Raw genomic sequence first — 288,358 nt, 5'->3', positions numbered from 1 at the left:
CATGAAATGAAGACTAATCAACTCATATCTAATAAAGTAATTCTTTCAATAAGCGTAAACATTTTTCTTTGTTTTTTATATTGATTACATGATTTGGGGAGTCATGGGCAATTAAGAGGCACGATGGAGAGAGGCACAAGCATGTTGCACTTTTAGACTTCAGAAAATATAACTGGGAGAATAGCAAACCATGATGACATGCGAACACACAGATATGTTTCCGCACCAAAATTGGCTTACAGACTTTTTAACAGACTTTTATATGATCTCTATTTATATTAGTATATTTTGCTATTTTTAAATATTTAATGGTTAAATAAGTCAATTGCGAATAGCTGAGATAGGTATTTATTGCAAAATAACGAAGTTTGCTTTTCGTGAATGCTATTCGATTGGCTTAGCTCAAATGCGAAACTGCGCATCTCATTCAGAGATCATATAGCATTCACGAAAAGGATTTCCCAGGGTTTTCCATGGCGCTACGGTGGTTTTTACTGAGTGAGATAGTGATCAGAAAACAACCAAAAACGTCATTATTTTAAATAAATACCTATCTCAGCTATTCACAATTGACTTATCTAATCATTAAATATTTAAAAAGAGCAAAATATACTAATATAAATAGAGATCATACAAAAGTCTGTTAAAAAGTCTGTTAGCCATATTTGGTGCAAAAAAACACCTCAAACACAGGGATGCTCATGGAGAGATGTTATTGGACCAGAGTACGAAAGAGATTTACGTATTTTATTTTATATTTTATTCGTTTTTTAATTTTTTAATGATTATTTTTCACTCTATAAAGTAAACATGCTCTGAAAGATGAACTGTACCGCAGAGGGATTACTATACAATTATTTGGGAGTTATTCAGAACAGACACTTGTACCTGTTATTGAATAACCATAAAGACCGACACCACCTGCATCATGGGTTAACCCTATGCGTACCAAGACCGACCTTTGTCGGTTTACGAGCAATGTCTCAGCGTACCAAAACCGACAAACCCGACATTTTTGCCGTTTTCGATAGACCTTTTTTAAAACGTTGTATTTATTTTAAAAACAACGCTAAAAATTAAAACTAAAAATTTGAGCAATTTCAGTAAGTTTTTTACTACTGTTTTGAGGTTATAAATAATAAATTTTATGCGCATGTGCAAAAAGAACACGTTGTAAAGATTTGATCTTTCTTTATGGAAAGCAGATCAACATGGACGTTCGTAATTATTTGAGCTCGGCTAAAAAATTTGTTTAGAGGATGATATCGACTGGTTCGAAAGTGAAGAAGAGGATTTCAGGTCAGAAGAATGTGGGGAAGACGATGAAAGTGAAAAAGAAGATCGTCAGAGTGAATTGGATTGCGAAAGTGGGATTGAAACGGCCGGCGTTGAAACAGTGAATAATGACGGATATCAAAGAGGAGCTGATTTAAAACCAAAATAATTACATTTTGATGACAGCATGGCAGGAGATAAGTTCGAATACTTAAACAGGTAAGTATTTTTTATTATTTGAAGCTTTTTATAACATTGGCCATGATAAATGTAATATTTAACGAAACGAATAAATATGGCTTTCAAAACCATCGCGATGCTTCGGAGCCTGTTGATGATAAATATATGTGACGAGTTGTTGGTTTAGTTTTGCATATAGGTATTCTCAAAAAGCATACTCTGTTGTCTTACTGGTCCACAATCCTTCATCATCTACGCGGATTTTTAATAAAATTGAAAGTAGAAAGAAAAATAGAAGCAAGTTTACCTTTTACAGACAATTTTGAAGACCCTGCTGGCAATAAATTGTTCAAGTTGAAAAATGTTTTTGCCATGATATGTGACTGGTTATATTCTGTTTTGCTGCCTGATAAATTTCTATCTATAGATGAAAGCTTGCTGGCATGGAAAGGACGGCTCAACTTCAGACAGTGTATTCCATCTAACAGATATGGATCAAAGTTATTTGCTCTCCGATGCTGTCTCTGGCTATGTGCACAAGTTGTCTGTATACATGGGTGATGAGCAAGTAAAGCTGAAGGTACCGGCAGCAGATTCTCTTGTGGAATATCTCTATGCGAGTCATATTTTGATCCCGACCATGCAAAATAAATTTATTTACAAATTGTATTTTATTTAGTTTCTGCAAATGCTTCCTCGCTTTGTATTGCTAGCTTTTGTACATACGTTCGCTGAAATGTCATTATCTATTGTATTTGTTGTGTATTGATATGTTGTATTTGATGCCCATTGCCCTTATCACCCACCTTATCAAAAGAGTTCAGTTCTCATATTGCTTTGCCATCTAGCAGAATGATTTCTCCATCATTTGCTGTAACTGCTCATAATAAATGTTGCTTCCTGTCTTTTGCTGTTTCACAAAGTGTGTGAATACAGGCTCACCACTCAATTCTTGTGCACAACCAGTTAATCCTTGCTGCAGCACACATTGATCTTAGCTGCATCACACCTGAATCCGTGCAATGAGTTTATATGCAAAATTGTTACTTGAATCTATAATTTCAAGAAATGCACATAAATCTGCCAGTAAAAAATCATATCTGTGAATATATTCATCTCAAGTTGCAGTCTCGACAAGCTGCTAGAAGGAAAATGTCTCAGCTTTCAGATGCATATTCATTTGCAGTCTTATGCCAATTTGCACGAGAGTTATAGCAGAGTTTGAGAAGCCATGTCGGGTAACAGTTGCACTGCTTATCGCCATTGCGATATGAGCATTTCGAAGGTCTGCTCCCGCAATGCACAGAAGCACCTAACTCAACTTTTGATGTGCTTGAATAACCCAATTTTTTTGCAAACTCTTGTAAACATATGACACCGTGCATATGTTTATCATAAACCAGTTTTGGCAGAGATATTGCTTTTAAAAATATATTTGTAATCGATATTTCATGATAGAGAGGTGACAACTTTGTTAAATCAGATTTTTGACTAAAGTGTGCACAGCTGATTTGCAGGGAATAAATGGCTGTCCGTTGAGAAATTTCTAAGCTTTCAAATGCATATTCATTTATAGCTCCATGCTAATTTGCATGCGAGTTATTGCCAATTTTAGTCGGCCATGTCAAGCCTCGATTTTCGCAGGTCGTTAGGGTCACGCGGTGAAAATCTGGAAAGGCGCTCCTGCATTGTAACGGAGCTCATATCTACACTATCAATGCTCTTTGACGTCCAGTTTTTTTGCAAACTGTTGTGAAGATATGAATCTATGCAAGAATTATTTAGACAACACTGTCAATTGCCTTTATCAAATAGAAAAATACAATTAGAAATGACGTACAAAAATAAAAAAATCATTGCTTCAGCAAATTGAGACTTCTTTTGGTAAATATTTGCAAGCTATCTACATAGAAGAAGCATCAGCTTGTAGATAAATTTCTCAGCTTTCCTATGCATGTCAATTTATGTAACTGCCACAATTTTGATGTAAGTTACTGCAGTTTCTATGCGGTCATGTCGAAAGCTCAAATCGCGCCAGTTATTGGCTGGTACGCTAGTGGTTTTTCCATCGTAACCTCGCGGTCGCTAAAGGGTTAAATTACTTGTGACTAAACTGGCACCACTAGCTGGCTCTAAGTTGGGGATGAAGGAACATTCTGTTAGAACAAAGTAAAACACCCAACAAAGAGTCTGACTGGACTTCCCAGAAGGTGTGCCATGATCAGACTCAAAAGGAAGATAAATTAATCCTCCAGCTAGCCGCTGCAGCAGATGAAAAGAGACAATACGTCTGGGCTTGTTCCTGCCTGCCGAATTACATTCCGATGCCTAAGAAGTAATGCATTCCTACTATTCTCATATATAGTCTCAGTAACTTTCCTCACATGCACTCAAGCCTTGTTTCCCATACAAACTGTTTCTCTCTCTACTAGGACTCCTTTTACTTTTATATCTACCTATATATATTTCTCAAAGTCCGTCCGTCTGTTGTAAATCCGGCTATAGCTACTATTAGAACAGCTGAGCTGGACAACAATACAGACTCAAAGTCATGGCTTGCCATGACATAGCATTGGAAGCCTAACCTTATTAACTAGCTAATTAGTGGAGTTTTCCATTGGCAATATGCCAGGCTACTGCCTTGAAAGGTACAGTTGTTTGACAAAGTTTTAAAACCTGTAAGGTTGTTTTTATTTTTCTCTTAATTTATTTCAACTACACGACGCACTCCTCTCATGATATGTACTTTGAAAGTTATAATGGCAAATGTTGTTATATGTTAAATACAAATCAATTTTCTGTCCAAAGATTCTTCTATTACACGGGCAACGCCGGGTGGCACAGCTAGTATCTGTCTATACTACAGTTTCATAATCTACCCCATTTATCTCTCATGCCACTAGGGTTGTCAGTAATATATCTTTCCATGATGTTATCTTGACTGCCTTCTTAACTGTTATACATCTCATTACTATAACTGCAGCTACCATCTGCCTATTGTCACCACTACCATGACTTCTATTATAACTTACCTTTCTATCCATATTCTGCCGTATCAAGATACAACACCTCACGAAAGAAATATTTAACGGTTTGATAACTCCTCATCACACGAAGAGTTATCTACACTTATCTACTACTACACTTTCAACTGTAGCAAACTCTTTCCCTGCTATGTTCCCTACTTCCTGGGCCGTACCTTGAAACATTTGTCTAATCACTGCTATTTCCATAATTCCTATTGTTTCTTGAATTATCCATGAGGAAGCACTGACTTACAGAATCATACTCTCTACCCCTACTTCTACAGTGCTGTGAACAAACTTTTTTTCTGATACCCTTGCTCTTTATCTCTCTTCCAAATCTCTCTCCCCTATTTTCTGTTCTCCAACATCTGGTTGATTCATTTGCCATCTAATGAATCTTTGTTACATCATGTCACATGTCATATTCCATGTTAAATTACCATTTTTCATCAACTACCTCTTCACTTATCTATGCCCTAAGTCATTAACTCTAGCTTTATTAAAACCAACCTTAGTCTAGCTTCACCATTAGCAACTTCAGTACATTTACTTAAACCTCAACTCGTAAAAGTTTTTAATAACACTTTCACCTGGTGCTTGTCTAGCTATATGGATCTTATGTCCTTGTGCAAACATGCTCTCTTGTCTACCATTATACTCCTGTAAAACCTTTACTGCACCTTTCTGAGTAGAGTGTGTACCATTTAAACTAAGCCCTACACCTCCTAACCCTTCTCCAATAGCCTTCAACAATGACGCCAAGTCAACTCTATTACTCATATAGGTCTTCTATCTTCACCTTTATAAGCTCTTCCCTCAACTATATTCTTGATAAAAAACTCCTTTCTTCAACAAACGTTCCTCACAAGCCATCGTCTTCTGTCTCTAATTTCTCTTACAACACACACGATTGGTTTATATTTGGGTCAATTCTTTCCATTCTCCGAAAACCTTTTTACACTAATTCGTCTCTTTTTGCAATTTTGATTTTTTTAGAACCGTCTGGGAAAAGGTTATGCTGGAAGCTGTTCTTTGATTATTCCTACAAACCAATCATGAAAGATTGTTTTTCTATTCTCCACTTAGAGTCTTAGACCAAACCAATCATGTATATCATCTCACTTTTAAAGATACTACTTGGATTTGCTGAGTGCAAAAGAGATGTTGAGAGAGTATAACTTCTATCTACCAGTGAATCTATATTGAGGCATTATGATTCTGCAAAAACAAATTTTAGCATGTGATTCTGCGTCAACGAAGATTGGTCACACTTTATCCAATATTTTAGACAGCTTTTGCAGCTATGCTGTGCACTGTTATAAATTTGCAGTTTCCTTTACAGTAATGACTCTGATTTTAGTAATATAAGCTCAAATCTCAAAGACTAATAGATCATTTGGCAGTTATATCAAGATAAATTATCTGGAATGTCAGGGAATATGTAAAAATAAAGGTTCAACTAAAAAGAACAAATTACGAGAAGCTAAAGACATTGCTTTACTACGTGTATTTGTAAACTGTCTGCTGTCTATCTTCTATATAATTGGAGACAAACGCTAAATGAAGCTCTTCATAGACAGTCTTAGTCATCTTGGCTGACTCTCTGAGAGAATCAGTCAATGTGACTTAGACTGTCTATGAATGTGCTTAGATTGTCTATGAATGTGCTTAGACTGTCTATGAATGTGCTTAGACTGTCTATGAATGTGCTTAGACTGTCTATGAATGTGCTTAGACTGTCTATGAATGTGCTTAGATTGTCTATGGACTGCCGGAGAATGTGATTTGGTATTGAATTAAATGAAACATATTTTAAGTTGAGGTGCTATTATCTCCTGTCTGCAAAAATATAGATAAGTACTTTTTACTACAAATAAAGTAAGATATTGCCTCAAGTAAAGTGTTAATAGGTATACAACTAACATTTACTCTACTGCGGATACTTGAAGTTGTTTCTGATGTATTCAGACATGTCTCTTGCATTTCCAAAGCACGTCATTTCATACAACCTATATAGTGACAATAGAACACTTCAATAAATAAATGCATACAGCAACAAACAAAATTTTGTACCTTTTACAAAGCTTACTCTGCAACTAATGCACTAATAAAAGGTTCCTATACAAAAAGCTTGTTTACCATTTTAAGAAAAGTCTAAAAAGAACTTTTTACAGTTTTATGTGTGATGCCATTACAAATGTTAATACAAATAAATGACTTCGTTGTAAAGCAAAAGGTAGGGTATTGTTGACTTGGGTGTGTTCTTAATAGTGATTTAATTTTTGGGATCTCATTCTCCAGTTTATCTTTGTTCACCAAGAAACGACCATACATAGGAATAAATAGACACATACTTTCTACCCAAACTATTTATTTGGGTTCGCAGGAAGAAGGATTCTTTAATACCATGCTATCATGTCTGTGAAGACTACAATGATAGCAAAAATGGTGCGTCGGCCGGGAATCGAACCCGGATCTATTGCTTGGAAGGCAACAATGCTAACCTTTACACCACCGACGCTCTGCATGGTGGTAAATGATGCAGAATAAAGCATGAAAAAGACTCAGATCATCTCTGGATGGGTTAAAATGATTTATTAGAACTCAGGTAGTCATGGAGATAATCCAATAGGAAGTGATGTCATATTACTTGAGAGACGAGGTTGTATAATCACTGAATACCTTCTAACGAGTTAAAAGAACAGTGAGCTGACTGGCTGGTGTGGTCGGTTTTCATTTGTTATTAACAATTGGCACTTTCATAGAATTCTGTTATAATGACAATGACACTAATAATAGTGGCACTATGGCTCAATTAGCAGTTAGTGTAAGTTTAATGCATGAATGGCACTCCATGAATATTTCTTCCCAGAATCTCTCTTAGAAGGATAGCAAACCATGTTATCACTATTTAAACAATGTAATTATCACCCATTATAGTTTGTTATACAAGTGGAAACTGTTTGCCAAACTCTGGACAATAAATATTACACAACCATGGTAAAGTGATGCAGAACTTAGTTCTTCACTATGATCTGGTCTAGAAGAATATAAATAACTCTTCAAACAAACTCTAAAACAGTTTTTTAGTAAAAATATTGTAGAAAGCTTTAATTGATTCCAAATCTGAATATGGCATTAGAATTGTTTTTAATAGTACAATAATAGTTGAACATTCTATTACATTAGCAATTTGTTTTGAGGTTTTTGCTGTCAAACTGTTAATGAAAACAGCAGATTTTTTGCAGGTTTTATGGTGTACTGCAAAATAGAATAGTTTAGTAGTTGTTATGTGCATCATGGGAAATGCTATCATCCGGTTTTACTCCCTTCAAAGCTTGCTATTAAAGCACAACTAATGCTCGAATAAAACTCTATTTTTATACAAAAAATATTTTCTACCATTTAAGTAAAAGACAGATAAAACTTTTTGCAATTTTTAAACCAAAAACCAGGTTTTTTGATTTAAACTGGTTTTTATGGTTTAAACCAGTTTTTATAATTTTACCAAGGTTTTTGCAATTTAAGTCTAATTAACACCACTGAATATAGCTGCATGATTGAGTATTGAACATACATATGTGGAATCATCTGTTAAAGATGGTACTGTGGGAGTTGTTATGGGGAAAAAAAGGAAAAAACATGGAAATTTTGGAATGAGTATTTAATCAAACATGATTAATGAAATACAGAGCAGAAATCTTACCACATAAAGTGAATAAATTACATACAGCCCTATGTATAAGTAGGAATTTGAATCCAAGTGATTAGTCGTGTGGTAGTGTAGAGCAGAGCATAATGCAGATGCGTTGCTAGTGTTTGGAGCAGTGGCAGGTGACTCAACTTCTATCACCTGAATACTAGCATCACTGTCTAAATTGGTGTTTTCAGCTTTACATTTTGCTATGTGAGCTTTAAGCCTATCTGCATGACCTCGAGTTACGACAGCACACTTATTAAGTTTTGCCTTAAAACCTTTGCCTTTTGCAGTTCGAGCGAAAAACTGCAAAATGGCATCCTGTTTGCGAGACATGTTGGAAATTTGAGGCACAATTTTAACTTTTCAAAAAACAAAAAACTTGATATACTGAATTCTAACAATCTAACTACTTTGGCTTGTGCTCAATAAATAAAATATTAGTTTGCAAACTTGAAGCTTTTGCCCAAAAGGATTTTATTGTTTTAATTTCTAATTATAAGTAATCCTTTCCCACTGGCCAGACTTGAGGAAGTCTTCGCTCATTATTAGAGACGATGATTGGATTAGTATATTTCACATGGTTTTTATATTTCATCAATAAACAGATCATTATATCACTTGATAAAAGCAATTGAAAATGAAATTCACTAATTCATTGTTGTGCTAGGATTTCATGTAGTTTCAACTTGAGCTCTGCCATCAATCTACTACTGTGTCCTAAATAAATTTCCACAGCTGATAATTACATATAATTGCATTTCTACTGCACATAAACTACTAGGAGCTTAAAATATTAGGTTTTTCACAAAAAAATAATGGAAAAACCGAAAAAACCGGCATTTCGGCTGGTTTAAGCCGGGTTTAAACCGCTCAGTTTAAACAATCGGTTTAAACCGAGCCAACCCTAGTAGTCATAGAGATAATCCCACAGGAACTGATGCCATATTCATTGAGAGAAGAGATTGTATATTTACTAACAACCTTTGTAGCAAGGAAGAAGTGAGTCAGGCTGATGTGGTCAGTTTGCAGTTGACACTAACAATTCAGGGATTTGTAAATTTACAAACATTCATTTTTCAAACAAAATTTTACTTCAGGTTCAGAGATAGAAGGAAATATCATTATTACATAAGACAAAGATTTTCTATGTCTGTATCAAAATGGGTCCTTGTAATCACTATATAATACAGTAGCTACATCTGTTAAAAGAGACAGTGCGTCGGCCGGGAATCAAACCCGGATCCATTGCTTGGAAGGCAACAATGCTAACCTTTACACCACCGACGCTGTGCATACTTTTCATAATGGTATAGAATACAGCATGAAAAGGACTCAGGTCATCTCTGGATGAATAAATATGATTAACTTGAATTCAGGTAGTCATAGAGATAATCCCATAGGAAGTGATGTCATATTCCATGAGAGAAGAGGGTGTATAATTACTAATAGACCTTGTAACAAGTTAAAAGTCTGGTGAATCGATGAGGTGGTGTGGTCAGTTTACAGTTGATACTAGCAATTGAGAAATTTTAGAAATTATATGCTGATACATGTAGTAAAATTGGGGGCTTTTAAGATAATAATAATCAAATTAATGATATTCATATTCCAATACTGTCTTACGCAGCTCCAGCTTGGCATAGCTACGTCTCACAACAATTAAAAGACCTACTAGCGAGGCATCAAAACCTCTGACTGCGTATCATATACCCATGGATAGAATGTTATACAGTATAGAATCCTATATGTATAAAGCACACATGTAGCTATGCCAAGCTGGAGCTGCGTAAGACAGTATTGGAATATGACAAGGAATATGGCAAGGAATATGACATCACTTCCTATGGGATTATTTCTATGACTACCTGATTTCAAATTAATCATATTTATTCATCCAGAAATGACCTGAGTCCTTTTCATGCTGTATTCTATATCATAATAATAAATATTTATTTACAGCGTCGGTGGTGTAAAGGTTAGCATTGTTGCCTTCCAAGCAATAGATCCAGGTTCGATTCATGGCTAATGCACAGCTGTGTTTACAGTACCTGCATACAGCTATGATAGGATACTAGTTTAGCATAAACATGCAAATGTCAGCTTGTTTGTGTTTAGACTACTACTTTTGTTTCCATTTTTTCCTTTGAATGTGCGTATATTTATTCCTATGTATGGCAATTACAAGCCACACAACCCAACTACCCATGTACCTATTGCTTCACAAAACTGTATTTATTTGTATTTAGATTTGTGGAAAATCTAAAAAAACTGCAAACAGCTTTTTTGCAGTTTGTGTCTGTCTTTTACTTAGACATTTAGAAAACCTTTTTGAAAAAAATAGAGTTTTATTCGAGCATTAGTTGTGCTTTAATAGTAAGCTTTGAAGGGAGTAAAACCGGATGATAGCATTTCCCATGATGCACATAATGACTACTAAACATCTATTTTGCAATACACCATAAAACCTACAAAAGATCTGCTGTTTTCGTTAACAGTTTGACAGCAAAGACCTCAAAACAAATTGCTAATGTAATAGAATGCTCAACTATTACTGTACTATTAAAAACAGTTTCAATGCCATATTCAGATTTGGAATCAATTAAAGCTTTCTACAATATTTTTAATAAAAAACTGTTTTAGAGTTTGAGTTTGAAGAGTTATTTATATTCTTCTAGACCAGATCATGGCGAAGAACTAAGTTCTGCATCACTTTACCATGGTTGTGTAATATTTATTGTCCAGAGTTTAGCAAACAGTTTGCACTTGTATAACAAACTATAATGGGTGATAATTACATTGTTTAGGTAGTGATAACATGGCTTGCTATCCTTTCAAGAGAGATTCTGGAAAGAGATATTCATGGAGTGCCATTCATGCATTAAACTTACACTAACAGCTAATTGAGCCATAGTGCCACTATTATTAGTGTCATTGTCATTATAACAGAATTCTATAAAAGTGCCAATTGTTAGTAACAAATGAAAACTGACCACACCAGCTGATCAGCTCATTGCTCCTTTTAACCCGTAAGAAGGTTTTTAGCGATTATACAACCTCTTCTCTCAAGTAATATGGCATCACTTCCTATTGGATTATCTCTATGACTACCTGAGTTTCAATAAATCATTTTAATCCATCCAGAGATGATCAGTGTCCTTCTCATACTTTATTTTATGCCATAATGTAACATGTGCACAGCGTCGGTGGTGTAAAGGTTAGCATTGTTGCCTTCCAAGCAATAGATCCGGGTTCGATTCCCGGCCGACGCATCATTTTGGATATTATTGTGGAATTCACCACCATGATAACGCGGTACTAAAGAATCTTTCCTCCCAGGAACCCTAACTAATAGTTTAGGTAGAAAGTATGTGGTGATTACCTAACCAATCGAGCTATGCAAGATGAATGGAATCGTCAGTCGATATGAGTCATTATCAGGGCTGAAATAAGCATAATGAATCTGCATTACATTACGGAGCAATGTCACTAAAGCTTGCTCACACGGCTCTTATTAGTAAGTTTAGCAATACGGATACTACATGTAGCTTACTAAAATTAGTCATTGGCAATGGGCCACGCTAATGGCATTTGGCAGACAACTCTTATTACATGCCTTTGTTTATAAGCTGTTTTTAATGCCGGTGCAACGCTGTTCAATCCGCTAGTCTATATATGCAACGCCTGGCAGACACGAGTCCATGTGCCTGGCATCGTTCGTTTGTCCAGTTATAGCAATAATGTTTTGAGTATGAAAAATCCACATCGTAGATGATTCAAACTGGTAAACTCCAGATCTGCAAACAGGCAATCCATTCCATTAGACTATGTATCCAAACGACTAGCTATTAATTATAGTAAAGATATTCATTACATCAGTTAAAACATTTGTAATGATGTTGCTTCACACACAACAATTGCCAGCTGGCCTCACCGGTATATACAAAAAGCGGAATGCGCTGAATGATCGAACAGACCGAATATCTTGGACAGTTGCCCTCTCGTGTGACTATTTAAGAGTAAGGGTGCGCAACTCAAACTTCTGTAAATAAAGAGCTCAACGAACTTCTTAGAAACATTTTAGAGAATGTTGTGTGTAAAGCGCGCTGTGAGTAACAATATTGTATATTCAATAGAAATATTTTTGCTGCCGCTAGTCCAGTCAGTACTTGCCTTACCTTTGACAGATAAAAGGGAAATGCCTGGTAGAAGCAAAAGGTAAGTGTTTCATTTGTTCAGTAGTATCGTTAACCATTGGTGAACTAGTAGCTAAATAACTAGCCAAAATCGTTTCTTTATTCAATTGGAAATGAATATATTTATTTCTATATATGGTGATATTTATTATAATTATATCAAACATGCAATCAATATTATTTATAGATAATAATTGATTTATAGATAATAGTTGTAACAATAATGATAATATTAATAAAATGTAGTGTAGTAGGTCAAGTACTATAATGTTTATAAGCTGTCATTTTATTACCCATGCAACGCTGAGCATTCAGCTAGTCATTTACATAGTAATAATATAGTGTAGTGAGAGGCAGCCAGCCTGTGTCCGGGCTAACTTACCTGGGTGACTCAGCTAACGAACCAAGTAGCTCTGGACAGAATAAACAAAGGGCCCAACTTGGCATTCTACGAAAGGGACAGAGCTTACGCTGACATCAACATGTAAAATGGTGAACTGAACAGCAGAGTGACAGAAGGATCTTTGTACCTTCTCTTTATATATTTGGCTATGTATCTTATACATACAAATATATATCTATTAATTTCCATTGCGAGCTATTTTGATATTGGTATGATGTTGTAAAGCAGTAGCTCAATTTCCTATACAATAGTATGATGTCCTTTCAAAAGTCATAAAGTAATCATAGGGAGCCTTGAGACTTAACAAGCTAATAGCTGATTGTGTTGCATCATCACTGTTAATATTATCTTATTACATCACTTATCATAAATATTATTATCATACAATGCTTACAACCCCTGAATTGTTAGTAGCAAATGCATGCTGACCACATTAACTGATTGATTCACCAATTACTCTCACCTTGTTGCTAGGTCTATTAGTAATTGTACAACCTCTTTTCTCATGGAATATGACATCACTTCCTATTGGATTATCTCTATGACTACCTGAATTCAAATTAATCATTTTAATCCATCCATAAGTGATCTGAGTTTTTCTCATACCTCATTCTATGCCATAAAGTGACATGTGCACAGCGTCGGTGGTGTAAAGGTTAGCATTGTTGCCTTCCAAGCAATAGATCCGGGTTCGATTCCCGGCTGATGCACTGTTTTTCGCTATCATCGTAGTTTTCACAGACATGATAACTTAGTATTAAAGAATCCTTCCTGTGAACTGTAATTAATAGTTTGGGTAAAAAGTATGTGTTTATCTATTCCTATGTATGCCATCTCTTACTGGTCAAGTACTGGCCTATAAACTGGTCAAAGGTAAACTAGAGAATTAAATCACACACGAATTAAATCACTCTTGAGAACACTCTCAAACCAACTGTACCCTACCTATTGCTTCACAACAAATGCATTTTACTGTATTAAGATTTAAATACAATAAATCTGTAAAAGGTTTTTATTAGTTTTTTTATTTAAATGATTAAAACAAATGCAAGTATCTAAAGAAAATTAGTGCAATAGAAGGAAATGGTACACTGTATTAAACGTCTACTTGATGTAAAATCTCATGTTAGTTATAGAATAAAAGTAATCATCTATCATTTTACAATCAGTAGATATGGTTGTAGATAGATTGGGTTCTATCTACAATCATATGCATCAAGTATGATGCATATGATTGTAGATAGATTGGGTTCTATCTACAATCATATGCATCAAGTATGATGCATATGATTGTAGATAGTTTTATTCCAGTTTAAGAAGTTCTGAAACACGCGAATCCAAATTGAGACTCCTGTGGGTCTTGACTACACTAAACAGTTCTGTTTTTCCAGCAAAAAATGGTCTAAACCAGCTTCTGAGTGGCAGTAATTCTGTCATATTAAACACTTTGACGCCTGATCTTGACATTGACCCTTTGGCAGGTCTGTTCTAGAGTTGAACATTGTTTACCAATGTTGGCTGCAAACATATCAATGAGTAGAATGAGCATTTATGCTACATTGTTAACTATAGCTATAAAATAAAAATATGCCTTCAAATAAAATTGCAGCGAGATGCTCTGCAGACCGGCGGAGGCTGAGCTGCCTTAAAAATGGCAGGCGGTCCTGTAATCTTTTGCTAGAGCGGGCAAAAAAAGATTGGACTGGGGAAAAGAACAAGGGCCTCAACAGGACCAATTACTGGTTGCTTGAAGGCCGTAAGGCCAATAATGATGGAGGGTTCAGCAAAGAGGGAGGAACTTTCAGTGGCCACACGCAATTACTATGAGGCTCTAGAAAAGCTCGATTCCACCCCTACCTTTCTTATATATTCATAGCACTCAATTTAAACATGTTTATTTCAAGCATTTGATTTTTACGCATCTCTATTAATAAATTTCACTTTGTCATTATGTGTGCATGAGTGTCTGTTAGTGCGTGTGCACTCATGCGCGTGAGTGTGTGCGTTTCTCTGTGTATATGCTGTATGCTTGAGTGCGATGTGCATCTGAGGGCTATCTGGTTAAAACCGAAAGCAATTCCAGACACTGCCGGGCTCCTAGTTGCTAGCTTCATCTAGAAAATAGGAAAGTCGAAGGTGTTTTTGTGAAGGTTTAAAACATTCCTAATTATAGTATAAACATTAGGAACTTTGTTATTCATTAGTATTTCAAGTCACTTGTTGTGTTATTACTTCTTCAATTTTTGATAACGATAGTATGAAGTTCAGATTAAATAAATTGTTTTAACTTAGCTTGAAAGGAGGCCAAGCGTTGAAAGTGGTCAATTATACACAAACCACAGCTTACCTTGGGTCTACCAAAATTTAACACTTTCCTTTGGAGTAGCAGTTTCTCTCCGACAAGTTTGGAAATAAAAAAGTTTTTTTAGCTTGCTTTGAGGTTTATTAGTAACTATAAAACTTCTTCTCTCAAGAACTATGACATCACTTCCTTTGGGATTATCCTATGACATCACTTCCTTTGGGATTATCTCTATGACTACCTGAATTCAAATTAATCATTTCATTATTCATCCAGAGATAACCTGAGTCCTTTTCATGCTGTATTCTACACCATAACGTTAAGTATGCACAGCGTCGGTGGTGTAAAGGTTAGCATTGTTGCCTTCCAAGCAATAGATCCGGGTTCGATTCCCGGCTGAAGCACTGAATTTTTGCAGCTAATCTAGATCATCTATTACAAGTTCCCAATTTGACACAACCGTGGAAAACCTTTTTCTTGTGTAATAATGATATTTGTTTGTGATTGCTTCTAAACTTGATGAAATTTTGTTTAAAAAACGGATGCTTGTTTATTCACTACTCTTTGCCTCAAACTTTGGTTTATAATTGCTTTAAAACACACATTGTTCAACGTACATATACGGTATGTGTAAAAAAAACTTTGACTCTACCCCCAAAAGAATTCACAATGCTTCTCAATTTTACTCAATTTCTAATATTTCTCAAATGAGCATCGAGTTGTTAGTTTGCTCATAATGCTTTAGGGTTGGTGCAGCCATTTTGTTCTGATGGTACTCTGTAATTAATAAAATCTGTGATCTGAGCAACCTTTCTGTGAAACCAGTCTTAGAAAATATATAACCACAAAGCAAAATATCATTGAGGGAAATAACATAAAAATTACAACATAAGCCTCAATGTCGTTAAATAAAAAGTAATTACAATTGTCGGAAGTAAACTACTATAGACATCAGATGAAGTTAAACTGTGTGAGTATGCTAGTTTGAAGAAAAGTACCTCGACTCAATTTAGACCAACCCAGCCGCAGCCTGAGTCGTACATAAGGAGGAGGGATAATAGATAGATAAGTAGATACTTCTTCTACATAAGTAGATAAAAAATAACGCGACAAACATGGCTACCCCTTAATAACAGTTTTAGGTTTTGGGTAATAAAAGCACTTATTTATTTTTATTATTGTGAACTCAAACAGAATATTATTATTTTTGAGTAAATTCATTGTTGCTGAAAATATTTTATTATTTAAAAAGTTCATAGGATGCTACAAGCTAAACCCATACAGATGAAAAGAACATTATATGATACACTTTATGGAACACATAGTATATAAAGTTTACTATATCAAATCGTCATACATTTATTTTAAAGGTAGCATTTACAGCTAGCAATGGTTTAGCTAAAGAAATCTATCAGCAAACAGAAAATTGATGCTAATTTATTATGGTACACACAGGTCTGGTAAATCACTCATTGGACAAGCTACCAACAAATATTTTTAATTTTGAAAAACAATTTGTTAAAAAATAGCTTGCTTACCTTGTACTGCAAACTGAACCAATACATACTGTATGATAAAAAGAACAATATATAATAGATGCACTTTATTGAGCACATAATATATAAAGTTTATTTTAGTTTATTGAACTGCCAGAAGATAGATAGTATTATTTTCATCGTTCAGCGTTCTAGCCCTTCTATCTCGCCTTCTGCGCAGGTAGAGGACGCAGCAGATGCACAGAACTAGAGCAATAAGTATACCTAGGCATACCATTGCTGTCTGTACACCTCCAATGGTTGCATCATCACCATTTTCTACAAATATATAAATCTATTTTAAATCTTTTCTACTGTTTAGCAAACAAATGATGTGAGAATATTGGCTTATTTTGTTGTATTAAGAAGTTCAAAAACAAGCGAATCCAAATTGAGTCTCCTGTGGGTGTTGACTACACTAAACAGTTATTTCGCAACTTTAATAGTACAACCTATTTTTCCAGCAAAAAATGGTCTAAACCAGCTTCTAAGTGGCAGTAATTCTGTCATATTAAACACTTTGATGCCTGATCTTGACATTGACCCTTTGGCAGGTCTGTTCTAGAGTTGAACATTGTTTGCCAATGTTGGCTGCAAACATATCAATAAGTAGAATGAGCATTTATGCAACAGTGTTAACTATAGTTATAAAATAGAAATATGCTTTCAAATAAAATAAAATGAAAATTTGAAAGCCCCAAAAAATTGCAATGTAGGCTATAAGATCATCATAAGCTAATTGCAAGCAATAAATATCAACTGGTAGAGATATTACTCAGCTTCCCAATGTATATTTATTCCAAGATCTACAAGTTGGAGGTAAGTTATAGCAAAATCTTTGCATCCAAAATAGTTAATGTTCCTCCACACTAAGAAGAGTACAAAATATAGGCAACATTCGTGTCGCCCGTAAAAGAATTAAATTTATTTTTTCAACATTCTGACAACATGCAACGCCACCCTTAATTTAAAGGGTGGCGTTAATTAAGAGAAGGGTTGAAAATTAGAGCGCCATGACGTTCAAGTAGAGGTCTTAAGGTAGCTAAAGAAACATAGTGATTGCCTTACATCGAGTCTGATAGTCCTAGTCGAGATAACCTGGGGCCAGGGCATCAACAGCTCTGAAGAAGAAATGGGACAAGTATAGCATGTGTGGCTATATTACCATCAACGAGCGAGGCCTAACCATGTCCTCCAGCATTTTGCTATCATAGTGTGTCTCTGGGCATGGTACTTGTGCCACCAGAACAGAATATCAATCTCTAGGGCAAGCATGAAAGCACCCGCTATGAGGTCACTTTGAACCTCGTCGGCCGACCTCAATAGAAGAAGTTTTTTAAAGACTGACGATTGAACGTTGACATACAGATGGTTTTGTATATTTTCTCATTGACCACAACTTGTTGGCTACGCAAGAGTGGCAGGTCAATGAGGGGGAACTTGGACTACCATGACCCAAGTTACCTCAGCCAAAAGAGGTCTCAGCCGAGGATTCTAAGCCAGCTCACTGGTTCATTAACAACCGTCTTCAGCATATCCTGGGCTTTTGGCCCGCTAGCCAGGTGCTGGGATAGTGCAAACAAAAAGCCTGACTGCTCATAAAGAATGACAACTTTTGGGCGGACATGGCTAAGGTCACTGCCGACGTGGCTACTGACCAGAATCTAAGCAAGCATGACTCGGACTTACTGCTCTAGAAAGATCGACTCCTGGAGTATGTGGCCAACATCAGTGCCTGTGGGTCTAGCTGATGTTGCCGTCAAAAATCATATTAGAGCATCCCATGGCCTCTAATGAAAGAAAGGGTATGGCAAATTTCGGTTGGCTTTCTACCCGGCTTGGCCTCAAAGGAGCGGGTGGCGGACCGATGACTAGGCTCAGCCAAACTAGAAAGCCAACAACAGCTGAACCAAACTGGCTGAAAGCCAGCCTGAGGAAGAACAGCCAGTCCTCGAGTCGGAGAGGTAGCCTTCTGCAGTATATACATGTAAGAGCAAGCAGGAGCTCCACTCATAGCACATCATCAAGAGCTCTCAGACATGAATGTGCTTTGTTGGAATCTACCTTCTGTTGTAAACTCTTTATATTTATCACCACACAGCACCAGTGGTGTAAACAGTGGTTACCTTCCAAGCAAAAGACCCGGTTTTGATTCTTGGCCAATGCAAAATTGTTTTTCGCCAACAACTGTGGGTAAAAGTGCAATTTCAACTACAATGTTCACTGCTAATCATGCTGCAGCAGCTGTTGGGGATGTTGCGTCTGAGAGTGTTCAACCATTTCCCAAAGCTGAGCCACGCAAACAAAAAAAAAAAGGAAAAGAACAAGGACAGACATTAGTTCTTACCAACAAGTCAGTGAAAAACATAATCCAAGCGGTGAGCTTAGCAACACAAAACAAAGGTCAGAAAATTAAAACCGCAAGACTCAGATTAGAAAGTTCACAGAGTGAATCATCCGCTAAAGAGCCAGTTCCCTTGATGATGCTTTTTCCTGCGCTTCCAAAATTGAAATGTGCTTTGGGAAAGTCTCCATAACAGAAGGAAGTGATGTTCTTGTAGAATATGCAAGCAAAAAACCACAAGGTACAAGGTTGGCAAAGTGATGAGCACTCTGAAGAAGATACGATTCGAGTACATTTTTCAGAGGATTAGGTGCAAGGTTGATGTGCCCTGAAACTCCAGATGTCAATGAGATTGATATAACAAACATAAAACTTGTGTGCCACTACCCATCCTTGTCCGGGTACATCTGTTTTTGGCAAAAAACTAATATTTGATGTTGACTTACACATAGTCAAGGACTGATTTCATAATATTTTTGTAGTGTATACGCTAGAAAATTGTAATCTAATATCTTAATGTTCTGCTTGCTTCCGAAGTATAGTGACTCTGGAAATATGTCAGTTGTTTCTCATTATATCAAATATTATCCCAAATTGCCCTACCATACATTATAACCTGCTTACTCCAAGGGTAGGTTATGCAGATAGGTTCCCATTTCACTGTTGATAGCCCTGTGACACCTCCACTGGTGCTTGAGACATATATGGGATCCAGGTTTTAGACTATGCATGTACACATCAATATTAGGTCTGACTACTTATAAATTATGTGCATATTGTATACAAGGTAATATTCACACAACATATTCTTGTACTTAACAAATATAACATATATATTACTGTAAAGATTGACTTGCAACAAAATTCACAATTGAATGAGGTTGCACGAAAGTGTAAACAGAAGCCATCGTGTTCAACTACTATTTGAACCATTTTGGAAAGGGATTCCAATCTACGGCGTTTTAGTGATGGCTGCGATTAACTGTTCGTTTTTGAGTCTTTAAGATCTTGTAATCACATTTTCACATAGTTTGCACTTACAATACAGCAGACTAAGACAAGGGGAATTTTTTGATACCAAGTAACTGTAAAGTGAATTTTGTTTCAAGTCAACCTTTAAGACTTTCAAATAATTCATGAAATTGTTTTACAATCTGATCCTATGGCCAAGTGAGCTCAATTGCGTAGTTTCACTTTGTCAAGTGAACTCGATTGTGTAGTTTCACTTTGTCAAGTGAACTCAATTGCGTAATTTCACTTTTTCAAGTGAACTCGATTGCGTCGTTTCACTTCGTCTTTTCATGTTTTCAACTTATGTAGGACTTTAAAATTTTGGCCGCTTTGTGCATAATATAATATTAATATAATGCTTTTAATATAATTCCAAAGTTTCAAGTGAGTTGAACTGTTAATTCTTGACATATTAACAAAAAACTGAGCGTACTTTTAACCAACCGAGAAATGAAAAACGACTACTAACACAACATGAGTGTCTAATGACCTACTGATTAAAGTTCTTGGACATGAAAGATCACAAACAGACAAAGCTCGAAGCTTCTTCTTCTCACACCAAAAGCTTTACACTAAATATATTTGTTTCTTATTCATAACAGTTATACAGTTATAACAGTTATTCAGACTCAATGTACAGTATCCATTATGTTTCTTTAGTTACCACACATTCTTCAGTTACCTAACGCACACGCGCACGCATGCACACACAACAGTTAAGCATCACAACTTTGAAAGAATGTGAAAAAAACAATTTTTTGTATTTGTTTTTTGTTTTTTATTGAGCTCAAAGAGCTTCAAAATAGTTTAGTTCAAAAGGAGTTGTGCTATTCTAAGTACTTTCACAGTCAGTTGAAAATTATTAATACAGTCTAGCATCAGGGGATCTGATTGTATGTACAAGACTAGGTTTCAAAAGGTTAAAAACAAATTTACACAAAATAATAGTTGATTTTATCAGAAAATATTGGTACTTTGCTATCATATGCAATTGGTTTTCACGTTTGAGGTAACCTGACTACCAGTAAGTTTCAAGTTAAACATCCTGGCAGTACAACATAAAAAAACCTTTTTTTCAGGTGGCGCAGCCACCTCTCGCTATAAACTAAACCCATACTGAAAAGAACAACATATGGTCTACATTAGGACTTGTATATAAAGTACAATAATTTATCTTGGTCTATTATTTTGACAAAAAATAAAAGGTATTATTTTCATGTTCTCATGTTTTTATATTTTCATGCTTGTGTTATTATTATCTGAATCAATTTTGCTGTGCTCTGCAACACATTTTATTAGTACCAACTGTTATAATGCGGAGTTTCCTCAAGGTGGTTTTATTGTATGAGTGCTGACAAGGATAATTCAAAACGACTGCTTAGCTAGGCTGCTTGATCAGTACTGATGAGTCATAAAGATAACACCAGCTGGACCACCCATAACATTGCTTCAAGGTCACACATACTTAGTGCACATATAACACCTCCTTTTTGGGAGGAGAGTAAAACAAAACTTGAAATGTCAGTGAATAGAAAAAGCATAAAAATAGAAAATGTTTACAATAAAGTTTGGAGCTGAGTTAACTAAAATGTATGTCGGTGGATGCAGCTTACTAAGCGAGGTTAGTGTTACTTGCTCAATTTTTAAAATTAGTTTTCTGGCTGGGGGTACCTCACTGGTGGTTTGGATATGCGACCTGACCTAGTTGTGTGCGTTTGCGCAGATGGAAGTGACTGATAAATACTACTGGGCTGGTGGGTGGGGTGTGAAGGCTGTGAGGTATCTGATGAGGTTAAAGGCTGTGTGGCCTCTGACCTTGTGTCATTGTTGTCTACACCTTGTGCCGGTCTATGTTCCACTGCCATTAAATTACGCATGGTTCTGTTATCTAAATGCAAAGATTGCAATGTTGTTGGGGCTTCCTTGTATGGCCTCAAGAATTTTATGTTCCTTCTAAAAACTCTACCCTTGCCGATATCCACATAAAAGCTCCTGGGTGTCTCTAGAGGTGGAACGAGACACGAGACGTCTCGAGTATCGACCTGTCTCGTCTTGTATCGGTCTCGTCTCGAGTTAACTATTGCCAAACTCGAGACAGGAAATAGAACTAAAGCGCCTGCGCACGGTTGTTATAACATGGCTTCTTGCGGTAGCAACAACTCCATATATTGTAATGGATTGCGGGCAACTGCCTTTAAAGTTACACCCGGCCCGTTACTACCTGTTGCTATTGATTATGTTGTCCACTGAGTCTAATCATGTAGTCCGGACAACGGCCCTGTTATATTTTAGTTCGGTTCTGTGTCCTTAAAACAGATTCCGGGTCGTATCTAATTACTCTTCGGATAATCCAGTTTAATAAATAATACTTTTGCGGGTGAAATGTCTGTATTTTATCGTATCGTGTCTAAACACCAACCGCCCTTCATAAAATTCGGGCCTCTTTTACGTATATACTACCAATCGCGGATAAAACTTGTCCGGACACGGAGAAACGAACGAAAGGCTGTGTCGACCATAGTCCGTGTTCGGTTAACAATGACGTTTTGTTAGTTCAATATAAGAATATACATGTGCATGTATACAGTAATTAATATAATTTCATGAGTACAATTTAAATATAATTCACATACTACAGTTAATACACAAACAAAACTTAACATTAATGAAACGATAAGAATGAAAGTGTTATCGTGTGTTCTTTTAGTTGCGGTATTTCTTTGTAGAGCGACGGCTATCGGTTTCATTACACATTACATTAAAAAGTAAGAACTATTCAATAGATGGTAAAATATACATGTACAAAGCAATATGTTTATAATAATTATGATCAATCAAGCTCAAAATTCTTAGAATATATAACTTCGGTATTTTAGAGCTGTTCGTGTCACTTTTGTTTACAAAAACTACATGCATATCACTATTAAAATGTTGTATTTAAATCGTTTACACCAGGTGAAAATTCAATTTAAAAATAGTTTTATTAATTTTATATATAGGCCTACCAAGTAGCTAGTACTTGTGTAGTGAAATCATCACCAAATGTTCATTATTTTACTGTCTCGTGTCTCGAGTCTCGAATTTTTACAAGACAGTGTCTCGAGTCTCGTCTCGAACTTAAAAAACCTGTCTCGTTCCACCTCTAGGTGTCTCTGCTATCCGGATGATCACACCATCTACCCAACGCCGATGGCCTAGTTGGCACCACACTCTCATGCCTACACACATCTCAATAGGTCGCCTAGCAGGGCTTGTGTTAAACATATCTTGCGACTGGCACTCTCTGAAAACTTTCTCAATGGCATTAATGTCTACTTTTTGAAGTTTGAGCTGTTGAGGCATGAACTGAAGATTGTTTCTTAGATTTCTTGACTGTAATAGCACTGAAGGTGATGGTAATTTATCCCCCAGTGGTGTAGATCGAAGGGAGGCTAAGACATCAAACAATGTTTGATTTGACTCATGGGCCTTTTTCAGGCTGCTCTTGATAGTTTGATTCATCCTTTCAGCAAGGCCGTTAGAACGAGAATAATATGGACTAGATGTGATGTGCTGTATCTCAAGTTCTTTTAGAAACTGTTCAAATTCAAATTATGTAAAATACGAGGCATTATCAGAAACTAGGATCTCAGGTCTACCAAAGTCAAGGAAAGGCCTACGCAGTATCTCGACAATGTTACTTGATTTTGCACTCTTCAGCTCACAGCATGTAGGCCATTTGGAATATCTGTCTACCGTGACTAGATACTCCTTACCAGCTAAGTGAAAAACATCTATGCTTACTGATTGCATTGGATACTGCGGTATGTCATATGGTTCGTAAGCACATTGTGCGTTTGCCCTAACATTCTCCTGGCATGTTGCACAACTCAACACCACATCCTGTATCTGCCCCTGATACCCTGGCCAGTACACGGAATTTTTGGCTTTCTCTATGCACTTACTAACCCCTAAATGTCCTATGTGAATAATATCTACTACCTGCTTGCGCATAGACACTGGGATGACTATTTGACTGTTTTTGAGTATCAGACCATCGTGTGTCGTCAAATCATATCTTGCTGCCCAAAATGGTTTCAGTGGTTCAATGCACTTGCTCCTCTTAGCTGGCCAGCCATTTCGTATGTAGCTGCTAAGGATTTGTAGAGTGCTGTCTGATTGCACTGTGCTAAGGAGCCGGTCTTTGAACGTTGAGTTTCTAAGGACACCGCTTGTGACTGAATGAATTTGTTCTTTATCTAGTGAGCTTAGCGCTTCCACATCTTCACATAAATCTGCCAAAAAGGCATGCGATAGTGTGTCTGCAAGAACTAGAGCTTTACCTGGTTTATGCACAAGTGTGTAATCATAATTGATTGCGTAGTCTCATTCTCAATAGCCTGGGACTGATATCATTAAGACCCTTATTCATGATTCCTATGAGTGGAAGATGATCCGTTTCCACCACTACATGTTGACCATATATATATTGATGGAATCTTCTTAAGCCAAACTGAACTGCTAGATATTCTTTTTCGATTTGAGCATACTTTTTCTGAGTGTCTGTCAGTGTGCAGCTAGCAAACTCAATCGGCTGCCCGTTATGCATTATCACTGCACCCATGCCAAGCTGACTGGAGTCCACAGATAATACAATAGGCAGGTCTGGATCAAACATTCGCAATGCTGGAGTGGATGTCACCACAGCCTTCAGTTGCGGCCAGGACTCGGCATGTGTGCCTGACCACGACCAAGTCGCATTTTTTTTTGTTAGTTCTCTCAGCGGGATGGTTATGTCTGACAAATTAGGGCAAAATTTTGAGAGATAAGTTGCCATTCCAAGCAATCTACGAACATCTTCCACATTTTGTGGTTGAGGCATGTCAATGACTGCTTTGATCTTACATGTAGCTGGATCAAGCTTGATGACTCCATCCCCAATTATGTGACCTAGAAATCTGATGTGCTTTTGTCTGAATGTACACTTTGACTCATTTAACCGGAGGTTCCTTTCTCTGCACCTCTCTAGCACTGATTTAAGGATTGCATCATGTTCAGCCATTGTGGGTGCATGAATCAAGAGGTCATCGACATAGCACTCAACGCCTTTTATATCCTCAAATAGTTCAGAAACTGTGCGACAAAATATTTCTGGGCTTGAAGAAATACCATATGGCAACCTTAAAAACCTGTATCTACCGATGGGAGTGGCAAATGTGGTGAGTAGGCTACTACCTTCATCTAGCTCCAACTGTAAGAAGCCAGATGTAGCGTCTAACGTTGTGAATACCCGCAATTTAGATAGTTTAGCAAATATTTCTGATGCCGTTGGTAGTGCAAAATGTTCACGCCGTAAACATTTATTCAACTGGGTAGGATCTAGACAAATTCTAAGTGAGCCATTTGGTTTTAATACATTTACAATAAGGTGAACCCAATCTGTGGCCTGTTTCACTTTGGCTATAGTGCCCTGAGGTTCCATTTTTTAAAGAGTGTCCTTCAACTTATCGCGCAATTTAAAGGGAACCCTTCTGGCATTTTGAATTACTGGTTTAGCATTTTCTTTCAGTTGCAAGGCATGTTTGCATGGGAGGCACCCCAAACCACTGAACACATCTGGGTAAGCTTTAGCAAGGTCATCGCTGACTGTATTTGAGACATTGACCAAACCCAATTCCATTGCACTTGGTAATCCTAACAAGGTCTTCTGACCTGCACTTGATGACACTATTACAAAATCTAGTGGTACAAAACGAGCGCTAACATCCACCAACAATGTTACTTTACCTAGTACATCTAATTCATGGTTGCTAAATGAAACTAATGACTTGCCATACTTTTGTAGAGGTGTATGCACCGATAAAGAGTCAAATATCCCTTTAGGCATGACATTGCATGAAGCTCCAGTGTCAACTTTGAGATTTAGCGGCTTTTCATTGCACCTTGCGGTGATGCACCATTCTCTTCGGCCCTTGTTGTTGTTGTTGTTGTTCACAGTAAAAGTTATGTCATGCTTTTTTCCACTGGTTTCTACTAGCTCATATGCAGCTTTGGCAGCAGACTTACGTTGTGGTGCCATACAAGCTATGCTGAAATGATTCATCTTGTGGCAATTTCGGCACTCTTTGCCGTATGCAGGGCATGCTCCTTTAGGGTGACTCGACTTGCAGTATTTACAGTTCTTTACCCTGATGCCGTTCTTGTTCTTGTGAGCTAGATGAGTCGGTTGTTGTATTGTATTAATATTAGCATTCTCTTTGTCGATCTTCATATCTGTAAGATAATGTTTGGTGGCTTCCGCCCGACGACACAGCTGTATGACTTTGTTCAAATCCGGATTGCCATCTAAATCGAATATGTCCTCTCTGATTTCTGGTGAGTTAATGCCACATACAATCCTGTCTATCAGAGCACTATTTTGTTCATCAGCATGTATATTGCAAGTAGACAAGAGTCCGCATAGTGCAGTTAAAAATTGTCGAATGATTCACCTGGAAGCTGTGTTCTGTTATGAAACTTGTACCGTTCATAGATAGTTTTCACTTGTGGTGTAAAGGGCCGGGTGAATGCCTCCTTAACCTTTTCAATATCCTTGCGGTCTTCTTCAGGAAGATTGAAAGTTCGGAATATCTCCTGACCCTGTAGTCCAAGTAGGGTTAACAGTATGGCTACTTGGATTTCTCCCCCTTTTGTTGACTTCTCTGTTGCTAGCATATAAAAGTTAAATTGTTCAAGCCATTCATGCCAGCTTCTGCTAGTCTCACTGGGGTTGCCAGCATTAGATATAAAGCAATCTGGAACTCGCAAACCACCCTCTGCCATTACTATTCAGAAGTGATAATCCCCACTATTTGCTATAGACGTCCTGACACCATGTTATAATGTGGAGTTTCCTCAAGGTGGTTTTATTGTATGAATGTTGACAAGGATAATTCAAGACGACTGCTTAGCTAGGCTGCTTGATCAGTACTGATGAGTCATAAAGATAACACCAGCTGGACCACCCATAACATTGCTTCAAGGTCACACATACTTAGTGCACATATAACACCAACTATTAGTATGTTATACCTTAATATATCATAAAGGAATTTATTTTTTATATGCTTTTCGTTAAAACAACAAAAACACGGGAAAAATATTCATGTTGTAATAAAGAGTTTGAAACAGTGCTCTCATAGTTGTACCCTTATGTAGGATAACTTGCCACTAAATCAGATAATTTGAATAGGTAAGGGTTTACCTGTCCAGGAATATGTGGCTTTTGACGGATCGCATACACTTCCACCCTTTTTCTCACCCTTTCTGTAGCAAGTGTTATTTATCTTACAGAATCCTTCCTAAAATATACTCATAGATTTAAGCACTTGAAATCTTCTGCTATCACATACGAAAGCTTCTAAATAGATGTACCACCATTTCATCTGTTAAGTACATAATCTATATTAATAAAATCCACTTAGTCATTGTGTGTGTCTGTTAGTCCACATAAATACTATGCATTTCCACACACTTTTTGACTGATTTTGTCCAAATTACACACCATGTTCCATGTCTTCTACTAGGTCACAAAAATACTCGGTTTCAAAACTACGTCTGGTTCCTGTTAGCCAGCTTCTCAAACGCCCATCTGCAGGACATCTCTTTCTAAGTGAAAAAATTTTTGAGCATCACCGAGAGCATATTAATAGTGCTCACTTTTGGTGTCATGTAAGGAGATTCAACAGTAGAACATTATTTAAGTGTTAACATGTGTTTGGATTTTTCTCTGTATCAACCGTCAAGATACATTTAATTATTATTTTTTGAAAATTAAGGTTTAACAACAAAATTCTTTAATTTCTTCAAAATATCGTATTATATGATTTTTTTTAAAGAAATGGACAGAGCAATGCTGTCAGCTGGCTGCTACCCAATAGCCAGTTGACGTGGTGACGGAGGCGCTGATGAAGCGTCCCTATGAGTTAATCACATGCAGAAAACTGCTACAAGAGACACTGACATCTTGCTAATTGTGAAATGTATGATAGAGTAATTTTCACAAAAAGCTTATCATAGTCTTGTTTAAAAATATTTGAAATACTATTGAAAAAGTATTATATTGTGAAGTCACAAATAGCAGAAAAAGAAGACTTTTTTTAGCTATTGGATGATATACTGTATATAATAGATTAACTATCTTGTTTGTATCATGTAACCTAAAATATACAACTTTTGCAAACAAGCTCATTTCTATTAAAGAAAAAGGTTTTATGTTCAAATCAACTTCACCGCTCTTAGTTCAATAATAGAATAATGATAACAGAATTTTGGGGTCTAAGCATGTCAACTGGCAGCTAAGAAGACAGAAATGAGGCTCCTTGCTGTGATGAGGCTCTTTGCTATGACATACACTGTAAGCTAGAACAATTGATTCTATTGCCTAAAATTTGTTTTATTTTTTGCAACCTAGTTGAAAATTATTATTTATCTGATAGCCTTCAAGATGAATTGAGAGTCTGCTACTCAGAGAAATTAATGCTTTGTTATGAAAAAACAGACATTGTAAACTAGATTATAGCTACCTTTAAATAAAATTAATTTTTTGATTGTAATTTGAATGTTCATACTTCACGCAGAATTATTGTAACCTAAGCTCGGTAAGCAACAAAAGATCTTCATTACATTAATATTTGTAACTGTAATTATGGGCTAACTAGAGATATAGCCAATTACGCTAGATGATATATCTTCAGTGAAATTACAACCATTTTAAACTTTGTCTTATTCCGTATATTGTTACCTGTCAATGTATTAAGTTTTTTGTTTGTAGTGGAATATCCTTTCGAAGTTTTTGGTTTTGTATATTTATGAAAATATGGTTAACAGATTGTTGAAAATAAAAGCAGTTTTAAGTTAACAATGTTCATTTTATCAGGTTGCCTTCACAAACAGAATTAAAAGAAAAAATTATTTATTTTAATATAGTTCTAGCTGCCACTACTGGCATCAAAGCTTGTTAACTTCTTGAGAAATACAGCAGAAGAATAATAACTTTTGACAGCATTTCACCTCGTCAGCATTTTGAATAGGGTTATCATTTTTTTAGAACTTTTTACTTGGCTGATAACTGCTGCCTATGTCACCTAAAAGGACTTCAAAAAAATTTCTTAAGTTCTTAAAGACCTACTAATGGGTTGATAACCTAGTTATGTGTTGATGACCTAGTTATGTGTTCATGACCTAATTATGTGTTGATGACCTACTTATGGGTTGATGGCCTAGTTAGGTGTTGATGTCTTACTTATGTGTTAATGACCTAGTTATGTGTATAGTTCATAAGACTGAGACTGCTGGAAATGTTTTTATGTTCAAAACTAACCATATAAATTTCTATATTATAAATATAGTGTCAACACGGTACGTTAACAAAGATTCACATATGATAAGCCTGATTATTGCGGTCAACTATGGCTATGGCAATGTTTTGTAGAAAAGCAGCTTAAGAGTAAAGCCTGGTTTTCATATGACAGCGCAATGATCGTGCGCGGCGTAACGATCGTGCGCAACGCATTGCGTCGGGTGCGATGCAGTGTTTCCATAGCGCGCGCGCGTAGGCGTCATGCTTTTAGAAAAATGTGGGGTTTTCCAGCTAAACGTTTTCGCTTTCGTCATTTCCGATTTACTCTTTCGTATGGGAGACAGAATTCTTCGCGATTCCACAACGCTGATTTCTCGTAACCAATAACACTCGACCGTTTGCATTATGGGATAGGTTGAAAAGGTCGCGCGGTGTATTGTGGGATATCTCATCGCATGCACCCATCGCAAGGATCCATTCTGTTGGATTCTTGCGATCAGCGTACGCACGTCGCGCGACCGTCGTGCGTTGACGTTTCCATATCACAACTGGCCTACGCACGACGTCATGCGCCTTGTTGCGAGCCTTGCGATGGCATATGAAAACCAGGCTTTAGAGGCTATTATGACTGACATCAAACAATTCTTGGTAAATATCAGGTTAAAAGAAGGTGACAACTTAATAAAGATTTTCATGCATAAAATTGCTTGATAGCCAATGGACAAATAGCCGTTAATACCTAAGAGCGGTACACTACATACAGACAACAATTAAAATCTAATATCATCTATGATATATTGCTATAGAAAAGCTGGGATAAAGCTTAAAACTAACACTAACCTATAAAAAATTATTACTTTGCTTTCCTAAGCTTTGTTCAGCTATGTAAAATAGCTATGTAAATATTGCCATAACTAATGGATGTATAAACCTTTATACATGTACATATATCAGCAGCTGATGCATATTTGAGAGTGAATAAACTATATTTATCATACTATACTATTGTTTATGCGCGCAAGGAAACAGTACAATATGAAACAGCTACTCACCAGAAGGCTCACTTCTCCATATTGTGTGCAAATCTGACAAGAGGAACCAAAGAAACGAAACGGTTTTGCTCGTCCTGAAAGGGAACCTTTAATAGCCACTGATATGTTTCCAAAACCAGTCGGGATCAGCTGAGCAAAAAAGCAATCCAGACGTTCAAAGTTGACGAACTCAGCTTTGTGTGACTCTATAGTTTGCTCTCTATCATCCTACAACACCATAAGATATGATACAGTGTTTTAGTGCTGAGTAGCCTGCTATGGACCTACTAGACGCTTCTATATGATGCTTGCCAACAGCTAGCTAAAATTCTACTTTTAATCTAGTTGTAACACGATGCATTGGCTGATTATCATAACACAATATATTTTTTTACAAATAAACCCTGTATGCTGGTTGATTGATGATATTGCAACATCCATACTGCAGTGTTCAAAGTTTTAACGCTTTACTATAATTTTGCAAACAGACGCTAGTAAAAACTAAAAATATGTAGATTGTGAGGATAATAATATACATAAACTAGCAGAATGCCTGGTGTTGCAAGGGTAATGAAATAATTACCCAATGAATGAAACTTAAGCTAGTAACTTGAGCTATTCTATATCCTCTTATTATATATTATAATAAGAGCCATGTGTGATGCCAGCTTAGTAATCATTGCATTATGTAAAGAGCTCTAACGCATTTAGCAGCTAATAAGCTAAACTAGTAGGCCTAGTAACCGATACTACTTTCCTAAGCCTTCTAGCATGCATATTTTAACCGATGTAGTGAATATGACCACAATGTCAAGAGCTTACAAGAGCTTTTTGCTAATTATTAATTCTCTAATTTAGTTTTTACCTAAATTTTTAGCTTTTAAATTTTATTTTCATTTAACTTTATGTAGTGCATTTGCTTTGCATTTGTAATTGTTTAAAATAATAATGATCTTTTTTTCTTGTGTAGTTGGAAATTAATCAAACACAACACAATATATATTTATAAAACTACTAGCCAAATGCCGGCGTTGCACAAGTATTAAAAACAGCTTATAAACAGTGGCAGGTAATTTAGTTGCTTGCCAATTGCCATTAGCTTGGCAAATTGTCAATGACTAATTTGAATAAGCTACTATCCTTATTACTAAACTTACTAATAAGAGCCGTAAGAGCAAGCTTTAGTGACCTTATGCCATAACTTAATGCAGAGTCACTATGTTTATTTTAACGTAGATGACGACTTATATCACCCATTGAATCTACAGCATTGCGCGTAGCTCAATTAGTTAGTTTATCATCTAGTGAAAGCGTTGTTACAAGATCAAATCTTCTTCGATACGGATTCTCCATTGCTAGATACTAATTGCTATACCTTGACAGACTGTCAGACAACGACAACCTTTCAAATATTAATATATATATATATATATATATATATTTGTTCCAACATGAGAAACTTTTCGCAAACAAAAAATACCATAATGGACTAATTTCATTTTAAGGTGTGACTATTACTAGTAGTTTCTGATTGGGATGCAAACTGACTTCTAGCACCTGCCCATGAAACACTTTACAATTAGTTTCCAACAAGCTTTAGTATTTATAGAGATTTGGAGTTGTCATACATTGATAGTGAGCTGACAGGTATAGTTTAGGATGGGAGAGAATCCTTTACTGTTCACATCTAATTGGTACCCTCCAGGTCCCAGTTTTATGTCAAAACACTGATGATGATTGGTCAGATCTGGAGATGTGGTAATTGAAATACTGCAGTCTGAGCCTGTGTAGCCTGTATCACACTTACATCCTGAGCGGACGCATTGACCTGTCATGTTAGCGAAATCTATTTTCAACAGCATAACAAATAACTTGCATCTGGTAAAGTTGGATATAGCAGGTAGCAACAAAATCTAGAACTTCATTTAACTGCCTTGCTATCAGATGTACTTCCTGGTGAGATTAGTCATCAATTAAAACCAGTTCTAATATTTATTAGTAAAACTTGAAAAAAATTAGAACTAATTAACAGAAATTAAATTTGACAGATAATATTAGATAAATTTAACAAAATGGTGCGACTCGATTTAGGAGCTATTGATTGATAAACTAAAAAACAAATTTTTATGGTAATTGAAATGCCCAACTGAAATATTTTATGTCAGATCTGTACATACCTCGATAGCTGCACTCATTGAGACAGAAAGCATTATCTGCAATGGCACTATTCTTCTGTTGGTATGACAACTCCAAACAGTCAAGTTTGTACGTTGTTATTGCAGCATTAATCATATTCAGTGAGTCAGTCACCTGCAGGGAGACCAAGTAATGTATAAATACAAATTTGGATCAAATTTAAAAAAGCTAAAATATAATACAAAGACATTAAAGCATAGAAAGGGTAAATAATCTATGATAGGAATAACTTACCAACACTCTTGTTGTACAAGTGTCTACTGCAGCAGATGTGGGTATTAGCTCTTGACATGTCAGGGTAGCATTAGTACTTCCAAAGGCCTTCAAGCAATCACCTGCAGCAACCTGCTTAGTGATGCCACTGCTTGTCGGCCATTTTGGCACCTAACACATCATCACAAACATGAAAGCTGTATTATTTATATTTGTATATTTATATATATATATATATATATTTATTATATATATATTTATTTTAATTTATATATTTACATTCACATTTTGCTGAAGCATATACATTGTCTGCTAATCAAGTTTAGTGATTGTTTGTGAATTCAAATTCCGATAGTTGTCTGATTTCTATCAACAGTAGACAATTAGTGAAATGACAATAAATGATGAGTGTTATATTTGTTAACATACAATAGTGCTAAAATACATATATTGTTAACATACCATGGAACAACCATTTATAAAAAATATAACACATGATACGTTTTTGGAACAAAAATCTTATTTTACCTGTAGGTGAAAATTCAAGTGTTAAAATTTACCAAAGGCTGTCACCAGGTGGCCGTGATAAAAAAACTGCCTTTAAAACCAGCAATTAATAAAAAAATTGATGAAAAATGGGATTTTACCTCAACTTAACATTATATTAAGTGCGTCTTCAAGTTATCAACAATCTGTCATGTTTAATTTTTCTACTGAAGTGAAGCCTACTTAATAAATTACTCGTAAATGTGACCGAAATTCTTCAAGCAAATTGTTGTAGTACTATTTAATTTTTACGATCATAAGCTAGAGTTTTATAAATATTTATTTTAGTTTTTGAGCGTGTAAAAAAACTATAAGTTAAACTATAACTATTTTGAGGCTGTATAAATCGCTTTATATTCAGTAGAAAAGTTGATGATTCTTAGAGTCATAAGCTCCCAATTTAATTTGAAACTGTGCAGAAGGCGTGGCTACCTATTTGGCATCAAAAGTGTTAGAGGCATAAAAAGCTGAATAGTTTTTTTAATTTATTGATAAAAATTTTATTTTGAACAAATTGTTTTTTTAGTTATGCTATACTTGGTTGTCATAAAGCTCTTAAATATATTCATATATTATCAAAATGCCTGGCGTTGCATTCATATCCAGCCACAACTGCTTCTGTGAAATATAATTACCTAATGAATTTGAGTAACTTACTTAGAAAGCTAAATCTTAACTAAAACCTTTACTAAAACAATATTCTCATTTTGAGCCAGCTTAACAATCGTTCTGCGTAACGTTTAACAGTGCTAGTTATTAACCCCAAGCAAGCTCTTTAAGTATGAGTATCTTAACCAATGTAATGACTATTTGCCCAATAAATTCATTGTATTCTGTGAAGCTTAATAGTTACGTTCGCTGCCTTTAGATCTGGAGGACCCGAGATCAAATCCAATGCTGTGTGGATTTCCCATGGTTAGATGTTAACTGATGTAACTGGACTCATGGTTGAACAAAAAGACAAACACTGAGATTTCTATATATAGATTTCTACATATTATAAAAGTTATATATTCTACGTATATACGTGATGTTGCACAAGTAATCTGCAAATAGTGTCAGCATAATTTTTTTAGTAATCAAGTTCAACAAAGTACGTCATACAGAGTAAGTAGATTTAAGTACCTAATATTCGACTTAGTTAGAATTTTTTAGACCTACTTGAAGCAATTGGTTAGACGAGATGCTGGGAGGAAGTACAGCACTTCTGGAGCCCAAACTGTCCAGGTATTGATATGTCAGATCAGTTCCAGCCATTAGACAGCTACATCAATATACCATAAGAGTAACAGACACTCAAATATTTTATTGCTTGAGAATAGCTATACAGCAGCCAGTAAGTTATAGGTTAGAGATGAAAAACTTACCACTTTATGGTGTAGTAAATGAATACTCTACTTCTGTGAAAATTACAATTTAAAATAAATAGGGCCGTTAACTAAACCACACCATTTTAAAATTCATTGCTAAAATATTTTGCTACACTTAAAAGCAGTAAACAAATTAGGCTGTAGCACTCATGTTCAAATTAAAGTACAAACAAGTTTCTTATAACAAATGGATGGGTTGCTTTAGGTTCGCTTGTACTAAAATGGAATTTTTAATTTAATCTCATTATCAAAATTTATTTCTTCTCTGCTGCATGTATGGGCACTTTATTCTGAACCAGATTTATCTTAGAACTAAATATCCTGTGACCATCTGCGTATGGGGTTTGGTATAGAAGCAATTGTGACTGGATGCTTTTCTTAAGACCACCAATAGTCTTTCTGTGATTTGAACCACTGACCTACTGATTACACACCAGAAGACTAACCACTGAGCCACGACCATTCCACGAATACCCAAAAGTCTGAGTTTGTCAAATGCCTGAGCACGGTCTTTTATAACTTATATTGGCCAGCAGCTTTTTAATCAGTGTTTCTGAGAATCGAGTTTCCTGTATTACTAAAATTACCTATTCTATTTAGATGAAAGTAGCCTAAATTGAATGTTGAAACAAAGGTTGTGTTTTCAGTATGTAACTTTTAGCTGTTTGCTATGCATTAGTATATAAAAAAAATAGAATAATTCAATTTCTGCACTACAGGTAGGTTCTTCAGGTTAAACACGCCCGCTTACAAATCCAGAATAAAACTCAGTATTCTGATAACTCCACTTGTGTACTCAAAGTACTCTTGAATATTTACAAATCAATAGTTTACAACAGTACAATGAATGAGGGCTTCTTGTTCCCTTTACAGACAGAACACATTCTCTTCAGATAAGCCATCAGTAGAAACATATTTACATACTTTTGGAGCACAAATTTTCACAATATCTAATAGCAAATGCATCCTTATGGCTGGTACATGCTGTATATCTTAGAGTTGTCCTCTCAGCGATCATTTGCCCACAATGTGCACCATAGAATTATGGAATCACCGAGGTAACACAGATATGTCAGAAAATGTTGCAGCTATTTTGTGCAATAATGCTATTGCAGCTGTAGCAACTTGTGCAATATCTTTCCAGGCCTATACAACATTCTGAGCCAGGCCTGTATTCCCTGGTTGCAAGTTGGGCGGCAAATGTTAGGTGACTAGTTATGAACACCTGGGGATTTGGAGAGGGCCGGTGTAAGCCCCCCAACAGGTTTTTTCCAAGAAAGGCCTCAACCGGGCCTCTCATGCAAAGTTTTATAAAATTTTATTGGAAAGTATAAACATTTTTTTAATATTTGAGATTTCTTTGTTTTAGGAGATGTGACTGCCTGGACATTTTTAGATTAAAATAGGCAAAACTTGACCGCAGTTAAAACGCTCAGAAAAAAAACATCTTTTTCTTTTGAGCATTTCAACAAAGATCAATTTTGCCGAGTATATTTTTAGTTTATCCAAAGGTTTCCACGCTTTCGATGGGCCATTGCCAAGCGGATGTTTGGTAAAACTTGATCTTTTGCAAACCCTTATAAAAGTCGTTAACAAAAGTATTTTGCCGATGATAATAACAATGACGCCTAAGAACTACTAAAAGTTGATGTTTATCCCTATGGCTTAGAATAAAGTGATATTTTACAGCAAAAGAAACCGTTCTCGTAGCCGTTGGGCAAATAACTGTTCGAGCTAATGATGTTGAGGTCGAGTTATCTAAAGCAATTTAATTTTATCATTGCGTAGGAACGAACCAAACAAATACACTGGAGTTAACCTTGTGTTCGAAATAAAATTTTACATTTTATCCGAGAGCGAGTTATTCGAGTTTGACTGTGCTTAGCCGCCAAAAATTCCTAAAAAGTTAGGGCGGCTCAGCCGGCCAGCTGCTTCAGGGAATACGGGCCTGTTCTGTGCAATGTGCATCACTTTGGCGACTGTGATTGGCTGTCATACACTAGATTGACCTATAGTATTTCATCATTTAAGTGATAGCATCATGTAATGAGAACACTATGCCCCTAGACTATTCACTGATATAAACACAGATGGGTTTGTGTTAGTTTGAACAGTGTTATCACAGAACGAACATAGATGTATTGTTTGATTATCGCCCATATACTGCCGATATAGTGTGTACCAGCCATTATTCTACTTTTATATCCTAGAGAAAAAATATAACATTGAAGTTGTAAAACTTCTGTACTTCAATTAACATATAAAATCAAGTAATGACAGTTTTTATCTATATTTTTCTAATTGTATCACTAAGTTTTTAACACCCATCACCTATGTACAGTCTATCCTCTTGCCCACCTTTGTGCTGCGGGTCTCATGCACTGTTGTTCTCCATTTGTAATCTGGCAGTCACAGAACATTCTGTTTGCCTCAGTGAGCCAGTCAGAGTTCTTTTCCTCAGGGTCTAAAACTCCGTAATAGAGTGTTTTTTCAGCTGGAACTCTGAAAAAGAAAATGACTCTAAGATCATTTCTAACAGGTTGTTGTCATTGTGTGATTCTTTCATACACAAAAAATGGTTGCTTAGAATTAATTTACCTACACTATGTGCAGGTGAAAGGCTTAAAATACCTAGCCTTTCTAAAGATATGCATTCAATTTTGCTAAAATAACCTGTATTCAAAGTTTTACACGGCGTCAACAAGTTTTATCAAAATATTTTTGTAAAAGCTTACAATACCTAGCATTTCTAATGGTGTGTTTGATTTTACTTCGGTAACATATATTCCACATTTTACATAGCGCTGATGAATTTTACTAGCATTTTTGTGAACTATACTTGACTAATGTTCCTGTTAAATGCTGCAATACAAACAGTTAGACATGCTAAATGTAGTTCAATTAATTATATGACATCAGGACCAGACCTATAACCTGCCAATGCTCTTCTTCTATCTTTTCTACCTTAAGAATCAGCCATAGTAAAGCTACCTGTACCTCAACCAACTGATGGACTCCATCGACTCTGGATCAGGGCTAGTAGCAGAACCAAAAGAAGGTTCTAGATCATTTTTAGGATCCCTGTTGAAATTGCCAACAAGACCCTGAATCTTCCCAAAGTCAGCGGCAACAGATTTTACTCTCACATCCAGAAACTGACTGTTTTCACCAACTAGTCTGGCATATATCTGTGTTCCACTTGGCAGCGAGACCTTGGCATGAGCAAATGGAATGAAGGACACATAATGAGCAACTTTAAGCATTGTTGTTTGTCAAGGTCAATTGTTTAAACACCACAAAAAAACAGACCAAATACTAACTCCTGAATAAACAAAACTAATTAAATAATTGTGCAGTTAGACGTCTACTCACAAGTTCCTTAACATTAGAACTTTTTAAGATACGATATTTTCTTTTCTTTTGCATTCAGACCATATTGCAATAATAAAAAATACTTTTTTATTATAAATAAAAGGTCAACTATAAAATACTTTATATTGGTAAATTTGTAATTGTATAGTTCCTAAAATTTGAGTATTTGACTTTACACTAGAAGCTTTTAAATGGCTCTGAACGGCATTGACCGGTTTCAATAAAGTTTATGGCTGTCTAAACAATTTTCAATATCTGGCAATCAAAGTCTCTAAAAGCAACATACATGTTTTTAATTAAAAGCAGAGATTAATAAAACATGTAAAAAACATATTTACATGTAAATAAAAAAATTATCTGATTTAACTTTGACCTAGTTTGCGTAACAGTAAGCTGATCTGTGAAGCATCATCCTCCACTCTACATCTATACATCTATGTATCACCACACCATTACTTCTGAGAGCCTGTCTTTCAGGAAAATAATTTTTTTTATTGATTATTTCTTCATTGATTCATCTTTTCACTTCTCTCATTGTACATTTATATCTTATACATTTCTCTAGAATATAGTCATTTTAATGTGATGCGCAGTTATCTACAATTTTTATTACAATTTTAACATAGATTTGTAAGCTGTGGGACATTTTCAAGAGTAGCAGTATATTATTCCTACATTGGAGTTGAATTTTGTCTTTGTGATTTTTTTATAGGATTTTTCATACAAGAAGGCTACATTTAGTTATATGAATTTTTAGCATTTAATCATCAGAAATTAAACAATATTAATTTGTGATTGAACTTGTTAAAATTGTGTAAAACAGCTTCGAAACCACTTAGCAACAATAATTCAAATGTTACTTATCCCTTAATCGTGTTTGCTGATCTGATATTAATGACAATCACCTGTGCAAAAGTATAAAAATTCCTTGTCCATCAAAGCTCTTTGTCACTCACTTTTTCTTTAACTGGATACTGAATAATAAATAATATAACTTTTTCTTAACGTTTTATTTGAGATTTATTTGTAATTACAGCGGTGTAATTGGTTTTTATTTTAATCTATGTTTGTATTTGATTAATTTTTAGTTTATTTAGTGACAACGGCAGCAAAGATTCTATTACAATATTACAAACGTAGCGAATACCTAACAACAACTAATCATATAAATTTCTTAGACAGATATAAAAATTCTCTCCACCGTAAACATTCTTCCATCATAGTGAGAGAAGATGGAGAAACCGTCAACTAGAGCACCATCATCGCCGGGGTAGACCTTGATAGCAATGGAAGTGGAATCTGAAACATAACCATAGTAGAGACAGTAAATGGAAACAGACTTAACTGCATGATTTTCCTGGATTATCATTGAGCATCTGTTGGAATTAAACAGAGCAAAGCTAAAAACGACCAGGTGAACAATTCAATAAAGGTTGAAACGTGATTTAGCCATTAAAAATAGATTTGAAGAAAACATATATTTGTGGCATTCACATAAAAAGGCTTGGTGTTTACCCAACATATTTCATTCAACACCTTTTTTCCTTTCTGTAGCAGAGTATTTTGTATTTTCTGTGTTTTGCCAGAAACAAACCTAATATGCAACAGATTTGCATTTAATTATAATTAAATATTTGTTGACACTGGCTATTAGCCTACTAATGACAGGTAAATGTACTGGTTAAGTAATTTCTAACAGATCTGCAGAAATTCATTGGTAGGAATTTGCTCTAATGTAGTACTTTGTAATTCTTTCCTTCAAAGGGTATAATGTTCCATATATGTTTACCAACTATTATAATGTTTTACATATGTTTACTAACTATTTTAATATTCTACATATGTTTACTAACTAGTATTATATTCTACACATGTTTACTAACTATTGTAATATTCTACATATGTTTACTAATTAGTATAATATTCTACATATGTTTACCAACTAGTATAGTATTCTACATATGTTTACCAACTAGTATAATATTCTACATATGTTTACCAACTAGTATAATATTCTACATATGTTTACCAACTAGTATAATATTCTACATATGTTTACCAACTAGTATAATATTCTACATATGTTTACCAACTAGTATAATATTCTACATATGTTTACCAACTAGTATAATATTCTACACATGTTTACTAACTAGTATAATATTCTACATATGTTTACCAACTAGTATAATATTCTACGTATGTTTACCAACTAGTATAATATTCTACATATGTTTACCAACTAGTATAATATTCTACATATGTTTACTAACTAGTATAAATGACTTAGAAAACTAGAAGTAAAGATATTGTTCAAATCTTGATTTACAGGAGACTCCTTTTGGCTTAAGCGTACACAAAGTTAACAAAGGTTTGACTAGCTACAGTAAAGCCTGAATCAGTGTAAAAGATCCAGTACATAGAACAGTAAAGGTCGCCCTAAACATTAGATCTCATATGATCTAAAAATTTACTAAAATCTTACATGAGGCATCCCATGTGAATGACAGGATTTGTACAGACAAAAAGCGATAAAACTATTCACAGCATATACGCCGTGTGTTGGATGGGTCGGTGAGCAAATACAATGTTGTTGTTAAAGTTGATAATGTTGCTATTTTTAGTGTTTGTGACACACTGTGTTGCCGAAAAGTCTTAAACCCACTAAAATATTGATGTTTTATAGTGAGTCTGACAGTCTGAATTATTCAAAATAAATATAATTTTTTCTTGTTATTCGCTAAATTTTGCGCAAGCTGTTTAATCATTTTATCCAACTTTCTGTACTCCTCTGTGCTACACCTAAAATTAGACACTTAAATCTTAAATTGATTAAGATTTATGTTTCATGCTAAGCTTGACATTGAAACTATGTCGTTAATTCAGTATTTTAAAGTTCTCCATTCTACAACAAAAGTACAAAGAGCTTGCCTGTTTCTACTTCATAAGTAAGCTGTGTTACAAGTAATTTTGTTTTCAGCAAAAACTAAGTTATCTCTCAGCCTATTTATGGCTAGATTTCAATTGACTCGGTGAGATACACGCAATTTTGCTAAACAAAATGATTAAATCATAAACCAATTACTTTGCTGTATAATCATTTACCCTAGCTATTATACTGTAAATTGTGGCAGAACAGGAAATTCCAGTGTAACATTACTGTTATAGTAGTCGGTAGGTCAGCCAATTTCAATGGCTAATAATGCAGCGGTAGAATAGTGACAGTCTGTGAAATAGCAACAGTTCAACAGCCTGTTATAAAAGCTGATAGAACAGCCTATACACTGACCACAAAATAGGCTGATCTGCCTCATCTTTGCAGCAAGTAGACTGTATGACAAACCATTTTTAAGATATACAGTCCAAAGAGGGAATGATTAAATTGATAGCTAAATATTTCAATTTTTGAGAAGTTATTAGATTATTTTTATTGCTACAATCAAATTTTTAATAATCAATTCAACTGGTCAAAACCTATAGACTTCCTCAAGAGTCTAACAAACAAATCTTATCAAGTTAGTAGATTAGGTTGATGCTGAGCTATCTTATAATTTGTAACTAAATTATTTCAATAACATGTTGTAAATGCTACACAGCCATCAATAATAAGTTTTTACATGTACGTAAGTTAAGAGTATAGCATTGTCAAAAACTTCCGTTTATAGCTGAATAAAATCAACCATTGGAAAGAAAATGTATCTAGCTGTTCACAATAGCAAAAACGTCCTTATAAACTAAAGAAGTGCCCAACAAGTAGGGCAAACTCTTGATGACAATCTAGCTCATAAAAAATTTTCATGCAGGGACCTCCATGGAGCCTTCCGATTAAGAGTGCCTTTAGACCATAGACCTATTAATTATACATTAGTATAATTAATAGGTCTATGCCTTAGACGCTCGCTTTAACAAAAGTAACAGTGAAACTCTATCTTATAAAAACTATTCAACAATCATAATCTGTGTGGTCTTATACTTAATGCTTAGACAGGTTGTAGTTTGTATTGTAATTAGCTCAGAAAGCTACTATCTAGTGAAACAGATGACAACTCCTACAAACTTATGAACAATGCCAAGACTGGTGAATCCTACCTAATGATTTGTTGAGGTCAGAGACGTTTGTAGCTGTTATGGTTGTAAGTACCTAAATAGTTTCATTACCGATACCCTTCATATCCTCAACCAAATATTGCACATCATAATATGTTGTAATCAATAAAAAAGTTATTTAAAAAAATACTAAATAGTAGTGAGTTAAAAAATAATAAATAGATAAAATAATGCATAGAAGTTATAGTTGATGCTCTACCTGACCTGAATGACTTGTTTTATTTCATATCAGTGTTTCAGGAAATCTGTCAAATAAATAGAACGATTTTTTAGTCAATTTGTAAAATGACTGAAAATTTCAAATATTATACAAATTGGCTGATTTTACACATTGACTGTAACATGTTTACCTCGAATTTCAGAGTAAAGCAGGTGTCTCTGCTGCGGTTGAAACAATATACCACTGAATCTCTTAAACTACGCTGTCACCTAGTACTCAATATTGTTATAGAATAATATTACCTGCACATTTATCTACTCGTATGACATCATCACTGACCCTAACAGCCAGGCCACAGGTACAAACACCTCCCGAGACTTCCATACATCTTTTATAAAAGGTGTGTACCTGCAACATGTAGGCCTATAAGAGAAGCATTGATAAACTTGCCAAGGTAATTAATTGAAAAACTATCAAGTGGAAACTAATTGAAAAACTGTCATGTTGGGACTAAAGCGATTAATTGCTATAGTATCCTTAGCAACCCTCATAGCATTGCTTCTTTTTCATGCTTTCCCTCTCACCAGCCTGATCTGCATACAATTACGTACAACATGAACTGTTTTTGAGTAACCTACTTGGAAGCATAGCACCATAGCCTTAGAAGCATAGCAACATAGCCTTAAAAGCATAGCACCATAGCCTTAGAAGCATAGCACCATAGCCTTAAAGAGTCAGCTTTATAAATGCTCAATGTTAGAATATTTGAATTAATAAACGAAACTAACTCAAAATACAATACATGTAACAGGCAAACCTAAACACTAGCATGTATGTTAGCAAGTAACAGTTACTTTAAAGCTGAAAAATTGCCTTAAACCAACTAAATTAAGATCAACGTAACTTAGAAAAATTTTCAAACTTTGAGTCGCTAATTAAAAACATTATTATGTCAAATTTACAAGCTGCTAGCTAAATATTTAGCATTTAAAATACAACAGCCGTAAACCAGTGTATAGGCATTATAGGGACCATTGAAGGGGAGGCCCATCATAGACAGTGGGCTCACCCTTAGAGATATGATTGCTCTGAAAGCTAAAACCCCTACTAAGAACTTTACTTGTGCATTGCTTAACCAAGAAAAGGCCTTGTCAACATGTGGCGCTGCGCATTGTTGTAAATTAAAACATTAAGCTATAGAAATTGCATGTGTATTTCAAGCATCTCATAATAAAAATATTTCTAATAAGCAATTTTAGCCAAAGGAAGCAAACTAGCTGTTATTTTGTAGCATATTCGGTGGATTTTACTATCATTTTTCAAAGATTTTCACTTGATGACCTTATTAAAAGTTTGCCTACTATCACTCTAATACATTGAGTTTGAAACTCAATGTATTAGAGTGATAGAAATTACCACTCTCTCATTGCTGATTAAAATCTCCTACCTCATAGGGAAAATAGGTGTGTTTGTAGAAGACAAACTCTCCACTGCTATAGTGTCTGTATGTCCTAAAATATAACAGGATTGCTAAATTTCAAGAAATGACAAAATTATAGATATGACTATGACACTTGTAGAGGTTACTTATAACTATTCACTCACTACTACCTGATAGCCACTGACTGATAACTAATAGTCACTAACCGATAACTGACAGTCACTAGCTAATAATCACTAACTGATAACTAACAGTCACTAATTGATAACTGATAGTCAACTAACTGATTACTGACAGTTACTAACTGATAACTTACAGTCACTAACTGATATCTGATAGTCACTGATTGGTAACTGACAGTCACTAACTGATACAAACAAAAGTAATTGCAACAGACAGTTAAAATAAATCTAATCACTAACATACAATGACATATAACATATATATAACAATATATAACAAAATATATATTAGGATATATATAACAAATAACAATAACATGAGTTTTGTGACGCTTGGTTACTAGTTATACAAATAAAATATTTTATGCTAAAATTTTTTCAAGTAATAGATCTTAAAAGTATTAGTTACAAGAACGATAGCTGGTGACTTGGTATTAACAAATCTTTACAAATTATGCAAGTCAAGAAAAAGCAGCTGGCAGTATCAAATATATTATGCTGTCTGTACATTACGTTAGCCAATGATTTGGCAGATTATTAGCTAATGCAGAGGCATCTAAAGTGTACATAAGAATTTACTTGCACACAATGAAAACTTTGCTAGGCCTTATCAACTGTATTGTCACCTACCTTGTTGTACGTCACTCATCACACTTACACTTTATCTACTTTTGCCTAATTTTATAGTCTGCCCTTATTGTATTCACTTTTCCTTTACTTTTTATCTAATCGATTTTATTTCAATTTTAGTACTTACCTTTCAAAATACTTACTTTTTATCAAATTTCAACAACTGAGCATCAAAACTTGATCTGGCAAAACTGTTCAGCGCAGTGAAATTCTCTTGATCTTTGAAGTCCTTCACAATCACCTATAGATCATTACATGTCAATCTATATAAATGTTAAAGTTTGTCTGCATGTAGTTCGGTTTGCCCAGCTATAGCTATTAAAATTAAGAAATGAAATATTTGTTTCATGCTGGATTTGAACTCACGGAGGTTTCATTATCAAGCTTCAAACCACACATTTAACCACTGAGCTATATAGTCCTTATCATTCTATTGCTCTTATATACCGTATACCGTACGCACACGCTAAATGTGCGCTTTTGATTATTACCTAATATTACTTTTTGCATTAGTTATTTTTTGAAATTGTTTGAAAACTAACTTTTGCTCATATTACTTATTTTTTTAATTTGTTATTTTCAAATTTGCCATTTCAATTTCAAATGTGCCGTTGCACTTCTATTTCCGATTTTTCGTAAGGTTTGATCGCTAAATTGGTTAAGGCTAATACTTTTCACGGACAATTGTATTATCTCGTGTAGGAATAGCCTCTACATTCTTTCATTGACAAAGTACCAGACAAAGACAGTCTGATATCTCGCTTTTACATTTGTACCAGTATCGAGAGGTACCAGTATCGTCGTATTCAAAGTTTCGATGGATAGCTTCTGCTGGAACAGTAACCATTTTTATACACACACACTTTTATGCATGAATTGTTGTTATTATTAATTCAACAAATTCAGGATTTTGTTTTCTCAGTTCACATTAATTGTGTCATTACCAAATCATCTTTTATTGTAATCGTAGCCAAATAGACTTAATTTAGCTATTACTTGCTAATTATTCCACATTTACATTTAATCATTTTTATAGTCGTTTTTTGTTGTTTCTTAATTTATTTGACCTGCACGAAACATATTACCTATGATACAAAGTTTGAAAGTCACCGTTGTTTTACTTTTTCTCTTAGTTAATTTAACTCGCGCAAAACACTTTTCTCATGATATGAAGTTTGAAATTTAGAGTGGTAGCTGTTATTATATGTTAAATAAAAATAAATTTTCTGTACAAAGACTTTTATAACCCGGGCAACGCTGAGCATTCAGCTGGTCTGTATATATAAACCTGTCTGTCTGCCTGTTGGTCTGTCATGTGTCCTGCTATATCAATTAAAATTGATACACTGGATTTTAACTCGGAACCTTGAAGTCTACAGACAGACACATCGAACCACTAGACGAAGCTGTCCTTAACATTCTTTATTATCTTGTCTATCCTTATAGCAATTGCAGGCTACAATTTACAAAATTACAAATTACAAGCTAAATATTTACTTTTTATTATTAATCAATATTATCTTTCGCTTTTGCTTTATGAAAATCTTTTAAAATCCCCATACTATTACCTATTTTTATTGATTTGTCATTTTTAAATGGACAGTTTCAATTTTAAATGTGCCGTTACACTCCTTTAATTTCCTAAAAACACTAAAAATCGATTTTTCATTATTACATTTTTACCAGCATCGAAAATGCCAGTAACCTAGTTTATACACACACTTCTATGTACTCATTGTTAATGTTAATTCAAAATATTCATAATTTTTATTTTGTTTTCTCAGTTTGTGTTAATTGTATCATTATCAAATCATTTTTCATTGCAGTGGAGCAGACTATCTAGCCATTACTTGCTATTTATGTCACATTGTAACATCTTAACAATTGTTTTATTTATTTTTGTTTTATTTGAACTGCAAAAAACAATTTTCTCACAATGTTAAGTTTAATAGCTAGAATGGTGAATGTTGTATATGTTAAATAAAAATAAACTTTTTGTGCAAAAACCTTTTTGTTACGCGGGTAGCGCCAGACATTTAGCTAGTTGTCAATAAAAAAACCACAACAATTATTTGAACAGTGTAAGCATTGGAAATGCCTTCCATTCATGGGCAGAGAATAGGTAGAAGTTACTGTATAGCATAGCATCTTAGTAAATAGGCTGTTTTACAGCGTATTTACTTCAAAATGTGACAGGCCAGCCTAGTTTGTGGTCAATCGATAGACTTACCTCCACATCTTGGTAAACTGTTGTACCTTCTAGTTCACTCAGCATTATTAGCCACAGAAATATGCTAATATAGCCTTAGGAATACCTACTATAACAGTAACATTAGCCATAGAGATGTACTGTTCTGTCTCAATTTATCATAGGTAGTGTAACCAATTTTTTTATGAGATACCGACGGTATTATTATTCTTTAAGTTAATTACTTTTTAAATCATATGGTTTGACATAATTGCATGAATGTTACACAATAAATGAAAATCTAGCCACGCATAGTTTAACAGAGAACTTAACTTCTGTAGGCAATGCGCTTGCCACTTGTAGATATAATCGCACATGTGTTGACAAAAAGATGGATGATTTTTTGGTAGGATGGGCTGGGTATTTATTTAACACTTATTTAAATTTTTTACAAAGCAGCATTCAAAATGTCGAGTCTGGCAAGACAAAGTTGATGTATAAGGTTGAAAAAACAAGACAAGGTCACCTGACACAACTCGTCATTTAAAGTCAATAAATGAAGAATGACAAGCTGTCTAACACACTCAATATCTACCCTTTTGCTGCCGAAAGGGCAGTCACACTCTTTGCTACCCCACCCTTGGGATTTCCATAGTTGTAGAATAATAGAGCATCATTTTGTGACGCTCTATAGAGAACTAATTACAGCTTTAAGTGGTTTAAACTTTACGTTGCAGCATTTTAACATTTTATAAATCCCATAGAAGTTGGAGTTACCATCAAACATTTTACTATATTAAGAAATATATGAAACATGTTTAACAAAAGCTACATCTTACATTTAAAAAACATCTTAAAATGTATTTAAAAACCATTATAACTTATTCAGAAAGTCATCAAGCGCAGCCATATTTTAAGCACAGTTGACAAGAACAAATATGATTTTGTAAAAAGCATCATAACAATATTGAAACAGTTTTTGTTGAACGTTAACCTTCTCTAATGACAACTATAATAGCAGTCATTTACTCTGCACAACGAAGCATAGCAATAAAACTTTTTATGTTTCTATAAAATTAATTCAGCCATATCAAAAGGTTCTAAGTTGCTAAGAGATTGTTACCTGCTTAAATTTAATGCCAATCACATGCAGTAAAAATTTTTTTTTTAAATGCTCCTAAATTTTGGTGTAACTCATGATTTTTGAAGTTTTGTTCTATTAGCAACTTTTTGCTCTAAAATAGACTTTCAAAAATTTTATGGAAATTCACAACAATTTTATTATTAATCTCAAAGTATCATATATAAAGGCGAAAGTTTAAAAGCTCAAGTGACGTTTTGTGTGCTGTTAGCTTGAAGTAATGGATGCATTGAATTTGTGGCGAATTTGGCCTCGACTAAAGTAGCAGGCAATACTCTTGACTAAATCATTGACATACAAGTAACTGAACAAATTGTTAGTATAGCCGCAGACTATATACATATTTGGCTAACATACTTTATATACACACATATATAATATATATCCCAGGCCTAGCTTTCTCACCTTCAGTTTAGGTAGCTGAACTTGAGGGTTGGTGAAGGGGTTATCAGGGCCTGTTTGTAAGTTTGCATTGGCAGTGAGTGAGATCTCAAATGTTTGTGTTTCATCTGCTATGAAATTTTCAACACCGGTCATGAATAGGAGTTGTCTTTTCATCCAATTGCTATGATCGTACTCTAGGTAGCACTTACTGAGAACTAGCCTCGGGATGATGTCACCAGTGTACATACAGCTGCAACACATAGGTGTTATACTTACTCGCTGTGCACTTCCCACAATCAACATATACTACTGCTTTTATATGTATTACTTTATTGGCAATAATTTCACTTCAAACAAAAGGTTTTCCAGATTATGTTATACAAGAATCACATAACAAAGAAAAAAGGCAGCAGCTAGTCAATAAAATCAAATAAATGGTTTGACATATAGTGTTTAAAATACCTTTCTCTTCTAAGAGAATAGATATCATGTGGAAGATTATTAAAGAAGCTGGCAATGATATTTTCAAATAGTTAGATGTTGAATGCAATTTGTTCATATCACGTAAGTTGAAATGAGTTGAAAACCTGTAACTGCCATTTAAAAAAATGAAGACAAACACCATAAAACAGCTTGAAACTTTTAATTGAAGTAAAGCAAACATTTAGCATTGGTAAAATAGGATAAACTATACCCTAACTATACTATAGCTATACTATAACTGTACTATAAATATACCATAGCTATACTATAACTATAATACTATACTATAATTATACTATAACTATACTATAACTATACTATAAATATACCATAGCTATACTGCAATTATACTATAACTATACTATAGCTATACTATAATTATCCCAAACAATCAGTGAGGCTGCGATGCCAGGCCTTTCTTTTATTTTTAACAGACATCCTGCAAGTGGGTGTTTAAAAGGCTGGTTCTCAGGAACTAAATAAAGTTTTGAAACCAAATATTTCAGCAACCTGGTAAAAGGCACGAAGCATATGTGTGTGAAGTTCGAGCAAAATCGGTCAAAAAATGTGGAAGCTAATCACATTTATGCACGCTAACAGACAGACAGACAGAAACAATGCCAAAGTGGGAGTTATTACTATATTAATATAGATATTGCAGAAGCTTCATTAGCCAACAACAACAAGCAACTACTGCTGCCTATTTTCATTTCATACTCAGTTGATTCTAAATTCTGAAAAGGTTTCCTATCAATTTAATACATTTTCTTTTAATACCAAATCAGCGCTGACTGTGGCTCTCTACTTCACATATGCTGACACTTGGGTCTAAAAAGTTATCTCAGAAACTTTTCTTCTACATAAAAAATTAATATTTTATTGGTCATACATTGCAAAACCTTTTTAAAAATCTTAATAGCTTAAACCGTTAATAGCCTATTAGTGATAAAACCTATTCATGTCTAAAACTAATGATAAAATTTACTAATTACAGGGCTTAGTATCTATAAGTGATTTTGGCAGTATCACATAACCAGTTGAACTTACATCTGATCATAGCCGCTGTTAAGAGATGTAACGGATAGCTGGAGAGTTAAATGATGCACAGGCAACGTTGGCTTTATAAACAAGGACAGGCTGTTACCTTCAAAAACTGTAATGTTATCAGTGTTTGGTTTTAACACTTTTCCTTCTACATTTGTAATCTGTAATAGAAGAGAGGTGAGTAAATATGCCACGCTAAAAGAGAAATACTATAACATATGGTGCTGTGTGAGGTAAGACACTCAACTTGAAAACTTTCATTACACATGTTTTACAGCGCTGTATAATATAGTTAATGCTTTGGTAACAATTTCTAAAATGTATAACCGACACTGGTATATTACTGTTTGGTTCTCCGCAAAATCTGGGACACCAAATGATTTGTTAACAATAGTGTTTACTAATTTACTTACAGAATTATTTTCCCTTGGCCAAAGCTAAAAACACCACAATTTTTCAATTTTATTCTCGACCATAGAAACCAAGATCAATGTAAGCAATGTTTATTATAAAATAAAGTCTATCCATTGATTAACATAATAAAAAATTAGATATTAAAATATTCATTAACATTAGAATATTCTAATATTTTCAAATATTAGAAAATTCATTTTGTTTTTTAAATCAGCATTTGAATATATAGCATTCCTAGTTTCTGTCAGTTGCCTAGGTCTATCACCAGATTATAAGTAAGCAACAAAGGTCAAAGTTTGGCATGCCAAAACTACCACTGATTGGTCAACAAATACCGATACATGCTCAATACACTTCATCTTTATCTTTATTGGTTCATTAAGACAATCGCTACCATTCCATACTTTCAAGATTTGATCATCAGTCTATGCATAGAAACTTTTAAAAACATATAAACATGTTCCTTCAGAATGTTATCTTTTGAAGATAATCTACAAAAAGTTCATCAACGGATTGACTTGATAATATTCAGATTTTAACTGCCACAAATGATATTCAGTTTGTATTAAAGACAGCATATTGTTATTTGAACTGTATTCATATCAGTTGGATATAACAAAAACTAATGTTTCTTTATTTTAACATTAAAACCAAAACTGTCAAACTTATTTTTTTCAGTATTCAAACCATATTGCAATAATAAAAAATACTTTGTACTCTAAAATCAAAGTCAGAAATAAAATACTTCCTATTGGTAACTTTGTAAATATAGAGAACCTCAAAAAAGAATGGTTAAAAATTTAAATTTGTAGCTAAAAACATCTGGAATAGTTTAACACCCATTTGAAGCTATTCCAGTTGTATGTGGGTGTATGTGGGTGTATATGGGTGTATATGGGTGTATATGGGGGTATTTGTATATGTATATATAAATACTTCGTACAAAGCGCTCATCAGCTTGTTAGTTTGTCAAACTGCTTTCGTTTCATTGCTTCAATCAGCTAGAATTGATGAATTTGTGCTGCATACAATTATATCTGAATGTATTAAAACCAGTCTTCAGTAGTTGATATTTTATGGGAGTTGTTATTTCTTTGAAGTATTTATTACTTCTTCAAAGGAACAACAACTCCTATGAAAATTGCTTCAAAATAGAAAAAATCTAATTATTTTGCAGCAAATAAATTTAATATGGTTGCTACAAAACTGATGTGATGCAAAAATAAACAAAATTTAAAACTACTAAATTGTGCTCAGCCATATTACAGTAAGTTTTTTCAGCATCAATAAATTTAATGTTTATTAAAAATCTTTCTACCTCAAAGCCAATGTAATAGCCTGATCTCGTAGTAGACTTTCCTCCCCACTCATCTGTATTTCCATCAGTAGTGTACCTCCCACTAACTGTACATGTGATCTGTTCAAATGAAAGAGTATTATGTATAAGCTCGTCTATTTTCCAGTAACTAATAATGATATGCAGTTGAGAAAGACTTCCAATCATACCTCAATGTGCAATCATTTCTATACACAACCTTTTTAATATACAACAAAAATTGTAGTGAATATTTGTCTTGGCATACAATGTAACTTTTACAAATGTAATTCAAAGTTTCTTGAAACATTAAAAATCAAAAATAAAATGTTAAAATAATAAAAACATATAAACTTAGTTATATTGAGTTTTTTATATCACTCATTTTATCACAAAAGCTTCAACTTCTATTAACATTTTTAGGTAAGGTAACAATAAAAACAATTTTTTTATTAGTTTAATTTGTTAGCTCAGTGTTTATATAAAATTTAGGCTTATGCATTTATTCTTTTAAGTTTTTATAACATATTTGTTTTTATGATATACGGCATTACTTGAGGTATTTATCAGGAGCTGTGGAACAAATTGAACAAAATACAGTAAATTCTTATAGAAATAGTTGCTCCACTATATAACATTCCAACATTCAAAAAAGCAAATTTACTTAGTATCATGAAATTAGTTTATTATTATAGTTGGTTAAGCAGAGCTCAAATAATGAGTGAGAAGACAACTACCTTGTTATTCTTGGTTAGTGTGTGTGTGCTCGTGTTTATTTCATCAACCAGCAAACAAAAATATACACAGATTAAAGTTATAATAATAAAGAGCAAAAAACATATAGTCAAGTGTGTAAAAAAGAGATAACCCGAAGAGGTGATGAAAGAGGTGCAAAGAGCTGACGAACTTGATTACGGTTGAAGCATAAAATGATAGTGACAAAAAATTGTCTCTTTAACCAATATTAAAAGCCAGCCAACAGCACCAGAAGTTCGATACTTGATGCATGCAGAGCTGTTTGAATCTACTGGCAGCAACAAACTTCATTTAAAAAATATAACCAGGTTTAAAAAAGTGCAACAACAAACAGTAAACATTTTGTAAAAAACAAAGCAATCTGACATTGTTATTTTAATCAGAAAAATCTTCTTGTGGAGCAATCAGTAATCATTTAGCATACTTGTACACGAGCACTAGCACATATTAATGACAGGCTTTAGGTATTGTCGTCACAGTTATATAGTCAACTGTAAACTTTACTGATTGCAATGAAACTAAGTAATATGGGTAACAGATCTTTGCTTATCTCAAAATTTGTTATATTTTCCTTATAATAGAGTAATTTGTACTATATAAAGAAATTTTACTTCGATTTTATTTAGGGTACGTTGTTATTGCTCCTCGTTTTTCACATAAGCATTGTAAAGAGTCTATGTCAATTACATGGTGCTCTCTGTTATTATATATTACTTTAATACTCTTATTAAGAAAATTATTATATTGCTATTCCAATAGTTTAAAGTCATCCAAGTTCGATATTACTTAACTGTTGTTTTTAGTCAATCTTATTTAAATATTGTAAAATCACCACACAAAAAACTACTATTTTTATTCGCACTAAAACTATAAAATTGCTCCTTTTTTATTGTTTTACTCATACAGGCAGCAGCATTTGAACTCACACAGAATAAACCCAAACTGAAAAAAAATCAAATCTAAACTTGGGTGTAACATAACGCAACATAAAAAAGTTATTTCTGTATAATTTTGTAAAAGATTTTTGTCCCATATCGTTTAATGGCAGCACTTGCCTAAAGCTCAAATAAAATGATTTATCCATAGAGATCGTATATGTTTCTTACACTAACTAAACCTAAAGTAAATCTAAAAGTTGTGATGCAAAGAGCTTAGACCTCACAGCAATGAGGTAAAAGTGTCTGCTAAAAGTAACCAAAACTCTAAAAGCCTTTTGTCCAACTGCAGCTTTCAAGCCAACCAATTTAAAAACCATTTTTCATTAGCAATGCTTACGTTATTTATTATTATATTATTTTTCTAATATCATATATTATTTATTATTATTATGATATGAAGTTGTGATGATGAATTAAACAAGCATTACCCTTTAGTTAATTTTACAATTACAATATTATTTCTTGCAATGTACTGCTAGTAGTTTATTCAAAATGAGAGTTGTCAGTCCTTGTCAATTCAATGAAGTATCGATGATTGTAGAGCAGTGGTTCTTAACTTTTTGGGTGTACTGAACTTTCCAAGTTTCATATTTCCCTTCAACGAACTCCCCTTTATTAAAAAATAAAATACGATTTTTTTACATTCCGAGACAGAGATAAATGTTTTACTGGTAGGCAAAATGAGCTATGCAATCAGTTCCCTGCGTTTAAAGAACAAAACTGATACAACACACAAATTTGCATCAAAGTACATATTTTTTCATAAAGGCATGACCTTCCAAATCAGTGTGACTTCTGCTGTGCTCTTTAGAGACTTCCATCTGAACCCTTGAGACTGATTCACCGAACCATAGGATTCGACCAAACTAAGTTTAAGAACCATTGCAGGAGAGATACAAGTAAAAATTAAATTGTTAGCAACTGCCAAGATTAAAAAAATTCTTTAAAAAATTTATCAATATGTTGAGGTATTGAAGTAATATTCATTTCATATCAATATTACATGTATCTTAGCCAAATTATCATTTAGCAATTGGCTAAGATGCATGCACAGCATCAGAGGTTACAGTTAACACAACTCCAAATTGATAAAAATCATTCAGTACATCTGCTATACTAAATCCAATACTCACCCACTGTTCAAAGATGGCTTTTTTTGCACATATCAACTGACCAGGTGTCAGCTGAGCAAACGTCGAGTTTTCAGGACGAACTTCTTCATGGAATGGGACACCATCAGCCTTCCAGCTGACTTTGTAAACAGCACTGTTGAATATTAGCTATTTTATAAGACATTTCTACTCCTCTCTTGTATGTCACAATAAACTAGAGATTGCTGAACACTGTTAACTATGCGATGCAAGTGTGTTTAAAGCTGCCATTTTTAACAAAGATATTGCTTAAGCCAGTGATTTTCAACCTTTTCTGAGTCTTGGCACATTTTTTATATTATACATTACTTTATAGGCAACAATTTCATTTTAAATAGAAAAAATTTTCAAATTATATTATACAACAATAATAAAACAACTACAAAAAAGGGCAACAGTTAGCCACTAAACCGAGTAAATAGTTTGACAAATAATGTTTAAAATACTTAGAACTGCTAAGAGAATGGACATTAGGCGGAAAATTTTTCAAGCAGCTAGCAATGATATTTTCAAATAATTGGTAGATGTTAGATGCAATTTTTTAACATTTACAAAATACTTGGGCGTACAACCAGTGAGAGTGACTTAGAACAACATGACAACACAGTAATACATACAGTTGATAGGTCTTTTGATATATTTATACAATCAATCAGTGTGAAACCTGGATTTGTTTTGAGGGACACAATACTGATATCTTTGCGCGAATAATAGAAAGACACACGAAACTCTTTCTCAACGGCTCGGAGTCCGTTTTTACTCAAACTTGAGAAGCTCAGCCCTCACAGACCTCAGCCCTCACAGACATGTAGTTGACAATGAAAGATGACTCAAAATCGCCTTATGGGCCACAATGGAGAACTCTGGGCAACAAATAAACTAAAACCTTATAATAAAAACTTTATTATGAGTTGCTTTGCTCTGCATATCTCTTTGCTTTATAACAGAAAAAGTAAGCGGACGGACAACAAACAGCAGCCAATAATAATATACATGTAGATGAAGTTCAAAAAGATCATTTTTTGATGATTTTCTGTTGGAGACTTGAAAGTCTGTCGTGGCAAACTGGCCTACTGAAACAGATTGGCTGAAAATCACTAGCCTGAGCCAACTCTAAAACAGTCACCTCTGAATTCTAATAGCCTCGAATGTTCTTTGGCTGCTTTTTACCAAACTTACGTTTTTGTTCCTAAACTTACATCAGCTAAAGAAATGTTACATGAAAACAGTGTTAATTTTACATGTAATAATAGTTTTTTATATTCATTTTTGTTAAAATCAATTTCAGATTTGCCTTCCTTGATCCGCCTTTTATGCAATAGCGCATTCAAATGCTACTGAGAATGCATTTTTATCGTTGCCTATGCATTACTTCCTACAGGAATATACTATATAGCAAAATATTGAAAAGCTTCCTGTTTCGATATTTCTAAAAAAACTAAAAATGAGAAATTTCCTTGTCGTATTTTGTAGCATTTAAATGAGTTTGAAAATAACAGAACAAATTTTTATAATATTAAATTTGGAGGATTTGGGAGCAGTTGCAATAGCTATATTGCAATAGCTCTACAATATTACTTATATTGGTAGACACTGTCACACGATAAACTTAAACACTTAGGAATGTGTTCCTGTTTAATGAATCATCATGACTCCGCCCACTTTCCTCCCCTTTCTTCTAACCTCCTTCCTACTTACAAAGGCATTGGATATTTCCAGTTACATTTGAGAGTGTAAGAAGATGATGTCTCTTCTAAAGTGATGACAGGAGAAGGTACAGCTGCATCCGTGCCTGTAACAAACAGGAAATGGATTTCTCTCTCCCAATTCTGAACCATGGGCTGCCTCTACTTGAAACTTGGCTGATCAGGCCCGGTGGTGCTGGCACTAATACGCATAAGCACCAGTTTGTCAGGAAACTACAGATGGGTATTATTATTGCTAAATGCATTAATGTCATTCTGCAGCATCGTAAGTGGTTGGAAATCAATCTAGTCTCATTGAGTTCAAACTGTGTAAACACTACGTGTAGAAAAACATGCTTGTAATAATCAGGAGTTGGCGTAAATAAATGTAGGGCATATTGCAATAACCATAATAAAGCTTTTAAAATAATCATGAAAAGTAGACACATCTAAAACTCAACTGAATAGTTATATGAAGCGTTTTGAATAATTCTAGAAAAAATCAACAAGATTTTAGATTAATCTTTAGATGTTATTAAGGGCTCAGGCAGTTACCAAAAGCTCAGGTGGTTGCTACAGGCTGAGGTGGTTGCTAAGATCACAGGCGGTTGCTAAGGGCTCAGGCGGTTACCAAGGGCTCAGGTGGTTACTAAGGGCTAAGACAGTTGCTAAGGGCTCATGCGGTTGCTAAGGGCTTAGGCGGTTGCTAAGGGCTCAGACGGTTGTTAAGGGCTCAGGCGGCTGCCAAGGGCTGCAATGGTTGCTAAGGGCTTAGGCAGTTGCTAAGGGCTCAGGTGGTTGTTAAGGGCTCAGACAGTTGCTAAGAACCTCATTGCCTAAGCGTTCTTACACTATCTGAGATTCATTTTAGTTTTGCAAATGTTTACGAATGCTCATAACAGATTTGTAACAAACTTCAATGCCTTATCGGTAAGATGAAAATTTGGGAGATTACTGTGAACCTTTTGCATGCGTTCGTTGGATTAACCTTGTAGCACTAGCCAAGTATTCTAGTGACTAAGAAATAAGGTACTTTTCAATTCAATTTATGTAGTGGTTACGACAATGCGATACACATGAGGCAGTCGAATTCTAATTGTGATCTTTACAATTTTATGTAAATTACAGTAACCTTTACCTTAGCAGTCAGGGGTCTGCAACATTTTCCACTCAAAGAGCCATTTGGACCAGTTTTCCACAGGAAACAACACAGTGGGAGCCACAAAACCCCTTTAATATTTTAAATCAAAAATACATAAATACTACATGTAACGTTTTTGTGTAGCTTTTAATGCCTTTATACCATATTTCCAACATACATGTAAAACGCAAAGGTATAATGTTATGATATGTATAATTATTTAAATGCTGAGAAAAAAAATTACACTTTAGCAAAGAAAAATAAAAGAGCTAATGATAACTTGATTGTAACGTGAAAATAATATGTTGTTTATAAGGTTACTTTCAAGAAGAAATGCAACTTTATGTTTATTTCTGTCCTTCTTTTAACAAAACGCCAAGTTTAAATTCTAACTGCAGCAAATGTCATTCATGCAGCTATTTTTGGTCAAATTAGCCTTACGCATCAGTTCTGAAATGACCTTTTTCTTTCATCTCTCTCTGGATATTTTTGAGCAAAGGCTGCGTGTTCATTCTGAAAGTGTCCTGCAACACTTGACTTTTTGTTTGCAAATTTCTCATTACATATTAAGTAAACTGGTGAACCAGTCTTATCAGCAGCGAAAGCAAATGAATCAGCTCACGTAGGATTAAATGTTCTATTTTCCTCTGTCACTTTTCGTTCCTTAGTATTCGCCATAGTTTGCCTACCTGGGGTTAAAAAAATTAAGAAGTTTCGTGCTGGTGTAAAATTGGCAGTTTTATTGTCACGTAAACAATGACGCCTACATAATAAGCAACAATGTTTAATTTATCACCACAATTACAATTTTTAAATTATTTTACTAAATCTAGTGATAAAACTTCTATATTTTTATGAATTACTCAGCAAATGGTAAAAAAAGAAAAAAAATCTAAAGTCAGAAGGAGCTGTGGTGAGGGGACGAAAGAGCCGCATGCGGCTCCGGAGCCACGGGTTGCTGACCCCTGCCTTAGCTGGTGCACATAAGAATATGCTATCACTGAGTCGAGTAGGTCTAATAAAAGTGGGTAAATGCATGCATTTCAACGCATCAGTGAAAGCCATGGCTTGATGTTCTCACAAATAATTTAACATTTAGATGCAAATTGCATGCTGAAGATGTTTATTGGATTGGTTCATGGTTCATAAATAGAATATTCTCATATCAGGAAAATATTGCTGAAATCAGCATATAGAGATTCACTCCAAGTTCATGAATAATCTTATGACTCAACTAACTGAATGTCCGGTGTTGCACGGGTAATAAAAATTTAGCATAGAAAATTTATTTTTAGTTGGCCAAGTTTCGTTACCTACTGAATTTGAGTAACTTAAGCCAGTAAATTTCACTATAATAAGAGCTGCTATTATAGCTCAAGCCAGCGTCAGCAAAAAGATTGTGTTCTGATACAGTATGTCACGCAGTCATGATCTTCAAGCGATTTAACTGAAGCGTGAAGCCTGTTAGTACTAACCAATAGTATTTTTGCAAATGCTGCATAAGGATGCGCACAACTATTTTCCAGTATGGCAAGAACAGTGTAGTGTAGTGGTTAGCTTGCCTGTCTGTTGTACTGGTGGTTCGAAGCTTGATTCCAGTGCAATGCATATTTTTCATTTCTAGATTTTAATCGAAATAACTGGGCACACAAATGACAAGTTTTTCATATTTTATTATAAGTAGTACTAGTTAGGAAAAAATCCTAAAGAGTTTTGTAGAATTCTATAAAATTAGTTACATATAACGCTACCTGATTTAAACTGTTTCTCTGCTCTAAAGGAACAGTTTTAACCAATACTGAACAAATTACATGCATTTTCAAAATGTATTTATGCTGATAAATAGCACACCTTGTAAATTTCAGCTTTGAATAAAATTAATTTATTTGAGTTTTTGAGACGTTTCCAGATGTAAATTTTTAATTGCAATATTCAACAAATATCGGGTAAAATGTTATGATAAAATTGAACACAGGCGATTATTTCTCAAATATTGTCAGATTAGATAAATATATAGATTGATGCCTATAGCATTTGGTTATTGTTTAATCTCATAGGACTGGCTGTTAATTTTTTTACCCATGTTTAGTCATTATTCACAGTTAACATGTAATTTACAAATGCAAACCACGGGTTAAGCTTGTAACTACCCACAGCATAAAGAGAAAAAGTCCATTTACACCTGAACCTTTCAATACTTTAGCCTTAAGTGCTACCACCACTAGATTCTTCATATAAAAAGCCTTGGATCAAAAAGACTGTAAAATAGTTCCATGACTCCATTTCAATGGCACTTACTGGTATCATAGACAGCATTAGCATAAGTTCCACCACAAGACATGCTGATATTGTGTGGGCATGGAAGACCACATTCTACCAGAGGAAGCTGAGCATGCTTGCCATAGCTGTTACCACAGTAGCAGTCCCTGCCCTGGGCACCCATATATCTGTATTCTGTAACACAAACGCAATGCAGTAAGCTATATATAGATTTTTCAAAGTTTGTCGTCATTGTATATGTCCAGCTATAGCTAATAAAATCTTGTAATAAAGACTCTGTAAAGCAGAAGATATGATCTCAGAACCTCCCATTCACGAGTCCAACTGCCTTACTAACTAAGCCACAGAGCTTGATTGATTCTCTGGGCGATATAATTTTTTATGTCAGTATATGGGATTAAGTAGGCTACCGCATTCGATCACGACACAAAGTCATGGCGTTACACCATGGAGAGGGGTGGCTCTTATTAGTAGACTTACTCAAATTATCCATTGGCAATGTGCCAGGCTAATAGCAAGTGGCAGGCAACTCTCATTACCTCGCATTGTTTATAAGCTGATTTTTAATACCCAGGCAGCGCCGAGTAGCACAGCTAGTAACACATATAGCTGCAGTAATCCAAAAGTAGACAATTCTTGATGGTTAAAAGCGAAATGCAGAATAAATGAAGTAGTTGTTATTAAAGTCTCATACAATCCTTAGTGGTAACATAATATATGTAATACTACCAATATGTAACATGTAACATTACATAATTTGCCAATTCAATAAATAAATTGGTTAATTAGAATAAAAAGATAGTTGTAGGGCTCACGGTTTATGCGACAGCGTGCATAGCAGCTTTTTAGGTCCATGTCTTCATCGAGTCTTATTCTATGCCGTAAATCTCTATCATCTTTCTGGTCATAGTAACAACCTTTGAATTCATTTCTACTGCTCACTGCTGTATTGGAACACAAGTTGTCATTTAATGAAAATTTATAATAATGTTAATTATATAACAAAAGCAATAAGAGAAGGAAATAATTCACAATGAACATAAAACTATGAGATGGAATGGAGGGGCCATTCTCCTAACAAGTTCCCTAAATCATACTATGAGTATAGGAGGAGTGTTAGAACCTTTTGCTATGGCGAGTATGCAGATATATAGATTTATACAGATGAATACATTAAAAGACTTGGAGGATGAAAAATCTCAGTATCAAGCGGACCTGTGCAGGATACAGACTCTACAGGCAAAATTTACAAAAGAAAATTGGAGATAAACTGTTAATATCTTGGTAACGGTGCATCTTAGGTCGGTACAACGCGCATATAATGTATGCGCAACGAACATACAAGGCACTTGCAACGCACAAACATTGTGGATACAACGCGCATACACTATCATCACAAAGCACATAAAACGGTCAATAAAAAATAAGTAGAACACTTTGTGTAATGTTTTAAACCTGTTTTATTAACAGACTATAAATATAAACAGAATATTGAATAATATTATATTATTACTACTATTATTATTAGTATTACACATTAATATTATTAATGTGTTTTCATATTATTAATGACCGTTTTATGTGCTTTGTGATGATAGTGTATGCGCGTTGTATCCACAATGTTTGTGCGTTGCAAGTGCCTTGTATGTCCGTTGCGCATAGGTTATATGCGCGCTGTACCGACCTAAGACGCACCGTTACCAATATCTTTGCTGATTATGCAACACAGATATTGGTTATGCTTTTGTTGCCAATGCAACAAAAGCAATGTTTTTGGGGGTGATGATGTCACAAGTAATACTACGTTATTGCTGGTTTCCGGTGACACTGACTTTGCAAAAGCAGTCTTTATTCATGCTTTGCTTATTAATATAAAACATAGATACAGTTTACAACAACTATCACTGTTTTATTATTATAAGGCTTTTAGTGCTTAGTTGTCTACTTTTTAAGCCAAACCAAATGCAAAATCATTTGATAAATTTTTAAGATGGGTAAATAATTTTTATACGAAAGTAGCTTTTTTATTAGTAAGGAATTTTCATTAAAGTGAATTCTGGGATTTCTAGAATTTCACAATAAGAAATATGTTTTCATAAGTTTGTGTTCTATTCAAAGTGTGCTCACTTTAAATGATCAATTTAAGAATATGCAGAAATGTTTTTGGCATGAGTACTTCATCATTTTAGACCAACTTCTACAAAATTGTCAGAGATAGAAACAGTGCATTCTGTAGCAGTTTTATTTAGCTAATTAGAGAGCTGGTACATGTAATGATTGTAATACTTCTAGTCTGCGAGTGTGTAGAGCAATTATATATTGTTTGATGAGAAAACGACTCTTGATTAAAATAAAATTGAATGTTGCGTGTTTAAAAAGAAATGGCATCTGTAAGCTACTTTTAAACACAGATTTTCAAAGTTTTTAAAAACTTTTATGTGAATGTGTTATACAGTCAATGAACTGTATTTGCACCCATTCGTACTTCAGATTTACATTATAGCTACAACTTTATTTAGAACTAGAAGTAAGCTTTGGCGATGATAACCAGATAGTCTGCAGGTGGGTGTTTAAGAACATAGACTCTCTGGAATCAGAAAAAGTTTTGCTATCAAACACTTTTAGTAGTGAAAAGCACGGAGCATATGCGGGTGAAATTTAGATGAAATCAGCCATAAAATGTGAAAATGCACGGAATAACACGAACATGCACACACACAAGCACCACACCATACCACGCATGCACACACACACACAACATATAAGTGAGCTTTGTTAATATGGATATTATGGTAAGCAAAACATATTTGGTAAACTTTTTTCACCTTGAGACTCGTTGTTTTTGCAATTTAAATGAAACAAAATCTTAGAGCTAGTAAGCGTGCTAACACCTAAGCTTCCATTCTTATGGCAACTTACCCAGTACAGATTTCCTCTGATATAGGACTGCTAGCAGGAGAATAAGTTTGCCTACCTGAAGATAGTCAAGAATACATATAAGAGTTAATTGTATATTCATGTAAGAATGCAAAACATGCTCAGCAATTCATGAGTGAGAGTCCGACATGATTCAGACTTGCTTCAATATATAAAAAACTGTAATACAACAAAGTACATTGTACAATCATACTAACGGCGTTATAATATTATTAATCTAGTTACATGTGTTAAACAAATGTCGTTTGGTTATTAAGGATTAGAAACCGAGATATACAGATTCTATTGGAATAACCAAAAAAGAGAAAGCAACTCCCTATAAAAGGTTTGTTTCAAGGGTATATGTTACAAAAAATCTTTGCTTTGTGCTTAGCAGTACCATAGTATACATAGTAGTTATTATTGTGTCAAGCATTTGCTGACTTTAGGAAAACCACTAAATTTAAAATGCTTTTCATCTGCGAGCTTTTGGTATAAAAAAATGTCTGTTTTGTAATTATTTTTTGCAAAATGCTTGAGTTACTCAAAACATTTATATTATCACGGTAGCATACAAAAGTAAATCTATTAACAGTTTAGGACAATAATATTAAAAGTATTTAATAGCGATTTTATAAAGCTGCATAGTTGGCTCATTGTGGCATTGCCAGTGCTAAAAATTTGACCGCCAATGTTGTAAAATTATCATTTCCTTTGCTTTATATTAGAGTCAATCTGTTTTATTCTCTGCACATTTGTTTATCTAGAAAAAATAAAAAAAATTTCAAAAAAAATGCATTTGTATGGTTTTCTTAAGTTTATCTTTGCTTGCACGGGCAAAAAGATTTCCGAGACTGCATCACCATCTATCTATATATATATATATATATTTCTCAAAGTATGTGGATATGTTGGTACGCATTCCGGCTATAGGTCTTAAAATCTCTAGTTGTCTCGTTCAAAACTTTTTCCTCTTGGTATGAAGTTTGAAAGTTACAGCTGTTTGAAAAAGTTTAAAAACCTTTACAGTTGTTTTTATTTTCTCTCTTAATTCATTTCAATTACACAAAACACTTTTCTCATGATGTATAGTTTAAATGTTAGAATGAAAATTTTTTTATATGTTAAATAAAAATAAATTATACTTAATTATACTCAATTATAATTATATAAAAATAAAATAGACTTCTTATTACCTTATTTATTAAATATTTGTTCATTGTAATTATAGCTAAACAAATTATATTTAGACATTACTTCCTAATGATTTCACATTTTCATTTAAACACATTTACAGTTTTATTTTTTTCCTAATTTATTTCATCAACAAAAACTTCTTTCATGATATGAAATTTAAAGGTTGTAGTTCTTTGAGAAAGCTTGAAAACCTTTACAATGGTTTTCTATTATTCTTCATTCATTTGAACTGCTTAAAATATTTTCTCATGATATGAAGCTTAAAAGTTAGAATGGTAAATGTTGTATACGGTACGTTATATAAAAATAAATTTTTTATCCAAAGACTTTTTTATTACTTGGGCAACGCTGGGTAGTACAGTTAGTATATATATAAATCTCAAAGTTTGCGTGTGTGTTTCGGTTTGTCTAGCTATAGCTATTAAAATTTAGGAATGAAATATTCGTGTCAAGTTGGATTTGATCTCAAAACCTCCCATTCACCAAGTAAATATCCTACCAATTAAGCTCTACGAGATTGATGGATTCATTGGGCGATAGTAGTTGATATGTGGGTGAAAATATGCATACTTCTTTGCATACGGCCCAACAACATTTTATGCTTGCTCTCACGGCTTATATCGGTAACTTTAGCTATAGGTTATTAGCTTACATAAACTAGCCATTGAAAATGTGCCAGGCTAATGGCAAGTGGCAGGCAACTACATTACCTGTCACTGTTTATAAACTGATTTTTAATACCCGTGCAATGGCAAATATTCTGCTAGTATGCAGCATATACGAGGCACATACTTCTATAGCTATCTCCTAACTAGTGTTACTAATAATTTTTGGCAGTCATTTATATTTATCAGATATAGAGAAACTTGAAAGACTACAAAAACTTTGTGTTAGAATGGTGGTATTTTAGAAAGAAAATTATGGCTAGTAATTGGAGAACATTGGGCTCAATGAACTTAAGGTGTTTCTGAATCTACGCTGTCTAAAGTACTCTAACCGACTATCCCATAAACCTAACCACCAACTTCATAGATACGCCTCACAAACTAAAAGCCACTGATCCCACGAGATGTAAACATCTTGCTTATCTTTTATCTAGAACATTAATATCATGAGAACTTCTTTTTGAAATGCTAAGGAATTCTGATGTTTTCATGATTTTATTTTATTTTTTCACATTTTCCTATTTATTTTTACTGGCAGTGATCAGATCAAATCAAAATCATTGACACATTTCTTAAATATAAACATTAAATTTAACTTAAGGGAAACAATTTTGTAAAATTTAGTTTTCTTATAATTTAAGCCACTCTAAAATAATTGCTGTGTAAACCATGCAGATGGAGTCAAATGGCTAAAGACCTTATTACAGTAGCAAAAATATAGCTATAATTTTACGCTGTTACAAATTTCAGTTTAAAATTATAAAAATAATATAGAAATAGCAAACGTAAAAAGGTCTGAGTATGCTAGCATATAGAGCTGACTCACCTTTGACATCCTAGCGTGAGCTGCTGACATCACAAGACACCAACTAACGCATGATTTGGTTTATCAGAGATGAAGGTATGTTAGCATGTCTCCTGAACTCAGCACCGGAGAGTATAGGCATATTAGAATTCATGGTTACTGATGAAGGGTTATTTTTGCTGGTAGCCAGCATGTCAATTAGCCCCAATGTCTTATCCTGTCTGCAAGGCTATTGCATAACAAGGTTGGTAATGATGATCATGGTAAAACTAAATACTCAGTTGAGATTGTTCCTTTGGTCACAATTGTCTAAATTAGAGCATGCTTCTTAACTGACAAGAAATATTTAATTTAATTGGATCAAGAAAAGTTTCTGAAAAAGTTAAAAAATATATTTTTAAAGAATGTTAATTAAAATTATTATTAAATTTTCAAAGAAAAATAATTTAAATTTTTATTAAATTTTCAAAGGATGTTCATTAAAATTGTTATTAAATTTTTTAAAGAATGTTAATTAAAACTATTATTAAATTTTCAAAGAATGTTCGTTAAAATTGTTAATAAATTTTTAAAGAATGTTAATTAAAACTATTATTAAATTTTCAAAGGACGATTTTCTAGAATTTTCTTTGCATTAGTTTTATTACTCACAGAATTATGCAGCAGCCATGGCTCAATGGATAGTACTACTACTGCCTATCAGCAGAAGGCTTGAGTCACAGAAGGTCTGTTAGTGGTGTTAGAAAGGGCATCCAACTACAATTTCTCCTGAGGTTTGACTAACCATCATGCAGGTATTAGTAGAAGATACAACTGGCAGCAGTGACCCCACTGCTAGGAATGAATAGGAAAAACTTAGCAGAGGCAAGAGATATGTATTACTTAGTATGTCACTGTTTTGTAGTTTCACTCGCCTACCGTAGTACCCAAATGTAGCATTTCCTCACTGCTTCACACCTTATCTTTCAAGCCCTCAGTATATGTTAATGTTTTTAAAGAGAAAACTGCCAACTCTAGGTTTCATTGTCAGGTTGGCTGTCAGCTGGAAAATTTTGCAAGCTGATTGGCTGGCTCAATGTACCAATCAGCTTGAATCCATTGCTTTTAGCCACTCGTGCTGCTTCGTTTCGCTATATAACTTTCCGCTGTTCTCTTGTGCCTTTCCTGTGTAAAACAGTGGCTGTACATGTTACGTACACTGTACATCTATATACATAGATCTAAATGTTTGTCGGTTTGTCATTGGTTCAGTTATAGCGATAAAATATGCACACAAAAAAACCACTTGCGCTGGAATTGAACTCGGATACACCAGTTTTGCAGACAGATCCCTAACTGCTACACCACGCGGTCACCTTGCCATACTATAGCGTAATTGTGGACATACTTATTACACCTGCCAATCTTTAATGGCGATTGGTTAAAATACACATGCTTCACACTTCACTTAGCATGCTTGAACTACTAAAAACAATATATGTGCCAAGACTTCCCTAAAATGCTATAAGCATAAGTATATATAGCATAAACTGGATTAAACTTACAGCACACACGGAAATGAGCAAACATCTTCATTTAAAAGTTAGATTGGTAAATGTTGTGCATGTTGAATAAAAATAAATTTTCTTTGCCAAAAGCTCTTTTATTACTCATGTAACGCATTCAGCTCGTCTTTGTGCATAAGTAGACCCTCATGCCTTTGAACAAAACTACATGCACTCGCATATATACAGTATAATGTGAAATCGAATGAGAGAATGAACATGCATGTCATTTATATCATTCTACGTACAGTATCTATAATATTAATGTTTTATTAATACTAGTATCCTAGAAATTTAGTGTGCCATGAGAGACCATCAGGTATAATTATTATATATGTTCAGCTAATCCACAATATTTGAAAGAGATTGGTCGGTGAAGTTGTGAGATTTTTAGCTTAGCATTTGAATGTCACAAGCTCAAACCGAAGGCTGGTGGACAGTGTAGGAAGTGTAGGACAACTCCAGTGTCACTGGATGTGTGCTCCGTTAGACCTATAAAATTAAATTCTGACTGAGATAGGATACAGAGTAACAACCATTTTAGTAGTTTTAGTAACTAGGGCGGTATTTCAAATATTTTGTTAGTTCTATAAAGTGATTGTCGCAACTATGTGAAGAATTCAGAAAAATTCTATTGCATTCCTGATTGTTTTCTCATGAGGAATACCTTTGATTGATTGCTTCTTTGCGTTTCAATTGCTTCAAAATGCGTAAATTATCATTATCTTTCTGGCTAGTGGCTTTTGGTAAGAACATATGGCATTATGGTAGAAACTGATATGGTAGTAACTGCTATAGGTATTAACTGCCTAGTAGTAACTGATATAGTAGTAACTGATATGGTAGTGTAACTGATATGGTAGCAACTGATATGGTAGTAACTGATATGGTAGTAACTGATATAATAGTAGTAGCTGATATAGGTATTAACTGCCTAGTAGTAACTGATATAGTAGTAACTGATATGGTAGTGTAACTGATATGGTAGTAACTGATATGGTAGTAACTGATATGATAGTAACTGATATGGTAGTAACTGATATAGTAGTAACTGATATGGTAGTAACTGATATGGTAGTAACTGATATGATAGTAACTGATATAGTAGTAACTGTATTAATATGATATAGTAGTAACTGATATAGTAGTTACTGATATGGTAGTAACTGATATGGTTGTAACTGATATAGTAGTAACTGATATGGTAGTAACTGATATAGTAGTTAATGATATAGTAGTAACTGATATGGTAGTAACTGATATGGTAGTAACTGATATGGTAGTAACTGATATGGTAGTAACTGATATGGTAGTAACTGATATGGTAGTAACTGATATGGTAGTAACTGATATGGTAGTAACTGATATAGTAGTTACTGTATTAATATGATATAGTAGTAACTGATATAGTAGTAACTGATTTAATATGATATAGTAGTAACTGATATGGTAGTAACTGTTATAGTAGTAACTGATATGGTAGTAACTGATATAGTAGTTAATGATATAGTAGTAACTGATATGGTAGTAACTGATATGGTAGTAACTGATATGGTAGTAACTGATATGGTAGTAACTGATATGGTAGTAACTGATATGATAGTAACTGATATAGTAGTTACTGTATTAATATGATATAGTAGTAACTGATATAGTAGTAACTGATTTAATATGATATAGTAGTAACTGATATGGTAGTAACTGTTATAGTAGTAACTGATATGGTAGTAACTGATATAGTAGTAACTGGTATGGTAGAAACTGATATGGTAGAAACTGATATGGTAGTAACTGATATGGTAGTAACTGATATAAGAGTAACTGATATAGTAGTAACTGATATGGAAGTAACTGATACGGTAGTCACCGATACGGTAGTCACCGATACTTCCTCTAGTGATGGATATAGTTACAATTAAAAATGTATATTACAATATATCACATCTTATATTGTTTATATACTTCTTTTTGAAAAATTGTAGCAAATGATTCTAAAAAAACAGAAAGTTATAGGAAATACAAATACAAAATAATGACGCAGTGTTGCTAAATAGAACAAATGTAAGCCCATAAGATTACTGTATTTTTAAATCAGAATATTTAAGCTTCTATAGCCTGAGATCTTACCACATGTACATGTAGATAGTATTCATTAAGGCCATTGCAATACAATAAATAAAAACTCACTAGTATTTACAAAGACCAACATGAAAACTTTACTACTATTATTCTTTCATCAATTTTGTTTGTGCATTCTTGCAGTGGTCTCTTTTTCGACTTTGGCGTACATAACTGCACCTTCAGATCTACACAAGCCATGGGTAAGCCTCTCAGAACACTAGCTAGCTTGTTTTGTCTCACCATTCTTTCCGTTACATTCCAACAATTTAGTGTTCATCCCATTCATATTCAGCGCTACAACTATTCTTAAAAGCAGTTTTTGGCAGCTCTAATAGTTTTCATTTACACGGTAACATCGCTCTCATTCTTGACTTGGGAGGCATATAACTATGAATTCAACATAAAAAAGGCTTTTTAATAATTGGTGAGCTCTCAAATATGGTAACGGACTAGTTACAACATTAGGGAATGTTCGGGAACTTTAGAGACCATTGGGAGCATTAGGGATTATTTGGCAAAATTAGAGAAAATTGCCGAACATCTGTTATCATTGGGAAATATTAGGGAACTTTAGAAACCATTGGGAACATTAAGAAACAATGGAAAACTTTAGCGTACATTAGGGAATATTTGGTAGCATTAGAGAAGATTACCGAACATCATGTAACATTGGGAAATATCAGGGAACTTTCTGGAACATTAGGGAATACTAGAGAATATTAGGGAACAGGTGTAAGGCATACCTGTGATCTAAGGTTAAGTGTATGAAGACCTGGGTAGCCTATAAGGCGTAAAAGTATTCAGAATGCCTTAGATTTTGCTCTAAACAAGTAGGATACTGTATCTGTTATGAGAAGACAACTTCTGTTGATAATCAGCCAGCTTAGGGTAGCTTTATTTAACCAAGTTTGTTATTATTAGCTAGGTTTACTTCGTAAATTTACTTTCTTATTAAAAGTTAAACTTATAAGAAAACTAGCTATGCTCTACAGACTTATAGATTTTTAAGTAGTGAATTTGTTAGACAAAAAATTTACAGATACCCAAATTTGTCAGAGTAGAATTCTGTAAACAAGAATAGTCAGCTAGTACAAAAAACTAGCAAAATGTAGAGGCATGCTTACCCTAATCTGTGAGTAGTGAAAGCGTGCTTACCCTAATATGTGAGTAGTAAGATATGGTATCTCTAGTTTGTATAAACCATGTTTTTACTCGCTCTTGCTTATTTACTAGTCTTTCAGTATTCCATTTTATATTTTAATACAAAACTTTTTTAGATCTTTTATGAATCCTACCTGATTAAATTGACAGCTTTAACTTTTTTGGACACAAAACTCATGGGGAATAGAAACCTCTCAATTGGAGTGTTTTGAGTCAACCGAAACTGAATTTTAGTGTATTTTGGCTCCTCTGTTTTGTAGGATGCAGATGAACTGGCTCGGCTAAAAAGGCAGACGATCGAAACTACGGAGGTTTGTAAAAGCTCAAAGTTCTCATATTTCCTTTGTCGTAGCATTCTCCAACAAATACCTATTACCGTTTTCTTAGAGTTCAACAGCAGAAGCATGTGGCATGATTTGGATGGGAGAAACGACCGTAACCCATCTCATTCCCAAAGAGGGAATGAGATGGGATGAGATGGAGCTGACGGTCGCAATGGAACCAGTTAAATCTATTGAAACAACAACTGCTTTAGTTGTTTATAGATAGGTGGATATTAACTCTATTATTACTGGCCTATTTAGTTTAGAACAAATTAGACCATGAGACAAAAAATAGTAACATAAATTACATGTATTAAAAGAAAAAGCTCTTTTCGCATGACTCTGTTCTATAATGTAAATTGGCAAAGTGTTGGTGCCTGGTATAAGGTGTAGTGACTTTTTGAGGAAGTAGGAATGTAATGGATGGTCAGACAGATTGAAGATACAATTTAAATATTTTGAACTTTTTTGTAAACTTAATATTTAGATTAAAACATATTCATGTAGGTTCAATCAACAAGCCTGTATCACATATGTAGTTCTATACTTTCTACTAGTAAAATCTGTCAGTGTCAATATTAATAAGTAATTACCAATTGCTATAGATATTATGCACCCATGTACATGACATGTAGCAACAGGTGCTATAGTTATTATGCACCCATGTACATGGCGTGTAGCTACAGGTGCTGTAGTTGTTAGGTACACATGGACATGGCGTGTAGCAATGATCTCTAATATATTTACAAATAATCTGTTATTACAAGTGTACAAATTCAAAGTTTGCATGTGTTTTATTATGTTATACTAGTACGCTGGCAGTCTCGTGCGCTGTGATAGACCATCATGTGTAATAAATATGTGCACACTTATTCCATGATGCCTCAAAGTGCTCCAGTGGTGCAGTTGGTAGTGTGTTTTGCTGTGTAGCTGGATATCCAAGTTCAAAATCAATTGCCTAACGTTTAAGCGTGGCTTCAAATGGGTTCGGCTCTTATTGTAGTATATATTGGTAAACGCTTTTTTAGCTATAGATAGCCGTCCGCTTTGCTTCCCACTTACAATGTATCGCAAACTCTTTTCGTGTGGAGGGTTAGCTGTCTTTCCTGTAACAAGATACTTCGGCTAGAATTGTGACATCTGCTTTATCATTAAAGTTAGTTTCTTAGCAATCGACATGCACTAGTATTGCAGTAGTGCATGAAACTGATTTGGTGTAAATGTGTAATTATTGTCGAAATAAAAATACCACCAAATAAACAATTGGCTGCCAGTTGTTTTTGAAATGATAATTATCACTCATATATCTACATGTACATCAGACATAACTACATACCATACTAATATAAGTAGTGAGTTTGTCACTATATCTAATCAATATTACTGAGAACTCATTGACAGCATTTTGCAAGATGAAATAGACTCGCCCATCTGGGAAGCTGTAGTTTTATAATAATAATTTTGGAAGACTTACAAAACCGTCACCGACTGTCCGGACCGGCCAGACAAACACACTGTTCTTTTTAGCTTGAGTTCGTATCTACATTTGGCTGACAGCCATGCCAATATGTCTCACAGAAGTTTTTAATTTTGACAATGTTTAAAATGTCCAATAAAGTATTTAAACGCTTATGTAATACAAAGTTCTTGAACAATATTAAGATGCCATTTTTAGGGCTTTTCGATGTAAGAAAATAGCAGTTTTGTAGACATTCATTGATGATTTCATTAAGATAATTTTTGTAATAACAGTTTTTTTATCTTTTGAGCAATTAAGAAAATTAAAATAATAGGTAAACTGTGAAATCCTATTTCATAGTGCATTCGAAAGGTGCGAAGAGACTAGAGTAGAGTGTATGTTTGCAGATTGCACCTACTCCTCTGCTGCCAAATGTCTATGTGGTTGTGATCAGCATTCTTGTGGCTTTCATAACCTTTGCCCTGATGTGCGCCTGCATGTTTATTGCCAAGCCTAAATGCTTCTATTGCTGCGGGACATATTGGTGAGTTCCTCAACCAGTTTAAAACATGTGTGAATACTCTGACAAGTGGTTTGGTACATCCATGTCTATAAGTCTATGGGTACTTTAATGAGTAGTTTAATACATCTATGTCTATAGATACTTTAACGAGTAGTTTAATTCATCTATGTCTATGAGTCTGTGGATACTTCAATGAATAGTTTAATACATCTGTGTCTATGGATACTTTAATGATTAGTTTAATACATCTATATGTCTGTGGATATTTCAATGAATAGTTTAATACATCTAAGTCTATGGATAATTTAATGATTAGTTTAATACATCTATGTATATGAGTTTGTGAATACTTTGAATAGTTCAGCATATCTGTATCTATGGGTACTCTGCTAACATTTAGGTACCTCTATGTTTATAAGGCTGTGCACACTTTGGTAACAGTTTGATGCACCATTTTTTAAATATCTATGAATACTTGAATCGTAGTTGAGAAAATGTCAATGTTTATGCATATATGAAATTGTAAGCTGGGAGTTTGCTACGTCTACCTACCTAGATGAATATATCGATGCTCTGAATGGTTGTCATACATTTTGTGTCTATGAGTCTGCTAACACTTCAGTCGGGGTTAGGCACATCAATGTCGATGTGTCTATGTACTCTTTAGATAAGGTTTCTGTAAAGTTGTGTGAAAGACCTGCAGGCCATGTGTTAAACAAAGTATTTATGTAGAGTCACAGAATTTTGAGTCATTTAAGAGAGCAGTCTTTTTGTAACTGGCTTGAGTGGATTGCATATTTGGCGATGGTTCAAAAACAACTATGATTCTGATTGCTCATTTTATAACATATAAAATGACCTGGCGTTGCCCGGGTAATAAAGAAGTCTTTGGTAAGAAAATTGATTTGTGTTTGACATATAACAACTTTTGCCATTCTAACTTTCAAACAGCATATCATGAGAAAAGTTTTGATGGATAGCTTCTGATGGAACAGTAACCTTTTTTATACACACACGCTTCTATGCAAGAATTGTTATTCTTAATTCAACATATTCCGGATTTTTATATTGTTTTTTCAGTTCGGATTAATTGTATCATTACCGAATCATATTTTATTGTAATCGTAGCAAAACAGACTTAATTTAGCTATTACTTGCTAATTATTTCACAGTTGCATCTAAACCCTTTTATAGTTGTTTTATTTTTTTTAATTTATTTGACTTGTACAAAACATTTTTCTCATGATATGAAGTTTGAAAGTTATAGTTGTTTGATAAAGTTTGAAAACCTTCACTGTTGTTTTTATTTTTTTCTCAATTTATTTTAACTACACAAAACACTACGAAAACAGCTACACAATCGATCCTGGTGCAAATGTGAAACTGAGATATCGTACTGTCTTTGTCTGACTGAACGGAGAGAGAATGTGGAAGCTCTTCCTGTAAATGTTCGGGTGAAATAATTGGTCTTGACCCTACATATAGTAATTGAACCTTACGGAAAAAAATTCTTAACAAGGGCATCGTAACATGTGGGTGCTTTACTAAAATAATTAGCGTGTGGTTACGGTATATCAAATATGATGATGCTTTATGTCGAAATTTCCTAACCGGGGCTTCATAATGCGTGGGTGCAGTGCTAATATAATCGCTATAGCTGGACAATCAAAACGACGAATACACGAATAAACATACGACCAATTTTGAGATATATATATAGATTAACATATAATATTGTTTACCAAATTTCAGTCAGAATTGTTAAATGCTTAAAATAACCACAACATTTTCCTATAATAGTAAAGGTTTTTGCTTGCAGTCTGTGCTGAATATTTTAGAATTTAGCAGGAACTTTCGGCCTTGAACGAGAAAAATCCGCCTACTCCACTAAAATATTTTGATTTTCAAAAGTCTACAGCCTCTTTAAAAAAGTGATATCATTCATAACAACCAGAGAAGATGCATATCTAGGTAAAGGTCCTTTATCTGCCTTTATGAGGATTTAGCCTTATTCAACAGAACAATTGAAAAATTCTGCTATGTAAGGTTCGAGCGTTATCAATTCATAGGTCAGCTCCTCAAAACAACAATGTACAATTATTTCTATACGTTGTCAAATGTTTGATTAAGAATGTAGTTGCTTTCGAACTTCGCTCAGATATACATGTAGATTTCAGTTGGTTGCAAGAAAATGAATACTTCAAAAGGACTGAAATCTAATGATTTGACATGAAAGACGCTGCTTAGCAACACGTTGCTAGCAGATTGTTTCACTTAAACTTGGCCTAAAATGAACTTTTATTATATGACAGGCATAATCCGTCGTGTAGTTTTTGCATTTCAATGTACCAGTTTCTGTCTAACCAACTTCGACAATCATACAGCATAATTCAGTCAAACTTGGGTTGTCGACGATATATTCATTTGCAGAGGCTATTTGTCCATAACTACCATTAAAATTAGTGTAAAGAATTTTTATCCATTTAAAGTCTGAAAAACAGCTTCTTAAAGTACATTTCCTTACTTCTTTTACACGCTATGCTTTATGCACATGTAGCAAGGGAGCAGGTATCATGTAAAATACAGTGATCGTCAAATAGAAATCTATTATTAATAAACTAGAGTAGGTTGGGGAATATACTGTACTGTTGTATCTGTAGCAACCTCAGCTAATCTTGTATAGGCTACTGTATATCATACATAAAAAATGTAGAAATAAACGGTGTTTTATTTTAATAAAAGACTTTCTACATAAGATCATGAAAAAAGCAAAAATATGTTGTGTTTTATGTTTACCAATTTTAACATAAGCATTAAAATTATGCTACGATTGCAATCCAAAAAAATTCTATTGAAAAAGCATTTTAGCAGAAATCATGTGAAATAAAAAAAGCAGCACAAGCATTTCTTGTTTTTTACTCTCATCATATGCATGCATAACGTTAAAACAATCAAAGTACAGTGGTGTATTAAAGGCTAGCCTTGGCTTCCTTTTGTTTGGTCAAAAACCAAATCTTTTGTCGAAGTGATGAAATTTTTGAATTTTCCGGTCAAAATATGATTTGGTCAAGATCCGAAATATTCAAATGTCAAGGTACGATTAACATTTCCATAGAACTAGTGCTATAGCGCATTCATCCTTAAAAAATTTCAGTTCTGCTGCACAGAAGAATTTTTTGCCCGAGTTTTTAATGGCTGTGACAGAAGTTTAAAATAAGTAATATTTTAGGTATGCTTAGTTGAACATAAAAAAACCAGCAAAACCAAATTTACTTGTGAATGTATCTGTTTTTTCAACAGTTGTTCAATATAAAATTATAAATCATAATTGGAAAAAAAAGGATTTAGTTTACGTACTATTGGTTTGCTGTCTGTATAATTTTACCATAAAAAATGGTACCTCAAGATCTTCGCGAATCCGCTCACTGTAATAACATTTCATCAACAAAAAGAATCCATCTTTTTCGCCATAACAAAATTAATTTTGTTATCATAAGCAAATAAAATAATTAATTTTCTTTGGCTTTTTTTTACAGCAGGTATTTTTTGTTAGAGTTGTTTTTGAATATTGAACAACTACCACTAAAATAAGGCACATGAACTGCTTATTGCCTCACTGTGCTCCAATTCAGAAGGCACGCCTTGATCTATTTAAGTATAAATGTATTATATCATTATATTTTTATAAAATTGTAAATTATAAGCAATATTTTGGTGCACCTATTTTGTTAATTTAAACAGCGACAGAAAAATTCAAACAAGGATATGTAAAATAGTTTCCTTTGAGGGAGCAGGCAACTTCCCAAATGCTCCTAGCAAATGCCCATGTTGCGGACTTATGCATGATGAAGAATCTAGTGCTTGAGTTTGCACAGCAAGCAAAATTAAACAAGTGAAATTTGGGCAACTCGTCAGCTGAATTAAGTGCACTTATCATTTACAGGTGTGACTGCAGTAATTTAGTGAAAGGAAACTATGATGATGAAGGAGAAAATACAAAACTCTTCTCTGAGTAATTATATTTAACTTATAGTATTTGATAAACTCCCTGCTTAACTCCCATGATTCTCTATTCACCCATGATCCTTTATTCACCCATGATCCTCTAGTGTCCCATGATCCTCTATTCTCCCATGATTCTCTATTCACCAATGATCCTTTATTCACCCATGATCCTTTATTCACCCATGATCCTCTATTCTCCCATGATCCTTTATTCACCCATGATCCTCTATTCTCCCATGATTCTCTATTCACCCATGATCCTTTATTCACCCATGATTCTCTATTCACCCATGATCCTTTATTCACCCATGATTCTCTATTCACCCATGATTCTTTATTCACCCATGATCCTCTATTCTCCCATGATTCTCTATTCACCCATGATTCTCTATTCACCCATGATCCTTTATTCACCCATGATTCTCTATTCACCCATGATTCTTTATTCACCCATGATCCTCTATTCACCCATGATTCTCTAATCACCCATGATTCTCTATTCACCCATGATCCTCTATTCACCCATGACTCTTTAATCACCCATGATTCTCTAATCACCCATGATCCTCTATTCATCCATGATTCTCTATTCACCCATGATCCTTTATTCACCCATGATCCTCTATTCTCCCATGATCCTTTATTCACCCATGATCCTCTATTCTCCCATGATTCTCTATTCACCCATGATCCTTTATTCACCCATGATTCTCTATTCACCCATGGTTCTTTATTCACCCATGATTCTCTATTCACCCATGATCCTTTATTCACCCATGATTCTCTATTCACCCATGATTCTTTATTCACCCATGATCCTCTATTCTCCCATGATTCTCTATTCACCCATGATCCTTTATTCACCCATGATTCTCTATTCACCCATGATTCGCTAATCACCCATGATCCTCTCTCTATTCACCCATGATTCTCTATTCACCCATGATTCTCTATTCACCCATGATTCTCTATTCACCCATGATTCTCTATTCACCCATGATTCTTTATTCACCCATGATCCTCTATTCACCCATGATTCTCTAATCACCCATGATTCTCTATTCACCCATGATCCTCTATTCACCCATGATTCTCTAATCACCCATGATTCTCTAATCACCCATGATCCTCTATTCATCCATGATTCTCTATTCACCCATGATCCTTTATTCACCCATGATCCTCTATTCTCCCATGATCCTTTATTCACCCATGATCCTCTATTCTCCCATGATTCTCTATTCATCCATGATCCTTTATTCACCCATGATTCTCTATTCACCCATGATCCTTTATTCACCCATGATTCTCTATTCATCCATGATCCTTTATTCACCCATGATCCTCTATTCACCCATGATTCTCTAATCACCCAAGATTCTCTATTCACCCATGATCCTCTATTCACCCATGATTCTCTAATCACCCATGATTCTCTAATCACCCATGATCCTCTATTCATCCATGACTCTCTATTCACCCATGATCCTTTATTCACCCATGATCCTCTATTCTCCCATGATCCTTTATTCACCCATGATCCTCTATTCTCCCATGATTCTCTATTCATCCATGATCCTTTATTCACCCATAATTCTCTATTCACCCATGATCCTTTATTCACCCATGATTCTCTATTCACCCATGATCCTTTATTCACCCATGATTCTCTATTCACCCATGATTCTTTATTCACCCATGATCCTCTATTCTCCCATGATTCTCTATTCACCCATGATCCTTTATTCACCCATGATTCTCTATTCACCCATGATCCTTTATTCACCCATGATTCTCGATTCACCCATGATCCTTTATTCACCCATGATCCTCTATTCTCCCATGATCCTTTATTCACCCATGATCCTCTATTCTCCCATGATTCTCTATTCACCCATGATCCTTTATTCACCCATGATTCTCTATTCACCCATGATCCTTTATTCACCCATGATTCTCTATTCACCCATGATCCTTTATTCACCCATGATTCTCTATTCACCCATGATTCTTTATTCACCCATGATCCTCTATTCTCCCATGATTCTCTATTCACCCATGATCCTTTATTCACCCATGATTCTCTATTCACCCATGATCCTTTATTCACCCATGATTCTCTATTCACCCATGATCCTTTATTCACCCATGATCCTCTATTCTCCCATGATCCTTTATTCACCCATGATCCTCTATTCTCCCATGATTCTCTATTCACCCATGATCCTTTATTCACCCATGATTCTCTATTCACCCATGATCCTTTATTCACCCATGATTCTCTATTCACCCATGATCCTTTATTCACCCATGATTCTTTATTCACCCATGATCCTCTAATCACCCATGATCCTCTATTCACCCATGATTCTCTAATCACCCATGATTCTCTATTCACCCATGATTCTTTATTCACCCATGATCCTTTATTCACCCATGATTCTTTATTCACCCATTATCCTCTATTCACCCATGATTCTCTAATCACCCATGATCCTCTATTCACCCATGATTCTCTATTCACCCATGATCCTTTATTCACCCATGATTCTCTATTCACCCATGATTCTTTATTCACCCATGATCCTCTATTCACCCATGATTCTCTATTCACCCATGATTCTTTATTCACCCATGATCCTTTATTCACCCATGATTCTTTATTCACCCATTATCCTCTATTCACCCATGATTCTCTAATCACCCATGATCCTCTATTCACCCATGATTCTCTATTCACCCATGATCCTTTATTCACCCATGATTCTCTATTCACCCATGATTCTTTATTCATCCATGATCCTCTATTCACCCATGATCCTCTATTCACCCATGATTCGCTAATCACCCATGATCCTCTCTCTATTCACCCATGATTCTCTATTCACCCATGATCCTTTATTCACCCATGATTCTCTATTCACCCATGATTCTTTATTCACCCATGATCCTCTATTCACCCATGATTCTCTATTCACCCATGATCCTCTAATCACCCATGATTCTCTATTCACCCATGATCCTCTATTCACCCATGACTCTTTAATCACCCATGATTCTCTAATCACCCATGATCCTCTATTCATCCATGATTCTCTATTCACCCATGATCCTTTATTCACCCATGATCCTCTATTCTCCCATGATCCTTTATTCACCCATGATCCTCTATTCTCCCATGATTCTCTATTCACCCATGATCCTTTATTCACCCATGATTCTCTATTCACCCATGGTCCTTTATTCACCCATGATTCTTTATTCACCCATGATCCTTTATTCACCCATGATTCTCTATTCACCCATGATTCTTTATTCACCCATGATCCTCTATTCTCCCATGATTCTCTATTCACCCATGATCCTTTATTCACCCATGATTCTCTATTCACCCATGATTCGCTAATCACCCATGATCCTCTCTCTATTCACCCATGATTCTCTATTCACCCATGATTCTCTATTCACCCATGATTCTTTATTCACCCATGATCCTCTATTCACCCATGATTCTCTAATCACCCATGATTTTCTATTCACCCATGATCCTCTATTCACCCATGATTCTCTAATCACCCATGATTCTCTATTCACCCATGATCCTCTATTCATCCATGATTCTCTATTCACCCATGATCCTTTATTCACCCATGATCCTCTATTCTCCCATGATCCTTTATTCACCCATGATCCTCTATTCTCCCATGATTCTCTATTCATCCATGATCCTTTATTCACCCATGATTCTCTATTCACCCATGATCCTTTATTCACCCATGATTCTCTATTCATCCATGATCCTTTATTCACCCATGATCCTCTATTCACCCATGATTCTCTAATCACCCATGATTCTCTATTCACCCATGATCCTCTATTCACCCATGATTCTCTAATCACCCATGATTCTCTAATCACCCATGATCCTCTATTCATCCATGATTCTCTATTCACCCATGATCCTTTATTCACCCATGATCCTCTATTCTCCCATGATCCTTTATTCACCCATGATCCTCTATTCTCCCATGATTCTCTATTCATCCATGATCCTTTATTCACCCATGATTCTCTATTCACCCATGATCCTTTATTCACCCATGATTCTCTATTCACCCATGATCCTTTATTCACCCATGATTCTCTATTCACCCATGATTCTTTATTCACCCATGATCCTTTATTCTCCCATGATTCTCTATTCACCCATGATCCTTTATTCACCCATGATTCTCTATTCACCCATGATCCTTTATTCACCCATGATTCTCTATTCATCCATGATCCTTTATTCACCCATGATCCTCTATTCTCCCATGATCCTTTATTCACCCATGATCCTCTATTCTCCCATGATTCTCTATTCACCCATGATCCTTTATTCACCCATGATTCTCTATTCACCCATGATCCTTTATTCACCCATGATTCTCTATTCACCCATGATCCTTTATTCACCCATGATTCTCTATTCACCCATGATTCTTTATTCACCCATGATCCTCTATTCTCCCATGATTCTCTATTCACCCATGATCCTTTATTCACCCATGATTCTCTATTCACCCATGATCCTTTATTCACCCATGATTCTCTATTCACCCATGATCCTCTATTCTCCCATGATCCTTTATTCACCCATGATCCTCTATTCTCCCATGATTCTCTATTCACCCATGATCCTTTATTCACCCATGATTCTCTATTCACCCATGATCCTTTATTCACCCATGATTCTCTATTCACCCACGATCCTTTATTCACCCATGATTCTTTATTCACCCATGATCCTCTAATCACCCATGATTCTCTATTCACCCATGATCCTTTATTCACCCATGATTCTCTATTCACCCATGATTCTTTATTCACCCATGATCCTCTATTCACCCATGATTCTCTAATCACCCATGATCCTCTATTCACCCATGATTCTCTAATCACCCATGATTCTCTATTCACCCATGATTATTTATTCACCCATGATCCTTTATTCACCCATGATTCTTTATTCACCCATTATCCTCTATTCACCCATGATTCTCTAATCACCCATGATCCTCTATTCACCCATGATTCTCTATTCACCCATGATCCTTTATTCACCCATGATTCTCTATTCACCCATGATTCTTTATTCACCCATGATCCTCTATTCACCCATGATTCTCTATTCACCCATGATTCTTTATTCACCCATGATCCTTTATTCACCCATGATTCTTTATTCACCCATTATCCTCTATTCACCCATGATTCTCTAATCACCCATGATCCTCTATTCACCCATGATTCTCTATTCACCCATGATCCTTTATTCACCCATGATTCTCTATTCACCCATGATTCTTTATTCATCCATGATCCTCTATTCACCCATGATCCTCTATTCACCCATGATTCTCTATTCACCCATGATCCTCTATTCACCCATGATTCTCTAATCACCCATGATCCTCTATTCTCCCATGATTCTCTATTCACCCATGATCCTTTATTCACCCATGATTCTTTATTCACCCATGATCCTTTATTCACCCATGATTCTTTATTCACCCATGATTCTCTATTCACCCATGATCCTCTATTCACCCATGATTCTCTAATCACCCATGATTCTCTATTCACCCATGATCCTCTATTCACCCATGATTCTCTAATCACCCATGATCCTCTATTCACCCATGATTCTCTAATCACCCATGATTCTCTAATCACCCATGATCCTCTATCCATCCATGATTCTCTATTCACCCATGATCCTTTATTCACCCATGATCCTCTATTCACTCATGATCCTTTATTCACCCATGATTCTTTATTCACCCATGATCCTTTATTCACCCATGATTCTTTATTCACCCATGATCCTCTATTCACCCATGTTTCTCTAATCACCCATGATTCTCTAATCACCCATGATCCTCTATTCACCCATGATTCTCTATTTACCCATGATCCTCTATTCACCCATGACTCTCTAATCACCCATGATCCTCTATTCACCCATGATTCTCTATTCACCCATGATCCTTTATTCACCCATGATTCTTTATTCACCCATGATCCTTTATTCACCCATGATTCTTTATTCACCCATGATCCTCTATTCACCCATGATTCTCTAATCACCCATGATTCTCTATTCACCCATGATCCTCTATTCACCCATGATTCTCTAATCACCCATGATTCTCTAATCACCCATGATTCTCTAATCACCCATGATCCTCTATTCACCCAGGATCCTCTATTCACCCATGATTCTCTAATCACCCATGATCCTCTATTCACCCATGATTCTCTATTCACCCATGATCCTTTATTCACCCATGATTTTCTATTCACCCATGATTCTCTATTCACCCATGATCCTCTATTCACCCATGATCCTTTATTCACCCATGATTCTCTAATCACCCATGATCCTCTATTCACCCATGATCCTCTATTCACCCATGATCCTCTATTCACCCATGATCCTCTATTCACCCATGATTCTCTAATCACCCATGATTCTTTATTCACCCATGATCCTTTATTCACCCATGATTCTCTAATCACCCATGATCCTCTATTCACCCATGATTCTCTAATCACCCATGATTCTCTAATCACCCATGATCCTTTATTCACCCATGATCCTCTATTCACCCATGATCCTCTAATCACCCATGATCCTCTATACGCTTAGAGTTTGTTTCACTAGTAAGTTCAAAATTGCCAGCTAGACATTCTCACATCTGCCTATACAATATGCATTTATGGCAAAAACTTAACCATTCAGCTTTTTTATATTTCCAGATAACGTACATTTTTGTTTTCACAAAATTGAGAGTTTTCACTAGAAACCTTAGAAGATTCACCATTTTAAGCTTGATTAATGGTTAACATGCTAAGAACTATAGCATGACTTGTAACTACTTCCGCATAACATCTTGAACATGAGCAACTCAGTATTAGATAACTTAGGATCTGCCTTTCTTTAAACTGACAGACTTTTGTTTTTATCAATCCTAGAAAATAGTCCATGAATGAATTGGATAAAGATAAATCATGTGGCTGTTATCGAGTATAAACACTGAACTTTTAAATAAACATGCCTTTAAATAAATCAAGTTGTTTTATTGCATTAGTTTTCTCTTAATATAGGAACTTACAGCACTGTTAATTTAATCATGAATTAACAATGATAATGACAAAATAATTGTAATAGGTCACTCACCTGTCCAAACAATTCCTAAATTGTTAAAATTAATGAGTTTGTGATTGCCCGTAGGTTGGTAGATACCAAAAAAGGTCTTGTTACTGGGACGATACCGAGGGCATCTGAAAGGTATGTGACTTAGTGAATTACTCGAGGATAGACTTAATACCAAGAGATAATAACTTCTGACTTGGTTAGAGATATGATTAGGCCCAAAGCGTTCTCACATCTCAACATAAAGTACAATCATTGTATCTTATCAAGGGAAAATGGTCTATCACCGCATTTATAGACTTACTGCATGTTAAAAAGTTGCAATGTTGTTGGATTGAAGTGTAACTTTAGATATCATACTTTCATTACACTCCTAGGCAACTGTATGACTACTATAATATTATTATTCTGTTATTATACGCACAATTATTACAATCTAAGGGAACTATATGACAACTATAATATTAATATATACTGTTACTATACATACTAATATTACACTACTAAGCAACTATATGACTACTATACTATTACTATACTGTTATTATACGTATTACTATAAGACTACTAGGCAACTATATGACTACTATAATATTACTATACTGTTATTATGCGTACTACTATTACACTCCTAGGCAACTATTATATGACTACTATAATATTACTATACTGTTATTATAAGTACTACTGTTATACTCCTAAGCAACTATACTACTACTATAATATTACTATACTGTTATTATAAGTACTACTATTACACTCCTAGGCAACTATATGACTACTATAATATTACTATACTGCTATTATACGTACTACTATTACACTACTAGGCAACTATATGACTACTATAATATTACTATACTGTTATTATACGTACTACTATTACACTACTAGGCAACTATATGACTACTATAATATTACTATACTGCTATTATACGTACTAATATTACACTACTAGGCAACTATACTACTAGAATATTTCTACTTGAAACTCGTATCATTCATGGAATGCACCTTAGTCTTATATCAACATATCATTGTAATAGATTTTTGGAGAACTGAAGCAGTTTGTACGAACCATCTGTTTGTTTGATGACAGGTCTGTTACACAGATTAGCCTTGGTAGAGGGGGAGCTGTGAGTGCCAAGGTCACACCACAAATTCAAAAAGAGATAGAAAGGTGATAAGTAGTGTTGATTTGTTTCTAAAACTTTGTTCAATTTCTTTTGATTATGAAATGCAGTTCCGCAGTAAATTAGCTCACAACATAACAAAAATAATTTGTTGGTGTTTCACCATTTTGCACATTAAATTTGATAAATTCAGTCTTTTTGCTTATTAAGGTTTACCAAGTTTAATTTTGGTCAGACATTCAAAATAAACGATACTTAATCATAACACTTATAATTATCTTGAACAAACTGTTTAAGCCTTCTTTAAAACCTTTCAAATTTTGCCAGTTTTGTACGATTTCCCACAAGGCAGTTCGGTTTCTATCATTTAACATTTGACCTACGCTTTATAAAACCTTGGCATTTAGAAAAACTTCAGGCACGCTAGCCAGATCAATAATTAGTATATTCGTTTATACTTATTCTTGTAGTAATGTTTTAGGCGAAGAAACCTTTCTAGATTATCCAACCAAGGGTCAGAATTTTGGTAAGCTATGTTTTATCTTTTCTTGCATTTGTCGTCCTATTGGCAAACTGCTTGTAAAATAGTTCAATAATTGATTAAAGATCTGGCAGCCATTTTCTTTGATAGTTACTAATTTTCTTGTTTGGATTTTGTATATCATAAATATAACAAAGCATGTTGTCTTTACACTTATTTGCACTGAAACCACGACACATAAAAATTGCAAATGATGGTTCAACATTTTTACTCCAAAAACCGGCATTTAAATGTAAAAGCAAACAAATCAATAACCAGTAATCAATAACCAGTAATCAATAACCAGTAATTCACATTTGCAGCAATGGAAATTGGTGCTTTATCAAGACACTTGAAAGCAATCATAATTTTTCTATTGATGTAAAAATATTATATTATATCTTGCATTAATTAACTATATCGTTTGCTATATTGTATTTACTTTTGTTATTATCTGTTGTTTTAGTATTGGTATAAGCTGCCAAATAATTTTATCTGTTACTAGTATATACGTTATATTTGCTACAGATAATCACATAATACCAGCAAATTGTCCATTTTGTTTAAAAAACTATAATACAGTATTTTTGCTACGGAAAGATTGTGATCTATTTTATGTGTTCTTATTTACTGCATGGTCATCTATAGTTGATCGTTTCATGACAATCAAGTTTTAAAAATGTAACATACTGTTTCAGGTTGCTGTTTATTCTAAGTTTGTCTAATCATATCTAAAACAGTTTAATATGTCAGCCCTGAATCATAACCCTGCTTTGGCCGGATTAAAAAAACTCATTCATATTGTATAGGTAAAAATGCTTGAATGATTCATCATCAGAAACCTTGCAGAACATTGAAATAAACATTCTACTGTATTTCATGCAATGGTTGTAACGCAATTATAGATTTCAAGATTTTTCATGGTTTTGCCTTGCCCTCATTTTTGCATGAGAGTTACAGGTTCTCAACTCATTTCAACTTATATGATATGAAAAAATTGCATACAACATCTAACTATTTGAAAATATCATTGCTAGCTCCTTTAACAATCTTCCAAATGATATATATTTTCTTAGCAGAAAAAAGATCTTTTTAACCCTATATGTCAAACCATTTATTTGATTTTATTGGCTGACTGCTGCCTATTTTCTTTGTTATATGATTCTTGTATGGCATAATCTGGACACAATTTTTGTTTAAAATGAAATTATTGTCAATAAAATAATATATAACATATCCTATTGAGTCAGCGAACAATCTACACGCTGTCTGGTAGACTAAGCTGTAAGACACCTATAATCAAGGAATTCTAAAATTCTCGTGTATACCTACAGGCAAGCACAAGTGGAAAATTTGCTGAAGACAAGAAAGTCTCAGTATCGAAAAACGCAGTCTACGAGCAACATCGATCGACAAATAAATGGTGAGTGCAAATAACTCTTGATGCATACAATAATTCACTAACTCAAGTAAAAATAACATGAACTTTTATATCAAAAAGTTCTATTACAAACATGCAATGAATAAAGACTTGCTTAAATAAAATATAGCTGTGAAATTGTCTCCGCTTATAGTTTTATTGTTCTACTCGCAACTGCCAACTTTATAGCATGCTTAAATTTCACTTCAGTGTATGGATTTTCTAAGATTATGGACATTTTCAGCTAACGCTTGACTTTTCACTCAAAGTAATAGTCAAAACATGGCACGCAAACTTTTTTTAAACATTAAAGTCTTGTAAAGGGAAATAAAAAAGCTGAATAAAATTAAAACAAAGTGTGCAACAATATAAAATATATATGCTGGTTTAGCCTTGGCTAAGTCAAATTATGAAATGACAATGTATTCTTATAAAACATTCTTATCTTCTTCAACATGCAAGTTTAAAACTAAAATTTTGGAACAAATTAGTGTGAAATGTATTAGGCCATTATAAGTAAATTAAAATAAGAATATCAAGTTATGTCGACTTTCACTACAATCCTCGGATGATGAGTTTTTAACAAGAAAAGTTGAAGATAACCTTATAAAGGTGCATTTTCACGAGGATAATTAATCAAAGTTGTGTTTTCTCCAAGAGCCTTAGTGATGGAAAGCCTTCTATAGTCTGTTTACGATTTAAAATATGTTTTTGTAAAAACCTTCTACCGAACCAACTCAAAAATTTGACTATACAAAATAGGTCACCATTTTAGTCAATAAAATACAACATTTATATGCATTCCAATTTGACCGCTTATCTGTATAAACACAAAAGAGAGTTACTCCATGTTGCTACATGCCATGTACATGGGTGCATAATAACTATAGCACATGTTACTACATACCATGTACATGGGTGCATAATAACTATAGCACATGTTGCTACATGCCATGTACACGGGTGCATAATAACTATAGCACATGTTACTACATGCCATGTACATGGGTGCATAATAACTATAGCACATGTTGCTACATGCCATGTACACGGGTGCATAATAACTATAGCACATGTTGCTACATACTTTGTACATGGGTGCGTAATAACTATAGCACATGTTGCTACATGCCATTTACATGTGTGCCTAATAACTATAGCACATGTTGCTACATGCCATGTAAATGTGTGCCTAATAACTATTATAGCACACGTTGCTACATACTTTGTACATGGTTGCATAATAACTATAGCACATGTTGCTACATGCCATGTACACGGGTGCATAATAACTATATCAATTAGTAATTACTAATTAGTACTAACACTGACAGGTTATACTAAAAGAAAGTATAAAATTATGTGATACAAGCTTGTTGATTGAACCTACATGAATGCGTTCTAATCTAATTATTAGGTTTACAAAAAAAGTTTAAAATATTCAAATTGTATCTCCAATCTGCTTGACCATCCATTACGTTTCTACTTGCCACAAAACCCCTACACCTTATATCAAACACTAACACCTTGCCAAATAACATTATAGAGCAGTTATGCAAACGGAGCTTTTTCTTCCAATACGCATAATTTACTTAAATCCTTTTGTTTCATGGTCTAATTTGTTCTAAACGAAATTGACCAGTGATAATAAAACTAATATCTATCTATCTATAAACACCCTTGCATTTGTTATTTCAATAGACTTAAGTGGTTCCATTGCAACTGTCAGCTCTATCTCATCCCACGACGACTTGCCACCAAAAACCAAAGCTCGATTGTCCTCTTTGGGAATGAGAGAGGTGCCGGTCATTTCTCCCATCCAAATCATGCCACATGCTTCTGTGCAGGTAAATCATTTTGTAATTACAGCTCTGTTACCACGAAACTATCCAATGTTATAACGGTTTTGCAAAACGACCAAACAAATCTATAACTGGTTTATGCGCTGTAACATTTAACTGTGTGAGTTATTTGTTATTAAGCAGAGTTCTTGAGAGTTTTTTTTACAAAAATTTAATGAATGTTTCATATCTATGGTCCCAGATACTTAAAAATTTATGTGTTTGATTGTAGGACAATATGGATGGATCTCGTAAGGCTGTCAAGAAGTAAGTAGCAAAGGCTACAGAAAATTTCTGTTATTGACAACTGACCTGTGATTTAAGTTCTTGTAATGCTCATGACATGCGTTAGTAACATTTAATTTCATGTCAATATCATGTTAAATGATTACATGATTATATGTTAGTAATATATTAAAAAAGATTATATTTTATCACGTTACGTTATACAGATGCTAACCTACTTACGAACATTGTGTTACAAACAACGATAGATACGAACATTGTCATGCATGTCAAAAATGTTCGTACGAGATGGCGTAAGTTAGATTTTACATTGTTTGCCCTTTTCCGAGTAGTGCGGCTTTCCACTGCTGATATCAATCTTTCCAAGTAATTACGCAGCTAACATATTTGCAATGCTCAGCAACATTTTTGAACAAATGCACTAGCAATTATAGCAATCTAGCAATTTACAGTAGTACTGCTTCTCTCCAGTTGTACACCTCTCTATAAAGCATAGTGTTTTATTATTATTTAATGTTCTTTCAATGCAGTACAAACTAATATAGGCTACTTATGCAAGCCTTAAACATACTTATATAATCCTTAAACATATGCTCCGTACAAAATAACGAACTGAGACAATTTATGAACGAATTCGTGTAAAGAACAACCATTCGAAACATATCTCGTTCATAAATTGTAGAGCGTCTATACTACATGTACATTGCTTTATTTTAAATTGCTTTACATTAGCGTATAATAAATAAACTTATAGAATGTTATATCACAACTTAATATATTATACTATTTATTATATCGTTTTAGTTTTAAAATATCGAAATATCTATGGGTTATATAATATAATGCGAGATTAGGGAGCAGCTGAGGTTAGGTGGTTGGGGCGTTGGCATATATTAAGTAGGTCAGTGGTTCGAATCACAGAAGATCCATTGGTGGTGTTAGGAAGGGCATCCAAAAGATCTGACCCCTAAATGGGAAAAGCCAAAAGAAGATTATGTAATGCTAGATTATATTACATTATAATAACTTAAATTACCTTATACACCTCAATATGATATGTTAAATTATGGTATGTCAGATAGTATTATGGTGTATATTTTTTTAATCAGAAAACGTATTTCAATGGCATATACACTTACGTTGACTTGAATCCACTTATATATAATTGTATGTATTTGTACGTAATTGTATGCACTTATGTATACTTACTTATACACATATATATATATATATATATATATACTTTTCGGCATATTAAAATGGAACGTGAGTCAAGTCTTGATAATAACTCAAATAAAATTGAATATGCTTCAATATGGCGTTATGTAAAACATGAAATTAAATACAAATATTTTATGGTTTCTGTGTTAAAAATAAAATTAATTACAGATGTTTCATGGTCAATATGCTTCAATATAATATTATGTTAAAATATAGTTAAATATAGACGTTTCATAGTTAATATGCTCCAATATGTCAGAAACAAAATTTAAAAAATGTTTCAAGGTCAATATGCTCAAACATGACATTATGTTAAAAATAAAATTAAAAACAGCTGCTTCATGGTCAATATGCTTCAATATGATGTTAAAAATGAAATTACAGGTGTTTCATGGTCAATATGTTTCAATATCATACTATGTTAAAAATAAAATTAAAAACAGATGTTTCAAGGTCAATATGCTTCAATATGTTAAAAATGAAATTACAGGTGTTTCATGGTCAATATGTTTCAATATCATACTATGTTAAAAATAAAATTAAATATAGATGTTTCATGGGCCATGCGCTCCTCCAATATGACATTACGTTAAAAATGAAATTAATTACAGGTGTTTCATGGTCAACATGCTTCAATATGATATTATGTTAAAAATAAAATTAAAAACAGATGCTTCATGGTCAATATGCTCCTATACGAGATCATGTTAAAAGTGAATACGAGGTCTGATCCAAAAGTTCCAGGAATGGAGCTATAATTCAAAACACGTTGCCTCAATTTACCTATATAGTGTGGTGGATTTGCCACCACGTAAATAACGTTCTTTTTATAGGGAGTTGTGCCCTATTTTATTTTTATCTTTTTCCGAGTAGCTACGCCCTCGTGGGCTGGCCTTATGTTCCACTAATTTGCATATCTTATAGTATATAAAGGAAGGCATCAGCCTTATTATTTCGTTCTGAAATACATGTTGTTCCATGAACCATCTCTCTCTTCAGTTTTTCTGATAAGGAGAATTACTTGATTTATCGCAAGTATCTCGGCATTTTGCCTCTAAGCGCTGCTCGGTATATCAGGACAAGTCGACCTGTCGACCTCTACTGGCTGTCGACCTTGCTGTAGACTGTCGACCAGGGGTCGACCCCTGTCTAGAGACGAGCAATTGCGTTGCCTATAACGTAAGACGTCTCGTACGCCGCTGTGTGTTGGTGACGCAATCTAACATAAGGTTGCCCGAGTTGGTGACTTGTTACCTGTAGCATAAGACATTCCATATGCCGCTGCGTGTTGGTAACTCGGCCCAACGCAGTGCTATCCGAGGTTAGTGATTTGTTGTAGTGTAAGACGTTTTGTACGCCGCTACGTGTTGGTGGCTCAATCCAACACAATAGTTAGTCCCCTTCAAAGTACTCTCCTTTGCTACCGATACACTTGTCCCACCTCTTCTGCCATGATGCCATGCAGTGTTGAAAGCCATCGGCGTCGATGCTGTTTAGCTCTCTAATTGTTGCACATTGAATTAACTCTATACTGTCAAATCTGGTTACTTTCATAGTAAGTTTAACTTAGGAAATAGCCAGAAGTCACAGGGAGCTAGATCTGGTGAATAAAGAGGATGTGGTAGAACGGTCATGTTGTTTTTAACACAATGCTGCTTAACAGAGAACGCAGTGTGGGCGGGTGCGTTATCATGGTGCAGCATCCATGAACCTGTGCGCCACAGTTCAGGTCTTATGCGCCTAACTCTTTGCCTAAGACGCTTCAAAATACCAAAATAAACATGCTGATTCACAGTTGTACCCTGTGGTAAGTACTCATGGTGTACTGATCCATGAATGTAAAAAAAACGCAATCATCATGATCTTTACACCTGACTGAGACATCTTTGCCTTTTTGGTCTTAATGAGCCCGGAGACTTCCATTGGCTACTTTGGAATTTAGTCTCTGGCGCATAACCATACACCCAACACCCATCTTCAGTTATTATCTTCGATAAAAATTTTTCATCATTTTTTAAGCTTCCTTGAAATCATTGCAAGCGTGCATCCTGAGCTCCTTTAGGTCATGAGTTAGCAAACGTGGCACGAACTTTGCTGCGACTCTTCTCATGTTTAAATCATCAGTTAAAACTCTTTGAACAGTTTTAAAACCAAGTCCAGTCACTCCAGATATCTCTCTAATGGTTAATTGACGATCTGCCATGACTAGTGACCTCACACTGTCAAACAACAAACAAGTCCTTGCCGAGGATGGCCTGCCAGACCTCGCATCATCTTCAGTGCTGTCTCTACCTTTACGAAAACGTTTTTGCCACTCAAACACTTGTGTTTTCTTTAGAGCAGCATCTCCAAAAGCAAGATTTAACATTTTAACTGTCTGAGTACTTGTTTTCACTAATTTCACACAAAATTTAATGCAAATACGTTGTTCCGATTGATTAGACAAGACGATAAATTTGGTGAAAAATTGACGGAAGCACCTGACAGACCTTGACATATCGTAGGCTCACGTGAGAACGCATTGTCACAGCAACCCGAAATTTTGTGACAACACTCCGGAGGTGTTTTCCCGCAAACGCTGCAATGGGGTTTCCATTGTGCAAATATGCAAGTGTATACAACTCCATTCCCAGAACTTTTGGATCAGACCTCGTATAAATGCAGATGTTTCATGGTCAATGTGCTTCAATATAATACTATATTAAAAATAAAATTAAAAACAGATGTTTCATGTTCAATATGATATTATGTTAAAAATAAAATTAAAAACAAATGTTTCATGTCCAATATGTTCCAATACGATATTATGCAAAAAATAAAATAAATATGTATTTTTTCATAGGCGTAAGAGGAAAAGGATTGCCTCAGTTGTACCAGACCTGTCAGCTCCCGTGTTTCCTCCACAAACATCAAATCCAGGACCAAAAGCACAGCTACCATACTTGCCTGTGCAGCTATACAATCAGCACCTTCGTATCGGGTTAGTACATTGATTGGATGATTGGCAGCTTCATTAAAAACTTCTGTGCAATATTTAATTCTTTAAGACAACGCTTCTTCCTTGTTCTAGGAGACAACTACCTAGGAGTATGGCTGAATATATTAATTTATTAACATGTTAATATATATATGCATGTTTGTGGGATAATTTCCGTTTTATTGTACGGTAAAGATATCTTTATTTGAGTGAATTGGGCGTGCTGGGATGGCTGTAAAACTTGTGTGCACAACCCCTCGAAGATCAAGTAGAAAGTGCATTTTTGTTTAGAACAGTGGATGCTCTTCCACTGTCATATATGTTATTCTACTTTAATAAAGCCTGGTTCCCATATAAGATGCAAGCACCGATGGCAAGATTGCCGAGCTATCAGCGGTAAAATGGTAGTCTACACGACAAGTACCGCAGTAGTTGGCGGCGATCAACGCAAGAGTTCAGCGCTGCTCAACTTTCACAAGGAACTGCAGGGAAATAGCACTGTTATTCTCAAAATGCTTGGTACAGGTGAAGGTTAGCACTTTCAAAATTGCATGGCGAGTGGCCATTTTTATGCGATCATCAACGAAGCAGCTTTATGTGAACATAAGCAGTCAAACCTAGCGCCACAAGTTTTTTGCGTCATGAGATTACTGCTGCGGTCTCCCAGCCAATATGGGAACCACGCTCGTTGGATTCCAAATACTAAATGGTTTAAATCCTTCATACATCAAGACTATGTATCAGTTCTCAAACACCAGATATCCACAGCATGATGATTTTATTTTGTTCCTACTAAAAGATGCACTCAACAGTTGTATTGATAATTCTTTTAATATTTTGTCAAAAGAAATAAGACGTATACCTAAACTTATTAGTTTCAACTTTTCCTTGTATAAATTTCTGTTTTTGCATTCATGACGCCACATGCCAATACTTTTTTATTTGTCGATTTATTTTTTCTGTGGTACCATATGTAAAAAGATGTTTCTTACACAAAATATTGTGAATTGCCCAATAAAAATATACATATATATAAATGGATATAATCCCTACAAGATCAAGTATGTCTACTTAGCTCACTGCAAGCGGAGGCTGTGCAGTGAGTTTTTAGTATCAATGTTGCGCAAACAATGTCTATGCAATCTTGGCTGGACATGTCTGAGTCCAGTGGGAAGAAAACCCTCTACAGTCTACACCCAGTTGCAGAGTAATTTAAGGTTGTATGTCTTTCCTTTTACCACCAGTAGTAAATGAAACCCAACGTGTTGATTAATGGTCACGAGTTCTAGGACACCAAACGACAGCTGCTCTGTACACTGATGTAGGAAATATCTTATTGCTGACGAGCTACTATAACCACGTAATAACATAATTTTGCATTAATATACATTTACTTGTTCAAAATGCTTATGAACTAGACAATAAGAAAACCTAGCTTAATAAGGTTGACATACATGTACTATGGTGGATCTTTCGTAATTCACTACTTTCTGAGAAGAAAAATAAACTATCTTAAAATTTTTTTAAGATTTTCAGAAACTAAATAAATGCAATTACTAATTTACAAATGTGCAGCCGTGGCTCAGGAATTAGGGCGCTGGCCTATGATCAGTGATTGATGGTTCGAATCACGCAAGGACCATTGATGGTGATAAGAAGGGCATTCAACCACAATTATTCCCGTGGCTAAATCAATGAGAAGAATAGTTTGTCGTGGCAACAACTAAAGGTGCGCTTACACTGGCCAACACCGACTCCGATTAGGTGCCAATACCCCGACTCAGACATTTCACGTATGGGTGCCGACACCGACTCTCCCTTTACATTGCAACGATCGAACTATTTTTGTCGGTACCAACAGCCAATCACAGCGCTTCACCGTTTTGACCTTCACCCTACCACGCGAAAACGAGGACACATAAAAATCAACGCTCTTGATGTGGAAAATTCTATACTAGTACTACACTACTACTGCTGCTGTTGCTCCTACTACTACTACCGCTAGAAACAACTACTGTATGCCGAATGGAATCTTCCGATGACGATGAGATTTTGTTGACGAATAAATAAATAAATATAAATAAATCGCCTCATTTCTAGTTTCTCTATAAACAAGTCTGTATCGACTTGTTTTATCAATGAACTAACTTGATTTTTTGGTACTCTCGCGTTCACATCGTCGCTAGCCATGCTGGTTCACTATCAGAGAGAGCGCGACGAAACGTTTAATGAGACTCCTAGCTTCTGATTGGCTGATGAGCGTCCAATTTTTCGGCGCAACTGGGCACTGCTGGGTTGCACCGACACCGATTTTCAGATCGGTGCCAACACGATCTCCCTGTTCACACCTACCAACGCCGACTCCTCAAATTTGTCGGCGCTCGACAAAATCGGCCAGTGTAAACGCACCATAATGAGAAATGCTACAAGGAAGAAGGCTCACTGAATTACCTATATAAAAGTTATATAAGACTTAGCATTCCTACAAAAGTTAATTAACGTAGGTTGCCCTAGGTTTGATATTAACACAAAAACTTTTTCATCCTTTGGCAAAGCTGATCAGCGTAACAACATTTAGTATGTTTACACGTATTTATTATAAAATAACTTTCTGGGTCCAAGCTTTAGAAGATCATGGCTGGTGTCATGAAGGACAACAAATCTTCAATGCTTCTCTTTTACATTGCTAGCTCTGCCAATTATCGGCATGGTAACAGATTTTTTAATTGTAGTAGGGCATCATAATGACAGACAAGGATTATTAATATCATACAATGACTCATATACTCGTATGTTTATACTTGCAGAGCCGTATGAACACAAAAGGACTTTGTGATAAATCAATGATGTTTCTACTTTGGTTGTGGCAACTCCAGTGATACTTCAATTATTTCTGTTTGCGCACTACTATCCTCATTTGGAGCTACGAACAGACACCGCGGGAGATGTTCATATGCTTTACATGGTGGCGACAGTTGCTTTTTTTGCTGTTTTTTCTCGATTCATAAAAACCCCTGTTATACAATAAACCCACATCAAAAAAACTTGCGTCTTCCAAATTGTTGTAGAAAAATGAACCTAGCCAAACTTCAAGTCTTGCGGCAGCTTATCTTTATTTTCATAACTATGTTTGCTGTGCTTTTCATGCATTTCACTGTAGAATTTTAGTGTGGGTGCTTCATTTGATCAGGTTGGTTATGAATTTCATTTTAAGATCTCTGAAAATCCATTCCGCTACAGACAAAACTTCTCTGTACACACAGGCGAAATTATAGTAGTGTTCATTAGCCCCAATTTCCTAAAGGTAATGTTGTAAAACTCACCATTTAAATAGATAGAATGCACACTTCACGATGATAACCACACCTAAGGTTATTTTATACGCTTTCATTACAAGCAAATAGCTCAACCATTTAGCAGAGTTTTGTATACTTTTACAAGCTTTATGCTGACTTATTAGTGGTAACACATTTTCAAGGTCAAACCAAAGTGCCTGAACATACCTTATGTAGTGCACTTTACAATTTACAGCCAATCACAAACTTAGAGATGGCACTTTTTCCCATGATCCTTAATTATCCCATGATCTTGTTCTACCTTTGGTCCGGAACCTACCAAACAAGTGATCCAAGTCTATACCATCAAACAAGTGCATGAGATATCTTCATTTGAAATATTACTTTCACCGAAGACCAGCTCTTTAAGATTAGCAGTACTTCTGCCTTTTCTAAAAAGAATAAGATTCCACTTTTACCATGTCAATAAGGAGTTGGCTGAAATAGTGCTGCATCAAATCTATTACCACTGGCTGTCCTCACCTTTCTTGACCGAACTTCTTCAGACTAATCAACCTCACAACTAACATTTGATCAATGGAGATCCTTACAACCTTGACGCTGCAGCAGTACTGGTTACACTGTTTCTTTTGTCAATGTTGACGCAAAGCACAACATCAGTGACCCTAGCCAACTGTTGAGAGGACCTAAACTTCTCTAGCTGGATGACTTCGTCTTATCAGAATATCAGCCACCTTCCACGAACACAAAATTGAGATAAAAGGCAACTATTAGTGTGTAAAATCTATTCTGGTTTTAAAGCTAGTCTTCTTTGAATTCAGCAACACAATGACAAATCTAGTCTTTCATACATATCCTATTCCAGCTGAATGTTTGGTAGCTAACTTAAAGTTGAAGGGTCAGTTACAACAGGTAAATTGCTGTGAAGCTATAGGTACCCCACTCCTTTGCTGTCCAAACTGTCATGCAAACCAGCCATGTATGTACACCCTCAGGATACGATTACCATGATATACGATAGATTTACCTTACGAAGTTGAACATTGCAAGATCTTCACCTCACCATATGAATTCTATTTCACCATACGAATTCAAGAACATTTTTCGCCTGAGTTGAAATTTGGCAGTCGGTGTGCTTATTACGTATGTCGAAATAACAAAAACGCTGAAATGCTGTTCGCCGAAAATGTTTTCACAGTGTATAGAAAAAACAAGATGACTGATTTTTCTCAGGTCAGCCTTCCACGTGAAAAATTTGTGAAAGTACATAAGCGAGAACAAATATTCATTTTTAATGCTATATTCATATTTACTATAAACTTTTATTCAGCATACGTATATAACTACAAATATCTATACATTCTTTAATTCGCCAGCTATGGAATCTGCGACCGATATAAACGTTATAGGAAGAAGGAAAAAAATATTACCATGGCAACAAAGTTGGAGATAATAAATAAATACGAAGAAGGCGCTCGTATTGTTAACATTGCCAAGGAAGATGGTCGCAGCCAATCAACAATTGCTATGACTATTAAAAACAAAAACCCATTAAAGCAAGCAAAACCTCCAAGGGCATGACTATGCTTGCCAGTAAAAAAAGTTCAATCCACGACGAGATGGCGGGGCTTCTTCTATTCTGGATTAAAGAAAAGGAAATACAGTGTACCCTCGAGATACGATTACCCTGATATAAGATTTTTTCACCTTACGAAGTCAAACATTATGAGATGTTTATCTCGCTATACGAATTTTATTTCACCATACGATTGCGAGAAAAGTTTTGCCCGAGTTAAAATTTGGCGGTCGGTGAGCTCATAACGCACGTCGAAATAAGCAAAGACACCGAAACATAGCGTGCCGAAAACATTTTCAGAACGTTTAGAAAAGACACGATGATCGACTTCTCTCATGTCAGAATTCCGCGTGAAAAAATTCGTGGAAAATACTCAAGGCAGAGGAAATATTCATTTGTAGCGTTATAATATTTTTTACTATAAACTTTTAGTCAGCATACGTATATAACTACGAGTATCTACATTTAATTCGTTAGCTATGGAATCTGAGACTGATACAAAACGAAGGAAAAATGATTTCTATGTCAACAAAGTTGGATGTTGTAATTAAAGAAGAAGGCACCCGTATTATTAACATTGTCAAGGAATATGATCTCAACCAATCAGCATTTGCAATTATTACTAAAAGAAGAACTCTATTAAAGCAAGCACAAGAAGAAGCTTACGACTGAAGATTTGAAGGAGTTAGAAGGCCATGCACGCGATCAGCATTCAAAAGGAGCAACCAATTAGTAAGGGCGAGGAAGTAGAAGATACAGAAAACCCCCACATTGGCAGAAATATTTCAAGTGTTTAATTTACTGATGTGGAATGGTACATTAAAACAATACATGTATAATATGTATTATTTATCTCTTGTGTGGCATGTTTTTCATATTTTATTCATTTTATTTGTTTCCTTTTGATTTTATGTTTTATTCTCTTGTTTAACCATGTCTTTGCAGATGGGCTTGTTATCTCCTATGTGAATATAATTCATCGTATGTATGTAACATGAAAAAAGCTTTCCAGCCATAAACCAATGAAGGACAGACTTACTCTTGTACTTCGTGCAAAGTAATTTTTCTTTACTATTATACAGGACGTACATACCTTGTGTAACATGACTTTAGCTGTTACATGTAGCGAATAAAGCAGAGAGGAGGTAAAAACGTATCGATGTTATTATGTTGCCGTACACTTGAAGGTTAATTTAATACGTAATGAAATGGAATTTTTAGCAGGTGAAAGAAAGTTGTCTAGTCCTGTCCAATTTTTCTTCTGATTTAAAAGAAAAAATGCTGATGCAATGTAGAAAACTGCTAGCTAGCTAACGCTTGTAGAAAGATCCAGAGAAGGTGCTACAGTAGTTTTTCTTGTATGAAACGTGCACAAGAATCAATGTAACCATACGTACAAAGTTTTTACGTATTTATACACTTGAGGACAAGGCTTTAACAAGTTTCAGAAAGTAATGTGAATGCATCAACTATCTTGAGTAGCTAGTTATACGAGTTACATACATACGATGAACTTCGTATAACTAGTTCTTAGTTCGGGATGCCAATCAATCATTTCATTGGAACGAAGCAACAAGCAACACTGCACCCGATAGTGGTATATTATAAGTCCTCTGAAAGTAAACTCTTACATATATCCTATTGTTATATCAGTGATCCTATGCAGCATGACCATCTTGCTGTATAGACAATGATGAGAGACTTTATACCTAGACTGAGATCGATGGTCCCAGAGATTGAAATGGTACACTACTTTACAGACGGCTGCACCGGGCAGTATAAATCATATAAGAGCTTCTGCAACCTGATGCATCACACACTAGACTTTGGGATTCCTGCCAAATGGCATTACTTTGCAACCTCTCACTGCAAGTCTGCATGTGACAGCATAGGGGCTGTTGTAAAGTATCAGGCCCGTAGAATGAGTCTGCAACGCATTTCTGCTGACTTCATCACAAAACCTAAAGATTTTTATAGTTACGCCATGGAGAATATAGAGTTTGTACTAATTTTATGGTATGACAATGTAGACATTGCTAAATACCGTACACTTCAAAAGGAAGGAATCAGAGACTGTGCAATTCTTGTGGCTGGTTCGCGGAGTCATTGTTTTAAAGCCAGTGCTACTAGCCTTATTGATCGTCGGACATCAGGTGGCGATGTCTCTATCACAGTTCAGTACCCATGTTCATGTTAAAATTTTGCAGCCAGAGAAACACTGTGCCACCGCAAGTTCATTTAAATATGACTACCGTTAAGCAGGGTGATATACTGGCCTAAAAATATGACAACGATTGGTATGTTGGATCAGTTTTTGAAATGAACATCAACGAGCAGGACTTCAAAATCAATTCTTTTCACCCAAAAGGTCCTTCAGCTGTATTCAAATATCCTATCAGACCAAATAAACTTTATGTTCCTATTCAACATGTGCTTATGCCAGTGATTTGACAGACAACCAATCATCACCGTGACTACAAACTTGATCAAAAAATCCAGGAAAGACTGACAAACCAGGTACGTTATCAATTTATACATGATTCAGCAAGGATAAACAGGTTACAAAAAGAAAAAATAAAATAAGCAAGACATAATACTGTTAGTTTATGAGCTCTTTTATAGAGATACATAGCCATATTGAATTTTAGTATGATTGCTATATTGCGCAACTGAATTTTACTAATTAAAATAGTCAATTGTTAATCATGAATTAGACTATTTTATAGCAGGAAAGCAAAAATGATAATGCCAGAATTGAAATCAGCACATATGAATTATGCAGGACACATGTTTTGTTGACCATATTTTCCGTGCGAACATTGTGAAACCCAGCCACAAAGATGACACAATTTACCCAATTGCGTTGGCGGCCATCTTGAAAATTGACCTTTTGTGCTTTTAAATCCGCAATTCTTTTTCAAATTAATATTTTTTATTTTGAAAGACACCAAAAGTTATAGAAAAACATTCACTTTCTGGTCTTTGTACCTTTATCATTCATATATGAGTGCTTAAAAATAGCTCAATTTCGTATTTTTAGCTCAGAATATGCTCCGGCGACCTACTTAGACGACCTCTGACCTTCAGCAAAAGCATCTAGGAGGTGAGTAAAGTTTAGAAACTTGTAGAAGACAAGTGGGCGTGTTAGACCTAAAAAAATGAATGGCATCATTGAAATGGTTTCTAAGATATTGAACTCCCAAACACCTAAGAAATGAAAGAAACTGAGTTGTCTCCCCCGTTTAGCAACTTTGAAGGGTCGTAACCAGCGACCGTTTCCACGTAAGAACCTAAAAACTTTGATTTGTACCAAACTTGACATGCTCTTTAAGATGGAACTAGTTTTGAAACAATCTGTGATGGGCCAGCACACACTTCGGTGAAACCTGATGGAATATATAAAGTAGATGTATATTTATATTAGAAACAACTGGCACAACCTAGTGCTTAAAGATGAGATGACATGTACCGAAGACAATCACCTCGTCTTACTCTCATTTCTTCATGGTAAACCACCTAGGGATGTAAGATATGTGTCTCAGATAAATGCTAGTATAAACAATTTTAGTTCAGGTTTCCAAAAGCTAAATTAATATTTAGCATTTACTACTGAACTCCCAGCGTTGCACGGGTATTAAAAACAGCTTATAAACAGTGGCAGGTAATGTAGTCGTTTGCAAGTAGCCTTGCACATTGCAAATGGCTGGTTTGAGTAAGCTAGTATCCGTATTACTAAACCTATAATTAAGAGCCGTGAGAGCAAGTTTTAGTAACGTTGTATAACGCAAAGTGCTATGCGTATTTTAACCCAGATAATGACTCATATTGCCCAATGAACTCAATGCATCTCGCGTAGCTTAATCGGTTAGGTTATCGTCTGAAGAACGGGAGATTCTAAGATCAAATCTTTTGTAATACTGGACAGACCAAAGGACAGACGACAAACTTTGGGACTTATATATATAGATTAAGACCAGTACAGGCAAGCTCAGCCAGTCTTGTGTGGAAGTGTAGCGCACTGCTGATCTGCGTGACTTGTTTTTGTTTTGCTGGTTTCTTTGAGCTCACTGATAGCTTTTGGTACAAAGCTATTGTGATAGAACCTGCTGTTTGCTTGCGCTGAGGTTGGTTGGCCATACACTGAGCCCTAGTCTGGTTGATTTATAATTTCATCGTATATAAATTTTTCCATGATGCTGTGATTCCTCTAGTCAGTCTAGTGCCTTAGTTTTATATTCCTGCTGAAAGCCTTAACGCTTGGTTTTGAACCTGCTCCAAACTAGCTGTTTCGCCCTTCTTATTTGGAACCCAACCTGCAGCTGATTACTCAAAAATGAAACAGACAAAGAGACTTCTATACTAAGAGCTTAGCCCTCTGAAGCGCCCAATGAAGTGCACACTTGATCATGCCTAGTTGCCTCTTTGCTGTTGTAAGTTATAATCAAGGAGGAGAATCTCATACAATACTCACACTAACACTCAATAAATAAACAGTCGTTTTGTATTTTATGCCATCTAAATCATGCTTCATTCTATAATATTCTATGCCATATATATTTGTGGTTACATCCTGTAATATCACTTTTGGTTTTGATTACATTATCTATGTTGTTAATAACAATATCATATGACCTGCAAATAGAGACTTTTCCCCTATTCAATACAATATAGGACGCACCATTATTTATATTTGAAAGGTCTAGAAATGAGCCATTACGGCTAGATGAACGTGATAGGCAACGCCGTGCGTAGCCGTAATCCTGGCTTTCTAGGCACAGTGAACCACATTTTTATTATCAAACACAACTTAGATGACCACTCAGCAGTAAACTAGAAGTTCTGAAGCATGTTATATGTGAGTACTAACAGAAACTACTATGTTGATCTACCAGCTAATATATCGATGCATATCGACTCACGGTAAAAGTCGTCCGCCTGCAAGTTTTCAACTACGCGCTTAATGCTGGCTCGTTGATCATGTGGCCCGAGGATTACAGTCACGTGACATAACTTTGCTGTAATGCGTTTTCCAACCCTATTACATTTATTTTCATCGTTTCAGACCGATTCTCGTTACTGCAGATAATCGCTGGTTCTAATTGACAATGGCTCAGCGTTGACTATCAGACCTTAGAGGCACATGTAGAAGTGACAGGTCCTACCGCTGTTTCTCTCATACGTGTGCTGAACTAAGTATAAGATAAATAGTACAAAAATAACAATGGCCACAAATGCCTCTACTCCCAAATGTCTCCACATTAATCCCTGGGGAAATTCCCCATTAGTTAAAAGCCATTGATTTAGTGGATATTGCACAAACCCAGACTTGAAGTCATAGAGTCATTCACTGCGCTCACAGCATAGATAAATTCACAGATACTTGTATTCACTATAATCGCAATAATAACAATAGTATTTTAAAAAAGAAAGAATATATTTTACTGTAAAACTCGAACTTGCAAATGAAGCCAAGCACATTAATAAGAACACACCTGCAACATGCAAAATGAAGCCAAGCACATTAATAAGAACACACCTGCAACATGCAAAACGAAATTCAACATGTCTGTTATTATGACTGACCATATCCAGCGCTAAAACATTCTAATAAAAATATTTGTTATCTCAAAATGAACACAAAAATATTAATGACTGAATGAAAAATTACTATAACCAAACAATGCGTTGAAAACTTTGCATCAAAATGCAAAAGTAACTTTACATAAATACAAGGATATATAAAATGGAAAGACTCAATGCATGACATGGAGGCATCAGGTTGGTAGAATATGCACATCATCGAAGTCACCAAAACCTGTGTTGTCATCAAATAGGGGCAGCATATCATCTAGAGGGAGGGACTGCAGTGGTCGCTCTGTTGGTACCGGACCTCCGACAGCAGTGGCTAATCATGAGATGAATGATATTACTTGCACGCAATACAACTGTATGAGGATTGCACTATATAAAGTTGTTATATTATATTCAATTGAAACTAACAAGTGAAGTCTTTACACACTTTTGGAATGCTGAAAACATTCATAACAAAACTTAGGCATAATTTGGCTATACTTCCAATCGCAAGTCTATTAAAGGTTCACAGCCTTATGCAGCTCTGTAAAGAGTCCGATTAAAAATTGGTGACTTATAATAAAATATTATTATAGATTATTACACTCTTGATTTCATTTGGTCATATATATATATCATGATGCATACCATTATACATATCATTATACATATCATTGTATATATATATATATCATTATATATATTATGATATATATGTATATACAATGATATGTATAATGATCTGTATAATATATATATATCATTGTATATATCATTATACATATATACATAATTATATATTTCATTATATATCATATATATTTCATTATATATATCATTATATATATAGCATGATATATATCACTATATACATGTATATCATTCTATATATAATTAAATATATCATTGTATATATGATATATATTTTTATATATACCATTATATCATATACATCTATATAAAAAACTAGTATCCAAGAAGTCTTGTGTGTCACAAGAGATCATAAGCAGTGCTGATTAAGCGCAGAGAATAAAGGTAAGGCCACACGAATCGCGTAATTTCAACTAATCTGGGAAATTCCAATCGTACGAAATTTCTGACCTGCCACACGGAGTTTCTCCACCACGGATTTGTACGAAACTAACTTTCAACTAGCCAATCAGAACGCGGTGATAAATTGAAGCCGATTCCGTTTCAATCATTTGCTACAGTACAAACATGCGCAAAAGAAAACGACTTTCAACATTCAACTAGCCTTTTCAACCGACCAATCAAACAACGATTCGTAGGAATTTCTGACGTTTCGTCCAATTCAGGATTCGTTCATCGTGCGCAACCAACGATGGACGAATTCGTCCAAACGTCAATTCGTACGAATCGTTTCGTCCAAATTTCGCCGATTTCGTGAGAATTCTGTCTCGTGTGGCCCTACCTTTAGTATCTGCTCAATTATTCCCAGACAGTGGTCGATTGGCACTGGTTCTTCCAAGCTGAATGTTGGGAGCTAACAACCTGACGAAAATAATTTTTTTCTAACCTCTAAACATAGCTTCGGACAGACAGACAGACTTTTTGTTGTAGTAAAGATCATACTTTTAATTTTTAGTGATATAACTCCTCCCCTCCTGAACTATTTCTCATAATTGATCAATAACAAACGCAAAGAACTGCGAGGGTTATGAAGAGTAGTTACTGGTCACAAGACAGGTGATAAGTGGCATTTCTGACAGCAACAAAAATGAGAGTAGACCAATTGTACGTGGCGTTTCAGATAAGACTCAGGAGTTGTCCTCGTATGCATGCATAAGTAACGGGTAGTTCATCTCATACATGAGACAAGCATTCAGGCGTTTTATTTCCATAAATAACCATTGAATTTCATGTGGACCCAATAAAATTAAATTTGCCTTAATAGAGAGTAATTACAAATAAACAAAACCTTTGTTGATTTTTAGTAATAAAATAAAAACTGATATCTGTTGATTTATATCATTGTCAATAGAACATTCTAGAATTAATATTCACTTGAACAATATAAAAATTCAGTGATGCCTGTGTGAAATTCTCTCATGAGTATATAACCATAAGCTGGCTAAATTCTGATACATACTAATTAACCGATGCAGACATCTCAGCTAGATGTAGCCAAGGTTGCAGACTGATTGTAGACAAACTAAGGTCATAGTCTATATTGATGAAATTTGACATCTTCAACTTCTTAGGATACACATTACACACAGAGTTGACTTGAAGAAGAAAGATAGGAAGACATAGATAAGACTCACTGCCTATGGTAAACAGCCTATCACACCATGACTCATATACATATATTTCGAGGTGCACACTCAAATCTTATTTTACTATGTAATCCTATACATTTAAATGCTGCTAATATCAACATTTCGAAATGAGAATTTATTAACATTATGTGCATATAGACCATAGGACAATACAAAAACATATTTTACAAACAAGCATTTTCACTATACTACATCATGCATCTATTCTACAAATGCATGTACCCCCATTTCTTTCCTCTGCAAGTATTGCTACATGAAATATGCCTGATTTTATGTATCAAGCCTCTAAGTCTTGGTTACCGTTGCTTTTTGTCTGTACTGAACAAGTAGCTTCAGCAAGTATTTGGTTCTTTTTGCTAATTAGAATAAAGGTTACAGTTCAAAGGTCAAGCTCTCTATAAATAGAAAGTGCGATGCAAAGCTAAATGTGCTTTTCTAGAGTCAGCTATGTTAGTCTGATCCAACATGCACTAGCAAACCTTATAAAGTTGGAAATTTGCCAAAGATAACATTTCGGGGAAACCCCATGAAAATATGATAAAAATAAAAATTGCATAAAATGTTAATATCGAAAGGCAGCGTGTTATGAGAGCAGTTTTGTATGTGGTGATATGCTTGATCAACTACTGCAGAGTTTGAATAATTAAACATCAATCAGCACATTGAAGCAATAATCAGGCGACCCTTGTCTATACTGTCACTTAGTGCCATGTTTACATTCCCTTCACATATTCTTGCTAGAAATCTCATGAAAAGCTCAGAAATACTGGGAACAAAGGTTTAGAATCAGGCAAATCAATTGTCTTACACATAATTGATGAGCGGAGAGCCTTTGAGCGCAAACTACCTGCATAGAGTTATCAATAGGAGCTAGTAGAGTTATTGCTTCAACTGCAACTCTACTTGTACGGGCTCTGATGGTTTTTTTTCGCCGGCTAGTAATTGAGAAGAGATGGATAAGGAAGAAGGCTGATTGATATCACCATCAGCCAAGATTACGTGTAAGCTTGACACCATTTTTATGTGAAACAATGTAATAAAATGACCTTCACCTTGCGGAGTGCATTAACATACAATTACCAATTGTATTCATGCCTCCGATTGCGATGAGAATCTAATATAAAAAACTAAGAATTTCTAAAAAGTATGATTTGGTTCAGAACTTCCAACTAAATAAAATATTACCTACAAAAGATCTGATCAAGTTACCATTCCACAATCTCCTCTGTAAACATTTTTTTCCTACTGATGCCAGAAACAACAAATAAAAAGAGTAAGATAATTTCTATCAGCATTTCTTTTCTCTTAATAACATAAATTGTAACGAGTTTTTCAAATGTTACAAAAGCTTCCCTGGCAACAGAACAATCAAGGCAAGTGGACTATAAACACGGCTCAACTATATATCGTATAATACCAAAGAATAATTGAACAACAATCCAAACTAACTGGCTTACCTTTAGTAGCTGCCTCGGCAGCCTCCTTGTCTTTAACTATGTAGAATGAGCAAGCGAGGAAGAGGCTGCCACCGATTACAGTAATAAAGAGAGAGACGAACAGCGAATATTGAAGTGACTGGAATACGTAATATCCTCCGTCACGATCCCCTCGCAGCGTGACTGAAAGCTGTAGAAGTTTATCTTGTTAGACATCAAATAAGTCTGACACTAGACTGAGGATTCAGTTTACTGACAGCAACTTAGGAGCGTATACCGAGTAAGCCCGACTATAGTCACACAATATGATATATATTCTTGTAACCAGGTAAGCCTGACTATAGTCACACAATATGACATATATTTTTGTAACCAGGTAAGCCCGACTATAGTCACACAATATGATATATATTCTTGTAACCAGGTAAGCCCGACTATAGTCACACAATATGACATATATTTTTGTAACCAGGTAAGCCCGACTATAGTCACACAATATGATATATATTCTTGTAACCAGGTAAGCCCGACTATAGTCACACAATATGATATATATTCTTGTAACCAGGTAAGCCCGACTATAGTCACACAATATGATATATATTCTTGTAACCAGGTAAGCCCGACTATAGTCACACAATATGATATATATTCTTGTAACCAGGTAAGCCCGACTATAGTCACACAATATGATATATATTCTTGTAACCAGGTAAGCCTGACTATAGTCACACAATATGACATATATTTTTGTAACCAGGTAAGCCCGACTATAGTCACACAATATGATATATATTCTTGTAACCAGGTAAGCCCGACTATAGTCACACAATATGATATATATTCTTGTAACCAGGTAAGCCCGACTATAGTCACACAATATGATATATATTCTTGTAACCAGGTAAGCCCGACTATAGTCACACAATATGATATATATTCTTGTAACCAGGTAAGCCTGACTATAGTCACACAATATGACATATATTTTTGTAACCAGGTAAGCCCGACTATAGTCACACAATATGATATATATTCTTGTAACCAGGTAAGCCCGACTATAGTCACACAATATGATATATATTCTTGTAACCAGGTAAGCCCGACTATAGTCACACAATATGATATATATTCTTGTAACCAGGTAAGCCCGACTATAGTCACACAATATGATATATATTCTTGTAACCAAGTAAGCCCGACTATAGTCACACAATATGATATATATTCTTGTAACCAGGTAAGCCTGACTATAGTCACACAATATGACATATATTTTTGTAACCAGGTAAGCCCGACTATAGTCACACAATATGATATACTTTTGAAACCGCTTGACAACAAGGCAATTAAAACAATGTTGAAGTTCAAGACGAGCGTACATTTGTCTCCATTAAGTTAAAATTAAAACTGTATCTGGAGAGCTTGCAATGTTCAGAAGCTAAAATTATTTAATATCTATCTTATTATAAGTAAATGAACCTTTAAAATGATAAACATATTTCAAAATTGATAGACATCACTAGCTAATGAAGGGATGCTGCTCCAAGCTGACGGACATATTTTATACAGTCAAACAATGTATTGTTTGACTGTATATCACACAGTGTATTGTGATATTTTGCTCATGTTTCAAAAACTACTGTACGTAGGATTAAGTATTCTTGTATAGATAAACTGCACATGTATTTTGTTTGATACATTCATGAGCACAAAAACATAAATTACATACAGCTGTTAAACGAATCCATTACTGTATATATTCATCTAGAAATCCTGTTTTCAAGTAAAATACTTTAAGATAAATGTTTTGTGGTCAACCTATAAATGAATGTTTATGGACATGTTGCTGCCAAGTCAAATTGAATATGAAAAGAATACTCTGTTATTATACACACAATAAACACACCGCAGCATAATGCCATAACAAGCGCATAATAATGATGCTTCACTATATAAATGTTAAAGCTACTTCATTGAATCAATGGTACCAAATATCAGTAAAAATACGATATATATTACCAGTAAACAAGCTTACGATGGCAGACTTAATCATAACTTGGCAGCCATCATTGTTGCACTCTGCTTCCACCTGCTGGTTTTGAATTTCAACACGTAATACATTTACTTTGTATATTTGGAGAGAGGTTAGGCAAAATTTTGCAAATGTAAATTCCAAAAAACGTCTAATGCACATACATTTAAATAGATCTTCATCCATAGATACCGCGTCTCACGCCTTAATGTGCAGTCATTGCACAAATAATACTGTAGGCATATCACCTACAATCTCAATTAAAACATGTCGAATAACTTTATTTATTCTACTGATTAAAAAACAATTCGAATTTTGAAGTTATGTTTATTATTAAGGATTAGCAAAAATCGATCCAGATTCGACATAATTATTCCAGAATATCCTGGAATAGTGGGGTCGGCTTATACACGAGTAATACCTATAATAATGAAATATTCTGTCTTAAAATATCTATCGACTTGTATATGCGTACATATATATGAGTACATGCGGTATATGAAACTGTAGAAATTAATGTAAAGTCTAATATATAATGATCTAATTCATAAAGTAATAAGAAGTAAAAAGATTAGTCTATTGTTACATTTCCTATGAGACACTTGAATGGAATTCTAGGCATGGTGATGGTAAGATTGAGTGGTATGGTATGTGATAGAAAGATGTGGCACAACTTACTCTAACTTACACTAGCTATAACTCAAAATAATTTGATTCGAATAATCTTTGTCATTTTTACTTTGTATTTACAATTTTCATCCACTTTCTGCTTACACTTGAAAAACATTCGTTTCAAAAGTACCACAAGTCCTCACAAAAATGACCTTAAATCTGTCCTTTAAAACCCAAATTTTTGAATAGAAACACAAAAGGACATTCTTCACACACCCACTCGTTGCTTATTAAAAAGTAACAACTAAATACGCAAGACAATACTAAACAGACTCGAGTGCATTGTGTTGGATTTTTGTAAAGACAGTGATAGAGAAGGAAGGGCAATCTCAACTTTGTTGAATATTCTACGCTTGACAATTTCTCTGTTCTGACATACATCTGTTTGTCCATAACACCCAGCAAGCAAACAAAATTCTGTTTTCTGTAGTCACACGCGAACAACTCTGATGAACTCTTTAGCAGCGTGTATAAGCAATACCGTAATAGCCCTTCTAAGATGAATGCCGATGATGACTTACCACACCTAGCAGGGGAGGGCTAAAGGCATCTCCTAGTATATGGCACACAAACAACTGGACAGCCTCTGCTGAAGACCTCAGTGTTGCCGGCACTGAATACTACACATACAAAATAGATACAAAATAGTCACTTAGGAGTACATTCGGTTGAGAGTATAAAAGATTGGCACAACTACAACATGTAAAATCACGGAATTACAAAGTACACGAGATGAATTAGTTGATAAGATAAGCGAAAGTGGTACCCACCTTCTTGCGAATATATTGAAAAATAGACAAAACAAATGTATAAACACCGAAGTATAGAGTTATTCAGTGTTCAGATAACTTCAGCACTGAGAATCGAAATGTAAGCGCTTGACTGAATTTAAAAATGGCTGATATAAAAACAACCAAAAAGACTTTGCAGTTGAAAGTGTCAGCAATTATTTAACCAATCATCGGCAGGCACCTGCAGCAAGCAAACACTTATTTATCAACTTTCCATACAAACGTCCATTTGCAATTAACACAAGCCACCTATTGACCTATTAAATACTCCTTTAATGGGTCAATTTAGTAAGTCAATTGATTACCTACTCATCTCATAGATGGCAGCACCAGTTTCCTCTAAATAACATCCTACAACTACTGGTAGCCTGAATTCAGAATTTATATTTTCTGTGCAAGTTAAACAAAGATGTGGGTGCACAGCTGATATATTGGATTTCAATCTGAGATGACCGGTAGAGGATGGACAAATCCACTACAATAATAATCTACGTTAAAAGACGGTCTATGCTCGCCCATGTGTGAATTCCCAGTGTTATCACATAAATGCTTAAAAAGGCGAGACAGGATACATACCAGGAGTATATCAGCAACTATAGGCCAATTCATGAAGAGCAGCACCTCTCCAATTAGTATAGAAATCTGTAAATAGATCAGTAGCATCTACCTTTGTTTTATACTATTGCGTTGGCTATGGGTTTTCCACTTGATGACAGCAACTATGCACTTTACAGAATTAATTTATTGTGTGATAATTCAAAGGCAACTCCCATTCGTACAATCAATGTGTTTTTGATGGAGTGAGTGATGAGCATATAGCTTCTCATTGATCATGATCAGCTCCAATCCGACGAACTGTATCCACAAAGTGTATTATGACAGCATCACAAAAATGTGTATAGCATATATGTTATGTGTCTTTGTGTTTGATCCATCTCATGTTGAGTAGGATTACTAGTATTTTACTATTTTATGAACATATATATGCCATGTAGTTTTGATTTGCGATAGTTTTTCGAATTTGAGTTTCACTAGAATTTGTGTCACAAAAAATGTTACCGCCGTACAAGTGAGAATAGATTATAAAGCTTGAAATTTGGTGTCAAATTTTCTACATATACGCCAAAATTTATGTATATACAATATATATCTATGTAATATATACACAGTATATATATGGATATATAATTATTATATAAATAAAATGTACACAATGTACACATCATACATAACATATACATAACATGTACATAACATATATAACATGTATATAACATACGTATAACATGTATACAACATGTATATAAAAGGTGTATAACTTGTACATGTACTTAACATTTATATATAACATTTATATAACATGTATATAGCAGATATATAACTTGTACATGTATATAACATACATACAACATGTAAACAACATGTATATAGAAGGTGTATCACTTGTACATGTATTTAACATACATATAACATTTATATAACATGTATATAGCGGGTATAAAACTTGTACATGTATATAACATACATATAAAATGCATATGACCAGTAGAGTGGCCTAATCAAGTATTGGGAAAATGACAATATGGGAAACAATGCATTGGGCAACTGTAATGAGAGTTCTAATACTCCTGCACAATGCTAATGTTTCTTATTTGTAATAAACGGGGCACAGTTTTTCTGTAATCCATTATAGAGATAAAGAGACAAATCCCACAGAAACAGTTAAGATGTGGAAGCATGGATATGAATCTAAAAACATCTGGAATATGATAGGTGATGCGTCATAAAGAAAGCTTGAAAATAATGTTGATACGTACCCATGTCAGTATTAAGTTGTATTCACAGACAACAAGTGTTATAAGAAAGAATGGTGTACTGGCCAGAAGTCCAAAGGCACAGACAAGCGGATCCCCATTCGGGTGCCTCTGTTTCACTTTTCGTGCAACATTTGTACCTAAAGCCACGCCCACGAAACCAGCAACAGTTGTGATGATGCCCATAATTAATGCAACCCTAAAAGTATAGCATCATGAATAGCATGAACCCTAAAACGACAATACCAATTAATTTACGCAAGTAACGGGTCAAAAAGCTTCTACGTGTCTATTGAATTATTAGATGAAAATCAGACCTATTGCAGTTACTGGTGACTAAACTAGTTACTGGTGACTAAACTAGTTACTGGTGACTAAACTAGTTACTGGTGACTAAACTAGTTACTGGTGACTAAACTAGTTGCTGGTGACTAAACTAGTTGCTGGTGACTAAACTAGTTACTGGTGACTAAACTAGTTACTGGTGACTAAACTAGTTACTGGTGACTAAACTAGTTACTGGTGACTAAACTAGTTACTAGTGACTAAACTAGTTACTAGTGACTAAACTAGTTACTGGTGACTAAACTAGTTGCTGGTGACTAAACTAGTTGCTGGTGACTAAACTAGTTACTGGTGACTAAACTAGTTACTGGTGACTAAACTAGTTGCTGGTGACTAAACTAGTTGCTGGTGACTAAACTAGTTGCTGGTGACTAAACTAGTTACTGGTGACTAAACTAGTTACTGGTAACTAAACTAGTTACTGGTGACTAAACTAGTTACTGGTGACTAAACTAGTTACTGGTAACTAAACTAGTTGCTGGTGACTAAACTAGTTGCTGGTGACTAAATTAGTTGCTGGTGACTAAATTAGTTACTGGTGACTAAACTAGTTGCTGGTGACTAAACTAGTTACTGGTGACTAATCTAGTTACTGGTGACTAAACTAGTTACTGGTGACTAAACTAGTTACTGGTGACTAAACTAGTTGCTGGTGACTAAACTAGTTGCTGGTGACTAAACTAGTTGCTGGTGACTAAACTAGTTACTGGTGACTAAACTAGTTACTGGTGACTAAATTAGTTACTGGTGACTAAACTAGTTACTGGTGACTAAACTAGTTACTGGTGACTAAACTAGTTACTGGTGACTAAACTAGTTACTGGTGACTAAACTAGTTACTGGTGACTAAACTAGTTGCTGGTGACTAAACTAGTTACTGGTGACTAAACTAGTTACTGGTGACTAAACTAGTTACTGGTGACTAAACTAGTTACTGGTGACTAAACTAGTTACTGGTGACTAAACTAGTTGCTGGTGACTAAACTAGTTACTGGTGACTAAACTAGTTACTGGTGACTAAACTAGTTGCTGGTGACTGAACTAGTTACTAGTGACTAAACTAGTTACTGGTGACTAAACTAGTTACTGGTGACTAAACTAGTTGCTGGTGACTAAACTAGTGAATGGTGACTAAACTAGTTACTGGTGACTAAACTAGTTACTGGTGACTAAACTAGTTACTGGTGACTAAACTAGTTACTGGTGACTAAACTAGTTACTGGTGACTAAACTAGTTACTGGTGAATAAACTAGTTACTGGTGACTAAACTGGTTGCTGGTGACTAAACTAGTTACTGGTGACTAAACTAGTTACTGGCGACTAAACTAGTTACTGGTGACTAAACTAGTTACTGGTGACTAAACTAGTTACTGGTGACTAAACTAGTTGCTGGTGACTAAACTAGTTACTGGTGACTAAACTAGTTACTGGTGACTAAACTAGTTACTGGTGACTAAACTAGTTACTGGTGACTAAACTAGTTACTGGTGACTAAACTAGTTGGTGGCGACTAAACTAGTTACTGGTGACTAAATAGTTGCTGGTGACTAAACTAGTTACTGGTGACTAAACTAGTTACTAGTGACTAAACTAGTTGCTGGTGACTAAACTAGTTGCTGGTGACTAAACTAGTTACTGGTGACTAAACTAGTTACTGGTGACTAAACTAGTTACTGGTGACTAAACTAGTTACTGGTGACTAAACTAGTTACTGGTGACTAAACTAGTTACTGGTGACTAAATAGTTGCTGGTGACTAAACTAGTTACTGGTGACTAAACTAGTTACTGGTGACTAAACTAGTTACTAGTGACTAAACTAGTTGCTGGTGACCAAACTAGTTGCTGGTGACTAAACTAGTTACTGGTGACTAAACTAGTTACTGGTGACTAAACTAGTTACTGGTGACTAAACTAGTTACTGGTGACTAAACTAGTTACTGGTGACTAAACTAGTTGCTGGTGACTAAACTAGTTACTGGTGACTAAACTAGTTACTGGTGACTAAACTAGTTGCACATTGAAACTGTCGGCACCCAAATCCAACACAGACATTACAAGTTCGTAGCAAACAATGCAAGCTCATGCGCTTGTCACTTGCCATATGCACGCAACTCCCTGGTTCGATTCACACACCGGTATGCTGAACTAAGCTGATAACTGAAAGTCATGGAGTTTGCAAAAACCAAAAGTATATTTAGTCCAAAAAATATTACCCTCATTTGAAAGGGGCACATGATCCAAAATCACTCTAACAAAAAGTCGAATCAATTTACAGGTGACCAGCAAGCGGAGGCTTCCAAAAGGCTATATCGCCTAGCCTCGGTATTTCAAATATTTTGACAGATAGTAGACACAGCTTTACACCATGTTGGTTGATTGTCAACAACCCCTTCATTCCCTAAGCTAATTTATCCCAGAGCTGAATACAAATCATACTGCCACAGTGTCCGCCAACCATTAGTAAACACAGTACTCATATACTGTTCAGTCAAGTTATACTGTTAACTTAATACTTCATCAACTATACTTTCATAAGCATAAACATCTGGATACTTCCACCTTGCCAGAATTGTTCAATATACTTACAATTATAATTAACAATAGACAATACACTTTCTGCAATTCGAAGTAGCATCACCACTGTAAGCGTATGACACTGTAAAGCCAACAACTTTCAACTATGGTACGCGACACAAACGTAAATAAACATTTTCCTGAACTTTGTAAGATATTAGTAATAGGCCAAATCTTCCAGATATTGTTATGGCTAAAATTAACGAACACCTGAATCTTTAACTGTCAAAATGTGAGTTCAAGCCTCCCTGCAGCCATGCCAAGGACATCATATTAATCTTATCTAGTATTTACACATGAATCCTATCTTTAGACAGTGCCCAGGAGTACCAAGTTCAGGACATATGAAAGATAGCCTACATATCGTAAAGGTTAGCTAACGTATTTGTAGTCTTTCTATGAAAATTTATAGGTTTAAAATTCTCCCGCTAAAGGTAGAAATGCAGCTGATTTAAATAACTGCAGCTACCATGAGTATACACACTGAGCTGCCAACCTCTGTATCCTATTGTAAATACTAAGCTGCCAACCTTTGCATGCTATAGGCATCAAAACGACTTGAAATCTTCAAAAATCCTCTACATATATAATTTAAAATCATGCTGGTCTAAAATGAGATACCTAAATGATTCCTGTATTGTATTGCATTAGGTTTGGAAAGAAACCTTACTGAAAGTCTTCCAATTGATAATTTATTTTTATGTTGGTTCTAATAACCAGCCACCCGATTCTCCATCATCTTATTAAAACACTTATATACACTGCGATTGCGTCAAGAACAAAGAATGTGACTTGAAGCTTGGATAGGGAAACTCTCAGTCCTGGTACAGCTTTAATATCAATAGTGACGGAAGACTGGAACATGATCTGTCAACCATCATAGGCACAAATACATGAAATTAACTATTTCGTTAAAACTTGTGATTCACATTAATCTTTCCCATAATTCTATTAAAAATAATTTCCTAGTGAAAATGTAAGGAATGTAATCGACGATAGCAGGTGAAGCGCGTCTCGAAATTAGAAAGGCTCGTTACATGGACCATATATATCATAAAACACAAATTTTTGCTTTCTTTTAAGCAGTCAACTCACTGGTCACTGGGTGTGTCAAAATCTCCCGCAACCTTGTAGGCCAAACCGAGGAACTTGGGCGCAAAGAGTGCAAGTGCTCCCGATACAAAGGTAACGGTGGTGTTGCCAACAGTAGAGAGGACGAAAGTCTTACTGCAAAGGAAAGAGCAAGAGAATTAGAAAGCAAGGTAATAAATAAATGTAAACACAATTATGAAATTCTTCAACGCAACAAATCCTTTATACCAAATTATAACAAAGTCACCGGCAAAGGTTAATATCACATATAGAAATGAGAGGCTTCAAAGGTGAATCGGCCAGTTAAGTCAGTATTTCTACGAGACTAACTTGAGAAAAAAGACTGGACGTGGCCACCCAATTCAACAGGCTATCCTCACATATACTTACTTTTTGAATAGTGCTATGAGATCCTGCTTGAGGGTCGAGTTGGACTGGTGCTCAGCCCCATCCTCAGCCATACCCCGCGGTGGTTCCCTGGCTACAAATATGATGAGCAGGCAGCAGATGGTTCCTAGTATTGGTGTTAACTAAAAAGGAAAAAAGTTGGTATTTACATAGTAGCAGTAAGTAATCATGTCAGCCAGTGACCTTGGAGTAATCAGGATTAAATGGTTAAAGGTCGACTTGCAACAAAACTCACAAGTAAAGTTTAGTAAAACACAGACTAAAACTTAGCTTTAGGTGTCTTTAGGTGTGAGTTTAGTAAGCTATAATCATTTAAATTGAATTCAAAGTTTACGTTATACGTTTATCTCAAAGTTAAACACTCCATACAGTACGTACTGTACAAAGTAATGTTACATTTTATTGCAGATCATGACTAGCTTTAAGTGTGTGTGTTTAATGAGCTAAATTTATTCAAGGTAAATTCAAAGTTTATGTTAAAAAGCGTCACAGAAGTCTAGTGTACTGAACATATTGCTATACAAATCTATCTCAGACCACGGTTAGTCATTACGTCTGTCTCGAAGGTAAAAAACTCCATACATTACTGGACATAGTATGGTTACATTTTATTGAAGATCATAACCACTGAATAGGTAACTACAGTTACCTATTCTGTTTTGTTACTAATTTTTAATAAATACAGTAAATATATATATCAAATCTTGATGTTTTACATGAGGGTTTGCATTAGATAATTATTATAGATTCCTATACACCTACATACAACATTTTTACCTTACAGTCCCAAAACATGAACGAACTAATATCGCGTGGCGGGGTTCACTGTATATGTATACATACTTTTACATACATGTATATAACTATATAAAAAAATTGTTCAGCAGTTAGTACACCATCTGACTCCCTCATTTGAGTACCGCAGAGATGCAATAGTCAGTCATACACTTAGATGATAATCTTTACTATTATATGAATTTGCCTGTATTGAACAATAAAGGACTAGATTACGACTAATTCAACCCATCAACATCACGCAATGGAAGCAATGGAATAAACTTGGGGGTATGAAATCTATTGAAATAAAACATACCCTGAGCGCCCATCTCCAGTCATCATCTATTTTTGCCAATTCGGAGCCAACGATGTAACCTAGTCCGCTGAAAAACACAATCAGCTGAGTAAATTTATAATACTCAGTGCAAGAACATCTCTGCAATTTTGCCAGAAAGCAAAAACACACAGTTCAAATCTGATTGGCTGGTATAAATAGACATAAAATGAGTCTTATAGAGAACATAATAAGAGGTGCATGCGTCTATGAGAGCTCACCTGCCAACGGGGATGGCAAAGTAAAATAACATAAGCATAAAAGATCTCTTCTCGTTGATAAACATGTCAGAGATGATGGTAGGGGCTATAGTGACGTAGCTCGCCTCTCCCACTCCGACTAAACCTCTCAGTGCAACAAACACCCCAAACAGCTAAATAGAAGAACAAATACACAAAAGCTGATAAGACCTGATAATTTTCCAGCCATCCATTACACAGCGCAAAGAGCGGATGAAACTGTAGAACGGATACTTTCAGAATAGAGTAAACTTGCTAGTGAACGCCATCCTCTGACAGTATCAAAGAATGATGCAATCAATTCTGATATGTTGGAACAAATATTTTTATAAGACTACCCTTTATTTTGTCTGATTCAGTCAGAACTCAAAACAACACAATATAATACTTAAAGGTTGACTTGCAACAAAATTCACATTACAGTTATTTGGTATCAAAATACTCACCATGTCTTACTCTGTTGTGTTGTAGGTGCAAAATATGTGGGAATGTAATTACAAGCTCTTAAAAGCTAAAAAAGGAACAGTTAATCGCAGCAACACGAGACCGCCGTAGTTTGGATTCCCTTTCCAAAACGGCTCAAATGTGATGTAGTTGAACACGATGTCTTCTGTTTACAATTTCATGCAACCGCATTCGTCGAAATATTTTCACAAATATACTTCACACTCTCAATAAAACCATGTCTATTGTCCTTACCCGTCTATTTCATCATCATTGTAATGCTGTCACTTTGAGCACTGATACTTCAAAACCTATGGTGAAAATTTGTTTAATTTTTTAACTTTAGCTCAAAGGAGTGCATGTCATCCTCTGATAAACATGACAAGCCTGTTGGTCTCCTGTGATAGTCGAAAAATGCTGCAGAAATTGTTCTCACTATTTGGCAAGAAGTATGTGTCATATGATCAGATTACGACTAGATGATTAGACCAAACTGAAGCGAAACTGTAAAGTAGTGAGCAGCTATATTTAATAAGGGCTTTTTGGTAAAACCCGAAGTGTTTGTCATAAACTAGTGTTACGAAACGTCCTATATTGAGCCTTCTATTGGCCTTTCATTTTACGTGATAACATTACGTGTAAAAACAATAACCAAGTCGAGTACGTCGTCGAGATAAAGAGATTCCAAACTACGGAGTTTTCATGATGGCTGCAATTAGCTGTTCATTTATTAGCTTTTAAGAGCTTGTAATCACATTTCCACATATTATGCACCTACAACACAGCAGAGTAAGACATGGTGAATTTTTTGATACCAAATAACTGTAATGTGAATTTTGTTGCCTTTAAAGTAATTGCATTAAACCAAACCTACCATATAAAATATGTAAAAAAGTAGATTCAAATCTAAATTAGGCATAAGATGTAAAATAACATAATAAACTAAATTATGTGAAAAAACTAAAGAATTTAACAATCAGTAAATAGCTTCTATTGTCACCTTAGAGACGCATGCATGAAGCATTGGCTTGGTCATGCATCAGTTTGGTGGTAGCAAGAACTTAATACTTACGTTCAACTTACACTAAATATAGTTCAACTTAACAAACGCATTGTTATTATTTCAACATTTTATCTTTATCTAGCACAATTTTTGCACTAATTTACAAAATTGAAATGCTTTAAAAAATTTTGGTCGTCATATGGTAGAAATGACTTTGTACTGTATGTGACAACAAATACAGTTCATCCTCAGTCTTTGATGGACTCAGACCTCAATCAAGTCTGAGTTCAAACAAAACATTTGAGGCTCTTTTGCTTTGAATACCAAATGGAAAGTCGAAACTCACTTGTATATGTATACATATGTATACACACTTGTATATGCCGAGAAACCTGATGATGCGGCTTGGTTGCCAACTGAGGCTCCCTTCCTATCTTTAGTATTCAACTATTGAGCTCAGACATGTTCACTGCGGTTTACTAAATACTGACTATATTTTGTAAAGTGTATTAACATATTATTTTATTTCCACTTTTTATTAAAACAAAACAAGCTATTTCAGCTTTTTATTTAATTCCATGGAAAAGCTGAGAAGAAAAGGCAGAGGTTTGTGCTGCTATAAATATGACAATACATCCCACAGTGCAACCATTTCTATTAATTAATGGAGCGTTTATGAGAAATAAAGAGCACTATATATAATAATATTATTAGCTCTCTCAATATACAGCTTTACGAGCAGCCTTCTAGAATGGATTATGGCCGAAAATCTATGTTGGAGTGTATGTACTTTCTATAATTTTTGTTCTGCCATCTCTGGAATAACATATTTAATGTTTATCGCTATGTAAGCGAGCTTGACCAACACATTCACCAGAATGAACTCACAGCACCGCTTGCATTCTGGTGACAAGGTATTTCATAAGTAAAAATTCATTCACAGTTTCAATGGCAGCAAAAACTACGGCATTATGTAATATGATATTCGCCATGTCAGTGTTGTAATAAGCTAGTAAGCGTAAAACAGAATGATGCATAACTAAAAAAGGTTAACTCGACTGATTGAAATCTCCCAACCAGCTTTTTTGACCAATCACATTCACTACTTGCGACTACATTAACAGATTTTACATTTCAACTTATTACATAAAAAGTCATGCCTTTAGATACTGTACATATCACCTACATTTGTTCTCTAATTAAATACCAATCCAATATTTTTGGACATACATTTGATGGGATGAATGAGCCTGCCAGTGTCACAGCAGACCAGAGACCAATTCCTGCAACCATCAGCCACTTTCTGTTGTACCTGTCACCGCAGTACCCAAAGATTGGAGCAGTGCAAGCAAACCCTACTACAAAGATTGATTGTAGAAGGCCTGCATTTCCATCGTCTATGTGATAAAAATGCTCTACCTTTACGAGAATGCCTACAACCAAAAGACTGACATATGATATTTCAGCTTTTATCACTATAAAGTTAGCCATTAACTAGTTTTTGACTAATAGTTTTTGAATAATAAGATGAACCTACCTGCTATTGTGTACCGATCCATGTAGTTAAGCAAATTAACAAAGCATAGAACTGCCACAGTCACATAACGCCTCCAATATGCCATCATTTCAACTGGTTCCCTGATCTCTGGTGATGGTGTAGAATTTGCCATACTAGCCATAGAGCCTGATTCCCTTTTGGATATATTATGCTTGTTACAGCCAAGAATTAAACAGATGGCTCTTTAGTGTGAGGACTAGCTGCCGAGCATGATAACTTTTGCCCTAATAAACAAACAACACCTTGGATGATGGGGAACAAACAAAACTTAAAAAATAGCACCTAAACTACCACAAAAACAATAACATAATATATACAAAACCAAAGAGCAAGTAACATAACGATATCTTGTCAGTATACAAAATTGATTCTGCAGCAGGACGAGTATTCTTCTTTGCGAGACTATCTCTGACAAACATGCCTTTTTTTCAACCTATTTACCTGAAATTTAGCTATGTAACAATGGTGAAATCCAAGAGAAAACTTACTTATCTGTAAACTTAAGTATGATAGTGTAAAACTTCCTTAGCTTGAAGGTTTGTTGGGAATATAATAATAGCATTACTCTTTTTTATTTGGGAATGTTAACGTATTTACGATGAATCGTAAGATGAGTGAACACTTACGGCACTAAATGTCAACACTGTCTAGGGATAAACGTTACGTGGTTTTTGGGAGAATGTCTTGAATTGCTTTCTGATTTCGCATTTTTAGTACAAAGGCAACAATAAAGCGGTTTCATGGTAATCATGCTTAGCAGAAAGATTTCTTCAATAGATGTTTCAACAAATGAATAAAGGCAAGTGCGGCTGTTGTATGGAAATACTGCGAAAACAATATACCAATAGGGAATGCAGCCAGACCACAGGATAAGCATATAATGCGTACAAGCAGCAAGACGCCTAAAAGATGTCAAAAGATCTAATAATTGAAAACGTCAAAAGAGAATTAGAAACTTCCGAATTGGAAGAAATCAGTCATGGAAACTGCATCAGCACCGCCTGTGGAAACCACCAAAGGGAAGTGGAAGCAATTAAACCTACCAACCAGCTTCACCGGAAAACCACCAGAGAAACATTAGAAACGAATCAAATGAGTGCACACATATAGATCTGCCACCCCTGTCAAACATGACCTAGATACCAGGAGCAAGTCATGAGCTCCACCCTACACACCGACATCATGTGCACCAGCTGAAGACTTACTTAAACAATATATTTTCATACACTTGACAGAAAGCATTGAACCTTAACACTCAACCTACACCCACAGGCTAACCATCCCACATGCCAGACATCTATAAAAGAGAACAGCTCTAATGACTCAGCATCTCTATCCCCATCTCTATCTCTGGCTCTAACTTGAGCTCTGGCTCTCTCTCTCTCTCTCTCTCTCTTCCCGGGGGCCTCCTTGGACGCTTTCCCATCTGCCTGCTGATGAGCCTCTGTCTTTTCTCTACCAATGGAGCCTCCTTCTCTTTCATCAGCTGAGCCACTTCTACACCACTATCTCAACTACTGATACTCTCTGCATATGGCCTCTCACGACTCTCATTTGACTGTCGAAACTCACAGCTGTACAGGACTGATCAACAAGCATAGGCGACCGTTCGAGTAAGGATGTAATTTTTATTAGCTCTTCTGATTGTTTGCCATTAATATTGTTTTAGAATTTTGTTAGTTGCGTATTTCATTGTTTGACCTATAGAATAAAGAAGTAAGTTTGACTGGTAGATATTAGTAGGTATATTGCTTACAATAGCTTAACATTTTCACTATACCTGAACCAGTAATAATTAAATTAGTTCCCACAAGCTAAGCAAAAGTGCACAAACTAAACATAGTCAAAATAAAATAATATGACAAGCAACTTCAACACTGATGTTGTGTGTGAATTCGTATTAGTTATGCACAGACCTGCCAACATAAGAGTGGGGCAATGCGTGAGATTTGGGTTTGGGGCAATTGATGTATCAATGATAGCATATATAAAATTTTTGAAATTGGGGCAAAAATCTCACGCATTTTCATTTTTTCTTTGGGGTGATTGCGTGAGTCTCATGCCCAATGCGTGAGAGTTGGCAGGTATGGTTATGCATAACATAATTTCTCCACAACCACCCATAACACGTCTACAAAAAATTAGCCTGAAAAAACCCATGAAAATTATTCAGTTTTCATGATGAGCACAGCAAAGTGTAGTCTCGAAAGGTAAAGTATATATATATACAGGATGATCCATTACGCACGTGGGCATCACATGGATATTTACTAAAATAAATAAATTAATAAAAAAAATTGCTTTCCTTCTAAAAATTTGAGTTCACTAATAATAAGTAGTATTTTTAAATAATATAATATAATTTGAATATAAACTAAAAGTTCATTCTGTATGACTTTCCAAACTAGTGAAGCCGCATCGAATACTATACCGTAGTTATAGGTAAAGGGTGGTCCGTTATGAAATTTAAAAAAATCAACAAATGGTAAAGGCAAATACGTGTATCGTAATTAAGTGCTCTAAAACTGAGACAAGTTAATTTTACTACTAAATAGTAATTTAAAAAAGCATTAAAATATTAATTGTACCTGCTCGAAAAATTCTTCAATCTAAATAAAGTATTTTGGTTGCGTTTCTTCCAGGGTCCCCGTTACCTATACTGTACGTAACACCGCACCAACGGAGAAAGCCTGTAGCCTAGCAAGGCTAAAGTTAGCGAGTTTGCTCGATACTGTATTTAAAAAATGTTTAATGTTTAATTTGTTCAAATAAAATACCTGTGTTGTTTAAATTTTTATAATGTACCATAAAACTATTAACATTCATTTTGATATTTCACTTTGTTTATTTTTTCATAGGATTTGTTCCGTTTTTGTGCGCTGCATTACTATTGGTTAGATTACTCAAAAGTTGAATGAAGTAGCCAATCAAGCATTATGTCGCTGTTGCTCGATGAGAGCATTATTTCTAGATATGGCATCTGCATCTACAGACGTTATGGACGACAAAGGCTCGGATGATTTTATTGATACGCTCACTCGCCTTCGAACTCTTTATCCTTCCGTAAAGAATCTAGAGACCGAACTACCTAGTTGTTGGAATCAAAAAGACAAACATGAATTCATTAGTCTTTCAAACAACTACCTAACAGTTAACTATAAAGGTTGGCATTTATTTTTGCCCGATGGTTTTGTTATCAGTATCTGATCACATATTTGTTCTACATAAGCTTGCGGGAAAGGAATATTGTTTTACGTACTGCCGTTTATATCGCTAAAATATTATGTAATGCTATTATGTTGTGTAGTAAATCAGTCTTGTGAGACCAGTCTTGTAATGGCGATCATCTAGCAGTTCTAACTCGTAGATTCAGCAGCCATACTGTTCAAAGGCAGTGTTGTGCTTATGGTTTGTATAAACTGTTATAAGGCATATGTAAATTCTATCATTATACGACAATACTATTCACACTATTCATAGCATTACAATGGTAAATTTTATTCATAGTTGTCTAAGCTTTATGATTGTAAAGTGTTACCTATGACAAGTGTTAAGTGGCAGTATTAGGTTTTAGTTGTAGCTAAATTTTTATTATATTTTGCCATGATTTAGTGAAAAAAAGTTATTGCACCAAATTTTAATTGATTTTACCAAAAGGTATAGGTATTCTTGTATCATTTGCGATTGTTTTTGATGTTTAAGGTGCCCTGTTAAGCTGTTTCAAGATTAAAATTGGCAAAACGTTATCGCTGTTAAAACGCTCAGAAGAAAAGAATGTGCCCTGACTTGCCCAAAATGATGTATATAACCGTGAGGCTGCCTGTCTTTCACTCGTTTTACATCGGCTATTGTTATCGAAGTCGAGTGCCACGTCATTCTATTGCCATTTAATTCGTATTAGCTCATAATTGTCAGAATAAAATTTTAAATCTAGCTACATACATTTTGCTATAGGTGTCTCAATTAAGGTAATTAAGAATTTGTCATTTTAGTTTCCTCTAAATGCTGTGTAAACATATGAGTACTGACTACGATTCTACGGTAATCGTGCGTCGAGTCGACTTGTTCATTGAGGCCTTTGTGTCAGTGTGGGTCTCAGTTGTCTCACACCGGAAACTAGTTAGGCTACTAGATAAAAATAAGCAAGAATATAATCAAACATCTTCGAAAAGAACATGTTTGAATATATGATGAAACCAACTGCATCCTTAATAAAGTCATGCATAGTCAACGTTATCTAGTCATTATTAGTATCGATTTGTAGAAAAAATCTTCCTGGTCACATTTGATTAGTTGATTCAAGTATAAAACAAAGGTTTTTTTGAGTTGACCAAAATAGTGAACGCAAAAAAATAACAATTTTTTAAAAATCAATCAACCTACCGATTCTGGCAAAGAGTTAATAAAGCCATTCCTGCACCTGGTTAGTGGATTGTGGCGTGGACTCACCTGTTTTCCCTTAGTAGTGTAGAGCATAGAATTTTTTGAGCTTTTAATATTTCGCCTGTTGGAATTGAGTAAGTCAAGATTTCGGCACAGGGCTAAGATGTATTCAATATGTTCTGCTAATCACATTTTGCATTATCTTAACATTATTATTTTGTAATATAATTTTTACAAGTCAACATATTTTCATTTTGGTAAAAAAATTTCATTAAAAACATCCATCTAAGCCGTGGCCACTCACATAGTTTCAGCTCATATAATAGGACAAATTAATCTACTGCAGCAAACTCAAACAAAGCATATTATGGTTTGTGCAGCACACATTCTTTCTCATTTATGGCAGTTTCCAGACTGACACAGCTGCTCTGCTGGTGGCATCACATAAACATCCTGTAATCAATAAAACAAATGTATTAAATATATGTCATTCATAGATTTGTCGATCAAAAGTGTATCTACCGTAAGCTTTCAATTTGGGAGATATATCGAGAGAGTAAAATTACAAAACTAACAAATGTGTAACAAAAACCAAGTATGCCGTAACAAGTATGTAACAAGTATGCCAAACCAACAATTTGAAGCTTTGTTTTTGGGAGTTGAAGATTAGCATTGATCAATCCGTTTTCTTCACTTTCTACAAGTGAGAAGTGAACATAATTCTAATCATCAATCTACATGTAATTCGCTAGCTAAAACTGCCAGAGAAAATTTTAAGCAAGTGTATACAGTAGCTAGGTGAAAGAATAAAAAAGTTATGAAATGATGATTGGCTGAAGAAGAGATAATATATTTATCGCTCGCGGACTATTCGTATACGCTGACTATATTCGTCACCATAAAACCACCCGATTGCATCTCACCGTTCCAAAAAATGATCTCATTCAAACGCTTATATCTCGGGACAGGGTCAGTTTACAAAGACAAAAATGACATCACATTGTAGCTGTTTTATCTTTATGTCGGTCTTAATTTCATTTGAATGACTTTAATGGTTTCATATAATTAACTTATCCCACGACCAAACGTGCGGAGTTTGAGAGTTTTTATGATAAATGCATGTGCACACAACTTACGAAAATTATTCATCAACAACGTCGCAAACCCTTGCATCGAAATCTCATCAACAAATTTAACCATTTTTTTGTAGAGTCATTAAAGTATAATAACGATACAAAACACCATACAAATATATAAACCTATTTAAATATGTTACCAAGTCTTGGAAAGGTTACCGCAATATCTTAAAACTAACCCATCTGATCGGATTATACATAAATAGACAGATTAATTCGGCCAAAAATCTTTATTAAAACTGGCCAAGCCTTACTTTTATTAAAATTAAGACCGGCAAACGAGTTGCCGAGCGACAGATAATAGAACCATTAAGTCATGCGCATTTCACGAAAAAATAACGTGCACATTTCACCAGTCTATAGCATTGTCGAATTGCCGAAGGTTTCTGTAATTAATGTAGAAGTACAGAAATCGTTTCTTTTTTGCCGATTTCAAAGTAACTGACATTTTGGAAACTTTTGAGTACTTTGGTATTCTAACTGATGTCCAAAGCAGTGAAAGTAAAGGAAATGATGATGATATTTTTTTCTAATGATTCTTATGAGATTATTGCAGTATTTAATTATAAGTTTGGATACTCTTCTTGATACTTCTTAATATTGTTAGCTATGACGTTTTGAAATGTAAACAAAATTGTGCATTGGCTTTCTGTTATTACTGTATTACTATATTAATAATATTGGTTATTCTAATAATATCAGTGCATTTTACTTCTAATTTTGGCCAATATTGCATTTCTCCTATGGCAGGGGAGAGATATAAACAAATAATCTTTTCCTTTCATTATTGCTGTTTGTCATGACCAAACACTTTTTTAAATAGATTTTCTAAAAATCTATATAAATAGCACAACTTCTTGATATTGTTAGCTATGACGTTTTGAAATGTAAACAAAATTGTGCATTGGTTTTCTATTATTACTATATTAATAATATTGGTTATTCTAATAATGTCAGTGCATTTTACTTCTAATATTGCATTTCTCCTATTGCACGGGGAGAGATATAAACATATAATCTTTTCCTTTTATTATTGCTGTTTTTTGTATATAATAACACCTACACCCAGTACATTACAGCTACCATTGCAGTTATCCTATTGCACTGCAGTGCCATTTGACTGCTAATATTGCATTTCTCAACCATCAGTACCCTTTCTTTTTTCCAATATCACTTTGGTCGTGGGCTGTATGACGGGGGAATTTCTAGCATATATATATATATTAATATAATATATGGTTGACAGTAATTTCAATGGTACAATCACAACGTTAACAGTAAAAAACCTGCCAAATGCCAATTTGTTGGATGTTCAAGATCTCCATTATTAAATTTTAAGAATATGATCGTCTGTGAGTGCTTACATCTCTACAGAGTAGCATCTACTTATTTGACAATGCATGACAAGCTATTCTTAATCCACCTTATGTCGGACAGATCTTGGTCTAGTTGCTAGTTAAGTACAGCTTACTTGCCCGCTTTATTGTCATGTTAACTGATACATTATTATGTCTTTTCTCCAAAGCTATTAAAAAATTGTAGTTCAGTTGTAAAAATATATAGCAAAATTTTAAGCTTGTGTGCCAGAAACAAAGCTTTATTATGTGGAAATTATTCCTTCAGTACTTCATGTTCTTATAAACATCAATCAAATTTACAAGTTTCTCATTATTTTTAATTATGCTTAATTTTTGTTTTATTGTTAAGGATTTAAAATTGTTGATGTTAATAAAATTGTTTAGGCTTTTCAAATTATGTTTTTTTTTCAGGTCAAGGTAAGACACCAAAGGACGCAGCGAGCGTCCGGACTAACCATCCGATTCCTTCTGCATGTGGGATATACTACTTTGAAGTTAAGATTATAAGCAAAGGCCGAGATGGGCAAGTATACACCGCATGTCTCGCCCTTGGTTATAACACTTATTATTGATCTTATGTTGGCTGTAGATACATGCTCTATTGCAAAAAACGTCTCCGCCAGGAATTCTTGATTTGCGTTTTTCACATTTAAATTTGTTTTAGGATAAATTTTGGGCTATAGTATCAAACTTTTAGTTCATATTTGGGCAATAACCACACTTGACAGTAATAGCTGGTCTGTTATCTCTTCCACATGAACGCAAGTTATTGTCAAGGAATCGGTAAGTTGGAATCCAACATACCATAAACGTCTGCTCTATTAATGTCAAGCCAAACACTTAATAGCATCTAGCCCTAAAAACGTGCTGGTTTTTTCATAAGCTCTTCAGTCTGGCGGCCATATTAAGAACATTCTGGAAGTTATCGAGGTTAGCCTGCTAGTAATGTATACAGACATTCTTATCTCAATCTCATTTTTACAGTTATATGGGTATTGGTCTGAGTGCACGAGAAGTCAACACAAACAGGTTACCAGGTAAACTTTATAAAACCATTTCTAGTTTCCTACCTTCAAGGCCAAAGAACAATTGAGAATTTTTGTGCAAATTCATGGGCGCTGCTGCTAATATGGTCATAAACGTCAGCATATTTAGTAGTGTTGTAGTATATTTTTGGTGTATTTAGTAGTGTTTAATATTTATGACTATCGCTTTATTGTGAATAACTTAGTGGTTGCGTTTTCAAATAAACACATTTTACTACACTACACATACAAATTCTCAGCATATGACAAAGTTCTAGCAAGTATTTGATTCTATCTCAAGTGATTTTCAAAGCGGGACAGTTAAGCTTTCTAAGCATCCCAATTTCGTGAGAGGTTGCTGAGAATCAAAAAGATAATAAAAAACATTTACAGAAATATATAAGCTAAATTATTTTAAACTAGTCGAAATTATAGTCCATTATGTCAAGTATCTTTTTCACTATGTCTATCTCCAAGCATTGTCAAGTCTACCCATCTGTTTGCGTGCCTTGAAGTACAGTAACAATAACACCCTTTCTATTGATTCTTGCTTGAAGAATCAATTTTTTTACGTTTAGGTTTTCTATAGTTTCATATGGTGGGTTTGTTACAATGGTAGGCGTAATTACCTGCAGTATGTATTAAAGAGATATCCTAGGTTTTTAGGCTGTCGAATGAATTAGATGTATTACAGATGTACATACTAGTATTGCTATGCATGATATTGCTATGTATTTCGATGTACTACTAGATGTATTACAGCGTTCTCTTGGCAATAATTGCTATAGCATATGATAGTTCTAATATATGAAGCAAGTTTTAGGACTACTTTATTTGGTGTGCAAAGGTTTGACTATGTTTGGCAAAAAATGTTGCTCTAAAATAATGTGTGTAAGTTTAAATAAGGACTATACGCCGAATCAAGTAATTTAAAAATATCTTTAAAAATATTCTGATTTTGATTACAAGCTTTATAACAGAAATTGCTGTGTAGAAATGCTACGAACAGATGATATACAGAATGGTCTTTGTCCCGCCTTCATTAGTGCGTCTCACTGCATCTCAATTTGTGTCCTGTTCTGTTATCTGATCATATATTTGCTCTACATTAGCTTGAAGGAAAAAAGGAAATCATTGGCTTGAAATATGGTGCTGCTTTTCTCGTGCAAGAATTTAAATCTTGCGACATTTTGGGGTTCACTTTCATTCATTTGGTATGAGCTGCATGAAATACTCTACTAAATAACTAATACTAACACAAGTGTAATGACTTATCAAGCAGGGTCACTGAACTAATAATGGTGATTGATGCCGCCATGCGAGTCCCTGCTGTCTGAAAGTGTGATTCTTTGAACGTGCTCTACCCGGTCTCATGGCTGTTGTACTACATTTTCTGTGGATTTTCTACCACATCTCATAAAGCACCAGCTAATATTATACATGTATTGTGCATAGCTAACAAAGCATAGAATGTATACATTATATACAGTGGTACCTTGAGATATGAGCCGCTATAATAAATACTGTGGCACGTTGAGATACAAGACACTTTAGATACAAATTTTTGGAATTCAAGCTCAAATTTGATCTGAATTCTTGCTTGAATTTCAAGCTAGATTTTTACTCACCAGCCTTGGCTTGCACAGCGGTTAGTAAAAAGGCAATAGTTGTTGGTGGTGAATTTGTCCACCAGTTTGTATAACCCAGTACTTCACAATAATTTTTTGGCACGCTCTCCTTTCTCCCTGGGGAGAAACCATCTTGTGCCCTCCTCTCCTCACGACTATAAATAGTGTAGCCTATCTGTCTATAAAATTGTTATATAGTTACACATGTACTTAGCACTGTATCCTTATTAACTTTAAAAGAAGAAAAGAAAAAGACGTGTGGACCAACATACAACAAAGAATACCTTTAATAATTGAAATGGAAAAGATTCATACCATATCTGAAGTTTAAACAATTAAATCTGTAATTAAGCTATAGACATTTTTGACTGACCATGGCAAACCATATGAAGCCGTAAAAATTCTAGAATCTGGAATATCTTAAATTCTGTAAAATCTAGAATTAAAAATCTCTTAGAACCAATTGATAATAGCATATTTCAACTCATCACCAACATTAACTCAGGAACAGAATATTAGCAAACTAACATGCAAAACAAAAAATATATTTATATATTTTTGTTGACAACACAAACTATTTATAAATAGTTTGTGTTGATTTCTTTAATGAAAAATAAAGTTTAGATTAATAGTTACAACGAGTAGTCCCATCAGGGAAAAACTATGCTGTGTAAAATGTGAAATTACGTGAGGTGACATCGTCGTCAGTGTCAACAAGTTTCTGTGTGTTCTTAAATTAATTAATATTTCCTTCATCATGTGCCTATCCCATATAGCAAACTTTTGAGTGAAAGTGCTGAACTTACTTGTCCATGATCTGAGAGAGGTACTGAGCCTTCCTTCACAGCTGTAGCTTTAGTTCATTGACCTTTCCACATGTCACTCAAGTAGGCCAGCTCCATCAGAAATTTGTCATCAAATCCTTCTGCAACTTTATATTTGTGCTCTTTCTCTATTTCCTCCGAGTTGAAATACATGGGACAACACTTTTCCTCTTGCCAGCCCCTTGCTTCACTGCGAAACATGCAACTTCAGCTCCCATCTTCTCACAGATAGCAAAAAAACTCATTTTTAGGCGCTTGGTCTTTATTAAATTGAATATATCTACAATGTTTGTCATAACCCCACTTAATTCAGAGGCAAGTTGCTTTGGTGCCAGTGCTTTTCTCTGTGAAACACAGTTTGTCCACTCAGAATTAGGTAAGATCTTCTTGATAAGAGTTCAAAGTCGTTTATCGTCCCTGTCATGTTCTGTGCACCATCTCTGCAAACACCGACGCGGGTCACTCACTTTAGCCCATTCCCTTTTGAATAGCTCATCAGCTGTGTCTCGGACATATTTACAAAAACTTAGATCCTGAAGCATGTCAAAACTTATGCATAAGCAATATACAAACAGTTGTTGTTGTCATTTACTTCATCAAATTGTAAAGCAAAACAATTGACTTGGCGTTTATCTGCCAGTTCTTTAAGCTCATCAACTGTGTCATTTATACACCAGGTGACGCTGTCATTGGACAGAAGGATAGCTTTTATTTTTGCAGCCCTGCAGTCATCCAGCATGACAGAGAGCATGTCTAGTGAAGCAGGCAGTATTAGCTCCACTGATATAGTTTTATTACTGAACAATTTAGTACCATTCCTTATATGATGCCAACAATGCTTGCTGAATTATTGAAATAGCATTCACAAAGCGGATGATCGTTGGTTATATTCGGCACATTTTCGCTGTAAAAATTTGTGCAGTTTATCAGCATGATTGGCTACAGTGTCTTTAAGTAATGCCTTCAGTTATTTGGTTTCTTGTTGTCTGCTGCCAACATTTTAGACATAGTCAGCACACTCGTCTTTCATCTCTCTCTGTAGTCACAGTGAAGCTTAGCTCTACATGCGCTTCATCATGTTTCCTAGTCTTAGCTGTCCGGAGACAGTCATTTGTCTCTATCTTTCTCTCTCTGCCTGTCCTCTCATCCCTGTCAGGTATGTTTTCGTGATGTTACTGGAGGGTCCTCTTGCTGCACTTTATACTCATGCTTGTGTGCAATGCCCCGAATACCAATAAACCTAATATTCCCTGCACACACTGATAATAAGAGCGCCACTGCTCCTCAATGTATTGGAAGTGTAATTGCACTTTATTTTAATACAGTAAAAATTAAAATAAAGATATAAAAACGCGTTCTCTGAGGTCAAGCTCGCCCCCTTAGCAGAGCCTCGTCTTCTCTGGGGGAGAAACATTGGTAAAAATGCATATTTTGTGATCGGTTTTGCATTTGTCAGTATCTTTTTTGTGCCATAACCGATCTCTTATGTAGAGAAATTTGGTGTGTGTCACCATAGTGCATGAGAAAGTTGGACTTGGGCATTGCATTTCCACACTATCTTAAAGAGCTAGCAAAACTCCTTTGATAGGTTATTGTACAAACGATCTAGACTCATTCAGGCAAATCAGATCGACAATTCAGTCAAAAAAGAAAGCTCTTTCAGTTTTATTTATTTATTAAGACGTTCATTTAAAGTTAAGGTAGTGCAATTTCATGTTTGTTTAATTAAATTCCAAAATTGTGCGTTAAATGTAGAGAGTATCATTAGGCCTACACCTACATTCATTGTCACCCCTTACTCTTGCTTTCGTTCCCTCTGTCATCTGTTTGCTAGTGTATTCATCCAACTTCAAGTTAAAAATACTGTATTTGTTTGTTCATATTAATAACTAATGTTTTTACCTTAGATTTTGATTTTTAATATTTAATGTTGCACATTAAATATTCTCTACTGTATGGTCTTTACTATAATAAGAGCCATGCCCACCCAGCCGTTTGTCCAACACTGTGCTAAGTGCGTTATGAGAATAAAAAGCAATACGTCACACAGGAATTAAATCAGGGTGTTCGGATTACCAGGCAAGCACCTTCATCTGCGCCACTTGACCACCTCTCCACATTTAAGAATGTTGTAAAACCTCTTATTAAATGCCACCTTTATTTGAACACCACCTCTATTTGACCGCAGCTATAGAAAGGTTGAAAAATAGAGCGGCACCTTCTAATTGAACGTCACCTCCAATGGTTCACCACTTTGACATTCTTTGATCTTTGCGAACCCATAATAGAAAATGATCAGTAAACAAGTGTCCACAAAATCGTATTAATAATGACTCGGTTACATTAATAATTAATTCTGCCATTGTTTCTGTTTGTATCGAAGTCTGTTTTCCAACTCCGAAGCTTTTCGTTGAAACTTTAAAAGCAACACCATAGAATAAATGGATAGCTGTATCAAGCTAATAGAATTTCCTTGTTTAGCGCGGTCTTGACACTTCGACATATGTGAAAAACAGTTTACATTCGGTGGTAAAAGGGGAAATATGAACGACCAGTTTTAGGCTAAAGGTTGTGCTTAGCACGCATGCGACTTAACATTTCTCATTATTTGCCCGAATTGTAACTCGTAAAAGTTTTGCTCAGCTAAAAAACTTATTTGGACGCTAATACTGACTAGTTTAGCATTGCAGAAACAAAGTTGAGGTCAGAAAACATTGTTTAAAATATTGAACAGCCAGAAGATGTTTGCTCCAACGAAAGCAATAATCAAAGCGCAACTGGCCAAGCAAACGATACAAATATTTCTGTTTCAAACATGTTAATTTTCGTTTCTGTATGTATAATAAGTATGGTTCGTTTATGTCACTTGTTCTTGAATATATATTTGTAGCATTTGATTGATTATTATTATTATGTAGTTTATAAATTTGCAGATTTATAGCATATTATTTGATAGCATCTTTACAGTTATCTCGGCTTACTATGGATTGAAGCTCATAACTCCTGTTCTATAGCACTTAAAAAGCCAGTTTTGGCCACAAATTGTAGCAAACATATCAATGAGTGCAATGAGCCTTTATTCAACATTGTTAAATATAGTTATAAAATAAAAAATGCTTTCAAATTTAGAGAGAAATAAAAAATTGTAAACTCCAACAAATTGCAAAGCTGGGCACAGGTTATAATATCATCTGAGGTTAATTGCAAGCTATAGTTCTCAATTAGTAGAGATAGTTTTTAGCTTTCCAGTTCATATTTATTTAGGGATGTTCAAGTTGTAGCTAAATTAGCAGATTTATTGCATCTAAAAGGGTTAATGTCGCTCCACCCAAAGGAGAGTGCAAAATATAGGTGACATTCGCTTTGCCCAAAAAAAAGCATTACATTCATTTTCCAAAAAATCTTACGAGCCATTGGAAAAATATCACGCCAGTCTCCATTTGAATGCCACTTCTATTTGACTGCCACCCCTATTTGAAAAATAGATTCGTTCAAAGAGAGGTTTAGCGCTAATTATGCACACAGTTATTACACTGACAATCTCTCGCGGCGCTCAAGACTGTCAGTGTACTAGTATATATAATTGGGGATCTATTATTGAGTGGGTTTGGAAATTATCAACAGTTCGGATGCATTATATCCGTTTTCTTTATTTTAAATAAGAAGTAATTGTAACATAGATTTTGTAATCCAAGCTCAAGTCTGGAACAGATTAAACTAGTATCTGAATTTACCACTTTACAAAAAGTAGTCTTTATATACAGTTATTTTAACCTCTGATAACTCATTTTTAGAACATATTCACAGTCTATGTGATCTCATGTTCTCAGTCTATGTGATCTCATCACTTGAGATAAAATTGCACTCATTTTCAGGTTGGGATAACAAGTCGTACGGTTACCATGGGGATGATGGAAACTCATTCTGTTGCTCGGGTCAAGGTGAATCATATGGACCAACATTCACAACTGGGGACATGATTGGTTGTTGTGTAAATTTAATAGATGGCACTTGCTTCTTCACAAAGAATGGTGTTAATCTAGGTAATATTTTCTCTAGTTCTTTGTTGGTTCCAATTACTTTCTAGGTAATCGTTGTTTCTATTAATGTAGCTTTATTTCACACATAACATATTAGTTGAAGCCTTTTCAAAAGTCACTGACTTTAATGTCTGACTATGAGACATGATCGTGATATCGACTGACTTTAATATTCAACTGTAATATCAGACTGGTGTTCGACTCTTACATCCTACTATGATCGCCACAACTGTGGCTGTCAACTGGGATATTAGAACATGACGTCTGACTATGGCAGTCGACTATAATGTTCTACTATCGTACCAGGCTAAGATGTCCGACTGGTGTCGGACTATGCTGATGTCTTGAGACTCAAGTATTTGCATTGCGGTTAGAAGCTGACTTGTAACTCCTCTCTTAGTTTATTAACAACTAAATCTACTGTCATGTTAATACTTGCACTGATAAACTAGTTACTTATAGTTTACCAGTCTTTCTACTTTCCATTCCTTCTTTTATAGGTGTTGCCTTCACCAATGTTCTGGTAAGTACTGAGTCCAAGAGAGGAGAGGGAGACTCATCCAATCATATTTGACATCTGTCTGTTGACAGTTCTTTTTAAACTTACGAGTGTCTGCTTTTTGGCTATTCATATTCACTTCCTTGATGTTTCAAGACAATAACCTCGTATTTTACATAATTTGCTAAAAACTGGCCTCATTTCTTGTAGACAACATTTTCTTGATTTGAGCTTACCAAATAATTTCAAGCGATATTAATCATAAACAAGTCATCTCTTTGTTGGTTGTCTTCATCATACTGCTAAATTATTTGTTTTTTTTTTCTGTTTGTCATAAATTTAACTGAAGAGAACTCTTAGTAGATTTAACCATGAATTCACCAAATCTTGTTTATTTGCAGGACAACCTTTACCCTACGGTTGGCCTGCAAACTCCTGGAGAGGTTGTTGAAGCTAACTTCGGACAGCAACCTTTCCTGTTTGATATCGAGGACTATATGCAGGTCAGTTTAATACTTTTCAAAGGCAATATATTACTGTTCTTGTAGCTGAACCCATGATAATAGGGTAAGGAGAGTTGCGTGTTGAAGGCATGGAAGGTTATGCTGCTTCATTTAAAAGCTGTTATATTGTTTTATGGAAAAAACAGCATGTTTTATGCTTCCGATTTTTACACGCGTTTGTACGTCTGTTATCATATCACAGACAAGTAATTGATTTCTCATTACTAACTACTCTCGCTAGATATATAACATCCAATCATCCTTCCTTCTCTGGCAGCTTGCCATCATCTTCAGGGTTAAATCAATCGCGTGCTGATTAGTCAGGCATATGTTTATATGACCTCTTCACCTCTAGACACAACACTCTGTTATAGCCGTGATATGTTGCAGGAATACAGGGTAGCTGTACAAAATCAAATCGACAAGGTGTCTTTAGGATCTCACACTGATCTCTTACATACAACTTTACACAGGTTAGTTTGTCTTTGCGCAGATCTCGTACTTACAACCTTATACAGACTGGTTGGCCTTTGACCCTGATCCCTTTTATACATAACCTTAGGTTAGTTTTCTTTCACAAAGGGTAGCTAGTCTTTTCGCACTGTCGTATAAAATCAGTAAGAAATTATATGAAGATTGCTTATAGAAAATCTTTACAGAATTTCTTTTGTTACGTAAATGCAAACTTTTTTCATCTACAAAATGGACAGTATTATGGTGAATTGTCGTGGGGTCATTTATATTAGATTTATTTTTAAATATATTTTATCGTGTTTATTTGAATTTAACTTTGCTAAAAATATATGTTAATTTTATGATGGATTTTAATGCCAGCGTTTACGTAGCATGCTATCTTTCTGTAATCTAAAGATGTACTGTTTGTGCTATTTTTATGCTATGGTTCTTAAAGTGCACTGGAATAATTGTATTTAATCATAGCCACATTCAGCTTTCCATTATGTTCTGAATGTTTTAGTAAAGTGATACAAATCCTTGCTATGAATCCATCATGTGATGTCGCAAGGATTAGAACAGGATCGACAAAAATCTTGATTTTTGCTAAAACTTTTACCATTACTAAGTGCGCCAGCCATGCTTAAATATTTTTAAAACGCTAGCCTTTCGGACATCCGTGAAGCTATAACGGTGGGCAAAACAAACTGGACCCCTTTGTTGGAAAACTAAAATTCTCATTTACAATATTGTTGCTCATTGTGAATTTATTCAATAACTCTAATTAAACTAATTTCCATTTTGTAAACCAAATAGCTGTGATATTTTTTAAATGATTTTGTAGGCTAAATTCTGAAGATTTCATTCTTTTAATTGTTGAAGATGGTAATTAGTACAAATATGATCACTCCACATACATTTTTATTTGCTTATATCAGATATACATGTATGTATATCTGATATCAGAACGAAATGAGGATTAATTTAATATATATTTTATCGCTATTGACTAAAGTCACAATGAGTAATAATATTGTAAAAAATAATTCTAGTTTTCTAACAAAAGGGTCCGGCATGTTTTACACACCCCTGTAGATACTGATTCTGCATACACCCCTGTAGATACTGATGCTGCATACACCCATGTAGATACTGATGCTACATACACCCCTGTAGATACTGATGCTGCATACACCCTTGTAGATACTGATCCTTCATACACCCATGTAGATACTGATCCTTCATACACCCATGTAGATACTGATGCTACATACACCCCTGTAGATACTGATGCTGCATACACCCATGTAGATACTGATGCTGCATACACCCCTGTAGATACTGATGCTACATACACCCCTGTAGATACTGATTCTGCATACACCCCTGTAGATACTGATGCTGCATACACCCCTGTAGATACTGATGCTGCATACACCCCTGCATTACATAAATACTTGTTTTCATTTTAAGCAGACTTTAATAATGAATATTTTAGCTCCAGTAATAAAAGGTTATTAAATATTAAATAAAGTTAATTATTAAGTGGAAGTTCCTCAACTCGAATAGACACGCGGTATCTCTAGTTATTATTGACCAGTAATAAGTCACATTCTTTAAAGGAACTCAAAAACTACCAATTGCAGAAAATTGGATGTAGATGAAATGCTTCCCCAAGAAAACTTTCAATGATGATTAATACAGAAATCGTTGATTGCACACCTAAATATTGTTTTTATGTATTGTCACCAACTTTTCAATAAATCATCTCTTAAAGGTGGACTTGCAAAAAAATTCACATGACAGTTATTTGGTATCAAAAGATTCACCATGTCTTACTCTGTTGTGTTGTAGGTGCAAAATATGTGGATATGTGATTACAAGTTCTCAAAAGCTCAAAAACAAACAGTTAAAAAACCGGGCGTAGGTTGCAATCCCTTTATTTTGATGACGTACTCAACTCGAGGTGGTTATCGTTTTGACACATGGTGTTATCACGTTAAATGAAAGGCCAATAAAAGGCTCAATGTAAAACGTCTCGTAACACTAGTTTATGACAAATACTTTGGGTTCTACCGGAAAGCCCTTATTAAGTATAGATGCTCGCTACTTTACAGTTTCATCCCAGCTTGGTCTAATCATCTAGTCATAATCTGATCATGTGACCTATATTTTCCGCCTAATGGCGCGAACAATGTCTGCAGCATTTTTCGACTATCACAGTTGACCAACAGACTCCTCATGTTTATCAGAGAATAATATGCACCCTCTCGAGCTAAGGTTAAAAAACTAAACTGATTTTTAGGCTAAGTTTTGAGATAACAGCGCTCAAAGTGGCAGCATTACAATGATGGTGAAATAGACGCGTAAGCACAATAGACATGGTTTTATTGAATGCGTGAAGTATATTTGCGAAAATATTTCGACGAATCAGGTTGCGTGAAAGTGTAAACAGAAGCACATCGGGTTCAACTACACTACATCACATTTGTGAGGGATTCCAACTTACGGCATTTTCATGATGGCTGCATTTAACTGTTCGCTTCTGAGCTTTTAAGAGATTGTAATCACATTTCCACATATTTTGCACTTACAACACAACAGAGTAAGACATGGGAATCTTTTGATACCAAATAACTGTAATGTGAATTTTGTTGCAAGTCAACAGTTAAAGAGTAGCACCTAATCCCAACGTTGCTTCATTTGGAAGTGTTTTTGTGTAATTCTTCCTTTAGTCAAGTTAAACATTTTAGTGTATAGCCTTGTTTAAATATAGGGTAATATTTTCTTTACATTGGCTAAGGTTTCTATACTATTCCTTCAGCATTTTGCAATTTCTCACTTTTATAAAAGGGGCTGTTAAGCATTCTTTAAAAGTCAGAATTGGCAAGAGATTTGATCAGCCATTTCTTTGTAACGATTCACTAAATTTCTAATTCGTTGGAAGGCTTAAGGAACTCAAAGAGGATTCAACTTGGAAATTTAGCATCAATACAAAGGATTGCGTGACATCAATATGTAATCAAAGATCTGGCCCTTAAATTTGGTTTCGTAAGATCTTAAAACCTTGCCGGAGAATGATGCAATGGATAAGTGACACAGTACAGATTGTGGAAGAATCTAGGATAAGTTAAACTCTGATGTAATTAGTTTGAATCTCAAAATAATGTCAGAAGTAATAAATAAGTCAGCCTGTGACTGCTTAATGCAAAAGAAGCCTGGAAGATTTTTGGCTTCTATTCATCTTACCTAAGCAACAAGATAGAAATAAGTAACCTCCTGTTATAAAAAGATGGATGCTGAGGTAGATGATTATGGTCCATTAATCAAGAGCAGCTCTAAACGGTTTGAGCAATTCAAATTAGCAAATAATTTGCTTATTGTCACTATATCTACATTTCTATGTGAGCGCTTCTACACTGTATACAGTAATATAGTGCTTCTATCCAGCTGCTTTATCGGTGACCCATTTTGTAGAATTATCTCCACCTATCTAGTTCACTACGGGTACTGTTCGACGGCTGAGACATTTGCCAAGCACACAGACCAGTCCCTAAACGAGGAAATAATCTCCATAAAAAACCGACAGAGTGAGATATTGTTACTAGTAGTTGTTAGTGATTGAATGTCTTGTTCATGCTCTCACTGATATGAAGGTCATTAAGTGATACCTCGAGGGTGTGTGGCTAAACTATTAGCTATTGACCATGTGAGCTATTTTCTGACCAGCACGTGTTTACGACTTGAAAGGCACTCAAAGAGTATATGAATCGAGAGCAGCAAGCGTGTTGTTTTGTCAATCACCTTGAGCGCAGTTGTTAAGGCCGATAGCTGTAACAGAAATATTGACACTCGGAGAAGACGAGAAGACGGTTTTCTCCACAATTATTCTAGTTTTTGTTGGTTGAGCTGTGGCTACTACACACACTGGTGAACGTGTTAGCCTAAGTTGGCAGAGTCAAAACTGGCATATCTGTGAAAGGCTAAAATTGTTGACTCTTAATGATAATAGTCTCGATTCCGTTTCATTCATTTTCAGTCCAATGTTATTTGATTCATTTTATTGAACAAAATGAGGATTAATTTGATTACAATTTATGGTTATTGACTAAATTCACAATGAGTAGCAATATTGAATATAGGAATTTTAGTTTTTCAACAAAAGTGTTCAGTTTATGGCACTCACCATTCTACTTCTAAAAGAATGTTTTACCAATAGTGAAGGAGTTATGGACTTGGAAATTTTATACTATTCGGCATTACTGCTATTTGTTAAAGAAGAGAGTTTCGATAAGAAGAAATGGACTGTTATTTAGTTGTTATAAATTTCACAATTTTGCATAACTTATAAGCCTTTATTCCTTTTGTTTATCTGGTCTTCATACCCACAGAATTCATCATCAAGCATTTCTAACAACTATAGTATGCAAAGACCATTACATATGCCCACAGGCTTCCTTCTGAGTGAACCCTGGGAGTATGTGTGGTATCTAATTCATCTTATCTCTTTTTAGGAGTGCAAAAACTCATCCTCTCTGGTCAGGTGAGTGATGCAATCGCTCTCACGCAAGAGCTCTACCCAGGCCTCCTCGACAGCAAGCCTCAGCTTCTTTTTATGCTCAAGTGTCGGCAGTTTGTCGAGATGGTCAATGGCACAGATACAGAGAGTATCAGCAAACCATCACCACTGCAGTCCCACAGCTCTAAAGCAAGTCCGTGCAAGTCACCACACAGTTACCGGTGAGTTGGTATCATTAGTTGGTCCTTGGTGGAAACAACTTCATCTGTTTCTAGTTTAACTCTTGCAGTCCTGGACTGCTAAAGAAGCTGTTGGCTCATTGCCCCCGGAGTCTATTGTAGCAACAACCAAAATGGACATGCACAAGATTTTTGAAACCAAAAAGTTGACTACATATTTGCTATCAACATGAGTCTGAAAATCTCTTTTCAATGAGTCGATTATACATAGTGAATTGTGTTTCAGGTTATATACAATATCATACACCCTACTTTAATTAAAACTTGCATTGACTAATTAACTCAATTTCCATATTCTTAACGAATATATCACCAGACACAGATCACGTAATGATACATCAAAACTTTTCTTCTTAGAATACTTGAAAAAGTTTATTTTATATTCCCTGTTCTCTAGATTGGTACAAACTAATAATTTTTTTGCAATTTTGAAAGCCAAATTTGGCTATATATAACTAGTACAATAGAGCCAAATTTGGCTATATATAACTAGTACAATAGAGCCAAATTTGGCTATATATAACTAGTACAATAGAGCCAAATTTGGCTATACATGACTAGTACAATAGAGCTAAATTTGGCTATACATGACTAGTACAATAGAACTAAATTTGGCTATACATGACTAGTACAATAGAGCTAAATTTGGCAATACATGACTAGTACAATAGAACTAAATTTGGCTATACATGACTAGTACAATAGAGCCAAATTTGGCTATACATGACTAGTACAATAGAGCCAAATTTGGCTATACATGACTAGTACAATAGAGCCAAATTTGGCTATACATGACTAGTACAATAGATTAATACAATTACCATGGCTGAAATGGTTCACATTTGAAAGGCGGTCTTCGATGTTCGGCGAAATATCGGGAAAGTTTGACAGTTGCAAACTTTCCCGCCGTGTATATAGTACTTGTAACAACTATCTTGTTATAAATAACTAGCAATAAAAAATAATGCTTTCAATACAAGTCAGTGAGTTTGCCTATATCGCCTAGAATTTGCCTAGATAAAAGTATACAACTGAGCTCAATCATTTCTCAGAGAGAATCATTTTGCCATCTTGACAGTTGCATATAGATATCAGAGTGTGTCTTGGAGTTTCTTAATGCATGCAATAGAAATAAGCTAATAACAGGCTAAGTTATCATGCTTTTGTTGTTTCTCACGAGGTTCTGCGAGGGGAAATGAAGTCATGTCACTCCATTTATGTGACATGTTAATTACTTCTGCATAAATAATTGTGCTGGCTACTTCATCCACGTTGGGTTGTATTTACCATCGTACTGAGCCTGTTGTAGTAGGCACATAACTTCCTGTATTAGCACTTTGAGCCTGCTGTCCGAGCTCAGTCTTGCTAGCAGGTGTGTAACAGTAACTTGTATTGCCTGAAGCAAGACATATATATCCTATCCGTATGTTCAGCAGCAATGCTCTAGGATTGGTTTTCATTGCCGAACTTCATTCATTTCGCTTGATTTATACCATTCTCTTTTTCATATTGAGTTATCATTGCCTCGCAGTCTGTATCTTTCCTTTGTACTACAATAGATAGAATCAGCACTGGCTACCGAGCAATTCTTCATACATGTTTTTATGAGACTGGCTGATTGCTTGTGGATAACTTACTAATGACTGCTATGGTGTCTCATCAGCTTTCTGCAAGACCTTTTGGGGATCTCGTACATTTTTGTCTTGACCTCCTGTATTACTACAGTAGTAGTAGGTGAAGATATTTGCAATATTAGTTTCGTTGTGGTATGTTTTGCTCTCTGAATGTCTAAATTGTTTTCATTATACTGTAGAACCTCTCATTAATATATAAATGTTCCAACATTCGATGTAAATTATGAACAAATATTTTAGTAAACAACTGAAAAAAGTTCCTGCATGAAGTTTCATAAAGATTTTTTAAGCAAAGAGGTTGAAGCTAAGAATTCAATGTATATAATAAAGATGGATTAACTGAATTGATTATCTGAAAAATTGATTATTGGCCATCTGTATCACCATCGCTACCTCCACACTGTCCTCTCACATCGCCATGTCTACACTCTCATTTCCCGTCTCTAAGCAACAGTATAAACCTCTTCGCATTGACCACTTAATAAATTTATTAGATTCAACAATGGTTTAAGTTCTTTCTTAGAAGTTCTGCTGTATCAAATTTATTATTAGGCTAATTTCATATTAGTGTCATCTTTTTTAATACAGTCGATTACGCTGCTTCAACATCGACATCACGTCTCTACACACTGCTAGCTATTTAAGATTATGTTATTGTTTATGTAATAGTAACCAGACATGCTATTAATAGGTTGATTGCTTAGCAGCAAATTGGACATCTTGTGAAATCGGCACTGAAACCACAATGATAGTTCACCCACTTCTTGCCAGGTTTTATCACCACATCCATGGCAACATTCCTATGTGTTGCTGTTCATGCAATCGTTATTATTCAAAAGTCTTTCAGCAGAAGTTGAAATAATATTTATGAATAATAAACAGCTTAAGGCCATTGACCGGTCTAGGGCTCAACTAGTGAAGTAGATGTTTGAATTATTACTTACTATCATCAACAAACTTCTTGCTGTTGAACAAACTGAAACAAAATTATAAAATAACTTCTATCACAATGTGTTAAAAACTAAATGTTTTCATAATTCAAGTTTTCATATTGATTAAAGAAGTGATATAGTTTCTATAAATATTTACTATAATAAGAGTCATATTTGTCCCTGTCTGTCTGGAGCCACAGTAAGAAGTTAAAAAAAGAATTGCTTTCAGTAGGACTCGAACTCGAGACATAGCTTTGTAGACCAACATTCTAACGCTTACACCAAACACTGGTATTTTACGATAATCGTGTAAATACTTATTCTTTGTGCTCATCGACGCACCTGATGATCTCTGACGACACACTAGCCTGCTAGGGTACTGGTAGGTAACAAGTTGGATGACAAAAGTGTGATTGTTTGGTGTGAACCTACCTGCTATGGCTTTTGCTGCTGATCTGACAGTGTAACTGTGTGTCCGTGTATCATCAATGGTGGCAGAGGGTTTCTTAGCCCACTCACCATTGTTATTACCTCTGATTTCTCTCTCACTTTTAACAACTGTTCTCTTTTTGGGTGTTAGCAGTGCGCATGGTTCTCCTGGCAACAGTCCCTATCGACACTCCGTGGCTTCCCCATTGTCAACACACAGCAATGGTGGTAGTACATCACATGGGTCAGATGCGAGTAATGGCTGTATGGTGACTAATGGCAGCGGTTTTACCTCTCCTGACCTCAATGGTGCCTCACACAGTTTAGAGGACTTAGAAGATGATGAACACATGGGTACAGTGGATACTCACGTTGCTCTTTCTTCAGTTTTTGAAAGTCATTTTTCAATTCTTCTAATACTCGGTTTGTGACTTGGCTCTGGAGGTTAGCTGATTCACTATTTTTTCACAGGTGTTTTAATGCCTGGCTTGTCTTTCTCTTGCCATCAGATATGATTTCTAATTCAGTAGTAGTTAGTGAAGTTTAAACTAGGAGCCTGCTCAGTCTGTTAGGCGCAGATTTTATATAGTGCTAGGTTCTCTAACCGACATAATCTTGATAAGCTCTGCCCTTCGTTATCATTTATTACCAAACCTAATAAGCATTTTGGTAACTGAAGTGGTGTTTAAAAGATCTTAATCAATTCAGTGGACTAGTATTTTAGCTCTTCTATTTCGTGACTGTACTTTAATAGGCTTTTTGAGTCTTCATGTTATTTCCTCTTGTTGTAAGATGGTTCTGAAGAAATATTGCGTAGGTTTGTATTTCACAAATATTGTAGATATTGACACAGCTGCTAAAAGTTCTTCCCTCCGTCCACTGCAGTCCGGTAATGACTCAACGCTGATGAGAATTCTTCAGTTTGGCAGAGAGTTGAGAGCTATGAATAACAAACTAAATGAAACTCAGGGTACAAATGAAACAAATAACGCAATGCTAGAGGTTTGTTCTTCGTAATCATTCAAATGCTACAGGTATTTGTTATTGACCACTGAGTGAAACAATATCTATGCCATGCCACTTGTTTATGTATTGTATGTACATCACATAAGCGCGTCTCTTTATAATTTGGAATACTACCTAACCGTTCATGGATGAATGCCAAAGCGTCGCATTGTTTTTGTGAAACCATTTGAAGTTAGGCCTTCTTAATGACTAAGGAAGGATATATTTATTCTGGTAGAGCTGTTATATTAATAACTACCGATACACTTACCTTTAGACCCTGTGAGGTAACTTATATATGCTTGTATTAAGCACGTAATAGTATTCTTGATGGCAGCAAGCATGAAGTATATTAACATGATTTCAACACTGATATAGCTAAATTCTAACTCTAAGTTCATTTTAAACAATGCAGTCAAATTAATATTATTGTAAAATACTATCGATGTAAGCATGTTTTTGCGTGACATTATTAAACTAATAAAATCAATATTAGCATTTTTGCATAAAATCAGCTTCTATTTGACGGATAAGTAACGCTGCAGCCAGTCTCTGTTATAAGTAGGAATTGTGTGCTTTCTCAAGTGAATGGTAAGCAATTCTATTAAGGTAATACTTTGTGCCACCTAGTAATTTGGAGGTTATTTTCACTGGTGTGAAATGGCTTGCAGGCCATTAACTAAATAGTCAAATTATGAAATTATCGATTAACTTGTATGTCTCACTTTTTCACACATAAATTGTATTTGATTCAGTCAAGAAGTGTTAGATTAGGCAATAAAAATAAACAAATTTTATATGGATTTGATCATAATTTAGGTGCACTGTGTTCAAATATGCATTTACCCTAGGACACTTATGTATTCGCCTCATCTAACTTTCCCGTTTTCGCGGAGTCATTCTCTCGCGAAAGTTTCATGTGCGAAACTAAACTATCATAACGAACGAGCGAAAACGCGAAATTAAATAGCTTTGTTTATTGATAGTCCAAGAAACAAATGGCAGCAAGCGATCAAATTGCATTATCACTCTCACCTACACCATTCTACCTGCTGTTCACCATTACAAACTAGTCACGAATTGAAATTTTTTTCTTATCGGTCAGCTAAGAGCAAACACAACCTGAGGAATCTAATTATGTTTGTTCCACTGCATTTATTTTCACATCACTATATTTTCGCACTCATCAGAGCTGCGAAATCAAGTTGCAGCGATATTTTACTCTATAGGCTACTCATGAAACTAAATACTAGCGAAATATAAGTGTCCTAGGGTATTGAAGAGCCATTATTGTTCAGCGTTGTAGTTTAGGGAAACAAGCAGTTCAACTATGTAAGAAAACTTTCTATAGCCTGTCATGCCGATAATAACCTTGTAGAATAGCACTTGAATAGCGCTAGATTAACGTCATGTGGCTGTATCCTTTGGGTATTTTAGGAGATATTCAGTCTCCTTGCTTATGCAGACCCTTGGAATAGCCCCCTTGGCTCTCAACTTCAACCTGTGCAGAGAGAGCCTGTATGTGCAGCCCTTAACAGTGCTATATTAGGTGAGTTAACACCGTCTGTATATTGTTAGCTCTCATCTCAAGAGACTGATCGCTCCCTATCTGAAGAGAAGCACTCTAGGAATTCTTTTCTGTATCCATCCTTTGTAACTTTAACAATAAGATCATGATCGACATATTTGCATAGCGTATGCTTTTTTTGACAAATCAATAGCCATGCATTGTAAGAAACCGTTATGTTGTGATAGGATTTATTTTCTTTCTGCATTATAGGGGAAGACAATTCCATTCATATCAGCTGAAACCGATCAGCACAGTATACTTTTTGTTTTCCAAGAAGTTTATGAAATAAAGCTATCGCATTTCCCTGGTGTAACAATAAATGAGAAGTAGAATGAAAACTTCTGGCAGCCTTTAGTAAATTTTTCTAGTGTTTGGTCATATACATGTAGGTAGAAGCATGCTTCAATCGGCATGTATTTTTGTAGAATCCTATGGGCTCCCACAGGTTCCTGTGTTGGAAACAGTGCTCGGTCAGACAGAGGAAACATTAAATGAAATGACCAAAGCAGGAATTGGTGCTAGTGCATTTGCCCAGCTGACTGACCTAGTGCCTTTATGTAAAGGCAAAAAAAGCTCCTTGCCCTTGTAGTTTTAGTGCCATGTAGTAAATTTGTGCAACTTGTATTTTCGCTTTAATAGTATGAATATTATAGCATACAAATCATTAATGGTGACACATCGCATCCATCTCTAGTTTCCATGGAGACCAGTCCAGCGAGTGTGTACGCATGTTTTATTATATGGCACACCTATTCATGCGCTACTGTAATCATGTGTTAGCAACATAGGCTTATATCAGTTATATATATATCCTAGGTACTTCATGACCCACCATCATCTACCTTCCAATCTTATTTTATCTCAAATTTTAACAATGCGCTTTTGTCACTATATTTTCCAAATATTTTATCATTGCAATGGTGAGTCTAGATTGGTCTTGCCTCATCCAATTTTGTAACTTTCTAGCTTTGTATGCAAGCAACGATCAAGTGTCCCTTGCCGATACAACATTTCGGGCATAGTGACACAACGCTATTGCTTTTTCTCAGCACTGATGATTTACATATTTTATTGAATCTTTATAAAAAAAACTTAAAAATCAAAACTCATTTCAACAAATAACATAATCATTAACTCGGTGGCTCAAGGTTGCTTACTAGTACTGTTTGCATGGAGTCACTTGACTGACAGTTACTGACTAAACTACCTTGGACAACATCGATGGGCAGTGCTGCTTTGTCGTGATTCTCGGCAGCGACTGGCTCAACCAGTGTCACTGATTTACTGTTCTGCTCCAGTATTTGATTGCCCGCTTCCACAATCCTTGGTTCACCTTCGACTAGCATGTGTGATTGGCCTAATACTTGACCACTCTGGTCGACGATTGAATGGCTAGGATAGCCAACCAGCTGTAACTGTTCCTGAGTCAAGTCAGTGACGATTAGAGTCCGGCCCTGTTTGGGGAATACAAATATTCATTTCATAAACTTGAAAGCTTGCAAGTCCGACTGATGAGCAAAAGCTGGCAGACTGTCTGGTAACTGCAGTTCTTGCAAGAAAGCTAGAGCTCGATCGGTACATATGTGTACGTACACTAGCAACAATCTCCTACACGACCTGCTGCTATTGCTGTTATATACAACTTTTTTTCTAGCTTTATGTATCTAAAGCACTAACACTAACTTTTTCCTCAATAGTACGCTCTGGTCACAGTGATAACAATTTATGCTCACATGATAAAAATGCCTAAATAAATCAAACTGCAAGAATGCAGAACAAGATATGGACAAGTCAAAGAGTATATTGTGTGATTTTAGATAAATCAAATAAAAGACCAACTAGAAGGGCTAATTGACAAAAGCTAATTGGTCATAAAATGGAATCTATCATAAAGTTTATATGTGCTGTAGCTTTGATTTCAGGAACTGGTACATCAGAAAATGATACAAGAGCTAACATGAATGCTAGAATAGCAGCTACAGAGCTATGCTGTCATTGGTAGTCATCAGCAAGTTTTGTAAAAAAAAAATTAACGCCTCAGTTGTAGAAGGCACAGTATGTAAACATTTGCTTTATGACAGTAATTTGTGGATTCTGTGGAAAAATTGTTTTCACCGACTACACTAGGGTTTGTTGAAGAATATAGCATTTTGGGAAAGGTTATGACTGGTAGAATGGGTAGAAAACAAATGAGCTATGCAATTGACAAAAAACTTGCCTCCCCATCTGCCACCATGTTTTGTTGCTCCATTGCAGCAGTCATGGCTAAATGCTCCAGTCCACTTCCATCTACTCCTGTGATAGTGGTCTGGTCTGCTTGCTGAGGACCCAATGCTAGTGTACCGTCGAAGTCTTCCTCAACTTCTACCTACATGTATATTACAAACATAAAATGTCGCAACTACATACTGCCATGCTGTACATTAAATGTTTAGCCTATAGTCAATGACTTGATAGCCAGGATAGCATTAGCTTCACAAATATAGCTCTCTACAATAGACGCTGCTCAGAACCTAAGCTCAACTAGTAAGCTGGTACCGATACTGTAGTGCTCGATGAATAGAGCTAGCAATGAACTCCAAATAGCAAATGAAAATAACTCGACAACTTCAAGGAGGTTACCTGCACTGACACTGGAACGTGTTGCTTGACATGCTCTTGAACAATAGCAAAGTCTGTGAAGGTCTCATGGCAGAAGCCACACATGTACCTGCAAGACCAGTTGATAGTTTCATGACGTCAAGACAGCAGAAACTGGAATTTCTGACCCAGTGCGCTAGAACATGATGCCGACTGGTAAAAAAACATCAGCCCATATGGGTGCATTAGAAAACACTAAGTCAAACGCCTACTTGTGATGGCCTGCACATATGCTGTAGCATTCCAGCAAAAACTAACTACACCTGATGTGAGCCCTAATAAACACTTGCCATTACGAGTGAAGTGAAGAGGCTGGTGAAAATTAACAAGGAGGAATATAATAAAAATATATCAACTAAGTTTGTATCAGAGTGAGTTATGTCTCGTATTTTTATTTTATTTATTTAATTGTTATATTCATTCATATTTACTTCTGAAGCTACCACATCACCGAGCTTACCCATCCACTCACATCTCTCTAAGGTAGTGCTGGGCACAGGTGATAAAACTCGTTGAACTCGCGGGTTTATCTCCTATCGAGTTTCGGGTAATAGAAATTTTGAGCATTTCGATCTTGCAGGTTTGGGTTTTGGTACATGAATGCGTCGAGTAGACTGGAAAAAACTCGGTCTATTGCGCCCTGAGCTCTAAACACTATTTAATAGCCCGCCTGTTAACTTTAGAACCCTGGCCGTTTTTGTAAATGCGTGTCAGCAACCCTGGGCAATCTGCTCAACGATCCGAAGTTTTTAAACTTTTATTACATATATCTGAACGTGCTCATAACACAATGATATTTGGTAAAATACTGGTAAAAAAAGTCAGGCAACCCACAGCAAATGTCATCAAACAGAAAAAAACAGTACTTTACCAGTAATGGGCTAAAACTATAAAAGTCTATGATTTAAAAAAATTTATAAAAACATTTACAATAGCATCATATCCATTGAGCACATGTTCATCATTATTTTATTACTCAAAATATACTGGAAAATTATAAGTATTATAAAATTCTTTGTTTGCATCACAAACATTTATGACCTACCAACAAACAAGTTGTATCGATTTTTCCGCGATATCGATCAAATAAAATTTGTTATTAAAACTAAGGAACTAGGTTATTTGAAAACTGTTACAAATGGAAGTGAACTTTCTGGTCAAATATCTTGTGCAAAAATTAATTTTATTGGTTTACGTTGTTGCTTAGAAACGGCTTTTGTAAACAAAGCCATGTGAATGCCGGAATTCTGGCCAATAGAGATTCTGACACACCCTACGCAATGCTGGAAAACCGACAGTTAGGGTTCAAGCTTCAAAGGGTTAAGGCTGCGAGCACGAATATCGGTCGATAGAAAATAGTAAAAAACAATAAATTGAATAGAATTATAATTGCATAGTAAACTTTAAAATTTCTGATGTTTAGAAATTTCAGACATAACCAAACTCAATACCCAAAAAACCCGTTGGCCAAGAAGTACTCGTGCCAAGCACTACTAGCTACCCGATACAGATGGTTCCCAACCTACAAACGAGTTACGTTTCAAACGATTGTTCGTAAGGTAAATTTGTTCGCAAGTTGCTTCAGTGCTATATTTTGTATTATAATTTATGTTCAACGCCTAAATAAGTATATTGAAGGTTTATATAAGTATGTTTAAGGCTTGTATAAGTAACCTGTATTGGTTTGTACTGAAAAAAATATTTAACAAAATGGAGATAATACTTTGGTAGACGCCGGGCCATGACACTGCATTTCTTATTTATTGTATGTCTTGTCCTTTTTATTATATTGTTGTTTTTATCATTATGCTATCACTTATCGTTGTTGTCTTATTTTTTGTATGTGTTGTCCATTTATTATATCGTTGTTTCACTCGTTATGCTATTGTTGTATCTGATATACTGTCATAACGCTATCACTTATCGTCACTTATATTGTTGTCATACCAACGCGCTAGCGGTCCTATTTATTCACCTTGTTAGCTGGTGTTCTTACTGTTTGCCGTTAGCCGGAACGGTTGATATTATTGTATATAAATGAGTGCGCTCATTTAGTTGAGCAGAGCAGATAGCTGTACGCTCCTCGGCTAGTGAAATTTCCTTCGCTAATTAAAAGCTGAATGAAACTACACGCACTCTCTTCTCTTTATTTATTAGTATAGATCGTGCCAAGTAAAGGCCGGCAAATCCCTTTACAATACGTATGTAAAGTTCAAACAAATAACTCGAAAGTTATTCGAGTTACGAACAACGGTACATACGTTCGTATGTACCGTTATTCGAGTTACGAACAACGGTACATACGTTCGTATGTACCGTTGTTCGTAACTCGAATTTTCGTAAGTAGGGAACCGTCTGTACTCAAAAAGCTCGAACCGAAGGGGCGGTCTAAACTTGTTGGCCAAAAAGTACCCGTGCCCAGCACTACTTCAAGGTACAATAATAACCAAAACCTTTACTAATTATCACTCTAGACATTGCATTTGTTTCAATGCAACCAGCAATTACCTGCATTATTTATGAAGGAGTTTTAATAAGTTTTTGGGCTGGAATGATACAAATGAATTATAGGGTATCCTTGTAAGCATATTTTCTCCATCATGTGACGGTTTAACATACAAAGTAGGTCTCGGAATTAATTAACTTTTCATGTCAAGGTTTGACTGTTACTAGTAACTAAAGTAGAACACTCCTTGGAGGATGATGGCCAAGACTGCCTCTCTTACAATATAATGGGACAACCCAACATATTTCAGATCCATGCTGACAGTTGCATGCGCAACCGGGTGTAGGTGAAGTAATAAGAAAGCTATGCTACATGCATTTATCCCACTGAGCCGACTCAAAAGCCCGCACTGTGGTGAATGACAAATATACCTACCTCTGAGGGGTGTGATACTGCTCTTCAGCCAACTGGGTACTCAGTATATCATGATGCATGTGGCACTTCTCCTGGTGATACCTGAGTGTATGCTTCTGCTGATAGGCCTTGCCACAGAGACACATGAATGCTGTGGGCGTATGCACAGCTTTGTGTGCACTCAAATTTGTGCTTGTCTTGAATGACTTGTTACAAACCTGAGGAGCGATATACATGTGTATCTGTTATGATGAGATGAATAACCTACATGTGTGTTTGGAATTATGTCAACCCGTCAATGCTATCAATATAGTTATCTATTGATATCAAAAGAGCATTCCTTCTCTACTGACTAGAGATGCATGCAAAATTAGTTGTAGCACAATTTACTGTTGTCAAATATACAAAACCTATAATATATATCACTTACATACTAGTTCTGAGTGTTTAGGAACAACTATATACAGCAATGCCAGTTTTCGCGGTTAATGGAGACCGGCATCCCCACACAATAAGTGAAAATTCGCGAAACAAAACTAATGCTTTAAAGTATATGTATGAGCGAAAATCTAAACACCACAACACTTGGACGGATTTATAAACATACTTTATTTATTTCTTATACAATAAGTAAATAAATTGAAGTTATCTTGATTCACTTGCAGTTTATATTTCAACCTAAGTCCCAGCATTTTAATCCAGAGAATGCACTTACGTAGTGCGGGCGTAATTTGGACTTCATTTGGGTTCATTGTGAGAAGGATGTAGCATATTTGTGAACATAAGAGACTTATGTATTTTATGCATGTATATTTATGTATTTCAATTTTTGCAATATTGTTTTTATTTATTTGACATTTTAACAAACATTTTTTTAACCGCGAACTATTGAGACCGCGTAAGGCGAGTCACAAAGTAGCTAGAGATTACTGTACACGCACACCGATGGTCCTTGATAAGATGAAACACGTGGTTGTAAGATAATTGAGTTTGGCACATTCATTATTTAGACAGCCAGGTGTATCACATAGTTATACATATATACTATATCTTACAGTGCAAGTGAATGGCCGTTCTTCACCATGGTGCTGCATGTGTCTCTTCCAACCTGACTGGTGGTAAAATTTCTTTGGGCACTGATCGCACTGGTACTGCGGTGTGCCCATGTGTTTAGCCATGTGCTCATCCAGGGGCAGCTTCTTGAAAAAAGCCTGGTTGCATATTTGACACTTCCATGGTCGATTCCTATCCTGCAGGTTCTGGTACAACATACAAAAGATATTCAAATACTATTCTTGTTACAGGGAGCATGCAAGGGAGTGAGTGCACCAGCATGCTGATTTACTATTAATAGAAATATACTACTCCTGCTACTAATAACAAGAGTATTCTACTCCTGTTGCTAATAAAATGAGTATGTATTCTACTCCTGCTGCTAATAAAAGGAGTATTCTACTCCTGCTACTATCAATTGAAATACAGCCATATCTCGACAAACGGGCTTAATGTGTTCTGGGACTGAGTTTTTATGTCAATTTACCAGTGTCTCAAGGCCATATTCCTATACAAATAACTAAATTCAAATTAATATCAATTCACCATATCACATAAAACAGGATATTACAGCGGAAAAATGTAGTGTTAATTGTTGTAATTCATTACCTACGCTAACATAGTAACAAATACCTAATTGGCTGTTAAAATCAGTGATAAAACGTAACATTACTATGTACACTACTGGAATTTTTTACTTTCGAGACAGATGTAGTGGCTAACGACAGTCTGAGAAAGACTTAGATCACATCAATTACATAAGTACTGTTTCAGCTTATTCATGTTCTTCAATATCTTAGCTTTCAAATTAACCATTGTTTGACATGGTGAGACAGACACTGGTAGGTGTTTATAGGATTTCTCTAGAGCTTTAATGCAGAAATTTTCGATGGTATAGACTCGAAAATTGTGACGTCACAATTTTCATATTCAGTGTTGTGTGCTCTTACCGCTTATTTTATTGCTTACTGCTTATATTTATCAACTACGATAATGACGCAAGTGGTAGGCAAAGGTAGGACAACTCCAGAGAACAAATGAAGACGACGAAGAAATCAGTGTAATTAGTTCTCCATGTGCAGATAATTTCTATGATAAATAACTCAGATTCCAAGCACTATACTATGTTTTACTGATGATATTATGCACTAGCTTTCTCTTTTTATTGCGATGTTGAGGGGCACAACTGAGACTAATTAATTTCAAGCGTTGCGCGATCTCACGAAAGTGCTTTTGACCTATAGTCCTAGGGCGACGCTACTGCAGGTCACAATTTAATCGATGTGATTTCATTATCTTTATCAATAACAGTATATTTATTGAAGTATAATTAATAAACCCAGAACATGTGTTTGTTACGGTCGGGCGTTAGCATGATCCCCAGGCATTGTTGACTATCTACAATTCTAGTTTATTATTAGCGCTTTCTGGGTTTAACAGCACCGATTGTCACAGAAAAGCGCAGCCGCAATGGCAGCGAAAGAGATCGACGACCTAAGGCCAAATAAAAATTATGACATCACATTGTGGGAACCGCAACCGAGTGTTTTTTTATTGCAGGACATACTTTTGACACCCTCTTTTTCTTAATTCTATTATTCTTTGTATATTGAATATAGGCTCATTCTAAAGCCAAGACTCTTATGTACTGAAATATATGATAAAAAAATTATGTGCTTTATAATTATAATTTATGTGCTTTAACAGCAACAGGTTCACTACGCTAAAATTTTGTGACGCTATGTAACAAAACCTTTGAAGCTAACTTGAAGGAATTTAGCCTACTAAACACACACTTGAAGGAATTTAGCCTACTAAACACACACTTGAAGGAATTTAGCCTACTAAACACACACTTGAAGGAATTTAGCCTACTAAACACACACTTGAAACTTCAAACTTTTACTAAACTTACTTTAATTTCCCGTCATGTTTATTTTTTAGCCTGTTTTCAGTTTGACGCTTTTTGTTTTGCGTTCATTATAACTTTTAATAAACCTTTTAAAAACGTTTTTTAAATTGATTCAAGAAAAGAGACCAAGCAAAGCTTTCTCGAAAGCAGCTTCTTGGCCATATAGTGGCTATCGAGAACTGGCTCGTATCTCAAGGAAGAAAATTGCTTGAAATTCTGCTCGTATCTCGATTTTCCCGTAGGTTGGGGCACTCGTATGTCAAAGTGTGACTGCACAAAAGCCAGGGCTAATATCAATTTGATCTCCGACAAAAAACTAGCCCGATCCAGATCTTTTAGGTTAAATGGTAGTTTTGTGTGTTACAAATAATGAAATACAACACACAAATGTATATCTATTTATTATTTTATATAAAAAAAAAAGAAATAAAGCCATTTAGTTTTTTAATACTAGTACATGTAAATAGGAGTATTATACTGCTTTCCATTTTCCATAATTTTAGCATTTCAAATCGCATATACAGATCGTTAACATTCTGATTAAAATTAAACAGTTGTGTACAGAATTTATAAGCTATGCTGCACAGGTACACAGTACAGGTACATGCATAAACGTGAGTAATTTGCATGGAACGAAATTAATTAAATATTTTCACCTGAGTCTTAGAAACTTGCAGTTAAATGGTACTTGTAGGTGTGAAAAGCTATGATGCTATTACCATGCCTAACATGGGAAAATATGATATTAATGAAAGAAAAGCTCAGCCAATGTCAATGTAGAGAACCACAATATCAGTGCCCATACCCCATACCAATACTAGGATCCAGGCATTCCTATATGAGATACGGAGTTAAACCCGAAGGAAGTGGTTATTAAGTAAAATAAATAAAAGCGAATGTACCTTGTGGCTTTCCATGTGCTCCTTGACTAGAAAGCGCGTGCCAAACATCTTTCCACAAAGTTCACAGCTAAAAGGTTTCACTTTCTCATGTACCAACTCGGTGTGGGGTTTGAGATTCTTCAGCTGTAGTTTCTTCTTGCATATCTTACATTCGACCATCTGTTTGTAGAGATTTGTATGCTGCCCCTTTCTGTGACCTACATGTATGTGCAGCAATAGCGCCTTTACACAGCATGTCTATAGACTCACACCAGTAGTATGACAAGGGCAAGTTGTGAGAGATTTAGGGCTTGAACACCCACATAGTAGGGTTACTTGAAATGGTAGTTGTACTGCCTACTACCTATTATATTTTTGTTAGAATACAATACAGTGGACCCTCACCGTATGATTTGAATTCATTTTAGTGTTGACATTGTAAGGTGAAAATTTTGTATGGGGGGGTATAAAAACCCGTAGTAATTATTTAATGCAAGCATCCGCTGCTAACAAATATCAAAATTTGATATACGTAATGTACACATTAGAAATTAGTAACAAAATAATATGTTTACCTTAGTAACTATAGTTACCTACAGTAACTTTAGTGTACTTAGTGGTTATGATCTGCAATAAAATGTAACATTACCATGTGCAGTACGTACTGCAGAGAGTTCTTACCTTAGAGACAGATGCGTAAGATAAACGTTGAATTTAACTTAAATGAATTTAACTTACTAAATACATACATGAAACCAAGTTTTAGTATGTATTTTACTAAACTTCAACTTTGTCATTGGCTAAAATTGTATCCCTTGTTTCCGGTCTCCTTTTTACAATAACTAATAACGAATAACACCAAACTAAGCGAGATCAAACATCATATCTCTTTCATTCATCATTAGAAAGATTTCAGCGAATAGGATATCGGCGTATTTGTTATTCCGATGTAATCAACAAACCGACTGCCAAATTTGAATTTCGAGAGAGATTTTGTTGATATCATATGGTGAAAAGTATTTCAAATGGAGAGGGCGAAAAATCGTCGTTTTCTACATCGTAGGGCGAAAAAATCGTATAAAAGGGTCATCATAACCTGAGGGCGCACCGTATATAACAGACATAGTACAGTCCTATCTAGACCATATGATAGTCCCGACATACGAAAAGTTTGATATATACGAGGAAAATTCTCAGCAAACTTTTGCTTTGAGATACGAGAAGATGATGTAGTTCTCGATAAGGCCACTAGGTAGCCGTGTATGCGAGAGGCTGCTTACGAACAGCCTCTCGCTCGGTCTTTCTCATCAGACCAAAATTTTTTTTAAAAAGGCCAGCTAAAAGTGAAATTACAAGTGAGTCTAAATGCGAGGTAAAAGAGCCAAGCAGGAAAAATATAATAAAAAATAAACACAAAGACAAAATTAGAACTCAAGTTTGGTGTAAGATTGTAGCTCATTTTCATGTGTTTGAATAGTGAGCTTAAATCGTTTATGTTAAATTTAAAGTTTATGCTATGTTATGTTACGAAGCATGACAAAAGTGTTGTATACTGAATGTGTTGCTGTCAAGTCTCGCTCACACTGCCGGTAGCCGTTAACATATGCGTTGAGGGTAAAACCTTCATGCAGTACTGTACATAAAAATGTTACATTTTGTTGCAGATCATAACCACTAGATAGGTATACGTTACTTTGTAAGCATAGGCGGCGAATTAGACCAATTAAAAACATGTTTTTTCATTGTAATATTCTGTTTTTATGTGTTTTTTTAGAGGGCAGAAACGAATCTATTTAGACTGAGTTATTTTAAATAAGAAAATTTGAGAAATGAGAAAATTGACATACGAGCTCGTCCCACAACATATTAGGCTCATATGTCGAGGTATGACTGTATAGTTATCTGAAGAACTAGGTGTACTATTTAAAAACCCTATTATTGCTGTCCCAAGTAGAGAAGTATTTGACTCAATCTCAACTAGCGTTCAATTCAACTTTCGTGTTACCATCGATACCTACAACCAACTTTTTACAGTCTCCAACTACAAATATGCACTTACCTGTCTCTTTAATATGCGATTTGAGATCTACAAGAGGACCAAACTTCTCTCCGCAGTCTAGACACTCAAGTTGCTTCTCTCTGTGTGTTCGGCTGATGTGCAACTTGAGTAGCTGTTTTAGTGATGTCGTGAAATCGCATTCCTGATAAAATACAAACATGGATCAGTTGTCAACTAAAGGAATCAATTAGTGAAACTCGTAAAACAAGCCAATCAACAGTCTTGTAGCTGAAACAATTACAGAATCATATACAGTTAAAACTGAGTGTAAAATGAATAATTTCACAATGGGAAAGAACCCCTGTCTGCTCAGGCTGAGCAGATAGATACGACCATATCGGCTGATGGAACGATGCTTTAAGGTTGACTAGCAACAAAATTTACATTACAGTTATTTGGTATCAAAAAGTTCAACATGTCTTACTCTGTTGTGTTGTAGGTGCAAACTATGTGGAAATGTGATTACAAGCTCTTAAAAGCTCAAAAATGAACAGTTAATCACAGCCATCACGAAAATGGAATCCCTCTCCAAAACGGCTCAAATAGGATGTAATTGAACACGACATGCTTCTATTTACACTTTCATGCAACCTCATTCATCAAAATATTTTCACAAATATACTTCACGAATTCAATAAAACCATGTCTACTGTCCTTACGCTTCTATTTCAGCACCATTGTAATGCTGTCACTTTGAGCACTGATATCTCAAAACCTATCATAAAGATTTGTTTAGTTATTTAACCTTAGCTCGATGGAGTACATATCAGCCTCTGATAAACATGACGAGCCTGTTGGTCACCTGTGATAGTCGAAGTGCTGCAAAAATTGTTCGCGCTGTTTGGCAGGAAGCATGGGTCACATGATCAGATTACGACTAGATGATTAGACTAAGCTGAAACAAAACTGTAAAGTAGCGAGCATCTATATTTGATAAGGGCTTTCCGGTAGAACCCAAAATGTTTGTCACAAACTAGTGCTACGAGACGTTTTCTATTGAGCCTTTTATTGGCCTTTCCTTTCACTTGATAACATCACTTGCCAAAACAATAACCACATCAAGTTGAGTACGTCATCAAAATAAAGGGATTCCAACCTTCGACGTTTTCGTGATGGCTGCGATTAACTGTTTGTTTTTTTTAGCTTTTAAGAGCTTTTAATCACATTTCCACATATTTTGCACTGTACAACACAGCAGAGTAAGACATGGTGAATCTTTTGATACCAAATAACTGTAATATGAAATTTGTTGCAAGTCAACCTTTAAAAATGTATGACAATGGCAGGCATAAATATCCTAACATTTCTTTCCTTTTTCTACCATATTCCTACAAAGTTCACTAATCATTAAGAATTGATTAAGGTTTCTCATGCTTGCAATAGTAGTTGCTTTCACATGCACATGCACGAATACTATGCTGTAATATGACTGCTAATTAATAGATAACACTACAAGAACAACTCAGGATATCAGGTATACCATAATTACATTGGAAGACAGCGAATAGCTTCATGTCAACATTACTATCTATTATACATGCTGACAACAATAGTTATAATAACAGGTACAAGTGACACAAGCATAACAAGTAGAAAACCAGAAAAATACAGTAGAGCAAAACATGCCATACTAAAACAGGAAGTGACCCAACCTTGCAGTAGTGCACCATTGTTGAGTACTCATCTAAGGTGTCTGGAGACACATCAACAGAGTTATGCTCTGACTCTTTGTGTCTTTTCAAAAGGTCGATAGAGGAAAACTCCAACTCACATTGGTTGCACCTAAAGCCAAAAACATGAGTTAAGTACATGCTTCCTTCAGTTCTTTTCTCCACTCGCAGTAGGATAACTCCAACAAAAACACACAAAAGTCACAAGATGTAACTTCTTTAGCAGAGCACAGCGGTGTCACCAGTATTAGACACAGTAGAGACTGGTGAAAGACTTAAATAAGCAAGCACAAATCCAACTACACACGAAACAACGAACCATTTCTAAGTTATGAGCCAGGTCCTAACAGGTAACGGAGACTTACTTGAATATAATTTTAGAATTGTTTGTATGAACAGTTCGTGAATCGAGAACGTCTAATGCATCAGCCTCTGGGTCCATCTCCTCCTCAGAGGCTGCGTTGTCAACCTCTGGGTCAACTGTGTAGTCCTCATCAGCATCATCTGCAGCAGCCCAGAGACCATGTCAGCAGCCATTTAGACACACACCAGTACATCCAGTCATTCAAACACACATGTGTCTACATCCAGCCATTCAGACATGCATGTGTGTATATCCAGCCATTTGGACATATGTGTGTACATCCATAGAGTTAATAAACATAAATTAACTAGGAACAGTGAGGTCTAACTGTAACATGCTTACTCATTTGGTTTGGAAATTAAATCCTATGTTAAAAGGAGATTAATGGACACATTGGGGTCTCCATACAAATCAGTGCTAGTTTATGGAAGGAGGTCTTTGTTGGCACTACGGTAAAACTACCAACTCTACTGGATCTGTGTGTCTAGCAAAACGAGCTTAAGGTAATTGCGCTGTTAAACCATCTAGAGGACAACTAGTATATATCGCAAATGGTGAGCATAGTTTTCAGCAACTTAAAAACAAGAGATGTTGCACCAACCATCATCAAGTCCTGCAAGAGGATTCTCATCTTCAAGAGATTCTGCTGAAACTGTTGGTCGGGTCGCCAGGTCAAGGTTCACTGTAGTATCTGGAGGTGGGTGGGTGATGATTGGTGGAGGAAACATTAGGTGCACCTGGTATTCTCCTGTATAACACAACATGAGTTCTACGAGTGCCTTTAGGGATAGACAGTGTCAGCTTTCGTGGCACCAAAACTTTGGACACAATGGTTATGAATAAAATGTGTCTGCCATGACAGCTACTGACATATTGATAGCTACTGACATATCGACAGCTACTGACATATTGACAGCTACTGACATATTGACAGCTACTGACATATTGACAGCTACTGACATAATTGACAGCTACTGTCATAACTGCATCCAACTAATAAAGTCATTATAAACTTTAAAAAATCTAAAATCTTTTCTCAAACAGAACTGTCACTTCAAAAGAGTTTTATCTCCTTATTTCCATGTAGAACATCTGTTGTCATAAAGGTTTCTTTAAAATACAGTAAGTTCTTAAGGATGCTGGCATCAACAAATGTTAGCAAGAATTTTGGTGGAAAGCTAAAAAAATTTTGTTCATAGAGCTTGACCCTAGTAACACACAGATGTGCTTTTATCAAATTTGCTGTCTTCAACAAATGATATTAGTTGTAAAACAATGCAAATTATTCTCACCTTGCAGGAGGTAGTGAAGAACGTACAATATATATATAATGAAAAAAAATAAACAACAAGCTCACCACTTTGAATATTCTTGGAGAGGGTTACGTGACACTCCTGTTCGACAGAGGCTTTGAGGATATGTGCCACTGAAGACTGTCGTATGGCCTCACTTGATGTCTACAACATCAATATTCAGATCATCATTGACGAGCCGGGGACATACTGAGAAGATCTAACCACTCACGCCGCAATAAAACCTTTTACCAGAAATGATATGTGATGACTCAAAATGGAGTACATATAAAGCGACTATAACCATACTTTTGAAAAATAAAACATTTTCAATGTCATTAGCTGTGATTTCAGTTCTGGTATATCAATAACCTACACCGCATACAGTCAAACATGGATAACTCGTCCACAGATAGCTCGAACACATGGTTAATTCGAACATTTCCTTTGGTCCATTCCCACGTAATGATAAATTGCTATAGATAACTCGAACTCAACACTGTTAATTCGAACTGTTTTTTGCCCAACGGCTACCGAAACGGTTGTTATCGCTTTAGAAAATCACTTTATTCAAAGCCATAGAGGTAAACTTCATCTTTTCGTAATTCATAAGCGTCGTTATTACCACAATCGGCAAAATATTTTTGTCAACGACTTTTCTGAAGGTTTGGTGAAATTTGATTTATACTGCTATACGATGAGTAGCACGGGCTAGCCGGGTCACGGGCGCAAGGATTTTCGCCACGCACATACAAAACAAAAACAGCATGTTGTTTTTGTTTTGTATTAGCGTGGCGAAAATCTTTGAGTGCGTGACCCGGCTAGCCCGTGATGAATAGTTTTCCGACGTTGATTCCGTGTTGAATCAACGTCGGAATGTTGAATGTTCAAAACGTCTTAAAAATTGTTGTAATTAAACTTTAACGTTGTCTGAGCTACAAAAAACTATTCATCGTTTGACCTAAACACAGAATACGTGTGTACATTCAATAAGTATCTATTAAAAAAACGTGAGTGATATAGAATGTACGTAAAACTTCTAATTGAACTGTCTCGGAGTGTTGCTCTTAACGAATCCCAGGTAAAGTAAGATAATTTTTGCATAAACTTCAAGAAAAAACGGCAAAATTGATCGTGGGTAAAAACCCAAAAGAAAAAAATGTCTTTTCTTTTGAGCATTTCAACAACGATCAAGTTTTGCCAATGTCAATCTGAAAAACGTCCTGGCAATAACATCACCTCAAACAACAAACCAATCTCAAGTGATAGAAAAATCTCTATACTTTTTAAAAAACGTTTTAAACTTTACATTAGAAGCATTTAATTTGAAACAAGCCATTTGTGCTTTTGATTTATATTATAGTTTGTAAATGTACATGTATCTACTAATAAATAAGTAAATATATGGACTTGTGACAGTGCTCTGATAACTTGAACGCTCTGATAATTCGAACACTTTTGCTCGGTCCCTTGAAGTTCGAGTTATCCATGTTTGACTGTATATTTTCATCTTCACCGACATGATTTACCTTACACATGCCTATTTATAGTTATTTATTTTCCCTACTACTGAATACAAGATGGAAACTATGTCATCTGTTGAAGACAGAGGTTTGCAAGGAAATACATTTTATTTTACCCAGCTTTAAAAACAGAAAATTTATCTTCCTTTGTACCAAAAGCCTTATTACCATTTTTCAATGCTTGCCACCCCTAAAACTCATTCTATTGGAATTGAACATTTACTATCCTTAGCTCAGTGGAACACACATCATTTTTAGATGAGTTAGCATCTCAACCAGATACAATTCATACTCCAAGCAATGGTACAAACCCCCCCCCCACAAGGATAGACGACGGCTATCATATGGGCGGGGTTTAATGATCCAGCTTTGTTAGGATTGTGCTAGCCGGGGTTTTGGTGCTAACACAGTTCTCGTGGGGCAGTCGCGTTGCCTTGTTAGGTTTATAGGTCTAGATTTTTATTGCTTATATGCGTCGATCGCAGATAACTGATTTCCGGTTAGTAGTACAAAACAACAAAACCTGTAACCAGCAAACACGTAATTCTCTCTTTCCCTCTTCAATTTTAGCGATATACTAAGATCCATGGAAAATAAAACATTTCAAATTACCTATTTTTATCAATTTTGAAATATTTAGGGGTCGTAGTATATGCTTAAAGTTAAATATAATTTACCCGAAATCCTCCGAACGACGTCCTTTTTTTCTAATTTTTTAGTAATATTTTGCCACCCCTAACATAAAATGACAAAATCTGTCATCCTTGTCATACTGTTTGACCTGGCCAATACGATGGGACAGCAAGCAAAGCTGTGCTGTGTAGTTTTCATACTCAAAATCTAAATATAAAACCAAATTTGGGCCTTTTCACAAAGGCGACTATTAATATCACAAATGCTCGTGAATGGCAACTGACTGATCATAAGAGTGACAATATTGGGCAACTATATTTATTTGACAACAAAATGAAACCAACAGATCAGTAAAATAATCACTATTGTTCTTAATATTTGTAAATTCACAAGGGGCTTTATTCAGCATATTTCTTTCATTTCTTTCAGCTCGATCATTAAACCCCGCCCACATGATTCTCGTCGCCTATTCTGTAGGGTTGTATATCATTGCTCCAAGGAAGCAGCTGCCATTGCTGACACAATTTAGTCCGGAGAATTCTACTGGTTCGACAAATGTTGGCACAATCTATTTTAGCTAAAATTGAGTTCACCACTGAGAATCCCAATGCACCACTATTTTCTTCCTATGCATAATCATGAGATTGGACCTCTGAAGCTAAGCTTCATCATTTGAATAGCTTTGTCTGACACATCAGTTAGAAATCCCACAAAATCGTCACATGATTCTAATTTCTATCATAAAAGCTACGAGTTGCCGTTTTTTTACCCACTTTATAACTAATCATAAGAATAATACCGGTAAGAGAAATAAACTTATACTCAGTACAAATCCAACATTTAAAGTAAAAACCTTTTTAGAGAGACCTTAAATCATATTAGGAATCCAGGCAATGACATTACTAAACTTCCATGATAATAAGCACTAGCATAAACATATGTTAACTACATCGGGAAAACGGTAACAATAACATGTGTTAACTATATTCAGAGCATGATAGCAACAACATATGTTAACCATATTTGGAAAATGCTAACAATAACATATATTAACCGTATTCAGAGAATGCTGACAATAACATAAGTTAACTATATTTGGAAAATGCTTACAATAACATATAATAACTGTATTCAGAGAATGAAGACAGTAGCATATGTTAACTATATTTAGAGCATAATAACAACAACATATGTTAACTATATTTGGAAAATGCTAACTATAACATATATTAACTGTATTCAGAGAATGCTGACAATAACATATGTTAACTATATTCAGAGAATTCTGACAATAACATATATTAACTATATTCAGAGAATTCTGACAATAACATATGTTAATTACATCAAAACATGTTAGCATGTTAACTACATGCTTCCAATAATAGTTAACTACATTCTTAGCATGCTAGCAATCACACGTCAACTAGAATCAGAACATATAATAGCTGTAAACACTAACATAGGTTTACTGTATGCGAAGCTTGTTTAAACTGTTTATATACCTCATCAATCTTAACACTCCAAACTATGCCACAGTCTTGACCTACTAACCTCTGAAACAGTCCTAACTAAATACTACTAGTCATGACCTACTAACCTCTGAAAATGTCCGAACTATATGCTAGTACTGATCTACTAACCTCTGGAACATGTGGGTCCAGTTTTGCTACCTTTGGAGTAACATACTGCTGCAGAAGCGTGTTAGGTTTACGCTTTCGCCCAGACCTCCTGACATCACCGCTGTCATCGACATCGGCTCCCAACTCATTGTATGAAGCTTCCTGTTGTTCGAGATCTGTAATTAGCCAAACCAAATCACCACTGTTGCTACATCTGGAGCCGAATTACAAAGAATATTTCAGATAATGACAACACTGTTGAAAAGATGAGATCAGCTGCTCATAATTAGACCTATATGACAAAAGTGTCACCATTTTCGATTATGCCTGCGGTCCTTCCAACCTCGTCCCCCTTGCTCAGTTCGGATGCGATCTCATTGTCTAATTTCTTGAGAACATACTGCTCTAGGAATGTATTGGCTTTGATGACACTGTCATACTGGCCTGCAAAAAACACAACTGTTGATAAGAGTTGTCTTCCCAAGCTAAAAGTATTAGCATGAGATTCTTTCTAAACAAAAGCTGTAACTAAAGACAAATACTTTCATAAGACAAACATTACCATTCAACACCTATAGTTAAGCTGGACATAGTTTTAGGCAAAGTGCACCATATGTTGAATATTTTTATATTAGTTAATAATTTTTAATGCTTGAAAGCTATGAAAAATTAGAAAATCTTTTGACCTTGCAGCATTTAAAAAAAGGAGACAAGTTCAAACCAGTTGATTTTAACAGTTATCTCCGTTGGTAACAACATTCCTGTCAACTAAATAATTCTAATTCTTCCAATTAGTTGCAACTAAAGTTGTAACTAATGGGAACGTCTTAGAATTCTCTTGTTGAATTTCATTATTTGGAAGACTTAATCCGTTAATACATTAGAGTGTAGATGTACCTACATACGTAATGTGCTGCTGCTGGCATGTAAGTTTAAGACAAAGTGATTGCCAAATACTAACAACAAGCAATAAACTTATGAAGCTTTACAAAAATAAGAGAAAGGAGAACTAGGGGTCTCACAGTTGCTATGAGTAACCAAAAACTTCGCAGGTAGATGCAATTATGCAAATGACAACTATATTGCGCATCTTTGAAGCAGAGAAGTAAAACATTAATCTACTCTCAGAATATCAGACAGCCTAAAGGGTATAAACAGTGAGATTATAAATGCTGAGGCTATAAATACTGAGACTATAAATGCCAGACATCTTGAATACTAACCCTGCAAGACACAGAACTGCTGTCCCTCATCTCTCAAACAAGTCATTCCAGACTTGACCTCAAGGTCACCCCAAAACTGCTGCTGGTCATCAATCAGACTGAGTATGGTCGGGGAGACGACTAGAGAGGCGTGGCTAAATAGCTGTAAAGAAAAGTCAACCGTGAAATAGCAAAAAGAATGCTAACTGCATAAAATTGAAATGTATGATATAAAAATAAGGTGTTTAAAAAATTTCGAGAGAGAGAGAGAGAAAGCTCTCAGGCTACTTCCCGTGCAACGTGAGAGAAATTAATTCCATACAAAGGCATTCTTAAAATTTTCTGACACAATGATAGAATATCAAAACGACAAATGCGAGAACATATTTGGTTCAATGGCCAATGATTCACATACCTGCACATGCTGCACTCCAGCCTGTGCACTCATCACTGTAGCCAATGTCTTTTTTCTCCCCCTGAGAGTTTTCACTCCTTTTTTAGCATCATGCCCTTTGAGATGAAAGAGGAAGTCTGCTCGGCTGATGACAGCTTTATCACACGTCGGGCAGTGATAATGACTCCGCTGCTTGAAAACCCCGCAGTCTTGATTGCACTTGTAAATGGCCATTCCTGAAAAAGACAAGAAAATTTGCCAAATAAGATGCCTTTTGACTGCACGATAAAAACATAATAAACCGCTGAAGATCATCCACATGAATGAGAAGGAAGTAAACTCGAAATTAACTGACTCACATAGGACGTTGATTGGCTCATGTAAATGTACTAAACACCATGAATTAAAATACATCTGTTAGAGTCAACAAATGTATTCTAACTCATGGTGTTAAATGCAATATTTATGATGGCTGAGCTTTTAAAAAAATATATAATATACTAGAAAACGAAGTTGCATCTACATGCTTTAGCCTACCGGTGGCCAAAACTATCAAATTAGAGATATTATTTTCATCATGCACAGTAATGCAACATCAGTGTAAAATACTACAGCCATAGCATGCTACAAATCTGATTGCATAATAACCTACAAGGGTTGAGCAAAAATTTGCTCAACCCTTTTAGATTATTAAGAAATCCAGCAGCAACCCCTTGCTGGTTTTGCTTCCATATTAACAGGTTCAAAGATTATTATACAAGTTTACTATTTGATGCTTATAACTGAATTATAAATCATGACAAACCATGTTGCAACCGAAGATACATTCGTTTTGTTTAAAGCTTGGGCGTTCACTTTTAGAAATGATCTGAGAATTGGTAGATTGTATAAATACATCATATAAATAAATTAAACACTACTAATCACTATTTTTATGCTAGAACTAATCATTGTTTAACAAAAAATAAATTGATACACTGAAAAGGTAAGTTTTACTGTGATGTCACTTCATCACTAGAATTGAGACACGTTTACAATATAATTTTAGTAGCAACTACAACCCTAAAAACTATTGATAATATCAAGATAATAACAACTATAGCGACCACTAAGTTTTAAAAGCACCCCAAAAGCAACAATTCCAGAAATAAATCAGAATAGACACCATTGTGGCTGACTTGTCTCTTTGAATGCTCTTCATGAATATGCGTTCTCACAAGATCAGTAGAAGTGAAGAGACGTTTAGCTGGTTCACAAAATGGACATGGCCATATCCCATCTTCAATCTCTTGTAAAGTGACTTCCTGCCCATTTTTCAGGATTGTTGCACGCTTTAATGCCATATATATGGTGCTGCAAATGAATGGCAAGTAAAAAATTAAAAACAATAAGGAACAAACGTTGATTCTTTAAAATCAATGGCAAAATTGTGAGATTAAAAACCAGGAGACACCGTTTTTGCATTTATTCCAACTTGGCCAATGTTCGATACAGATACAATATATTAACCATATACACGGCTATGTATTTATCATGGAGTAGTGATGCTGAAATAATTTTTTGTGTTTTTTTTAATTATGACTATCCATTATGTTTGTTCTATGCATTGTTAATGTTCATGTCATGGTCATTTTATTTAGCAAAGTACTGCAATGGAAGACAAGAAGAGCAAGACATCTGTTGTAAGAGATATAGCAGCACCTAGTGACTACAACATAGCCAGTAAAAGAAAGGAGACGTTAGATAAATATCTTCCATTTGCAGAGAAGATTAAAAAGTACTGGCATACAAAAACAACTGCAATTCCAATGGTCATTAGATGAAATAACAGCTACACATCAAATGCGGCTGGCCCAAATACTAGCAACAATGAACAAAAGTCAGTTGCAAAAAAGCCAGCTATTGGGAATGGCTAAGATCTTAAGGCGAGTGCTCAAACTCCCACGTCGCTGGTAGGAGACATGGACTTGAGCAGACATTACCATCCACTTTAAAATATGTTTTATAACATAAAGATTAGGCATGAGAGAGCAAAAAATTACATCCGTATGCTCTGTTATGTCTAAACATAATATTAGGTAACGTAACAGAAGACATATAATCTATAATGATTTTAAATAGTGATGTATTTTAAAAATTGCATATGGTTAAAACTCGATGTTCGTTTCAAAAACATTTCCATTTCAATGAAAGTTCGGTATTCCAGTTCAAAATATAGCTACACGACGATGAAAAGGATAGGCTCAAACTTGTATCTTCTCACACTATCTCTGTAATACGGTAATACCCATGATTATTCGACTTTGTCTTAGAATACCATGTCAGTTTCTAAGTTACTGTTTTCAAGTGTTCCGCCAAACCCATTAGTGATGTATTCGTTGATAACGGTATTGGCAGAAATAATAATAACACTAAAATATGCATTCGAAGGGGATACATAAATCCAGATTTCCGTAGATTAGCCTCGTTATCAAAAACAAAACTGCAATCTGTACTACCGTAGTACACTTTGCCACCCATTGATAAATCGTAATGTCTCGATAATTACGATCAAAATACTGCACAAACAAACTAATAAAGGTCCTTGACATAGTAAGTTTTAAAGTACGGAGTGCTTATTTAATAGGGACACTATACAACACTGCGATATATCACATTATCAAAGCCGTATTATAATTATAGCTTCAGAGCCCGCATCAAGAACCGGAAACAAAAATGCTGTTTCCAAACAAACTCGATCGGCGTACTGATCTCTAATGGAATACGTATTCTTATTTTATGAATTTCCAAAAATTTTATGTTTGTATTACTACTCACCTTTTAATGGCCAATTACTCCTAGCTTATCAGCTAAAATAGCAGTAGAAAACTGGATTGATAATAACTAGGAGAGAAGTATGCTAAAAAGTATTAAGCTATCATAGACCCCATTTTTGCCACATGTTGGCACAAAATGCGTGTGGCCTCCAGTCTATCAGTATAGATTAATGTACATCGATTCCGGTCAGCAACACAAACAGTATCGATTACAATCGTTTTCATTGTACATATAGGTACGACTTGGGCGAATACGTATCTTACAATTCTCGACAAACAGCGAGTCAACTTTTTTCAATAAGATTGATACTTTTCCTAAAACTTTCACGTGTTCTGTGCGCCAATTTACACTTGTCACACTCGATCCAAGTTTGTAACCCGTTGATAAATTCTTGCCGCAGTCTTATGCATTGATTGCTCTGCCATGGAACAGGGAGATTATGCTTGTTCAGACGATGATAATACTATCAGTAATGTATGTCACATATGCAATAGCTGCATGCATCTTCAGTTTTGCAGCCCAAAAGAAGTTGGTAACAGCACTAAGCTGTAGGGTGGGATAATAGTCAAATTTAAAACCCATAGGTATTTTGTTTGGACTGGGTGGACTAGATTAGCTTCTGTTTTAGCAGTTACCCAGTTTTAGTGAAAGATCATACTGAAATCTTCATCTTGTTTTGAGCCTCATACACAGGCACAAAACTAAAAATGTTATCATCATTAACGGTGTTGTAGTCAGACCTGCCAACCCAAGAGTGGGGCAATGCGTGAGATTTGGTTTTGGGGCAATTGATGTATAAATGATAGTATATATAAAATTGTGGAAATTGGGGCAAAAATCTCACGCATTTTCATTTTTTCTTTGGGGTGAATGCGTGAGTTGTGGAAGAGTTGAGGGTTGCGTGAGAGTTGGCAGGTATGGTTGTAGTGGGGCATCAAGTTCTGCGTATTTGAAATAAATTGTTTCAACAATTTGAAAAGATGGAGATGAGAGAACACATTTTTCGCGATAATGTTTTGGGAGTGCTAGGTTTGACGTATCAATTATTTGGAGCTACCTTAAGTAGTGGCATAGAGACTGCAAATGTATGTTCTGTTGGTGTTAAGATTGACAAACTGACTGATAAAATGCTATCAAATCAAGCTCAGTTGCCAGCTGTGACCAATGTCATGCCTAACCACTGATCTCTATTTGTTGTAAATAGTTGCAGTAAACTAAGCTAAGTACTGCAATGAATAAATAGACCTCTCTAATTTATATTATTTAACTGTTAAAGTATACCATGTTGTATCATCCAGTTATTAGTGTTTTTCTCACAATATCAATTAGCAAAAATACACAATGGGACATCATCTATTTATTTGGGTTGTATTAGAAAAGCTATATTACTTTACATCAATCGCTGTACATTACTTCACACCAGTGACTGGTTACACCACTCTAATACACATTCATGGTTCAAGCTAGCCTGTCTTGACACACTGTTGTTTTTGCAGAGTTGTCCCCCATCAAGCGGGTGAGCAACACAACAGCCTGTCACAAGGCGTACTGCACCTGATGCCTCAGCTGCACTGAAAGGGAGTTATTCTCTTCCGTCTATGCGGCTTGGCTGCGATGTTATGGCGGTCGCTCCATTGGTAATCATAACGAATTTCGCGCAAAAATTTATGTAGAAAAAAATAAGATTACAACGTTTAACCAAAGACCAGTCTCTGTTGTAAACGTTAGTAGAACTTAAGAATAAAATAAATTGAAAATAAAATCTATAAGAACAAATAAAACTGACTGATACAAAAATAGAAAGAAAACTGACTGAGTGCACAAATAACGACATGTTGAGTCGCTTTTGTTGCCTAAGTTCTCAAGTTCTACTAAAGTTTACCGCAGAGACTGGTCGCTGGTTATACGTTATAATCTTATTTTTTCTACACAAATTTTTGCGCGAATTCCGTTTTGATTACCAATGGAACGACCGACATAACATCGCAACCAAGCCGCATAGACGGAAGAGAACAACTCTCTATAACTGCAGCTGATGCATCAGGTACAGTACGTCTTGTGACAAGCTGTTGTGTTGCTCACCCGCTCGACGGGGGGACAACTCCGCAAAAACAACAGTTTGTCAAGACAGGCTAGGTTCAAGCATACTCTTTCAGATTTTTCATTGTGTACACAACACTAAAGTTACACCTAAAAACATCCTTAAGGAATAATAAAATTATAACAGAAATTGCAGACTAAACACCAGCGTCGGCATTATACACTTAGTTTTACAATTGATATATAGTTCATAGCTTGAAGGAGGTTTATCAACAATTTGTGAACCTTCCTCACAGAGCATCTATTTGTGATAGGATCTCGGACTACGTTTAAGAAGTGGTATAGACTTGGGTGATTTGAGGGATGGTAAAGGGGTTGAGTTTAATATAGATGAGGAGACACTGCCGAAACCAGACACTCAGCCAGGTAAGCACTTCTGCTCACCCCCAGCACAACTTAATAACTACCGGTAGTTTATATTCGTTGGAGATTGTATTCATGAGTATAAATATTTAGCTTTTAGTACGTACTCAGAGAGTTACGTTGATAGCGTAAGGCGATTGTCAATGTATGCATATGGGGAATTTAGTAGATAACCAAATTATGCAGGTTCTGGATGGTGTCATCACTGCCTCATCCATTAGCAAGCATTTGGTACAGATCCATAAATAAGCCCAAGCTGTTTAACCAGAATTTGAATATCATGTAGCAAATTTATCATAACCATCTAACTTCCTCCATTTCTATCTGAGGTTTTATCATTCTGGTTGGAGATTACTGGTTGTAACACCGGTAATGTACGTTAGATGCTCCTACAACGCAAATAATTTGTTCCAGGGATGTTTATGTTATAGAGGTTTTATGTTATACTGACACCCAAATACATGCAAATTGTCTAATCTGCTCTAAGATTTCCTCAAACTCACCCTTTTGGCAATACCAAAAGAAAAAAAACTAGACTCAACTTTTTAATTTGTTGGCTGTATCGCAACTGTAATATTATTAGTTCGCATCGACAACTTGCCTCATTTTTCTGATCAATTTCACTGGTTTTATAAACAATGATTGCGGTAATTTTACAATAAGTTGATGGGAAACGCACATATTTGACGTCCATTTTTAATTATTTATTCCAGGCAGCAAAATCTATTCTAGAAAGTAAAACTAATAACAAATATTTCATATGTCTACAATAAAGCAAAACAAAAATATATTTTACTATCAAAGAGTAGTGTCTACCTGTTCGTCGTCTATCAGTATCCAGGGGTCAAGGTTAAGATAAAAGATTACTTTCGTCGATACTCCAACTCGTGAGATTCAGATTAGTAGACCGACACTAACACCTGCACCAATCAATCGCCTTTAAAGGTTGACTTACAACAAAATTCACATTACGGTTATTTGGTATCATAAGATTCACCATGTCTTACTCTGTTGTGTTGTAGGTGCAAAATATATGGGAATGGGATTACAAGCTCTTAAAAGCTCAAAAGCGAACAGTTAATCACAGCCACACGAGACCGCCGTAGTTTGGATTCGCTTTCCAAAACGGCTCAAATGAGACGTAGTTGTTACAGGATGGTTTCTGTTTACACTTTCATGCAACCTCATTCGTCGAAATATTTTCACAAATATAGTTCACGCATTCAATAAAACCATGTCAATTGTTCTTACGCGTCTGTTTTATTGTCATTGTAATGCTGTCGCTTTTAGCACTGATATCTTATAACTTACCGTAAAAAATCGTTAAACTTTATAACCCTAGCTCGAAGTACATTTCATTGTCTGATAATCGTGATGAGCCTGTTGGTCACCTGTGATAATCGAAAAGTGCTGCAAAAATTATTTGCGAAGTATTGGGTCACATGATCAGATTACGACTTGCCGATTAGACCAAACCGAAACAAAACTGTAAAGTAGCGAGCATCTATATTTGATACGGGGTCTTCGGTAAAACCCGAAGTGTTTGTCGTAAACTAGTACTACGATAAGTTTTATATTGAGCTTTTTATTGGCCTTTCAATTCACGTGAGAACATCACGTGACAAGACGATAACCAAACTATAATGAATACGTCAGAGACATAAAGAGATTCCAATTTACGGCGGCTTTTCGTTTTTGAGCTTTTAAGAGCTTGTAATCACATTTCCACATATTTGCCACCTACAACACAACGAAGTAAGACATGGTGAATCTTTTGATACCAAATAACTGTAATGTGAATTTTGTTGCAAGTCAACCTCTAAGTATTTATTAACAATTGCGCAGCTACCTATGATCCATTTTGTCAACACATCTGACAATCTATCATGACGAACTAAATTGTCATGTAAGTTATATATATAATGTATATACATAGGTACATCATTTTTTCTAACAAGTGCTGCGAGATATGTTACCATGGAAATCGAATTGGAGAAGTTGCCTCTACTTGACACTACGTTATATGAAATTTATCACATAGTACAAGGCAAAAGCTTTGCATAATTTTTTTATGTTATTTGGAATTTACGTTATAGGAGGAATACCTTATAGGAGTGTCTACTGTTGTTAGAGCGTATTGGGCCGCGCTGCACCGCTGCGGTAATATTTGGAATAGTTACAAAGTTTACAACTGAATAGTTTTTTGTCATCTTTAAGAGAAATGTCCAAGTGCCAGTCATTCCACCTACAACACAACAGAGTAAGACATGTGAATCTTTTGATACCAAATAACTGTAATGTGAATTTTGTTTCAAATCAACCTTTAAGAAAATGACCAAGTGCCAGTCTAACAGAAGCTTGTGCTGCATAAGCAGCAGTGGAATAGCTTAGTCAGCATACCAGCATAGCATAGATTATTGTACACATCGCATGCTAAGAGAGACTAATTCAAAATCAGTTTACGCTTAAGTCGAATAAAAAACTGCTCAAGTTCACTTTTTTGTCCAATGTTTTGGAAAACTGTTCACTCAAAAAGTCGTGAAGCAGCTATGGCCTAGAGCTCTGGGCAACCTGACCTCTGAACAGGAGGTTGGAGTTCAATTGATTAGAAAATCTCACCAGTATTGACAGGAATACTATCCAGCCTTATACTGCTCAGGTCTCCTGTAGAAGAGGCTCCCTCGCCACTGGACTCAGAGATGTCCAGAGCTAACATGTCAGAGCCTTTGTTTGCACAACACATGGTCTTAAAAACACATACGGTCTCTCTTTGCAGTAAGCTAAGCAGACAGCATACCTCATCTTGGAGTGGTTGCTCACACATATACACACTCATATTAGAATACAGCAGGGTAAATGTCCACAAAACTTTGTCAACTGGTTTGTGTTAAGAACTGTCAATACTGGATGAGCTGATCTCGATTTCCTAAGTTGAGGAAAGATCTGGATTGGAATCTACACGTGCAATTATTTGGTTATTGGTTAAAGTATAATATGGTTCATTATGGTGAAGCTAAAGGCCGATTCCTTAGTTTTAATTTTGCCAGACACGAGAGTTTCTGCTACATTCATAGAATAAAAGGACAGGTTTGATGCTAAATGCGACCACAACAAGTTTTCTTTTTAATTCCTGAAACATAACAAATATACTTTACTAACTAATCTGTTTTGGTTATATCTCAGACAAAGAGGTTGATTTACTGCCTCAGTTGGCTCGGCTGTATTCACTGTCCTAATTCTAAATGACACAACATAATAGACTTACTCTAAGTTGAAAGTATGATTGTCTGACGGTAGCTGTTTATCACCGATTGTACTTCTATCACATTTCTTTTAGGGCGTGACATAATTGGCAGCATATTAAATATAAACATAAAATGTACACATTAAATCTAAACAAAGATTTTTTTTCATGTTCTAATATGCTTTAAATAGCATTGACCAATGTAAATGAAGATAATATCTATCTCTAAGCATGACTGCTCAGCGAACGAGTATAACTGGAGTGGCTCAGAACCTGGTCACGTGACGGGGGAATTTTCTGTTTTTGTCTAATATTTAATATCTCATGCCAAATCTTACCAATTTTTTCGAGATTTATATTTTTTTTATACATTTCTCTATTTTTCTATACATTTTTCTATACATTTTCCAAATACCTCTCTGTGTACAATAATCTTATGCAAGATTCTGCAACTATTTATGCACATTTTTGCATAATATCTTATCTCATATTTCTTAACAGTATCGGGTTATTAATATTGGGTTATTGTAATATTGCTGTGATAGAATATAGCATTGTGGCCAGTGTCTAATATTAATCATGATGCATGATTAAATGCAACTGGGCATGTGCAAGACATGTGACAAAAACAGAAAATTCCCCCGTCAAGTGACCAGGTTCTGAGCCACTCCAGTTATACTCGTCCCTGCTCAGCACGGCCATGTCCGATTTTGTTAAAAAGTGAGTCATGAGAGGATTACTCCAAATTAAAAGTATAATCGTCTGACCGTAGCTGCTTGTCAACTGCTTGTTTCCTTTAGGGCTCTTTGATTGTAATTTTCAGTAAATTATAATTTTTAACATTTTAGAGTATTTATCTAACAGAAATCTGACAATGACATCATCGTAATTAATCAGCCTAATGACAGCAGTTCATTATGTACCATTAACTTCTGCTGTAGATGAAACATGCAGCTACTTTGAGCATGGGGAAGTCTACAAGAATTCAGAGCTGCACACATTGGGAGAGGATGATTCGTCAGATGAGGAAAGCGATCAGGTCAGCTTTGAGAGGCTGCGGCAGCGCATGACACCAATCACAAAAGATGAAGGTCAGCTTTAGTTTACCATTTTTATATATGCTAGATGTCAGAAAAGTTAGTATTTAACACCTGTTTGCTGCTGTATCCAATGATTGATTGCATATTCAATTGGTTGAAAAGAGCTATTTCACCACTAGTATGCTTAAAACTGAAATAGGATTGTCATTTCTATTGATTTGAAGCTTTTTGGGATTTAAAGATGAACTTATACAACATTTTAGTAGGTTTTATCAAGAAGTATCGGTATTTTTCTATCATTTCCGATTGTTTTTCATGTTTGAGGTGATCTGACTGACAGGATGCTTCAAGATGAGAATCAACAAAACTTGATCGCGGTAAAAACGCTCGGGTCAAGCAAAAGTGTGATGATGACGGCTATAGTTGCAAAGAGACCAACAGAATAGAGACGTGTAACCCTACAACTTGAACGTAATATCCGATATCAACTATAGCAACTAGTGACGTCATTTTGCTGTATTTCACTTCTGAGCATTTTAACTGCGATCAAGTTTTGTTTCCTATAAAAGCAAATTACAGAAAAATCCCGATACTTTTAATAAAATCTAATAAGATTTTGTGTAACTTTGTCTCCATGAACAGGTCATCATTTCTTTAGTATATCTTAATTGCCTTACCACAAGTAGCATAAAATACTAATACAGTAGACGCTCCTATAACGTAAGCAATCCTTTCCAGTAACGCTTGCGTTATAGGGAATTTATGTTGTAAGAACAGTAAAATACATGTAAACTGCCTAATCTATTCCAATATCTTTCCAAACTCTCCCCTTTGGCCATGGAAAAAGAAAAAACTTTGCACAACTCTTTTAATTTGTGGGATGTACTGTAACTGCAGAATTATTGGTTAGCATCAACAATTTTTCTCCTTTTTATGATCAATCTCACTGGCTTTATAGACCATGATTGCGGTAAATTTACAAGTGGATAGAAACTGCACATATTCGACGTTCATTTACAACGATTTGCTTATTTTTCTAAACAGCAAAGTCTATTCTGCAAAGTAAAGCTAATAACAAATATTTTGCACGTCTACAATACTTGGCAAAACAACAAAATCTTTTTGCTATAAAAAGCAGTTCCACCTGTTTGTCGTCTATCACTATCCAGGTGTCAAGGTTAGGATTAAAATAATTTTTCACGATACTCCAACTCGTGACATTAAGGCTGGTAGACCAACGCTGTAATACCTGCACCAATCATCGCCCTTGTATTTATGAACAATCGCGAAGCTATCCTATTCGCCTTTTTGTCAGCATTTTAACGATCTATTACAATGAGCTAGAATGTCGCGAAAATTATATATAATGCTAAACACACGGCGGTTTTTCTTCCGCAAGAGTGGAATGATAAACTAACATTCAAATCGATTTTGAAAACTTGCCGACTTGACACTTTACGTTATATGGAATTTTTTACGTAGTAAGAAGTAAAAACTCATAAATTTTTTACGTTATCTGGAATTTACGTTATAGAAGGTATATGTTATAGGAGCGTCTACTGTACTCCATTAGGTCAGAAGTCACGCATATTTGCTTGCACCTGTAGGTGTGGTCAAACGGATCTTGAGACCTGGCATGGGTCCGGCTATAGAAGATTTTGTAAAAGCGCTGCAGGAAAAGGAAATGGAGAAGCCAGAAAAAGAGAGACGGCCTTTATCTGAGGAGGATATACAAGTTGCCTGTAGGAGTCTCTTTTGAATTCAGATCTCATGCCTATTCCCTACTTGTTGTATATTAAAGTAGTTTTCCTTTAATGCAGTATTCGGAACAGATGCCGTAAAACGGCTTGGATAATTGGTATATTATATTAGTATGCTGGTAGTCGTGTGCCATGAGAGATCATCATGTGTAATAAGTACTGTAAAACCTCTATTTGAATGCCACGGCGCTCTATTTTTCAACCCTTCCACTATAGCGACGCTGTATTAGAGTTGACTTTCAAATAAAGGATGGCGTTGTATTTTTAAACACCTTGTCAAAATATTTGGAAGATAAATTTAACCTTTATAAGCGAATGTCGCCAATATTTTACACTCTCCTTCAGGCAGAGCGACATCAACCCTTTTGGAGGCAAGAAATTTGCTAACTTACCTTCAACTTGTCATAGATCTCTAAATAATTATGCTTGAGGAAGCTGATACATGTCTCTACCAGTTGATATCTATTGCTCGCAATTAATTTTATAATATATTTAACAGAGTTGCATAAAAGATCATTGCACTCATTGATATGTTTGTTACAGTTAGCAGCCAAAACTGGTTTTTTATGTCCAATAGAACATTGACATTGGCGATCCATTGTAAGCCAAGTTTATATAACTGCAATGATGCTATCAAATAGTATGCTATAAACCTGCAAGCTTATAAGTTATATAATAATAATAATCTATCAAATGCTACAACTAGATATTCAAGAACATGTGACATAAACAAACCATATTTATAATACATTGAGAAACAAAAATCAACATTTTTTAAAACAAAAATATTAGCACCATTTGCTCAACTTGTCAATTGCATAAGGCTAAAATTTGCTTATAAATGATAACTCCAAGTTTGTGGATACGTGGAAAAATTATTGAATGTTATCTTGTACCCATTCCATGATAAATATCTTTGATATTTTAAAAGAAGTTGTCCTTGAGTATGCTTAGGGAACTTGAAAGCAGCTTAACCATTGGCTCCTGTAGAAAGGACATGGCCCACTGAAAATACCAAAAGTGGTCTTATTTCAAATTTGTAAGACTGAATGTTTTTATGTTGAATGAGCAGATCTGATACAAGTATTAACGCCATGCTGTCTCACTATATACATCATTTTGGGCAAGTCTGGGCACATATTTTTTCGGAGCGTTTTTATCGCTCGCTATCAATTTTGGTCGATTTTAATCTTCAAATATCTTGCCAATGAGGTCGCCTAAAACAACAAACAACATATCAACTGATAGAGAAAAATCGATACTTTCTGTTAAAATCAACTAAAATTTGACGCAATCACATCTTTAATCAGTTAACCATTAAACAGTTCTGTTCGTTGCACACCCATTGACCAACCTTAAACCACCCATTGACCAACCTTAAACCACCCATTGACCAACGTTAAACCACCCATTGACCAACCTTAAACCACCCATTGACCAACCTTAAACCACCCATTGACCAACCTTAAACCACCCATTGACCAACCATTGCACACCCATTGACCAACCTTAAACCATCCATTGACCAACCTTAAACCACCCATTGACCAACCTTAAACCACCCATTGACCAACCTTAAACCACCCATTGACCAACCTTAAACCACCCATTGACCAACCTTAAAACACCCATTGACCAACCCTAAAACGCAGGCCAATCTATTTTGGTTAATGAAATAAAAATTACAAGTTTATTTCTATTACGTTGCTTACGCATACTCCATTTCTTGCTGCCTCGTAGATCACTACTCTGCCAGTCAGGAAGGAGAGAGTGAGCCGTATGATGTGACATACCTACGTGACCAACGGCCACAGAAAGCCTTTCTCAATGACGAGTTCTTCCCCGGCTTCAAACTTGCTCTCTGCAGCATGAAGGAGAAAGAGGTTGCAGATTTTCTTATCAGTCCTGAGTATGCATTCGGAAAGCTGGGATGTGCCCCTAGGATCAAACCCAACGCCACTCGTAAGAGTTTTGCTTCCTGTTGTCAATCTGCTTTCATCCAAGTCGAAGTTTTTAAAGTGTGTCAGTAGCTAACCTACCAATTTACAAACGCGATTACAGGAGAGTTAACTTTGGTTCATTTCAGTGTAGTGTACTTGAGGAACAGTACTTAGTAAATTAGTGTGTTCGGGCATTAACAGTCGTATCATTATTTTCCTTCATCATTTTCGTAGAACTTAGTCTATAAAAAGTTTTTTAATAACTCTTAAAGTTCAACTTACACAAAATTTTAGTAGATTTTATCAGAAAATATTCATAGTTTTTCTGTTATTTGCAATTATTTTGTTGTTTGAGATGATCTGATTGCCAGGATGTTTCAAGATTATGATCGACAAAACTTGATCACAGTTTAAACACTCAGAAGAAAATAAATACATGCGAAATGGTGTCACGAGTTGCTAGCTTTGCTATAGTTGATATTATCTATTGCATTCAAGTTGCAGCATTACACATTTGTACTTTGTCGGCCTTTGTATAACTATAGATGTCATAATCACACTTTCATTTGATCTGAGTGTTTTAACGCGATCAAGTTTTGTCGATTTTAATCTTGAAGCATTCGGGCAGTCAGATCACTTTAAACATCAAAAACAGTTGCAAATGGTAGAAAAATACCAATACTTTCTGATAAAATTCACTACAATTTTGGGCAAGTTTATCTTTAATTCCCTCTCAACCTACGTTATTGGTGTTACTTGTATATTTTGTTACAGTGAGATACAAGATAGAGCTAGTCAAGTACTGGGCAACAACGGAACTCGATACATATGCAAAGATGTCTAGGGTGAGTGAATTAACTCATTCTACTCAAGAACTTGTATTTTCATTCAAAATTAGAAATTTGATGGATTTCTTTAGTTGCAAAAACAAGTATTTAAAATGCATATTGGTTATACAGCCACTAAAATGTTTATCGGTTGTACAGTACACCCTCTGGATACGTTTTTAATCCGCTCTAGTGTTGGCATCGTATGGTGAAAAAATTATATGGAGGGGTATAGAAACCATAGTGATTATATAATTCAAACATCTTCTGGTAAAAATCATCAAAATTTTATACAAGTACTGTACATATTAAAAATTAGTAACAAAATAGTATGTTAACCTTAGTAACTATTGTTACCTACAGTAACTTAAGTATATGTAGTGTATTTATTGGTTATATTCTGCGTTAAAATGTAACATTACAATGTGCTATGTGCAGTACGTACCGTAGAGAGTTGTTACCTTCAAGACAGACGTATGTATAATGTAAACTTTTAATTCACCTTAATAAGTTTGGTTTACTAAACACACACACTTAAAGCTAAGTTTTAGTACATATTTTTACTATTTTACTGAATTTCAACTTTTTATCACTAAAATTTTATCACCCATCAATTTCTGGCCTCGTTTTCACTATAATTTAATAGGGAAAATTTTATAAATCTTCACTATAAGAATTTTTATAGTGATGGGGGAGGGGAGAGAGAACGACTCCGTGTGCATGATTACAACTGATCAAGCAAAGTTTGTATATAAAGAGTGGTTAAATTAAATTAGTTCTTCTGTGAGAAAGTTCCTTCCTATAGAAGGTAATCTTTATTTTTGGAGACACAAAACAACATCACTTCATGCATAAATCTCGTGAGGCTGCTCAATGTCTTGGCGGTTATCAAATAATTTTGTTGAATGTCTTAAGCTTATAAAAAGTGGTTATTTCTGTTGAGTCTGCCAACCATAGATCTCAGCCTTGAAAACTTTAGTTCAGTATATAAACCTACACTGGCTGTGATAGCAGCTTCATTTCTGACATCGTGTATAATTGCAAAAATCTGCGCTTAGTGTGAGAAACTCAACTGTCAAGCTGTCAACTGTATTACCCTTTGAGAATGCAGTAATGTAAAAAAGACCAGACAAACACCTGCTAAACATGCCAGTTCTTGGTTTGACACTTACTCATTCCCTCTCTATAGTGTATTTCCTGTTTAATATTGCTCACTCAGTAAAGCGCTCCATCTACTCACTGATGCCACTCAAAGTTGTGTGCACTGAAAAGATGCTTTGGTTTCATGTGGTCATGTGTATTGACAAGAACTGACATGTTTAGCAGGTGTTTGTTTGATGTACTGCTTTTCAAAAGAGTTCTGTGTAACATAAGCCTTTAGCATTATATATAGCATTGTATATTACATAGTACATTATATAGCATTGTCTTCTACTTGACCTGTAGTCTGTGCCATACATGTTAAAGTTTCTGTCATTTGTAATTTGTGATGTGCTTGAATTTTTACACCTGGTCAGGAGGAGAAGAGAAGCGTCCCTGTTTCCAAGTTGGTGAAGCTCTGCAGCAGGCAGAGAGAGAACGCTAACAAACTTTACGAGAATGGAGACTTTAAGGGTGCAAACCATCTCTATGGAAAGGTGAGTAGGGTTTGTAAGTTCTGCTACTATTCAGTTTGCTTTGAAGATGTGACAGTATCCGAGTGGATCCATTATGTTTGTTTCAATTTTAATCATTTGTATATATGTCTCTGTGAGCTTGGATAGGTTTGTCCCAAATGAGCACATCTGAACAACATCGTGTTTATTATTTTTGCCATGCATGTACATGCTCGCATGGCCTATTACTTAGCAGCTGTAAAGGTCAGTAGTTGGTAGTCGTTGTGCCAAAAACAGACCAGGGGAGGCAAGTCTAAAGATAGTTTGGGCGTAAATCAAAATAAGCATTGGGTTTTCAAATCCTAGTTTTCTTTCTCCCTACAATTTTTGAGCACACTATTATGAAAAGAAATGGCCAACTGAGTTTTTATTATGAGCATAGTTGCAATTCTATGGTTGGCTCAACACACTGTCCAGATGGGTTTTGTGTGTGAAACTTGATTGATATTACGTAAGGAAGAAAAATGGTTGCAGTATGTATATCTATTTACTTATAAAAGTCTTATTGTCTTGTAATTTTGTTTGATGCCTTCAAACTGGTCTATCAGTCGTTCGTCTGCCCAGTTAGAGCAACAAAGTTATAGAAATGAAAGTCGGCTTCATATGAAAAATGAAAAACTTCTTCATGAAAAATCTGTGTTGTACTGGAATTGAACTCGGAACCTCCAGTTCTGCTGACAGGTGTACTATCCATTTCATTATGCGTAAAACTAACCATACCATGGAGTAATTGTGCACATACTTATTACATTTGCCAATTTTTAATGCTGCTTGGTTAAAATAAAATGCTTCAGCTAGTACACTTGGAGATAATGATTAAGTGAGAGATCATGACACAATCTTTTTTTCTAACACTGGCTTCAGAGGGAGTCTTATTGTAGTAAAGATTTGGACTAGCTTATGTTACTTCAATTCATTGGGTAAAGAAACTTAACCAATTACAAATAAATTTTCTATGTGAAAACTTTTTTATTACCAACAAGGTCATTCAGCTAGCCCTTCCTATAGTAAGAGCGATGTTTGTGACATTAAAAAATTATCATGTGACTGAAGAGTTACAATAGCAGACTGGTAGACTTAATATGTGAAAACAGGTTTGCTCCAAAAAATGTTGGTCTTATTTGGCAATCTTAGACCTTCCTTTTTCGATGTAAGTTTGTTACATATCTCTGATTAGACGCTCCAAATACGCTTTCGCATGCATGAAGGACAATTACCTTAAATGTATTGTTCATGGATTGTTGGCGTGAACGCGGTGTAGCAACATGCATTGAAGATGAAAGAAAGCCCGAGCAATGCTGGCTTGTTATACTTGGGGGTGTATCAGTACCGAGTCCGGTGAGCATAGCTTGTTTCTCATAGTGAACATATTTTAGATAGAAAATATAGATGCACGCTACGCACGATACAGCTGCACGAGACCGCCATAGTTTGGATTCTCTTTCCAAAATGGCTCAAATGTGGCGTAGTTGTGAGAGATGATTTCTGTTTACACTTTCATGCAACCTTATTCGTCGAAATATTTTCACAAATTTACTTCACGCATTCAATGAAACCATGTCTATTGTTTTTTCGCGTCTATTTTATCGTCATTGTAATGCTGTCACTTTTAGCACTGATATCTTATAACCGTAAAAATTCATTTAATATTTTAACCTTACCTCGTAGGAGTACATATAATTGTCTAATAATCAAGATGAGCCTGTTGGACACCTGTGATAATCGAAAAGTGCTGCAAAAATTATTTGCGAAGTATTGGGTCACATGATCAGATTACGACTTGATGATTAGATCAAGTCGAAACAAAACTGTAAAGTAGCGAGCATCTATATTTGATACGGGGTCTTCGGTATAACCCGAAGTGTTTGTCATAAACTAGTGCTACGATAAGTTTTATATTGAGCTTTTTATTGGCCTTTCAATTCACGTGAGAAGATCACGTGACAAGACGATAACCAAACTGTAATGACTACGTCAGATAAATAAACAGATTCCAATTTACGGCGGCTTTTTGTTTTTGAGCTTTTAAGAGCTTGTAATCACATTTCCACATATTTGGCACTTACAACACAACAGAGTAAGACATGGTGAATCTTTTGATACCAAATAACTGTAATGTGAATTTTGTTGCAAGTCAACCTTTAAAAAGAAACTGTTTTGTGTTCGTGATAATTGGAAATCTCTATTTCATGAATGTCCGTGTGCGTGGATGGCCCTGAAATGAGCTTATTATAAGACTAGAAAGTGTTTCGGTCTCAGTATTGTTATCTCTGCAAATCATCAGGTGTGAGATAAATCGTTATTACAATACTATATCGCTTATACGATAGACGATATCTCTTTAAATAGTGGCGATTTGAAAATCGTCTAACCTAAAAAATCACCAAGCAATTTGCCATATCGGGAAACTCTATTTATCTTAAACGATATTATCTTGTCACCGTAGTCGTCTTTCCTTACCTCAATGCAATGATGGGAGATAAGATAACTCACTGTTTTCAACAAAGTCTCCTTTCAAACACCGTTATTCTGAATCTAATATGAACTAATACCCTGGCAGGCAATACGAATACTAGAAGATGCCAACCTGCAGGATGACAAGGACGAGGAGGACCAGCGCCGAAGTCTTCTCAAGCTCTATCTCAACCGGAGCATTTGCGCTCTCAAACTCTCTAGGTGGGACCAGGCCATAACCTTCTGCAATAAAGCGCTGGACATTGAGCCAAGGAATGCCAAGGCTCTTTACAGGTGTGTGTTTTGGTGAGCCTCTGAACAGGCATGGCCCTGTATTGAATAAACGATTGAACAGATGTTAGCAGAGAATTTCTGGAGTCTGAGAAGCTCCAGCACCTGATAATTTAATTTTTAAAAACATTATTGGTCAGCCTGTAAATGGGAAAAGTACTATTTTGAAATAGTACTTGAAATAATATTAAAATGTAACGTTACATTTTAATGCAGATATTAACCAATAAATACATGACATATACTAAAGTTACTGTAGGTAACTATAGGTACTAAGGTTAACATACTATTTTGTTACTAATTTTTAATATGTACTGTACTTGTATAAAATTTTGATGATTTTTACCAGGGGATGTTTTTATTATATAGTCACTATGGTTTCTATACCCTCCATATAATTTTTTCACCGTACGATGCCAACACTGGAGCGGATTAAAATCGTATCCCGAGGGTGCACTGTACAACCAATAAACATTTTAGTGGCTGTATAACCAATATGCATTTTAAATACTTGCTTTTGAACCTAAAGAAATCCATCAAATTTCTAATTTTGAATGAAAATACATGTTGTTCACTAGAATGAGTTAATTCACTCACCCTAGACACGCACCCTAGAATATCGAGAAAAGAATTAGAAAGAAATGAATGAATAGGCACTTCAGAAGGAAAATAAAGAATATAACTTTTCCACTGGCAAATGACACACCAGTCTTTGATAGTTATGGAATCGACTCTGGCTGTAGAGATTAATTGTATGCCCATTAACCACCATTATGGAGGATTTGTCCCTATTTATTTGTGTTGCCTGTCAAGAACACCATCATTGGAGACAAAAGAACATACTTGGAAATGTGTAATCGCTGCCATTCTTGGCTAGTTTTTAATTCATTAATTATTCTTATCACTCATAGGATATGAGTTTTAAGATGCTCGTCATTTTGCAATAGAATTGTTATTTGTCTGCGCGTAGAATTGATGGCTGATGAATGGACTTTAAGGATTTTTACACGTGAGAAACATTTTTTGTAAATGTGTGACGACAAACTGGGTCAGACGGTTTTTGCATTACAAGTGTTTAGTTTTATGTGGTCAGGCTTGAATCCATTATTTTTTAGATTTTTTATGTAAAAAATTTTAACATCTTTATTCTTACTCAAAAAATAAGAATAGCCAAGCATTGGCTGTTGATTCATTGGGTTGATAAATGGGACAAGATATGTAATATATAATTAAGTTTTCATCCGGTGGTCGCGCTGCAACAACTCACATAGCGCTGCAATGGCAACAGCTGTGTTGCTCTCATTCTATCGTGATTCATTGTTTTTCTTTGCAAAGGAAACACCCGTGTGATGTGCCATCTTTGTACCATGGAAACGGTCTTAGCGGCTAATGATATCGCACTTGAGCATGCGTATAGGTCTTACTTTCTTGGTGCTTCATATGCGTACATGTGGGTCATGCAATCATCGCTCTACTATAGTACCCTATGGAAACATGCTCTGCTTGTTGGCCTAGTCTAGGGTTTCGGCACTGGCGCTTCGGCACGGGCGCACTCGAGTGTCGCTAGACAATTGTCATATGGAAACTTGGCGATTGTTTATAGGAAGCAGAGTCTGTAGAATACAAGGGTTCTTACATTGTTGATAAACACGCTGTCAAAATCGGCATCATTTAATTTCAAAGTTGACTAGTGATCACATGGTCCTTAGCTGTGTTGAAGATGTCATCAACTTTGAAAACAAATTTAGGTTGTGTGTAAGATCCACCATTTTTTGGTACAGTTAGTTTTCTTTTACCCAGACGGGAGCGCAGAACAAAATCTTTAAAACTCTATGTATCGTGTGTATGCGATAAGCACTTGCTTAGGTCTACACACATCCATAAACTTGGAGTTGTCCTCTACATGCCACTTTCAACTATATATGAATAACATGATAATTACTCTATTGATTGCACTCGAATGAATCTAATGAAGCATTTTGGCGTCCTACGTGTTTGTGATAAGGCAACCTAAAAACATTCCACTATTCATAAAGATATCAGTCTATGGTTTGTAATGATGGTCGGTCACATTCGCTTAGCCGCTGTCAATGTACATTATCTAACTCGGTTATCGTCTACCTTCATATTGTCTAATCAAGGCAAAAATGATTAGAATTCTTCTATAATTGAGAGGGGTGTCCGCATAGAATGTGAATCTCTCATATGGATCCCATCGCGTAACCACCCACTCCTCCCCCCCCTCTTAAGTGTAAGAAATGCAAAAGCCCCCTTTATGATTTCGATCGGCAGCGAACATTAGTGATTTTGAACATTTTTAACAGTGATAATAGTGATAAAGAGAAATTGTATGCAGATTACTCAAGGAGAGTAAGAAACTAATTTGAAAAATAGTTAAATATTTTAAATACTAGTCAATACTAGTAATAGTATTTAATATAGTAATAGTATAATTTTAAATAATAGTCAAATACTAGATGATGCAACAGTTTGCAAGTGCACGCTAGAATATTGGCTCCTCCGTCTATGAACAATAAGGTCTCTCTCTTATGTTCGGGCAGACATTGTCAGAGATTTGTTGGTTTTAACAACATTACTTGGTAGTCTATATTGTTGTATCTGGTTTAATGAAGCCTTGGACTTATATGTAGAAAATGATGGTTTTATTTTGGAGAGCACACAACTAGCTCGGGTATTATTGAAAAATAGCAGTTTGGTAAAAGGTGCTTAAAAAAGCTATTTGAAAAATTTGATTGTTCAACTTGCATGCTTTGTCGTAATGACGTATCGACCTTTGACCTTTGACATATTTGGTAGGTTTATGCCGAAAAGTTTTTTTGTAGCAAATTGCTAGTCAAACTAAACAGAACAAATATATGCTGACCTATGCGGCAGCTATTTTGATTTTTGTGTCCCCCTTATCATCGTGTGGATATATCAAGGAGTACCATTTATAAACAGTAATAGACTTTTTTTTATAATGTAGGCATTTTTGTTGGAATATAACGCGTAACTTTTTTTTTAATCATTGAATATAATTGGTGATTGCGACAACAAAAAACTTTAAATCGTGCATCACTGCAACAACAGTAACAACTTGGTAATTTCATGACCAAGTGTAGACAACACCCAAATAACTCTTCAAGATTGTCCCATCCATGTTTTCATTTTTAAAAGTAAGTTCTTTGATTATGCAAGTATATCTTCTAGCTGGTCATTCTAACATTCGTAATGTTAAAGCTGATACGCATTGTTAAATGTAGGAAAGCCAAGGCAAAGATGGAGTTTGGAGATTTTGCGGAGTCAAAAAGGATAGCCCAAATGGCACACAAAGTCTACCCAAATGACCAGGGGATTGGCAAACTTCTGGCAGACATTGACAGGTGCTTATCGTTTTATGGCAACTGTCATAGATTTTAGCTGTAGTCATCTGTATGAGAATTTTACTCCCAGTTTAAAGCCCAGCATGTTTATTGTAGCAGAATCGGTTTTTAATTGATCAATTTTTTTGACCTGAGATCTTCTTATGGAAAAAATCTGGTTGCAAAAGATAGGCCCTAATTTTGGAGGCACTATAATTTGTGGACTGCTGAAAACAGCCTTTGACTTACAATCTATTAAAACCAATAGTTCTGCTGCAAACCTTTACATTAGCGCGCATATATGGGCTATGAAGTCACCTTGCCATAATCTCATCAACAAACACCACCGATAAATATATAAGAATTTGTTGGTAGGATCTCCTTTTCTTTTTCACAAAGGTGGTTAGTTTTTTTTTTCACTTTTATACCAACTTCTACCGAATAGCAGATGACTTACGGTATTTTCCGGCAAATATTTTCCTCTGTTGTAATATTAATTTCATTTAATACTTTAATACAAGTCATTGCAATGGCTACCTGATGCATCAGCAATAAGGAGTTGTCTTATTTTTCTTATTAAGCTCTTTCCTGTAAGACGAAATGGGTTACTATGCCACTTCGTTATGATGATGAACCTAATTTGTCATGATTCAGTTTTTGTATTTTAGTCGAGAGGCACGAGAGAAGAAACGAGAGAAGTTGTTGTGTCAGAAGATGTTTGGTAACACAGAGTACACGAAGGCTGAGAGGTCTCCCTTTTCCAAGGAACTGCTCCAAAAGTGCACAGCTCAGATTACGTATGTTTGCCTTTCTTTCTTTTTTGTCAGGTAGCACTCTCACAGGAGTTTCTATTACGGCTAATAGCTCCACAGATTGAGTTACAGATAGTCATATGGCTGAGTCTCCAGAGTAACAATGTTAGTCAATTATTTGTCTAATTATTGCTAGTATATTAGATGATGTCGGCTTATGATCATTTCGCTTGCCTATGCTCACTTCAGCAGCACCTCACTCTCTTATTCTACAGGTAGCCTCTCTTTGAGGAAGTGAGTATATGTCGGCCAGTTAGTCTGGAAAGTTCTATGAAAAGTCATAGATAATTAGCAATAAGCTCGGTTAGGCCCAGGGATTTCTTTTATTCTCAAACAGGTGGTCTGTAGGTGGGTGTTTAAAAGTCTCAGGAACCAGATGGAGTTTGGAAACCAAATATTTTAGCATTTTGGCAGACGGCACAGAGCATGTGCATGTGAAGTTAGGATGAATTGGCCAAAATTATAAAAATGAAAAAGGGAACCACTTCTTGGTGTGTAACTAGTATTACAAAACTTTCGTGAGAAAACTTATCCTCTGATCCGCATATTTGTAACCAACAGTTAGACTGGTGCTGCCAGGGATTTCTTTTATTTTCAATCAGGTGGTCTATAGGTGGGTGGTTAGGAGTCTCAGGAACCAGATGGAGTTTGGAAACCAAATATTTTTTTTGAAAAATTGAAGGAAATCACGAATACTTATGCTGACCTGGTGGAAGGCACAGGACATGCGCAGTTTGGACAAATTTTGCCAAAAAATGTAGAAATGCATTGTTTCCGCAGACTAACAGACAGACAAAGGGGAATTTATAGTTGTAGACAGTAAAGAGGAACATACACAAAATTTTAGTACATTTCATCAGTAAGTATCAGTATTTTTCTATAATAATAATTGTTTTCGATTTTTAAGGCGATCTGAATGCCAGAATGCTCTAAGATTAAAATCGACAAAACTTTATTGCGACTTGAAAAGTCGCCGAGTTACGCGTCTCTATTTTGTCGACCTATTGGCAATTATAGGCATCATAATCACAGTTTTGATTGATCTGAGCGTTTTAATCGCGTTTTATTGATTTTAATCTTGAAACATCCTGGCAGTCAGATCATCTCAAACATCAACAATAATCACAAATAATAGAAATATACGGATATTTTCCGATAAAACCTTGTAAAGTTTCATGTTAGTTCATCTTTAGGCAACAATTTTAACAATTACTGCTAGTCGCTGGGAGCATCCTGTACTTGAGAATGGTACAGAATGGTACCTCGATCATAGTTTGTGCTCAATTCTATATGTATACTATATGAATGCCTGGCAAAATGTGTGATTTATATAGATAGGTATAGTTAACATACAATATAAGTTGAATTCCATTTAAGATTTTTGTTATATTTGTATATTCATTTTTTTCATTGTTTTTCAGAGTTTTTTGTTTTACTTGGTATAATCAAGAAACGCTGAGGTAAAATTAATATTATTAGCTTTGTAAAAGGCGAGTGTTTTTAATTCCTATAACTTTATGATGACCAGATTTGGTTTTTTAAATATTCCATAATAGCCAGCCGCTAGTCATTTGAGATGAAGACAATGTTCAGTTGTTATTATGAAAGCACACATTTGAACAAGCCTCATTGTGAGTGGTTTTATGCATAAAAAATACAAGCAAGCGATAGACAAGTGGTGAATAGCATTTAACTTTTTGCGTACTCTGACGTACTTTACTTAATGGTGTCTAGTAATTAAGGTCATTTTTCTAAAGGAAAACACAGCGTATTATCTCTGTCAGTCTTAATACGGATTGACATTCACTTAGGAATAAACAATCCGAACATGAAGTTGAAGGCCTCAACTCTTGCACAGCTTCAAAGGCTTAAACTTTTATATCCCGATGGTGTAACTTATAAAGTCTCTGGTTTCAACAGCTGACATTAAATCAAGCCATTGTACCCAAGTTTGACACGTATTAGCGGTGGCTTATCCGACGTTATTAGTGGCCCGCTGAAAGTTTTGACTTGTCTGAAGAAACTCGGTAACATTCTTATTTGTCTTTTTTTCTAGCAGCGAAAGCTGCGGACAACCGAGATGGTTTTGTGATTTCTCATTGCTCATCATGAAGCTTTTTTTGACGGAGACTATTAGGAAAGAGTATCTACTCTTCTCAAGCTTTCACATCCGACGCGCTCTAGAAGCTCGTGCGTCAGGATTAGTGATTCTTTTCAAGGGAAACGCTAGGGGATCATGATGGAATCATTATTCACTTTTCTTTGTCAGACGATAAGATTTCAAATTGCGAAATTCTTAATCACGGCTTTAACTTCCTATTTGACAAAGTTTTTGTGTAATGTCAGGTTTGACGCTTGACAAGGCAAAGAGAACTCGATGGTCTGATTGAATGCGTCTGTGTTTCCTTAGGCAGTTCAAAGAGTCGGTCTTACAAGAACTGAAGCTAACTGCTACAACATACACAGCTGCCGAACTAGATGCACTCTGTCATGTCGCTGCCAGCATGCAGCTAACTGTGTTGCCCAACAAAGAGGTACTTTCGTCAATTGTTTTAGATCTTGTGTAGGGCTTTAAAAGCCTTAGTTTTTTTCTAGACTTTTGGGGTGGTATGACAGCTAGCTTAAGAATAGGCTCCCTTTATGGTTCACACCGTTGCCAAACTAGATGCACTCTCTCCTATCGCTGCCAGCATGCAGCTAAAGTGTTGCCCAACGAAGAGGTACTTTGGTCAATTGTTTAAGTCTTGAGAAAAACTAAGGCTTTCAAAGCCTTAGTTTTTTTCTAGACTTTTGGGGCGGTATTACAGCATATGTATGGGCTCCCTTTATTACTAAATAATGTGAGCTTATATTAGTTTTCATCTTTTTTCTTTTACAGGGTAAAAAATTTACTCTTTCCCCCTTTGTGGTGATCACCTCGACAAGGTTATTTCACTAGTCAGTATCCATATTTAATCCCCTATGCACACATTACTCTCTCTCTCTCTCTAATTGATTATTACCATCTATCATTAATATGATGGCCCACAGTTCTCAGTTTGTTTAACTGAATCGCATGATGGGAGACGCAGTCAGGCGACACGACTACTCAAACCTTTGGCTAGAACATTTCCTGTTAGGAAAGTATGTGCAACGAGCTAGATCACCATCGACTGTGCAGCACAGTACCAGTGTGACTGGCTGTGTCATAGCTATTCTTATGTCTCCTCAGTTTAGTAAAGACCATAAAGAGGCATATCTTTGATGCTTTCTTTACCTTTAGTAATATTTGGTCAAGAAGATGTTAAACATGTTCAGACAACTCCACATCAATCCGTTTAGCCCACTGAATGATTAGAGTGCAATTTTATAAGTACAACTTTCTTGGCACTGTCTACGATGTAAACACTCACCAGAGTAGCCACTAGCTAAGGAATGAACCATTTGGAGATATCACTTGTTACCCTGCAACCTTGGCTTCACTACTATCAAATCGTGAACTTCAATATACAAAATGACTGTTTGCTATTTTGTTAATATAATGGGTGTATTTTATTAATCGCTTGATGACAGTACTTTGGCTGATGAACTAAAATGCCAAGTAGTTGGCTATTTAGAGTTCTGGCAACAGATAAGCCTTCCACTCTGAACAGGTTCAGAGCTCGCCTTTTCAAAAGTGCCATAATTTATTCACTGTCAAAGATGTGACAAAAAACTTTGGTAAGTTTATGTAGTAACTAGCAGCCTTGTCCGGGATTTCGTTCATGCTAAATTGGTATACATTTTCAATCAGATAGCTTGCAGCATGCTTGTAGATTTTTAACACAAATTACAACAAACCATAGCAACAAACTGTGAACCCTTTCATTGAGGGCGTTTATTGTCCTTAATACATGCGAAGGCGCATACTTGAGTTTCTAATCCGATAGATCGTGGCACATTTATATGGAAAATGAAAGCTCCAAGATTGCCAATTGAGTGCGGTATTGCTTGGAGTAGACTTCCTTTTACACATTAAATAAGCTATAGTGGATCTGTTGCTGTTATAACTCGTCCCTTGTTTTCCCTAAGGGACACCCACGATAAAAAGTAGCTCATCGTGCAATGGTCTATTAGTTTTTATCGGTACAGTCATACTTCGACTTACGAGCTTAATCGTTCCAAGACTGAGCTCGTATGTCAATTTACTCACATGTTGGTGCAATTTATTTATATATAGAACAATTAAATATATATTGATTGGTTTCCATACTCTAAAAAATGCAAATAAAACACTCAAAACAAGATATTGTAACAGAAAGAACATGTTGGTTATTGTCCTAACTTACCACATGTTTTCAAAAAGCAACAAATAAAAAAGAATGCAAGGAAATGTGATTAATTAAAAAGGTAAAATTAAATACATACAATAGCAGTTAACGCTAGCATTTGCCATGGAGGGAAATATAAGTTATCCTTCATTACAACAATTGATTTTGATAAATTTGGATTTTATCAAAGTTTTAAAAGACAAACTTAGAAGCAAACCTAAAAGCAAACTTTCATTTTTAACTTAACGTAATTAAAATTTCTTCAGTGTTCATAGTTTGAAGTTGTTCGCTGGTTAGCTAATTTTTCCTTTGTTTCGCTTTCACGACTAGCCGGCTGTTTTAAGATAAACTTACGGTATCTAAGGACGTTTGCCTTTGTCACTCTTTCAACATGTTGCGATTAGGACGAACACAGGTGTCGTCACAAAGGGTTAATGCACGATCACTAGCCAACTTGTCCGAATGTCTCTTTTACAGTTTTGATAGATAGCAACGGCCTTTTCAAATAGCATCGTTTCAGTTACGCTGTCACCGGCCACTTGTTTATCCAATGCCACCAGCGGTCGTGAAGATCGCTACGCCGTTTCGAAACTATGGTTAGTCCTTTTGCGAACTAAATGCCCTGAGTATAATCTTTCTGTTTGATAATTGTGGATGTATTACTGTCATATTGCTGAGCTAGCTGAATCACGCATACAATTTTTGCATATTTTTCAATAATTTTCCGTTTAATATCAATTGTTATCATTGGCTTTTTCTTTGCATTATCTTTCATTTTACTGGTAAACTTTAGGTCTACGCACAGTACTTTTAATTCACATAATTCTGCACTGAAAATCGCGCACAAAAAACACGGTACAAAAGTATAACATGAGCAGTTGAAAAATACAGAGTGATGCTGTTCTCATAAAACACCTCTGGCATACTTGGCAACTGACTCATGTGCTCGTATCTCAAACATGGCTCGTATGTTAGTGCTACAACTTGCTTGAAAGCTGGCTCGTATGTCAAGTTTCTCGTACATTGGAGCACTCGTAAGTTGAAGTATAACTGTAGTTTTAATTTTCACACCCAACCCAGTTCAACGACATCTAATCCGATGATGGAGCGAATATGAAGCGTGTGCATGCAGCAGGGGAGCGTTTAAGAGGCTAATTCTCAAAAACCACTCGTAGTTTTGAAACCAAACATTTTTGTCGGCCTGGCGAAAAGTGCGAAGCATAACCGCGTGCAGTTTGGACAAAATCGACCAAAAAGGTGAAAATATTTATGCAGAGCAACAGACAAGCACACAATGACAAAATGTGATTTATTGATTAATGTTAATTGATTGATGTTTATCTACAATTAGAGGCACCCCAATTATAGTATCATTTGTTTTAGACAATGAAAAAGTTAAAGTTTAGTAGAATACATACTAAAACTTAGCTTTAAGCTCTAATACTGCTCTGTTTCATGTTAAGCACTGTGGTTTTAGTTCTACTTACGATAAATTGTAGTAAATATATATAAATAGTATATATATACTATATATATACTATATATATACTATATATATATAGTATATAAATTAAAATATATATTAACATTAAAGATAAACTTGCACAAAACTTTTGTAGGTTTTATCAGAAAGTATCAGTATTTTTTATCATTTGGCGATTATTTTTGGTGTTTGCAGAGATTTGACTGCCAGGATGTTTCAAGTTTAAAATCGACAAAACTTGATCGCGGTTAAAACGCTTAGAGGAAAAATACAATTAACGTTATGTCACTAGTTGCTATCGTTGATATAGTTGATATCGACTATCACGTTCAAGTTGCAGCAGTATCCGTCTCTATTTTGTCAGTCTCATCGCCGCAATGGACGTCGTAATCACACTTGCTTGATGTGAGCATTTTAATCATGATCAAGTTTTGTGAATTTTTATCTTGGAACATCCTGACAGTCGGATCACCTTAAACCTGAAAAACAATCACAAATGGTAGAAAAATACTGATAATTTGCAATAATATTCCAATGGGTTCGTTTTTAATGATCGTTATCACTTGTGTCAGTCATTTCAGTTGTAACAGGCTTGTAACAAATCTGAAATCATTATTTCTTGTTTTTATATTTGTTTATTACTTAACATGCAAGAAGTGCCTTTAATTTAAGCCCTGAGGCTTTGTAATAAGCGGATTGAACCACAGATAGTTGTTGATTTGAACCAATGATTGACTAGAGATTCTTTAGTCAAGAGCTTCTAAATCTACTTTAAAATGAGAGGTCCCAAGCTGTCTCATGTCTCTGATATTTATGCTTTAAACCGCCCTATGCTAGAAATCAATGTGTTCATTTACCTCTCTGAAAATATGAAGGAATAGATGCTAACTCTATTTGAAATCAAAGAATATTATCTATTATAAACAAAGATGGGATCTTAAGCTAAAATGGAAGTGATAAAAAAGCAGTACAAAGGCTAAATTTTACAATGTAATAAGATAAGAATGAAATGGTACGATTGCCAGACAAGTTGTGCTACACGTTATTTGTTCACGAGGCGTTTTATAAGATAGTTTTAATGGTGCATATCCGTCATCTCTGCATGAAATTCATCTTTATCAACCTGTTTGGAATTTTAGCTCATAAACCGGCACATTCCGCCATCATAAATCTGGCAACCAAGATAATCCTCTAGGCTCTTCAACCTAAATGGTACATCATCATATAATTAACGTCCAGTTTTCTGGGTCGTCGGCAAAAAAATTCATTATATAATGTAACGTATGTAAGCGTTAAGGGCCATTTTTCTTATAGATCGTTATGTCCAGACGTTTAGCTGCGGTGAAACTAAAAACCATTACTGTATTTTTATGTAGGTTGTGTACTGTGAAGTGCAAATAATCTTTATAAAATGACGATTTTACTTTTAACATGCGGTTACATTTTATTAAAAAGTTGTCTGTAACAACATTTATGTCTTGTTACATGGCCCATTCAACGGCGAGCTGAATCCGTCTAAACCTGGTTTATGGACTAGATTTCCATTACGCGAATAATCTGTATATTTGTGTCATTTGCGTGAGGAAAACGGAAAAAGTCCGCAAGTCAAACCAGTTTTGTTGCTCGCAAGCTATTCCATTTTAAACATTTTCCACATTTTAGTCATTCCTATTTCCTATTCCAATTAGAGCAGTTTCAAATGCACTGCTATGATCTCTGGTATAGAAATCCTTATCTTTTATAACAAAGACCCCCATTCGACATCCACAACAAGCGACATCCGCAACATGCGAATGTCGATTGATTAAAACATGCATCAATGTGTGCACAATTCCAAATTCGCATCATTTGCACAGCGGAAATGTAGTGAGGGTGAGTCTTGTGAGAAGGAAGTGTTTCACGAATGTTTCTGGACTGAACTGCTATCTGACTTGTCTGATCTGACCTGTCTGATCTGACCTTGACTTGACATACCACTTGGACCTGCTATGTAGAAGAGAAATGTGCATGCTATGTTATTATGGTAGAAAACAGGCTAAGGCTAGCATTAGATAACTATAACTTTATGTCCACTCAACAATGATGAAAACAAATACAGCGGAACCTCGGTTCCCGAACACAATCCGTTCCAGAAGGTTGTTCGAAAACCGAGTTGTTCAAGATCCAAAACAATTATTCCCATTGGAATTATTGTATGTAAATTTTAATCCTTTCCAAGCCGAGACAACAACTTGAGTAAAGCATTTTTAAACATTTTACACCATAAATTGTACTGTATACTATAAATAAAAATGACTAGATATAGATCGTGTTTACTTTTTATGATGAAAACAGAAAACAAAAAGTAAACATTTCGTATGCTTTGCTCTTAAAACATCGAAAACATTCTAGGTTAAAGGTTGACTTGCAACAAAATTCACATTACAGTTATTTGATATAAAAAGATTCACCATGTCTTACTCTGCTGTGTTGTAGGTGCAAAATATGTGGAAAGGTGATTACAAGCTCTTAAAAGCTCAAAAACGAACAGAAAATCGTAGCCACACGAGATCGCTGTAGTTTGGATTCCCTTTCCAAAACGGCTCGAATGTGATGTAGCTGTGAAAGATGGTTTCTGTTTACACTTTCATGCAACCTTATTCGTCGAAATATTATCACAAATATACTTTCACTTTTACTATATACTATACATTCAATAAAACTATGTCTATTGTTCTTACGCATCTGTTTTATCGTCATCGTAATGCTGTCACTTTTAGCAGTTATATCTTATAACTTATCGTAAAAATTCGTTTAATTTTTTAGCCTTAGCTTGAGGGAGTACATATCATTGTCTGATAATCATGACGAGCCTGTTAGTCACCTGTGATAATCGAAAAGTGCTGCAAAAATTGTTTGCGAAGTATTGGGTCACATGATCAGATTACGACTTGCCAATTAGACCAGGCCGAAACAAAACTGTAAAGTAGCAAGCATCTATATTTGACACGGGGTTTTCGGTAAAACCCGAAGTGGTTGTCATAAACTAGTACTACGATAAGTTTTATATTGAGCTTTTTATTGGCCTGTCAATTCACATGAGAACATCACGTGACAAGGCGATAACCAAATTTCGTGGTTACGTCATCGAAATAAAGAGATTCTAATCTACGGTGGCTTTTCGTTTTTGAGCTTTTAAGAGCTTGTAATCACATTTCCACATATTTGGCACCTACCACCCAGCAGAGTAAGATATGGTGAATCTTTTGATACTAAATAACTGTAATGTGAATTTTGTTGCAAGTCAACTTTTAAGATACTTAACCAAAAATTGTAGAAATTGATTATGAAACAACAAGAATGCAACAGATCAGTTACATCGAAAATCGTCTGAAAAAGAAAATATAAACAGCAAGGACACGTTTTCTTCACATATTTGAAGGAGAATCTTCCTCCAAAACAATTTAGAGTAGCTCGACTGGAGGAGTTGTCTTCTTATCAAATCTCTTCGGTAGAGGGACGTCGTCCCAGATGGTTCCTTTCATTTTGTAAAGAATTTATGAACCGTAACTTGCTTCTCCCTATGTTAATGGTTGTTTTCATGCTGTTTCCGGAGCTGTTCCGAAGGTTTAACGCTAATGCGCATGCTCCGGTTTGGTCTAGCACCGAATTTATGTTCGAGATCCGAACAAATCTCAATTTTTTTTGTCGAAAACCTAATCGATCGAGAATCAAAGTATTCAAGAACCAAAGTTCCACTGTAAGTGGTTTGTGCCTTTTTAAATTTGACCATTTTCGTGGCTCAGCCAGAGATAACAGAGTTTTTCTTTACTTTGTAAAATCATGTACAATGGAATTTCTAAAATCACAGAAGCTGTTCTTTAGCCTAGTTGTAAAGTGTATAGATGCAAGCATTTCATATGATATGAAATGCTACCCAAGCACTCAAAAGATGCTCCTACTCACTAACACTTTAATAATTAAATAGCATTGAATATGGTTATTTATTTCTCTGAATTTATCATGTAAACACATTTAATGTTTCACTTCAGTAATATATTTTCGTAAAAAAAGAGACAGAGAGCAATTTCCTGTACTATTGAAGAACTTTAGGCTAGTACAGACTGTATCAAAGTATATTAGCAATAATCCCACACTACATCAGCGATCATCTGTGATAACGATGTTCACACTATCATAAACCCATCCGTGTTTACATCAGCGAATAGTGTGGAATCTAGCATTCTTATCGTATGATACGGTTGGTCGCTGTAATGATGAAATACTAGTCTCGCAGTAACTATCATGAAGGGAATATAGATCAAGCAATCTGTAACAGCCAGTCATTGCCAAAGAGGTGCAAGTCGCACAGACTATCGGGATGCATGGCGAAATGTCGGAAAAGTTTGAGAGCTGCAATGTTTCCCAACATATCCACGTTGCTTCTGCGATGCCATCAATCTACGGTGTATGTAGGCTACAAATAATCGCTGAAAGGACAACCCCAACCTACAGCGATACAGTGTTTACCAACGCCTTGTGAGAGAAAGTTCCATTTTATCAAGAGGCAGCTTTTTTTAAATTGTGATTTGGTTTGGTGTTCCGGACACCTTTTTTAGTTATTTGGCAGCAGTTTTTGTAGTTTTTTCATAATAGTGAAAAATGTTTTGCGGTTGACATGGCAAAGTCAGTTGCATTTGTAAATTACAAGGTGACAATCAATAAAAATCATTTGAAAGAATAAATACAACATTTATCCCCCAAAAGACATTTAATCGATATGTCGATATGACCTGCAAAAGCTCAGTGTATGCATAAAATGTGAACCATGGATAGGTAAGGTCACGCTGTATGCGATTATGTGATTACCATGCTAAGGAGGGTCAAGCTGAGATGCAAATAACTTTATTAGCTGTGTATTGTTGTTAAACCTAATACTTCAAGGGGTCATATTCAAGAAAAAAAAACATATTGTATTATATATTGTAAAAATATTAGTATATTATATGTAAAAAAAACATTAATATTCTAAAAATGTAAGTTTTCTGTTCCTGAAAGGTAAAAGGTTTTGTAATACGCTTGTTCGTCTAGTCGCAATTGCTTCAACAAAATGTACTTTTTTAATATTCCACATTGACCTTGAGCATATACATGGCTCAACTCTTTCAACGCTTGGCTTTCAACATTTTATATTCGAAGTTTCTCAAACCATCGCAGTTTTTTAGGAAAGGTGCAGAACTTGAAGGCGAAAAGTTAAGAATATGTAATCAAAATACAAAAATAATATAACATTGGAAGAGCTAATGTAGTTTAAACTATATCTAATTGAGTTAGAGTGAGTTACTTTGGGTATCTCTATCATCACCTCTAACTCGGCTCATGTGCCTCATAAAACCTGCACCTCCTTCCGCATTCTAAGGTGAAGTAACTATAAAATTAATTCAGTTTTCACATGTCTCGATTTGACTAACAGGTTTTTGGACTATAATACAGTTTAAATAAATTACTGCGTGTTTTTATAGGAATATTTAATCTAATGCACAGTAATTTTAGACGAATTACATTTGTATGCAGATGTTTGATTGTATAAGGAGTAACAATTGCGTGTTTTTTTCTTGGGAGCTTCTGACATGGAGAGAAAGTACTTTCTTCAACATTACTAAAAATATATTGGTATGATATTGGTGCCGTGGGATATTTAGAGGTGATCATCTCATTTCCTTGAACTCGCAGGTGTCTAACGATAGCCAAAAGTTTCAGTTTAATTTAGGCACGTACAGGCTATTTCTATATTAGGAGTATTTTGTCTTGTGCCAACTCTCTCTCTCTCTCTTTTAATACTCAAGCAAGGAATGTGGCTAAATAGTCACTGAGCAATGTATTTACAGTGGACATGACAGTGCAGTTATTTACCTTGCCTGTCGCATTACAACTATCAACTATCGTTTACATGGCAACACATGCCAGCTTACATCACTGAGTTCAAAGCAATCAAACCTTCATTTGATTGAATGGATTACAGCCTGATTTGCTGGCAAGTCCTGTAAGAAGGGGATGTAGTAATCCTTTAGCAGCTCTCTTACAGGATTCTGATAGTCATTACATAAATTACTAAGTGCTTAGCTCCTAGCACAATTTTCTACTGCAGTCAGACTTCTCTTGTCTAGGAGCTTACTTTCGTATCTGAGTATTTGTATCTCACATCTGAGTCCGTGTGTGTCACATCCAAGTACATGCGTTTCATGCCCAAATCCATATGTCTAAATGTTTCACATCTGAGGTCATGTGTTTCACATCTGAGTCCAGGTAGTTTACATCTAAGCTCTCGTGTTCTACATATAAGTCAGCATGTTTCATGTCTGAGTCCACATGTTTCACATACAAATCTCTGCATTTTACATCTGAGCTTGTGTGCTTCACATCTGGGTCTAAAAGTTTCACATTCGAGTCTGTGTGCTTCACATCTGAGCTCATGCCTTTCGCATCTGGGACAATGTGTATCGACCTTTATTCCATCTGTGTCACATCTGAGTTTGTCTGTTTTACATCTGATTGTGTGTTTCACATCTGAGTTTGCGTGTTTCACATCTGTCCACATGTTTTACATCTGAGTTCATGTGTTTTACATCTGAGCTCGCGTGTTTTGTATCTGAGTCAATGTGTTTCACAACTGAGTTCTTGTCTTTCACATCTGAGTCAATGTGTTTCACATCTGAGGTCACATGTTTTACATATGATACGAGTCAATGGTTTTATATTTGAGCTCACGTGTTTTACATCTGAGTCAGTGTGTTATCAGAGCTCTCAGTCTGCTTGTTGCAAAATTCATTTAATTGTTGACATATCAGCAGTTGCCTTTGTTTGGACTTACTTGAAGGTAATGGCCCGAGTAATGGCAGTTTAGCAATAATTGTGTCTAAGAAGACGTAAGCATAGATATGCTAGCGTGGGATTTGCCTAGACTATCAGTCCTTAAGCCTTTGTGTGAGATGTAGAAGAGGTATGTGCAGACGATTATCCCATTCACCGAAAAATAATTTCCAAGTTGTGAAATTGGTTCTATAAATCAAACATGAAAACTTATTCAAACTCATCTAACGAGATTAAAAGTGTTGAAGTGACATTCTTCTGGGGTTAATAGTGTGATTTAGAGTTGGCAACCATAGGGCTATAGAGTTAATCCTACATGTAATTCACCAACACGCACTTGTGATCAGCACCTGCTGTTCTTACCCATGATGCTTCTCAGGGCCATGTTAATCATCATGAATAGTTGGAGAGTCATTAAGGTAGTGAGAAATTAGGAGAGTGAATATGATGAGTCCAGTCGAAGCATGAATTGACCAACAAGAGTTGGCCTCAATCGTATTGGAAGCCATGGCATTTTTGCTGGATTCTCTAGTGTCATTCTTCAAGTATATTCACAATAAAGTGTAATAATACAAATAATACAAATATACATAATACAAATAATTTGTTCCGAGAACATTTGCCTCATAGGGATTTGACATGTAAACAGTAAAATACATGTAAATTGCCCAATATGTTCCAAGATCATTCCAAACTCACCCCTTCGGCCCTTCAAATAGGAAATAACTATACATTATTTTTTAATTTAATGTACAGTAACTGTTTGTATTGGTTTGTATCTGCAACTCGTCTCATTTTTCTCATCACTTTCATTTGGTTTATGGGCCGTGATTACAGTAATTTTATCTTAAGTTAAGGAAATTGCGCACCTTCAAGGTCAATTTATATCACTTTTTTTAGACAGCAAGGTCTATTATGGAAAGAAAAAATTAACACATTGTATGTATATATCTAACATGAAACAAAACAAAAAAATATATATCCTATTGTAAGAGCTGTGTCTGTCTGTTCATCCATTCATCCATTCATTCCAACACCTGTACCCATTGACAGCCAAGTATTTCTGAATAATTGTACACATATTCACTTTGCTTTATCACCACACCTGGCGATCTCTCACAACACCCTAGACTGCGAGGGTCCTAGTATATATATAATAGAGGTTTTCTCTCCCAAGTGCAACAAGAAAGAAAACGATATTTTTAAGGCCAACCATGGAACTCTCGTTATCCAAATTGAATTTGAGAACCTGCATCGACTTGACGCTTTACAATGTATGAAATTTCTCACATAATACGTAGCAAAAACTTTCCATCATTTTTTTATATTAAGAGGAATTTACGTTATAGGACCGTCTACTGTATTTATATTGGAACATGGCTCGTCAATGATTTGAACAGTAATTTGTATTGTTATATTTTGTACCGAACAAAAATATGCCATATGTCAATGATGTCAACAACCAAGAACCAAAATACTTAAAGAACATAAATTAAGTATAGAAAAAGATTTTCAAATATTTAGTTATCAAACAAAAACTATTTAAAATATTTTATAAACAGTTCCAATTATATATATATAATATATATATGTATATATTTTTTTATATAAATATCTATATTACTAGTGACAGTATCTATGTTCATATAAAATATGTGTTTGTGTGATATTCTAGTTTGATTTTTCAGTACTGTTATTGAAGTATCATGAACATATTTTTATGGTGTTTGAAATATCCACACTTTGTGATAGCAATAATAATAAGTACATCTAATTGCATTGCTATATTTCATTATTATGTTTCTTATTAATTATGAATAATTATATCTTGTTACAAGATTAATTATGTTTCTTATTAATTATGAATAATTATATCTTGTTACAAGATTAATTATGTTTCTTATTAATTATGAATAATTATATCTTGTTACAAGATTAATTATGTTTCTTATTAATTATGAATAATTATATCTTGTTACAAGATTAATTATGTTTCTTATTAATTATGAATAATTATATCTTGTTACAAGATTAATTATGTTACTTATTAATTATGAATAATTATATCTTGTTACAAGATTAATTATGTTACTTATTAATTATGAATAATTATATCTTGTTACAAGATTAATTATGTTTCTTATTAATTATGAATAATTATATCTTGTTACAAGATTAATTATGTTACTTATTAATTATGAATAATTATATCTTGTTACAAGATTAATTATGTTACTTATTAATTATGAATAATTATATCTTGTTACAAGATTAATTATGTTTCTTATTAATTATGAATAATTATATCTTGTTACAAGATTAATTATGTTTCTTATTAATTATGAATAATTATATCCTGTTACAAGATTAATTATGTTACTTATTAACTATGAATAATTATATCTTGTTACGAGATTAATTATGTTTCTTATTAATTATGAATAATTATATCTTGTTACAAGATTAATTATGTTACTTATTAATTATGAATAATTATATCTTGTTACAAGATTAATTATGTTTCTTATTAATTATGAATAATTATATCTTGTTACAAGATTAATTATGTTTCTTATTAATTATGAATAATTATATCCTGTTACAAGATTAATTATGTTACTTATTAACTATGAATAATTATATCTTGTTACGAGATTAATTATGTTTCTTATTAATTATGAATAATTATATCTTGTTACGAGATTAATTATGTTTCTTATTAATTATGAATAATTATATCTTGTTACAAGATTAATTATGTTTCTTATTAACTATGAATAATTATATCTTATTACAAGTAAGCTTATCTTCATCAATATATGTAAATAATTGTTTATTGAAGTTCGTGTTGTCATCGTCGTTCAAAAGCCAATTTAAATAGAAATTAACTCGTGTTGAAAGTGAATAAAATGAAATCAAGATTATTATAATCAATAGCTTCAGCCAATCACAAATGTGTCGGTTTTATCTCCACCAATGTAGACAACTAAGATGTTTGATTTGAAGCAACTTAAGACACCTTTTGTCAGGGTATAGCCAGCATACCCATAGCCAGACATAAATTCTTGTCATAATTTATTACATAAGACATTGTCTTTCTAGAAATACTTTTAAATTTTTGATAATGTGAAATATCTAATTTTTCTCTAATTTTGTATCGGGATGTATCATGTAGCAAAGTAGTCAAAAATTCTGTTCTGGTGATTAAACAAGATGCTCTTTAATAATTTTCAGTTGCAAAAATAAAGATCATTTTTAGAATCTCATCAATCGACTTTAATATCATTTCGGCAGCACTAAGAGAACTAGGTCAAGCAGGTAAATCTTGGAAACTATCGTTTCTAAGATTTACTTGCACTATTCACTTGCACTGTTTTCATAGTGCAGAGGATGAAGATTTGGAGTTGTGCGTTACCGTGTAATAAGTGTTTCAATGGCCATATTGCGGATAAACGTCGACACCTTGTTAAAAAGGATAAGGAATTTTATATCAGAGGTCATAGCATCAACTCCTGTCTTACTTAGCATCACACTTTTGAAATAAAAACAATTGAGGTGCGGAAATGTTTAAAATGGAATAGCTTGCGCAGTATTTTCCTGCGCAAGTGCCGTTTCCTTTTTGTGCAAGCATGAAACATGCAATAAAAAACTATAATAGTATAGAAGTATAATAGAAAATTTCAGGTTCTGAAGTGTGGAAAATTTTTAAATTGGAATAGCTTGCACCACGTGTTCTTGTGCATCATTTGCAAACGCCACTTCCATTATTCGCAAGCATAAAACATTCGAAAAAGATTTGCGAGTAACAAAACTCGCTTAACTTTCGGGTTTTTGACGATTCCATCTTTCGGATGATGTAAACTCGTTGCAATGAACTTAGAAACATAGCGATTGTTACAAGGAAGGCTTAATTAGCAAATATTACTCGATGTGGGTCACTAGTAAATTTAAATTGAGTTTTGTGAGCCACATAGAGCTATTCTTATTAGAAAGTTTAGGCTTTGCGGGTCAGGCATGTCAGCACTATAAGTGCCAGATATTTTCCAATTCCAAACAGGTTAAGGGGTGCATCAATGACCGAGCAAGGTTGACATCACTGCTGCCCAGTGATGTAGCAATTACCTATTTTTGGATATTAAAGTAAAGCTTTGACTACAGATGCCAAGAAAGGGCGTCATTTGCTGTTCAATGCTTTGTCAATTTGTTTGGACAATGCATCATGATTACAAGTACGCATGGGTAATCATCCACACAGAAAAAGCTTGTTTATTTGTGATTGGCCATAAGAATGTGTTCCCAAATAAACAAAATTTTTATTACATGTCGTTCATTTTCAAGGTCAAACTGTTTTATTTTTTTCTTAATAATTTCACGCTTCCTCAGCACGAAAGACTAGACTAAACAAATGCCAAGTTTACTGGTTCAAGAAAACAGCCCATGGACCTCAAGTCAAAACACAGCCAATTGATTTGATGGACGTCAATGTCATTATATGTCACATTGAGCCGGAATCGATAGAACTGGGCAAGCTTGTCAAAATATGGGAAAAGCCGCTCGGTTGATTTTTATGGGAGCGTATTTGACCATAGGATTAATGTTCACTTTATTTAAAGTAGATATAAGTACAATTACGGGAATTTTGCAAGAGGCAAGAGGAAACCGTTTTCCATTTTTACTTACACTGAATTTTGAGTTTAAATTTGTTTTTTTTTCTGCTGCCTTTCATGGAATAGTCCATTCAAACGCTGTCGACTCTGCTGCTTACAGAAAATCTATAAAAACCTTTGTAACAGAGAGAAAAGAAATGTAGCTATTTACTTGCATATTTTTTCTTGTAATTCAATGTCAACTTCCACAATTGTTTAACACAGTATTTAAAAATATGTTATTATAATTAATGGCATCGAAGTAATTATAGTTTTGAGGGACCTCTAAAATGTTTCAAATGCTACATAACAAGGTTGACATCATTCTATATTAATTTTTTGTATTAAAGTAAGTTGAGTGGTAATCTATTAAAGTTATTAGAAGTATGACACTTCCCGGTATTTAGTAAAGGTTGACAAATATCTGTAAAGGTAGGATGTATAAAGCCAGACAGGCTTTTACTGTTTGTATATTGTGCTAGTGGCAAGACATTAACTCACTGAAGCTTAAAGGCTGACTTGCAACAAAATTCACACTACTAGAGGTGGAACGAGACAGGTTTTTTAAGTTCGAGACGAGACTCGAGACACTGTCTTGTAAAAATTCGAGACACGAGACAGCAAAATAATGAGCATTTGGTGACGATTTCACCACACAAGTACTAGCTACTTGGTATATATAAAATTAATAAAACTATTTTTAAATTGAATTTTTACCTGGTGTAAACGATTTAAATACAACATTTTAATAGTGATATGCATGTAGTTTTTGTAAACAAAAGTGACACAAACAGCTCTAAAATACCGAAGTTATATATTCTAAAAATTTTGAGCTTGATTGATCATAATTATTATAAACATATTCCTTTGTACATGTATATTTTTACCATCTATTGAATAGTTCTTACTTTTTAATGTAATGAAACCGATAGCCGTCGCTCTACAAAGAAATACCGCAACTAAAAGAACATACGATAACATTTTCATTCTTATCGTTTCATTAACGTTAAGTGTTGTTTGTGTATTAACTGTAGTATGTGAATTATATTTAAATTGTACTCATGAAATTATATTAATTACTGTATACATGCACATGTATATTCCTATATTGAGCTAACAAAACGTCATTGTTAACCGAACACGGACTATGGTCGACACGGCCTTTCGTTCGTTTCTCCGTGTCCGGGCAAGTTTTACCCGCGATTGGTAGTATATACGTAAAAGAGGCCCGAATTTTATGAAGGACAGTTGGTGTTTAGACACGATACGATAAAATACAGACATTTTACCCGCAAAAGTCTTATTTATTAAATTGGATTATCTGAAGAGTAATTAGATACGACCCGGTATCTGTTTTAAGGACACAGAACCGAACTAAAATATAACAGGGCTGTTGTCCGGACTACATGATTAGACTCAGTGGCCAACATAATCAATAGCAACAGGTAGTAACGGACCGGGTATAACTTTAAAGGCAGTTGCCCGCAATCCATTACAATATATGGAGTTGTTGCTACCACAAGAAGCCATGTTTTAACAACCGTGCGCAGGCGCTTTAGTTCTATTTCCTGTCTCGAGTTTGGCAATAGTCGAGACGAGACCAATACGAGACGAGACAGGTCGATACTCGAGACGTCTCGTTCCACCTCTACACACTACAGTTATTTGGTATCATAAGATTCACCATGTCTTACTCTGTTGTGTTGTAGGTGCAAAATATATGGGAATGTGATTACAAGCTCTTAAAAGCAAAAAATGAACATTTAATGGCAGCCACACGAGACCGCCGTAGTTTGGATTCGCTTTCCAAAACGGCTCAAATGGGATGTAGTTGTTACAGGATGGTTTCTGTTTACACTTTCATGCAACCTCATTCGTTGAAATATTTTCACAAATATACTTCACGCATTCAATAAAACTATGTCTATTGTTCTTACGCGTCTGTTTTATCGTCATTGTAATGCTGTCACTTTTAGCACTGATATCTTATAACTTACCGTAACAATTTGTTTAATTTTTTAACCTTAGCTCGAAGGAGTACATATCATTGTCTGATAATCATGACGAGCCTGTTGGTCACCTGTGATAATCGAAAAGTGTTGCAAAAATTATTTGCGAAGTATTGGGTCACATGATCAGATTACGACTTGACGATTAGACCAGGCCGAAACAAAACTGTAAAGTAGCGAGCATCTATATTTGATACTGGGTCTTTGGTAAAACCCGAAGTGTTTGTCATAAATTAGTGCTACGATAAGTTTCATATTGAGCTTTTTATTGGCCTTTCAATTCACGTGAGAGCATCACGTGACAAGACAATAACCAAGGAAACTGTAATGAATACGTCAGATAAATAAACAGATTCCAATCTACGGCGGCTTTTCGTTTTTGATCTTTTAAGAGCTTGTAATCACATTTCCACATATTTGGCACTTACAACACAACAGAGTAAGACATGGTGAATCTTTTGATACCAAATAACTGTAATGTGAATTTTGTTGCAAGTCAACCTTTAAAGAAAGGATATTAGCCTGAGGTTCAATAGTTTTAGCTGATACAATAAGACAAATTCATCTACTGCAGCAAACTCAAAACAAAACGTCATCGTTTATGCAGCACACATTCAAGTCTCTTCCATTTATGGCAGTTTCCACACTGACAAAGCTGCTTCGGCTGGTGGACCACATAAACATCCTGTAATCAGTAGAACAAATGCAATAAATATATGTCATTCATAGATATGTCATTCTAACGCGTATTTGCTGAAAGCTTTCAAATTGGGAGTTAGATAGATTGCGAGTGTTATTTTTAAAACGAATAAATGTTTAACAAAGGCATAAGTATGCCAAGCCAACGATTCGAAGCTTTGGTTCTGGAAGTTAAAGATTTGCATTGATCAGTCGATTTTCTTCGCTTTCTACAAGTGAGAAGTGAACATCTAAAGTCTAATCATAAATCTGATTTGCTAGATAAAACTGCCACAGAAAATTTGAAGCAAATGTAGCTAGGTGAACCGATAAAAATTATAAAACAATGATTAGTGATAGCAAAAGCTATAATTTTATTAATTAGTACATGTATTAATGAGTACTAAAAATATTACCTTTAGTATATTCATCAATCTAAGCCATTGTATTGCTAGATGCTATGGATTAAAAAGAAGTCGTCAAGAACTCACTGTACATACGTATCTCGCACGCGCAGGAAATTACATTTTAGCCTCAAACAGGGAAATATATTTTGAATATAAACTCAACAGTATATCTATAGGAGACTAAAAGTAAAAGATAAATTTACATCCATTCTTCGATCTTCCTCCGTAGCACTTTAACCGCCTGATGCCCAGAAGACTCGGAGTCACCTTGGCAGGAACTTCACAGCAATTTTTACAATTATGTTATTCGCCAATAAAACATGTCAATCGAGTAATTCATTAAATTAACGATGTTAATTAATTTAGTAAATATCGATGTCCATGCGATTTATTAGAGTAAGATCCCTAAATTTGAGATCACAGACAACGCGTTTTACGAGTGATAACATTTATTACGACCTATATAAAAATTTTGCGCTGATGATTGCCTAATGAAGCGACCTTATATTTATCAATCGTGGTTTCTTTTCAGATGTATCACTAGTGACGTCACGAAAGAAGCACCCGCTGGAACGTGAGCTTTTTAAAAGAGGGCCTCATTCAAACGCATATATCTCTGGACAGGGTTGGTCTACAAAGACAAAAATGGCATCAAATTGTAGCTGATGTTTTAGCCTTTTATGGGTCTTAATTTCATTAAATCGACCTTTTTGACGCAACCACGTCTTTAAACTAACTCTTCCATGTAAGGCATTCCTTGCTACAGGATGTCTACTTCGGCCCTTGCTCATGCTTTGCATCTTTATCAGAAACTTTCACAACATACCATGAAAGGTTGGCAAGTGATTGGATTACTCAAAGAGCACTTGTTTGGAGCCGTGCGATAAACCTCGGATTGGGATGTCGTTTAAGCTCTTTTCAGAGACATAAAACCATGCTAATACATAGCAGGCTGACGTCAGACAATTGCCGGATAAGGTTGCACTGTTAGAAAAACACTATCAAAGCCAGACAGTTTGTTTGAAATATTTCTTCTCATTTTTTATTGTAATGTGCATCGTGTAGACGCTTGCGAGCTCTTCTCTTATCCTCTCTTTCATGGTGGCCTTCCTTGAATAATGGAGGTTCGAGTATGTTAGAAATGTTGGTCTATGCTTGCCATCCTTGATCTTTTTTTTGCGGTGGATTAACCTCTTCGCTAGAGTTAATCCATCCATGAGCTGATGGCGTGTGATGGATCGATTAGGTTACCATCATTTTGTGTACGATATTTATGTAACTCATAAGTGATTTGTCAAGGTTTGTTGATACGGAACTAGGAACTAGTCAAGCGGTCACGTTTTGCTCAAGTTAGAATAGAAATATAGTAATATACCCACACTTTTATGCCAGTATTATGAAACCAGTTCTACGTCTAGATTTGTTCTCCTGTTTAAGCTAAGTTTTCATTTGGGAGGCAGATTTAGATTAGCAATTTACATTACTTTTTGTCTATCATCAAAACCCTATGCTTAGTATGCTACAAAAACCACCACCATCATAGATCTCTTTCATTCTATCAAAAAATCTTTGTGTGTGTTTTAAATGCGCCAGCTCATCCTAGTTATACATTGAACGTAAGTAATGACCAATCCCGCAACCAGTGTCTGAAGTGGAGAGAGATTCTTGGGGGTACTCTCTGTCATGCCAGGAGGGTAGTGTCCAGGGCCAACGGCCCTGCTCGCCGCTCACAGGGTGAGTCTGAAAAGGGCGCTGCACCCTCTCAGTAGAGGGGGTCCGGGGATACGCCCCCGGAAATTTTTTTAGCATGAATGCCCCTAAATTATGCTGTTTTCCATAACTTAAAACCCTGTGTTGTGTTCAGTAAGAAATTAAAAATGGGCTTAGCTGCACAACCTGTGTGCTCTATGACTATGGAGACTCTAGGTTGTGATGTGAGTGAGTCAAAAAACCCTATGGACAGTCCACATAGACCACAGACACAAGACAGTCCCATCTCCAAGCCACCATGAATATTATTATATGATAAGCTCAGTCACTCACTATTTTTTTAAATACAGACTCTAAATTCATGACAGTCACTAATTCTTACTCACTTTTAAAGAAATTATCTATTGGCCCATGCTGTTTCATTATGAATTGAAAGAAACGAAGAAACTAGTATAATAAGCAAGAATTTATTCAAAACTATCATCCAAAACTCAAGAGAAGAATCTAAGCAATGATTAATATAAGCTATGCGATTGCTTTACGAGGACGCCGACACAGGGTCCCGTCGATTGTGTCGGTTGATAAAAAACTGATCGGTTCTCAGGTTTTTAACAAAACAATCTAGTTGATCCGCTATAATAAGCAAAAAATTGACTGAAGAAATTAAACCATAACTGTCATGAACAACTTTTATCGTATATACTAGGTAAATCAGACACGCTGATTCCGATTTTGTACTCAAAATAAAAATTAGTCCACTAACCGTCAAAGTCCTTTAGGCTTTTTTAAAGCGTTTCAATATCTGTTTCGAAAACAACACAATCGGCATTACAAGCTCCGCCCATAAATATGTGACGAAACCTAGCTTTTTCAGGAATGGAAGTTAGGAATGTTTAGTCCGATTTAGAATATTAGAGATGGGTGTCTTAAAACCCATTATTATCTAAATCCAGCCTGTAAAATAATTTCAGTTTTTTATGAAAGGTATATAAACTATTTAAAATTGCTCATAGCTTGTTACATGACGTTTAAATGGGCTGGATGCCGAGAAAAATGAGCTCAAAAAGCGCGGTTTTATCACAAGCTAGCGTTGTTATCACGCTTTTTTAAATATGCACTGCTAAATAGCTTATCTACCTTTCAAAAAAGACTGATATTATTTTTAAGGCTGAATTTAGATATTAATGGATTTTAAAACACCCATCTCTATTATTCTAAATCGGTCTAAACATCCCTACGTAACTTCTGTTCCTAAAAAGCTAGGTTACATCACGTATTTATGGGCGGAGCTTGTTATGCCGATCGTGTTGTTTTCGAGACCGATACTAAAACTCTGTAAAAAAAGCTTTTATTACTCTGAAAGTTAGTGGACTAATCTTTATTCTGAGTACAAAATCGGAATCAGCGTGTCTGGTTTACCTAGTTAATACGATAAAAGTTGTTCGTGACAGTTATGGTTTAAAGATTAGTAGCGTGATTCTTTTGTCCCAAAAACGCGCACTGTTTTCGGTGTAATGAACTCGAGCTAATATAAGTTCGGAAAGAAAAGGAAAAAAGTTGTGTGAATATTTCACTTCATTCCGGTTTTACTGCATTTAATAAGATATGAGCAACCTTATAGGAGGGGGTACGCGTCCTAGGGAGTACCCCCACTAATTCTTCTTAGGGGTACGCTGTACCCCTGCGTACCCCCCCTCCCCATTTCGAACACTGCCGGCAACCAAATTATGTATACATAACAATAAGTATTAAGTATAACAGTAAGCATCAACATAATGTTGTTTGTTTTTACATACCAAATACATGTAAAAGAAAAAAAATGAAAAGACAGAAATCAAAAATTTTTGAGCGAGTTGAACAGATTGTGTTTTAAAGTAAATAATCTAATAGTATTGTGGAGGAGTCGGATAGTGGATTGAAGGTAGTAGTATAAAGTTTATAACCTGAAACGTATGGTGGTGGGCGTAGTACGTTGGGATCGCGATATAGAAAACTATGTTGGTCATGTCCACAAGGATGAATATCAATATTGTGGGCGTAGTTTGCTCAGGATTTTAAAACTTGTGACACAAATAAAGAAATGAGCTAGTTTGGTAATCCTGCAACCAATGAAGGTACTCTTTGGCTACCTAAGTTTAGGGTGACAACTCGAGATCATTCCTTGTCCTCTCATAAATCGTTTCCTCATTCCACTTAATATTTTACAGTTTTTTGTATGATAATTATGCAGTGTTATGTTGACAATGATATTCGTCAGACATCTGGGCAGGTTTACAAATTCACACCTGTGAACAGTACTCTGAGCGGCTAGTTATTAATCTCTTGTTTTTCGCTAAGATGTGTGGCCATATTTCACTATTTCTTACTCTGATTTATTTATCTCGTCTGTGGCTAACGGATACACTATAAGTTTGTACCCAACTAATTGCTAGGCGTTCACAAGGTTAGTTACTAATGGCCGTCATAGCTTATCTTAGTAGGTCTGATCTCTGCTACCTGATTAGCTACCTTAAACAAACAGTTTAATTAAAACGTGTCTTATTTGCCAAGTCATTGTTTTATAAAAATTTAGCTATAAAAATGTTTTTGTTTTGGGTAGACTTAATGTTTTTGTACATGATTATCGGATCTGAAGTAGAATTCATGCAGAGTGTCATTTATTCCCTTTGTTTTGTCATGTTTTGCTTTTTGTAGAGAAACGAGTGGATATCTTTAAGATTGAGGAAAGACTGAAAGATGAAAATATTCTGAAACCTATATATTATTACTATAGTTTTGTTAATAAATATATTGTTGAACATAAGAACAAGAACATAAGAACGATGTATTGATCACCTTTTCAAATTTTATATTTGACAATTGCAACTCAGTCAATTCTATATTGATAATAATTGCTAAGAAAGTTACTACCTGACTAGGGCGCTATATCCATAAGGCGACTAGTCCATACGAATAGATACAAGTTTTCTAGCAACAAGAAATGATCGGCCCAAACAACATAAATATGATCGTCTGCTAAGCCAGTGCTTAATTGGAAGTTGGTTCCAATGATATGCTAAAATGTGCACCTCCTAATGTGGTCATTAGATGAAAAAGTGGTAACATGCGAAACTGTGCTGTAGTAGTTACATCACAATAAAAAGATGGAAACAAAATATAGTTTCGCGTATTCATATCAATCTACATAAAATTCATAATATAATTAATATAAATAACAAAACACACTATCAAATAGATCTAAACTATACAACATGACAAACCATTTATAATCACAATATAATCTTACACACTGGAGGAGTTTGTCATAAAATAACAACCAAATGGCAAACATAACAATAAATTCGAGTGCTTGTCATATAAAATGGCTCAGCCTTGACCTATCCGGTACATGCAAGTGGCTTTGAGCTGTGCAGTTCAAGCGAGAATATGATGTAGCTCGGTATAGACAACATCAGTAAGAAATATTTGGTGCAATATGGACAATGTGTAGATAGGTCAGCCATCTTAGGAAAGGAGAACAGCTTGAATAGGAAAGAAGACTACAGTTGCCAGGAATGTCATGGATCCACATATCTAGAATCATAGAACATAGCGCTTAGTCATTCAACAACACACATACAAATGTGAAGTGTACAATTTGATGGAATAGTGGATTTGACGATAAATGTTGAAGGTTAGATTTTTGTGTGGACGCGGAGCTGTGAACATTAGAAAATTAACCAAATATCAAATTACCTGCTTTTCAAAATGCACAGACACCATTCCTATAACACACAACATTTTTACAGCCAGAATACCCAACTTCAAGTAGATATGATCTCGTGAAGATTTGAGAAACACCCTTGTTCACTGCCACTAAGCTGTCAAAAGCTGGCTAGCAGAGGCATTTCTCTGTTGTGACAACCTTATCAATTTTTCCGTGATGTACGGATAAGGTAGTTTGTAAAAAGTTTTTGCTTGAAACTGAAGTTGAAATCGAAACAATCAAAAGAGAAAATGATCGGTGTGCCATTTGACTAACTTCAAATGTACATAAGGTAACAGCCATAGACGCCCTTCCTAAATATGACTGTTGTGTCATGTAAAACAACATACTATGGTATTCCTGAGATCAGGCACATTAAACAGATATTTTTATTATGGAGACTAGATATCTTAGCAGCAGTTATAAATATGGTGGAGAGCAATCCATAACAAACTCGGCAGGCTAGCGATTCACCGCAATTAGTACCAGGCCTGTATCACCAGGGATTAGCCGTAGGAGTCAAAGACACCTGCTATGACTGTCATATCATCACAGGAAACGCTAAATAAGTACATATTTAAAAAATCTACACATGAACCAGAATTGCCCGTCCTTGACACTAGCCTAGAGGGAATCAAAAGGTGAGATCAGCTTTCGCCTCGTTAAGCCTTTTCTTTGGGTGGAAGGCAGCATTTTTGTTACATATGTTAATACTTACTATCGGAGATCTGCTATCTGGTCTTTCCCTCCAAACACCCTAATCATATCCTCTTCATACCCTTCCGAGTTTCTCCTCAATATGTCCATGCAAGGGCCCAATAGCCTCTCAAAAGCCTCGACATCCAAAACTAAAACAAAAACTTTGATATTAGGTCATGTCTTAACCGCCTGGCAAACAAAGCCAGGTTACATCTATGGTAAGGTTTTACAATGACCTTTGGGTATGTGAAGACTTGTGCAAAACGTCAAATAGAACACTCGACTTTGAGCGATGAAGAGTCTTCTGCACAAACGCATTTTATTTACACATAGTGTATGCAGGAAAGAAATGACCATGCACACGCAGTTATATATTCATTCAGGTTAGGTTGCATCAATTATTCACTAGGTTTTCCATGACACGAAGCATGCGGATTTGGAGTTGTGCACAAATTGTGTTAGCGTGCAAATTAAGTGTTTTTGTGGACATTCGCATGATGTGGATTGATTCCGGCACCTTGTCTAAAGAAGGTAAGGAATTGTACGCTATAAGCTAATAATTAGCGATGCAAACACGTGAAACTCAATCGGGAAAGGACGAACAGAAGTATTGAAAATGTTTAAAATTGAGTAGCATTTTAGTATTTTAAAGCGCGTCATTCAGAAGTGCCGTTTCTATTATTCGCAAGCATGATGGATTTGATAAAGTTTTGCCAATCACAAAACTCCCATATCTTGTGGATTTTGCTGTTTCTGTGTGGTTAACTTGCGGATTAGCCCAAATTCGCAGATTGGCCCAAACTCGCGTGTCATGAAAACAGTGATTTAAAGATTGTAAGACTAGTGTATATTCTTATGTGTGTAAATGCCCTAGTCAGCAGATCAATAAAAACTCTACTCATCAACTGAATGAAAGCTAGTCTTAGCTGCTGTACCACTAATATCTTCAAGTTGCCCTTGGAAACACACAAACAAACAACAAGTGTACCTTTGTTAAGTATTGCTTCATGGACAAATGTGGACAGATTTAATGGTAATGCAATAATGGGTCTAACAGCTGGATGTTTACAAATGGGGAAAGCCAGTGAAAATTCCAGTGTACGATTAGCATACCAAATTATGAAATAGACCCTCATTAATCTGGAGCAAATCACTAGACAGCCCCAACTAGATTTATCAAATGAATTACTGATTGATCGAGTCACTATGTGAGGGCCTTTCAATACTAACACTTGAGCTTGATGTAATTTAATGCCGTTGAATGATGCACAAAAAGTACACTCGAGTCTAGAAGACTAAATATATTGATTACTGTCTGGTGACACTACTCATGCCTTGTTTCGCACGGTTGCTTGCTTTCCATAATTTCATTGGCACAACATGGCTGTCAATACAGAACTACGCATCTGCATTTTGCTCATTCTCCAAGTAATCAATCAATGTCTAACATGGGATGTGATGCGTGTAAGTCAATTTAGTGTAAGTCAATTTACTATCTACGGGTCTTATGGGTGCAGTCAAGTAGACACTACTTTGTTGTTCATGATAAACCTGTCATGTAATAACAGACATTTTCACTTGTTTAAAACCTAATGGAATTCAAAACTGAAAAATAGTTTGCATCTGAAACAAAAATAACGACCAGAGGACTAATATGAAGAGATTGAAACATATAAATGAATAGTTTAATATAAAGAAGGATGCTAAAAAGACTTGCATTTATTTAAAAATTATTTTTACACTAGGAGGGCAACTACATACAAAAGACTACTAAAAACGGGAAGGTGTTTTGGCTTTAGCTAATAAGGGAGTACTGCTCATCATTTAAACCCTGCCCTACCTACTTGTCATGTGAATTTTGCCTAAAACATAGCATGTATGTTTTAAATCTAGAATTAGGAAGTTTTATGCATGGCTGTAAATGTCGATAGTTAATATATTCAACTAATATATTCACGCAATTGCATCCCTGGCTAAATTCTTGGCTCGAGAGAAGTTCCTAGGTAGCACCACATTCAGTTTTCCCATTTAGTTTCCGTAATGCACCAACAGTTTAATGAAAATCCGTCGTCAATTGAAAAATCATCATTTCTGAGTTCCTCTGAGATTATTCAGAGCAGGAGAGACCTTCCTCTAGAGATTATTTATGACATGTTGAGTTGCTAGTCGTGTCAAGTCAATAAATGGTATGATTCACTCAGTAGTTAATCCAATCTAACTTAAGAACAAATCATATTTAAAAAAGGCATTTGTTTGAATCAAATCTCACAATCGATTATGCTCGGTAAATTTATCAGCAAACTGACCCAAACAATTTTTGCAATACAGTATCACTCGGTTAACATCATTATACATTTTGCGAACACGGTAATGTTTCTAAAAGAAACCATAAATAATTATATTTAAGCCGATGTCAAAACATGTTCGTTGCTCTGTGCGTCCAGCTTTAATTGGAAATGGTTTAGTTTTATATGTCGGCTGCGGTAAATAAAACAGTTTTCTGATAAATTCAATTAAAAACTTCAATAACGTTGAAACTATAAAACCTATTAAAGACGTTTTATTATATCATCAAATCAATGAAGCTATCGCCTACACCAATGACTATCTAAATGCAGAATGAGCTGTCTGACGATATTACTTGTACTTGAATGTACTTAAATGTTGTTTTGTATTAGTTTGTGGAACTTCACGGTTGATATGTGAAATTATTATAAATGCCTGAATTAATGTGGATGTATATTAAAACTAAATATAACTCATTTGTTGCGGTAATTTATCTAGAGATTTCACTTGTTTAACTTCACCTAAAATACACAGGTTTCCATGAGTTATTGTTTATATTTTAAGCAGTAATATATTGCCTAAAAGAAATGGTTCTAAAAATGAGGCAGTTTACACTATCGAAGAGTCATCTCCACGTGGAATATAGAGCAAGCTTATGCTCCTTAAATAAATAATATCATATTTGTGTTCAGCTCCATTTATAATATAATATTTAATCAGTAACATCCAAGTTAAACTTATAAACAATATAATAATTCAGGTTAAAAAAATTTGAGGCACAAATGAACTTTGAAATGAAGCTTAGCGTTTGCATCAACAACCTAGTTAAAGCCTGGCTAAGTGATTGCAGACTGATAGACGTACAGCGATAGACGTACAGCGATAGACGTACAGCGATAGACGTACAGCGATAGACGTACAGCGATAAACGTACAGCGGAATACTCAAATACTCAATAAGCAAAGTTTTTTATGTTCATTTTTATAAGAATTTTTTATTCTTTTTACATGATGATAATGATTAGATTAAAGATGGTTTAATTAATGTTCGTATTTCTTATTCTTATTGCCCTTTCCTTTTTAGACATTTAACTAAATGATTTCTAGACGAGCATGCAACCAATATGCAGTTAACCTAGTCACATTATTTCACTGTTATGTTAGGTAACATGTTATAAAATGCTTCATTTTAGAAACTGACCTCCAATAGTATGTGGGTAACTCGAATGTTGACGGATAAGATCTTTTGGTGTACATAGCTTTACATAGTCCATTTACTTCAATTCGTCAGTGCATAATACATCTACACTATGACAGCTTATTAAATTTGTTTTTCAATTGGAAATCGGAAAAATTAGTCAAGACCCTACGTATGTTCCAAAAGGTTTTCAACCGCATGCTATCAGCAACATCTCATATACATTTCAAACTATTGTCTTCTGCATCCATCGATGTCTATTTTAAACACGTTAGATTATGCTTACCAGCGCACTTCACCTGTCCGACAGCGAAAACAGAGGCAGCTCTCGGCTTCTTGCTAATTAAACCAAGCTCTCCGAAGTATTCTCCTTTCGTTAACCGGTTCACCTCCCTATTCTCCCCATTGGCACCCTGAAAAGACATTAAAAGCCCATTTGAAAGCTGTTCAATTCCAAAGAAGAATAGAGCGTGAAGACAAACCTTAATTTTACTAGCTAATGAGGGCTCGTAAGACACTTGTATAACCCGAGTCAATGCAAAGCCAAGGCTAAAGCCAAGCCAATGCGAGTTGTGAACATCTGTAATGACTAGACACCATATCACAGTTCAATGATGTATGGCAAAGCAATAAACTGACGAAGTAATAAAAATTTGACCAATGGAGTGAAGGGCATGGTACGTTTAGATTTTTCAAACAGTTTATCCTTTATGGAGCATCATCACAAATTCCAAAGCAAGTTCTTCATAATTTGAAACTAGGCAGGTTGCTCATGATATTGGCATTAATGCAAACAGAATGCTCAGCCATAAATAAGCATCAATCTATCGTCATACTTCAGCACATTTCCAACGAACACAGCTCAAACTAAAAACAGATAAACTGGAATCGTAATTTACTTCCACTAACAATCAATTCTTTCAACCAATAGCTGATGCAACAAAATCTGGCACGCTAGTTAAAGCCTGTATGTCTGTTAACTATTCATTGGCAAAACAGGTGACTCACTCAATGGTGGTTACCTCCACCAATGAGTGGAGTCATTTCCATAGCTAATAGACACACAAGGCAAGAGCTTCTATACTAACGCGTCAACTTCTTGCCAAGTTGTAACCTGTGCATCTGAACTAGCTAAAAGAGGTAGATCTTATAGGACAAAACTACGATTCCACTACATCCATTTTTAGTCTGTCATTTTTATACGATATTAATCCTCATTGGTAGCCTTTTCACTGAGTAGTTCAGCAGTGCTACTATCAGCACTCCCTGACGGAGACGAGAGATTTGTGAATCAGTGATAATTTTTAAAAATGATGAGCAGCAAAATCCAGCATGGACGTCATGGCCTTCACCCTGCAAAGCAAACGCTAATTTATTTGCCAACATCATGTCACCGGTCTACGTCATTGCGTGTAGCCAGAGGAGATAGGCTCTGGCTACAGGTTTCATTACTGTGTGTAGCCACAGCAAAATATGACGCACAACTTCGACTAATGGCAGCGTCCTAGAATCAGTTGCGTGGAATGCTGCCTCACACGCTGTCAGCCATGACCAGTTCGTTTACATAACTTCAGCCTAACGGCTAGCTGCCTCTTCTGCCAATTGTGTAAATAGTCGAGGATCAGGAAACAATCATTTTTTGCAGCTAATTTGCTATCATTACGAAATTAACAAGAGCACCTCTCTATTTACCGCACACTTACCTTGGCTACACTATTACACTTAACCTAGATGGCTGTGTGCATGGAAAACATCAAAATACGCTTAGCCTATATAAATATTTTGCTAATAAAATGGAATGACAATGTAAACATTTCAGTAGATCTCGCAACATTATTCTCTCTTAAACTGCAGCCACAGGGAAGGGATCATCGTTTTCATTCAGGACCAATTCTACTACGGGGTTGCATCATTTTTTGTTTCGTGATTTTTGTATGACATAATTTGGAATAGATTTTTGTCTAAAATGAAATTATTTTCGATAAAGTAATACAATGTATATAATATATGTACATTTTGTATATTATTAGTGTTAGAACCGCTGGTTTCGTAAAAAATGATAAAGAGTTCTCAATACATGCTATGTGTAGAGTGAATTATACCATAATATATAATATAAAGTGCATTTAGCTGTTGGTAAATCACTACATATCGGTTTCATACAAACAGAAACCTGCTCTTATCAGCTGATAACTTCTGAAGATTATAATGATGACTAATTTGTATATTATAGTATATATAAGATATGTATATATGTATATATTACAGTTTCTATATAATATATACATATATTATAGTGTATAGTATATATTATACCATAATATAAAGTGCATTTAGCTGTTAGTCAACCACTACAAATTTGTTTCAAGCAGATAGAGATGTGCTCTTATCAGGTGATCACTTGAGGAAGATAGAATTCAAGATTGCTACTAGTAGGTGGGAGCCATCTTGACTCATTGGTAGCCATCTTGAATTCCATCTTTTTCAAGATGAGATCAGATCTTTATCTGTTTAAAACAAATTTGTAGTAATTGACTAACAGTAAAGCGCATTTCAAATTTTATAAAACATTATAATATATTCTACATTCTTCATCTATGAGTTTTAACCTTTTAGTTTTTTTTTTGAGGTTCCAATAGTTGATTTTATCACAAAATAAAGATTGTAATTTATCTGAAGATTGTAATGATGACTAATTTGTATATTATAGTACATATAAGATATACATATACATATACATATATATACATATACATATATATATATTATAGTTTATATATAAGATATACATGTATATATATATATGTATATATTATAGTTTCTGTATAATATATATGTATATACTATAGTATATAGGAAATATAAAGGTATATAGTATATAGATACCGGTACATTATAGTACATATATCATAGTATATATATTAAATTTTACATATTAAAGTATACAGATTATATTATATGTATATATATTATATATATACTATATATATACATATTATAGTATATAGTAGATATATAGTATATCTATACTGATGTTTGATATGATAAGATGCTTGCATCGGACAGCTTTCGTGTACTTCGAATAAGGCATATTAAATTTTATAGGATCACCTCTTAGATAAAAAGATAAATGTTAAAAACATTTCTAAACTAACACCTAATCCTTCAGGATGGTACGAATTCACTCAAAACTGCATCAACCTCCACAGTATTGCTCAATCTAGCGCCAACCATAAAAGATACTGCCAACAAACAGCTTAGTAGAGGGGGTCAAACGCTAGCCAATTACATTGATAGGAGTAGAGACACAAATAGTAAGGACAAGCATGACATCTCTAGCCAGTCTACCAGCAGCCTAACCTGCAGTATTTCCGTACTCTGCAATGAATACAAATATTAGCCTAACCTGCAGTGTTTCCGTATTCTGAAACGAATATAAATATTAGCCTAACCTGCAGTGTTTCTGTACACTGCGACGATTACAAATATTAGCCTAAATTGCAGTATTTCTGTACTCTGCAATGAATACAAATATCTGATGCATCAAATCACCAACATTTTCAAGTGTTTCGTGTAAACTAAGGGTTTAATTTGGAAAAAAGCTAAGTTCATTGGCTTTTTTATTGTATGTCGTATTTCAAGTCTCTTGTGTATCTAGTGCTCGTCTCCCAATAGCCTCCGCAAATTATAAAATCATCAAAATGCAATTTTGGTAGGGAAGAATATGAAATAAAAGGGCTAAAATGAAAACAGGTTGCAAAGCACAAGCATGAATTCCAGCATCTCAAATTATTTGCAATGGTTAACTTTTACTAGCAAAGTGTTTTTCAAAAAGTCTCCTGCAGCTGTTTGCCACAGGCTCGCAACGAATAGGAAAATAAAATTAGAAGCTATTATTGTGTTAGATTAATTCTGGCACACCAAAATTCAAATATAAATTTATTTATATCATTGCTGTAATTAAAAATTGACAATCCATTTTTAACTTAACTTTTAGAAGTTTTACATTTTAATGATTTTCAAGAATTTTGGACAATTTAGCATATTTCCCAAATCTAGACACCCGTGACAAGAGAAGGGCTGTAATACTCACGGTTCTCATAACCCGTACTTCTCCGACTTCTATGAAGTACATACACAGGGCTTCGTCTCCCTACAACACGTGTATTGTTCAACCATCATGCTTCTCTAAGTCTCAACTAGGACCATTAGGGATGATTATGAAGATGACTAGTCCCTGACATTTGTCAAGGCCAGAGAAAGGACATTTGGATCTGGCAACCGCAGCAGTCTACCGACTAACATAATCCCAAGATATGGATAGATAGTGACGCACTGCATGACATTCCGCATAACATATCGGTTCCCACAAAAGTCATAATAATGTTTTGAAATGAGCTGTCAATTGTAGCTATCAGAACATGAAAAACGAGTGGAAGACTAAACAAAACAGCATAGAAACAGGCACAGGGCAGCCAGCGTGTTCATCAACACGTAACTACATGTCAGGGTGTATCGATAGATGGCTTCAGGCAAGAGAGCACCTGTCAATACTGCCTAACCACAGAACTGAATCACTTTCTTCAAGATAAGACTGTCAACGTTGATAAGCACTCCTTGATGTAGATGTAAAACGTTGTCATGGGAAAGTATTTGCAGACAGACATAACAACTGTTCACTGGTCTTCTTGGAATATTATTGCGACTAATCTGATATCGAACTGTATTTCCACAAAAGTTATAAATTTCATTCTATAAATGTCTATATTTACTTATTTAGCTCTGTAACTACTATCATCTGATTTTAAGTATAAGCTATATGTCTACTTTCAGAACTATTGCGAATGGATTCTCAGTCATACAAATGTCACAATTCTACTAAACAATATATAACGAATGCGAACAAGCTTGCTGATTTTTGTGATAGATTTTTGATCTCAACAAAACCTAAAAATAAGATTTTTATTCAATGCTACTTTTAAAAAAAATAACAGTATATTGATTTAATCCAAACAACATAGAGTAAGAATAATATTTGTTATTAAGAAGAACACTTTGATTTTTTGGCTCTTTTATTCAGCACTCTTTAATTCGAGGAATGTTAATCATGGAAGTTCGCTGACATTGAAGCAGGCTATAGTCCGAGTAAGCAAGCTATAGTCCAAGTAAGCAAGCTATAGTCCAAGTAAGCAAGCTATAGTCCAAGTAAGCAAGCTATAGTCCAAGTAAGCAAGCTTTAGTCCAAGTAAGCAAGCTATACTTGAGGCCAAGTACAATGTAAAACAAATCATATCAGTTACAGCATACCTCACAGATAATTTCAGTTCCATCTTCATATGTTTTGGAAGTCAAAGCATCACATACATTCGTCCGTTCGTAGGCCTAAAAAAATTACAGTTATGAAAGACAGAATAAAATACCTCTAAAGCTAAACAATCAAGGAAGCGTGTTTCCGTTACTGGTAACTGGTTATTGCAGCCATGTCACAGCGTGTCACAGTGAGACCAACAAGGTTACTGTAGTCAGCTCAGTGCAGTTGCTCCATGACTTGCGCAATTTCATCTCACAACACACTCGACTGTTTTTTATGGATTGATTAATGTAGTTGTTGGCTCTACATCGGTGAGAAAATGTAAATTGTGTCTTCAAACTCAACAGCGAACAACTTTTCTCGTGCCATTCGATGACCCTAAGTCTGTTTCATAATAATGGAATGACAGAGTAAACAAACACACCGAAGAGCAGCTCTAATAGATGTAACCTAAAGTAATAGCTACTACCTTGTCAGCTCAATACAAGGAGGACATGATTGAAAGTGATAACACTCATCAATCTCCTAATTAATGCAATTTTGACCCACATACATAAGCTGAAAAAATAATGAGTTCTAGGCGCTTTTTCCTAGTAGAATAAATTAAATTTCAAGGAGGGTGAGCGTGACATCATTAGCTAATGCTTTCTGAGAAAATTCTACATGCATCAAAACCATGTAATTACATGGCTGAAGTCATGTTTTTTTAAATATTGGATGGGAAGTTAAGTAATTATCAAGTTGAGAATTTTAGACTCATAAGTAGATTAGGTCAGCCCATTTCAATTGCACGAAGTTTTCAGATTATTGAAATGAAATCTTCCAGTTCCATCACTAAGATTTCAATTTGTTCAGCGATAATCGAATACAACATACTGTATATATGAAGGGCTGGCATAGCGTAGCGGCCTTGAACATGTCAGTATATATGGTACATAGGCCATAAAAAGCCATCTACACTTCAACACAGTCTTCTAACCCTAACCAATGTCCACCTGAGTAAATAATTTCAGAGATATTATATTCTAAACCTAACAAACATTATTTTCATGACTTTTTGTTCCGTCAGTCTAAATGGTTAATTTTAGCTCCCAAGTTACTCAGTTTTTTCACCACCTATTTATTTTTATTACTTATTACTATTAATTATTATCATTACTTACGTATTACTATTAATTATTATTATTATTACTTACTTATTACTATTAATTATTATTATTACTTACTTAATACTATTAATTATTTTTACTAATTATTATTGTTTACCCTAAAAAGCATCTAAGATTTGCGTGAGCAAATGTCAACCGCAGCAAACAGCTCAGCACACTCCCTCGATGCCTCAGTCAATCTATACTATAAGCATAAAAGCTACAATAAGCTAGCCTACTCTCCCACCTCCAGAGATTTGAGTATAGGAAGAGACTCTATGAAGTCCTCATACATTCGTCGTTTCAAGAAAGCAGACTTCAGTACAATTTTTCTAAAGGAGTTCCGGTCCTACAACAGAATGGCACACAAAGTTAAACAGCCTTCCGCAACGTGTCAGTACTGAAAAATTGTGATAAAACATTTCAAGTTTGTTGATAAAAGAGAAGAACACGGATCTGGTGTGATGCATTCCCTTGCTAACTCAACACTGGGAACAGTATACACTGGACATTATAATGGAAGCGGTGCGGCACACATTAGCAGTACAGTACTTCCTCCTACACCAAACACGCTACATGTCAAAACCACTGCATCTTCAGTGTCTCAAGTGCTTCACAGCTTGGAAACATCACATCACCTCTCGCAATATTCTACCATGTTAGCAAAGAAAGCCACTGACACCCACACGACTGATTGTCTCAAGTTGGAAATTATACTCTCAATGTCTGTAACAATCTCACAAGAACAGAAGTTGCTCTGAGCTTAATCCAGAAGGCGTTGCCAGGCATCCTGAAGCTTAGTATGTCTCTGAATGCAGTCAGAGTTTTGCAAAGCCATACTAATCCCGTTTGAATGCAAGCGTGGCAGCGCTAGACACCCACCATGCATGATTAATCTCTGTCACTAAATGGCTTTTGAGAATTTATTTTAAGTGTAGCACAAGAAATTGACCTCGACCACGTAGTCAATCTTTTTTCTAGTATAACATAGACTTTTGTGTGTACGCTCTATGTAAACATTATCAACTAGGTAATTCAGATGCAAAATTAACAATAAACAAATTGATAAAGATCTTAGATGAGCAACAGAGAGTGATACAACTAAACCGTTTTCTATGGCATCTAAAAAGACTTAAAACTTTAATAGATGACTAATAATATAATATAAGATAATATAAAACAATGGAATTGATGACCTGATTATAAAACGGGTGTCAGACACACAAGAGCACAGCTGAAGGTTTATGAAAGGAGTTTCTAATTATCTAAATTGGTTTGTGAAATCTCAATCACTACGCTTCCATGACGCATTTGGCAAGATGGAAACGGCAAATCTGCAAGTTTAGCAAGACTTGTTACAGGCAAATTTTTACCGAACGTTTCATGCTTGTGAAAGATGGAAATGGCTCTAGCGCAAGATGTGCAAAAAAATTCTGCACCAACTATTCCGCTTTAACCACTTTCCACGGTTGAGCCGTTTTTCTTTTTTGTTTTAAGCCTTGTCTTTTCTGCCATTATGCCGTCTGGCTTAGAAATCCTCTCTTTTTTAACAGATCATCCGTGCTAATCCTCACCATGCAAATACCCATTGAAACACTTATCACGCAGTAACTCAATGTGCGCACAACTCCAGATCTGCATCACCAAAACAGTGTATTACTGGCGTGCTATAAGCGTGGGCCCTGGCTGAATGTGGAGACAACTTACCAGTGTCCATAGAGTGCCGTCAGTGGATGCCGTGATTGTGGCAGCTCTAGGAGTGTTATACATCAACGCAAGCTCGCCAAAGCTTCCTGCATTATCATATGTGAAGACCAGGGAGTCTTTTACGAATGTATCATATTTGCCTCTGTAATGAAAGCAGCCTTCCATACAAAATATTGCAACACTCTCAGAAGAACTCCTTGCCAAAAAAATGTTAGAGCATGGTTAATTGGCTGACAGCTATCAAAGTCATGCGCTATGATTGGTTAGCTATGATTGGCTACGCACGAACGTCAATCTCTCAGATCAGTTGTCCAACCTTGTTACCGATAACCAAGGAAGAGGGATTGATATGTAACTAAACAATGAACTCAGGATAAAAAATATTACAATATATTCCAGGAAACCTAACTAACAGAGCAAGCAAAAAGATGCTTTCATCACAAAGCTAGTTGTTTATTGACAAAAAGTTTTTCTTATGACTCACTAAGCAAAAGTCTAGGCGCTGAGATGAGCATATTATTTGGAATGATGTAATAAGAGAACTTCTGTGGAGCATGTCAAACTTTTAATGGGGTGATTAGTACACCGGCTGCTGTTAACAGCAGCATCTGTTTTCTCACCAATCTTTGTACCAGTGTCGACAAAAGGTCCACAAAATTTTGTTTATTGACTAAAATTTCATTATAATTTGGATTAAAAAAAGTGTCAGTTTTGAGATGAACGATTTAGTTTTAACATTTTAAATTATTAATGAGATTATTAGCTGTGGGGATTACAGTCATTTTACGAAGCATCTGATGGAGTTAATCTGGTTTCCTTCCTCTTAAATTTAAATGCATCAAAGAGTTCAATGCTAATAGCTAATAGAGCCGCATAAAACCAGGTGGCATGCGATTTAATTTCTATCAATTAACGAACTAGACCGGCATCTTACAAAAAAGTCAGCCACAAGGCGCCAGGGGAAGCTTGCAAGTCTTTTCTAAAATGTAAAATTATAAAAGCAAAAGTGTTTGTAAAATAATTGCTTTACTTTTTGCGCAATGTTTTACAGTTGGCAATGTTTAACTGTGGTTCAGTTGCCGTTAATAATTCGCAGCCAACGCATGAAAGAATTGTAGTTATAAAAAATACTGCCATTCAAGCAAGCTCAGCATTATTTGGTTAATGATTGACTGTGAGGGGGACCCTCCATGTTTCACAGATAAAAATCCTGTGTTATTACTGAACAGTTAGGAACACAAAGTGCATACTAGCTTCATTTCCTTCTTGCGTTGTGTAAAAGATGAGCTAGACAATCAAATTTGGAAGTAATTCGGTGTGCTCCTGCTCAGACAACATATAGGGTCAAGTCTTAGGGTGATCACAGGGCTTCCCTTATAGCTAGTCAAGCAATCAAAGCTACACCTATAGACATAGCCTCTGTTCTTACATTGAAAGATTTAGCGAAAGATTGCTGAATGCTCTCTACTTGACACTTACGACTGAATTACGTAGAAAAAGTCGGCGTCTTCGTCTCCTTGTGTGATAATCTCTTGGCCAGCTTTAACCTGAAGCAAACGGATATTTCAATCAGACACGGATTAATAAGCTATAATTACCAGATCAATTATTGAGAGAGTTTAAACGTTTAGAGTTTTAGGTCTATCTCCAGTACAAGTGGTGTTAGAGGCACAAGCTTATGTTCAAATCTTATCATACGCAAGTGTTTAAATCTCATCGTACGCAAGTGTTTAAACCCCAGCTTATGCGAGTGCACAAACCTCCAAGCACCATATTTTCTAGATCCTACCACATACTAGTGCTTAAATCTTTAAGGTTAAAGATATTCTTTTTCATCATATGTGACTGTAAAAGAAGCTTTCCACCAAAAAGTTGAAATCTGCAATGCTTTCATTTGCCCAAGTCAAGTTAACAGCTACGAATCAACCCGTATGATATAAGGTGTCGCCTTAACTACTCAATGAAGTAATACAGGAAGCAATAAATCACACATGGATCGGGACTCAAAACCTAGATCAGCGCTCCCAGTTACGACGCCTCGGTTTTACAATTTTAGGTTTTACAGTTTTTTTGCCTTACGATCAGGAACACGACGTTTTTTCACCCTTGCCGTACAAAATTTTTTCGCCATTTGATATCAACAACAATTTCTCTCGAAACTCAAATTTGACAGTCAGTGTGCTAAATACGCCGGAATAATGAAGATGCTGATATGGTAGTCACCGAAATCCTTCCACAAAACCTAAAAGAGATACGATGCTTGCTTTTTTCAGTTCAGCCTTAATCGTTGTAAGTTAGTGAAAATGAAACCGGAAACGAGTATTAAAAATTACGACGATGACAAATTAAAGTTTAGTAAAATACATAATAAATCTTAGCTTCAAGTTTGTGTTTAGTAATCTAAATTCATATAAGTTAAATTTAAAGTTTATATAATATATCTGTCTCGAAGGAGAGAGGAGGAGAGAACTCTCCACGTTACGTACTGTACATAGTAATGTTCCATTTTATTGCAGATTATAACCACTAAATAAACTAAAGTTAATATACTATTTTGTTATTAATTTTTAACATGTGCAGTGTGCGTATGTAAAATTTTGATGTTTTTTACCAATGGTGTTTGCATTAGATAATTATTATGGGTTTCTACACCTCTCTATACGACATTTTTGCTTTTTCATACGAACACCAAAAGGAATTAAAATTGTATGGCTGGGTCCACTCTATGGCAATCCCCATTTTCCGCGGTTAATCGCAATCAGCACTCCCCCCACCCTCCTTCATTAATTGCAAGCATTTTCCTCTTTTTCAAGTTCACTGTAGGATATTGTGGAAGACGTTTAAGAAGTATGCTGAAGGGTGTGACAAGCACTTTGCGCTGTTACACTTCAGAAAATGTTACAGGAAAATATCAAACCGCAACAACTGTTATCACAATGATACCTGTGGAGAGATCTCAATGAGCCAGAATATGAATGTCAGTTTTTATTACTTATTTTTGTTCATTTTTCGCATGTTTTAAATATTTTTTAACCTGCGAAGTACTGAAGCTGCGAAAACTGAACTGCGAAGTAGCGAGGAATTACTGCATGCGTTGGGCAATATTTTGGTTATAAATATTTCAAAATATTTATGATCAATATCACTAGCGTAAAATATTTGTATGGCCACGTTATGAGCTTCACCAAAAGTGTAGTACCATAAACATGGTTGTAAGAGTCCAATAAAACTTGATAAAACAGAATGTCCAATAAAATTCCCTCCCTAAATCGCCAGTTTCGTGGCACTGGTCCGTAAAGGCTGGTACACATTGTATTGCAGTAGATCCGTAGCAATCCCACCATATATTGATACATTGATATATATTGATGCATTGGTTATTATCCATGATAATTTTCACGTTATCACAAACCTATTTGTGTTTACGTCAGCGAATAGTCCATCCAATAGTAATCTCACTACACAATGCTATCGCTGAAATGATGAAATACTAGTCCCACAGCAACTATCATAAAGGAAAATATAGGCCAGGCATTCCACAACAGCCAATCGCCATTGCCAAAGAAGTGCACACTGCGCAGACTGTCGCGGATGCACGACAAAATATCGGGAAAGTTGGATGTTTCCTGACATCTCTACGTTGCCTTGTCAATGACATCGGTCTATGTTAGACGACATAGTCTATAAATAATAATCGAGAGGACAACCCTGACGTACTACGATACAGTGTGGACCATCCTTCAAGGATGAAGCCAACGCTATATTGCGCCTACTTTTACACCTAAGAGATTTGCTTAGTATGACACAGCTGTTACTTCTGCAAAAAGAGAGTTTAAAAATTCAACTCGGTCAGCGTACATATCAATCAAAGTCAGGTCAAGGCTGACTAGTAACTGTACTTATCCGAAAAAAAGACCATGCGCTATGACACAAAGGCAGTAGTCAACTGAGATACACCATTATAGCTATTATACCCTATAGTGTCACTGGCATCAACCAAACTATTCTCATTATTACAGTTCCCGGTTTTTTTGCAATTTTAAATACATTACTTCCACCTGCCTCTTCAGTCATGGTATCATTGAATTCACTCATCTATAACAGCAATGTTGCTGGCCTCTGTCAAAGTCATTACCTTTTTTAATGCACAAATGTTTTACGTCATCACAGGGACAGTCATTTCTTAATGTCAAATATTATTTCTCGATACCTATGGCTTTCTTGTAAAAATTCCCAATTCAACCAGAATGGTAAAACTCGGTTTCAATTTAACGATTTAAATTCGAACACTTTTGTGAAGTGCGGGTGTTGTTCCGTAATACCAAGTTTCTATTATATAAGACAACAACAAAAATAGTAGAATTAGTTTAATCTTTTCTGTCAGCTATTTACTCACAAACAAATGTGGGGTGTCTAATAAGCAGTAAATGTTTTGTGAAATTATTGCATCTCACTTAAAGACCCTGCAACTAGAGTCCTGTTTGGCTAGTAAGGTTTACCGCATTAATTTATATCCGGAATGTTCTAAGCAACGCGTAGCTCAATTTCTAATTTCCAGCCCGTCGACTGCTCCTTAACAGCTAAATGCGGATGAGGTATTGATATCGCAATATATCGTGTGGAATCACAGAATGACTGCCAAATGGTATCAGAGCTTGAACTACATTGCTAGCCAAGTCTTGAATCTGATAAAATCAATAAACCAATTTATAACAATACACTAGAAACTAAACTGCAGCAACCAGATACGATGTGGAGTATAGCTGAGGAGTATCGTTAAAGACTAGCAAATTTACTGCTTGAGCTTTCTAAGAGCAATTTACATGTATGTAAATTGCTCTTAGAGAGCTCAAACAGTAAATTACATATTTAAATACATATTTACAAATATATACTATTAATAATAATAATAAGTATAATAATATTCAATGCTGTTGGACAGCAGACTAGAAGCAGACGGTTAATTGACTGTTTTTAATCCACCTCTTAGTAGATAAACAATCAGGAATAGTTAAAGCTGACAATGAAAGTTTACTATTCCATGGGGGACTTCAGTTGCAACCCAAAAAGCTAGTTATTTATGTAAGAATTAGGTCTATGTTAGTTGGTTTGTTCCTGTTTGAATATATGTATCTACCATTAACATTCGCTCTCGCTGTGACAAGACATGCGTCTTATCCACAATAATTACCAAGTGGCAAGATCCCCGAGGCGGAAGGCAGGAATGTACAACTGAGTATATGATGCTTTACTATAACAGGTTTTGACAGGCGAGGCATCAAGTCAGAGGGAGTTGATTACCAAGAAATCAATGTGGAGGACAAGCTATCAGGTAGATGACAGGACAGCGACAAGACAGTTGTGTAGAGAGGATAAAATAGCCATGTTTGGGAAAAGATAAGCATGTAGGAGGAAAACTGTCGATGTAGAGTTTCAAATATTGAAGTGGAAGGCATGATAGCAAAGTAGAAACGAAGATATCATTGTAAAGTACTAGAGATCAAGACAAGCTGTTTATTTGACATATCTAACCTGACCTGTAACTATATAACAGTCAGTCATCAACTATAAGAAACTTTTTAACATAGCATTTTATGTTAGTTTTTATACCACTAATATTTAACTTATACAACATTAATTTTTAGCATTGTTATAGAGAGATTACTTCTGCAATAACATGACAGCACTAATAAGTATCACGCAATGTTTCTAGATTGAGAACTACTAGGTTTCATGCTTCGAATGGATTCGGAGTTTCTTCCCTCCGAATATCATAGCAATGGTCAAGTCTGAACGAATTTGACGCCACTTTGCTTTGCAAAATTTGAGCGAAGGCATTCTTGGTGAGACTACTATTCGACATTACAAAAATGCTCACTGCGGATGGATTAGAATCGATAATACCCAGTTGAGCTCTCCCAGTAAAGACCAAAAATTCGGCGTATTTCATCACATTACCATGCGGGTATATTATAACTACTATTACCAACGATGGGTTGCTCATACGACAATGGTGAAATAATTACCTTTTTATTAATTTCATTATCTTTTTCATTAAATAACTGAATCGACCAATTGTACAGATTCCCATTGCACTGGTACCGACCTCTTCTTAGGCTCAACTTTTCTAGCATAGAAAAAGCTTTCTTTACTAAAAGCGATTGTCGTTCATGCGACCTTTGACCTTCGAAGTAATAATTGTATAGCAAGCAGTAAATTCTGTTGCTGTTTTGTAACAGAGGGATACTAATATTAAAAATAAATAAAATTCTGATCAGGTATTTTGGCTGAGTTAGTGCAACGAGTGTATGAAGCGAGAATTGAAAAGTGACCATGACCCAAAGCGAGTCTAGTTTAACAAGTTCTGTTTTGAGGAGTACATGGCTAGATACAGTTTATGAAGTATAGGGGAACCAACTGCCAAATATTGCAATCTTACATTTAAAAAATCAATCAAATTTTGGTCACGGACAGTGGCTAATTGTGGCAGGCTTTTGCAATGCCCAGCATAATTAAGGAATGAAATGGCCGAGCTCACAAAACAAACACCAGTTGGATTTGGCGTGGATGGCATCAATAACACGTTTGTCTTGTGTAGCTAGACGTTGATCAGAAATCTGACAGCCTGCTAAAGGTCATAGTTGAACCTGCTCTAATTGTCGCCACGGTCAGCAGTTTGACAACACGCGGACTACAAGAATCTATTAGCTACCATAATGACACCTACTCCAACGCAAATGCAGTCAATATACAGACTTCACTCTCGTATCCCTGAGGAATGAAGCTCCACTTATTAGCAAAAGCTAGCGAGTCTGCGAGCTAGGTCTCCGTACAACTATAATCAACTCTGATAGACTTTGTCGTCTAATAACCTTGTTCGAGTAAAGTCGGTTTAACGATTCACAGAAACGGGTCATTGAATGAGCCTGCAATTGCATTAGAAGTTTCAGTAATTGGATTTAGGTTCTCATGCAAACTGAAGCAATGTTTAGTAGGGGATAATAGGTTGATTCACTCTTCCACTGATAGTCCAAGCTCCAAACATGGCAAAGGCTATAACCACAAACACCCTACAACTAAGCCTGGTTAAAATAAGAAAAGAACAGCCTCCTAAACATGACCAACATCGTTTTCTATTTCGCGAGACCTATATATTACATCCATCATCGTATGTTTTAGTTTCTAAACTTTCTGTAACTATACCCTTCAATTGACTATCCTGACTCCTCAATAATAGTATTAACTTTAAAACACGTTTATTCAAGTCACTCGATAATTCCTGATTTCTGTAATCTCATTTTTTTTCTTTCTTTTGTCATGTAATCAAACATATCATTTTTTCGACGATTACAGCTCAGCTCGTTTAAAATAGGATTTTAAATAAAATTTTAAATACGCACCCCTCATTGGGTTCAAGGTATCTAATCGAAAGATTCTGTCAGAAGGACTACAGTTAGCTGCACTTTAGTTAAGATTGAAGCCCACGTTTATCATCAGAAGTAACCAGGCCTTTTTTATAATCAGATCAGGCAGCCAAAATACATTAACCCTTTATGAAAGTAAAGCCTATCTTCTGCACAGAGTGAGTAAAATACTGCAGATGACCTATTCGTTGTGTAAATTGAATATATCTTATAGATGTGTTGTAAATATATCTTTACACATAAGCACTATAAACAAAATGGACAATCTCATGATATCATGTGCATTCGAAACTAGCTGTGAGCCTCAAGAATAAGAATGTATTTTTATAGAGCTAATACCAAGTCTGAACACTTGGCACATTCCATTTGCATAAAACCAGCATGAACAAACAACAACAGAGTGTAGTCCATGGCCAAACAGTAGCCAGTAGTGTTCTTTGCATTTAAAGGCAGTTACGTCTACAGTTACATACCGTAGTTTATTTGCAGTCATCACTGGAAGCAAAGCTTTCAACACATTGCTGAAAGATTTACCCATTTGTATATGATAGCAAACATACTGAACCCCTACCCAACCAGTTACAGTGAGTATAGCAGCCTGTCAATGTCTTTTTTTAACGGCTGATGTCATATCTGATTATACTAGCAGGTGGCCCAGCCAGCGCTTGTTTATCAATACCTCTTTAGGTTTCACGTAATAACAGTTGTAGTTGGCAGCGCATCTGATTTGAGCTTATAACAAATGATTCTGAAGCTCCAACACCGAAAAACAAAAAACATTGTTAGACAAGAATGTTCAGCTAGACGGGCTCATACATATTCTTCTTGGAGCCAACACTACAGCTATGACCTCTGCTTGTGACACTAAAGCAATGACCTCTGCTTGTGACACTACAGCAATGACCTCTGCTTGTGACACTACAGCAATGACCTCTGCTTGTGACATTACAGCAATGACCTCTGCTTGTGACACTACAGCAATGACCTCCGCTTGTGACACTAAAGCAATGACCTCTGCTTGTGACACTACAGCAATGACCTCTGCTTGTGACACTACAGCAATGACCTCTGCTTGTGACGCTACAGCAATGACCTCTGCTTGTGACACTACAGCAATGACCTCTGCTTGTGACACTACAGCAATGACCTCTGCTTGTGACACTACAGCAATGACCTCTGCTTGTGACACTACAGCAGTTACCTCTGCTTGTGACACTACAGCAATGACCTCTGCTTACAAGCGAATTAGTTAACTCATCTTCTCAAGGTCAGTAGCTATGACTGTGCATCCTAATGCTGGGTTTATTGATTGAAAATGTACAGTCCTCCGACAGTACTTTTATTATAAACCTATTAGCAGCTCCAGTTCTGCTCGCCATGCCATTCCATTACACGGGCATATTTTTACAAGCACCGATTCGCGAAAAACCAACCCAAACACAGCGCTACAAGACCTACGCACCAGTACACAATTTAATTGTTAATATCAAACCTGTAAAGGTCAAGGTTGTAAACATATCTACTTATGACTTAGCGTAGGAGCTAATTCATGCAGGCCTGTAATTATGTCATTACATTCAACAAGTTTATATCTACGCAAGCCAGACACTTGTAACTGAAGTGAAGAAAGCATTCAAGACATAGAAGAGAGAAGTTCCAAAGCTAGTTGATGCTTGTTTATAGAGACAAAAGACCTTTCAAGCGCTATTAATCAGTAGAATAAGGAATGGTAACAAGAGAGAGACTGTAAGCCTCGAATAAAGAGGCACTGTACCCAACGGAAAGCCCTAGTAAGCTGCCTATAGATGTTTCATACATACCTCTTTCATGCACATCGCATCAAGAACATGTCCCAGCTGTTCCTACAAGAATATTACACAAGGTCAGATGAGGTCAACTCGTTGCGACAGCAGGTTGAACCATTTCAAAAGCGGTCTGAAGCAAAGGTAACAATTGGCAACCCGAAACAGGGCATAAAATTTGATACCGTTCATTGATAGCTTCTATACGATCATCACTAACCAGATGCTAACAAAAGCCTTTTACACGTTTTGCCATTGATTTGAAAAAGCCAGGCAAACAATATAGTCAAAGTTTGCAATGGATCATTTTCACCTGCATAACTTTTTCACCCTATATCGTCCTCACCCAAACCAACAAGCTGTCGCAATAAGATTTAAATATAAATGAAGCATTACGTCATCTGAACCTACTCGTCATCTGAACCTACTCGTAATAGCTTCTACGCAGGCTCTTTTTTCACACATGTAAAGTTCTATAATTTAGCAATAGTCGTACATGTTTAGGTGGGAAAACAAACTACGTTCACGGCCCGAAAACCGCAAATGCGAAATTTTTCTATTTATTCTCACCATCCTTGCAAATTGAATAGGATTTGCTTCCTCTCGGGCGATTAAAGCTTATGTTTATCTAATAAAAAGGCCTTTCCACAATAACCCATTATATAAGTAATTGGTTGTAAGGTTTCAGTGTAGTTCCCGCTGACTATTAATCCATCCACAAAACAAACAGCCCAGATCTAACGGCAGTCCAGATGGGAAAGGTCAGCTCATAGCATAAGACAATGTACTTTAAAATAAACTGAGAAAGAGATAGTGTTCGTTATTGACCCTGCATCTTAAGGAGAGTGGTAGTAGCCTCAAGCAATCAATATGTTCATTCATTCAACCTAGTTGCAACTCCGCTACTATCCTTCAGGCACAGCCATCTTCATATTAGACGCCCGATGAGCATGAAGACAACACAAGAGTTGAAGAGTTCGGAATGCTAGATTAAGAGTTAGGAGAATGATATGAAGCTACTCACTGTGTCTAATGCTTTGAATATTAATATGTTCTTCACAGCTTCGTTTAACTTCAGTCTTTGTTCATCTGTCTTTGGGTTCACAGTCTAAATCAAATAAGGTGAACGTTAAGTTGATCAACTTGAATGTACAACGTCAAGGCGGAGCAAGCTTTGGCACCGAGCGCAGGTGCATTTTATGCGGGTAGTTACGTTGCGTAGCCTCAGCGAGTTCGTAGATGACAACATAAGACTGACAGTAACAAAGAATCCTCGATGATTGTGTAAGAAACTTGTGAGACTCTCATGGAATAAATAAGCTAACAAGTAGCCTACAGACAAGTACAGACAAAAGCTAGGCTATACTTGTCTTCAGGTAACACCCTCCCACTAACTAGCAACCGCTATTCACTGATAATTTAAGCAAACAAGGGTACACCCACAACCGTACTCTCTCTCCATCACGCATCTCTGCACACCAGCTTACTCTCATATCGGTGTTCAGATGACGTGTATTGTTGTGCCACGGATATTTAATCCGTAAGCAAGTCAGACATTGAAAAGTCCAGTCCAGGTGGCACACATGTGTGTGTTTGATGCAAGTAATAACAGACATTACCTGAAAATCATGCCTTGTTGAACAACTAGAGGACAAATCTGCTAGCAAAAGATTAAAATCATAAACCAACATGGTAAACCTTGTACATGGTGCCAAGCCAATTGTCAAATTTGGCAGACTAACAACCCTGGCTGCAAAAGCTGATAAACATCATATAAACCACTCACCCTAACTTCACCAGCGTCTTCACCATCAGATTCTGCTGGATCGTATCTTTCAGCAGACACTGTAAACAACAAGACCAATTCAGTGAGTATAATCTACGTCAGCATTTCATCGCTGAGTCGATAGACAGCAATAAACTTCTCGTTTTATTGTTATTACGGTCGACTATCAAGTCATCCAAATTTTCATCAACATAAAAAGTTGATCGTCTCCACACTCGACAGCCCATCAACAATGATAACTCTATAGCGGAGCGACTCCTTTCAACTTTATGACCCTACAAAAAGGCTGTAAACTGTGATAAAATCTGTGGAATGCCTCATCGCTGTGTGAGAAACCAGTGCACCAGGGAATCATACTCCGCTCTTAACAACTTCTCGTTACAGTTGAGAAAGGTACTGTTGTTACAGGAGACACCGAGGCCTGCAACTAGGAGATCCTTGACCCCGTTACGAATTACGACAAAATCTGTCGCAGGTTACTGTAAAATTTTAAGCAAGCCTTGACAGCGACACCAAGCTATTCTATTCGAAAGATTAGGAGTTGTGAATGAACAAGGCTTGGCTTGTTTTCTATCGCGGTTACGGTAAAATGTAGTTTTAACTATTTCATCTGGTTACAGAAAATTTGGTATTTTGATTATGATTAGGTAGTCAACAAAAACTGCCTTAGAAATAAAACCTCATATATACCACTTGTGTCTCCCTACATGAAATAAATCACTTGTGGTGTTAACTCCCTCCAGGAATGCTGCACACAAATTTTCTCATCGCATGGCTTGCTTAAAAGTTTACACCAATCTGCCTCACCTAGCCAATCTGCCTCACCTCAAGTGGCAGTGTAACAATAATAATAGTTAACTAGACCATAAATATGGCAGCAGGTAAATACCCTAACCAAAATTGTGTGCCGTGTAAGCATACCTATTCTATGTTCTTTGGTTCAAAAGGCCAATTTGTAAACGTAAAAATACCATTTTTCGTTCATAGTCATGGCGTAGAAACAGAGTTCTATAGCTATTGAAAGAACTTGCATTCTAAACTAAAACAATATTTTATTATTCAAGTATCCCAGCTTTGAAAATTCATGTTTATCATAATAAAAGTCACTGTCAAAATTGAGTTCTTCTACCAGCTTAATATAAAGTAGAAGAGAGATAAAGTGTGGCTCCGTTCTGGGTAAGATTTTCTAAATAGCCTGGGCAGAGACCAGTTAGCGGGTGTATACTCTAGTGGTGCAACTAGGTTCAACTAACGAAGTCATTCATCACCGATGTCATCCTAGAAACCTAATTTCCTTTAGTTCCTACAAGTAATTGCGTAATCATCAAATGCTCCCGATTCTAGTATGGCAAAACACTATTTACGTCAGAGTAGAAATGCCATGACTGCTATCGAATGTAACCATCCCAACAGCCGAATTGAGACGATTATCATAAAATTCTCACCAGATTTGCGACGATAGTTCTGCTTGCTTATATACTCTGGAGGTGGTGATTCACATTCTACAAAGACAAAAATGACAAATATACGAACAATAAGCCAAATCTTCTACATATCCAACAAATCGATAATCTCTCGAGATATGATGCTGTAACAACGGCTTTTCGCCTACCAGAGTCAGAATCTGGACAGCATGTAGCCATCCCCGAGTCCAAAACGATCTCCGACAAAGCCAAGTTGTTAGAACGAATGCCTGAGCTAGTATGAAAACTATGCAGGGCGCCGCTTGTAAATTATGTATTCCGTGTAAAAAAGCCACTTAATTTCATTACAATGCTAAAAAAGCTTCGGGCATATGGCATAATGGACTTAGAGGGTCTGGCGTGCTCGCAATTTGAAAACCTAATTATCAGTTAGTGAATAGCCGTCTCACTGGTATGAACTGCATCGGTTTACCCTTCCATTCATGCAGCATTGGCAGCAAGGTTTCACAGAAGACATGATAAGGAACCCGAGTGCAGACAATGTCAGTGAGTAACAGTACAAATGTTTTAGTTTCCTAGAACTAGTTGGTATTCACTATGTTTCCATGATGCGCAGTGCTTCGGAGTTGCGCTATCTCCGAATCATGGAAACGGCGTCTTCGCACTGAAATCACTGCGCACTGATCAGTGCGAAGCCAGTGCAAATTCGCAGCAAGGAAACAGCGACTGCGCAGTGGCTGCGCATAGCTCTCATGCCGTGGAGACAGATTTTACGATGACCATAAACTAGTACAAAGGTTGTCCTGCTAATCTTGTTTTTTTTACTATTCTTCCGATCTTCTTTCACAAAAATTTAATTATAGTCTGCATTCACGAGGATGATGAGGTGATTACTTTCCTGGACTTTGTTATCGATGCCAACACTTCGAAAAATAGGTGGCAAGTCCTAAATTAACGTTTAAATAATATATTACTTAAAAATACTTAGTAAAAATATATTACTACGTAAAAAGTGTGTTAAGGTTTGTAAAACCTTGTGAATGTGTATTGTAAATAAAAGTATAATGACGACAGAATAATAAAAAAGACTGTTTATGACGTTCGGTATCCGTGATCGATTCTATTTCTCCATCAGGCGATTCGATTATACAATTTCTCTTCTCTGGCTAATTTGCGGTATTTGCTGAAAACCACTGCGCAGCATGGAAACGTACAATCCTCTCGACTTCGGAGGGGGCTGCTTCGCAGTACTGCGCACCATGGAAACATAGTGATTATCTGAATAACAGGGATCTTCTTCGGTAACAAACCCCCCCCCCCCCCCCCCCCCGATTCATGTTTTAGGTATACATGATACTCCAATACAATCTTTCCAACAACATTAAGTTCTATTCAGATATGTATGCCAATTGATTTACGTTTGTTTCTTCGGATCAATACAAACGAAAATTTGACTTGAACATGTACGATAGGATCAGCATCTTTTTATAACTCCAACTGAATATATTCATAAGGAACAAGGCTGCATTTAGGTTGTAATTAATCATTAGTGTGGCATTACAATATTTAGGTTGTAATTAATCATTAGTGTGGCATTACAATATTTAGGTTGTAATTAATCATTAGTGTAAGGCATTACAATATCACTCTGTACAGCTTCTCATGGCATAGCCAGTTATTTTGAAAGTTATTCGAATAGTAAAAGTTATCTATTTAGTAGTGATTAAATATCGCAGCAACTATCATTAAAAAAATATAGATCAAAAAATCCACGATGGCCAATCACCATTGCCGAAGTGGTGCACATTGCATAGGCTGTTGTGGACGCTCGAAAAACTATCATAAAAGATGGAGAGCTGCATCCTTTTCGGAAATATTTCGACGATGCCATCAGTTTACGGTGTACATAGTCGAAGAATAATCGTCGAGAAGCAATGCCGAGATTTGGCGATGTAGTGTGTACCAGCCATTATAGATAGAGATAAGGTAGGTGTGACCCAATCGAGCCTGGCACCTGCTCACTAGCTAAGATATTGAGAACGACTAGCTGTCTAACATTTACACTATGTTTCCATGAAGCCTATCACGCGGTTTGGGAATTACTGCGCGAATTAAGTATTTCTATACACATTCGCATGATGCGTATTGACCCCAGCGTCTTGTTAAAAAAGGTAGGAATTGTACGCTATAATTTAATAATTAGCGACGCGAACATGTGAAACTCGATCGAGAAAGAATGAACGAAAGTATTGAAAATGTTTAAAACTAAAAGCTGGCGCGGTATTTTAATACGCATCATTCGCAAGTGCCGTTTCCATTATTCGCGAGCATGGTGGATTCGATAAAGTTTTGCGAAACGCAAAACTCGCTTAGCTTGCGAATTTATGCCGTTTCCATGATGCGGATTGGCTCAATTTTCACATAATGTGCGTCATGAAAACTGTTAAACAGAAGACAATAAACCTTTATCTTTTTTATCAGTGTTCTTCAACCAGAGGCAGGATATACGTGATCAACAGCTTACATAATGTTTAGGCAGGCACGACTACCATCTTCTAGTCATAGAAAGGACTACCAATTGCAGTCCTTTCAATGAATCTGAGGATAGATACAACGAGACATGAAAGGGTTGATTGGCTGGCAGTCTTTATCCCTTCAGCTAGTGATTATATCTTCTTCCTCATGATCAAACAATGGTCATAAAAGCTTTTTTGTGTTTTATTATAGTAAAATAGATTAACCATTATCTCTTAATCAATGATGTGTTTGTCATCTCTTTTACGTGGCATATCCTGATATTTTAAGCAACTGCCTACAACACTAACGACAGTGCGATGATTGTTTCACGGCTTACTGCCTTCACAGATTTTACTAGGTGCTCGCCCAACCTATAACACCTGGGTTGGTATTTGCACAGCACTTTTAGAGCAAAGAGAGCTGGCATTACAGCCACTAATCCACTGCTAGAATACCATTCAGTTTCTATCAAATCCTACATTCTAAGTTAGAACTAGAGATTGCTAAAGCAATGTTTCATATGATACCAATGCCATCCTGCAGGCACTTGACAAGAGGCTTCGAAGCATTATGAATTTATCTAATTGAGCGGGCCTAATGTAGGTTGCAGGATGGATTGAGATAGCTAGAGAGAGAGAGAGTGGTCTTAGCGGCAAGTGATAGATAGGTGGATTAACAGCCTGACAGAGCATGCCACCAGAACTCTTATCATCCAGACCAAATGTTCAGACTCGCCGTCTCCAGTTAGTCACTTAAATTCCGGGATCACAAATCAATTTGAGCAAAAGCGGCAACCATCACTCCATCAAATTAATGTGCCGCGACTTGGCAAGCTGTTCTACTACAACACAGATGTTTGTACACGCTCCTATACCCGCTGGTACATACATGTTTGTACATACCCCGATATACACAAACAATTGTGTTTTGACTGAGGGAAAATCGGACGCTGGTACATAAATGAGTCTATGGACGGTAGTAAGATCTCTAGAAGTCGCACTAGCAGTTGGATTGTAGCCATAGGACCAGCAGCTGTGTAGCCTCACATGACTGGCATTATAGTTACACAGGCTGTGCTAGTGCTCATGTGGTTACTCACGTCTTAGTAGACTTAGTGGTACAAAAATGTGGTCGCATATATTTTGCAGAGTCATCCATACCACAATAACTTTGAGTTGCCGGAAAACATAATTTTAAAACTCTCATTTGTAAGAGGTTAATAAGGAGTTTGTCTGCGAACTACTTGAAGGCTGTTCAAAGAGGAAGCAGGCAGCGTTTGCATACAAAACAAAAATCTCACACACGGCTGCCGTTCGAGTGATGGTTACGACATTTTTTATCGTACAAAGGTGAGTGTAAGTCTAGTGTCGCTAGATTTATGTAAGTTGACATACGATGGCCACATAGATACACGACTGCAGCATTCGTGCAAATCACCAATAAGTAGGACCTTCATGTATTTATGTATAATAGATGTCGAAGCAGTGCATAAAGGTACTGCGACTTATATTTGAACCAGATTAAAGTTCGCTCAATGAAATTATTCCCTCACTTTAAGTATGGATCCGCGATGTGGTTAATCCGCAAGTTTCAATCATCAGCAGGATGGAACGGCAAAAACCCTCAAGTAAAACAAGTTTTTTACTCGCGAATTTTACCCAATGTTTCATGCTTGCACAAGAAGGAAACCTCATAAAAAATGTCATGCCAGCTATTTCATGTTCTCCATTTTCCACACTTCATTCAGTCTCATTTCGATTTGAGCAGTTCTGATTGCACTGTTATGATTTTTAGCATAGAAATTCTTATCTTTTCTAGCAAAGCGTCCGCGTTAATCCGCACCTTGTGACTGTCCACTGAAACACTTATCGGACAGTAACTCAACGTGTGCACAACTACAAATCCGCATCGTGGAAACTGTAGAGTCATCGCTTGCTGTCGGCGACTAAACACAAGTATTCATTATTATTTTTTATTATTATTTCAGCGCAAACTCAATCTCACCTGACTCCTCATCGCTGTAGTTATAGCTGTATTCGGGGTTTGTTAAATCGTTTAAACATTGTCTCTCAAAGTAATCCCTTGCAAATACATTCAGGTTAGCTGGTTGGTTTCTAAGTACAGCAACGGTGAAGCCTTGCAGGAGCTCTGTAAGACCTTCTGGTACTTGGTAGTCTGTGGAAGGCATGGCTGGAAACCTGGTCATCAACGTCACTTTATCTTCTGTCCAGCCAATCATCAACACTAAAACCATTAAATCCAAACTGTATAAATCTACAAAATTTCTATTTAGAGTATAAGATCAACTTGTTTTACTAGTACAGTAGATGGTCCTATAACGTATACCTCATAGATATACCTATCTCATCCCAGATAACGTGAGTCCCAGATAACGTAAGTCCCAGATAACGTAAATCCCAGATAACGTAAATCCCAGATAACGTAAATCCCAGATAACGTAAAAAAGTTTATGCAAAGTTTTTGCTTCATGCTAAATTCGTGAAAAATTCCATATAACAGTAAAGTGTCAAGTAGGGGCAACTGCTAAATTCAATTTGAAAGGTAACATCTCGCCAAACTTGCGAAAAAACTGACATACGTATAGCGTTATATCTATAATATATACAACTTCCATGAGATTTTAGTTCATCGTGATAGATGGTCAGACGTGTCAACAAAACAGAGAATAAGTAGTTGCATAATTTTTAGTAAATGGTGTATTTAAAAGTGATCGACTTGTGCAGGTGTTACAGCGTTAGTCTACCAATCTGAATGACACGAGTTAGGAGTATCGCCGAATTTTATCTTTTATCCTAACCTTGACCCTTGAATACAGATAGACGACGAACAGGTAGACACCACTTTTTTATAATGAAAATATATTTTTGCTTTACTTTATTGTAGACGTATAAAATATGTGTTATTAGTTTTACTTTGTTTATTTTTCTAGATTTTGCTGCCTATAAAAATAAACAAATCATTGTAAATGGACGTCAAAAATGTGCATTCCCCATCAACTTATTGAAAAATAATCGTAATCAGTTTATAAAACCAGCGAACTTGATCAGAAAAAGAAGACAAGTTGTCGATTCAAACTAATAATATTACAGTTATGATACAACCAACAAATTAAAAGTTGTCTAGTTTTTCTTATTGTATGGTCAAAAGAGTGAGTTTGAAAAGACCTCGGAACAGATTAGGCTATTTACATGTATTTTACTGTTCGTATAACATAAAATCCCTATAACGCAAACATTTCTGGAACGCATTATTTACGTTGTAGGAGTTGTAAGAGCGTCTAATTTACTAACTACTTGTGAATGAATAAACTGCTTCAAACCTCCGAGTTTAACCTTCTTGCTGGCTACTGATAAAGCTTGCTGGTATAACATAGCAAAACACTAACTTATAGCTTGTCTACCAGTCTGATAAAGTAAACAAACATACACTACACGATAGCCATTCAAAAGCCCATTATACAACAGACCACAAGCTGGAATGTGAGTAACGATTAGTGCAGAGGCCTTGTGACGCACACAACTCTGTTGGCAGCCAGCTAATTAAAGGACCTTTGATCGTGACATCACATCAACATTTTGAACATTCTAAATCTAAAGGTTAGGATTTGAAGGCTCTTGTTTTCTCGAAAGTCTCGCTTCCTTCAGCAATAATACCTGCTTACAGTTGTCCACTCTAAACCAACAATCAGACAAAACGCATAAGTCCGTAGCTGCTACTAAAGGCTTAAAACGAAGGTGCCACAAAATTGGCAGTTGACATTTCGTCTCGCGCCTCTGTAACCTTACTCCACGGACTACGCTAGAGACCCTTTTGTGCATAAATAAAAGTGCTGCATTCAAAATTCTAATGTTTATCTTTCATTTGATTCAATGGGCTTATCAGGATATCAGGAATCATTGACGAGCAATGACGTCAAGGGTGACAGGCCTCATAAAACGCTCTCAACTGATCAAGTATATGGTTGACTGGTCAGAGACAAAACTGCAATTAAAGGGATGCAGTGACTATAGACCAGATACGCACACTTATCATAATGCACCAGCGTCTACCCTCCAACAATAATTATGGCTTCATCCAATAGCACAATTTATACTAACCTACGTAATAAACGTTGCTAAATAGTTTTGTAGAAACTGAAACCAAACCCACGCCAACTTAGTACACAATCCTGTAAGTTGTCAAATTTTGTAATCGTCCAAAATATTGTGAATTAACATCTAAGATTGAAGTAGAGCTGCTAGCCATTTAAAGTACAGTATGCTCCAGTATATCGGCAACCAATCCACGTTAAAATGTTGGTGAGATAATCACTACCAAATATTTGGATCGAGTGTTTTTTGTCAAGGTTTCAAAGTGGCCAACTTCAAGTAAGACTCGTATGAAGAGTTTCTATGACTTTTGAGCCATAATTATTCTATTTTTAAGTGGATCTCTTGACAGTTCCATGTAATCTGAAAGGTGTAAAACCATTCGGGGGGGGGGGGGGGAGGGGGGGCATGAAATATTTCTGATTGATGAAGGTGGCAGCTAATGGCGTTATCGGCAAATTGCTAATGAAGATTCCATCATTGGGTGCCTAGATAATTTAGCGAATTAGCCAAAGCAGGGCAGCGTTAGTACGGCTACAAAGAAATGAACTGCTTCGTATATTGCTAACACATGTCAATAAAGTTCTCGACCGAGATGTGTAATGCACATGATGACCCGCATATCGTATAATCTCACATTACCCATTAGCTATTCCAATAAAACCTAATTGGCATGGGTAATTGATGATTCTGGCTGTTAGCTTCAGCTACTCGCATGAATAAAAAAAATAAATATGACTGTAAATGTAAGTAGGTCTACTTCTATTCACTGTTTAACGTAAAGAACAAGACCGTTAAAGCATGTCAGGTAGAACATTACTAAAGTAATTGTCTACTAAAGTAATATCTCAACAAATTTCATGGGGTTGACAAGTCTCGTGTACTGCACCACTTCAAGTACTGTACTACCGTCAAATGAAGTAGAACAGAATACAATTAACGCAAAGTTTAGCGTCAATTATAAACACGTAAATAGTCGTCGATGCTTCTAAATGAGATCTTGGTAATTAAAGATGTCAAAAATTAAAACCTATTTCAAAAAGGATTGGTCTCAGATGCATTTCTACCTTACAGTCCAACCAATTACACTTGTTTGGCACTGAAAATTGCAGAAAAGCAAGGAAATTTTACAAATAAATATTTTTCGGAGACAGCAGTATCGATCATAACGAAGATACCGTACCTATATAGTTTTACCGATATAAATGACGTGTTACGCTATTATATAAAGATTACAGAGTAATTTTGTTAGATAGCCACCTTCGCAATGTTGCAACATCGATTAAATAAAATTGCGATAGAAAATGCGTTTTGGCATAGAGTGAGTAAACTAATATTTCATTCAATATTTAATTTTGTAGTATTGTGATATGCAGGCGAAACTTACCATATTAAAATACGTTGCCACAGTCAGATGACACTTGTAGCTTGTTCGTTAAGAGATGATTGTTGGTATATCTTGAACCTTTTCAAAATACGAGCGTTGATCTTTCTGTAGAAAAATTGAAACGCTACTGTCTTTAACAAGAATCTTTTGAAGTCGGTCAATAGTGAAGCGCGCTACTTTAAATAATGCTCGTGTTTTTGTTCCAGCAATTTCAAAGCTTTAGATAATGCAGTTTGCTAACGCTGCGTACATAAGAAATATAATCACGTCTAGTCACTTGCAAGTCGGCTATTGAACAACTTTACTACAGGTGTCCGCAGGTACAGAAGAAGAAACTTTGGCATATTGGAGTCGTGATTGGCTACAAGGCTTTTGTGAAGGACCAATAGCACTCGCTAGAGTATAGCGAATAAACTTTGAGTCTGTTCATTTCGGTTTACAAGTATTAAGAGAGGACAACTTTTTATAATCCTCTTCGGCCGCTTATGCATGTTTTACGTATGTTTTAGGTATGTACATGTATGTTTTACGAAAGTGGGAGTGTTGGGATACATTATGCAACCGTGTGAGCATTTACAGCTTATACGTATTTTACCACAATTATAGATGTCAATTTTTAATGTTACTGATGGAATCATTATCATAAATGTAAAATAAAAAAAATTAAAAGCATTTAGTATCATGGTATGTGTTACACCAAACCCGTGTGACCAAACCTTTATGATATAAAAACTGAATTATACGTACCTTAGACAAAAATTAAGGTGCACTGAAAAATATTAGCTAAATTTTATTTATGTAAATAGCTAATGCAGTGCCAAATAGTTTTAGTCAAATTACCTGCTTTATTAATTGTAGTTCTAAGTTCTTTACTTCCAGTCCAATCTGTTTGATTGAAATTTTATCACATTTTTTATGTTAGTTTTAAAATACCATATTTATTTCCTACTGCAAAAATAGATGTCTTTTTGGAATTATTTAGGAATTTATTTTATTTTTGGAAAATTAAGATGAAATTAAAATAGATGTCCACATTTATAAATTTGTGTGAAAATCATATAATAGTGTCAATCAAGGGTCATATGAACTTTGTACAAAATAAAGCGTTCATTGTTAATAGGAAATGAACTAAAATAAATTCAGTAGCATATGGTCAACACATTTGACTACTGTACAGTTGACCCTTTACTCTTGAAGATTTCGCAATGTTTACTACTTTGGACACCTGGTGAGCAAAACCTGTGTAAATTACAGCATCTGACAAATTGCATTGTTTGGACTTGATGTTATTGCGTGTACACTTACAACTTGCTGACTCGCAACTTGCAGAAATCAGGATATTCCGCGCTGACCTGTGCTTGTGTTTAATCTTGACATTAGACAAATTTTACTTTTTATGTTTTTAGTTGTACTTCCTGAAATTTGACCTGAGAGGCTAGATCTTCAGGTAATTTAGACAAAGCCCTTATTATTTTTTATGTTTCATTGTTCTGCTATCATATTTATTATTATATATTATTATATCTATTTCAGTATAATTAGTTTAGCAATATGATTATCCTCCCCACATTTCTTATTCTATTATCAGTATAAATTATTATTTTTTGTTCATTCTTCTTTTGTCATTTATGGTCAATCTTTACTTTAATAAGAGTCATGGTCGAAGCTACAGTTGGAGGTCAGAAAAAAAATTGCATGATGTTGGATTCGAACTCAAAACATTCAGAGTGGCAGCCCAGAAGGTTACCGCCTTAGCTTATCACTCGCTTTGAACACTTGCAGAATATTTGTTCAGGTAATAAATAATTCTCTGTGCTTTATCAACACCTGGCAATCTCTCACACCACATCGAACTGCTAGGGCACTAGTAACAATAATACCAAAGATCACTTACATTATTCAATTCTTTAGAAACTTTAAGTATATTTACCTAAAATCTTTAAGATTTAGCCCTTAACTCTAATTAATAACAATAATTATTTGAAAAGTTACTGAATACTTAGTAAATACTTAGTATGGTCAATCTTTAATTTAATTGTAACCTCCACGGTTGGAGGTCAGGAAAAAACTTGCATGATGTTGGATTCGAACTCAAAACATTCCCCCCACAGTAGTTTGCAACAAGTAAAAAGTGGACTCGTCCAATTAGTTCCTTGGTCCAATAGTTCCTGGTGATACAATTAGGTTATTTGCGAGCTTTGTTTCCCAGCAGGTCTTTTGTTAAAATGTAAACAGACATTTTACTATTGAAAGCAAAAAATGCATTGAGACAGTCCAATCGAGTATTTATTAAGTTGACCGATTGTTTTGTTTGCAATGCCAGTTGGCTGTTCAATTAAATGTCACTCGATAATATGAGCAACTACTACAGTTTGTCATTTCATTTTTGTGGTTTTTGATAGAAATAGAAACGATTAATGTTAACACTTCCTTAACTTCAGTAAATGGTTATGTACATGCTACATAAAATCTTTTAAATGTGGTCAAGGAGTATGAGGAAACTTTGTGATTTATGTCAGAGGTTTAACTAACAAGTGACAAGCAACTCCAATAAATAAATTGTTTGTTCGTTCTAATTTGTATTTATGGAGGACGACTTTTTAACTCAAGAAAAGAATTAGCAGAAGGCTAGGGGTACATTCATTTCTGCATGCTTTAGAACAAGTGATGAGGCATGCCAGCTTTTCTCCATTTTACGCCATATTATCAGCCCAATTTCTCAAGCAGTAATGACCAGAAGAAAGACAATCTAAATTTACATCCTGAACATCCAATAAACAACTTTTTGATAGTCTCTAGCAAGAATGCTGTTGCTGGAGAGTACGCTTATATTTTGTAGCCTTGGTTCTTATGTACAACCTTAATAGGCTAGATATTAACAAACTAGACCCTTAGACTAATCCTTTGGGCTTTTACATTTAAATATATGTAAAAATTACTTGTTAGCTCATTCAGGGGTCTTTCTGCAGGAAATCCAATGTTTGAGGATCTATGAGTTGCTGAATTTTCAAGAAGGTTCTGGAACGTAGCAGGTTTATGCTATTGAAGTTGTGTGATGGCAGGCTGATTATGCTGATAGTACACCGTAGCATAACGGGACACCATAAAGGTACACCATAGCGGTACAACATAGCGGTACATCCTAGAGGTATACCACAAAGGTACACCATAGAGGTACTCAATAGAGGTAAACTCTAAAATACTAACTAGTATTTCATGGTGCTGATATTTGGCAAAGGATATCATGCCAAAATATTAGTGGCTATAAATCCATGGCAATGTCTAGGCAAGTTATTTATTGGCAAAGAAAAAATCTATGTTCACTGATTTTTGTTACTTTTCAGTCATAAAGAAAAATAGCATGGCAAACTCAGCAGGTCTCTAACCTTCCTACAAATAGATGAAACACGAATGATGAAAGAGCGTTGCAAACATCTCAAACAAACGCTAATACACTGTACCCAGAGCTCATGTACTCCACATGTGCGTGAGCTCTGGGTAAGCGTGCATCATCAGCATGCCCAGAGCTCATGTACTCCACATGTGCGTGAGCTCTGGGTAAGCGTCAGCATCATCAGCATGTATATTCTCATCGATATTTAAAATATGCATCTATTTTTCATAGCTGCTATTCCAAAGGCTATTCCCACAGCGTTTACACTTTTTTATCTCTCTTGCTCAAATCGATGAGAGATTATAAATAAATTTGTACTTTAAATATTTGATAGACGCATGCAAATTGTTGCCTAGTAGTGGGGCATGCAAGAGGCTGTGTAGTGACCTGCAAGGTAATGTTAGATAAAAATGTTCAGCATAATATGGGTTCAACTTCTGTCATATCAGACTGGTATTTCAGCTAACTTGCTATATATCTACTACCAAAAAAAGTACCAATAAAGTGACATTGTGTAGCAGGTGTGAAGACCTGCCAAACTTATCAAAAGCGACACAGTCCAGCCAAATCATCAAATATTGACTCTTTGTTTTTATCATTATGTAAAGAAATGCTGTCCGCTTATGAAGGCTACAGTAAAGCCAGCTCTACTATCAGCTTGACGTAAATGTTGAGAGAATGTCATGTCACATGCGTGAGAGATAAGAGTACGCTTGCAGAGCATATCCTCTTATCTCATTCATTACCAGGAGGTTGAATTACTGACGCACAAGCTATTGTTTAACGATAAGGCGGGAGCCTTTGCTTCAGTATCGTAGCAACTCCATGCATAGCTTTACGCATCGCATGAACTAGAGTAGTGATTTTCCGTTCTACATATGCGTGTGTGTCTGTTAGTACAATTATTATGTTTGCAATTAGGGGTTGCGCATACACTTCTAGACATAATGGCTGCAGACATCGATAACATGGATACCTGATTGCAGCGATCACTGGGAAAGGCTGCATTTGCATTATGACATGTGGCAGTACTCTCAAGTCCACATTATTACTTCCTAGAATCTAGATTTGTTCTAAAATGGCTGTTATATCGTCTTATAAGTTTACACACCTCATCATGTGTCCAACACATTGTCCAATAACAACACAATAAACAACAAGTTTAAATTTTGGAAATGAAACTTTTATTTTATTGAATCCAACTAGTAAATAAGTTTAAACCAACCTTTAGTAATTAAATGTGGAGTACCCCAAGGATCCTTCCTTGGACTAACACTATTTTTGCTATATATAAATGATCTTGTAAAGAGTACTCAGAAATTTAAAACTATTTTGTTCATTGATGATACTAACTTATTTTATACTGCTAAAAACTTGAATTAAGATATAACTATAATTAACAAATAATTAAATGCGATAAAAAATTGGTGTGACCAGAACAAACCAATATTGAATGTTGACAAGACTAATTTCATAGTTATTCAAAATCCGCAAAATAATTTTCGATTTACAGAAAACATTTCCATGAATGGACAAAACATACTAATGACGGATAACATTAAATTTTTAGGCGTTACAATAGATAGTACATTGAACTGGTCAAAACACATAGAACTATTGAGGAAACAACTGCGACAAAGCTTGGGACTTGTTTATCAAGCCACGTTGATCTTACCCGAAATGCTTCTTTTGCTTTTATATAATATTCTAATTAATGGTGAAATAGTTTATCACTTGGAAGCATAAAGAAAAGCTCCAATGAGTTACCTAAACGAAATTTCAGTCATCCAGAAGTGATTACTGGGAATCATTTATCATAAAAACACATATTTTTTGTCAACTCACTTGTTTAAAAGATCTTGTGTTTTGCCTATACAGTTACTTTACCAACTAAGAATATGTCTTTTAGTTTTCACGCAATTTAAATCTCAAGCTAACTTGTCAACACATTATAACACTCGTCATCCCTTATTTTCATTACCCCTTCCACCCTCCTTCTTTACTGGTGGCCATAGACGGGTTGCCTATCGTGTGTCATCAGCATGGAATTTCTCGTCAATTTGGCTAAGAAAAATTGATAGTCATGATGGTTATAGAGCTGCTTTAAAGCAATACTTGCTGGACTCTCTGGGATAGATTTGCTCCGATTTCTATTGCTTAGACAACCATGTTTTTCTTCATTGACAATCAATCTCATCTGTTAACTCGGGCTCTGCACCTCGAATAGCTATGCTACTGCGCATATGGGCCCACATTGCACCATAACTTTCTATAATCTTATTATGATTTAATGTGAGATAAAACAAACAACAAACAAGAAACCTCACTATGAATGCTCGGTCTGACAGTTTCTAGTTTTCTCTCTCTCTTACTTGCAACAAGTACTGAGTTTGCTATCAGTCATATAAAATAATTTAAGTAGAGTGCTGCCTTGAAAGTTGCGTCAGCGACTAACTAGTAATGACCTTACACATTCCATCATTATAAAACTTGTGTCTGGGAAAACCAAGTTTCTAAGACAGCTGCTCTTACTGATACTATTCAGGTATAAAACAGTACGTAGCTATGGCTAAGGCTTTTTTAAGATACAAAAGAAATGACAAAACGAAAGGTAAGGTTTTACAAAAGTGTTGTTTAGTTATTGTAGAACACAGGCTATGACTTTGACAATGAATGGCCCTCAACAGATAAACTGTAATCTTTATCTCAAAACTGATTGTTCAAAAAAGTTTCACACGCAGCTATTTTTATGTGCCTTTGCACCACTTTACTAGTAGAGTGTCATATAACTAGGTATGTGTAAGGTTGAGCAACTCGTATAATATATTTTAGAGCCTCCACAAAGTTGTATATATACACTGTATATATATTATATATACAGTATAAAATATATATACACTAAATATATACAGTATACAATATATATACTGTATATATACAGTAAACACTACATAATATATATTATGTATACTGTATATATATTATTATATATTGTATACTGTTATATATATACTATATGTACAGTATATACATGTATATTGTATACGTGTATATACAGTATATATATATTGTATACTGTATATACACAATACATATATATATTTTATGCTGTATATATACAGTATATATAGTGCATACTATATATATACAGTATATATATATTATATATATATATATCATTTTTTTAAATTAAAAAGAAATGACACTTGTCAGGCTGACAAGCGTCATGCGCAAAACAACAATGTAGCTGCTGTGAGAAAGTTTTAGTCAGAAGTCTAATTTTATATATATAGGCCTACACGCTGTGATTAATATTTATTTTATCCCACGACCAAACAAGAGTGAAACGATTGATTGGGAGAATTATGATAAATGCACATGTGCACACAACTCCCGAAAAATTATCCGTTAACGGCCGTCACCAAACCCTTGCAACGAAATCCTATCAACAAATTTAACTATTTTTCAGTAAAGTCGTTTAAGTACAATAATGATACAAAACGCATATAAACCTATTTAAATATGTTACCAAGCCTTTGAAAGGTTGACGCAAATACCTAAAACTAACCCATCTGATCGGATTATACATAAATAGACAGATTTATTAGGACGAAAATCGTCACAAAACGCTTGAGAAGTTTCGTTTAATATAAGTTAAGACCGGAAATTGACACGCCGTGCGACAGATAATAGAACGATAAAGTCTTGCCACAAATCGCCACAAAACGCTTGAACAGCTTGGGTTATTACCTGATAGTTTCGATCGACCTACGAAACGCCAATAAAGCCGTGCGACAGATAGTATAACTGTTTACTGTGTACTGTTTGAGGCGTAGACCGATTTACAGGTACGAAAATGTGGTACACAGTTTATCAGCCTACGTTTTTGTCCAATTACCGAATGTTTTTCAAATTATCCGGAACATCAGCCAGATTTCTTTACATCTTATTTACAAGGTAGGGGGTTACTACAACGCCCTTCTATGACAAGAATATTTCTTTATTTCACTCCAGTTTGCATAAAACTTCCAGACGCGTAAATGCCAACGCCTGCTCTCTGTTACATATCGCTGTCAAAACCATTATACATTCATCATCACAACACAACCAACTTTAAAACTGTATATCACACATCAGTTTGCCGTTTAACTTTTAATATTGCATTTCAGAGATATAATAAACATATTTTTTATTGTTGTTAGTTAAATTACGTACAGTCGGTTAGGTCTACAGCTTGAATTAATATTTATTTTATTATTGTAAAACATAAGTTTGAGATAGTTAAATATTTATTTTATTAATATTTATTTCTGTTACATATCGTTGTCAAAACTGTTCTGCATTCAACACAACCAACTTTCAAACTGTGTATTACAATATATTTTACTTGTAATATTGCATTTCAGAGCTATAATAAACATATTTCATTATTGCTGTTGTTAGTTAAATTACGTACAGTGGTTTAGGTCTACAGCTTGAATTAATATTTATTTTAACCAACAACCGACTTTCAAATTGTGTATTACACGGCAGCTTGCCATTTTACTTTTAATATTGCATTTCAATATAATAAGAGATTTAATAAACATATTTCATTATTGCTGTTGTTAGTTAAATTACGTACAGTAGGTTAGGTCTACAGCTTGAATTAATATTTATTTTATTATTTTAATATTGTAAAACATAAGTTGGAGATAGTTAAATATTTATTTTATTAATATTTATTTCTGTTACATATCGCTGTCAAAACCTTTCTACATTCAACACAACAAACTTTCAAACTGTATATTACAATATATTTTACTTTTAACATTGCATTTTAGATATATAATAAACATATTTGATTATTGCTGTTGTTAGTTTAATTACTTACAGTAATTTAGGTCTACAGCTTGAATTAATATTTATTTTATTATTGTAAAACATAAGTTTAAGATAGTAGTAGATTAGATCTGATTTTTATACAACCTTTTGTTTTGCATAATTGACCTTTTGAATTTCATTTCAAAACTATTTGACAACTACCATGGAAATACAACCTTCCATAACATTACGTCGTCGCCGTGGCCGTCCACGTGTCTCCCAATTATTACGTAGGAGAAGAAATAGAAGGTCCTCACAGCAACCATCAACATCAAATGCTAATGTTCAACAACACGCTACTCAAAATAATAACAACAACTCATCTGATTCAGAGAATTCTTTAGTAGATGTTGTAGGCGATGTGAATGATATGGACTTGGCAGCCCCTTTGTTTCCAGATGATGATCATGATTTTATGGACATCGTTGACCGTGAAAATATTGCACAAAACGATATTGCTCCTACCAATGCTGCCCCCCTTCATCACATTCATCATTTTCAATCTTTAGATTGTCCTCATTTTCAAGAACTGCGTAACAACTTTCTAGGCAGACTTGACAACAACATATCACAGCTCACATGTACTGGATGTAATGAGAAACATTTTATTACATACAATGCTCAAATACAACTATGTCATACGTGCCAACAAGTTAGACCTGACGCTGTTAATAAATTCAGTGCAGCCAACAATATGGACCCAGGTCCATCTGTTGAATTGTTATCTTCTCTTACACTTATAGAACAGTTGCTCATTGCTCAGGTTAATCCTACAATGTCTATATTCCGTCTTCCGCGTGGTGGCCAATTTGGGTTCAGAGGTCATGTCATCAATTTCCCTCAGAATGTAAATGACTTTGTTATAAATTTACCTCGCCAACTACAACAAATTGACATCATTGTCCTTCGTCGACGCATTGACCAAACTGCCTTGCCAGCCAATCTCTTTACAGTTCGTCGTCAAAGAGTTCTTGCCTCGCTCATTTGGCTTAAAGCTAACAATGAATTTTATCGTAACATAAACATTATCCAGGAAAACATAGATGTTTTGCCACTTGATGACATTGTGGAATTACCTGACCATCATATAGTACAAGAGTTAGATGCTGACCTACCTCCAGCACCTATTCCAGATAATGGCGCCAACAACCCAAATGAAGCCAACAACAATGAACCTAACTTGCAACGTCAACAAAATATCCCAAATAACCATGTCATTCAAAATACATTTGCACCTGCACAAAGGCCCGCACCAAATGAACATCAAGCTATTCAGGCTGCAATTGATAACAATGATGTAATTGACTGGCCTGCAAGACAAGGTGAACCTATCAACGAGTTCAACACTGTTGGCTACATAGCAAGAGCATTTCCTGTTTTGTTCCCGACAGGTGCCGCGGATTTACGTGCACCCCGTGCTAAACCTGTTTCCGCGCGTGACTACTTCAAACATCTTCTTTACTACAAAGATGGTCGATTTCAAGCTGATCCTAGATTTATTTTCCTTGCTTATAATAGTACACTCCGCTGGCAATCTATTCAAGTAGGTCAAGTCTTTGTACAGAACAACCCAAATGAACGTGAAATGTCTGTTGCAGATATTCGCCAACTTGTCAATGAAAATCAACGAAACTTGAGCAACAGAATTCTTAGGTTCGGTTCCCAAATCAGGGGTACTGCTCAATACTGGTATAGCCGACGCAATGAACTTCTGGCAATGAACAAACAACTCGGAAATGCTACTGCTTTCTTCACATTTTCAGTTGCTGACATGCAGTGGCCTGATCTTGCACGTTTCCTCGACACTGACAACAGAACCATTACTCAAGCAATTGCGCACTCACCTCTTACTGTTGACTCATACCTAGGTGTTAGATTTGACACGTTCTTCAAACATTTCCTTACACCTTACTTTCTGATTGATGACTACTGGTACAGATTTGAATGGCAACATCGAGGCAGCTTGCATGTACATGGCCTAGCCTGGTTACATAATGCCCCAAACACACAAACTTGTACACAACTTGAACTAACATCGTATTGGGATAAATATGTATGCACTTGGAATCCTGCCATTGAACATAACCAAAATCCAGCTAACTTCTATTGGGATGTTCAAAACCACCCATGCTCAGTAAGGGGTCAAGATGTAGATAACTTAGAAAACTACTTGAAAGACCTCGTCAACATTTGTCAAAAACATACACGCTGCAATCCGGGGTACTGCTTGCGAATACAGTCAGATGGCACTCAAAAGTGCCGATTTGGCTTTCCAAAAGAACTCCAAGCACAAACATCTGTTGATTTCGTTCTAGATGAACAAGGTCATAGAACATCTATGGCTATAAAATCTGCTACTAATGACCCTCTCTTGAACAACTATAATCGCAGATGCATGGTTACATGGACTGCAAATCATGACATTTCATTGACTTTTGACATAACCGATGCAGCCAAATACATTGCCAAATATACTTCAAAAGCTGAAACCGCAAGTACTGACTACACGCAGGTTTATCATCAAATTATCACACAACAGCTTCCGCCTGAAGCCAACATACAACGTACTGCAACTTCTTTACTCCTCAACACTATTGCTAGAGATGTTTGCGCACAAGAAGCAGTTCATGTCGTTGCTAGCTTACCTCTCTATCACTCCTCACGCAGCTTTGTCACTCTTAAAGTTGATGGTCAAACAATACAGGACAACTTACCTGGTCAAGGAACCTCTGATATGCGAAAATACATGGCCCGTCCTCCTGGCTTCCACGCCATGTCCTTCTTTGCATTCACAAAATCATTCAGACTTATCCAACACCGTAATGCAAACTTCCTTACAGCTTATGCCCGTATCGGTGGTGATGCCATCATGCAAATCTTCCCCAAATACAGCTCAGATCCAGTAAGTGACACATTTGCCAAGTATTGCATGCAGTTTTTAGTTCTGCATAAACCTTTCAACCAGTGGAACCAATTGCTCGCAGGCTTTGAGAGCCCAGTCGATGCTTACACGCAATTCATTCATGAAAACCCTCTACTCATTGACCAATATCAACCACTTGAAAATGCAGTGGAACAAGCGGCGGCCCAACTTGCTCAAGATGCAGAAAACATTCCTGAAAATCCTCCCCATGAACGTGAGCCCTGGATGGGCCTACTTGACCAAGAAGACGAATTGCCTTTTGCTCAACCTGCTTTACAAGCTAATCCGGATTTTGACTGGGTTGCCGATAGCCAAGATCTCCTACATCTTGTCCCACACGCTCCTACTTTTCTAATTGATGCTCAAAACCATTACAACCCACCTCCCATTGAAATACCCTTTGTTGATATTGCCCAACTAAACAATGAGCAAAGGCAAGTCTATGACCGCATAGAGAACCATACCCAACTTCCCAATCCTCCTCCCCTCAGATCACTTGTTCTTGGTTCCGCTGGAACAGGTAAAAGCTTCCTAATTCAAGCATTGCATCAACTACTCGGTCAACGTTGCAAACTTTTGGCTCCTACTGGTGTTGCGGCATTGAACATCTCTGGTTCGACCATTCATTCTTTCCTACACTTCGCTAAACCTACTGACACTCGCCAGCTAAATGGCCCTGCTTTGCAAATTCTTCAAGCTAAGTGTCTGCAAATTAAATACATCATAATTGACGAACTTTCAATGATTGGCTGCCGCCTGATAAATGCAATTGATAAACGTTTGCGACAAGCCTTCCCTGAAAAATCTGACCAGTTTTTTGGTGGCTGCTCCATAATCATGTTTGGCGATTTTGGTCAACTACCGCCTGTTTTAGATGCCAGAATGTTTCAGCCCAACGTCAGGAGTGCTGTTTGTTTGCATGGCCACTCAGCTTACCAAACCTTTGATACTGCGTTCTTCTTAGTCCAATGTATGCGTCAAGCAAATGATCTAATCTTCCGTGATCTATTACTAAGACTCCGTGATGGAGAGTCGACCGAGCAAGACTATGAATTCCTGTCGCGCCGATTTCCTGGCATTGCTGATCATGATCCTGTCTTCGATACTGCTACTCGCCTATTTCCAACATGTGAATTGGTCCACGACTATAACTCAAACAGACTTTTACTACTTGGCAATCCCATTGCACAGATTAACTCAAAACACGCTGGCCGCAATGCTCAGTTGGCATCTTCTAATCTTGCATGCGGTCTTCAACGCGCTGTATTTCTATCAGTCGGTTCGCGAGTTATGCTTAGAGCAAATCTTTGGGTTGAGAAGGGATTAGTCAATGGTTCAATTGGTACTGTCTTGCGTATCATATACTGTGTAAATCAAGGCCCACCTGCTTTACCTGCTTTCGTTGTCTGCATATTTCCAGGTTATACTGGTCCAACATTTCTTCCCGAACACCCCAACAGTTTTCCAGTTATACCTATCAAGCGTACTTGGACTGCTGGCCATGCCACTCTTAGCCGTACAGGCATTCCTCTCGATCTAGCATGGGGTTTGACAATACACAAGAGTCAAGGTCTTACCATGGCTAAAGCTGTCATTGATATAGGCCACCACGAAATGACCGCTGGAATATCGTTTGTTGCTCTCTCTCGAGTTAGAAAAATCAATGACTTACTTGTTAACAACTTTGCTAGAGAGCGCATCACTCGATTAGCAATCAATGACCAAATCTTACAACGCAAAAGAGAGGAGACTAGACTGCGCGACCTTTAACACATACTGTATACTTATAACAGATATTGTAATATCAACGATTTACCAATTACTCGTATACCTGGTTTCAACCCAACTTCACCTCCAAAATAAATTGTTAGTTGCGCCTTTTTAGAGTCGTGCTCCCTCAAATTTATTTTATATCATCTCAAACAAGTCTCATTTACATTATACTCTGTCAATTCCTGCTGAGAACTACTTTTTCAACAACCAACAGTACCCTTTCTTTTTTCCATTATTACTTTGGTCGTGGGCTGTATGACAGTGGAATTTCTAGTATTTATTTATACACTTTTATTGGTATCTCAATCCTTATCATGTGAACTGTTTTTTATTATGCACCAAAAACAACATGAATTTAGAAGAAAGGGAAATACAAACATAATCTTACGCAGGTAATGTCCTTAAATATTTTTACAATAATGAGAAAAATTTTCTGATGACTTCTGATCTAATTCCTTGTGGAAAACAAGAGTTTGATAAAATACAGCTGAAGAAGTCAGTAATTATTTTTAAAGTAAGACTTCAAAATACTAATAGTTTTTTTCCCGCAGAAACAAAGCAAAAAAGATGTGGAGGATAGCAAGGATGTACAGCCCCCACCGGGACCACTGCATATCATTGATAATAGTCACAGGCTGCATACAGTCTACCGACTCGTCCTGTAGTAGATATTTAAGTGGCTGTTTATTATATAATCTTCAAATGGATGAGGCAGCAAGGCACTTTGTACTGCTCTAAATAATTTACATGTTACAAACCTAGCATGCGTGTACATGTCTGTTAGCTGACTTCTACCAAATATTGTACAGCACAATTAGCATATTTAATGCAGTCCAAACTACCTTGTTTTTTGAAAAATATCAAAAGCCCTGGTAGGCAACATCTAACTGAGCAGTTCGATGTTGCTCATACAAGTTCTTCTAAACAGTGTGAATACTATAGGTAAACAAGGATTGGTAAGTGTTTTAACTGGTTATTGACGACGTTAGCTGAGGTTTGACAGTCTAAGCAGGTGCTCATGCTGTTAGTTAATCTCATGGTTCCCTTGTTATTACGGATGCTCAAAAATTCTACTATTGTTTTTACGATAGCAAAACGTAAGCAATATATAACAGGAGTTATTTACTCTTGAGACAATAGTGAATTAACTCCAATTTCAATAGCAAGTTGAGAGCAACAGTTGCAGTCGACATTCATGAACAACAGTTTTTCAAGTTTCAGTAATTATGGCCATACGCATAGAGTACAGCATTTGTATACGTAATTGCTTATTCTTATTAGAGGTCTACTAACTCAGGAGTCAATCTACTACAAGTTTTAATGAAGCTAGTTAATGGCTTAGGTCTCTATGACTCTGTATGAATCGATAGCTACCAGTCTCACGAGAACCATGGGAATGAGTGCAGTTCCAAGAACAACCTAAATTGATTGATTTTTTACAACTAGGGAGAGTGTTGTCGGGCCTAACTGTTGATTTATCCATATGGATGTCAATGATAATGTATGCACATCCATATTTTTTGCTTCTGTTCTTAAAGTGTTGTTTAATGCCAAAAACAATCGTTGACAATATAATTACACTTTAAACTTGAAAAAAAGAAAATTGGTAAAGCAGATTCTGCATATGATCTGCAAGAATTGTTATATATTATATATATTATATTATATATTAACATTAATATAACAAGAAGTAAAAGCTTTAAGAAAGAAACAATTTTTATTAGTTGAACATTTTCATCCCGTTAATACGGTTCAAATTTTTACAGATGCATAATAATGCTTATCTACTTCAGAGTAGCACAAAAGTTGGCCTGTTTAAAAACCACCACTGACAGCATAGTTTCTAGAACTTACTGGAATAAAGAAGTTGCAGTGACAGCTGGCAACACAATAAATAGATTAAATACACTTGTTGCCCAAAACCTAACGTGCAATATTTCAGCATTTTAGAAGCACTTAAAAGTGGTTATATCAGCGAATGTTTTTATTTTGATGCTAATATAAACATCTTTAGCTCATGAACACTGTGTCTAACGTGTCAGGTTTTGCTTCTATGAACAACTACCAATTACTATCACTTGGACTGTTGGATCAGTGTATTTAGAAAATTGAGTTTTGACTAGTATTCATTCATTTGTTTTTAAAACTAGATTTCAGGTGAGCTTTTTGTCACCATCAAAAGCTTTTTCTAAAAATTGGTCATAAATTTCTAAATCTGTCATTTGCAGGTTAGGCACTCCATATCATTGGAGTTGCCTGACCCTGGTGCTGTGGCTGCGCCCTAGATTTTCAGTTTTGGGAGTTTTATTGCGTAGGAAATAATGTTGTTCTAATGTTGCTGTTTTGCTAAGGAAGATAAATATAGTATCCTGATATTTGCTTTCCTTAAAAACTAAAGTTTTTGTACCCATAAGGTAAGCACCGTCAGTACTAACTAACATCTAAAATATTGCATGTTCTATTACAAATGCTATTAAGATTTAAAAAATATTGCAGTAAAAGGGTACTTGGTGATATTTATATCTATATTGAAGATAACACTGCTTGATTTCTTCTCATCAGCTGTGTATTTACACAAGTTCATTTATTGATGATACAAAATAGTTTTCAAACTATAAAGTACAACCGTATAATTGTATATGTATCAAATCTTACATCTCTGACTGACTACTACCGATCTATTCTCTTCTAAAATTGAGGCTTCCTTATATATGATAAAACGGCAAATGCTGGCCGACATCTGCTGATACAGCTGCCACTTTTGATTTGGTTGATTTAACAGATGTTAAGGATTTCAAATATGAATCATAGGACTTGCCAAACATTAGTTAACAAATAGGAGGCTTAATTAAAATAATAAAAATATGATTAACTAAAATCCTGAACAGTACTTGTAAAGATTTGCCAAACCAAAACGAGTGTTAGATACATGAACATAAAAAAAATAATTGGGCACTGTAATATGATATAGAAAAGATAACAAATTTTGAAGACTTTTTGTAACCCTATTACCAACACCCACCAGATGATAACTTTTAGGTGCTATAAAATGTAAATACAATAGTATTTTGGTCATCAATGTAGGTAAATCACAATTTTGTTACATCAGAATGGCATACTCCAAATTGATGGCTTCCTGTACAAGCATTAATGAATGCAGCAATTTTTACAACTCACTAAATTATGTTACTAATTTTTTACATTTACATGATTTAACTCTTTAAAATATATATGTACAACCATTTATAACATGTAAGTTTAACTGCTAGCATCCTAACCTAATTTCAAATCAAAATATGAAAACATGATTACAACAAGTAAAGCTTGCTTTCAACTACAAGCATCCCAAGACAACTTAACAGCGACATGATAGGAGAGACTAGCTGTTGCTAAAAACTTTATTTAAATTGTACCAGCTCAGCAAAAGTACCATAACTTAAGCTTTAACTCAGAACTTGTTTACTAAAAGTCATTTGCTCCAACCATTGAGCTACTGTAGAAGCTGATAACTTTCTGTGCAGCTACTGTAAAAGCTGATAACATTCTGTGCAGCTACTGTAAAAGCTGATAACATTCTGTGCAGCTACTGTATAACATTGACCTACTGTAAAGGCTGATAACTTTCTGTGCAGCTACTGTATAACATCTTCAAACTACATGATGTTCTCATTAGACACGCAAGAATTATTGGATTGTTTTGCTGGTAAATGGGATCATTTCTGCTGTACATGTTGGTAACTTTGAATAAAGAAAGCTTAATGCACCGAATAACAGCTGAGCAGGAGTAAAAGAGTTGTCTCCCTTTCATAAAAAATATTTTGTAAAAGAAAGCAACTTCAATTTCTGGATTAAGCCAACTTGGAGTTATCTTTTTTGTGTTCATCATTAAATTAAATTGAGCCTATTTACCGTGTTAAATTAAAACAGTTTGTATTTCAGATCAGCTGGTTTTTTTGAACGAGTTATAACACTTCATTGATTATCTTTTTCGGATCAAACTGTTAAAGAAGATTAGGATGGTGCCTGTCATACAACTTCCTGTGTCCAATGAATATAGTAATGCTTTAGGTAACATAAAAGACCTTGATAATGTTAAATACTATTTTTTAAGCGTATAGGTGTGTGCGTGTCTGTCTGTTAGTCTATGTAAACGCTATAAACGCTATGTCTGCGTGAATGCTATGTATTTCGCATTTTTAGTCAATCTGATCCAAACATCACATGTGTATGCTCTGTGCCTTCTCTCAGATCACTAAAAATATTTGGTTTCAAAGCTCTATCTGGTCCTGAAAACCAGTTTTCTAAACACTCACTTCCGAACGATCTGATTGAAAAAACAGAAAATCTTAGACACTACTGGATGATATAAAACTATAATAAAAGGAGGTGATGGAGGCACTTAACAAAAAACCTATAACAGCACGTCAGTGAACCTTGGGAGCTCTATTTGGTGTTGAGGAGTAAACAGATTGGAACAGTTAAATAATTTAGCATTTTTATGACTATCAAAGTTTATGATAGTAGGACAGGTAGGAAGAATCCTGTGTGCTAAAAGTTACTTGAAATGTTCATATTATTAGAATTCATGAAAAATACAATGTTCACTACTAAGTAGTTCACATGTATTATTTTTCTTTCTTTGGCTTTTCCCATTTAAAGGTTACCTCTAAATGACCTTCCTCCTGATGCAGATTATATTGCGACCATTTGCTCATGAGATTATTGACACAAGAGCAATTGTGGCTGGATGCCCTCCCTAACACCACTAATGGTCCTTCTGTGATTTGAACCACTGACCTGCTGATTATATGTCAGCATACTAACCACTGAACTAAGGCTGCTCCTTTAGTTCAGTTGTTCTATATGCGACTTTAATAAATTCTGATCAACCATAGAGTCTATTTCTGGCCCACAAAATATCTTGTTAGAGCTTTAGTAAGTATGTCGTTAAAATGTTCGTTTTGATATTTCAAAGATTATTTTGTACTATTTGAGATTTTCGACAAAAAATTAAAAGCGGTCATGAAATGTGTTTTATAATTTTAAAAATGATTATATTTCTTAAAATAAAAATACATGCAAAAAGACAGAATTTTATTAAAAGATTTGTAAGTATGACATTTAGAACTTATTCTCTACTGTGTCATGCTTCCCTTGCACATGTATATAGGCAAACTTTCACAATATGCACAAGCTTTAGGGATAGAATCTTACATAGGAAGCTACTTGAGCAAGCCAACACTTTGGTACAGGTTGTAAGGTTAACATCAATCAATATTCTTGACATTGCTATAAAATGAAAATTTTGTCAAAGTCGCCCACTCTGTTTTACATAAAGTCAACATTCTTTTTTGGGCCTCGCTTAAGTAATAGTCTCGCAATAGTTATGCATGCAGAAACTAACTTTTTCAGCTTGGTCTTTAAGAAGAACATTTCATCATCATTTCTTCATCGGCTGTTAGAGCAGAGAGAATGGCGTCCCTACTTACCCAGTCTCAGCAGTATTGTTTAAAGTAAGCAGTTCAAACCGAAGATAATTTCTACATTGTCAACCAGTAGTGGGATCAGGATGGGATAGGGAAGGGATTGGGATGCTTCTAGGTTGATTTTACATGCAGCTGAGTTATAACTACACGAAAAACAAAATCTAAATTTCAATAAAAGACATTGTTTGTCATAAACACAGATGAATAACGCATCCATGAAGCATTCAAAGTAGGTGTAGATGTTAAACTCTTCAACACGCTTCACATTTGTTTCTACAAATCGTTCTTGTTGTTTGTAAGCCCTGATAGTCTGGGATCCTGCTAAAGTCTCACTAAAGTGTGAATATATTGGAGACGCAGCCTTGAACTTGAACCGCCAAAATTTGTCATGCTGCGCTGACAAAATATCTGTAAAAACCATTGTAATTTGTATGGGGAATGAAAAGACAACTCCTGTTCTAGCAAATGTTTTTCGTGTTGCTAGCATCAGCTACATGAGAACAGATAAAGGCCTAGGCAAAACCTTCCTAATGCATAAACCTGTGCATACGCTCGAATTTTCAACTAATTGTTATAAATAGTGTGTGAGCACTTCCTCAAAGATTGATTATGATGTCTGCTTAGCTTATTGCAAGCAGAGGCTGTGTTTGTGTATTTACTGCACTAGCATTTAAGGTTGGTATAAACTGTTCAGTTTTTTACAAGAATCACGTGGTTTCCTTAAGGCTGACTCACACTGTATCGAAGTATGTCGATGTTAATCCTGCAATACATTAACAACATTGTTACCACTATCAAAAACCTTTCCACGTTCACATCGTTAAATAATCTGCAACATAGAGTTCTCATTACACAATGCAATCACTGAAATAATGAAATACTAGTCCGACAGCAACTATCATGAAAGGGAAATATAGATTAAACAATCTATTACAGCAAATCACCATCACTGAAGTGATGCACATTGTACAGACTGTCACCGATGCTCGGCAAAATATCGGGAAAGTTTAGCAGTTGAAATTTTTTCTACATATTTTTTCCTTCGTCGACTAAACCACTGACATTTTCGATGCTTTTTTGTTGCATCGAAAATGTCAGTGGTTTAGTCGACGAATAATTGCCAAAAGGACAACCTCGACATGCGACGATAGAGTGTGTACCAGACTTTTACAGTAAAAAATAAGTGAAATCAGGGTTGAGAGGAATGTTAGTTAGCGAAGGGTCTGTCTGCATTTAATCTTTATACTAGCCCGGAGTTGCCAGGGTAGAAGACTAATTACCTAATGAATTTGCGTAGCTTACCTGGAAAGCTAGATCTTTACTAAAATCTTTTCTAAAACAATACCCACATTTTGGGCCAGCTTAACAATCAACAGTCAACGTAGCAGTCAACAGTGCTAGTTATTAATCCTATTGTTAAGCACGTGCTTCAAGTGTGAGTATGTTAACCGATGTAATGACTATTTGCCCAATACATCCATTGTATTCTGTGAAGCTTAATAGTTAAGTTTGCTGCCTTTAGATCTGGAGGACCCGAGATCAAATCCAATGCTGTGTGGATTTCCCATGGTTAGATTTTAACTGATGTAATGGACACATGGTTGAACAAAAAGACAAAAAGATGAACATTGATATTTATATATAGACTCAGCTAATATAGAATACGAAATACTTTTAAAAACTTCAAGGGATCCACTTATACTTTGTTTGCTAGGCAAAATGTCAATATACCCATTGAGTGAGTCAAGTTTTTGGGAACATGATGTCATACTACCGGACATTATTCTATATAAGCATCCTGGCAGTCATGCGAGATAATCAGGTGTAATAACTATATGCATATTTATTCTGAAATGGATTTGGGCAGTAGATTAGTACAGATGGTAGCGCGCAAGGATGTGAAGATGAATGTTGCGAGTTCAAATCCTCTACAATGTAATATTTTTTTACAACTTTTAACCTTAGCTTTGGACAGAAAGACGAATGGAAGGACGTGACTCTTATTATAGTAAAAGCTCATTGTCATGTCATATTATTTCCACACTTACACTGTAATGCAGATATTTCTCCCAACTCCTGAAACCTTCAGATCTTCAAGAATGAAGCAGACAAACACAATCAGTGTTTGTTCATTCAACTGGCCCTCTCTGGCACACTGTTAACATTCACAGACTTGGCTACGCATCACATTATTAAAATAATCAACTCATTAAAATAAATGTTCTAAAAATACTCTGTATAAATAATGAGCTTTGACTGCATTTAGCTCAATGTTTCAATTATTTAAACAGGTTTGTAGTTTGTAGTGTTGACATTTGATCATGGTGCAGGTGCTTGACAGGTTACCATAATCAGATTGCATCACTGCATGTTACCGTAGGAGTTAGCCAGTAGTCATGAGATTGCCTAATATTTAGCCTAAAATGTAGATATATCAATTATGTTCTTGTTAGAAACTCAGGGACCTCTGGGAGGTTTAATAGTTCCATTAATAATCTGTTTTTACTGTATATGTTAATATTCGGTATATTTAAGACTTTGATCTAAATAATATTTACTTTACTCAGTTTAGCTTTTTAGGTTATGTTATGAAAGTTGAACCTCAGGCTAATATCCTTTCTTTAACAAATATCCCTACTTTTCTTATTTGTTAAATCTGGTGAGTCATAACAACTTTACTATAATAGGAGCAGTGTTCGTCTGTCCGATTTCATACTTAGAGGTAAGGAAAAACAATTGCTGTCAGCAAGATTTCAACTCAAAACTTTAAACTTCCTAGACCAATACCTTCCCACCTGCTCCAACCCACCGCTTTTTCGACTATGGAATAATTATCCATTTACTTATTACATCTGACAATTTCTCAGGGCGCACTAGACGGCAAGGCTTGTATATATAACAAATACTGCTACTCTTTTATTTGATAAATAAGGCATTCTATAAAATACCTATAAGAAACGCATCACAAGTTATAAATTACTAAATTATATTATAAATTAAATTATAATATAAATTATAGATATTCGATAAATTATATTCATACGTAAGTTTCTCAGTTGCTTAGCTTTGCTATTTTTAAAGATCTATCTCAAATTATATAATTCTCAACCATTCACCAAACAGTGAATATCTCACGTTTTTAGTAACTAGATAATGGTTTTAGATAGTCATAGCTGGTAAAGCAAGCAGCAGCTGTGGTGCAGTGGTTAGCATGCTGGTTTATAATCAGTAGGTCAGTGGTTCGAATCACAGCAGGACCATTGGTGTTGTTGGAAAGGGCATCCAGCCACAATTGCAAATCTGATGTGCAGATGACCACAATATATTCAGTTCCAGAATAAATCTGGTTTGGAATGAAATGCCATACATGCAGCAGAGAGGGGACAAATCTTGATAATGATGAAATCAAGTATCTTTTTCTACACAGCACTCAGATGCAGTCTTATTTATGGTAATTTTAGTAAATATTGTCAGCAAGATTTAGGTTCTTATTTTGCTGACATATTTATTTGTAGATAGTGGGGAGAAGAACTTAAGAAGCTGATGAAAACCAGCCATGATCTACAAAGACAAGACAAGGTACGGTAAAACACGAATAGATCAAACTGACTGGAACAGTCCTGTAATGGTGTGAAAGACAATTGCTGCTAAGCACTTGAATCTCTCACTATTGACAGGTCAGAGCCAGAGGGCAAAGGTCAGCGAACGCTACGGAGAGATCAACTAAACACTAGATTGAATCAAAATGTAAGCTGCCTTGAAGAGCTGGGCTTGTTATGTGTACTTATTACCAGTTAGTCTCATCTGAGACATTCTAGAAAATGATGAAAAATGTTTGTTACAACTTTTTGTTTACAGAAAATCTGATATTATTTTGTGCCAGTGCGTCTGGACAATAAAGAAAATATTTTTTCAATCGGAGCTTTTGATAAATCTATGTTGTGAAAGAACTTAGGAGAGTTACTAAAGAGAACTAAAGTTACTTGCTAACTTGTCATGATGCAACACTGCTTCCCCCTCTCTTATCCAAAATATTTTAACTCTTTGTAAACATTTGATTACACAACTGGCTGCAAGAGGTGAAACATAAGTTGCCAGCAACTGATTTTCCCAGCTATAGTTGCAACATTGATTTGTTGCACCATCAAGTAGAATATCTTGCAATATAAAACTATTCTGAGCCCCACCCAACTTGTTTTCTCCGAACAGGTTGAGAGCTTCATCCACTCTCAACTTGCCTGTTTCAATAGTTGTAAATGCCACTAATTTGTGCTATCGAAACCAAGTGTAATAGGTGCAAAATGAAAAGGAGATGAATAACAACAATCAGTATAATATAATATAGTATAAGGTAACATAATATATTACATACACATACAATATCATGTACATGTGATAATGAATATTATGTACATGTAATATACATGTATATCATGTAATATCGTACATATTTATGTACGATATTTCATAACATACTATGTAATATTGTACATAAAAGCATAAAGTATACCTATACAATGTATAACTACAATATAGTATAATAAAACATAATATAATAAAATACATATTATATATATAATATATAGGCCTATAATAGATACTATATAATATGTATAATATAAAATATATTATATATAAAATATCTATATTATATATTATATATAATAGATATAATATATAATATAGATATTATATATAGTATATATAATATATTTTATACATATTATATATAGTCATGTATACGGTAATATAAAATAATATATTTATAATAAAGATATCACAACATAATATATAACACAAATATATATTATATCACATAGTACATACAATATACCATAACATGATGTATAATATAATTATAGATGATATAATATAATCTTATATAATATAACATTAGATAGCATAATACAATTATATATAGTTATGTATAGCACTCCATACACTTTTCAAATATAAGTATATTTCAAAACCTACACCTTTATCAATTCATCCTCTTCTGCTCTTGTACCAGCTCTCTGGCTTGCTGTAGTAGTCATTTCTGTAGCACCATGACATAATCATTTCTAGTGAATTCAAGGTGCCTCAACAAGATGTTGCATATCTATTGACAACAAAGCCTTCCAATTCAGTCTCTTATAATTGGTCTCTTTATAAGGTAAGAGAAGCAGGAGCAGTATTGCATCATATCAAAAAGAGTCACATACAAATGATGTACAAATCATGTACAAACGGTGGACAAATCATGTACAAATCATGTACAAAAGGTGGACAAATGATGTACAAATCGTGTAAAAAAGATGTACAAATGATGTACAAATCGGGTAAAAATGATGTACAAATGATGTACAATGATGTACAAATCATGTACAAATGAAGAAAAGGAAGTACTGAAAAGACAAATCTGTACTGTGCTCATGCTTGCCTCTGACACATCTATGAGAATTTTCTCACCGAACTATATTTTACTTTCTATTCAAATATACTGGCACAAGATTATTTAGGAATGAATGTAAATAAAAACACTGAAAAAGCTTGATCAAATTTTTAAAGGTCTTAAATCTTTAGTTACACGTTGTAAGAAAAGTTAAATGAGAAGAAATTACATAGAACAAGCCAAACTCTTCAGTACACCTCACTTTATTCCCATCGGTAGAATCGTTCTAGCGTGAATTTCAGCTGACTTTACACGAGTTCTGAGAGGTCAGAGGTCACCAATTCCTTTTCTACAGAGAGTAGTTTATATTGATGATGGTAATGTTTATTTGTTTGTTTTTTAATCTTCTGATGTCTGCTGGAACAATCTGTGAGTATCAAGTTTAGTAGTACATAGCATTCGGTCTGTTCCAAATTTTACTAACATAAATAGGATTGCAATCTAACTACCTTAAATCTGCTAATTGAAATTGAACTGCTTTTGTAAAAGAAGTAAAAATTTTTTATAATCATTCATTTGTTTTAATTATTGCTGGTGTTTCCAGGTTTTGCTTTTAGTCTTTTTTGATCACCGCTCTTTCTGGTTCTCTCAAAACAAAAAGTACTTCTGCAAAATGCGAGATAGAAGCTACTAACATTTATCAAAATAATATAACTGGGGCTCGACAATCTGATTCTAGCTGAAGACTGTGTCTCTTACCTGACATGCCCCCTGTCACCTAGGCTATTCATTGTTTGGTAAATAGTTAACAGATGCCCAAGCTTTGCTAAGAACACCACAGCTAAAATCTCAGGGTATCACCAGATGCACTACAAAAAGCCAAAGCCAAAAGATTTTTATTTGGGTTCATAATGGAATGGAATGGAACTTTGTGTTTCTATGTTTTACCTGTGTTCATTATATAGATGCTGATGATGTGTAGTATACTTCATAACTCTGTATCTAGTCGGAGTCTCACTTTTATACGTGTAGCTCACAGAAATGTGCATCCATATGAGATTTATATAAAACTAGCCCTAACCCTGGGGATGCCTGAAATTTCTTTTAATTTTAATCAAATAGCCTGCCGCATGAGTGTAGATTTTTAATGTAAATTATGGCTTTCACATCAACAATCCAGGAACTCTTTCATTGAAGGTCTTTGTCCTTGATTCATGCGAAGACACATTCTTGGGTTTCTAATCACAGGGGTGTTTAAGAGGCTGGTTCTCAAGATTCAGAGGGACTTTTGAAACCAAATATTTTTGGTGATTTGACGGAAGGGAAAGAGCCTATGCTTGTGAAGTTTGGATAAAATTGGCCAAAGAATGTGGAAAGGCTTAGTGTTGACTCAAACTATGAGGCTCACACAAATACAGTCACAGACACACCCACACAAAAACACACACAAACGCACACACGTGCATGCATGTGCATGCCCATGCATGCACGTGCATGCACACACACACACGCACACGCACACGCACACGCACACGCACACGCACTCGCACACGCACACACACACACACATGCGCATGCACACACACGCGCACGCACATGCACGCACGCGCACACAAACACGCACATGCATGTGCACACGCGCAGACACACTCCCACACATGCGCTCACACACACATGCACGCGCGCACACACACACGCGCGCACACGCAAACTTGAGCATATGCGCACGCATTCTCAAACAACTCTACACGCAAACATGCCAACAAGCATACACAAACACAGACTTGCAAACACGTGCACATGACAAAATGGAATTTATTAAGAAGGATATATGTTGCTGGAGAGTGTTTGAAGAAATATGTTGTAGGACTGCCAGCTAATTTACACATTTTTTGAAGAATGTGAACTTGCTATTCCAGACTAGTAACTAAAGTAACAAGCTTCAACCAACTGATAACTAACAATGGTTTACAACAACCTTTAGGTCAAAAAACTGTGAAATTTTAAACTCAGGTTTTCCTTTAAAATTAGCAAAGCTAATCAATAGAGACGCTTATGTAATAGTTTATAACTTGTGATGTGTCTGTTACAGACATTGTATAAAATACTATATTTACCTAATATAAGTACTAGCAATGTTTGTTAGGACAAGGAAATCAGTCCGAGGTTCAACAATTATAACATAACCTAAAAAGCTAGGCTGAGAAAAATAAAGTTATAAAGCTATAAAGTTATAGATCACAGTCTTAAATATAGTGAATGTTAACATATAAAAACAGATTTTAAACGGTAGCAGTATTTGTTATATATACAAGCCTTGCGTCAGATGTAATAAGTAAATGGATAATTATTCCATAGTCGAAAAAGCGGTGGGTTGGAGCAGGTGGGAAGGTATTGGTCTAGGACGTTTAAAGTTTTGAGTTGAAATCTTGCTGACAGCAATTGTTTTTCCTTACCTCTAAGCATGACTTTGGGCAGACGAACACGGCTCCTATTATAGTAAAGATTTTATGACTCACCAGATTTAACAAATAAGAAAAGTAGGGATATTTGTTAAAGAAAGGATATTAGCCTGAGGTTCAACTTTCATAACATAACCTAAAAAGCTAAACTGAGTAAAGTAAATATTATATAGATCACAATCTTAAATATACCGAATATTCCTATGACCAAACATGAGCGAAGCGATTGTTTTGGGAGATTTATGATAAATGCACATGTGCACACAACTCCCGAAAAATTATCCGTTAACTGCCGTCACCAAACCCTTGTAACGAAATCCTATCAACAAATTTAACTATTTTTCAGTAAAGTCGTTTAAGTATAATAGTGATACAAAACGCATATAAACCTATTTAAATATGTTACCAACCCTTTGAAAGGTTACCGCAAATTCCTAAAACTAACCCATCTGATCGGATTATACATAAATAGACAGATTTATTCGGCCGAAAATCGTTATTAAAACTTGCTAAGCCTCACTTTTATCAAAGTTAAGACCGAAAATTAAAATGCCGAGCGACAGAGAATAGAACGATTAAGTCGTGCGCATTTCACGAAAAAAATAACGTGCATGTTTCACCAGTCTATAGCATTGTCGAATTGCCGAAGGTTTCTGTAATTAAGTTAGGAGTACTGAAATCGTTTCATTTTTGCCGATTTAAAAGTAACTGACATTTTAGACAATTTAGAGTACTTTGGTATTGTTAGATTCAGCAATTTATTTTGCTATACACGTAGTAATGTGTACATCTTTACTCACTGTCCAAGTCTATCAGCTGTCCTCAAGAAACAGCAAACTAGTCAATTTTAACCACAGGGTTGTGATTTCACCAAGCCTTGTCCTCATTTTATGTGTTTTTCAATACTATTTCAACATTTGTGTATTTGGTTTATAATCAGAAGTATGATTCATTAGCAATTAGCAGCAACACTTTTCTATTTTTTGGACCACCTGAGGCATTTATCTTGTGCACCTCAAGCTGGTAACTTGTGTTTTACACTTATCATATTCGTCAATATTCCTAAAGTAAACTAAAGTCATCAGAAAGCACGATCAAGAATACTTATCAAGTTATATCACAACCAGGACAATTCTTACTGCATTTCCTGAGAGGATGTAACAAGGTAATACTTTTTACTTTAATATCATTATTATACGGAGTGCCTTTTTTATTTGTTATTATTCATATAGTTAATGCTTTGTTTTCAGCTGCCTTTTCCAAGTATATGCGCATTTCTGCTTTATATCTGTTATATACTCATTCAAATCAAATCATAATTTGTTAGCAATGTTTTATCTGCTACATATTATTGCGAGTTTTTATACATCTTTGATGCTACTTTCACTTGCTATCAAACTTGCTATCGCCTCTTTTATTATTATTTACTCTTCATTTAATTTCATTTTAGATTCACGATATATCGGTATATGCATATATATCAAATAAACATACTATTCACATACAACTAACAACCGATAATCCGTTGGATCTCAGATCTATTGGGAAGTGCAATACAGGTATTCTAACTGATGTCCAACGCAGTGTAAGTAAAGAAAATGACGATAATATTTTTTCTAACGGTTCTTATGAGATTATTACAATAACTAATTATAAGTTTGGATGACTACAGAACAATGACTATGTAGTACAGAATTTCTAAAAATCTATATAAAGATCACAACTTCGTGATATTGTTAGCTATGACGTTTTGAAATGTAAACAAAATTGTGCATTGGTTTCATATTATTACTATGTTAATAATATTGGTTATTCTAATAATATCAGTGCATTTTACTTCTAATATTGGCCAATATTGCATTTCTCCTATTGCAGGGGAGAGATATAAACATATAATCTTTTCCTTTCATTGTTGCTATTTGTTGTATATAATAACACCCACACCCAGTACATTACAGCTACCATTGCAGTTATCCTATTGCACTGCAGTGCCATTTGACTGCTAATATTGCATTTCTCAACCATCAGTACCCTTTCTATTTTTCCAATATCACTTTGGTCGTGGGCTGTATGACAGTGGAATTTCTAGTAATGCATACAATAAAACAAATTATTAAGGAACTATTAAACCTCCCAGAGGTCACTGAGCTTTTAAGACAAACATAATTGATATATCTATATTTTAGGTTAAATATTAGGCAATCTCATGACTACTGGCTAACTCCTAGGAAAACATGCAGTGATGCAATCTGATTATGGTAACCTGTCAAGCACCTGCATTATGGTCAAATGTCAACACTACAAACCTGTTTAAATGAGACATTCAGCTAAATGCAGCCAGAGCTCATCATTTATACAGAGTATTATTAAAAAATATATTATTCCATTAAATATTTTGATAATATACTGCTAGTTCATGGTGTTGTTAATAGGCATAAAAACATTGTATGGTTTACAGTAGATATAAAAATGCAATTTGCTCAATTGTTGCACCTTCAAAATATGAGCACAAATTAAATTTGTTTAAAATTTTATAGGCAGGATTGTATGATTGCTAAAAGAAAATTATTATTATTTGATCTTAGAATTATTTAAAACTAGTACCTAGCATTCTACTTTGCCATGAGAGATCATCAGGTGTAATAATTATACATACAATTATACAGTACGTACAATTACATATTCCGAAATGCAAGAAGTGGGAATTGGTGCAGGTGTTACTGTGTTGTTCTAGAAAGCTGAAGATTATGTGTTTGAATCCTGTACCATACAATTGTTTCACCAACCTTCAACTATGGCTTTGGACAGACAGCTGGACCACTACATATCTTATTATAGTAAAGATTTGCCTCTGCAACAGCGAGTCATGCATTTTAATACATTTTCAATAAAACAGGAATATTTACTACTCTGGTCAAACTCACCTTACAGGAGAATAGCAGCAAATAGGAAATTGTTAGAAAGAAGAAATTTTTTCATTCCCTTGGAGTCCTTTGAATTTTTGGAGTTTGCGAATGTTTGTCTGCATGTTACATAAAATTCCTCAGTATATAAACCCTAAGCTATTAAGCGTATATACTTTGCGTATTACAGACTAGAGAGGAGGTGGACAGAGAATGAATTATATTACTATAGCACATCTACATTTATGTCTAGGCAGATTGTCTCTATGCATGGTGTAATGCATTACTATAGCACATCTATGTCTAGGCAGATTGTCTCTATGTATGGTGTAATGCATTACTATAGCACATCTATGTCTAGGCAGATTGTCTCTATGTATGGTGTAATGCATTACTATAGCGCATCTATGTCTAAGCAGATTGTCTCTATGTATGGTGTAATGCAGGGGTGTCAAACTCATTTTCACCGAGGGCCACATCAGCGTAATGGCTATCCTCAAAAGGCCAGATGTAACTTATAATTGTAATGAAATGTAATTGATTAATATAAAATAACTTAAACTAGTCTTTGATATTAAATAACTCTGACTTTATTACTTAAAGTTGCAAACAGAACAGTTGCACAGCAAAACATGCAAAACACTTGTTTTCGAAAAAAATCAGAAAAGTTACACAATACCCATCAACATGGGCATACTTTCAGTAAAATCAAAAAATGTGAGCTACTAAGAACATGAATTTGTTGGCATACACACATGAAATCTGCAAACACTAAATAATTGCAACAGCAGCAACACAAAATCAATATGTAAGCAGCAAAAAATCAAAAAATTATTTGCTATTTGCTGAAACAAAGTTAGACTTGCACCAAAGAAATTACAAAATATACAGTGTTTGACTAAAATTAGTAATTTATTACATACAATACAAAGTCATGAATATTATTTATACATGTACAGTTAGTCATGAACATGAAAATCACGACACTATAATATCGAATTTTTCCTCGCGAGTATTATCTTCAAAGCATAGCAAATCTACATCCCAATATAACTCAAATAAACTGTCATAAACATGTTTCAAACAATAGCATTATGTTCAGTAACTCTGTTCTTGACTTTTCAGACTTCAGCTATCGAGATTGAATGATAACTTTTGTCTGACCACGGTTGACAGCCTAAAAAGTTCATTTTTATTCGAGTGTAACGATTCAAATTGACAAAATTAAAAGTTAGTAAAAATTTTGAAACATTAAAAACAATGTTTCAACTTGATTTATGCAGTCTTTCACTGTCTTACCCTTTCTGAATCTGCATATTTACTTCTGGAGTTGAAAATAAATTGATCGCGAACTATAAATTTTAAAGCGACAGCGATGATTTTCGGTTCAGTCAGATGTCGCAATGGGCGTAGTAATTTAGTTATAATTTTTGCCAGAGAGATCATTGAGATATATATGTACGTTTGTTTGACTGGCCAGAAAAAATTTTTTGACTAATCAAAATTATTCTTATGTAATGTAAAAATAACAACACAAGGAATAGATAAATTTTAGAGGCAAGATAACTCGCGTTGGTGTGCCTAGCAACGTTATAAATACGGGAGATGAGTCTCGTGCGAATTAAGCCCTCGCGGGCCACATTAAATGAGGTGGCGGGCCACATGTGGCCCGCGGGCCATATGTTTGACACCTGTGCAGTAATGCATTAATATAGCACATCTATGTCTAGGCAAATTGCCTCTATGTATGGTGTAATGCATTAATATAGCACATCTATGTCTAGGCAGATTGCCTCTATGTATGGTGTAATGCATTACTATGGTATGTTTTCTTCTAGCCATCTACCAATGATGGTGAAGCTTACAAGTTCGGGTCGCAGCTGGTAAACAAAAATAGAACTCAAGCTAAATGTGTGCAGCACTGACCACCTACTGTACATGATGTATCTAATAGAGTTTGTATTGTGTAAAACATTCCATTAAATGTCATCAAACTTTCTTTGATTTCGTTATAAACTTTCTCACCACAGATGTCATATCTTGTTCGCTGCGCATCCGTGAAACCGCTGAAAAGTTGGCACAACCTTTTTGTAATTATATGGCAATAGCTGATCAAGGTCTGGAACTCATGCCCTCTTCAGATTAATCTAAAGAAAGTGGGTAATTTCACCAAAGGATCCAATATGGCCTTGCTTGTACTTCTATTGACATAACTCTCTCTATATATTGCTCTGGGAAACTAGAGGAAGGTGTAATGATGATAAAATGTCTTAAAATTTAATAATAGTTAATAAAATTAAATTATAATTCAAAATTTAATTTTTAAGCTTGCTCCAACTAACTCCATTTTGAGCAGCCAATTGAATAGCGGGTATTTTGAGCAAATGTGAATTATGCTTTATTAAACAAGGTACAGAGAGAGTAATATCATCTGAAGTAAAAGTTATTATATTGTGTCTATTCTTGCTCCCTCGGTGACATTGCTTTCTCTGAACATGGCTTTGGTTCTGCTAAGGCCTAAACCATTTCGATGGGGGTAAAAAGTTATAGAACTGATGAGATGTGCATAATCTTGAGCCTTGCTCATTATGTAAAGTCAAGTGTTCTCAAGTACTTAAAGTAACACCAAGTTACTTTAAGTACTTGAGAATACTTGACTTCAAGTACTGTAAGCAACTTGCAGTACACTCAAGTACTCGAAGTAGCATCAAGTAACTTAACATAGCCTCAAGTACTTAAAATAGCATCAAGTTCTTAAAGTAACATCATGTAACTTCAATTACTATAAGTAACTTGAAGTAGCCTCAAGCAACTTCAAGCGGCCTAAAGTATTTAAATTAGCATCGAGTGACAGCGAGCACTCTAAGTACTGTAAATAGCGCTAAATACTAGTTTCAATTATTTTAACTTGTTTTATCAAAGACACAAACGCCACTTTTTGCAAATTAATGAAAATCTTTGTAAATTTCACTCAAAAAATTCACAGTCAGTTTAGAGTTTCCTTTACCGCTGCAACGATTATAATTAGCAACACAATAACACATAACAAACTTACATTTATTGCAATTTGGTAAGAGGTTCTTGTGGATGTGGTGGTAGTGTATTAACTATGTACGCTGTCGCTGTCCATGAGCTTGCATACCTTGTGAGCCCTTAGGAAATGCTGAGAACAATTGCTTTTAATTGAAGTTTTTAAAGCAATGACCAGCAATATTACTAAAAAAAAAAATTTTGAGGAACCGGAGCCTAGTGAAAGCTCACAAGGTCAGTGCGTAACGATGCTCTTAACGTCTTACTGATCTGGTAATTTAGCAGTCCTTTTAAACTTGTATATCTTTTGTTAGCTTTCTCAGGTATGTACTTCAATAGCAGCTGTAAAACCATAAAGCATGATCGTTACATTTATAAAAGTTGTTTAGTGTTACCGTTATTGTACCACTACTGTATATCTAAAGAACAAGTTAAATGTGGCAAACATTTTTGCGCCCGCCATAGATGTTTTCACACACAAGATATCATTCATAGAGCTCTCATTGTCTGTTTCGAGAGAAGTTACCATTTGCAGACTTGTCAAAAACTTTCTTGCGACACAAAGTAATAGACTTCAGGATGAGCTGTATGAAAACATGATGTACTATTAACGGACCTGCCAAAGGCTGCCATCTGAAAAGGTAAGATTCCAAAATCTGTCACAAAATTTTCAACTGTATTGAAGCTTTAACTACCATGAACACTGTTGAAGGCTCGAGAGAGACAAAGGTAGAATTTACTGACCTGTTTTGGACTGTTTCATAATGCACAGCGTAGTTAGTAGACCTGCTGTAGGTTACCATGAGATCAACTTACCACAAGTTATCTTGACACACACATGTTACCATTCACAGAGCTGGCATAAAATGACTAATGTATTCACATCTTGAGACAATATGTAACATAGACATATAAAGCTTTTTATGTTTTGGTATCCTCAGATAGATACATAGATAGATGCATAGATAGATGCATAGATAGGAACATAGATATATGCATAAATAGATGCATAGATAGATGCATAGATAGATGCATAGATAGATGCATAGATAGATGCATAGATAGATGCATAGATAGATGCATAGATAGATGCATAGATAGATGCATAGATAGATGCATAGATAGATGCATAGATAGATGCATAGATAGATGCATAGATAGATGCATAGATAGATGCATAGATAGGTTGATAAATAGGCCTACATATGAACTTTATTCTCACTAATCAATGCCGTTCAAAGCAAACTAGACCATGAGACAAAAAAGTAAAATTTGAATAAAAAGTAATGAAATAAAATTATGTGTATTAAAAAAAGGTCTTTTGCATAGCACTGTTCTATAATGTAAATTGGCAAAGTGTTGGTGCCTGATATAAGGTGTAGTGGTTTTTCTGAGGAAGTAGGAATGTAATGGATGGTCAGTCAGATTGGAGATACAATTTGAGCATTTTAGACAGCAAATAATTTAGACAGCTGTTGGTGTTGGTGTCTAGCACAGAGTGCAATAGGTTTTTCTGAGGAAGTAGGAATGTAATGGATGATCAGGCAGATAAGAGATGTGATTTGAGTATTTTAGACAGCAATTATCTGATAACAGTTAGCTCCTCACCATTTAGATGCTGGTTGGTCATAGCTGTCCATATCAGGTAACATAACCTTGAAGCATAATTTAGAAAGCTGTTGGTGTTGGTGTCTAGTAAAACGTGCAATAGTTTTTTTATGATGTCAAAAATTTAATGGATAGTCAGGTGGATTGGAGATGCAACTTGACCACATAAACAAAAACTTATTTTATCAGCATAAATTTTTGAAACAGACCAACACTAAGCTTTACTGTTTTTACGATTTCAGAATTATTCATACTGGTAATATAACAAGGTTTGTCTACTTCTAGGATAGCAAACGAGCCATTCAAAAATTTTGTTCGTTGAAAAGAATAGAAATTTTACAACTCCTTGTCACCAACTCACGCTCGGAAACAGCTGAAAACAAAGGAATTTTTTCCTTGACTGGGAGTAAAAGAGGATTGAATATTATGCCTCTCCATACTGTAAATCACTGAAATAAGTTTCCCTTGTAACTGCTACAAGTTGCAGCATTCTTAGCTGTTAGGTCTAGCTTGTTTTTTCCTAGCTTCTTAGCTTGTGGTCTAGCTTTCGACTTAAACTCTTTGATATGTTGGCTTTTTAGCATTTATGTGTTTCTTCATACACCAGCTAGAAAGTCGTTGTGTTTCTTTCTTCAATGAGTTGGTAAGTACAGGTGCATCTGTTGGTTACTTAAACATGAGTAGAAAGATTTGCCGTATTTTATCCTTTTTGTATACCGTTGTCCATTTCATCATGCTGACTGCATTTGGAATTTCCATTGCCTCATCATGATCTTAATTCTAGGCTATTAAATGTATTTACTTTGTTTCTCACAGACTGGAGGTGTGCAATGATTGCTTTTCATTCAAGCTACATGACTCATTCTGTTACCTAGAGACTATTGACTTATCTACTAGCCTATTATAAAAAATGTTCACTAACAAAGCAACCTGTCTCCACATCTGATATGATGTATTATAATAGCATGTCTATGTAAAGGCAGACTATCTTTTTGTATGATACGATGTCTTACTGTGGCATGTCTATGCGTCTATGTCTGTCTGATCTACATGTAGGATGTTAAATATACTGCGCATGTATGTATATTGATTTAAAAAACCCTTTGTTTGGGTGATTCACTGGCTAGTAATTAAACCGTTTTACTCTCATGCCTGAGTGCACAGCAGTAGCTAGGCAGCTGGGATTGCTCAACAAGTCTACTGCCTCTGTTTCACCTACTCTGCCGACTGTCTATAAAAACTAGTGAATGCCGCGATCAAACAAAACAATGCTTGTAATCAAAGCACGCGGTGGGACGCTGTGGCCGCAATAAACGCAGGTATTTGCTGTAGACAGAGAGTTCTAGCAGGCAGTGAAGATGATGGGTGGGCTTGCAAAGGCTTCAAACCTCAGTGGATTTGAGAGGTTTTGTGGCTCAAAGTTGTTGGTAAGCAAAAATTAATGTATTTTATTATCTAAAAAAGTACCTTGCTGAGCTGAGAAATGTTTGCTTAAACGTATGATGTGAGCTTGATTAGCAGATTTGGGTACTTGCTCTGAGCAAGCACCAGCTGATGCTTTCAAAAGCGTGTATTGAACGGATAGGTGCCGGCATGGACACCTGTATTGGCCTGTCTCTATCAAGGCGATCTTTTGTGATTGTATAAAACTTAAAATGAATTTATCAACACAGAAATATCTGATATTTTCTATGCAACAGTTCTGTATCCAAAAAGCAGTTTGAATTGAAGCTTCTGGCTCAGGTCAACTGTTAAACTTTATAATGGAAAGCATCATGCTTCTTACGTTACCAATCTGTGGAAAAATGCATTTCGTGGTCATTGTGTTATATTCTTTTCTATTTTATCAGCAATATATTCAATATAAAGCAAATTTTTGAAGTTAGGGTATCAGTTTTGTGTTTTTGACCCAGGTCGTAATTTTAGCAAAGCACCTGACATATATGGATCAACTATAGCAGAAAACTCAAGCAAATTAGATATAGCTGTTCTGTGCTAGGTGCCTGATAGTGCACATTAATATTCATAGGTTCTAAGGCTAAGAAGACTTGTAATGCATTATCTCTTGTAGGACATTGATCTTATGTGGTACCCAAGTAACCACAGCTTACCAGACATAACACCATGTATGGAGATTGTGGGGCTCATTTGGGTTCCATGTGCTGTCCTCTGGCTCTCTATGCTTCCATACATCTATGTAATGAAAGTGAATTCAGGGGTGACGATGCTTCAGTCCCTCCGCAAGCTTTCTTTAGCAAAAATGGTAAGAGTACTAACTGATATGGAATATCAAGAAAATTCAACTTATGATATTGTGAGAGATTGACAGCTTAGAACGCCTGTATTGAGTGTCGCCGTCCTGTTTGTTAGGCTAATTGGAATTCAGAAAGCAGTGAACCGTGTCAAGCCTGTTCACACTAGGCAATGACATTGCGCAATGTTGAATTTTAAATCGAGTTCAAAAACTGAGGTGATTTCTAAAGCAGCATCGGCCAAGGTTACAAAGTCCATATGCTATGCTTACATAGTGGCTAAACATATACGTAACAGCTAAAATTTTAACTGACTCCTAGCAACGCGGAGCATTTGAAATTATACTAATAATAAAATAATATTATAATAAATAATAAAATATAGTAAAAAATAGAAGATATTTTTTAATATTCATTGTAAATAGTAAAAATTTTGACTTGAACAATGGAGGCAATTTTAATAAACACCTTAAATTGATATGAAGTTGTCTGTCCTTGATTGTTTGCTCGAATGGGTAGTATTTAGTATCTTATAGTAAAGATCAGTTACTGTAAATAGCAACTGCATATATTATTCAAAGTTCTACTATAAGGAGAGTAATTTTAGTTCACTAACCTCTCCTGTTGATACTGCAGCAATCGCTGCCTATATTAGACTTCTCTAATTCATCATCGTATGTTTTAGTTTATGAACTTACTGTTACTACTACTTTCAATTCACTATCCCGACTCCTCCGCAATACTATTAGATTACTAACTTTCAAAACACGCGTGTTCAATTCACTCAATAATCATTGATTTTGAGATTTCTGTTCATTTATGTTTTTTTCTTTTTGGCATGTAAAGTTCTCATCAGCAAAAACATCTTTTTGCTGATGAGTATCAACGTCAATAAAAACTTATACATACATAGAGTTATACATACATAGAGTTTTACGTACATAGAGTTATACATACATAGACTGCTTTTGGAAACTTCAAGTGTGATATTATTGAAAAGAAGACAACAATTGTTCCATTTTATTCTTCTGTGATGAGGCTAATTAAAAAACTCCACCACAAAGTTTTTATAGACCGTGTTCTGTCATGCCCAGGAAATAGTGACGCTAAATTGAACAGATTGATTAGCGAGCATTGTATATTAACAACCTTCATCGGAAACCAATAGATTGTTCATGTTTTTTAAGCATTTTACTTTTGACAAATAAAATGGAATGGCCCGGCTGTTACCCATTTATCACCAGGGAGCAACTCACTTTCAGAATTGTCATCCTATTTTTAGTCTTAATTAAGTTCTCAGCTTTCATCATTCTTAATCTACCAACATCCAGTAACAAACTGAGGCTATCCTTCATTTTCTCTCTCTTGAGCCTCAGACCATTTTTAGTAGGCGAACCATCAATGAATGTTTTGCCAGCGAAACAGCTTGAATTTAACACTCAGCTTATGTTACCAGGTGTTTGTACCATCTGAAATATGACGGTATGTATTCTATTTGCATTACAACTGCTATAGCACCAACCGTCTCGACAAAAATATATAAGATCTTCAAATGAAATAATAGTGATAATTATTTACAGATACTTCCTGTTCTTCTAGTCTGCCTCAACATATACAAATTATTCTCTGAAGATTTGACTCTTATCAAGGTTATCTCAACAATACTTCTTTCGCTGACTCTGGTAAGTATCTCTCTTTGCTTTGTATACTCTAACTCTCTATGACGCTCTCTCTATGACGCTCTCTCTATGACGCTCTCTCTATGACGCTCTCTCTATGACGCTCTCTCTATGACGCTCTCTCTATGACGCTCTCTCTCTATGACGCTCTCTCTCTCTATGACGCTCTCTCTCTATGACACTCTCTCTCTATGACACTCTCTCTCTATGACACTCTCTCTCTCTATGACACTCTCTCTCTATGACACTCTCTTTCTCTATGACACTCTCTTTCTCTATGACACTCTCTCTCTCTATGACACTCTCACCCTCTATGACACTCTCACCCTCTATGACACTCTCACCCTCTATGACACTCTCACCCTCTATGACACTCTCACCCTCTATGACACTCTCACCCTCTATGACACTCTCACCCTCTATGACACTCGCACCCTCTATGACACTCTCACCCTCTATGACACTCTCACCCTCTATGACACTCTCACCCTCTATGACACTCTCACCCTCTATGACACTCTCACCCTCTATGACACTCTCACCCTCTATGACACTCGCACCCTCTATGACACTCTCACCCTCTATGACACTCGCACCCTCTATGACACTCGCACCCTCTATGACACTCTCACCCTCTATGACATTCTCACCCTCTATGACACTCTCACCCTCTATGACATTCTCACCCTCTATGACACTCTCACCCTCTATGACACTCTCACCCTCTATGACACTCTCACCCTATATGACACTTTCACCCTTTATGACACTTTCACCCTTTATGACACTTTCACCCTCTATGATCTTCTCACCCTCTATGACACCCTATATGACATGTTCTGTGACACTCTCACCCTCTGTGACACTCTCACTGTCTTGTTAAAATTTATTAGTCTAGTTTCATGTTGTAAAGAGTAGACAACTTACATTTCAGCTCATGCAAGGTGATTTAGTAAATATATGTATACAAATAAACTGCCTATTCAATATACAAGTATGTCTACAATACAAAATGCAATGTACATGATATTTATTTTCAGGGTATGTCTGCTCTTCTTGTGAGAATGTATCTCCGACTAGGTCAATACAGCAGTGGACCTCTTTGGTGTTACTGGCTGGTTGCCCTTCTAGCTGCTTGTCTCGACTCGTATATATCTATAAAAAGGTTCTTTTGGGTAAGAGCATTTAATTTCTGGTGTTTCATTTATAAGGCTTCATTTAATCTCCTGCTGTTTCTTGTTTTAAGGCCTTAATTCAGTATAATGTAGTTTATTTTGCTTACATAATTATTAATAAACAACCCAACATGAAAATTAAAAATATGTTAGTCATTGATTATGCAGAAAAATTGTGTAAAGTGCAACAATAATTTTTGCAGCTGCTCTATTCCGATGTTTTCTATTAAAAACACGAAAGGACAATTCCTGTGTTATAAAATTTTGTTATAAGTTAATGTAGATATAACGTATTTTAACTAGGGTTTAACCCTCCTTACTGAGTACACACAGTAAACCGGATAAAGTACATGTTACTTACTCAATTACACGCTGTTTATTTTCAGTAGACCAAATTTTTCTATTATACTCTTGGTCTTGAATTTATAGATGTCTATAAGATCTTTACAATATTACAAACTTATGGTCTAAATTGTTACTGTTCAGCAACACTTTCCCGATAACAATACAGACATATTTTATCCCTCTCCTGACACTTGAGAGTTGAAAAAACAACTACTTATGGTGAGCTAAAACTGGTATCTGTTTTTTAATCATAGCTGTGAGGCTGATGTGACACAGTTTTATTGGGCTAAGTTAAATTTTGTCACAATTATTAGGACCGCTACTTTCTATCCGTCTACAGCATGTGTAACTAATGTTTATACACTTGTATATTGGTAAACATATAGCCACATATAACTGCATAATAAGATTTAGTTGAATAAATAAAGTAATTCATATAAAACTATCAGTAAAAATATCACTTTATAATATTAATAATAATTTATGTAATTTCCTTAAACTACAGTCTAGCAAATTTAGAAGGAATTCAG

General features: G+C 35.4%; 6 protein-coding genes, 1 long non-coding RNA gene and 5 other non-coding genes across 17 annotated transcripts; 6 read left to right on the top strand and 6 right to left on the bottom strand.

Annotated features, from left to right (window-relative positions):
• Nucleotides 1–6,930: 6,930 nt before the first annotated feature.
• Trnag-ucc (transfer RNA glycine (anticodon UCC)) lies at nucleotides 6,931–7,002 on the bottom strand. The gene has a single exon. It is a non-coding gene; the product is annotated as a tRNA-Gly (tRNA).
• Nucleotides 7,003–9,396: 2,394 nt separating this feature from the next.
• Trnag-ucc (transfer RNA glycine (anticodon UCC)) lies at nucleotides 9,397–9,468 on the bottom strand. The gene has a single exon. It is a non-coding gene; the product is annotated as a tRNA-Gly (tRNA).
• A 1,910-nt stretch (nucleotides 9,469–11,378) lies between these two features.
• Nucleotides 11,379–11,450, top strand: Trnag-ucc (transfer RNA glycine (anticodon UCC)). Its single transcript has one exon. It is a non-coding gene; the product is annotated as a tRNA-Gly (tRNA).
• Nucleotides 11,451–13,415: 1,965 nt separating this feature from the next.
• Nucleotides 13,416–13,487, top strand: Trnag-ucc (transfer RNA glycine (anticodon UCC)). Its single transcript has one exon. It is a non-coding gene; the product is annotated as a tRNA-Gly (tRNA).
• A 1,924-nt stretch (nucleotides 13,488–15,411) lies between these two features.
• On the top strand, nucleotides 15,412–15,483 carry Trnag-ucc (transfer RNA glycine (anticodon UCC)). The gene has a single exon. It is a non-coding gene; the product is annotated as a tRNA-Gly (tRNA).
• Nucleotides 15,484–95,524: 80,041 nt separating this feature from the next.
• LOC137392015 (uncharacterized) lies at nucleotides 95,525–96,689 on the bottom strand. Its single transcript, XR_010978200.1, has 3 exons — nucleotides 96,553–96,689; nucleotides 96,238–96,345; nucleotides 95,525–95,657 (listed from the first exon to the last, which is right to left on the bottom strand). It is a non-coding gene; the product is annotated as an uncharacterized lncRNA (long non-coding RNA).
• A 6,280-nt stretch (nucleotides 96,690–102,969) lies between these two features.
• Nucleotides 102,970–123,676, bottom strand: LOC137389855 (protein spinster homolog 3-like). Of its 3 annotated transcripts, XR_010978083.1 has the most exons (13): nucleotides 123,590–123,676; nucleotides 120,981–121,135; nucleotides 120,674–120,876; nucleotides 117,979–118,130; nucleotides 117,740–117,806; nucleotides 116,629–116,768; nucleotides 116,242–116,373; nucleotides 112,229–112,424; nucleotides 110,988–111,053; nucleotides 110,142–110,240; nucleotides 106,935–107,103; nucleotides 103,143–103,511; nucleotides 102,970–103,098 (listed from the first exon to the last, which is right to left on the bottom strand). XR_010978083.1 is itself a non-coding variant. In XM_068075997.1 (12 exons), the coding sequence occupies exons 2-12, from the start codon at nucleotides 121,120–121,122 to the stop codon at nucleotides 103,381–103,383; spliced, it is 1,497 nt and encodes a 498-aa protein (XP_067932098.1). In that variant the 5' UTR covers nucleotides 121,123–121,135; nucleotides 123,590–123,676; the 3' UTR covers nucleotides 102,970–103,380. The 3 variants fall into 3 exon arrangements, 2 of the variants coding, with proteins under 2 accessions (XP_067932098.1, XP_067932099.1); XM_068075997.1 differs by having other exon boundaries at nucleotides 102,970–103,511; XM_068075998.1 differs by having other exon boundaries at nucleotides 102,970–103,511; nucleotides 120,981–121,225; nucleotides 123,590–123,669.
• A 298-nt stretch (nucleotides 123,677–123,974) lies between these two features.
• LOC137389494 (ran-binding protein 9-like) lies at nucleotides 123,975–147,776 on the top strand. The gene is made up of 13 exons (XM_068075510.1): nucleotides 123,975–124,164; nucleotides 128,290–128,401; nucleotides 128,863–128,915; nucleotides 135,231–135,398; nucleotides 135,896–135,918; nucleotides 136,296–136,397; nucleotides 136,788–136,870; nucleotides 140,328–140,440; nucleotides 141,365–141,590; nucleotides 144,755–144,957; nucleotides 145,445–145,605; nucleotides 147,046–147,157; nucleotides 147,604–147,776. The coding sequence occupies exons 1-13, from the start codon at nucleotides 123,975–123,977 to the stop codon at nucleotides 147,765–147,767; spliced, it is 1,710 nt and encodes a 569-aa protein (XP_067931611.1). The 3' UTR covers nucleotides 147,768–147,776.
• A 526-nt stretch (nucleotides 147,777–148,302) lies between these two features.
• LOC137389493 (uncharacterized) lies at nucleotides 148,303–168,631 on the bottom strand. Of its 2 annotated transcripts, none has more exons than XM_068075509.1 (16): nucleotides 168,449–168,631; nucleotides 167,305–167,519; nucleotides 166,911–167,052; nucleotides 166,000–166,131; nucleotides 165,691–165,863; nucleotides 161,975–162,062; nucleotides 161,219–161,365; nucleotides 160,619–160,757; nucleotides 160,236–160,365; nucleotides 158,584–158,725; nucleotides 156,546–156,742; nucleotides 153,734–153,937; nucleotides 152,700–152,896; nucleotides 149,807–149,888; nucleotides 149,397–149,546; nucleotides 148,303–148,632 (listed from the first exon to the last, which is right to left on the bottom strand). In XM_068075509.1, exons 1-16 carry the CDS (start codon nucleotides 168,624–168,626, stop codon nucleotides 148,309–148,311), a joined length of 2,640 nt encoding a protein of 879 aa, XP_067931610.1. In that variant the 5' UTR covers nucleotides 168,627–168,631; the 3' UTR covers nucleotides 148,303–148,308. The 2 variants fall into 2 exon arrangements, with proteins under 2 accessions (XP_067931610.1, XP_067931609.1); XM_068075508.1 differs by having other exon boundaries at nucleotides 149,801–149,888; nucleotides 161,975–162,074; nucleotides 165,709–165,863.
• Nucleotides 168,632–170,415: 1,784 nt separating this feature from the next.
• On the top strand, nucleotides 170,416–214,855 carry LOC137389797 (inactive peptidyl-prolyl cis-trans isomerase FKBP6-like). 2 transcript variants are annotated; one of them, XM_068075898.1, is made up of 12 exons: nucleotides 170,416–170,574; nucleotides 172,455–172,566; nucleotides 176,749–176,898; nucleotides 178,455–178,589; nucleotides 180,348–180,569; nucleotides 181,322–181,392; nucleotides 182,892–183,011; nucleotides 185,590–185,777; nucleotides 189,038–189,157; nucleotides 189,805–189,914; nucleotides 192,352–192,482; nucleotides 214,714–214,855. In XM_068075898.1, exons 1-12 carry the CDS (start codon nucleotides 170,524–170,526, stop codon nucleotides 214,750–214,752), a joined length of 1,449 nt encoding a protein of 482 aa, XP_067931999.1. In that variant the 5' UTR covers nucleotides 170,416–170,523; the 3' UTR covers nucleotides 214,753–214,855. The 2 variants fall into 2 exon arrangements, with proteins under 2 accessions (XP_067931999.1, XP_067931997.1); XM_068075896.1 differs by having other exon boundaries at nucleotides 189,805–189,933; nucleotides 192,359–192,482.
• Nucleotides 214,856–215,449: 594 nt separating this feature from the next.
• Nucleotides 215,450–248,852, bottom strand: LOC137389798 (cAMP-dependent protein kinase type II regulatory subunit-like). Of its 2 annotated transcripts, XM_068075899.1 has the most exons (15): nucleotides 248,562–248,852; nucleotides 245,070–245,309; nucleotides 240,570–240,626; nucleotides 239,125–239,183; nucleotides 238,363–238,446; nucleotides 237,357–237,398; nucleotides 229,592–229,659; nucleotides 228,113–228,254; nucleotides 226,653–226,754; nucleotides 225,254–225,328; nucleotides 224,040–224,099; nucleotides 223,307–223,324; nucleotides 220,233–220,359; nucleotides 216,483–216,612; nucleotides 215,450–215,592 (listed from the first exon to the last, which is right to left on the bottom strand). In XM_068075899.1, coding segments are annotated over exons 2-15 (1,200 nt in total). In that variant the 5' UTR covers nucleotides 245,305–245,309; nucleotides 248,562–248,852; the 3' UTR covers nucleotides 215,450–215,591. The 2 variants fall into 2 exon arrangements, with proteins under 2 accessions (XP_067932000.1, XP_067932001.1); XM_068075900.1 differs by lacking the exon at nucleotides 223,307–223,324.
• An 8,660-nt stretch (nucleotides 248,853–257,512) lies between these two features.
• On the top strand, nucleotides 257,513–262,179 carry LOC137390331 (uncharacterized). Its single transcript, XM_068076664.1, has 2 exons — nucleotides 257,513–261,391; nucleotides 262,066–262,179. Exons 1-2 carry the CDS (start codon nucleotides 257,513–257,515, stop codon nucleotides 262,177–262,179), a joined length of 3,993 nt encoding a protein of 1,330 aa, XP_067932765.1.
• The last annotated feature ends 26,179 nt before the right edge of the window (nucleotides 262,180–288,358 follow it).

Source organism: Watersipora subatra, chromosome 3 (assembly GCF_963576615.1).
Source record: "Watersipora subatra chromosome 3, tzWatSuba1.1, whole genome shotgun sequence".
Classification (NCBI taxonomy): domain Eukaryota; kingdom Metazoa; phylum Bryozoa; class Gymnolaemata; order Cheilostomatida; family Watersiporidae; genus Watersipora; species Watersipora subatra.
Note: the sequence above shows the minus strand (reverse complement) of the source record. Positions and strands in the feature narration are given on the sequence as shown.

Coding starts and splice junctions, on each gene's coding strand:
- LOC137389855 (XM_068075997.1), bottom strand. CDS start 121,122: ATGGCTAGTATGGCAAATTCTACACCATCACCAGAGATCAGGGAACCA. Junction 110,241..110,987: donor TAGTTGCTGATATACTCCTG/GTATGTATCCTG, acceptor TTGTATGTGTAG/TATTCAGTGCCGGCAACACT. Junction 107,104..110,141: donor GCCCTCCCCTGCTAGGTGTG/GTAAGTCATCAT, acceptor AAACTTCTACAG/CTTTCAGTCACGCTGCGAGG.
- LOC137389494 (XM_068075510.1), top strand. CDS start 123,975: ATGGCATCTGCATCTACAGACGTTATGGACGACAAAGGCTCGGATGAT. Junction 136,398..136,787: donor ATATCGAGGACTATATGCAG/GTCAGTTTAATA, acceptor GATATGTTGCAG/GAATACAGGGTAGCTGTACA. Junction 144,958..145,444: donor AGAAGATGATGAACACATGG/GTACAGTGGATA, acceptor CAAATATTGTAG/ATATTGACACAGCTGCTAAA.
- LOC137389493 (XM_068075509.1), bottom strand. CDS start 168,626: ATGGCATTAAAGCGTGCAACAATCCTGAAAAATGGGCAGGAAGTCACT. Junction 153,938..156,545: donor AGCACATGGAAAGCCACAAG/GTACATTCGCTT, acceptor ATGTTGTACCAG/AACCTGCAGGATAGGAATCG. Junction 149,547..149,806: donor AGCAACACGTTCCAGTGTCA/GTGCAGGTAACC, acceptor ATATACATGTAG/GTAGAAGTTGAGGAAGACTT.
- LOC137389798 (XM_068075899.1), bottom strand. CDS start 245,304: ATGATTGGCTGGACAGAAGATAAAGTGACGTTGATGACCAGGTTTCCA. Junction 240,627..245,069: donor CTACAGCGATGAGGAGTCAG/GTGAGATTGAGT, acceptor TTGTCTTTGTAG/AATGTGAATCACCACCTCCA. Junction 216,613..220,232: donor CGGACAGGTGAAGTGCGCTG/GTAAGCATAATC, acceptor TTTTTGTTTTAG/TTTTGGATGTCGAGGCTTTT.
- LOC137390331 (XM_068076664.1), top strand. CDS start 257,513: ATGGACCCAGGTCCATCTGTTGAATTGTTATCTTCTCTTACACTTATA. Junction 261,392..262,065: donor CGTTTGTTGCTCTCTCTCGA/GTTAGAAAAATC, acceptor TTTTTCCCGCAG/AAACAAAGCAAAAAAGATGT.
- LOC137389797 (XM_068075896.1), top strand. CDS start 170,524: ATGGAACAGGGAGATTATGCTTGTTCAGACGATGATAATACTATCAGT. Junction 172,567..176,748: donor GAAACCAGACACTCAGCCAG/GTAAGCACTTCT, acceptor CTTCTGCTGTAG/ATGAAACATGCAGCTACTTT. Junction 189,934..192,358: donor AAGTGCACAGCTCAGATTAC/GTATGTTTGCCT, acceptor GTGTTTCCTTAG/GCAGTTCAAAGAGTCGGTCT.